Source organism: Chiloscyllium plagiosum, unplaced genomic scaffold (assembly GCF_037043375.1).
Source record: "Chiloscyllium plagiosum isolate Xiang-an unplaced genomic scaffold, Cpla_swu_hap1 HiC_scaffold_2, whole genome shotgun sequence".
Lineage (NCBI taxonomy): Eukaryota > Metazoa > Chordata > Chondrichthyes > Orectolobiformes > Hemiscylliidae > Chiloscyllium > Chiloscyllium plagiosum.
The window spans coordinates 17,481,784-17,770,141 of record NW_028270140.1 but is presented as its reverse complement, the minus strand read 5'-3'; the positions used below and the strand labels follow the sequence as shown (position 1 = coordinate 17,770,141).

The 288,358-nt window shown below is 47.3% G+C and overlaps 4 protein-coding genes across 7 annotated transcripts; 3 read left to right on the top strand and 1 right to left on the bottom strand.

The window, feature by feature from the left end:
- Nucleotides 1–26,676: 26,676 nt before the first annotated feature.
- saraf (store-operated calcium entry-associated regulatory factor) lies at nucleotides 26,677–46,867 on the bottom strand. 2 transcript variants are annotated; one of them, XM_043720442.2, is made up of 6 exons: nucleotides 46,724–46,864; nucleotides 44,766–44,944; nucleotides 38,052–38,457; nucleotides 32,653–32,758; nucleotides 29,486–29,601; nucleotides 26,677–28,912 (listed from the first exon to the last, which is right to left on the bottom strand). In XM_043720442.2, exons 1-6 carry the CDS (start codon nucleotides 46,857–46,859, stop codon nucleotides 28,887–28,889), a joined length of 969 nt encoding a protein of 322 aa, XP_043576377.2. In that variant the 5' UTR covers nucleotides 46,860–46,864; the 3' UTR covers nucleotides 26,677–28,886. The 2 variants fall into 2 exon arrangements, with proteins under 2 accessions (XP_043576377.2, XP_087851155.1); XM_087995029.1 differs by lacking the exon at nucleotides 32,653–32,758 and having other exon boundaries at nucleotides 46,724–46,867.
- Nucleotides 46,868–51,753: 4,886 nt separating this feature from the next.
- Nucleotides 51,754–139,750, top strand: leprotl1 (leptin receptor overlapping transcript like 1). Its single transcript, XM_043720428.2, has 4 exons — nucleotides 51,754–51,816; nucleotides 108,517–108,592; nucleotides 122,490–122,676; nucleotides 138,951–139,750. The coding sequence occupies exons 1-4, from the start codon at nucleotides 51,801–51,803 to the stop codon at nucleotides 139,065–139,067; spliced, it is 396 nt and encodes a 131-aa protein (XP_043576363.1). The 5' UTR covers nucleotides 51,754–51,800; the 3' UTR covers nucleotides 139,068–139,750.
- Nucleotides 139,751–145,076: 5,326 nt separating this feature from the next.
- LOC122558311 (beta-1,4-galactosyltransferase 1-like) lies at nucleotides 145,077–190,467 on the top strand. 2 transcript variants are annotated; one of them, XM_043706739.2, is made up of 6 exons: nucleotides 145,078–145,469; nucleotides 155,664–155,899; nucleotides 172,045–172,232; nucleotides 175,094–175,216; nucleotides 186,583–186,687; nucleotides 189,627–190,467. In XM_043706739.2, the coding sequence occupies exons 1-6, from the start codon at nucleotides 145,178–145,180 to the stop codon at nucleotides 189,772–189,774; spliced, it is 1,092 nt and encodes a 363-aa protein (XP_043562674.2). In that variant the 5' UTR covers nucleotides 145,078–145,177; the 3' UTR covers nucleotides 189,775–190,467. The 2 variants fall into 2 exon arrangements, with proteins under 2 accessions (XP_087851152.1, XP_043562674.2); XM_087995026.1 differs by lacking the exon at nucleotides 186,583–186,687 and having other exon boundaries at nucleotides 145,077–145,469.
- Nucleotides 190,468–224,017: 33,550 nt separating this feature from the next.
- Nucleotides 224,018–288,010, top strand: LOC122564921 (inorganic pyrophosphatase-like). 2 transcript variants are annotated; one of them, XM_043720405.2, is made up of 11 exons: nucleotides 224,022–224,349; nucleotides 229,658–229,722; nucleotides 241,820–241,873; nucleotides 244,854–244,973; nucleotides 246,517–246,603; nucleotides 253,682–253,808; nucleotides 269,166–269,293; nucleotides 274,359–274,444; nucleotides 277,400–277,469; nucleotides 284,373–284,412; nucleotides 287,610–288,010. In XM_043720405.2, the coding sequence occupies exons 1-11, from the start codon at nucleotides 224,184–224,186 to the stop codon at nucleotides 287,636–287,638; spliced, it is 972 nt and encodes a 323-aa protein (XP_043576340.2). In that variant the 5' UTR covers nucleotides 224,022–224,183; the 3' UTR covers nucleotides 287,639–288,010. The 2 variants fall into 2 exon arrangements, with proteins under 2 accessions (XP_087851144.1, XP_043576340.2); XM_087995018.1 differs by lacking the exon at nucleotides 241,820–241,873 and having other exon boundaries at nucleotides 224,018–224,349.
- Nucleotides 288,011–288,358: the final 348 nt, after the last annotated feature.

Below are 288,358 nucleotides of genomic sequence, written 5' to 3'. Positions count from 1 at the left end.
AAATGTCAAAACAATACTTATTGACATAAAGGTGCAAGTTTTAACATCTATCACAAGGGTGGAGTAGCTGGTTATGCTGCATATAGACTCACTGACTCTCAGTCGGAAATTAATTCTCTCACCACAGTGGTGGGTTGGAGGTGGGGTAACATTTAATTGCCCCATGCCACCTTCTCACCTTTGCCTCAGTTCAGGACAGGAAGTTTTATAGAGGGCTTTCTGGCCCTGCTTCCAACTGAGCCTTTAAGTGGACAATTATTCCTGGTATTCAAGTAGAGGCAGATAGGGCAATTATCATGCAGCATGCCCAGAAACCAAACCCAGTTGCGCTTGTTTGTGGGCTCCCTCAATCTGCCCCAGTCAGGAGGACAGGACTGTCACCTTCAATGTCCTGGATCCTTGGGAAGGCCCATAACTCACCACTTACACATCAAAGTGGCATATAATAGGGGCACCGTTCCCAAAGGTAGCATGCAGGACTCTCATACAAACGTACAAGTTCGAAGCAGAAATAGTCCACTCGGTCTATTAATCCATCATTTTTTAATTGAAAAAGGTTTTATTTTTTACAAAATTATAAAAGTACAAGAGGTGGTATAACAATTTTATGTTACAAAAACATTAACAATAAACTACTCTACAAAACAAACCAAAACTATCATGGAACAATCTTTCCACTTTACAATTCAATAAATAATTGAACTCAGCAAATTAGTTTAAATTAGTTTAAATTATACGAGACTAATATAATTTAGATTAGGTCAGATTAGATAAAATCAACTTAAATTAAATTAAATTACACCACTCGATGCATCCCCACAGAGGCTCCCATCCATGCAAGCATCAGCTATTCTACCCCTATTTAATCAAGCTTCCTCCTCCCAAGGCCCCTGGACTGTCAAATCCAGCCTTCACAGCTACATAAAGGCCCTGGTCAATATGGCTGAGATGTCCATGCCTATGTAATTTAAAAAGGGCCACCACGTCTTATAGAATAGTTCCATTTTCTGGTGCACCACATGCATAAGAAAATCCACAGGAACGTGCTCCTCTACGCCACCCCATGAGACCTGGAGGGGGGGGTTCTGAGGTCCAGCTCAAAATACGTTCTTCCTTGCACAATACGTGAGAACGTTGAATAATCTCTTCCTGTGTTCATCTAATGAAGACCGACTCGGCAATCCCAAAAGAAGGGATACCGGATCCACCCTAACTTCATCCCCAGGATCTTCTCCACTTTATTCACTATGGCACTCCAGTACCGACAGATCTTATGGCATGAACACAGACAATGTGTCAGGGTGCCGGTGCTTGTTTTACAGTTAGGGCACCCCGGGCACACTCCTTTCTTGAACTTTGCTAATCGCTCCGGGGCCATATGGGCTATGTGGAGAATTCTCAATGTAGCCTGCGCTTTATTGTATATCGAGATCTTTTTCACAGTCTCCCATATGTCCTCGCTTGTTTCAGATGAAATTTCTACTCCTAGTTCCTGATTCCAGACTCCATAGAGTCTTTCCATATTTTCCAAGGTGCCCTCTCTCTGTAGATGATATAGAGTACTGACCAAGAGAGTGCCAGTGTACTGGAGCACACTCCTCTCCATGTCAGACTTGTACGGCTGAGTTAAAAGCGTGGTCCTTCTTTGTATATAATCCCTAATCTGAAAATAACGGAAGAAGTCCCTACTAGGTTGCCCATATTTGTGACTTAGCTGGTCAAAAGACATCAGGACCTCTCCCTCAAATAGGTCTCCCAAACAGAAGACTCCTTTGACCTCCCATGCTTTAAAGTCAGAATCCATTGACCCCTGTCCTGAATTCTGGGTCTCCAATTAATGGCGTAAGCTCTCTTGGACTCTTCATGTGGATGCACTGGTTACAAAGGCTCAACAACGTCTCTTCTTCCTCAGGCAGCTGAGGAAATTTGGCATGACGGCGAATACCCTTGCCAATTTTTATAGGTGCATCATCAAGACTATTCTGTCTGGATGTATCACTACCTGGTATGACAACTGTACCATTTAAGATCAGAGACGGTTACGCAGAGTTGTGAACTCGGCCCAGACAATCACAAAGACCAACCTCCCAACTGTAGAATCCATCTACCAGGCCCTCTGTCAAGGAAAGGCCGCCAATATTCTCAAAGATCTATCCCAACCTGGCAATGCTTTTCTACAACCTCTACCATCGGGGAGAAGGTACAGAAGCCTGAACACACGCACCAGCCGGTTTCGAAACAGTTTCTACTCTATTGTTGTTAGAATAATGAATGGACTCACAAATTCTTAACATTTGCCTGTACCTGTGTTTTGGTTTTTGCCTTTGATTACCTATTATTTACTTATCTATGCTATTTAACTCTGTGATCTGCCTGTATTGCTTGCAGACAACGGTTTTCACTGTGCCTCAGTACATGTGACAACAAATTCAATTCAATTCAATAAATGGTGAGGTCTTATGCTGGTTGCCCTCACCCTGCCACATCATCCTCCCTACTTTGACAGTGTTTATAATAATCAGGTTTCTACAGTGCTTAGCAACAGATTTCATCCTATGCATAAACAGCAAATTAAGAAGGGCACACTTTGCCTGGGAGGCCTTGATGTCAAGCTATATTGACCTCAGTGCCTTCCACACCCAGTCAGTCACATAGGACAGTAAGGTGCTTATTTGGTATCGCTTAAAATCTGGGAGATCTACACCACCCCCACCCCCTCAACCCTGTAGCAGTTGTAACATGGTGAATTTAATAAGAGGGCGCCTACTACACCAAATGAAGGATCCAAGTCAGCCACTGAGCCTCTGCAGCATTTCTCTGGGCAACAACAATGGGACCATTCTCCTGGAGTATAGTTGCCGAGGAGGAACATTCATTTTAATCAGGGCTGTCTGGCCTAACCATGATATTGGCAACCCCTCCCAATGCTGAAGATCTTGTTTTATCCTTTCAAACAATTGCATAAAGTTAGCTGTATACAGCTGGTGGAAAGTGGGGGTAATAAAAAGACGCAAGTAAAGAAAACCTTTTTTGCGACCGTTAGAAAGGAAATTGTGTTCCATTCTCTAGGTCAGGGACTCCCACCAAGCTCCCCTTGGGCATGGGTTCCGATTTTGTGAAATTAATTTTATACCCCAAGAACATGCCAAATAAATAATTTTTTTATATTAACCGGGGCACAGACTTTTCTGGGTTAACCAAAAAGAGAAGTCAGCGTAAAGAGTGATTTTGTGCTCTCCCATTTCTACCTTTAGGGCAACTATTTTAGAGTCCTTCCGAATAGCCTCTGCCAATGGTTCGATTATTAAGGTGAATAGCAGTGGCAAGAGAGGACACCCTTGTTGGCTGCCTCTACTAATGCTAACATTATCTGGTTTTATACAGTTCATAAGGACCGCCAGCACTGACACCAATCTAGCAAAAGTCCCCCGCCAAGGCCAAAGCGTTCCAGGACACCAAAAAGATACAGCCACTCTACCCAGTCAAATGCCTTTTCTGCATCCAAGGAGATCACCACGCCTGGGATTGACCTCTGCTGACATACGTGTACTATATTCCACACTTTCCAGATATTATTGGAAGAACTATGATCATTAACAAAACCTGTCGGGTCTTCCTTTATGATAGAGGGCAGTACCTTCTCCAATTTCAAAGCTAGTGTCTTAGATGGGTGTTTAAAATCTACATTCAGCAGCGAGATAGGACTATACGAGGCACAGTCCTCAGGATCTTTCCCTCAGGATAAGGAAGGTATTGGCCTCCCTCAGAGAGGACAGAAGGCAGTCCTGACTATGTGAATGATTACACATACCCAATATTGGCTCGGCCAACATGTTTATGAATTCCTTGTAGAACTCACTCAAACCCGTCTGGGCTAGGTGCTTTGCCACTTTGGAGCTGCCTTACCACTTCTTGTATCTCTTGTATAGTAAAGGGTGCATTCAAATGGGAAGTTTTCTCTGCATTTATACCTGGGAGGCCCAGATTCTCAGAAAAGGATTCCATCCTTGCTACTTCATCCTCACAACCCAATGAATGGTATAACTCTGCATTATGGTATAACTCTGGTGGGCGGCACGGTGGCACAGTGGTTAGCACTGCTGCCTCGCAGCGCCAGAGACCCGGGTTCATTTCCCGCCTCAGGCGACTGACTGTGTGGAGTTTGCACATTCTCCCCGTGTCTGCGTGGGTTTCCTCCGGGTGCTCCGGTTTCCTCCCACAGTCCAAAGATGTGCAGGTCAGGTGAATTGGCCATGTTAAATTGTCCGTAGTGTTAGGTAAGGGGTAAATGTAGGGGTATGGGTGGTTTGCGCTTCGGCGGGTCGGTGTGGAGTTGTTGGGCCGAAGGGCCTGTTTCCACACTGTAAAGTAATCTAATCTAATCTAATTTAATATTGCATTAATCATTTTAGACTCGCGAGTGATGGTACCAGTTCTCTCCCTAATGGACACAATGGAATGTGGGGCACTTGTCTTCCTGGCCACATATGCCAGCTATCTATCGGGCTTATCCCCATATTCAAATAACTTTTGCCTTGCAAAGGAGACCTCTCTCTTCGTTGCCTGGGTAAGTACTGAATTCAGAGCAGCCTTGAGAGCCGTGACCCACTGTAACTTAGCCACGATCAATCATAATATGCTGATTCAGCTGCCTTCAGCTGGGCCTCAAGCATACGTTGCTGTTCTCCTCTTTGCCTCTTCCTGGTTGCTGAGTGTGAAATAATTAAGCCCCTCAAATAAGCCTTAGTGGTCTCCCAAAGCATTGATGGGTTACTGGCTGTACCCAAGTTAACGTCCCAGAAGGCCCTAGTCTTCCTTGTGAAGCACTCTATAAATTTGCTATCCTTTGAAAGAAATGGATCCATGCACCATTGTCACGTATCTATTTCACTATCTCTGATTGTGACATCTACGTACACAGCAGCATGGTCCGAAATGGCTAATATTCCCAACCCTGCAAGATAACGCTGAATCCAGACAGATCGTTGGAACAAAGAACATATTAATCCTTGTGTGGCACTTGTTCAGGTTGGAGTAAAAGGTAAAATCCCTACCATTAGGGTGGAGACATCTCCACACATCCACCGACCCCAACCCCTCACATAAGTCTACCAACTGCCTGGACTGCAAGGAGAAACCCGAGAGACCCTGTGGCATCCTGTCCACCTTGGGGTCCATGAGACGGTTGAAGTCTCCTCATATAATCATACAGCGCACTCCAATTGCCATCAATTTGGAGAATGAGTTGATTAAGAATTCAAGGGAGTGCACCAGGGGGCGCAATAGACATTCAGGATGCTATACTCTTCCCCATGTATTAAGACCTTGAGAATGATGAAATGCCCATGTTCATCCTTAATTTGATATATTATCTGAAATGGGAGCTTCCTTGGTAGTGGTATGGCCACTCCTCTGCTTTTAGAATTGAAAGAGGAGAAGAATATCCTACCAAAGCCTCCGTGCTGCAATTTCAAATGTTCTTTGTCATTCAAGTATGTTTCTTGGAGCAGGGCGATGTCTTCCCTCTCCTTTCTAAGAGAACATCTTCTTTCTTTTGATCGGGGAATGATTCCCCTTTATGTTCCAGATGCACCATCTAAACAAACCACTAGCCATAACTGTCTAAAACAGCCCACGGTCCCCTGAGGGGAAGAAGCTTAGTCATAGTGCATCGAATGGATTTATAATATCTAAAAACTACCGCTACAGATACTACAAAAACTAAATAAAAAACTAACCACTACTCTTAAATTGAACAACCAAACATACAAACTATAAATAACTGGGGATTTCACCCCCTCGCCCATAGGGGGCACTCATCCCAATTCCTACAACCATCATGGTTCCTTCCAGCTAAGGCCGCACCCCAAACCCAAGCAGTACAGAAAACCTATTATTTACACAGGTGAAAATTAAAAGTGGATGCCCAACCCATCCCCTTCATACATCAACACCATTTGCCTTTAATGAAAAAGATAACCACCCCACACCCAAAGGAAACAAAGGAATAACAGGAATTAGTAAATAATGGCGAATTTTAAATCAAAGCAATGTCAAGCACATAAAACCAACAACCAAGACAGCAAAGGGTATACCATTGTCCATTGTTTCTTTTTCTGATCCAGACCATCTATTTCGAAGAGTCTAGGAAATCCCTTGCTTTCTCTGCTGCGTCAAGGTTGTAAACAGACCTTCCATGGTTGAAGTGCAGAAAGCCAGGTATCTCACAGAGTATTGGATATTCAGGTCTCTCAACCTCTTCCTGACATCATCAAAAGATTTCCTCTTCTTGATTACAGCCCCAGCGAAGTCTTGAAAAAACATAATTGTTGACCCCTTGTACACCAGAACGTGAGAGTCTTTTCCCAGTATTCTGGAGGCTTCCATTATCATTTGTTTCTCCTTGTAACACTGGAGTCACACTAGGACCGGGCAGGGACACTGATCTGACCTGGACCTGCGCATCACAATCCAGTGGGCCCACTCCACATGCACTGGGCCCGACTCAGCTTCCAGCCCTAGAAGCTGCAGGAGCCACTGCTCCAGGAAGCTGACCAGGCTCTCACCTTCTTCATTTTCTGGGAGCCCGACTAACCGTACATTCTTCCATTGACCTCGATCCTTGAGGTTGTCGACCTGGTCTAGCAGGGTCCGAACCTGGCTTTCCAGTTTCAAATCCTCCCCTCCAAATTCTCCGTCACGGTCTCTGACGCCACGGTTCTTTGTTCAACCGCCTCAATGCGTTGATCCAGTACTTGGATGCGTTGATCCTGCTTGTGCTTTTGTAGCATGGCAGAAATCGGATCCAACGCCAACTCGATTTTTTTCTTGGAGTTTTACAAACTCTGAGATTAAGTTCTATTGCTCCGATGGACTAAAAGGTGCCCCTGCAGGAGTCAGGGCTGTGGTCGCGGGTGTGCCCGGCACTGTAAGGGAGTGCCCTGCTTGCTGTGATCCTTACGCTCCCTATCCTTTATTCATCTTCATCTTCTTCCCAAAACGTTAGAATCAATATTTAAAAGGTTCTAGAGGTTTTGTTTTACTTTAATTCCCAATTTTTCTAATAGATGGCTAGTGACGGGGTGTGGGGGGTGGGTGTAAAATCACCACTTTACTTGGGTTATGGTGCAGATCCTAGCACAGCAGATCTATCAGATCGCCGCTATCTTGGATCTCCATTAATCCATCATTTAATAAGATCATGGCTGATTTGTTTGTGTCCCAAATCCCACATTCCTATCAGATAATCTTTGACTCCTTTGCCAATCAAGAACCTGAGTACTTCCATCTGAAAAATATTCAATGCTCCCCTCCACCCACCCCCCACCTCCCACACCACCCCCTTAACCTCCACTGCCTCTAAGGCACAGAATTCCAAAGCCGCACAACCTTCTGACAGTAAAGATGTTCTCTCATTGCTGTCCTAAAAGAGAAATTAAAAACAAAATTTAAACAATGTCCCCTGGTTCTGAGAAAGCGGTCACTGGGCCAAAAACACTGACTCTGCTTTCTCTCTATGGATGTTGCCAGACCTGCTGAGTTTCTCCAGCATTTTTGTTTTTGTTCCCTGATTTTAGATTCAACCACAAAAACTAGCATCTTTTTCTCGCCCACCGTGTCAAGACCTTTCATGATCTTATAAACTTCAATCAAGTCACCCTTTGGTCAATGGATCTCTAATAATGGGTGAGACCTCCAGTGGGAGGACTATACTTCAGCCTCAGAAACAATCAGACAAAAATGTTTGGAAAAGAAAGACCACAACAGGTGGCATCATGACACAGGAAGTACAGTTTTCAAGTTAACTATCAAGCAGAATGCTGGAGAACATATACTAGGATATCCTGTGAGCAGAAGCCAGGCTTGTGGACAATGAAAGACTAAGGAGCTACTAGTAGGTCCCTTGAACTGGAAGTCCATTCAATTCTGCTCAGAAGGTTGAGTCACAGGATTTGCCTTAAAAAGACATTGACATATGCCTGTTGGGGCAGGGAGCAGAGATCCTGTTACAACCGGGAGGAGCACTGGTTTTAAACACATGATTATATTTTTGCTGAGAGCACAACATAACCTATAAATAGGAAACAAGGTCTTCAGATGAGATAAAACTTCACTCCATGAGGTCCACCCAGAGAATCAATTTTCTGGACCATAATAAAAGGACATTCATAGGAATAATATAGAGTCATAGAGTCATGCAATACGGAAACAGACCCTTTGGTTTAACCAGTCCATGTTGACCATGTTCCAAAACTAAACTAGTCCCAGCTGACTGCAGTTGGCTCATATCCCTCCAAACCTTTTCTATTTATGAACTTACTCAAATGTCTTTTTTGAATGTTTAACTGTACCGGCATCATCACTTTCTCTGGCAGTTCCATTCTGCGTAAAAACGTTGCCTGTCATTTCCTTTTCTCCTCTCACCTTAAAAATATGGCCCCTAATTTGAACTCCTCCATCCTATGGTAAAAACCCTTGTCATTCGCCTTATCTATAGCCCTCATGACTTTATAAACCTCAGACTGTAAGCAAAAGCCATTGTAGTTGTTATAGATTACGATTTAATTGAAATTAGATTAGATTACTTACAGTGTGGAAACAGGCCCTTCGGCCCAACAAGTCCACACTGACCCTCCGAAGAGCAACCCACCCAGACCCATTCCCCTACACCATGGGCAATTTAGCATGGCCAATTCACCTGACCTGCACATCTTTGGACTGTGGGAGGAAACCAGAGCACCCAGAGGAAACCCACGCAGACACAGGGAGAATGTGGAAACTCCACACAGACATTTGCCTGAAGCAGGAATTGAACCCAGGTCTCTGGTGCTGTGAGGCATCAGTGCTAGGTGCTGTGAGGCAGCAGTGCTAACCACCGTGCCACCCTAGAGTAACCTACCCTTGACTAATGCACCTAACAGTAGTCAAATCTTTGTCATTTTTTGAGGAGTTGACAATCATTTAGAATATAAAACCCAAATGACCTGGATCTGGACCTTCCAAGAAAGCCTTCATTCTGATCCCACAATGAGACCTGGCTTGACAGTCTAAACGTTTTGTTTTGCAGTTTGTTTATTATGGTGGTCAGTCACTGAACACCTTCACAAGAGGTTATTAACAAAAGAACGTATACATTGTTGAAACTCAAGAGGAAAAATAATACTAGCTATATTCCACGACATAACAATTACTTGAAATAGTCTTCTTACAAATATCAAAAATAGAAATTCAGTCATTTTACCCTCAGCAGCACCTAACAAACATTGAAACCTCAGTGAAGGATTCTCCTGGTTAAAGTTCAGTCAGCATGGCTCTATTTTTGGAAAATTTCCACCCTCACTTGATGCTATTTCTTCAATTAAATACCTCTTCCTGAGACCCTGAAACAAAATACTGACAGAGCTCACTTACCTGTTGGCACAGGTTTCTTAAACCGCTCTTCCACGACCTTCTCATTCTCTTTCTGACATTAAACAATTCAGGATTTATTTTCTTCTGCCCTGGGGTTTTTTTTCAGAGACTGCTAAATTGCACTGCTGATGCTCCAAGCCATTTTCTCTCCTTTGAAAGAAACTGGCATATTCTTTGACTAACTTAGTGGTTCTGACATTTATAAAGAACTTGTTTTAGTTTTTGTATCCTTGTGTCACTGGACATTTGTTGCTTGGCAACAACTGATTTTTTCCCTCTTCTGTTCTTGCTTCTAAGGCACTGAAGTATTCCTCCTAGGAGTTTCAAAAGTCTCATCTAAATATAGACAAATTTCCAAACAGTATTGTGCTACTTGTAGAACTCAAAATTAAATCCATGTCTTCTCTGCTTAACACACACAATGTAGAATTATTAAGCAAATGTGAAGCTGTACACTTTAGAACACAAGTTTCCAAATAAATATAATACATTATGAACAATCATCACAATATTGTAGAAAAATGTACAATGGGGTTGTGAGAGCTGATTTGTTGGCAGGATCCATAGTATTAGCAACAAGAGGCATGAGTTTGACTGGAAGGAGAATGGACAAGATTAGCATTGGTGAATACACTAGACAAGAAGTATACATGAGAGATTGGGATGGGGTATTGGTGATAAATTAGAATTACTGCTTATAATGAGTTAGACCAAGGGAGCCATTAGCCTTGTGGCATTATTGCCAAACTATTAATCCAGAGACACTTGAAATATTCTTGGCACCTGAGTTCAAATCCCATCATGGTATTTGGTGAAATTGGAATTCGAAATGAAAAATTAAGAGTCTAATGAGTAAATCGTTTGGAAACTCTATTCTGTTCACTCAGGTCCTTTAGGGAAGGAAATTGCCATCTTACTTGGTCTGGCTTACATGTGACTCCAGATCCACAGCAACATGTTTCACCCTTAACTGCCCTCTGGGCAATTAGGGATGAGCAATGAATGCTGGCCCATGAACCAATAAAAAAACTTTATGACTCCTTCAGAGAACAGCAAGAAAGGAACAGACATAAGCCAGGTCTTGCTAAGAGGCAATCAAGCCTGAATGATAGCAAGAGAGTAGGAAGTTCGAAGTCCAAAGGAATTGAGAAGGCAGAGTAGATGAGAAGTGAACAGAGGCACAACATATATGAGTGAGCAGGGTCTAGGAGGGATAAAGAGATCAGGAGGTAAAAATAAGACCAGAATGGAAATAGATTCAGAGGCATATGAGTCTGGTGCAGCAGGTAAAATGAACTCAGAGATAATTCACATTAGAGAGACCTAGTAATGTACAAAATTTGAGCATAAGAACCTATATCTAAATGGGAAACAGAAATTTAAATACAATAAAAAATTCAGAACTAAAATCAGCAGTCAGCATGGGGCATTAAAGAACTAGTTTGGAGACTGATGTAACATGTAATATCCAAAAGCTCTTTAAAGTTACAATATCTGAGAGCACACTGATGGAGGTATTTTCATGGGGTTGAATGTAACAGCATAAGAAATAAAAGCAGAAGACCATACAATCCATCAAGCCAATACTGTCATTCAATATGATCATGGCTGATCTTCACTTTCTCACCTGCTGCCCGTATCCTTTGGACCCTGAGAGGTTCAAAACATGTCCACCTCGCCCTTAAATGTGTACAATAAATGGAAATCCAGGAACCTAACCGTTTGCAGGATCAGAAAGAAGTTAAATTTGAAGGACACCATAAAATACTGAAGTAGAAGAGTTTTCTGGTTGGGAACAGGATGAAACATAAAATCCAGTATAATCTGTTACAGGTTTGACAAGAGACTGAAGTCTCTCAATCACAACAGCTGTGCACAAAAGGTTGTATGCTGAACAAAGGGAAATGAGAAAATTAAAAGGTGCAATGTAAGTGAACCAAGAGAGAGTAATATGTGAGTAAAACAGGAAAGCAGAGGTTAAGTTGGGATGTGTGGCGCAACTAGTATAAGGAGCAAATTTAATGAACTGCAGGTGAAAATTCACTTGGAGAGTGCTAACTAGTAACAATTGCAGTCACACGGCTAGCAGGGAGACTTCTCAGCAGATTTGCAGAAGCAAGTCTCCTAATAGGCCACCTTCGTGCTTACCATCCTATTAAAGATGGTGGGTAGGTTCCCGTAAGTTCATTAAGACAGCCGAGCAGCTCTAGAGTTTCAGTTGATGAGATACAAGAATATATTCAATCAGGTCCCTTTGGCAAAGTCTAACCTTTGCAAATCAATTTAAGAAATGCAAGTACTCAACAGACACCCTTGGAGACAAAGACATGAACTGTTTCAGATTAATGGTGACTCTTCATGATAAAGGGTTAGCTTCTATGCTATTTCAATGTTTTTTTCTTTTATTTCAGATTTCCAGCATCTATAGCTTTCAATTATTGTTTTTGGGTTCTTTGGTAAGCTGAAAAATTTCCAAAGCATTCAGACACCACGCCCTTAAATATAGACTGTAGAAATTTCCTGACAATGAGTATTAGGCTAACTGGTCTATAATTGTCTTCCCTGTTGTGCAAGCTAATGATTCTGAAATGATTACTTTGGAGACTGAATTTGGCAACAACCAATTTGATGATGTTGCACCATCCTGGGTGAAGAATCAAAGAGTCTTGATTTTAATGCTGATGCAGTTTCCAGATAAGTCTTAGTAGTTATGACCAACTTGCCAAAGTAACTCAAACCTATTGCTATCATTAAATAAATCTCAATCTGTTCTTGTAAAGGTCCAGTGGTGATTCATCATCTATCATTATTAACTGAACAAGACTGTAAACCTTACATAGGAAGAAAGAAAGATTGATGATAACATTAGGAAGTATATTATTCAAACCATGGATTTGACAGGAATATGTATTAAGACTGCACTATAGAGTTTTACATGGCAAATCAGGAACAGGGACATGCATGGTTTATAGGCTGTGAAAGATAGCTAAACATCCATTTTTCCTTGTAAACTTAGCCAGAAAAACTTAGTCAGGAAATCAGGAAAAGCTCCATTTTGATTACAAAAATTCAGGAAATCACCTGCATGCAACACTTGGAGATACAGCATTGCTCTTTCACAGAACTGAAACTTTATTTTCTTTCCCTTCTGTCTCACTGGGTTTTGAAACAGAAACTTAAACCAAGAAGTGTTGAGTTTAGATTAGAGTGGTGCTGGAAATGCACAGCAGGTCAATTGATGTTTCGAGCTATTCCTGATGAAGGGCTTTTGCCCGAAATGTCGATTTTCCTGCTCCTCGGATGCTGCCTGATCTGCTGTGCTTTTCCAGCACCACTCTAATCTAAACTCTGTTTTCCAGCATCTGCAGTCCTCACTTTTGCCACAAAGTGTTGATACAGGTCTCTTCCAAAGCAAGGTTTTTCCAATAATTCATGGCAATAAGGCACATCTCTTAACACTCTAAAAGCTTTGCTTGTTCTATTTTTGAAAGTCACTTCACGTTCTGTAATCAGCTGGTGTCTTACAGCCCACACTAAACTGTTCATCTCATTCATTGGTGTCTCAATACTACGGTCTTTCTTGGAATCCAGCTCCACTATTGCCGGAATCATCGCAATTATTAAAGATTTCTTTTTAAATTTGTACAATTGCCCAATTTACCTCCCTTCATTGACCAGGTTTCTGGACTTAACTAAAACAATATTTATTCCAAGTAAACGGACTCTAGCAGCAGATAAACTGCTGGGGTGTCACAGTGGCTAGCACTGCTGCCTCACAGCACCAGGGACCTGGGTTCAATTCCACCCTATGGTGACAGAATGTGTAGAGTTTGCACGCTCTCCCTGTGTCTGTGTGGGATTCCTTCCACAGTCCAAAGATGTGCAGGTTAGGTGGATTGGTTATGATAAAATGCCCATAGTGTGCAGGCTGGGTGAATTTGCCATGGGAAATGCAGGGTTATAGGGCAGGGTTTGGATGGGATGCTCTTCAAAAGTCGATATGGACTTGATGGGCCAAATGACCTGCTTCCATGCTGTAGGGATTCTATAACAAACTGTTATGAAGCTTCAACATATATCGCTGCTATTTAAAACACTAATCATCCTATAATTCTCAATTCTCTCATGTTTCCAATCTGAAAAGAATCCTTTGTTAAAGTTTAATCAGGAAAGATGTTCAATTTCTTTGAATTTATGAGTGCTGTCTAATCCTGATTTCTAATAGTATTCATGTGATGAAGGTCATTGCCATGCTTATCTGTTGGAGGATTCCTGTACTTCTGAATTGAATATTTTACTTTCACATCATGTTGTGCTGTTGCTATGTGTCTTTGCAGGTTTCCTTTTTAGTGATTAAGTTATTGTTCATATTATTTTGAATTGAATTGAATAAATTGAAAGACTTGTCACTTTTTTAGTGAATAATACAGTGAAACAGTGGAAAGCTTCAACTGTTGCCACAATGCAGCATCATTTTGCATAGCTTAAGAATAAAAAGATATAACTGAAAGCGAGTCTACCTTCATAAAAAAAACAAAAGAACAGCAGATATTGTAAATCAGAAACAAAACCAGAAATTGCTGGAAAAGCTCAGCTATTCTGGCAGCATCTGTGGAGAGAAATCAGAGTTAATATTTCAGGCTGAGTTGGCTAGCTTGGTTGGCTGGTTTGCAATCAGACTGACACAACAGTATGGGTTCAATTCCTGCATGAGCTGAGGTTACCATGAGAGATTCCTTCTCAACCTGTCCCCTTTTGTGAGGCATGTGACCCTCAGGTTAAACCACTGCCAGTCATCTCTCACAAATGAAAGAACAGACAAATGGTCCAGAGGGAGCGTGGTGACTTTACCTTAATTAAATATAGAAACTAATAGCCAGCTAGATAGATGTGCGACACATGGTCATTGGCATTGAAAGTAGTCAAGGCGTATGTAGCTAACTCAAAAATGAGACCTGTTTAAATGAACAGTACAAAGGAAAACAGAATTACTACAATATGTGAAAAGCAGAGAGCTGTTTAACCCTATAGAGATACAACTGTAGAAAAAGAGAGTGTGGAAACATGTTTAAAACCACAACAGGACCAGATCACTCAAAGACAAATAGGCGGAAGATTGTATAACAATGTAAAGAAATAATCATTGTGAATAGAGTGGAGAACTGTCAAACATAAAAAGGCATGATAATTGTATGCAAAGCAAAGGAACTAGTTATTTTCACACAAGATGCAATTACTGTGGAATGTATTAAACATAGACTCAACCAGTTTCAAGAGAATGACAAATACTGTAATAGTTTGTTAACTTGATATGATAATTAGGATGCCTGAACACCTGACATGATTGTATCACCTATATGTGCAAAGTGAACTATGATCAGGGGGAGAGTCTCTTTATAAACTGTAACATCTGGGTGTACCTTTGGAGAATAATCCTTGTTTGGACCTTCCATTGCCTCGGTCTGTCACGTCATGTGAACAAGACAAGAAGTTGAATGACCTACTTCTGTTGCCATGCTTCTCACCCTAAACATTGTGGAAAATTATGAATTCTGGATATTCAGCAACTTGACAATTTTTTTTGATGTGTGTAGTTATAGCACCATCTAAGGGTAAAAGTAACAATTCTTGAACAGCACTTCACTAAACAGTTAATTTGTTGGAGTTAAATAGAACAAAGTGATCCAAATCATCGAATCTCTATAGTGTGGAAGGAGGCCTTTTGGCCCATTGCATCCACATCGACCCTCCGAAGAGCATTTCACTCAGACCCATTTGCTACCCTATCCCTGTAACACTCCATCTCTCATGGTTAATCCATCTCGCCTGCACATCCCTGGTCACTATGGGCAATTTAGCATGGCCAATCCACCAAACCGGCAGATCTTTGGACTGCGGCTTGAAACTGGAGCATTCCGAGGAAACCCACACAGACATAGGGAGAATGAGCAAATTTCACACAGCCATCGCCTGGGTGTGGAATTGAATTCAGGTCCCTGTGGGGCAGCGGTACTAACCACTGAGCCACCATTATCTACATGTAGCTTTCAAATTGAACTTATTAGGCACAAGTGGCTAGTAATTTCCTTGAAGCTGCTTTCTATACACGCAGTTTGCGTAACTCCAATAGAGGCGTATCAGAGATCCCATGTCCAGTGAAGATACATGAGCACATATCAATCAGCAAAGAGTCTACGGACTGTTGGAAGTTCAGAGATGGTCATTGCTTTCTATCGTTAATGCCTTGCATACCAGAGTAAAGGGGGATCTGTGTTATAGCATTCTAGTTGGAATTCTTTGATTAGCTTTCTTGTAGAAGCACAGTACATCCATTACTATTCATCTGACAGGGGCACACTACAGATATTGAGGTTTCAGAGGGTACCATGGGATTTCAGTATCATACATGGAGAGACTTCAATCCCTAATCAGTGTGCCAATAAAAATCAACCCATATGCATCTGCAGATGGCCCATCAGCAAACAAAAATCTTGATTTTAATCTCGGGGAGAAAATACCCTGCAACAAGTGCTCTGGCAAGCTATATAAACACAATCCAAAGAACGTTGGCAGAAATAACATCTAATGACCAGTCCAAACTTTCCTGTAGGCATGGATTGTCAATTGCATTGCCGAGATAACATGAAGGCCAGGATAGGAAGCCACAAGTGCTGCACGAGATAGTTTCCTTTCCCTAAAGAATTGTTAATGGACCAGTAGAGATTTTGCAAATATTTTATGCTCCTGGTCTGCAGATATTACACAAGTTATCAAATTTATTGCATTCTGCTGCAAAACCTCTCTTTCAGCAATTTGAACTCAATGTCCTTATTCACTATCCCAAGTATTGTGCAGCCACTAACAAGTGAAGTTTATTTTGTTGTTTATTTTGTTTCAATGCTCGGTTGTTTCCCTTGGTGGACAGCAAATCAAGGGCTTGAATGTCAGGACCATAGAAGTATTATTCCCTGACGCATTTTGAGAGTGTTTTCATAACAAAGTTTGATAAGTTGGAGACATGAGTCCTAGACTTCAATAGTGAAGTCAACATACCTGGTATACATGTCCCACAATTTATAGTTAATGTGAACATAGATCCCAGGCTATTTTAACACCTAAATATGGGAGGGAGTGAAGAGGAGGGGATTTAGAAATTCAAAAAAGGACACTTGCTTTCAACTTCAGGTTTTAATGGAGTTGGTGCAGTTGGGGGTGCAGGGGTGTTGGAAACAGGGCAGAATTTAATGCTATTTGCCTTGCTCGGCTTGATGGCTGGGGACATTTAATCAGGTAGGGAGATATCTCAAGTGTGGTCACTACTACACCAATCATACAAAGTGAGAGATACTTTGGATAGGGTATGTTTTTCAGTTAATGCACTGAACCAAGGTCTAGTGTGCCATATCAGGTAGACATAAAAGTTCCTAGAACACAACTTGAGGAAAGGCTTGTGGGCTCTTCCCAGTGCTGTGGCCAGTATTTATTTCATAACTAATGTCACTCGGTCAGATTATGTCACTGTTGCTGGTGAAATGTTTCTCTTTCTTTTATTTGGTCATTTAATGTGAACTTCACCTGAATAGGTCAGCATTTATTGCCATTGTGAAGGTAATGGTGACCTGTCTTCCAGAATGTTTGCAATCTCTATGGTGAAGGTACTTGCCACCATGCTGTTTTTGGGGGGGGGGGGGGGGGGAGGGGAGGAGAATGTGGGGAGCTGCAGACAGCAGCTTAAGGATTTTGATCCATCTTAACAAATAAATGGTGCTCGAGTTGGAATCTGTTAAGGGCTGCTGCCCTTGTCTTTTGAGGTAGCAAAGGCCATGGGTTTGGGTAAGCTAGCTAGGAACCAAAACTTTGGTGAGTTGCTACAGTGCACATTGTAACTGGGATACATAGCACCAAAGTCCATCAGTCATGGAGAAATTAATATTCAAGATGCTGGATGGGATAATGATCCAGACCGTGACGTCCTGGGTAGTTTTGGTTTGAGTGCTGTTAGAGCTTCAATGATATGAGCAAGTGGACAATACTCCGCCACACTCCTGAATGGTGTATTATAGGTAGTGAAAAGGTTTCATGTAGTCAGAAAGAGTCATTTATCTTAACCTCTGATCTAAACTTGTAAACAGCATTGACACAGCTGATCCAGGAGAAAGTGAGGACTGCAGATGCTGGAGATCAGAGCTGAAAAATGTGTTGCTGGAAAAGTGCAGCAGGTCAGGCAGCATCAAAGGAGCAGGAGAATCGACGTTTCGGGCATAAGCCTGAAGAAGGGCTTATGCCCAAAACGTCGATTCTCCTGCTCCTTTGATGCTGCCTGACCTGCTGTGCTTTTCCAGCAACACATTTTTCAGCACACAGCTGAACCAGTTAAGTTTCTGGTCAATAGTGGCCCTGATAGAATCAGTGATGGCAATGTTTAATAGCAGGAGTAAATGGTTAAGCTCTTTATTGGTCAATGTTTGGCACTTCCATGCTTCTCAGCCCAAGCTTGAATGTTGCACAGATTGTGTTGTATGTAAGCATGAACAGCTGCATTAATGGAGGAATTACAAATGGAATTGAAGGTTGTCCAATGAATAGCTGACATCTGACCACACAACGGAGAAAAGATCAAGAATGAATCTGCTGAAATAAAGACTGAAAGTGCTGTAAATACTCACTAGGCCAGGCAACATCTGTGGAAACAAACAAAGATAACATTTTAGGTCAATGACCCTTTACTTGAATTGAGTAAAAATAAAAATGTAATTGGTTTTGAGCAACTGAAAATGGGGAGGGGGAAGAAGGCACAAAATAGAAGGTCTTTGTCATGATAGAGGCTAAGAAATATTAAATGCCAAAGGGTCTCTTGGTGTAGAAGCCAAACAAGTGTAGATGCGAAGTGGAAAATTCAAATGACAAGCATCAGGAAGCTCAGGGCTAGTTTAATAGAATAAATGGAGGTGTTCCACAAAGTGGTCAGCCACTTTGTGTTTAATTGCCCCAATTTAGAATGGACTACATTATTGCTCGTGAACGTACTAGACTAAATAAAGAGGTATAGGTAGATTAGATTAGATTCTCCTGTAATGCGCAAGTTGTGTTCCTGTGCAACACCTTGTTATTCAAAATCGCACAATAATGGGACTGATGGGAAAAACAGGGTTGGGGGGGGGGCGAACCACCAAAAACATCAGTAAAAAAAATCAAAACAAAAATAATAGTTAGCCTAGCACATATGATAGCACAGTCTAAGTACATCATTAAATCATTTATCTTCAAGTATTAAATTTACTGCATGTTTTTCATTAACATGAAAACATGCAGCAAATTTAATACTTTAAGATATATGATTTAATGATGTACTTAGACTGAAAAACACTGACTACAGCACTGTAGTTTTCATGAAGCACTTCACCAGAAAGCACACAAGCTGACTGACCACGTGATGCTGATGTAGAAGTCTGGTCCTCCTCAAAATTCTCCTCCAGTTTGAAGTAAAGTTCCTCCTAAATCTAGACTACAATTCCCAGTTTCAAGGCTTGCAGAGCGGATTGCATTTCTGTTTTAGCTGAACACACTGAATTTGCATTTTGCAGACAGAGGATTGTGAGGCTGCGTTTTCCTATTCAGATAAGTGCCGGGGAAGGATTTGCATAACAGAAACAGGAGGTTGCTTTATAAAAAATGGTCTGCAATTCACTAATTGCATTGTAGCCAAACTGTGTTTAATAAATGTATGTTATAGGAGAGCAACCTGTACAGGGTGATCACTGATTCACTTGAAAGGACGAGTTAAGACTGGAATGGTGAGAAGGAAAGTCAAAAGGCAGGTGTGGCATTTGCATGGACATGTGCCATAAGAAAGAGAAAGGCTTTTGGGAGTGATTGGGTTGACCCTTTCAATCGCTGAAAGGGTAAGATGGTTAGGGTTGGGACTCTACCCTGAGGAAATCCTGCAGCATTGTCCTGGGTTTGAGCTAATTGCCCAACAACATTTACAAATTGTTTCTGCAATGTTTAGACCAAGGCTATAATGATATTAGGAACTGAGTGACAATGGTAGAATACAAACTGCACAGCACTAAGCAGGTTATTGTTTAGTCAATGCCTTTGATAACAATATAGATGACAGCTTTCATTTTGTTTACAACGGAGTAGGCTGACAGGGCAGAAATTGATTGGATTTAGTGGACAAGCCTGGGCAATTTTTGACATTGTTGGGTGGATACCAGCATTGTAGCTGTTGCAACAGCTTGTCTGAACACCTGCTGGTTTGGGATCCAAGCTTTCAATGGGGCTATTATGGGTACAGGCAACCTTTTTGTATAGAGTCCACCCAGCTGTTTTTTTTTAAAGAAAAGTGTCCCTACATCCTGTTTTGCTGAATGGAGCACAATTCTAGCTACTTCCTCCCACATACTTGAAACATCCTCTTGAAGGCTGCTTCTAAGAATTGTTGACTCCAAGCCAATTATTTTTGGCGATTACTTGCAAGAGATTTCTTTTGCTCTGTGACACCTGCAAAACTTATTTTGACTTGTCATTACTATGAATTGGTAGGTGATGTTACTCTATTCTACACTGATACTGCCCTGTTCTCCGGAAATCTATTAAGTATGAGTGAACATTGGAACAACGCTGAGAAAAAATTGCTCTAGTTCAGCACTTAACTACATCCTGTCAGTGATGCTAGTCGTTTGTCAGTGACTTTAATCAGGTTTGTATTGAACTTACATTGCACACGTGGAGAAACATTTATATACATAGTACTGAATGTGAGCAATGAGGAAGAACTGTTGAGGAACAATGGCAGATGTTTCAGAAAACAGTTCATGGCTCACAGCAAAGATTTGAGGAAGAATTCTAGGAGGGGATACGTCAACCAAGGTTAACCAGGCAAGTTAAGGACAACAAAGAGAAAGAAAAACAAACAATATGGAAAAGATTTGTGGTAAGGCAAGGGATTAAGAGAGTTACAAAAATGACAAAGGATGGCCAAAAAATAAAGAGGAAGATCAACCATGAGGAGAAACTTGCAAGTGATATCATGATGGACAACAGCTTCTCTAAATAAGAGAAGCCAAAGTGAACAGCAGAGCCTTAGAGAACGAGGCTGGGGAAATTATAAATCAGGAACCAGGAAGTGGCACAGGAGTTGAATAAATAGCAATTTAAAATTATTAAATAATCAAGGGGCAAAAGGTGAGGAAATAGATACAGTAGCTATCACTAGAGAAAAAGTGATAAGGAAGCTCATGGGGCTGAAGACCAATAGGTCCCCTGGGTCTGATGGGATGCATCCTAGGATATTAAGGTAGCTAGAGATATTGGACGCGCTGATAACAGTCTTCCAAAAATCCTTAGATTCTGAAAAGGATTTGAAAACGGCCAGTGCAACATCTTTTTTTTGAAAGAGGAGGATGACGAAAAAAAACAGAACAATTTGCTTAACACCTATTGTTGAGAAAATGTTAGTTTAAGGATGTTGCCAGAACTGGCGGGTTTGAGCCATAGGGAAAGGCTGAATAGGCTGGGGTTATTTTCCCTGGAGCATCGGAGGCTGAGGAATGACCTTTAGAGGTTTTTGAAATAATGGAGGGGCATGCAGAAGGTAAATAGTCAAGGCCTTTTTCAACAGGTGGAGAGTCCAAACCAAGAGGGCATTGGTTAAAGGTGAGAGGGGAAAAATGTAAAATGAACCTGAGGGATAACATTTTCACACAGACGGTTGTGCATGTATGGAACAAACTGCAAGAGGAAGTTGTAAAGGAGGGTACAATTACAACATTTGAAAGATATCTAGATGGGTATATGAATAGGAAGACCTAAAGAGGAATATTGGCCAAATGCTAGCAAATGGGACTGGGTCAGTTTGGGATGTCTGGTCGGTGTGGACATGTTGGAGCAAAGGGTTTGTTTATATGCTGTGTAGCTTTGTGATATTGTGGCAGAGCATTTAGAAATACATATGATCAAGCAGAGTTAGTACGGCTCCATGAGGGGAAATATGCCTCACAAATTTACAAAGTCTTTGAGGAGACAATAAGCAGAATAGATAAAAGATAGATGCAAAATATTTGGATTTTTAGAAGTCTTTTGATAATGTACCATACATTAATAATACAAGTGCCAATAGTGATGGAGGTCTTATATTAGCATGGATAGAAGATTGATTAAGAGTTGGGACAAGAGGAACATTTTTAGGATGGCAACCTGTAACTAGTACAGTACTTCAAGGATCAGTGTTAAAGCCACAACGATTGTTAATATATACCAAGGATTTGTGGAAAATTAAGGTCCTACAGCCATGTTTGTGGAAAACAAAAATAGATGGGAAGACAAGTGGTGAGGAAAGGGTATGAGAAAATAAGGACTGCAGATGCTGAAGATCAGAGTCAAAAAGTGTGGCGCTGGAAAAGCATAGCAAGTCAGGCAGCATCCAAGAATCGACAGAATCGATGCTTCAGGCATAAACCTTTCGTCATGAGGAATGAATATGCAGAGGGATGTAGGCCGGTTAAGCAAGTGAGCAAAAGCTTGACAGATGGAATGGTTATGCACTTTGGGAGGAAGAACAGCAGAGTTGAATATTATTTAAATGGAGAAAGATCGCAGAAAGCTACAGAAAGTGGGATTTGGGAGTCCTTGTGTAGGAATCACAAAAAACTAGCAAAGTTCAACGGGTAATAGAAAGAGCAAACTAAATGTTGGTATTTATTTCAAACAAACTGGGATATAAAAGTAGGGAGGCTTTGCTAAAACTAAACAAGGCACAAGACAGGCTATTGTTGGAATACTGTGAACAGTTTTGGACCCAGTATCGAAGGAAAGATATATTGGCATTGGAGTCAGTCCACAGAATGTTCACGAGGTTAATACTAGATATAGAAGGACTGTTTTTATGAGGAGAGGTTGAAGAGCTTGGGCCTGCACTCATTGCCCCATTGGAAGACAGAGGTAACCTTATTGAAACATGCAAGATTCCTTTCCAGGGACTTGACAGTGTAAATGCGAGGAGTTTGCTTCCCTTTGTGGGAGAGTCTAGGGCTAGAGGGTATAATCTCAGAATAAGGGGATGTCCATTTAAGACAAAATTTATGATAAATTTATGATAAATTTAGTCTCTGCGAAATTCTTTACCACAGAAGACGGTCATGGTTATGACATTACGTACATTCAAGGTTCAAGACAAACAAGACAAACCAAGGGTTTTGAGGAAAAGGCAGGAGAGAGTTACATGGAACAGTATAGCACAGGAATAGGCCTTAGGCCACCATCTCTGACACTTTTCTAAACAAATTCATTTGCCAGCACAAGGTTCATATCGCTCTGTTCCCTGCTTGTTTGTCTATCTGTCCAAAGTCTCTTTAAACTTTGCTGTCGTATCTGCTTTCACCGCCTCCCCAGCAGCATGTTCAAGGCACCTGTCACACTGTGTAAACATCTTTTCTCACACATGTCCTTTAAACTTTTAACCACACATCTTAAACCAATGCTCCTTAGTATTGTTGACATATCCACCCTGGGGAGAAAACTCAGACTATCCAGGTCTATCATATTTTTATATATTTCCATCAGGTTGCCCTCTCAGCCTTCAATGCTCTAACGAGAACCATCAGTGTTTGCCCAACCTCTCCTTACAGTTAATACACTCCAATCCAGGCAACATCTTTGTAAATCTCAGGTTAAGGATTATCAGATCAGCCACAAACTTATCGAATGGCAAGCAGACTTGACGGGCAATGAACATCTACTCCTACATCTTATCACCTAGTAGCCCACAAGAGTACGCTGTTTGTTATACAAAGCGTTTCATAAGATGCCACAGTCAATCTACATTAACACCTGGAACTGCTGCCTGTTAATAACAACTGGAGTGCTAAATATCACACTAGATCCATCAATTGCCTGGTTTATCCAAGTGTGCAGGAATTAAGGCCCCATCTCTCTATGTGCTGAGAGAGAAACTATATTAGATTAACTCATTTGGGAAAGGATATGTGCCACCTGTCAAATTCAAGCTAATATGAATTAGCTGCCTCAAATTGAAAAGATCAAAGGCAAAAGGAAACCCAGCTCTCTTTTGCTCCCTTGATCATCAATAACATCGCCATCATGAAGATTGATACCATCAACGTATTGGGTTCATTATAAGTCTCAGCTAACCAGCCACATCAACATGAGTACATAAGAAAGACAGAGCAATTCATTCTTGACATCTCAATGGTGCATCATTATAAGTATTATGGCATTGTCATCAGGTTCATTATTCATCACAACATATGAAAACTGTTTTGACACCTCCCTCCCATATAACTTTACCAACCGTGAAGAAATGGCAGTGAGTAATGATTATTTCAATATGACTATTGTTTCATTGCTATTATTAGAATACTCTGGAATTCCTTGCAAAACATGACTGACAGAGCATTGGTACTGCCTTTTCAGGACAAACTACTTAAGAAAAACCATTATTTGTCTTGAGAACAAAGTGCTACTAACTAACTCTCCACAAATATCATGAACATAACCTTCATTCCACAATCCCTTTCCAAATTTTAATGTTTGAAGTGTTTTAGACTATTCCTAAAGGCAGGCATTATGGTACTTGTAAACATATTCTTTTTTAAAATACTTATCAGAATTTTAAAAAGCAAGCATAATGCATTCATTTACAAAAATAACAAAGTTGTAGCATTTTATTTACCTTCCATGTGATCAAACAGTTCTAATCATATTTGACCATTAGGCTCTCATATCTATTCAACTTCTTTTCCAATATTGACCTAACTAATCTAATCCTGAACACTGATAGAATTCCTGCTTCAATGGCAGAGTGGAAACATGATTGGACTAGAATTCAGAACTTCAAACCAGTGGTCTGGGAAATGTAGGTTTGAACCCCACCATGGCAGATGCTGAATTCTGAATTCAATTAAATCTGGGCTTAAAAGCTGGTTTACTGGCAATCATATAACCACTGTTCATTAGTAAAACATGATTTTATTATTGACAATGTCCTTAAAGGATGGAAATCTTCCATTTATATTTGGCTTGGTCTAAGCACGAATCCAGACCCACAGCAATGTAGTTGATTCTTAACTGCCCTGGGCATTAAATAACAAACATGCAAAATGAAAACAATTCTAATCCTCGAAGTGAATTCTACAGCTGCATGACTCTGTGTAAAGCAGTTTCTCCTTCTTTCTGTTAAAAATTCCTTAACATTTATTTTTCAAGTGTTGCACCTAAAATCCCTGAGCTTGTGGTTTGTTTGGGAACACACTGAGCTAGTGTTCTCCAAACTACAGTTCTTCCTGGATCATAAGAAAAAAAACATGCTTTTAAACTCACTTCACTGGTCCCAACTTAACCCTCAGTTGATCTTTGTTAGAGTAGCCATTAATGTCCCCTATTTTAGGGCCTTAGTTATGTTACTGGTGCCACATTTGAATAGTTAAGAGGTGCTTTCAACTTGGGATTGTCTGCTGTTGCTACATAGAACTTAAAATTCCAGTTGATAAATCAGGATGGGAAAGGAATGCCATTCATACTCTGACTTTCCTTTCGCCTTGTTTCCATCCTTTGTCATGTCTGAGGTTCACCTTGGCCCCACCTATTGGACGGTTGGAGGGTTCCCAGTCGGAAGATAAGACGCTCCTCCTCCGAGCAGAGTGTTCAGCAGGAGAAGATATAAGGTAGGGAGGAGGGACTTGGAGGAGGGGCGTTGGAAATGTGATAGGTGGAAAGAGGTCAAGGTGAGGGTGATAGGTCGGAGTAGGATGGAGGCAGAGAGGTCAAGAAGAAGACTGCAGGTCAGGAAGGCGGTGCCGGGCTGGAGGGATCCGGCTGAGACAAGGTGGGGGGAGGGGGGATGAAGAAACTGGTGAAGTCCAAGTTCATCCCCTGCGGTTGGAGGGTTCCCAGTCGGAAGATAAGACGCTCCTCCTCCGAGCAGAGAGTGTTCAGCAGGAGAAGATAAAAGGTAGGGAGGAGGGACTTGGAGGAGGGGCGTTGGAAATGTGATAGGTGGAAAGAGGTCAAGGTGAGGGTGATAGGTCGGAGTAGGATGGAGGCGGAGAGGTCAAGAAGACGACTGCAGGTGGCCCCACCTATCACATTTCCAACGCCCCTCCTCCAAGTCCCTCCTCCCTACCTTTTATCTTCTCCTGCTGAACACTCTCTGCTCGGAGGAGGAGCGTCTTATCTTCCGACTGGGAACCCTCCAACCGCAGGGGATGAACTTGGACTTCACCAGTTTCTTCATCCCCCCTCCCCCCACCTTGTCTCAGCCGGATCCCTCCAGCCCGGCACCGCCTTCCTGACCTGCAGTCTTCTTCTTGGCCTCTCCGCCTCCATCCTACTCCGACCTATCACCCTCACCTTGACCTCTTTCCACCTATCACATTTCCAACGCCCCTCCTCCAAGTCCCTCCTCCCTACCTTTTATCTTCTCCTGCTGAACACTCTCTGCTCATTCCTGAAGAAGGGCCTGTGCCCGAAACGTCGAATCTCCTGTTCCCTGGATGCTGCCTGACCTGCTGTGCTGTTCCAGCAATAAAGTTTCAACCCATGCAAAAGACTAGCTAAGGGTAATTTCTGAACTTGCATGAATAACACAAAAATTTAGGTGTAGTGATGCACAAGTCATTCAGTTGTCCAGTTCAGATTTCTGGAGATTGATAACGACCTTTCTATTTTGGATTTATTTATTTCGGATTCGGACTGAAGCGTGCACTTACCATACTGACCAGTCATAATGCAGCTGAAATAAAAGAAAAATGAAATTGCTGGAGAAACTCAGCAGGCCTGACAGCATCTGTGGTGAGAAGACAGTTAACATTTTGAATCCCGTGACCCTTCTTCAGAACACAGTGCAGCTGAAGTTTCATAAAGTACACCAGTCGCTAAAAATTCAAAAGGACCAATCAGCTAATATCTTTCCCACTGAATGTGCCTATTATCTAAAGCTAATAAAGGAAAACGTGAGGCACCATGGTAGAAGTAAACAACCATCTGATTACTATTCAAATTGATCGCACTGCATTTGTGCTTATTTTTCATCCATTTCTATATTTGAGTAGGCAAATAAGCACAGGAAATTTCTGTCCAAGGTTCTGTAGCTAACACACATGGTGGGCTATTTTGGCCATTTCTTCCTAACTGGCGTGTGATAGGCAGCGATAATGTGTTGCCAACTAGTATAATCTTTCAAGATCTGTCAAAAATGTACACAAAGCACCGTAGTAAAAGCACAAATTATTACAAGCTACGTCATCACAGAGGAAAAGGACAGAATTTTATTGAGAAAAATATCAAATGCTTTTGATTACAAGCAAAGCAACATTGCCCTTTCTTGCACAATCAGATTTATGTGGTGTATTGCTCATGAGATCAAAATAAAAATGGCCTACCACACAGAGCCTTCATTTTTGGGAATGGAATTGAGTCATAGAATCATAGAATCCCTACAGTGTAGAAACAGGCCCTTCAGCCCACCAAGTCCACACCAACCCTCCAAAGAATATCCCACCCAAACCCATTCCCCTACCCCATTTATCCTTGACTAATGCACCTAACCTACACATCCCTGAACACTATGGGGCAATTTAGCCTGACCAATTCACCTAACCTGAACAGCTTTGGATTGTGGGAGGAAACTGCAGCACCCGGAGGAAACATAAGCCTCAAGAAATATTCTTTTTTTTGGGCATGGCCAATTCATTTCAGTGCAAGGTACTTTTACATAATTGCATACATGTATGCATGGAAATTTAAAGGCCATAATTTGCAAGTGAGTCTTGAGTTACCAGAAGTTTGCAAAGAACTAAAGAAAACAGTGGTCTCAGGAATTCAAAATTTCAATATGTCAAAGGCAACACTGGGGTACCCTGCATATGATTTCCAAATCTCTCTATGCGATGGTTTCTTTCCTCAGGACATTTCTGGTTGTGTCATGACGGCTAAAGATACACTAGTTAGAAACCCTAATGTTGCATCGTGTAACCACCAAAATATTAGGAGAGCTATGTACATTTTGGTCATTTTCATTTAGCAATTTCTATATTCCCTGATTCTTTCCCAATGTCCCACGCAGGATGCAGGTATACTCTAGCATTAAATGGAGTCTTGGAGGACAAGTTTTACGTATTCAACTTTTCCATTATAATATTTGAGAACCATAAAGCCAAACATAAAGATATTCTTGTCTTTTGGAACATTTAGCCTCCTGTGTCTTTATAGAACTTACACTTTTCATTGTTGTGTAGGGCTGAAAAAAAGTGTGATTTAGCTTAAAAGAAAATACAAGACTGAAGAAATTTATCACTACTGGAAAGAAAGGGACAAGGCATTTCAAATTAACCTGTTGAGACTTCTGACCTAGTCCACCCCCAGTCCAACACCGGCACCTCCATGTCATGAAAGAAAGGGAGATAACAGTCAGAAGTGAGAGGAAAGGGTCGTGAAGAAAGTGAACCAGTGGTGAATTAACAGGAAACTCCATGAGTCAGCACAGCATCATCCTAGAGGAATAACATTACATATTGAGCAGGTCCTTCTATGAAAACTGAGACAAAAGTTAATTTTTAAATGTCAGTATCTCCCAATATTCTTAGTTTAATTTGCCACATATGGGATTTCCTATAAAGTTGCAGAGGGGTAAAATGCACTTTGTGCATAATTCCTTTCAAGTGTGCGCTGGCTATAACAGGAAATAGGAAATTTAGTAAAAGCACCACTTGGTTTTAGCAAATATGATCTTTGTTCTGCTTTACTCCATCTCAACTACTAGGAGACTTGCAAGTGTATTGGGATAGCAAACATATTAAGAGGAGGCAATGGCCTAGTGGTGTTATTACTGTACTGCCAATCCAGAGACCCAGGAAATGTTCTGAGGACCAGGGCTCAAATCCTGCCATGGCAGATGGTGGAATTTGAATTCAATAAATATCTGGAATTAAGAGTTTGATGATGACCATGAATCCATCGTTGATTGTCAGGAAAAACCCATCTAGCTCACTAATTCCTTTCAGGAAGGAAATTGCCATCCTTACCTGGTGCGGCCTACATGTGACTCCAGACGCACACCAAAATGTTTGGCTCTTAACCTTCCTTTGTGCAATTACGGATGGGCAATTACTGCTGGCCTAGCCAGTGACACTCATATCCAGTGAATGAATTTTTAAAAATTACTTTACATTACTAAATATTTTCTTTCAAAATTATAATAAATTATTGCCTGCCATTAATTAGCAGAAGTTCATGCATGAATTCCTCACTTTATGTAGTACCCTCATTGTTATTACAGGCTCCAAATACAGTTGGATGATATATAAAAAGTCAAATAATGAAAATTCTAAAACTATTCAACAATACAAGAATCTCTCTTGCTCACAAAATGCTACAGCCTTGGGTTGTGCAGACAAACTGAAGCAGCAACTTTTGAACAATTCTACAATGAAATCTTTTCTCATATCTTGTACATTTCATCTTCTTTTTGTTCCACCAAATCCTGTTAAAGCAAAAGCGAGAGAATAATTTGAACCCTTAATTTTAACTGCTTTGCAAATACATTCTATATCTTATATAAAAAAATCTTTTGCATACGATGCATTTAGGCAGGAAACAATTTGCTAATGTGGCAGTCAGGCAACTTCATTTAATGTTTAAATAAAAGCAAACTAGTGCGGATGCTCGAAATCGGAAACAAACACAAAATGCTGGAGAACCTCAACATGTCTGCGGAGAGAAAGAACGTGTTAATATTTCAAGTCTGGTGTGACTTCTTCAGAACTTCAATTCTGAAGTAGTGATACAAAACTCAAAACATTAACTCTGTTAGTCTCTTCAAGGGTGCTGCCTGACCTACTGAGATTGCCATTATTTTGTGTTTGACCTTTTTAAGACTTCATTATTTCTCCAACTCAGCTGCCATTTTGAAACTTATTCTTCCCATAGTGTTTCATTATTGCTAATGGACAACTCAATGCTGAAACCTGTATAAAAGGATATTTTGGGTAAATTGGTGAAAATGAAAAGCAGCAAAGCTACTGTCTCAACACTATTTAAAGGAAACCATGTTTACCTGATGTTGTCCTGGTTTCTCGGCTTTCAGGATTCCAACCAGTTTGCCCACTTGTCTGTGGTTGATGCGCAGAATAATTTGGGTAGTGTACGTAAGGTGAAGGGTTTGGCTGTGATCTGAAGTGAAAAAGGTTAAAAAAACATTAGTATTTAGGCTTTAAAATAATATTTTTGATTCAAGTCCAATTAACATTTTGCGCTACTGTGTCAGAAAAGCAGGTATATGAAATTACTTTTCATCCATTATTGGTCCATTAAAGACAAACCCTCCTCAGTATTGCATAACATTTGTACAGGTAAAAATGCTTCAGCTAATTTTTCAGGAATAAATTAAGCACAGCAATGAACACTGCCCAGACTTGTAGACATTAATTAAATTGCTAAATTTGTGGAGGCATTTTTTTTTTGGCAAACGGACTAGATAATGTGATGACACTATAGTTTTAAGAGGTGTATTTTGTCGTTGTTTTTATGAAAGAAAGTTGAGACAGAGATGCCCAGTCAATTAAGCAAATAGCTTTACAGCCTTGGAGTTTTTATTTTAAAAAGGTGGACTAATAAAAACAGCCCACGGAACCAGGATTTTAGTTTTAGCTTTCAGTACTTGCTGGGGTCTTGAAGCTGGATGTGGAAGTTCTTATCCCTCTCTCTGTTACAGCTAAAAGTTTGGGACTGCTGGAATTGCATGTGAGACAATCTATTTTACTGAATTTGCCTTTGTTAAGGGTGCGCTTATGGGATATTACTATGTTGGAAAAGTTCATTTGTTTACATATATTATTTTGGTAAGCATTTCAATAGTTACCTTTAAGTCAATTCTTTTCTTTTTATTTTGCCTGTATTTTAACCGTAGTGCAAAAATAAAGTGCGTTTTGATACAAGTCGAGGAGTTTGACTCATCAAATTACATCTGGAATGCAATGTCTTACACTTGCCTTTAAAATGAAAAAAAAAAATCGGGTCTAAACTATCATAATATATTTTGAGGGGGTTTGGTCTGGTCCATAACAATGTCTCAAACAGGAATTAAACTCAAATATGCAAACGAGGGGTCTTCGAGATCAATATCTCTCAGTGAGACTTCTTTGTAGCAACGGCTCTTGCTTTTACCATGGTGCAAAAATGTGGCTATAGTTTCTTGGCATTTATGGTTTTGAAAACTAGTATTTAATCATTTTTAGTTACAATATAAGGGGAGAAGAGTTCAGGGTTAACTTGCTTCTGTAATGCTATTCTTTTGGGCACTACTAGGTTTGAATAATGAAAATATTACCATGACGGCAAGCACACTGGAAGCCATCTTTGTGAAAAGGTTTGCACTTGTGTTCTTAAGCATTGCTGGCAGCGTGCAGAGCAAATGAAGCATGATTTCAATCAGTGTGCATTGCTGGTTTGATGCCAGTGCTATCCCGTTAAAACTTGACTCTCCAGCCTATATGCCCTCTGGTTCGATCATCTGATCACTATGTTAAACAACAAAGAATGCCCAAAACTATTGTTCAGCAGTACTGGATTCTTCTTGTTTGGCTAACTGCAATACATATATTGGGTGCTTCTCGGTACTTTAAGCAAAAATAGTTGGCTGGACTGAGCTATCAGCTGATGTTGAAGCACCTTGTTGGTGACAGAGGCTTACGTACAAATCTGTTACTTCCTGAAATGTGGCCTGATTAGGTTTTCTTTAGTATTAAGTATGACTGGGACAATGTACAAAGGTCATGCAAAACACAACAAACTGCTAGGGAGAAGTAGATGTTGCGTACACTTTGGCTTGCTGGCATCTGTACTGTCCTTTCTCCTAAGCTAGACTTCATAAGTAGATCCTGCCTTTAAATTATTTGTAGTGTCATTATGGTTGTGTCTGGATGCCTGAAGTCAAATGCTTCAAGGCATCTCTTTCGTTTTCCCTGTTCAACCATGATTTAAAGTGCAATGTTCAAAAAAACTTGCAAAAAAATAAGTTGCACTTAAATTTAATCCAAAACCTAAGCCTTTCTCTGACCAAGATAAATGCAACATGACCTCCCAACTCCTGTACTCAATACTGACCAATAAAGGAAAGCATACACAATGTGACTGTCATAGACATGAACTTGGTCAACATACCTCACCGCACCCGAGTAAAGCCATCAATACCAACACACCTGCACCATTATCAGTGACCCTTGGATATGTTTCAGGAAGGGTGTTGGAATGGCCTGTGGATTGTGGTGAAGATGTGCCCAGTGGGCAATGTGACACCAATGGATTTGAAGGAGCATTCCTGCACCTTCTGGTTCTGCAGGGTGTTTGTGCTTTAAAAGTACTTTACTTCATTCTTAGAATTGCCCACCACAGGGGCTGTGAAAGAATCATGCATAGACCCACGCATTGATTGGTCAGCAATGTCTTAAGAACTTCTAATAGACCCCTCATTTACGTATTGATAGCCATTCCACAGGTTGCATTCTCGACCACCCAAGCTAATGATCAGTGACAACAAATAATCAAAAAATTAAATCACGATTTTTACAGAATGTGAAATAAAATTTTGGATACATGGAGGTGTAGGTTGATACTGAAATATTAACTAATTCTTTAAAACTTGTTTTGTACTCCACAACCACCACAGTGCTCCGAAAGCTAGTGCTTCCAATTAAACCTGTTGGACCATAACCTGGTGTTTATTAAGGACAACCTGGTGTTGTGAGATTTTTAACTTTGTACACCCTAGTCCAACACTGACATCTCCAAATCATGTTTAGAAATATATCAAAATTAGTCAGAATTTAGCAACACCCACTTTTTAAACAGCAGTACTTATGACTCAGGATTATAAAAACCCAAATTTCACTTCATCGGATCAAGGGTTCACTTTTTAATGGGTTTGTCACAAGGGAACAAAAGTGAAATAAGTTCTCCACCCATCTGTTAATTTCACTGATCATTAGTGTGGATGGTCGAGAATGCAACCTGTGGAATGGCTATCAATTAGAGCATGACTTCAGGATTTTCACCTTCTTCTGCAATTTGGTCACACCTTTAAGTTACCATCAAATTCAAAGGGGTTCCTTACCAAAACCACTGTAAATGTGCATTTATGGCTTTATTAAGGATAATCTGATTACAATCAAGAATTCTAAGAAGTGTGTTCATATCATTTAATCTTTAAGACTGTAAATGTAATACCTTCTGCTGGAAAGCAAGTATCCAAGCAAACCACCTGTTCCTAAACCTGTCCAAAAGCCTGGTCCTGAGCTTCTACTCCGTGGATACGCCCCATGAGATGTATAACCTCGAAACAAAATACATTTGCAGATTACACAAGGCAAGATAACCAATAATGGTGGAGCAATGCTGGATTTTTCCAATGAATATGAAGGAGCAATCATAGAAATGAAGCAGAAGAATATGTGGCATCTTGTGATGAAGAAAGTTCTTTTTTTAAACTCTAATGAAGACAGGATAGGCAACAGTTGCATTAAATGATTAAAATAGGATAAAATAAAGGGATGAACAACAATGCTAGCACAGGCTAGAAGCAGTTAATAAAGGTTTTTGTTTTTCATTGCAGAGACACTTTGCTCTGGAAATAAGGAGAGGATTAAGCTGCAAAGCCATAGAGATGTATAACTCTTCGAACCAACTCGTCCATGCCAACCAGCTATCCCAACCCAATCTAGTCCCACATCCCTCCAAACCTTTCCTAATCATATACCCATCCAGATGCCTTTTAAATGTTGCAATTGTATCAGCCTCCACCATTTCCTTTGGCAGCTCATTCCACACATGCACCACCCTCTGCGTGAAAAGGTTGTCCCTTAGGTTTTTATATCTTGTATATCTTTCCCCTCTCACCCTAAACCTATAGCTCTGGACTCCCCCCACCCCAGGGAAAACACCTTGTCTATTTACCCTATCCATGCCCCTCATGATTTTATAAGCTTAAGGTCACCCCTCAGCCTCCAACACTCCAGGGAAAACAGCCCCAACCTATTCAGCGTCCCTATAGCTCAAATCTTCCAACCCTGGCAACATCCTTTTAAATCTTTTCTGAACGCTTTCAAGTTTCACAACATCCTTCCAATAGGAAGGAGACCAGACTTGCATTCAATATTCCAACAGTGGCCTAACCAATCTCCTGTACAGCAGCAACATGACCTCCCGACTCCTGTACTCAATACTGACCAATAAAGAAAAGGATACCAAACACTTTCATCGCTATACTATCTACGAGAGACTCTACTTTCAAGGAGCTATGAACATGCACTCCAAGATCTCTTTGTTCAGCAATACTCCTTAGGATCTTACAATTAAGTGTATAAGTCCTGCTAAGATTTGCTTTCCCAAAATGCAGCACCTCACATTTATCTAAATTAAACTCCATCTGCCGCTCCTTAGTCCATTGGCTCATCTGATCAAGATCCCGTTGTAATCTGAGGTAACATTCTTCGCTGTTCACTACACCTCCAATTTTGGTGTTATCTGCAAACTTATTAACTATTCCTTTTAAGCTCACAACCAAATCATTTATATAAATGATGAAAAGTGGAGGACTCAGCACCAATCCTTGTGGCACGCCACTGGTCACAGGCCTCAATCTGAAAAACAACCCTCCACCACGACCCACTGTCTTCTACCTTTGAGCCAATTCCGTATCCAAATAGATAATTCTCCCTGTATTCCATGAGATCTAATCTTGCTAACCAGTCTCCCATGGGGAACCCTGTTGAATACCTTATGAAGTCCATATAAATCATGGCCACTGCTCTGTCCTCATCAATCCTCTTTGTTACTTCTTCAAAAAACTCAATCAAGTTTGGGAGACATGATTTCCCACGCACAAAGTCATGTTGACTATCCCTAATCAGTCTTTGCCTTTTAAAATACATGTACATCCTGTCCCTCAGGATTCCCTCCAACAACTTGCCCACCATCGACATCAGGCTGCTCACTGATCTATAGTTCCCTGGCTTGTCCTTACCACCTTTCTTAAACAGTGGCACCATGTTAGCCAACCTCCAGTCTTCCGACATCTCACCTCTGACTATTGATGATACAAATATCTCAGCAAGAGGCCCAACAGTCACTTCCCTAGCTTCCCGCAGAGTTCCAGGGTACACCTGATCAGGTCCTGGGGCTTTAACCCCATTTAAGTCAAATCAACAAAATGTAAAAACCATGAAACATATAGAGAAACATGGGAAGGACATAGCAGGGTGTTTGAATTAATGAAGCTAAATGAGGTAGATTAAGGACATTAGAAATATGGAAGCTGAAGGGAAACAAAGCTCCACGGTAACATCCTTTCCATTCAGTGATATTGCTTAAACTCCATTGGAGTCAGCTAACCTCAAATGAACTAAAAAAGATGGTAAATAGAAGACCCGTATGAGCAACACAATTATAGCCATCGATTTTTACCTCAATTGTGACTTACAAGTTCAGATGTGGAAAATTATATATGTGATCATTTGAAAAGCTGATTAGACAGATTCTGTATCAAGTTAGACAGAATTAGCACTAATTCAGGTGGGTGTGTTAGATCTTCTCTCTTGTGCAAAGGTAAGAGAATGACACAGCTAAGAGAAATAGGGAAGGGAAAACTGTTTTTTTTAAGCCACTGATGCCACGAGTAAAGTATGCAGCAGTAGGAAAGATAGAACAGAAACCTCAGGAAGAGAAATTGTATTTGCATAGTATGTTAATCCAGCTTTACCTGGAATACAACTCTGATCACTGATGGGAGGAAAAAAAGAAATAAGGGACACAAAGATAATACTGGGCAGCTTGTTATAAGGAGAAACAACTAATATTTCAACAGTTTCTTTGAGGTCTTGAGACACAGTGGGCCACACAATCCCTAACTTGTGGATCCCTACCTTGGGGCCAGAAGTTCCAGTGTAAATCCCATGACATAAAAGTGTGTCACAACATGTCCAAGGAGGCTGACTGCAACCAATTTATACTGAGTGAGGCTCAGTGCTGATATTACAGAATAATTCTAGATCAAACAGGGTGCAGACAAGACAAATGTCAACATGGAAAACCCAGGTCATAAGTTCTACAAAAATTCTCAAATTTAAAAATAAGATGAATATACAGATTAAACTTAACTCTTTCATGATTGGACTGCCAAGTTCAAGACAGTAGGTTAAAAATATCTGGTGTATAAAAACAAATTTGAAATATTGAGCTTTCAATTTCCTAGACTTAAAGATGTTGAAGGTTATGAGGGATTTTAAAGACATAAATATAGTTTTTCTTTATGACAAAATAGCAACCAGAGTCAGAGGTGCAAGTTCAGAAACAGACCCTACGGTCCAACTTGTCCATGCTGACTAGGTATCCTAAATTAATTCAGTCCCATTTGCCAGCATTTGGCCCATATCCCTATAAACCCTTCTTACTCACATACCCATCCAGATGCCTTTTAAATGTTGTAATTGTTCCAACCTCCACCACTTCCTCTGGCAGCTCAGTCCATACATGCACTACACACTGCTTAAAAAGATGGCCCTTAAGTCCCTTTTAAGTCTTTCCCCTCTCACCTTATAACTATGCCCTCTAGTTTGGATTCCCTACCCTGGGAAAAAGACCTCGTCTATTCACTCTATCCACGACCCTCATGATTTTATAAACTTCTACGAGGTGACCTTTCAGTCTCCGACGCTCCAGGGAAAATAGCCCCCGCCTATTCAGCCTCTTCCTATAGTTCAAATCCTCCAACCCTGGCAACATACCTGTAAATATTTTCTGAACCCTTTCAAATTTCACAACATCTTTCCTATAGCAGGAGACCAGAATTGGGCACACTATTCCAAAAGTGGCTTAACCAATGTCCTGTACAGCTGCAACTTGACATCCCAACTCCTGTACTCAATGCACTGACCAATAAAGGCAAATGCCTTCTTCACTACCTTTTCTACTTGTGACTCAGTTTTCAAGGAACAATGTATCTGCACTCCTAGTTTTCTTTGTTTGGTCACACTCTCCAGGATCCTATCATTAAGTGTACAAGTCCTGCCCTGACTTGCCTTTCCAAATGCAAAATTGCACATTTATCTAAATTAAACTCCTTGGCCCATCTGATCAAGGTCCCGCTATACCGAGATAACCTCCTTCACTTTCCATTGCACTTCATTTTGGTGTCATCTGCAAACTTATTAACCATGCCGATATTCACAACGAAATCATTTATATAAATGATAAACAACAGTGTACAATACTGAACCTTGCTGCACACCACTGGTCACAGGCTTCCAGTCCGAAAAACAACCTTCAACCACTATACTCTGTCTCCTACCAGAGGTGTGCAGGTGAGATAATCAGTAAAAGCAGGTCAAATTTATAAAAATGTTTTTACACAACAAAGAAATGGAAGCAGCATATATAGCAGCTTTTAAAACTTGAAAGGGGAAAAAAAAGGTTTAACCAAGGAACAAATTAAGCAGGAATTAGATGAGAGGTAAGATCTTGAGTGACTTTAACAAAGTGGATGTGGAAAGGATGTTTCCTCTTGAAAGTCAGTAAAGAACCGGTGGACACAGCTTTCAAGTTTGGGGCAGCCCTTTCCAGAAGACCATAAAACATAGGAGCAGAAATAGTCTCCTCCACCATTCAATGAGATCATGGCTGGTCTCCTCAACTCCATTTTCCTGTCTATTCCTCATAACCCTTGATTCCATTACTGAGCAAAAATCTTTCTGTCTTGGCCTTCAATGGACTTAGAAACCCTCTAGAGCTCTCTATGGTAAAGAATTTCACAGATTCACGACCCGCACGGAATAATTTCCTCCTCAACTCTATTCTAATTGGGTGACTGCTCACTGAGATTTTGCCTGGCATTCTGGACTCTTCAACACTTGGAAACAACCTCTAGAGTCTAATTTGTCAAGTCCCATTAAGAATTGTATATATTTCACCTCTCATTCTTCTAAACTGTAGTTAGAACAGGCCCAACCCACTCAATTTTGTCTCAGAAGGAAATGCCTCCAAACCTACAATTAGCCTAATGTACCTACTCTGGATTGCTTTCAAAACTAACATATCTTTCCTTAATAAAGGGACTAAAACTATTCACAGTATTCAAGGTGTGGTCTAATTAGTACATTGTATTGTTTTAGCAAAACTTCCCTTTTTTATACTCCATTCCTTTTACAATAAATTCCCTTTTGCCTTCCCCATCAGCTACTAAATGTGCATGCTAGCTTTTGTGATTTCTGTACAGACAGATGAGGAGTTTTTTTTTTCCTTAGACTGTTGTGCAACTTTGGAACATTCTACTTCATAAGATGCTGGAAGCATATCCATTGTCTAATGAAAATCCATCTAACTCTGTATTAAGTATTCAACGGAATTGATGGTTACTGGGGACAGCCGGGAGTGTGGATTTTGAAACAGAGAATCCATAATCTTAATGAATGGTCTCAATGGTCCACTTCTACTCATACTTCATATGTTTGTCCAAAGTAGGATGCACATCTGCTAGACCAAGTTGCCTCTTCTGAAGAAATGCAATATTTTAATGATTATTGCTTTCAATAGCTGTACAATCTTATTTTATTAAATAATCCTGACAGATTTACCTCCAAAGTCTGGTTTAAAGCCAGGTGGTGGTGGATGTCCAGAGGGGCCTGCATTGTTGAAACATTCATCATAACCTTGAGTACTGCTTTGCGGCATCTCATTACTGTTATTTTGGCTTCTCAAACACATGAGGTAGATCAGATAAGAAAGACAAAACAGTCCAAGTATCACAAGATAAGAGGATGAATCATCGGAATCTGCGGGAATTTCATTGTTATTTGGTTTATAAGCAAATTCAGAATTAGATTTCTTTCTCCGAAGGCCTTCCTCAGTAAGTTCTATGACATATTCCAGTCCGCAGGATCCCCTCAAAATATAAGGATCTTCTGGATAGTTATATCCCTCACAACTGACGGTAATTGCTCCAAATTGATATGCTTTTTCCATGTCTGTCTTGCATTCCCACTATGATCGTGTGTCAGATATGGGGGTTTAAGAATAGATAAAGTTAGAAAGCTCCTTGGGTTAATTACCATTTTAACTGTTCAGTCTGAAAGAAAGAACAATCATAACATTAAATAGCACAGAAGGAGGCCATTCAGCCCGATTTACTTGTGTTGGCTTTTTAAAAGAGGTACCTAGATACCAACTCCAACACTCTTTCCCAATAATCATGCAATTTAAAAGAAAATTTTCAAGTACATGTTCAATTTCTTTCCAAAAGTTGCCAATAATTCTGCTTCTTCATCCCTTCAGATTGAGTTCTTAAGATCTCAAATGCACAATCATTAAAAAAAATCCCAAGGTTGTTTATCCCCCTTTATCAAGTTATTTTCCAGCGATACAATTAACTCTGTCAAATTTTCTATCAGTCCCATTGCCTCAAATCAACAGTCCACTCTATACATTCAATGCTGCACTGAGGAATTAAATTGAAATCCTACCTTTGAGACAATGCCCTTTTGATGTAGAATTTCAGATTATGTTAAACATATTGCCATTTATCTTGCCCTATACCTGCTCAGATCCTGAATATTTTATTACTGAGCCCGCTCTTCTCCAGCATAACTGTTCCCAACTTCCCTTCATAACGCAGGCATCAGTTATCTTTTGCTGCACCAAATTCAATGCCAAGGACTTTTCTTTCACACATTAACCAAGATTAGACACAGTACTTCAGGTGAGGTTGGATCAGAGTTCTGTATGAACTCAGAATCAATCAATCAATCACTCATATAATCAATGGAATGAAATAAATAACACCTATTTAATTTTGTCATTGAAGTAATCAGAAACTGCTTTAGCAAAGATCTACCTTCCAGTGTCCCCAATACCATCTATTATTTCCTCTCCTACGGAAAAATAATATTTAGCTTATATTGCCAATGTATTATCTGTTCCCAATCCACAGTCACATTAAATGACACTTGTCACTTGGCTCCTCAATCTTTCCAACTGTATTATTTGATCAATGTGTTCCCTAGGAAAAAGTGAGGACTGCAGATGCTGGAGACCAGAGTTGAAAAGTGTGGTGCTGAAAAAGCGCAGCAGGCCTGGCAGCATCCGAGGAGCAGGAGAATCGACATTTCGGTCATAAGCCCTTCTTCAGGAATGAGGCTGGTGTGCCAAGCGGGCTGAGGTAAAAGGTGGGGGGGGGGGAGGCTGGGAATACAATAGGTGGAAGGAGGTGAGGGTGATAGGCTGGAGAGGGGGTGGGGGCGGAGAGTTCGGGAAGAAGATTGCAGGTCAAGAGGGCGGTGCTGAATCCGGGGGTTGGGACTGAAATAAGGTGGGGAGGGGGGAAATGAGGAAGCTGGAGAAATCTACATTCATCCCGTGTGGTTGGAGGGTTCCTAGGCAGAAGATGAGGCGCTCTTCCTCCAGGCGTCGTGTGGCCAGGGTCTGGCGACGGAGGAGGCCAAGGACCTGCACGTCCCTGGCGGAGTGGGAGGGGGAGTTAAAGTGTTCAGCCACGGGGTCGTTGGGTTGGTTGATGCGGGTGTCTCAGAGGTGTTCCCTGAAACATTCCGCAAGTAGGTGGCCTGTCTCCCCAATGTAGAGAAGACCACACTGGGTGCAGCGGATACAGTAAATGATGTGCATGGAGGTGCAGGTGAATTTGTGACGGATATGGAAGGATCCATTGGGCATTGGAGGGAGGTGAGGGCGCAAGTTTTGCACTTCTTGCGGTTGCAGGGGAAGGTGCCGGGAATGGAGGTGGGTTGGAGGGGAGTGTGGACCTGACGAGGGAGTCGCGGAGGCAGTGGTCTCTCCGGAACGCTGATAGGGGTGGGGAGGGAAATATATCCCCGGTGGTGCGGTCTGTTTGGAGGTGGCGGAAATGACGGAGGATGATATGATGTCTCCGGAGGTTGGTGGGGTGGAAGGTGAGGACCAGTGGGGTTCTGTCCTGGTGGCGATTGGAGAGGCGGGATTCAAAGGCGGAGGTGCGGGAAGTGGAGGAGATGCGGTGGTGAGCATCGTCAACCACGTCGGTGGGGAAATTGCGGTCTGTGAAGAAAGAGGCCATTCAGGCTGTTCGGTATTGGGAGCAGATGCAGCGGACACGAAGGAATTGGGAATATGGGATGGCATTTTTACAGGGGGCAGCATGGGAGGAGGTGTAGTCTAGGTAGCTGTGGGAGTCGGTCCGTTTGTAGTAAATGCCTGTGTTGAGTCGGTCACCCGAGATAGAAATGGAGGGATCTAAGAAGGGGAGGGAGGAGTCTGAGACTGTCCAGGTAAATTTGAGGTCGGGGTGGAAGGTGTTAGTAAAGTGGATGAACTGTACAATGTGTTACCTGTTGGTTGTATTCCCATTAGTTTCATATTGTCTGCAAATTTTGTGTCCATTTCAAATTTAAGGATATCCTAAGCAGGAATTAGACCTATAGTAATTCCTGAAGCAACTTCCCAGTTCCAATCCTTTCTTTCAAAAAAAAACTGTTCATAACACTTTAGATAATGTTTGATTCTTTTTAGAAGCACTACGCCTCTGATCAATGTTTCTACAAATGACTTTAGCAAATGATGTTTTGAAGTTTAAATAAAGAACAGTCAATTTAAAATCTATAGATAAAAATCCCCAAAGGATTCTTCATGTAAAATCTTAAACCCACAGCTCAGTATTTTTCATGATACATCATTAGTCAGTCCTCACTCTCCAATGCCTTCTCTCCAGGAAGTCAGGCTACCTCGCAATAGTAACACTATGTAGTGAATTGGGGATGCTAAATTTCCTGTAGTTAGGTGCATTAGTCAGGGGTGAATGTAGGGGAGTGGGTCTGGGTAGGTTGCTCTTCGGAGGGCCGGTGTGGACTTGTTGGACTGAAGGGCCTGTTTCCACACTGTAGGGAATCTAATCTAATCTAATCTATGTTTTTCCTCACTGTTTTCCAAATATTGGCAACATGTTCCTCTGTTTCCTTTTCTCAATAATATAGAAACCAGGTCAATGCCTTATACATGTATAAATTTCATTACTTCATTAAATATTCCAGGATGCAGTTTGTCATGACACAAGATCTGGCATGCTTCATTGTCCTCACAGATATTTTTCCTTCGAGGTCTAATATCTTAATCTAAAAACTGTAGTTCGACGAGGAGAAGATTCCTCTATAAACATGAGCAAATAATTCACTTAGTCAATTTGCTTTAGTATTCTTGAAAAGGTTCTACAATTTTTAAAAATTAATTCACGGGATGTGGCCGTTGCTAGCTCGCCCAGCATTTATTGCCCATTCCTAATTGTTTAGAGTGCAGTTAAGAGCCAACCACATTGCTGTGGGTCACACGTCGGCCAGATCAGGTAAGGACGAATTTACTTCTCTCAAGGATATTAGTGAACAAGATGAGTACTTTTGACAATTGACAATGGTTCCACGGACATCATTAAACCTTAATTCCAGATTTTTACTGAATTCAAATTCCAAGCTCTGCCAGAGAAGGATTTGAGCTCAGTTCCCCAGAACATTACCTGGGTCTCTGGACTCATAGCCTTGTAATAATACCACTCAGCTATTGCCTCCCCTTTTTCCTAACCGCCAATTTATTACCATTATTCTATTATTACAAATATATTTTGTAGTCAGTTTTGATTGTCATAGGTATGTACAGAACGGAAACAGACCCTTTGGTCCAACTCATCCATGCCGACCAGATATTCCTACCCAATCTAGTCCCACCTGCCAGCACCTGGCCCATATCCCTCTAAACCCTTCCTATTCATATACCCATCCAAATGCCTTTTAAATATTGCAATTTTACCAGCCTCCACCACTTCCTCTGGCAGCTCATTCCATACACGTACCATCGTGTGTGAAAAAGTTGCCCCTTAGGTCTCTTTTATATCTTTCCCCTCTCACCTTAAACCTATGCCCTCTAGTTCTGGACTCCCCCACCCCAGGGAAAAGACTTTGTCTATTAATCTTATCCATGCCCCTCATGATTTTATAGATCTCTACAAGGTCAGCCCTCAGCCTCCGACGCTCCAGGGGGAACAGCCCTAGCCGATTCAACCTCTCCCTATAGCTCAAATCCTCCAACCCTGGCAACATCCTTGTAAATCTTTTCTGAACTCTTAAGTTTCACAACATCCTTCACATAGGAAGGAGACCAGCATTGCACACAATATTCCAAACCAATGTCCTGAACAGTTGCAACATGACCTCCCAACTCCTGTACACAATATTCTGACCAATAAAGGAAAGCATACCAAACACCTTCTTCACTATCCTATCTACCTGCGATTTTACTTTCAAGGAGCTATGAACCTGCACTCCAAGGTCTCTTTGTTCAGCAACACTCCCCAGGACCGTATCATTAAGTGTATAAGTCCTGCTAAGATTTGCTTTCCCAAAATGCAGCACCTCAGATTTATCTAAATTAAATTCCATCTGCCACTCCTCAGCCCATTGGCACATCTGATCAAGATCCTGTTGTAACCTTCTTCGCTGTCCACTACACTTTCAATTTTGGTGTCATCTGCAAACTTACTAACTATACCTGCTATGCTCACATCCAAATTCTTTATCTAAAAGTAACGAAAGTAATTTATATAAATGATGAAAAGTAGTGGACCCAACACCGATCCTTGTGGTACTCTGCTGGTCACAGGCCTCCAATCTGAAAAACAACTCTCCACCACCACCCTCTGTCTTCTACCTTCGAGCCAGTTCTGTACCCAAATGGCTAGTTTTCCTTGTATTCCATGAGATCTAACCTTGCTAACCAGTGTTCCATGGGGAACCTTGCTGAACGCCTTACCAAAATGTCTACCGCTCTGCCCTCATCAATCCTCTTTGTTACTTCTTCAAAAAACTCAATCAAGTTTTATCCTGACTAGTTCCTTAACCTCCTTTCTGTTTCCAGGTCTGTGTTATTTTTAGGCAATGAAACAAATGGTCAAGAATCCTCGTGAGGATACACAACTAATGTAACAAATCAAGTGTGAAGTCTAAATGGAACATAAGCAAAATATATGAAACTACATCATAATTGTAACATATATTTTTCAGGATCAGCAAATATGTAGAAGATGTATGGAAGTATAGCAGAAGAAACAATTCAGGCTTTCATGAGAAATTGATAATCAACTGAAGGGAACACAGTTGCAAGACTATAGGGAAAGAGCAGGGGAGTTGGACTAGCTGAGTTACTCTTGCAGAGTTGGCATGAACACAACAGTCCAAATGGTCTCTTTGTGTGGTGATACCATTCTATGATTCTAACATGCAGTTACCCAAATATTTCTTATTGGCTTCCAGCTAGCTAACAAATAGAGAAGTGTGCGCTTTCTACAGAGCACAAAAACAAAAATGTGACTTTTTAATGAATCAAACTGAAGAACTGTGATTGACAATACAGAGGCTGATCAGAATCTGTCAGATAGCATTTATAGCAGTAATAATGATGAAATTATCTATTTGCCATCATTAACCACCTGATGAAGGAGCAGCGCTCTGAAAGCTATTGTGCTTCCAATCAAACCTGTTGGACTATAACCTGGTGTTGTGTGATTTTAAACTTTGTACACCCTAGTCCAACACCGCCATCTGCAAATCATGACTGCTGATAAGAAGAATTGTTTTCTTAGCAAGGATTACAGGGAGTGGCAGGAAAGTGGAACGAGGTCAAGATAAGATCAGTCATGATCACATCAAATGACAGGGCACACTTGAGAGGCTGAGTTGCCTATTGCCGCTTCTAGCTCTCATTCTTATTACTCCTCTGAAAGTGACAGAAACTCCTACCTTAGCAGTGCTAAAGCCATCGCCATCATTTCTAGCCTGTTATTCTCGGCATTTGTCATCACACAATTCTCTGTGGTGCAAACATCTAATGGACGTTATGCACTACAGAAAAGCTTGTTATTTTCTCTTTCACATCTCTATCTTTGCAATATTTATTTCTAAAACGTAAGAAATGTTGTATCCTGGAAGTAATCCACTTTCCCACTGTACTCCTCCACCCCTTAAAGCATCTTCTGATTCCACCAAAACATATGTTCCCAAGATTGAGAATATGTAAAGGAATTAACCATCAGTGACTACTGCTTTCTGAAGAAGGGTTACACCTGAAACATTGACTTCTCCATCTCCTGATACGGCCTGGCTTGCTGTTTTCTTCCAGCCTCCTGCTTGTTTACCTTGGATTCCAGCATCTGCAGTTTTTCTTTTGTTTTGAACTGCTTCCAGAGAGCAACCCTCACTGTAAACTAATTCAATATCACTTGGTTATATTTAGAAATTAGACTGGTACGTTCAACTACATACCTGAACATCATAACCATCCCAACCTTTGTTATAACACTGCACCACTTTCGGAAGCAAGACACTGCAGCCAGCTGAGCCACCAACACACTGCAGCTGAGGTACAGGATGTGTTCTGCGGCCAGTGGTATACTTACCACTGTACAATGTCAGAGCTTGGACGTCACGGAGCAGAATTCTTTCTGTAAACGGAAAGAGAAATTACAGAAATTCTTACTCGCTATTTCATGGAAGAGTTATTGCTTTACCTTACTCAACCATCTTTATTTAATTTCAGACTTGAGGGATGATTGGAAGAGGTATCAGTGGTGGGTTAATTAGGTGAGAAAGAAATAGTGCGAATACAGTGAAACTAAGTCTTTATACTTGTGAACGTCAGACAATATACATAGATTTGTCAGTTATTGCATTAATTGTGAATGTTAAAGGATGGATATAACTCAGCCTGAGAGTGAGCCCTTGACAGTTAAGCAAAAGCTACTCAGCAAATATACTGGCAAATTTAAAATGATTCAGTGAGAACTTTGGGGTAACCTACACCACTCAGCAAGAGTACTGATGCAACAGACATCAATAACGAATCACTTGGCAATTAGCTGTGTTGCTTTACTTGGTAACACTCTTGCTTCTGCATGAGGTGGTTATGAATTGAGGGACTGTTATCAGATCAGATGTTTAACTGAGATCCTGTCTCTCCCTAAGGTCAGGATGAGGTGGTTATGAATTGAGGGACTGTTATCAGATCAGATGTTTAACTGAAATCCTGTCTCTCCCTAAGGTCAGGAACCCCATAGCATCATTTTGATGAGCAAGAAAGCAATGTGCTAGCAATAGTTTATTCCTTACACAACATTACTACAGCTGAAATTTTATTTCAGATCTCCCGCATCCTTGCATTTTGCTGCTGTCATTACCAAACCAGATTTCGTTAGGGTCCATATTCCTAATTGGCAGAAGCCAGAATTTGGTTTTAAAAAAAAGGGGCAGCGGAAATCTACAAGTCTCTCTAGACAAGTATAGGGCGGGAACTGTCACACTTGATAAATTGTTACTATTTAAGGATATTGAGTGGCAGCTGGAGACCTATGACAGGTGATGAGAGTCAGGTCACAAACCTGCCAATGATGAGAGGGGGTCAGAAGTCACACAACACCAGGTTATAATCTTTGAGGAGAAATCTTAGCAACGCCCCTCCCCCAAGTCCCTCCTCCCTACCTTTTATCTTAGCTCAAATTCAGCACCGCCTTCCTAACCTGCAATCTTCTTCCCGACCTCTCCGCCCCCCCACCTCAGTCTGACCTATCACCCTCACCTTGACCTCTTTCCACCGATCACATTTCTGACGCCCCTCCCCCAAGTCCCTTCTCCCTACCTTTTATCTTAGCCTGCTGGACAAACTTTCCTCATTCCTGAAGAAGGGCTCATGCCCGAAACGTCGATTCTCCTGTTCCCTGGATGCTGCCTGACCTGCTGCGCTTTTCCAGCAACACATTTCCAACACCAGGTTATAGTCCAACAGGTTTAATTGGAAGCACTAGCTTTCGGAGCGACGCTCCTTCATCAGGTGGTTGTGCAGTGCTCTGAAAGCATGCGATTTCAAATAACCTTACTGGACTATATAAAAGGTAAAAACAGTGACTGCAGATGCTGGAAACCAGATTCTGGATCAGTGGTGCTGGAAGAGCACAGCAATTCAGGCAGCATCCGAGGACAGGCAAAATCGACGTTTCGAGCAAAAGCCCTTCATCAGGGATAAAGGCAGAGAGCCTGACCCAGCCCAGCCCGACCCAGCCCAGCCCAGCCCAGCCCAGCCCGGCCCGGCCCGGCCCGACACCCAGCAGCTACACACCATGATGGCAGTGAATGTCGGGGCAGGTTTCAGGGCCTCCTGCTGTTCCTTCCACCTACGGGGCCGCAGCTGCAGCGGCGAAGCAATGAGGACACCGCTCTCTGGCTCCTACCTGAATCCTGCGCTCCGTTCACCTGCAGCAAAAACGGCAGAAGGCACAGGCCGAGGCCACACCGATAGCGATGGAGCAAAGACATCCCCCTGCCCCCCTCCTCCAACGACAAGAAGCCAGACCCAAGGGAACGCATGCGCACTCCTGCGGGCGACCGCACAATGCGATGACGCAGAATTACGTCAGACACCGCGCGGGGCCCTGTCGACGTCAACACGGGGTAGGCCACGCCCATTACTCTGCACGGAATCTGACCCCAACCTTAGGCCCTGTCACCTTCCCACTGACCCCAACCTTAGACCTTCTCACTGACCCCAACCTTAGACCTTCTCACTGACCCCAAACCCACCCACTGACCCCAACCTTAGACCTTCTCACTGACCCCAAACCCACCCACTGACCCCAACCTTAAACCCACCCACTGACCCCAACCTTAAACCCACCCACTGACCCCAACCTTAGACCCACCCACTGACCCCAACCTTAGACCCACCCACTGACCCCAACCTTAGACCCACCCACTGACCCCAACCTTAGACCCACCCACTGACCCCAACCTTACACCCTGCCACTGATGCTGACCTTAGACCTTCTCACTGACCCCAAACCTTCCCACTGACCCCAACCTTAGACTTTCCCACTGACTAGGAGAAAGTGAGGACCGCAGATGCTGGAGATCAGAGTTGAGAGTGCAATGCTAGAAAGGCACAGCAGGTCAGGCAGCATCCGATTAACAGGAGAATCGACATATCCGGCATAAACCGTTCATCAAGAATTAAGGGCTTAAGCCCGAAATGTCGATTCCCCTGCACTCGGATTCTGCCTGACTGGCTGTGCTTTTCCAGTATCACACTCTTGACCATCTTCCCACTGATCCCAACCTTAGACCCATCCACTGATCCCGACTCCACCCACCGACTGACCCTAACCTTAGACCTTCCCATCAACCCCAAACCCATTCACTGATCCCAACCTTAGACCCATCCACTCACCTCAACTCCACCCACTGATTGACTCCAACCTTACACCCACCCACCCACCTACCTATCCATACCCCACCTGAACAGATGCCATCCCACACACTGACCCCAACCTTAGACCGGCTCACTGACCCTACCCCCACTAACCTCACCCAATGACCTCAACCTTCGACCCACCCACTGATACCACCCCCCAACCCAATGTTAGACCCACTCACTGACCCCATCCCCACCCATTGACCTAACCCCAACCTTAGACCCACCGACTGACCCCAAACTTCGACCCACCCATGGAAGCCACGTCCATCCATAACCCCAACCTTTCACGCAACTCCTGACTCCACCCCCAGCGCCGACTTTAGTCCCACCTACTGACCCCACCACCACCGCAACCACAACCTTAGACACACTGACTAACCCTACCCCCACCCTTAAACTTAGACCCAACCACTAACCATACCCCTACTCCTACCCACTCACACACCCCCATTCCCACCCACTAACCCTATCCATTATTCTTACCCTGGCACCTACTTATTAACCCTATCCCCATACCCACCTACCCATTTACTCAAATTCAACCCCACCCACTAATCCCATTCCCATTACCTCTATCCCCATTCTCATCCTCTTAACCCCAACCTCTCCCCACACACACCCAAACCCATCCCCATCTCACCCCATTACCCCCCTCTCTCCACCCACACACCCCCGAACCCAATCACACCCCATTCCCACACATGTCCTAACCCCCAAACCCACCCCATTCTCACCTCCTTAACTCCCAATATCTCCCCATACAACAACACACCCCAAACCCCACCCCTATTCTCACCCCCTTAACTCCCAACTCCTCCCCACTCATACTCCCAAACCCAGTCCCCTACCCCATCCCATTCCCAACTCTTCAACCCCCAAACCTTTCCACCCCCCCCCCACCTCTGAACTCAATCCTCTAATCCCATCCCCCCAACCCAACCCTCTAACCCGTTTTATTGCTGGCTGCCAACAGATTGCAGCATCTAAGCTAGGGCGAGATGGAGGTAGCCAAGTTACAGCAGGAAAGCATCTACATTGTACATTGGGAAGTAGTCTGATAACTTGTGACTTAGGACATTGCGTTTAACTTTACTGTGGTCTTATGACTCTTAGGTCATTGAGCAGACTGCTGAGTAGGCACAATCATCAAGTCCTCATACTGATCAAGATACTGTTTGTTATTCTTCCTTTAAATAGTGGTGAAGCATATTCTGTTAAGTATTATGTTGGAGTGGTTTCTTGCAGGTGATTTAAAAAATGTAAAATTCTGGTTTTTGTTTGAGTTTCTTAAGGGTTCAGAAAGGTTACATGTAAACCCAGGTATTGCAGCATTGAGATAATTTTATTTATTCATACTGCTAAACTTTATTGATTGATAGCTTTTTGATCTTCAAAGAAATTAAATCAAAAATATATTCAACAAGGTAGAGGAGTGTAAAGGGAAAATTTCAGATTGTGACCCAGGCAGACAAATGTGTGGCCTTATCCAGGAATGGGAAGTGGAAATGTATGAGAAATCAGGTATAGAGTTGAGGGAGAGAGGAATTTGTGCCACTGTTGGAACTTAAAAGTCAGGAGAGAGAAGTCACAGATTTTTAAACTATTTGTTGCCATTGCTACAAAGGCTGACATTTATTTCCTATCTCTACTAATCCAGGAAACATTTGACACAATTTTTGAATAAAAGCACATTTAACACAAGTCACCCCAAGATGCTTCTTCAATGAAGTATGATAAAACAAAAATAATAGAGTCACATTGGGAGATATTATGCTAAAATGAGCAAAGGTTTAAGCAAAGAAGTAGATTTGAAAAAAATTGTCTTGAGTGAATTAAGGGGGGCAAAGAGGTGTATGAACAGTATTTCAGAAGTTAGGGCCCATATAATTAAAGTTACAGCCACCCATGATGGGGAAATCAAAATCGGGAATGCTCAGAAAGCCAGAATTAGATAAGCACAGAAATGTCACAGGGCTGGAGAAGATTACAGCAACAGGGATGGTGGAGGCCATGCAGGAATTTCAAAACAAGGATGATAATTTTGAAATCAAGATGTTGCTTTCTTTCAGTACTTGTTTATTGTTTGAAGTGATGGCAGATTTGAAGGTGAGAAAACAACTGACTGTTTAAAAATTAAATACAATAACACATGCTTCTACATGGGATTTAAATTCATTTTCTTGGTTCAAAGGCAGGTCACTACCACTCTGCCACAATAGTCCTTAATTCCGCAGACTAGAGTCTGAGGCTCAACTATCGTCAGTTCCTTCATTAACAACTGTCCTTCCATGTTAAGATCAAAAATGGTTGTTTGTACTGAAGATTGCACAATATGCATCATCATAATTCACCTTCTCATGTTAAGACAGCATGTGAACAAATGCAACAAGACCTGCGCAACATTTAGGCTTAAGCTGATAGATGGTTTGAATGTTGTTTGCCACTTAAGTACATGGCAATTACTTTGTCCAACTAGACAGAATCTAACCATCTCCTTTTAGATATTCAGTGGTATTACCATTAACATTCACCTGTACCAGCAAAATAAATACTGTGGCTACAATGTCAGATTAAAGCCTAGTAATACTGCATGGCTAATCAACTTCCTTACTCCCAAAGTCTGTCTACCATCAACAAGGCAGGAGTATGATGGATTCTCCCCACTTGCCCAGAAATGTGCAGCTTCAACAACACTTGAGCAGCCTGACACCATCCAGGACAAACTAGCTCATTTAATTGGGACCACATCCACAAAAACTCATTCCCTCCACCACCAATGCTCAGGAGCAGTTTGTACCATCATAAAGATCGTTCCTTATTAGACTCATTCTTCACCTGAGGCATAATGATTATCAGGTTAAACTCACCACCCAATGACTCTTTCTAATGAGAGAACAGTCTTATGCTCCTCTGGGAATATGGCGACTTGACCTTTGCTATATGGTTAGTTCAGTTGGCTGAACCCCCCCATCACACCGACCCCCCCCCCCCCATCACACCGACCCCCCCCCCACAACAGTACTGACTGAGGTGACCATTAAAGTCCCGCCTTGTCAATCTTCTGAGGCATGGTGACCCTCAAGCTAAACTCACCATGAGTCATCTCTCTCATAAGAGAAAGTGAGGACGACAGATGCTGGAGATCAGAGTCAATTGTGTGGTGCTGGAAAACCACAGATCAGGCAGCATCTGAGGAACAGGAGAATTGACGTTTCAGGCAAAAGCCCTTCATCAGGAATGCTGATGGGCTTTTGCCTAAAACATCGATTATCCTGTCCCTCAGATGCTGCCTGACTGGCTGTGCTTTTCCAGCACCACACTCTCGACTCTCCCATAAGAGAGGAGCCTCACAGTTCTCTGGAATTATGGCAACTTTACGTTTACCATTTACAAGATGCAAAAGAGTAGAAATTCACCATGGCTGGTATATTTGCAACATTTAAGAGGCATTTGGATGGGTATATGAATAGGAAGGGCTTGGAGGGAAATGGGCCGGGTGCTGGCAGGTGGGACTAGATTGCGTTGGGACATCTGGTTGGTGTGGACGGGTTGGACTGAAGGGTCTGTTTCCATGCTGTACACCTCTATGACTCTTTGGACAGCACGTGCTAAACCCACAACCACTTCCTCTAGAAAGGAGAAGGGCAGCAGTTACAATGGGAGCCCCACCACCTGTAAGTTCCACTCCAAGTTGCACACCATCCTGACATGGAAATGTATCACTGTTCCATCAATATTACTGGGTCAAACTCCTGGACTCCCTCCATAAGATGTAACTACAGAAAGTGGTTCAAGAAGGCACCTTCTCAAGAACAACAAGGTAATAAATACTGACACCCCACACTGCCTGCCTGAGTGAGTGAGTGAGAGGGAATGGGGTTCCATCTGTAACACTGGGGACAATGAGGCAAGGAAACAGGACAACACGCTGCGCGCGCATCCTCCTGTGGGGCGTGGGGAAGGGATCGGGGGTCGCACGATGACGTCGTTTCCTGTGCCGGTGACCCCTGCGAGACCTTTGACCCGGCGGTGTAGGGGTTTGTTTATCGGTCGGTACCATGGCGGGTATTAAAGGTGAGGGAGCGGAGCCGGGAGAATCGGTGTCAGCCTCGCCGCCGCTGCAGCTGCTGCGGTACCCGGCTGGAGGAGGGGGACCTGCGCTCGGGGGCGGGGAATGGGTCTGCAGCCCCGGGATGGGGGGGGGAAGGGAAGGGGAGGGGGCCTTTTGTTCCCTTCGCCCCGCCCCCCGTCACACCGACCCCCCCATCACACCGACCCCCCCATCACACCGACCCCCCATCACACCGACCCCCCCCATCACACCGACCCCCCCCATCACACCGACCCCCCCATCACACCGACCCCCCCCATCACACCGACCCCCCATCACACCGACCCCCCCCATCACACCGACCGCCCCCCGTCACACCGACCCCCCCCATCACACCGACCCCCCCATCACACCGACCCCCCCCATCACACCGACCCCCCATCACACCGACCCCCCCCATCACACCGACCCCCCCATCACACCGACCCCCCCCATCACACCGACCCCCCCATCACACCGACCCCCCCCATCACACCGACCCCCCCCATCACACCGACCCCCCCCATCACACCGACCGCCCCCCGTCACACCGACCCCCCCGTCACACCGACCCCCCCATCACACCGACCCCCCCATCACACCGACCCCCCCGTCACACCGACCCCCCCATCACACCGACCCCCCCCATCACACCGACCCCTCCCATCACACCGACCCCTCCATCACACCGACCCCCCCATCACACCGCCCCCCCATCACACCAACCCCCCCCATCACACCGACCCCCCCCCATCACACCGACCCCCCCATCACAACGACCCCCCCATCACAACGACCCCCCATCACACCGACCCCCCCATCACACCGACCCCCCCATCACACCGACCCCCCCCATCACACCGCCCCCCCATCACACCGACCCCCCCCATCACACCGACCCCCCCCCATCACACCGACCCCCCCATCACAACGACCCCCCCATCACAACGACCCCCCATCACACCGACCCCCCCATCACACCGACCCCCCCATCACACCGACCCCCCCATCACACCGACCCCCCCCATCACAACGACCCCCCCATCACAACGACCCCCCCATCACAACGACCCCCCCATCACACCGACCCCCCATCACACCGACCCCTCCATCAGACCGACCCCTCCATCACACCGACCCCCCCATCACACCGACCCCCCATCACACCGACCCCCCCATCACACCGACCCCCCCATCACACCGACCCCCCATCACACCGACCCCCCCATCACACCGACCCCCCATCACACCGACCCCCCCATCACACCGACCCCCCCATCACACCGACCCCCCATCACACCGACCCCCCCCATCACACCGACCCCCCCCATCACACCGACCCCCCCCATCACACCGACCGCCCCCCATCACACCGACCCCCCCCAATCACACCGACCCCCCATCACACCGACCCCTCCATCAGACCGACCCCTCCATCAGACCGACCCCCCCATCACACCGACCCCCCATCACACCGACCCCCTCCATCACACCGACCCCCCCCATCACACCGACCGCCCCACATCACACCGACCCCCCATCACACCGACCCCTCCATCACACCGACCCCTCCATCACACCGACCCCCCCCATCACACCGACCCCCCATCACACCGACCCCCCCATCACACCGACCCCCCTCCATCACACCGACCCCCCTCCATCACACCGACCCCCCTCCATCACACCGACCCCCCTCCATCACACCGACCCCTCCATCACACCGACCCCTCCATCACATCGACCCCTCCATCACATCGACCCCTCCATCACACCGACCCCTCCATCACACCGACCCCCCGTCACACCGACCCCCCCATCACACCGACCCCCCCATCACACCGACCCCCCCGTCACACCGACCCCCCCGTCACACCGACCCCCCCATCACACCGACCCCCCATCACACCGACCCCCCTCCATCACACCGACCCCCCCCATCACACCGACCCCTCCATCACACCGACCCCCCGTCACACCGACCCCCCCGTCACACCGACCCCCCCGTCACACCGACCCCCCCGTCACACCGACCCCCCTCCATCACACCGACCCCCCCATCACACCGACCCCCCCGTCACACCGACCCCCCCATCACACCGACCCCACCATCACACCGACCCCCCCCGTCACACCGACCCCCCGTCACACCGACCCCCCGTCACACCGACCCCCCCGTCACACCGACCCCCCGTCACACCGACCCCCCCATCACACCGACCCCCCGCCACATCACACCGACCCCCCGTCACACCGACCCCCCCATCACACCGACCCTCCCATCACACCGACCCCCCCATCACACCGACCCCCCCCATCACACCGACCCCCCCCTCCATCACACCGACCCCCCCATCACACCGACCCCCCCATCACACCGACCCCCCCATCACACCGACCCCCCCCTCCATCACACCGACCCCCCCCTCCATCACACCGACCGCCCCCTCCATCACACCGACCGCCCCCTCCATCACACCGACCCCCCCATCACACCGACCCCTCCATCACACCGACCCCCCCATCACACCGCCCCCCCATCACACCGACCCCCCCCATCACACCGACCCCCCCCATCACACCGACCCCCCCATCACAACGACCCCCCCATCACAACGACCCCCCATCACACCGACCCCCCCATCACACCGACCCCCCCAACACACCGACCCCCCCATCACACCGACCCCCCCATCACACCGACCCCCCCCATCACAACGACCCCCCCATCACAACGACCCCCCCATCACAACGACCCCCCCATCACACCGAACCCCCATCACACCAACCCCTCCATCAGACCGACCCCTCCATCACACCGACCCCCCATCACACCGACCCCCCCATCACACCGACCCCCCATCACACCGACCCCCCCATCACACCGACCCCCCATCACACCGACCCCCCCATCACACCGACCCCCCATCACACCGACCCCCCCATCACACCGACCCCCCCATCACACCGACCCCCCATCACACCGACCCCCCCCATCACACCGACCCCCCCCATCACACCGACCCCCCCCATCACACCGACCGCCCCCCATCACACCGACCCCCCCCAATCACACCGACCCCCCATCACACCGACCCCTCCATCAGACCGACCCCTCCATCACACCGACCCCCCCATCACACCGACCCCCCATCACACCGACCCCCTCCATCACACCGACCCCCCCCATCACACCGACCGCCCCCCATCACACCGACCCCCCATCACACCGACCCCTCCATCACACCGACCCCTCCATCACACCGACCCCCCCCCCATCACACCGACCCCCCATCACACCGACCCCCCCCATCACACCGACCCCCCTCCATCACACCGACCCCCCTCCATCACACCGACCCCCCTCCATCACACCGACCCCTCCATCACACCGACCCCTCCATCACATCGACCCCTCCATCACACCGACCCCTCCATCACACCGACCCCCCGTCACACCGACCCCCCCGTCACACCGACCCCCCCGTCACACCGACCCCCCCATCACACCGACCCCCCCATCACACCGACCCCCCATCACACCGACCCCCCTCCATCACACCGACCCCCCCATCACACCGACCCCCCCCATCACACCGACCCCTCCATCACACCGACCCCCCGTCACACCGACCCCCCCGTCACACCGACCCCCCCGTCACACCGACCCCCCTCCATCACACCGACCCCCCCATCACACCGACCCCCCCGTCACACCGACCCCCCCATCACACCGACCCCACCATCACACCGACCCCCCCCGTCACACCGACCCCCCGTCACACCGACCCCCCGTCACACCGACCCCCCCGTCACACCGACCCCCCGTCACACCGACCCCCCCATCACACCGACCCCCCGCCACATCACACCGACCCCCCCGTCACACCGACCCCCCCATCACACCGACCCTCCCATCACACCGACCCCCCCCATCACACCGACCCCCCCCTCCATCACACCGACCCCCCCATCACACCGACCCCCCCATCACACCGACCCCCCCATCACACCGACCCCCCCCTCCATCACACCGACCCCCCCCTCCATCACACCGACCGCCCCCTCCATCACACCGACCCCCCCATCACACCGACCCCTCCATCACACCGACCCCCCCATCACACCGCCCCCCCATCACACCGACCCCCCCCATCACACCGACCCCCCCCCATCACACCGACCCCCCCATCACAACGACCCCCCCATCACAACGACCCCCCATCACACCGACCCCCCCATCACACCGACCCCCCCATCACACCGACCCCCCCATCACACCGACCCCCCCATCACACCGACCCCCCCCATCACAACGACCCCCCCATCACAACGACCCCCCCATCACAACGACCACCCCATCACACCGACCCCCCATCACACCGACCCCTCCATCAGACCGACCCCTCCATCACACCGACCCCCCATCACACCGACCCCCCCATCACACCGACCCCCCATCACACCGACCCCCCCATCACACCGACCCCCCATCACACCGACCCCCCCATCACACCGACCCCCCATCACACCGACCCCCCCATCACACCGACCCCCCCATCACACCGACCCCCCATCACACCGACCCCCCCCATCACACCGACCCCCCCCATCACACCGACCGCCCCCCATCACACCGACCCCCCCCAATCACACCGACCCCCCATCACACCGACCCCTCCATCACACCGACCCCCCCATCACACCGACCCCCCATCACACCGACCCCCTCCATCACACCGACCCCCCCCATCACACCGACCGCCCCACATCACACCGACCCCCCATCACACCGACCCCTCCATCACACCGACCCCTCCATCACACCGACCCCCCCCCATCACACCGACCCCCCATCACACCGACCCCCCCCATCACACCGACCCCCCTCCATCACACCGACCCCCCTCCATCACACCGACCCCCCTCCATCACACCGACCCCCCTCCATCACACCGACCCCCCTCCATCACACCGACCCCTCCATCACACCGACCCCTCCATCACATCGACCCCTCCATCACATCGACCCCTCCATCACACCGACCCCTCCATCACACCGACCCCCCGTCACACCGACCCCCCCATCACACCGACCCCCCCGTCACACCGACCCCCCCATCACACCGACCCCCCCATCACACCGACCCCCCTCCATCACACCGACCCCCCCATCACACCGACCCCCCCCATCACACCGACCCCTCCATCACACCGACCCCCCGTCACACCGACCCCCCCGTCACACCGACCCCCCATCACACCGACCCCCCATCACACCGTCCCCCACCATCACACCGACAACCCCCATCTCACCCCCCCATCACACCGACCCCCCTCCATCACACCGACCGCCGCCCCCATCACACCGATCCCCCATCACTCTGACCCCCTTCCATCACACCGACCCCCCATCACACCGACCCCCCATCACACCGACCCACCCATCACACCGACCCACCCATCACACCGACCCCGCCATCACACCGACCCCGCCATCACACCGACCCCGCCATCACACCGACCCCGCCATCACACCGACCCCCCATCACACCGACCCCCCCATCACACCGACCGCCCCCCATCACACCGACCCCCCCATCACACCGACCCCCCCCATCACACCGAACGCCCTCCATCACACCGACCGCCCTCCATCACACCGACCCCCCCATCACACCGACCCCCCCATCACACCGACCCCCCCATCACACCAACCGCCCTCCATCACACCGACCGCCCCCATCACACCGACCCCCCCTCCATCACACCGACCCCCCCTCCATCACACTGACCCCCCCTCCATCACACCGACCCCCCCATCATACCGACCCCCCATCACACCGACCCACCAATTACACCGACCCTCACCATCACACCGACCCTCACCATCACACCGACCCCGCCATCACACCGACCCCCCCATCACACCGACACCCCCATTACACCGACCCTCGCCATCACACCGACCCTCACCATCACACCAACCCCAACCATCACACCGACACCCCCCATCACACCCCCCATCACACCGACCCCCCCATCACACCGACCCCCCATCACACCGACCCCCCCCATCACACCGACCCCCCCATCACACCGACCCCCCCATCACACCGACCCCCCCCCATCACACCGACCCCCCCATCACACCAACCCCCCCATTCACCCCGACCCCCCATCACACCGACCCCACTCCATCACACCGACCCCCCTCCATCACACTGACTCCCTTCCCCCATCACACCGACCCCTCCATCACACCGACCCCTCCATCACACCGACCCCTCCATCACACCGACCCCTCCATCACACCGACCCACCGTCTCACCGACCCCCCGTCTCACCGACCCCCCCATCACACTGACCCCCTCCATCACACCGACCCCTCCATCACACCGATCCCCCCATCACACCGATCCCCCTCCATCACACCGATCCCCCTCCATCACACCGATCCCCCTCCATCACACCGATCCCCCTCCATCACACCGATCCCCCTCCATCACACCGACCCCCCCATCACACCGACCCCCCTACATCACACCGACCGCCCTCCATCACACCGACCCCCCCGCCATCACACCGACCCCCCCTCCATCACACCGACCCCCCCTCCATCACACCGACCCCCCTTCCATCACACCGATACCCCCATCACCGACCCCTCATCACACCGACCCCCCATCACACCGACCCACCAATTACACCCACCCCGCCATCACACCGACCCTCGCCATCACACCGACACCCCCCCCATCACACCGACACCCCCATCACACCGACCCCCCATTACACCGACCCCCCCATTTACACCGACCCCCCCATCACACCGACCCTCGCCATCACACCGACCCTCACCATCACACCAACCCCAACCATCACACCGACACCCACCATCACACCCCCCCATCACACCCCCCATCACACCGAACCCCCCCATCACACCGACCCCCCCCATCACACCGACCCCCCCCATCACACCGACCCCCCCATCACACCGACCCCCCCCATCACACCGACCCCCACCATCACACCGACAACCCCCATCTCAACCCCCCATCACACCGACCCCCCATCACACCGACCCCCCATCACACCGACCCCCCATTCACCCCGCCTCCCCATTCACCCCGACCCCCCATCACACCGACCCCCCTCCATCACACCGACCCCCCTCCATCACACCGAACCCCCTCCATCACACTGACTCCCATCCCCCATCACACCGACCCCTCCATCACACCGACTCCCCTCCATCACACCGACTCCCCTCCATCACACCGACCCCCCGTCACACCGACCCTCCCATCACACTGACCCCCTCCATCACACTGACCCCTCCATCACACCGACCCCCCTCCATCACACCGACCCCTCATCCATCATACCGACCCCCGCATCATACCGACCCCCCCATCACACCGACTCCCCCATCACACCGACCCCCACCATCACTCCGACCCCCCCCATCACACCACCACCCCCCCATCACACCGACCCCCCATCACACCGACCCCCCATCACACCGACCCCCCATCACACCGTCCCCCACCATCACACCGTCCCCCACCATCACACCGTCCCCCACCATCACACCGACAACCCCCATCACACACCCCCATCACACCGACCCCCCCATCACACCGACCACCCCCATCACACCGACCCCCCATTCACCCCGCCCCCCCATTCACACCGACCCCCCATCACACTGACCCCCCTCCATCACACCGAGCCCCCTCCATCACACTGACTCCCCTCCTCCATCACACCGACCCCTCCACCACACCGACCCCTCCATCACACCGACACCCCTCCATCACACCGACCCCGCTCCATCACACCGACCCCCCCCTTCACACCGACCCCCCCCTTCACACCGACCCCCCCCATCACACCGACCCCTCCCCATCACACCGACCCCCCCCATCACACCGACCCCCCCATCACACCGACCCCCCTCCATCACACCGACCGCCCCCCCCATCACACCGCCCCCCCATCACACCGACCACCCCCATCACACCGACCCCCCATTCACCCCACCCCCCCATTCACACTGACCCCCCTCCATCACACCGAGCCCCCTCCATCACACTGACTCCCCTCCTCCATCACACCGATCCCTCCACCACACCGACCCCTCCATCACACCGACACCCCTCCATCACACCGACCCCGCTCCATCACACCGACCCCCCCCTTCACACCGACCCCCCCCTTCACACCGACCCCCCCATCACACCGACCCCCCCCATCACACCGACCCCCCCTTCACACCAACACCCCCCTTCACACCGACCCCCCCCATCACACCGACCCCCCCCCATCGCACCGACCCCCCCATCACACCGACCCCCCCATCACACCGACCCCCCTCCATCACACCGACCCCCCTCCATCACACTGACTCCCTTCCCCCATCACACCGACCCCTCCATCACACCGACCCCACTCCATCACACCGACCCCCCTCCATCACACTGACTCCCTTCCCCCATCACACCGACCCCTCCATCACACCGAACCCTCCATCACACCGACCCCTCCATCACACCGACCCACCGTCTCACCGACCCCCCCATCACACTGACCCCCTCCATCACACCGACCCCTCCATCACACCGATCCCCCCATCACACCGATCCCCCTCCATCACACCGATCCCCCTCCATCACACCGATCCCCCTCCATCACACCGATCCCCCTCCATCACACCGATCCCCCTCCATCACACCGACCCCCCCATCACACCGACCCCCCTATCACACCGACCGCCCTCCATCACACCGACCGCCCCCATCACACCGACCCCCCCTCCATCACACCGACCCCCCCTCCATCACACCGACCCCCCCTCCATCACACCGACCCCACTTCCATCACACCGATACCCCCATCACCGACCCCCCATCACACCGACCCCCCATCACACCGACCCACCAATTACACCCACCCCGCCATCACACCGACCCTCGCCATCACACCGACACCCCCCCCATCACACCGACACCCCCATTACACCGACCCCCCATTACACCGACCCCCCATTACACCGACCCCCCCATTACACCGACCCCCCCCATCACACCGACCCTCGCCATCACACCGACCCTCGCCATCACACCGACCCTCACCATCACACCAACCCCAACCATCACACCGACACCCCCCATCACACCCCCCCATCACACCCCCCATCACACCGACCCCCCCATCACACCGACCCCCCCCATCACACCGACCCCCCCATCACACCGACCCCCACCATCACACCGACAACCCCCATCTCACCCCCCCATCACACCGACCCCCCCATCACACCGACCCCCCATCACACCGACCCCCCATTCACCCCGCCTCCCCATTCACCCCGACCCCCCATCACACCGACCCCCCCTCCATCACACCGAACCCCCTCCATCACACTGACTCCCATCCCCCATCACACCGACCCCTCCATCACACCGACTCCCCTCCATCACACCGACTCCCCTCCATCACACCGACCCCCCGTCACACCGACCCTCCCATCACACTGACCCCCTCCATCACACTGACCCCTCCATCACACCGACCCCCCTCCATCACACCGACCCCCCTCCATCACACCGACCCCTCATCCATCATACCGACCCCCGCATCATACCGACCCCCCCATCACACCGACTCCCCCATCACACCGACCCCCACCATCACTCCGACCCCCCCCATCACACCACCACCCCCCCATCACACCGACCCCCCATCACACCGACCCCCCATCACACCGACCCCCCATCACACCGTCCCCCACCATCACACCGTCCCCCACCATCACACCGTCCCCCACCATCACACTGTCCCCCACCATCACACCGTCCCCCACCATCACACCGACAACCCCCATCACACCCCCCCATCACACCGACCCCCCCATCACACCGACCCCCCCATCACACCGACCACCCCCATCACACCGACCCCCCATTCACCCCGCCCCCCCATTCACACCGACCCCCATCACACTGACCCCCCTCCACCACACCGAGCCCCCTCCATCACACTGACTCCCCTCCTCCATCACACCGACCCCTCCACCACACCGACCCCTCCATCACACCGACACCCCTCCATCACACCGACCCCGCTCCATCACACCGACCCCCCCCTTCACACCGACCCCCCCCATCACACCGACCCCCCCCATCACACCGACCCCCCCCCATCACACCGACCTCCCCCCCCATCACACCGACACCCCCATCACACCGACCCCCCCATCACACCGACCCCCCTCCATCACACCGACCGCCCCCCCATCACACCGATCCCCCATCACTCCGATCCCCCATCACTCCCACCCCCTTCCATCACACCGACCCCCCCATCACTCCGACCCCCCATCACTCCGACCCCCCCATCACACCGACCGCCCCCCATCACACCGACCCCCCCATCACACCGACCCCCCTTCCATCACACCGACCCCCCCTCCATGACACCGACCCCCCCTCCATCACACCGACCCCCCTTCTATCACACCGACCCCCCTTCCATCACACCGAACCCCCTCCATCACACCGGCCCTCCCTCCATCACACCGACCCTCCCTCCATCACACCGACCCCCCCCTCCATCACACCGAACCCCCCCCATTACCCAGACGCCCCCATCACCCAGAACCCCCCCATCACCCAGACCCCCCCCATCACCCAGACCCCCCCCATCACACCGACCCCCCCATCTCACAGACCCCCCCATCACACCGACCCCCCCGCCATCTCACCGACCCCCCCATCTCACCGACCCCCCCCATCACACCGACCCCCCCATCACACCGACCCACCCCTCCATCACACCGACTCACCCCCTCCATCACACCGATCCTCCCCTCCATCACACCGACTCCCCTCCATCACACCAACCCCCCTTCCATCACACCGATCCCCCCCTCCATCACACCGACCCCCCCCTCCATCACACCGACCCGTCTCCATCCCACCGACCCCCCCCCCCCATCACACCAACCTCCGCTCCATCACACCGATCCTCCTCTCCATCACACCGACCCCCTCCATCACACCGACCCCCTCCATCACACCGACCTCCCTCCATCACACCGACTCACCCTCTCCATCACACCGACTCACCCTCTCCATCACACCGACCCCCCTCCATCACACCAACCCCCCTTCCATCACACCGACCCCCCTCTCCATCACACCGACCCCCCCATCACACCGACCCCCCCATCACACCGACCCCCCCATCACACCGACCCCCCCATCACACCGACCCCCCATCACACCGAGCCCCCATCACACCGACCCCCCTATCACACCACCACCCCTCCATCACACCGACCCCTCCATCACACTGACCCCTCCATCACACCGACCCCACTCCATCACACCGACCCCCCTCTCCATCACACCGACCCCCCTCTCCATCACACCGACCCCCCTCTCCATCACACCGACCCCCCTCTCCATCACACCGACCCCCCCTCCATCACACCGACCCCCCCTCCATCACACCGATCCCCCACTCCATCACACCGATCCCCCTCTCCATCACACCGATCCCCCTCTCCATCACACCGATCCCCCTCTCCATCACACCGATCCCCCTCTCCATCACACCGATCCCCCTCTCCAACACACCGACTTACCCTCTCCATCACACCGTCCCCCCTCCATCACACCAACCCCCCTTCCATCACACCGACCCCCCTTCCATCACACCGACCCCCTTCCATCACACCGACCCCCCTCTCCATCACACCGACCCCCCCATCACACCGACCCCCCCATCACACCGACCCCCCATCACACCGACCCCCCATCACTCCGACCCCCCTATCACACCACCACCCCTCCATCACACCGACCCCCCCTCCATCACACCGACCCCCCTCCATCACACCGACCCCTCCATCACACCGACCCCCCTCCATCACACCGACCCCCCCTCCATCACACCGACCCCCCCTCCATCACACCGACCCCCCCTCCATCACACCGACCCCCCCTCCATCACACTGACCCCCCCTCCATCACACTGACCCCCCTCCATCAAACCGACCCCCCCAACACACCGATCCCCCCATCACACCGATCCCCCCTCCATCACACCGACCGCGCCCCCATCACACTGAGCCCCCATCACACTGACCCCCCCTCCATCACAACGACCCCCCCTCCATCACAACGACCCCCCCTCCATCACAACGACCCCCCCTCCATCACTCCGACCACCGCCTCCATCACACCGACCCCCCTCCATCACACCGACCCACCCTTCCATCACACCGACCCACCCTTCCATCACACCGACCCCCACTCCATCACACTGACACCCTCCATCACACTGACCCCCCACTCCATTACACCGACCCCCCCTCCCCATCACACCGACACCCCCATCACACCGACACCCCCATCACACCGAGCCCTCCATCACACCGACCCCCCTTCCATCACACCGACCCCCCTTCCATCACACCGACCCCCCCTTCATCACACCGGACCCCCTCCATCACACCGACCCCCCCATCACACCGACCACCCCCCCCCATCACCCAGACCCCCCCCATCACACTGACCCTCCCCAACACACCGAACCCCCCATCACACCGACCCCCCCATCACACCGACCCACTTCTCCATCACACCGATCCTCCTCTCCATCACACCGACCCCCTCCATCACACCGACCCCCTCCATCACACCGACCCCCTCCATCACACCGATCCCCCTCTCCATCACACCGACTCACCCTCTCCATCACACCGACCCCCGTCCATCACACCAACCCCCCTTCCATCACACCGACCCCCCTTCCATCACACCGACACCCCCATCACACCGACCCCCCCCCCCCCATCACACCGACCCCCCCATCACACCGACCCCCCATCACACCGACCCCCCATCACACCGACCCCCCCATCACTCCGACCCCCCATCACACCGACCCCCCATCACACCGACCCCCCTATCACACCACCACCCCTCCATCACACCGACCCCTCCATCACACCGACCCCTCCATCACACCGACCCCTCCATCACACCGACCCCTCCATCACACCGACCCCTCCATCACACTGACCCGACTCCATCACACTGACCCCACTCCATCATACTGACCCCACTCCATCACACCGATCCCCCTCTCCATCACACCGATCCCCCTCTCCATCACACCGATCCCCCTCTCCATCACACCGATCCCCCTCTCCATCACACCGATCCCCCTCTCCATCACACCGACTCACCCTCTCCATCACACCGACCCACCTCCATCACACCGACCCCCCTTCCATCACACCGACCCCCCTCTCCATCACACCGACCCCCCTCCCCATCACACCGACCCCCCATCACACCGACCCCCCATCACTCCGACCCACCTATCACACCACCACCCCTCCATCACACCGACCCCCCATCATACCGACCCCCCATCACACGGACCCCCCATCACTCCGACCCCCCTATCACACCACCACCCCTCCATCACACCGACCCCTCCATCACACCGACCCCTCCATCACACCGACCCCTCCATCACACCGACCCCACTCCATTCCACCGACCCCACTCCATCCCACTGACCCCACTCCATCCCACTGACCCCACTCCATCACACCGACCCCACCCATCACACCGACCCCTCCATCACACTGACCCCTCCATCACACCGACCCCTCCATCACACTGACCCCCCTCCATCACACCGACCCCCCCTCCATCACACCGATCCCCCCCATCACACCGATGCCCCCTCCATCACAGCGACCGCCCCCCCATCACACTGACCCCCCCTCCATCACAACGACCACCCCCTCCATCACAACGACCCCCCCCTCCATCACTCCGACCACCGCCTCCATCACACCGACCCCCCTCCATCACACCGACCCCCCCTTCCATCACACCAACCCCCACTCCATCACACTGACACCCTCCATCACACTGACCCCCCCACTCCATTACACCGACCCCCCCTCCCCATCACACCGACACCCCCATCACACCGACATCCCCATCACACCAAGCCCTCCATCACACCGACCCCCCTTCCATCACACCGACCCCCCTTCCATCACACCGAACCCCCTCCATCACACCGACCCCCCCTTCATCACACCGGACCCCCTCCATCACACCGACCCCCCCATCACACCGACCACCCCCCCCATCACCCAGACCCCCCCCATCACCCAGACCCCCCCCATCACCCAGACTCCCTCCATCACACTGACCCCCCCCCAACACACCGAACCCCCCATCACACCGACACCCACTCCATCACTCCGACCCCCCCATCTCACCACCCCCCCATCACACCGACCCCCCCATCACACCGACCACCCCCCCTATCACCCAGACCCCCCCCATCACCCAGACCCCCCCCATCACCCAGATCCCCCCATCACACTGACCCCCCCCAACACACCGAACCCCCCATCACACCGACACCCACTCCATCACACCGACCCCCCGTCACACCGACCCTCCCATCACACTGACCCCCTCCATCAAACTGACCCCTCCATCACACCGACCCCCCTCCATCACACCGACCCCTCATCCATCATACCAACCCCCGCATCATACCGACCCCCCCATCACACCGACTCCCCCATCACACCGACCCCCACCATCACTCCGACCCCCCCCATCACACCACCACCCCCCATCACACCGACCCCCCATCACACCGACCCCCCATCACACCGACCCCCCATCACACCGACCCCCCATCACACCGTCCCCCACCATCACACCGTCCCCCACCATCACACCGTCCCCCACCATCACACCGTCCCCCACCATCACACCGACAACCCCCATCACACCCCCCCATCACACCGACCCCCCCATCACACCGACCCCCCCATCACACCGACCACCCCCATCACACCGACCCCCCATCACCCCGCCCCCCCATTCACACCGACCCCCCATCACACTGACCCCCCTCCATCACACCGAGCCCCCTCCATCACACTGACTCCCCTCCTCCATCACACCGACCCCTCCACCACACCGACCCCTCCATCACACCGACCCCGCTCCATCACACCGACCCCGCTCCATCACACCGACCCCCCCCTTCACACCGACCCCCCCTTCACACCGACCCCCCCATCACACCGACCCCCCCCCATCACACCGACCCCCCCATCACACCGACCCCCCCATCACACCGACCCCCATCCATCACACCGACCGCCCCCCCCATCACACCGATCCCCCATCACTCCCACCCCCTTCCATCACTCCCACCCCCTTCCATCACACCGACCCCCCCATCACTCCGACCCCCCATCACTCCGACCCCCCCATCACACCGACCGCCCCCCATCACACCGACCGCCCCCATCACACCGACCCCCCTTCCATCACACCGACCCCCCCTCCATGACACCGACCCCCCCTCCATCACACCGACCCCCCTTCTATCACACCGACCCCCCTTCCATCACACCGAACCCCCTCCATCACACCGGCCCTCCCTCCATCACACCGACCCTCCCTCCATCACACCGACCCCCCCTCCATCACACCGAACCGCCCCCATCACCCAGACCCCCCCCATCACCCAGACCACCCCCATCACACCGACCCCCCCATCTCACAGACCCCCCCATCACACCGACCCCCCCGCCATCTCACCGACCCCCCCATCTCACCGACCCCCCCCATCACACCGACCCCCCTCCATCACACCGACCCACCCCTCCATCACACCGACTCACCCCCTCCATCACACCGACCCCCCTCCATCACACCAACCCCCCCTCCATCACACCGATCCCCCCCTCCATCACACCGATCCTCCCCTCCATCACACCGACCCCCCTCCATCACACCAACCCCCCTTCCATCACACCAATCCCCCCCTCCATCACACCGACCCCCCCCTCCATCACACCGACCCGTCTCCATCCCACCGACCCCCCCCCCCCATCACACCAACCTCCGCTCCATCACACCGATCCTCCTCTCCATCACACCGACCCCCTCCATCACACCGACCCCCTCCATCACACCGACCTCCCTCCATCACACCGACTCACCCTCTCCATCACACCGACTCACCCTCTCCATCACACCGACCCCCCTCCATCACACCAAACCCCTTCCATCACACCGACCCCCCTCTCCATCACACCGACCCCCCCATCACACCGACCCCCCCATCACACCGACCCCCCCATCACACCGACCCCCCATCACACCGACCCCCCATCACACCGACCCCCCTATCACACCACCACCCCTCCATCACACCGACCCCTCCATCACACTGACCCCTCCATCACACCGACCCCACTCCATCACACCGACCCCCCTCTCCATCACACCGACCCCCCTCTCCATCACACCGACCCCCCTCTCCATCACACCGACCCCCCTCTCCATCACACCGACCCCCCTCTCCATCACACCGACCCCCCTCTCCATCACACCGACCCCCCCTCCATCACACCGATCCCCCACTCCATCACACCGATCCCCCTCTCCATCACACCGATCCCCTCTCCACACCGATCCCCCTCTCCATCACACCGATCCCCCTCTCCATCACACCGACTCACCCTCTCCATCACACCGTCCCCCCTCCATCACACCAACCCCCCTTCCATCACACCGACCCCCCTTCCATCACACCGACCCCCCTCTCCATCACACCGACCCCCCCATCACACCGACCCCCCATCACACCGACCCCCCATCACACCGACCCCCCATCACACCGACCCCCCATCACACCGACCCCCCATCACACCGACCCCCCATCACACCGACCCCCCATCACTCCGACCCCCCTATCACACCACCCCTCAATCACACCGACCCCTCCATCACACCGACCCCACTCCATCCCACCGACCCCACCCATCACACCGACCCCTCCATCACACCGACCCCTCCATCACACCGACCCCCCTCCATCACACCGACCCCCCTCCATCACACCGACCCCCCTCCATCACACCGACCCCCCCTCCATCACACCGACCCCCCCTCCATCACACCCACCCCCCCTCCATCACACCGACCCCCCTCCATCAAACCGACCCCCCCATCACACCGATCCCCCCATCACACCGATCCCCCCTCCATCACACTGAGCCCCCATCACACTGACCCCCCCTCCATCACAACGACCCCCCCTCCATCACAACGACCCCCCCTCCATCACTCCGACCACCGCCTCCATCACACCGACCCCCCTCCATCACACCGACCCACCCTTCCATCACACCGACCCACCCTTCCATCACACCGACCCCCACTCCATCACACTGACACCCTCCATCACACTGACCCCCCACTCCATTACACCGACCCCCCCTCCCCATCACACCGACACCCCCATCACACCGACACCCCCATCACACCGAGCCCTCCATCACACCGACCCCCCTTCCATCGCACCGACCCCCCTTCCATCACACCGACCCCCCCTTCATCACACCGGACCCCCTCCATCACACCGACCCCCCCATCACACCGACCACCCCCCCCATCACCCAGACCCCCCCCATCACACTGACCCTCCCCAACACACCGAACCCCCCATCACACCGACACCCACTCCATCACGCCGACCCCCCCATCTCACCGACCCCCCCCATCACACCGACCCACTTCTCCATCACACCGACCCCCCCTCCATTACACCGACCCCCCCATCACACCGACCCACCCTTCCATCACACCGACTCACCCTCTCCATCACACCGACCCCCCTCCATCACACCGACCCCCCTCCATCACACCAACCCCCCCCATCACACCGATCCCCCCAATCACACCGACCCCCCCTCCATCAACCGACCCCCCTCAATTTCACCGATCCCCCTCTCCATCACACCGATCCCCCTCTCCATCACACCGACCCCCCCTCCAACACACCGACCCCCCCTCCATGACACCGACCCCCCCTCCATCACACCGACCCCCCTTCTATCACACCGACCCCCCTTCCATCACACCGAACCCCCTCCATCACACCGGCCCTCCCTCCATCACACCGACCCTCCCTCCATCACACCGACCCCCCCTCCATCACACCGAACCCCCCCCATTACCCAGACGCCCCCATCACCCAGACCCCCCCATCACCCAGACCCCCCCCATCACCCAGACCACTCCCATCACACCGAACCCCCCATGTCACAGACCCCCCCATCACACCGACCCCCCCGCCATCTCACCGACCCCCCCATCTCACCGACCCCCCCCATCACACCGACCCCCCCCATCACACCGACCCACCCCTCCATCACACCGACTCACCCCCTCCATCACACCGACCCCCCTCCATCACACCAACCCCCCTTCCATCACACCGATCCCCCCCTCCATCACACCGATCCTCCCCTCCATCACACCGACCCCCCTCCATCACACCAACCCCCCTTCCATCACACCGATCCCCCCCTCCATCACACCGACCCCCCCCTCCATCACACCGACCCGTCTCCATCCCACCGACCCCCCCCCCATCACACCAACCTCCGCTCCATCACACCGATCCTCCTCTCCATCACACCGACCCCCTCCATCACACCGACCCCCTCCATCACACCGACCTCCCTCCATCACACCGACTCACCCTCTCCATCACACCGACTCACCCTCTCCATCACACCGACCCCCCTCCATCACACCAACCCCCCTTCCATCACACCGACCCCCCTCTCCATCACACCGACCCCCCCATCACACCGACCCCCCCATCACACCGACCCCCCCATCACACCGACCCCCCATCACACCGACCCCCCATCACACCGACCCACTTCTCCATCACACCGACCCCCCCTCCATTACACCGACCCCCCCATCACACCGACCCACCCTTCCATCACACCGACTCACCCTCTCCATCACACCGACCCCCCTCCATCACACCGACCCCCCTCCATCACACCAACCCCCCCCATCACACCGATCCCCCCAATCACACCGACCCCCCCTCCATCAACCGACCCCCCTCAATTTCACCGATCCCCCTCTCCATCACACCGACCCCCCTCTCCATCACACCGACCCCCCCTCCAACACACCGACCCCCTCTCCATCACACCGACCCCACTCTCCATCACACCGACCCCCCCTCCATCACACCGATCCCCCCCATCACACCAACCCACCCCTCCATCACACCGACCCCCCCTCCATCACACCGATCCCCCCCTCCATCACACCGACCCCCCCCTCCATCACACCGACCCCCCTCTCCATCACACCGACCCCCCTCTCCATCACACCGACCCCCCTCTCCATCACACCGACCCCCCCCCATCACACCGACCCCCCCCCATCACACCGACCCCCCCCTCCATCACACCGACCCCCCCCTCCATCACACCGACCCCCCCTCCATCACACCGACCCCCCTCCATCACACCGACTTCCCTCCATCACAACGACCCCCCCCTCCATCACACCGATTCCCCCATCACACCGACCCCCCCCTCCATCACACCGACCCCCTCTATTCCACCGATCCCCCTCTCCATCACACCGACCACCCCCTCCATCACACCGACCACCCCCTCCATCACACAGACCACCCCCTCCATCACACCGACCCCCATCCATCACACTGACCCCCCCATCACACTGATACCCTCCATCACACTGACACCCTCCATCACACTGACCCCCCCCCCATCACACCGACCCCCCCCTCCATCACACCGACCCCACCTCCATCACACCGACCCCCCCTCCATCACCCCGACCCCCCCATCACCCCGACACCCCCATCACCCCGACACCCCCATCACCCCGACACCCCCCCATCTCAACGACCCACCCATCTCACCGACCCCCCCCATCACACCGACCCCCCCCCCATCACACCGACCCACCCCTCCATCACACCGACCCCCCTCCATCACACCGACCCCCCTTCCATCACACCGATCCCCCCCCTCCATCACACCGATCCCCCCCTCCATCACACCGACCCCCCTCTATTCCACTGATCCCCCTCTCCATCACACTGATCCCCCTCTCCATCACACCGACCCCCCCCTCCATCACACCGACCCGTCTCCATCCCACCGACCCCCCCCTCCATCACACCAACCTCCGCTCCATCACACCGATCCTCTTCTCCATCACACCGACCCCCTCCATCACACCGACCCCCTCCATCACACCGATCCCCCTCTCCATCACACCGACTCACCCTCTCCATCACACCGACCCCCCTCCATCACACCGACCCCCCCTTCCATCACACCGACCCCCCTTCCATCACACCGACCCCCCCATCACACCGACCCCCCCCATCACACCGACCCCCCCATCACACCGACCCCCCATCACACCGACCCCCCATCACACCGACCCCCCCATCACTCCGACCCCCCATCACACCGACCCCCCCCATCACACCGACCCCCCATCACACCGACCCCCCATCACACCGACCCTCCTATCACACCACCACCCCTCCATCACACCGACCCCTCCATCACACCGACCCCTCCATCACACCGACCCCTCCATCACACCGACCCCTCCATCACACCGACCCCTCCATCACACCGACCCCTCCATCACACCGACTCCTCCATCACACCGACCCCTCCATCACACTGACCCGACTCCATCACACTGACCCCACTCCATCATACTGACCCCACTCCATCACACCGATCCCCCTCTCCATCACACCGATCCCCCTCTCCATCACACCGATCCCCCTCTCCATCACACCGATCCCCCTCTCCATCACACCGATCCCCCTCTCCATCACACCGATCCCCCTCTCCATCACACCGATCCCCCTCTCCATCACACCGATCCCCCTCTCCATCACACCGATCCCCCTCTCCATCACACCGACTCACCCTCTCCATCACACCGACCCACCTCCATCACACCGACCCCCCTTCCATCACACCGACCCCCCTCTCCATCACACCGACCCCCCTCCCCATCACACCGACCCCCCCATTACACCGACCCCCCATCACACCGACCCCCCATCACACCGACCCCCCATCACTCCGACCCCCCTATCACACCACCACCCCTCCATCACACCGACCCCTCCATCACACCGACCCCCCATCACACGGACCCCCCATCACACGGACCCCCCATCACACGGACCCCCCATCACTCCGACCCCCCTATCACACCACCACCCCTCCATCACACCGACCCCTCCATCACACCGACCCCTCCATCACACCGACCCCACTCCATCCCACCGACCCCACCCATCACACCGACCCCTCCATCACACCGACCCCTCCATCACACCGACCCCTCCATCACACCGACCCCCCTCCATCACACCGACCCCCCCTCCATCACACCGATCCCCCCCATCACACCGATGCCCCCTCCATCACAGCGACCGCCCCCCCATCACACTGACCCCCCCTCCATCACAACGACCACCCCCTCCATCACAACGACCCCCCCCTCCATCACTCCGACCACCGCCTCCATCACACCGACCCCCCTCCATCACACCGACCCCCCCTTCCATCACACCAACCCCCACTCCATCACACTGACACCCTCCATCACACTGAGCCCCCCACTCCATTACACCGACCCACCCTCCCCATCACACCGACACCCCCATCACACCGACATCCCCATCACACCGAGCCCTCCATCACACCGACCCCCCTTCCATCACACCGACCCCCCTTCCATCACACCGAACCCCCTCCATCACACCGACCCCCCCTTCATCACACCGGACCCCCTCCATCACACCGACCCCATCACACCGACCACCCCCCCCATCACCCAGACCCCCCCCATCACCCAGACCCCCCCCATCACCCAGACTCCCTCCATCACACTGACCCCCCCCAACACACCGAACCCCCCATCACACCGACACCCACTCCATCACTCCGACCCCCCCATCTCACCGACCCCCCCATCACACCGACCCACTTCTCCATCACACCGACCCCCCCTCCATTACACCAACCCCCCCATCACACCGACCCACCCTTCCATCACACCGACCCACCCTTCCATCACACCGACACACCCCCTCCATCACACCGACCCCCCTCCATCACACCGACCCCCCTCCATCACACCGACCCCCCTCCATCACACCGATCCCCCCCCATCACACCGACCCCCCCTCCATCAACCGACCCCCCTCAATTTCACCGACCCCCCCTCTCCATCACACCGACCCCCCTCTCCATCACACCGACCCCCCCCTCCATCACACCGACCCGTCTCCATCCCACCGACCCCCCCCCCATCACACCAACCTCCGCTCCATCACACCGATCCTCCTCTCCATCACACCGACCCCCTCCATCACACCGACCCCCTCCATCACACCGACCTCCCTCCATCACACCGACTCACCCTCTCCATCACACCGACTCACCCTCTCCATCACACCGACCCCCCTCCATCACACCAACCCCCCTTCCATCACACCGACCCCCCTCTCCATCACACCGACCCCCCCATCACACCGACCCCCCCATCACACCGACCCCCCCATCACACCGACCCCCCATCACACCGACCCCCCATCACACCGACCCACTTCTCCATCACACCGACCCCCCCTCCATTACACCGACCCCCCCATCACACCGACCCACCCTTCCATCACACCGACTCACCCTCTCCATCACACCGACCCCCCTCCATCACACCGACCCCCCTCCATCACACCAACCCCCCCCATCACACCGATCCCCCCAATCACACCGACCCCCCCTCCATCAACCGACCCCCCTCAATTTCACCGATCCCCCTCTCCATCACACCGACCCCCCTCTCCATCACACCGACCCCCCCTCCAACACACCGACCCCCTCTCCATCACACCGACCCCACTCTCCATCACACCGACCCCCCCTCCATCACACCGATCCCCCCCATCACACCAACCCACCCCTCCATCACACCGACCCCCCCTCCATCACACCGATCCCCCCCTCCATCACACCGACCCCCCCCTCCATCACACCGACCCCCCTCTCCATCACACCGACCCCCCTCTCCATCACACCGACCCCCCTCTCCATCACACCGACCCCCCCCATCACACCGACCCCCCCCCATCACACCGACCCCCCCCTCCATCACACCGACCCCCCCCTCCATCACACCGACCCCCCCTCCATCACACCGACCCCCCTCCATCACACCGACCCCCCTCCATCACAACGACCCCCCCCTCCATCACACCGATTCCCCCATCACACCGACCCCCCCCTCCATCACACCGACCCCCTCTATTCCACCGATCCCCCTCTCCATCACACCGACCACCCCCTCCATCACACCGACCACCCCCTCCATCACACAGACCACCCCCTCCATCACACCGACCCCCATCCATCACACTGACCCCCCCATCACACTGATACCCTCCATCACACTGACACCCTCCATCACACTGACCCCCCCCCCATCACACCGACCCCCCCCTCCATCACACCGACCCCACCTGCATCACACCGACCCCCCCTCCATCACCCCGACCCCCCCATCACCCCGACACCCCCATCACCCCGACACCCCCATCACCCCGACACCCCCCCATCTCAACGACCCACCCATCTCACCGACCCCCCCCATCACACCGACCCCCCCCCCATCACACCGACCCACCCCTCCATCACACCGACCCCCCTCCATCACACCGACCCCCCTTCCATCACACCGATCCCCCCCCTCCATCACACCGATCCCCCCCTCCATCACACCGACCCCCCTCTATTCCACTGATCCCCCTCTCCATCACACTGATCCCCCTCTCCATCACACCGACCCCCCCCTCCATCACACCGACCCGTCTCCATCCCACCGACCCCCCCCTCCATCACACCAACCTCCGCTCCATCACACCGATCCTCTTCTCCATCACACCGACCCCCTCCATCACACCGACCCCCTCCATCACACCGATCCCCCTCTCCATCACACCGACTCACCCTCTCCATCACACCGACCCCCCTCCATCACACCGACCCCCCCTTCCATCACACCGACCCCCCTTCCATCACACCGACCCCCCCATCACACCGACCCCCCCCATCACACCGACCCCCCCATCACACCGACCCCCCATCACACCGACCCCCCATCACACCGACCCCCCCATCACTCCGACCCCCCATCACACCGACCCCCCCCATCACACCGACCCCCCATCACACCGACCCCCCATCACACCGACCCTCCTATCACACCACCACCCCTCCATCACACCGACCCCTCCATCACACCGACCCCTCCATCACACCGACCCCTCCATCACACCGACCCCTCCATCACACCGACCCCTCCATCACACCGACCCCTCCATCACACCGACCCCTCCATCACACCGACTCCTCCATCACACCGACCCCTCCATCACACTGACCCGACTCCATCACACTGACCCCACTCCATCATACTGACCCCACTCCATCACACCGATCCCCCTCTCCATCACACCGATCCCCCTCTCCATCACACCGATCCCCCTCTCCATCACACCGATCCCCCTCTCCATCACACCGATCCCCCTCTCCATCACACCGATCCCCCTCTCCATCACACCGATCCCCCTCTCCATCACACCGATCCCCCTCTCCATCACACCGATCCCCCTCTCCATCACACCGACTCACCCTCTCCATCACACCGACCCACCTCCATCACACCGACCCCCCTTCCATCACACCGACCCCCCTCTCCATCACACCGACCCCCCTCCCCATCACACCGACCCCCCCATTACACCGACCCCCCATCACACCGACCCCCCATCACACCGACCCCCCATCACTCCGACCCCCCTATCACACCACCACCCCTCCATCACACCGACCCCTCCATCACACCGACCCCCCATCACACGGACCCCCCATCACACGGACCCCCCATCACACGGACCCCCCATCACTCCGACCCCCCTATCACACCACCACCCCTCCATCACACCGACCCCTCCATCACACCGACCCCTCCATCACACCGACCCCACTCCATCCCACCGACCCCACCCATCACACCGACCCCTCCATCACACCGACCCCTCCATCACACCGACCCCTCCATCACACCGACCCCCCTCCATCACACCGACCCCCCCTCCATCACACCGATCCCCCCCATCACACCGATGCCCCCTCCATCACAGCGACCGCCCCCCCATCACACTGACCCCCCCTCCATCACAACGACCACCCCCTCCATCACAACGACCCCCCCCTCCATCACTCCGACCACCGCCTCCATCACACCGACCCCCCTCCATCACACCGACCCCCCCTTCCATCACACCAACCCCCACTCCATCACACTGACACCCTCCATCACACTGAGCCCCCCACTCCATTACACCGACCCACCCTCCCCATCACACCGACACCCCCATCACACCGACATCCCCATCACACCGAGCCCTCCATCACACCGACCCCCCTTCCATCACACCGACCCCCCTTCCATCACACCGAACCCCCTCCATCACACCGACCCCCCCTTCATCACACCGGACCCCCTCCATCACACCGACCCCATCACACCGACCACCCCCCCCATCACCCAGACCCCCCCCATCACCCAGACCCCCCCCATCACCCAGACTCCCTCCATCACACTGACCCCCCCCAACACACCGAACCCCCCATCACACCGACACCCACTCCATCACTCCGACCCCCCCATCTCACCGACCCCCCCATCACACCGACCCACTTCTCCATCACACCGACCCCCCCTCCATTACACCAACCCCCCCATCACACCGACCCACCCTTCCATCACACCGACCCACCCTTCCATCACACCGACACACCCCCTCCATCACACCGACCCCCCTCCATCACACCGACCCCCCTCCATCACACCGACCCCCCTCCATCACACCGATCCCCCCCCCATCACACCGACCCCCCCTCCATCAACCGACCCCCCTCAATTTCACCGACCCCCCCTCTCCATCACACCGACCCCCCTCTCCATCACACCGACCCCCCCTCCATCACACCGACCCCCCCTCCATCACACCGACCCCCCCCTCCATCACACCGATCCCCCCCATCACACCGACCCCCCCCCCTCCATCACACCGACCGCCCCTCCATCACACCGACCCCCCCCTCCATCACACCGACCCCCCTCTCCATCACACCGACCCCCCTCTCCATCACACCGACCCCCCTCTCCATCACACCGACCTCCCTCTTCATCACACCGACCCCCCCTCCATCACACCGACCCCCCCCTCCATCACACCGACCCCCCCTCCATCACACCGACCCCCCCTCCATCACACCGATCCCCCCCCTATCACACCGACCCCCCCCTCCATCACACCGACCCCCCTCTATTCCACCGATCCCCCTCTCCATCACACCGACCACCCACTCCATCACACCGACCACCCCCTCCATCACACCGACCACCCCCTCCATCACACCGACCACCCCCTCCATCACACCGACCACCCCCTCCATCACACCGACCACCCCCTCCATCACACCGACCCCCATCCATCCCACTGACCCCCCCCATCACACTGACACCCTCCATCACACTGACACCCTCCATCACACCGACCCCCCCCCATCACACCGATCCCCCCTCCATCACACCGATCCCCCCCCATCACACCGACCCCCCCTCCATCACACCGACCCCCCCTCCATCACACCGACCCCCCCTCCATCACACCGACCCCCCCTCCATCACCCCGACCCCCCCCATCACCCCGACCCCCCCCATCACCCCGACCCCCCCATCACCCCGACGCCCCCATCACCCAGACCCCCCCATCACCCAGACCCCCCCATCACACCGACCCCCCCATCACACCGACCACCCCCATCACACCCACCCCCCATCACACCGACACCCCCCCATCTCATCGACCCACTCCTCCATCACACCGACCACCCTCCATCACACCGTCCCACCCTCCATCACACCGTCCCACCCCCCATCACACCGACCCCCCCTCCATCACACCGACCCCCCCTCCATCACACCGACCCCCCCTCCATCACACCGACCCCCCCTCCATCACACCGACCCCCCCTCCATCACACCGACCCCCCTCCATCACACCGACCCCCCTCCATCACACCGACCCCCCTCCATCACACCGACCCCCCTCCATCACACTGACCACCCCCTCCATCACACTGACCACCCACTCCATCACACCGACCCCCCATCACACCGACCCCTCCATCACACCGATCCCCCCCTCCATCACACCGATCCCCCCCTCCATCACACCGATCCCCCCCTCCATCACACCGATCCCCCCCTCCATCACACCGATCCCCCCCTCCATCACACCGATCCCCCCCTCCATCACACCGATCCCCCCCCCATCACACCGATCCCCCTCTCCATCACACCGATCCCCCTCTCCATCACACCGATCCCCCTCTCCATCACACCGATCCCCCTCTCCATCACACCGACCCCTCTCCATCACACCGACCCCTCTTCCATCACACCGACCCCCCTCTCCATCACACCGACCCCCCCATCACACCGACCCCCCCATCACACCGACCCCCCCATCACACCGACCCCCCCATCACACCGACCCCCCCCATCACACCGACCCCCCCATCACACCGACCCCCCCATCACACCGACCCCCCATCACACCGACCCCCCATCACACCGACCCCCCATCACATCGACCCCCCCATCACTCCGACCCCCCTATCACACCACCACCCCTCCATCACACCGACCCCTCCATCACACCGACCCCTCCATCCCACCGACCCCACTCCATCCCACCGACCCCACCCATCACACCGACCCCTCCATCACACCGACCCCCCCATCACCCAGACCCCCCCATCACACCGACCCCCCCATCACACCGACCACCCCCATCACACCCACCCCCCATCACACCGACACCCCCCCATCTCATCGACCCACTCCTCCATCACACCGACCACCCTCCATCACACCGTCCCACCCTCCATCACACCGTCCCACCCCCCATCACACCGACCCCCCCTCCATCACACCGACCCCCCCTCCATCACACCGACCCCCCCTCCATCACACCGACCCCCCCTCCATCACACCGACCCCCCCTCCATCACACCGACCCCCCTCCATCACACCGACCCCCCTCCATCACACCGACCCCCCTCCATCACACCGACCCCCCTCCATCACACTGACCACCCCCTCCATCACACTGACCACCCACTCCATCACACCGACCCCCCATCACACCGACCCCTCCATCACACCGATCCCCCCCTCCATCACACCGATCCCCCCCTCCATCACACCGATCCCCCCCTCCATCACACCGATCCCCCCCTCCATCACACCGATCCCCCCCTCCATCACACCGATCCCCCCCTCCATCACACCGATCCCCCCCCCATCACACCGATCCCCCTCTCCATCACACCGATCCCCCTCTCCATCACACCGATCCCCCTCTCCATCACACCGATCCCCCTCTCCATCACACCGACCCCTCTCCATCACACCGACCCCTCTTCCATCACACCGACCCCCCTCTCCATCACACCGACCCCCCCATCACACCGACCCCCCCATCACACCGACCCCCCCATCACACCGACCCCCCCATCACACCGACCCCCCCCATCACACCGACCCCCCCATCACACCGACCCCCCCATCACACCGACCCCCCATCACACCGACCCCCCATCACACCGACCCCCCATCACATCGACCCCCCCATCACTCCGACCCCCCTATCACACCACCACCCCTCCATCACACCGACCCCTCCATCCCACCGACCCCACTCCATCCCACCGACCCCACCCATCACACCGACCCCTCCATCACACCGACCCCTCCATCACACCGACCCCTCCATCACGCCGACCCCCCTCCATCACACCGACCCCCCCTCCATCACACCGACCCCCCCTCCATCACACCGACCCCCCCTCCATCACACCGACCCCCCTCCATCACACCGACCCCCCCATCACACCGACCCCCCATCACACCGATCCCCCCATCACACCGATCCCCCCTCCATCACACCGACCGCCCCCCCATCACACTGAGCCCCCATCACACTGACCCCCCCTCCATCACAACGACCCCCCCCTCCATCACAACGACCCCCCCTCCATCACTCCGACCACCGCCTCCATCACACCGACCCCCCTCCATCACACCGACCCACTTCTCCATCACACCGACACCCCCTCCATTACACCGACCCCCCCATCACACCGACCCACCCTTCCATCACACCGACTCACCCTCTCCATCACACCGACCCCCCTCCATCACACCGACCCCCCTCCATCACACCAACCGCCCCCATCACACCGATCCCCCCATCAAACCGACCCCCCCTCCATCAACCGACCCCCCTCAATTTCACCGATCCCCCTCTCCATCACACCGACCCCCCCCTCCAACACACCGACCCCCCCTCCATCACATCGACCCCCTCTCCATCACACCGACCCCCCTCTCCATCACACCGACCCCCACTCCATCACACCGATCCCCTCCATCACACCGACCCCCCCTCCATCACACCGACCCCCCCTCCATCACACCGACCCCCCCTCCATCACACCGACCCCCACCTCCATCACACCGACCCCCCCCATCACACCGACCCCCCCCCCATCACACCGACCCCCCTCTCCATCACACCGACCACCCTCTCCATCACACCGACCCCCCTCTCTATCACACCGACCCCCCCCTCCATCACACCGACCCCCCCCTCCATCACACCGACCCCCCCTCCATCACACCGACCCCCCCTCCATCACACCGACCCCCCTCCATCAGACCAACCCCCCCCTCCATCACACCGATCCCCCCCCATCACACCGATCCCCCCCTCCATCACACCGACCCCCCTCTATTCCACCGATCAACCTCTCCATCACACCGACCCCCCTTCCATCACACCGACCCCCCTTCCATCACACCGACCCCCCTCTCCATCACACCGACCCCCCCATCACACCGACCCCCCCATCACACCGACCCCCCCATCACACCGACCCCCCATCACACCGACCCCCCATCACTCCGACCCCCCTATCACACCACCACCCCTCCATCACACCGACTCCTCCATCACACCGACCCCTCCATCACACCGACCCCACTCCATCCCACCGACCCCACTCCATCCCACCGACCCCACCCATCACACCGACCCCTCCATCACACCGACCCCTCCTTCACACCGGCCCCCCTCCATCACACCGACCCCCCTCCATCACACCGACCCCCCTCCATCACACCGACCCCCCCTCCATCACACCGACCCCCCCTCCATCACACCGACCCCCCCCATCACACCGACCCCCCCATCACACCGATCCCCCCTCCATCACACCGACCGACCCCCATCACACCGACCGCCCCCATCACACTGACCCCCCCTCCATCACAACGACCCCCCCTCCATCACAACGACCCCCCCTCCATCACAACGACGCCCCCTCCATCACTCCGACCACCGCCTCCATCACACCGACCCCCCTCCATCACACCGACCCACCCTTCCATCACACCGACCCCCACTCCATCACACTGACCCCCCACTCCATTACACCGACCCCCCCTCCCCATCACACCGACACCCCCATCACACCGACACCCCCATCACACCGAGCCCTCCATCACACCGACCCCCCTTCCATCACACCGACCCCCCTTCCATCACACCGACCCCCCCTTCATCACACCGGACCCCCTCCATCACACCGACCCCCTCTTCATCACACCGGACCCCCTCCATCACACCGACTCCCCCATCACACCGACCACCCCCCTTCATCACCCAGACCCCCCCATCACACTGACCCTCCCCAACACACCGAACCCCCCATCACACCGACACCCACTCCATCACACCAACCGCCCCCATCACACCGATCCCCCCATCAAACCGACCCCCCCTCCATCAACCGACCCCCCTCAATTTCACCGATCCCCCTCTCCATCACACCGACCCCCCTCTCCATCACACCGACCCCCCCCTCCAACACACCGACCCCCCCTCCAACACACCGACCCCCCCTCCATCACATCGACCCCCCTCTCCATCACACCGACCCCCACTCCATCACACCGATCCCCTCCATCACACCGACCCCCCCTCCATCACACCGACCCCCCCTCCATCACACCGACCCCCCCCTCCATCACACCGACCCCCCCCATCACACCGACCCCCCCCCCATCACACCGACCCCCCTCTCCATCACACCGACCCCCCTCTCCATCACACCGACCCCCCTCTCTATCACACCGACCCCCCCCTCCATCACACCGACCCCCCCCTCCATCACACCGACCCCCCCTCCATCACACCGACCCCCCTCCATCACACCAACCCCCCCCTCCATCACACCGATCCCCCCCCATCACACCGATCCCCCCCCTCCATCACACCGACCCCCCTCTATTCCACCGATCCCCCTCTCCATCACACCGACCACCCCCTCCATCACACCGACCACCCCCTCCATCACACCGACCACCCCCTCCATCACACCGACCACCCCCTCCATCACACCGACCACCCCCTCCATCACACCGACCCCCATCCATCACACTGACCCCCCCTCCATCACACCGACCCCCTCTCCATCACACCGACCCCCCTCTCCATCACACCAACCCCCACTCCATCACACCGATCCCCTCCATCACACCGACCCCCCCTCCATCACACCGACCCCCACTCCATCACACCGACCCCCCCCTCCATCACACCGACCCCCCCATCACACCGACCCCCCTCTCCATCACACCGACCCCCCTCTCCATCACACCGACCCCCCTCTCCATCACACCGATCCCCCCCATCACACCGACCCCCCCTCCATCACACCGACCCCCCTCTATTCCACCGATCCCCCTCTCCATCACACCGACCACCCCCTCCATCACACCGACCACCCCCTCCATCACACCGACCACCCCCTCCATCACACCGACCCCCATCCATCACACTGACCCCCCCATCACATTGATACCCTCCATCACACTGATACCCTCCATCACACTGACACCCTCCATCACACTGACCCCCCCTCTCCATCACACCGACCCCCCCTCCATCACACCGACCCCCCCCCATCACCCCGACCCCCCGATCACCCCGACCCCCCCATCACCCTGACACCCCCCATCTCAACGACCCACCCATCTCACCGACCCCCCCCATCACACCGACCCCCCCCATCACACCGACCCACCCCTCCATCACACCGACCCCCCTCCATCACACCGACCCCCCTTCCATCACACCGATCCCCCCCCTCCATCACACCGATCCCCCCCTCCATCACATCGACCCCCCTCTATTCCACTGATCCCCCTCTCCATCACACTGATCCCCCTCTCCATCACACCGACTCCCCCCTCCATCACACCGACCCGTCTCCATCCCACCGACCCCCCCCCTCCATCACACCAACCTCCGCTCCATCACACCGATCCTCCTCTCCATCACACCGACCCCCTCCATCACACCGACCCCCTCCATCACACCGGCCTCCCTCCATCACACCGATCCCCCTCTCCATCACACCGATCCCCCTCTCCATCACACCGATCCCCCTCTCCATCACACCGACTCACCCTCTCCATCACACCGGCCCCCCTCCATCACACCAACCCCCCTTCCATCACACCGACCCCCCCTCCCCATCACACCGACCCCCCCATCACACCGACCCCCCCAACACACCGAACCCCCCATCACACCGACACCCACTCCATCACTCCGACCCCCCCATCTCACCGACCCCCCCATCACACCGACCCACTTCTCCATCACACCGACCCACCCTTCCATCACACCGACCCACCCTTCCATCACACCGACACACCCCCTCCATCACACCGAACCCCTCCATCACACCGACCCCCCTCCATCACACCGACCCCGCTCCATCACACCGATCCCCCCCCATCACACCGACCCCCCCTCCATCAACCGACCCCCCTCAATTTCACCGACCCCCCCTCTCCATCACACCGACCCCCCTCTCCATCACACCGACCCCCCCCCTCCATCACACCGACCCCCCCTCCATCACACCGACCCCCCCTCCATCACACCGACCCCCCCCTCCATCACACCGACCCCCCCCTCCAGCACACCGACCCCTCCAGCACACCGACCCCTCCATCACACCGACCCCTCCATCACACCGACCCCTCCATCACACTGACCCCACTCCATCACACTGACCCCACTCCATCACACTGATCCCCCTCTCCATCACACCGACTCCCCCCTCCATCACACCGACCCGTCTCCATCCCACCGACCCCCCCCCTCCATCACACCAACCTCCGCTCCATCACACCGATCCTCCTCTCCATCACACCGACCCCCTCCATCACACCGACCCCCTCCATCACACCGGCCTCCCTCCATCACACCGATCCCCCTCTCCATCACACCGATCCCCCTCTCCATCACACCGATCCCCCTCTCCATCACACCGACTCACCCTCTCCATCACACCGGCCCCCCTCCATCACACCAACCCCCCTTCCATCACACCGACCCCCCCTCCCCATCACACCGACCCCCCCATCACACCGACCCCCCCATCACACCGACCCCCCATCACACCGACCCCCCCATCACTCCGACCCCCCTATCACACCGACCCCCCATCACACGGACCCCCCATCACTCCGACCCCTCTATCACACCACCACCCCTCCATCACACCGACCCCTCCATCACACCGACCCCTCCATCAGACCGACCCCTCCATCACACCGACCCCTCCATCACACCGACCCCTCCATCACACCGACCCCTCCATCACACCGACCCCACTCCATCCCACCGACCCCACTCCATCCCACTGACCCCACTCCATCCCACTGACCCCACTCCATCACACCGACCCCTCCATCACACCGACCCCTCCATCACACCGACCCCCCTCCATCACACCGACCCCCCTCCATCACACCGACCCCCCTCCATCACACCGACCCCCCTCCATCACACCGACCCCCCCTCCATCACACCGACCCCCCCCTCCATCACACCGACCCCCCCTCCATCACACCGACCCCCCCTCCATCACACCGACCCCCCTCCATCACACCGACCCCCCTCCATCACACCGACCCCCCCATCACACCGAACCCCCTCCATCACACCGACCCCCCTCCATCACACCGACCCCCCTCCATCACACCGACCCCCCCCTCCATCACACCGACCCCCCCTCCATCACACCGACCCCCCCATCACACCGACCCCCCTCCATCACACCGACCCTCCTCCATCACAACGACCCCCCTCCATCACACCAACCCCCCCTCCATCACACCGACCCCCCCTCCATCACACCGACCCCCCCTCCATCACACCGACCCCCCCATCACACCGACCCCCCTCCATCACACCGACCCCCCTCCATCACACCGACCCCCCCTCCATCACACCGACCCCCCCATCACACCGACCCCCCTCCATCACACCGACCCCCCTCCATCACACTGATCCCCCCAATCACACCGATCCCCCCTCCATCACAGCGACCGCCCCCCCATCGCACTGACCCCCCATCACACTGACCCCCCATCACACTGACCCCCCCTCCATCACAACGACCCCCCCTCCATCACAACGACCACCCCTCCATCACTCCGACCACCGCCTCCATCACACCGACCCCCCTCCATCACACCGACCCCCCCTTCCATCACACCAACCCCCACTCCATCACACTGACACCCTACATCACACTGACCCCCCCACTCCATTACACCGACCCCCCCTCCCCATCACACCGACACCCCCATCACACCGACACCCCCATCACACCGAGCCCTCCATCACACCGACCCCCCTTCCATCACACCGACCCCCCTTCCATCACACCGAACCCCCTCCATCACACCGACCCCCCCTTCATCACACCGGACCCCCTCCATCACACCGACGCCACCATCACACCGACCACCCCCCCCATCACCCAGACCCCCCACATCACCCAGACCCCCCCCATCACCCAGACCCCCCCCATCACCCAGATCCCCCCATCACACTGACCCCCCCAACACACCGAACCCCCCATCACACCGACACCCACTCCATCACTCCGACCCCCCCATCTCACCGACCCCCCCATCACACCGACCCACTTCTCCATCACACCGACCCACCCTTCCATCACACCGACCCACCCTTCCATCACACCGACACACCCCCTCCATCACACCGAACCCCTCCATCACACCGACCCCCCTCCATCACACCGACCCCGCTCCATCACACCGATCCCCCCCCATCACACCGACCCCCCCTCCATCAACCGACCCCCCTCAATTTCACCGACCCCCCCTCTCCATCACACCGACCCCCCTCTCCATCACACCGACCCCCCCCCTCCATCACACCGACCCCCCCTCCATCACACCGACCCCCCCTCCATCACACCGACCCCCCCCTCCATCACACCGACCCCCCCCTCCAGCACACCGACCCCTCCAGCACACCGACCCCTCCATCACACCGACCCCTCCATCACACCGACCCCTCCATCACACTGACCCCACTCCATCACACTGACCCCACTCCATCACACCGATCCCCCTCTCCATCACACCGATCCCCCTCTCCATCACACCGATCCCCCTCTCCATCACACCGATCCCCCTCTCCATCACACCGATCCCCCTCTCCATCACACCGATACCCCTCTCCATCACACCGATCCCCCTCTCCATCACACCGATCCCCCTCTCCATCACACTGACTCACCCTCTCCATCACACCGACCCCCCTCCATCACACCAACCCCCCTTCCATCACACCGATCCCCCTCTCCATCTCACCGACCCCCCTCCCCATCACACCGACCCCCCCATCACACCGACCCACTTCTCCATCACACCGACCCCCCCTCCATTACACCAACCCCCCCATCACACCGACCCACCCTTCCATCACACCGACCCACCCTTCCATCACACCGACCCACCCTTCCATCACACCGACACACCCCCTCCATCACACCGACCCCCCTCCATCACACCGACCCCCCTCCATCACACCGACCCCCCTCCATCACACCGACCCCCCTCCATCACACTGACCCCCCTCCATCACACTGACCCCCCTCCATCACACTGACCCCCCTCCATCACACCGACCCCCCTCCATCACACCGACCCCCCTCCATCACACCGATCCCCCCCCATCACACCGACTCCCCTCTCCATCACACCGACCCCCCCTCCATCACACCGACCCCCCCTCCATCACACCGACCCCCCCCCTCCATCACACCGACCCCCCTCTCCATCACACCACCACCCCTCCATCACACCGACCCCTCCATCACACCGACCCCTCCATCACACCGACCCCTCCATCACACCGACCCCTCCATCACACCGACCCCTCCATCACACTGACCCCACTCCGTCACACTGACCCCACTCCATCATACTGACCCCACTCCATCACACCGATCCCCCTCTCCATCACACCGATCCCCCTCTCCATCACACCGATCCCCCTCTCCATCACACCGACTCACCCTCCCCATCACACCGACCCCCCTCCATCACACCAACCCACCTTCCATCACACCGACCCCCCTCTCCATCACACCGACCCCCCTCCCCATCACACCGACCCCCCCATCACACCGACCCCCCATCACACCGACCCCCCATCACTCCGACACCCCTATCACACCACCACCCCTCCATCACACCGACCCCTCCATCACACCGACCCCCCATCACACGGACCCCCCATCACTCCGACCCCTCTATCACACCACCACCCCTCCATCACCCCGACCCCCCCTCCCCATCACACCGACCTCTCCATCACACCGACCCCTCCATCACACCGACCCCCCCCATCACACCGACCCCCCCATCACACCGACCCCCCATCACACCGACCCCCCATCACACCGACCCCCCATCACACCGACCCCCCATCACACCGACCCCGCATCACACCGACCCCCCCTCCATCACACCACCACCCCTCCATCACACCGACCCCTCCATCACACTGACCCCTCCATCACACCGACCCCTCCATCACACCGACCCCTCCATCACACCGACCCCTCCATCACACCGACCCCTCCATCACACCGACCCCACACCATCACACCGACCCCACTCCATCACACCGATCCCCCTCTCCATCACACCGATCCCCCTCTCCATCACACCGATCCCCCTCTCCATCACACCGATCCCCCTCTCCATCACACCGATCCCCCTCTCCATCACACCGATCCCCCTCTCCATCACACCGATCCCCCTCTCCATCACACCGATCCCCCTCTCCATCACACCGATCCCCCTCTCCATCACACCGATCCCCCTCTCCATCACACCGATCCCCCTCTCCATCACACCGATCCCCCTCTCCATCACACCGATCCCCCTCTCCATCACACCGACCCCCCTCCCCATCACACCGACCCCCCCATCACACCGACCCCCCCATCACACCGACCCCCCATCACTCCGACCCCCCTATCACACCACCACCCCTCCATCACACCGACCCCTCCATCACACCGACCCCCCATCACACGGACCACCCATCACTCTGACCCCTCTATCACACCACCACCCCTCCATCACACCGACCCCTCCATCACACCGACCCCTCCATCACACCGACCCCTCCATCACACCGACCCCTCCATCACACCGACCCCTCCATCACACCGACCCCTCCATCACACCGACCCCACTCCATCCCACTGACCCCACTCCATCCCACTGACCCCACTCCATCACACCGACCCCTCCATCACACCGACCCCACTCCATCCCACTGACCCCACTCCATCCCACTGACCCCACTCCATCACACCGACCCCTCCATCACACCGACCCCTCCATCACACCGACCCCTCCATCACACCGACCCCCCTCCATCACACCGACCCCCCTCCATCACACCGACCCCCTTCCATCACACCGACCCCCCTCCATCACACCGACCCCCCCTCCATCACACCGACCCCCCCTCCATCACACCGACCCCCCTCCATCACACCGACCCCCCTCCATCACACCGACCCCCCTCCATCACACCGACCCCCCCATCACACCGACCCCCCTCCATCACACCGACCCCCCTCCATCACACCGACCCCCCCTCCATCACACCGACCCCCCCTCCATCACACCGACCCCCCCATCACACCGACCCCCCTCCATCACAACGACCCCCCTCCATCACACCGACCCCCCTCCATCACACCGACCCCCCCTCCATCACACCGACCCCCCCTCCATCACACCGACCCCCCCATCACACCGACCCTCCTCCATCACACCGACCCCCCTCCATCACACTGATCCCCCCCATCACACCGATCCCCCCCCCATCACACCGATCCCCCCTCCATCACACCGACCCCCCTCCATCACACCGACCCCCCTCCATCACACCAACCCCCACTCCATTACACCGACACCCCCTCCCCATCACACCGACACCCCCATCACACCGACACCCCCATCACACCGACACCCCCATCACACCGAGCACTCCATCACACCGACCCCCCTTCCATCACACCGACCCCCCTTCCATCACACCGACCCCCCTTCCATCACATCGAACCCCCTCCATCACACCGACCCCCCCTTCATCACACCGGACCCCCTCCATCACACCGACCCCCCCATCACACCGACCACCCCCCCCTTCACCCAGACCCCCCCCATCACCCAGACCCCCCCATCACCCAGACCCCCCCCATCACCCAGATCCCCCCATCACACTGACCCCCCCCAACACACCGAACCCCCGATCACACCGACACCCACTCCATCACTCCGACCCCCCCATCTCACCGACCCCCCCATCACACCGACCCACTTCTCCATCACACCGACCCCCCCTCCATTACACCAACCCCCCAATCACACCGACCCACCCTTCCATCACACCGACCCACCCTTCCATCACACCGACACACCCCCTCCATCACACCGACCCCCCTCCATCACACCGACCCCGCTCCATCACACCGACCCCCCTCCATCACACCGATCCCCCCCATCACACCGACCCCCCCTCCATCAACCGACCCCCCTCAATTTCACCGACCCCCCTCTCCATCACACCGACCCCCCTCTCCATCACACCGACCCCCCTCTCCATCACACCGACCCCCCTCTCCATCACACCGACCCCCCTCTCCATCACACCGACCCCCCCCTCCATCACACCGACCCCCCCCCTCCATCACACCGACCGCCCCTCCATCACACCGACCCCGCTCTCCATCACACCACCACCCCTCCATCACACCGACCCCTCCATCACACCGACCCCTCCATCACACCGACCCCTCCATCACACCGACCCCTCCATCACACCGACCCCTCCATCACACCGACCCCTCCATCACACCGACCCCTCCATCACACCGACCCCTCCATCACACCGACCCCTCCATCACACTGACCCCACTCCATCACACTGAACCCACTCCATCACACCGATCCCCCTCTCCATCACACCGATCCCCCTCTCCATCACAGCGATCCCCCTCTCCATCACACCGATCCCCCATCACACCGACCCCCCATCACTCCGACCCCCCTATCACACCACCACCCCTCCATCACACCGACCCCTCCATCACACCGACCCCCCATCACACGGACCCCCCATCACTCCGACCCCTCTATCACACCACCACCCCTCTATCACACCACCACCCCTCTATCACACCACCACCCCTCCATCACACCGACCTCTCCATCACACCGACCCCTCCATCACACCGACCCCTCCATCACACCGACCCCTCCATCACACCGACCCCTCCATCACACCGACCCCTCCATCACACAGACCCCTCCATCACACCGACCCCTCCATCACACCGACCCCACTCCATCCCACTGACCCCACTCCATCCCACTGACCCCACTCCATCACACCGACCCCACCCATCACACCGACCCCTCCATCACACCGACCCCTCCATCACACCGACCCCTCCATCACACCGACCCCCCTCCATCACACCGACCCCCCTCCATCACACCGACCCCCCTCCATCACACCGACCCCCCCTCCATCACACCGACCCCCCCCTCCATCACACCGACCCCCCCTCCATCACACCGACCCCCCTCCATCACACCGACCCCCCTCCATTACACCGACCCCCCCATCACACCGACCCCCCTCCATCACACCGATCCCCCTCTCCATCACACCGATCCCCCTCTCCATCACACCGATCCCCCTCTCCATCACACCGATCCCCCATCACTCCGACCCCTCCATCACTCCGACCCCTCCATCACACCGACCCCTCCATCACACCGACCCCCCTCCATCACACCGATCCCCCCCATCACACCGACCCCCCCTCCATCAACCGACCCCCCTCAATTTCACCGACCCCCCCTCTCCATCACACCGACCCCCCTCTCCATCACACCGACCCCCCTCTCCATCACACCGACCCCCCTCTCCATCACACCGACCCCCCCCTCCATCACACCGACCCCCCCCCTCCATCACACCGACCGCCCCTCCATCACACCGACCCCCCCCCCATCACACCGACCCCCCCCTCCATCACACCGACCCCCCTCTCCATCACACCGACCCCGCTCTCCATCACACCACCACCCCTCCATCACACCGACCCCTCCATCACACCGACCCCTCCATCACACCGACCCCTCCATCACACCGACCCCTCCATCACACCGACCCCTCCCTCACACCGACCCCTCCATCACACCGACCCCTCCATCACACTGACCCCACTCCATCACACTGAACCCACTCCATCACACCGATCCCCCTCTCCATCACACCGATCCCCCTCTCCATCACAGCGATCCCCCTCTCCATCACACCGATCCCCCATCACACCGACCCCCCATCACTCCGACCCCCCTATCACACCACCACCCCTCCATCACACCGACCCCTCCATCACACCGACCCCCCATCACACGGACCCCCCATCACTCCGACCCCTCTATCACACCACCACCCCTCTATCACACCACCACCCCTCTATCACACCACCACCCCTCCATCACACCGACCTCTCCATCACACCGACCCCTCCATCACACCGACCCCTCCATCACACCGACCCCTCCATCACACCGACCCCTCCATCACACCGACCCCTCCATCACACAGACCCCTCCATCACACCGACCCCTCCATCACACCGACCCCACTCCATCCCACTGACCCCACTCCATCCCACTGACCCCACTCCATCACACCGACCCCACCCATCACACCGACCCCTCCATCACACCGACCCCTCCATCACACCGACCCCTCCATCACACCGACCCCCCTCCATCACACCGACCCCCCTCCATCACACCGACCCCCCTCCATCACACCGACCCCCCCTCCATCACACCGACCCCCCCCTCCATCACACCGACCCCCCCTCCATCACACCGACCCCCCTCCATCACACCGACCCCCCTCCATTACACCGACCCCCCATCACACCGACCCCCCTCCATCACACCGATCCCCCTCTCCATCACACCGATCCCCCTCTCCATCACACCGATCCCCCTCTCCATCACACCGATCCCCCATCACTCCGACCCCTCCATCACTCCGACCCCTCCATCACACCGACCCCTCCATCACACCGACCCCCCTCCATCACACCGATCCCCCCCATCACACCGACCCCCCCTCCATCAACCGACCCCCCTCAATTTCACCGACCCCCCCTCTCCATCACACCGACCCCCCTCTCCATCACACCGACCCCCCTCTCCATCACACCGACCCCCCTCTCCATCACACCGACCCCCCCCTCCATCACACCGACCCCCCCCCCTCCATCACACCGACCGCCCCTCCATCACACCGACCCCCCCCCCATCACACCGACCCCCCCCTCCATCACACCGACCCCCCTCTCCATCACACCGACCCCCCTCTCCATCACACCACCACCCCTCCATCACACCGACCCCTCCATCACACCGACCCCTCCATCACACCGACCCCTCCATCACACCGACCCCTCCATCACACCGACCCCTCCATCACACTGACCCCACTCCATCACACTGACCCCACTGCATCATACTGACCCCTCTCCATCACACCGATCCCCCTCTCCATCACACCGATCCCCCTCTCCATCACACAGATCCCCCATCACTCCGACACCCCTATCACACCACCACCCCTCCATCACACCGACCTCTCCATCACACCGACCCCCCATCACACGGACCCCCCATCACTCCGACCCCTCTATCACACCATCACCCCTCTATCACACCACCACCCCTCCATCACACCGACCTCTCCATCACACCGACCCCTCCATCACACCGACCCCTCCATCACACCGACACCTCCATCACACCGACCCCTCCATCACACCGACCCCTCCATCACACCGACCCCACTCCATCCCACTGACCCCACTCCATCCCACTGACCCCACTCCATCACACCGACCCCACCCATCACACCGACCCCTCCATCACACCGACCCCTCCATCACACCGACCCCCCTCCATCACACCGACCCCCCTCCATCACACCGACCCCCCTCCATCACACCGACCCCCCTCCATCACACCGACCCCCCTCCATCACACCGACCCCCCTCCATCACACCGACCCCCCCATCACACCGACCCCCCTCCATCACACCGACCCCCCTCTATCACACCGACCCCCCCTCCATCACACCGACCCCCCCTCCATCACACCGACCCCCCCTCCATCACACCGACGCCCCCTCCATCACACCGACCGCCCCTCCATCACACCGACCCCCCCATCACACCGACCCCCCTCCATCACACCGACCCCCCTCCATCACACCGACCCCCCCTCCATCACACCGACCCCCCCTCCATCACACTGATCCCCCCCATCAAACCGATCCCCCCTCCATCACAGCGACCGCCCCCCCATCACACTGACCCCCCATCACACTGACCCCCCATCACACCGACCCCCCCTCCATCACACCGACCCCCCCTTCCATCACACCAACCCCCACTCCATCACACTGACACCCTCCATCACACTGACCCCCCCACTCCATTACACCGACCCCCCCTCCCCATCACACCGACACCCCCATCACACCGACACCCCCATCACACCGACACCCCCATCACACCGACCCCCCCTCCATCACACCGACCCCCCCTTCCATCACACCGACCCCCCTTCCATCACACCGACCCCTCCATCACACCGACCCATCCATCACACCGACCCATCCATCACACCGACCCCTCCATCACACCGACCCCTCCATCACACCGACCCCTCCATCACACCGACCCCACTCCATCCCACTGACCCCACTCCATCCCACTGACCCCACTCCATCACACCGACCCCTCCATCACACCGACCCCACTCCATCCCACTGACCCCACTCCATCCCACTGACCCCACTCCATCACACCGACCCCTCCATCACACCGACCCCTCCATCACACCGACCCCCCTCCATCACACCGACCCCCCTCCATCACACCGACCCCCCTCCATCACACCGAACCCCTTCCATCACACCGACCCCCCTCCATCACACCGACCCCCCCTCCATCACACCGACCCCCCCTCCATCACACCGACCCCCCCTCCATCACACCGACCCCCCCTCCATCACACCGACCCCCCTCCATCACACCGTCCCCCTCCATCACACCGACCCCCCCATCACACCGACCCCCCTCCATCACACCGACCCCCCTCCATCACACCGACCCCCCTCTCCATCACACCACCACCCCTCCATCACACCGACCCCTCCATCACACCGACCCCTCCATCACATCGACCCCTCCATCACACCGACCCCTCCATCACACCGACCCCTCCATCACACTGACCCCACTCCATCACACTGACCCCACTCCATCACACCGATCCCCCTCTCCATCACACCGATCCCCCTCTCCATCACACCGATCCCCCATCACACCGACCCCCCATCACTCTGACCCCCCAATCACACCACCACCCCTCCATCACACCGACCCCTCCATCACACCGACCCCCCATCACACGGACCCCCATCACTCCGACCCCTCTATCACACCACCACCCCTCCATCACACCGACCCCTCCATCACACCGACCCCTCCATCACACCGACCCCACTCCATCCCACTGACCCCACTCCATCACACCGACCCCACCCATCACACCGACCCCTCCATCACACCGACCCCTCCATCACACCGACCCCTCCATCACACCGACCCCCCTCCATCACACCGACCCCCCTCCATCACACCGACCCCCCTCCATCACACCGACCCCCCCCTCCATCACACCGACCCCCCCTCCATCACACCGACCCCCCTCCATCACACCGACCCCCCTCCATCACACCGACCCCCCTCCATCACACCGACCCCGCCATCACACCGACCCCCCTCCATCATACCGACCCCCCTCTATCACACCGACCCCCCCTCCATCACACCGACCCCCCCTCCATCACACCGACCCCCCCCTCCATCACACCGACGCACCCTCCATCACACCGACCGCCCCTCCATCACACCGACCCCCCCCATCACACCGACCCCCCTCCATCACACCGACCCCCCTCCATCACACCGACCCCCCTCCATCACACCGACCCCCCCCTCCATCACACCGACCCCCCTCCATCACACTGATCCCCCCCATCAAACCGATCCCCCCTCCATCACAGCGACCGCCCCCCCATCACACTGACCCCCCCTCCATCACAACGACCCCCCCTCCATCACTCCGACCACCGCCTCCATCACACCGACCCCCCTCCATCACACCGACCCCCCCTTCCATCACACCAACCCCCACTCCATCACACTGACACCCTCCATCACACTGACCCCCCCACTCCATTACACCGACCCCCCCACTCCATTACACCGACCCCCCCTCCCCATCACACCGACACCCCCATCACACCGACACCCCCATCACACCGACCCCCCTTCCATCACACCGACCCCCCTTCCATCACACCGAACCCCCTCCATCACACCGACCCCCCCTTCATCACACCGCACCCCCTCCATCACACCGACCCCCCCATCACACCGACCACCCCCCCCATCACCCAGACACCCCCCATCACCCAGACCCCCCCCATCACCCAGATCCCCCCATCACACTGACCCCCCCCCAACACACCGAACCCCCTCCATCACACCGACCCCCCTCCATCACACCGACCCCCCTCCATCACACCGACCCCCCTCCATCACACCGACCCCCCCCTCCATCACACCGACCCCTCCATCACACCGACCCCTCCATCACACCGACCCCTCCATCACACCGACCCCCCTCCATCACACCGACCCCCCTCCATCACACCGACCCCCCTCCATCACACCGACCCCCCCCTCCATCACACCGACCCCCCCTCCATCACACCGACCCCCCTCCATCACACCGACCCCCCTCCATCACACCGACCCCCCTCCATCACACCGACCCCGCCATCACACCGACCCCCCTCCATCATACCGACCCCCCTCTATCACACCGACCCCCCCTCCATCACACCGACCCCCCCTCCATCACACCGACCCCCCCCTCCATCACACCGACGCACCCTCCATCACACCGACCGCCCCTCCATCACACCGACCCCCCCCATCACACCGACCCCCCTCCATCACACCGACCCCCCTCCATCACACCGACCCCCCTCCATCACACCGACCCCCCTCCATCACACCGACCCCCCCCTCCATCACACCGACCCCCCTCCATCACACTGATCCCCCCCATCAAACCGATCCCCCCTCCATCACAGCGACCGCCCCCCCATCACACTGACCCCCCCTCCATCACAACGACCCCCCCTCCATCACTCCGACCACCGCCTCCATCACACCGACCCCCCTCCATCACACCGACCCCCCCTTCCATCACACCAACCCCCACTCCATCACACTGACACCCTCCATCACACTGACCCCCCCACTCCATTACACCGACCCCCCCACTCCATTACACCGACCCCCCCTCCCCATCACACCGACACCCCCATCACACCGACACCCCCATCACACCGACCCCCCTTCCATCACACCGACCCCCCTTCCATCACACCGAACCCCCTCCATCACACCGACCCCCCCTTCATCACACCGCACCCCCTCCATCACACCGACCCCCCCATCACACCGACCACCCCCCCCATCACCCAGACACCCCCCATCACCCAGACCCCCCCCATCACGCAGATCCCCCCATCACACTGACCCCCCCCCAACACACCGAACCCCCCATCACACCGACACCCACTCCATCACTCCGACCCCCCCATCTCACCGACCCCCCCAACACACCGACCCACTTCTCCATCACACCGACCCCCCCTCCATTACACCAACCCCCCCATCACACCGACCCACCCTTCCATCACAACGACCCACCCTTCCATCACACCGACACACCCCCTCCATCACACCGACCCCCCTCCATCACACCGACCCCCCTCCATCACACCGACCCCCCTCCATCACACCGATCCCCCCCATCACACCGACCCCCCCTCCATCAACCGACCCCCCTCAATTTCACCGACCCCCCCTCTCCATCACACCGACCCCCCTCTCCATCACACCGACCCCCCCTCCATCACACCGACCCCCCCTCCATCACACCGATCCCCCCCTCCATCACACCGATCCCCCCCCATCACACCGACCCCCCCTCCATCACCCCGACACCCCCTCCATCACCCCGACCCCCCACATCACCCCGACCCCCCCCATCACCCCGACCCCCCCCATCACCCCGACCCCGCCTTCTCCCCGACTCCCCCATCACCCCGACTCCCCCATCACCCCGACCCCCCCATCACCCCGACCCCCCCATCACCCCGACCCCCCCATCACACCGACCACCCCCATCACACCCAGCCCCCATCACACCGACACCCCCCCATCTCATCGACCCACTCCTCCATCACACCGACCACCCTCCATCACACTGTCCCACCCTCCATCACACCGTCCCACCCCCCATCACACCGACCCCCCCTCCATCACACCGACCCCCCCTCCATCACACCGACCCCCCTCCATCACACCGACCCCCCTCCATCACACCGACCACCCCCTCCATCACACCGACCCCCCATCACACCGACCCCTCCATCACACCGATCCCCCCCTCCATCACACCGATCCCCCCCTCCATCACACCGATCCCCCCCTCCATCACACCGATCCCCCCCCCATCAAACCGATCCCCCCCTCCATCACACTGAACCCCCTCTCCATCACACCTACCCCCCCCATCACACCGATCCCCCTCTCCATCACACCGATCCCCCTCTCCATCACACCGATCCCCCTCTCCATCACACCGACTCACCCTCTCCATCACACCGACCCCCCTCCATCACACCAACGCCCCTCTCCATCACACCGACCCCCCTCTCCATCACACCGACTCCCCCATCACACCGACCCCCCCATCACACCAACCCCCCCATCACACCGACCCCCCCATCACACCGACTCCCCCCATCACACCGACCCCACCATCACACCGACCCCCCCATCACACCGACCCCCCCATCACACCGACCCCCCCATCACACCGACCCCCCCATCACACCGACCCCCCCATCACTCCGACCCCCCTATCACACCACCACCCCTCCATCACACCGACCCCTCCATCACACCGACCCCACTCCATCCCACCGACCCCACCCATCCCACCGACCCCTCCATCACACCGACCCCTCCATCACACCGACCCCCCTCCATCACACCGACCCCCCTCCATCACACCGACCCCCCCTCCATCACACCGACCCCCCCTCCATCACACCGACCCCCCTCCATCACACCGACCCCCCATCACACCGACCCCCCCATCACACCGATCCCCCCATCACACCGATCCCCCCTCCATCACACCGACCGCCCCCCCATCACACTGAGCCCCCATCACACTGACCCCCCCCTCCATCACAACGACCCCCCCCCCATCACAACGACCCCCCCTTCATCACTCCGACCACCGCCTCCATCACACCGACCCCCCTCCATCACACCGACCCACCCTTCCATCACACCGACCCCCACTCCATCACACTGACACCCTCCATCACACTGACCCCCCACTCCATTACACCGACCCCCCCTCCCCATCACACCGACACCCCCATCACACCGAGCCCTCCATCACACCGACCCCCCTTCCATCACACCGACCCCCCTTCCATCACACCGACCCCCCCCTTCATCACACCGGACCCCCTCCATCACACCGATCCCCCCATCACACCGACCACCCCCCCCCCATCACCCAGACACCACCCATCACACTGACCCCCCCCCAACACACCGAACCCCCCATCACACCGACACCCACTCCATCACGCCGACCCCCCCATCTCACCGACCCCCCCATCACACCGACCCACCCTTCCATCACACCGACTCACCCTCTCCATCACACCGACCCCCCTCCATCACACCGACCCCCCTCCATCACACCAACCCCCCCCATCACACCGATCCCCCCCATCACACCGACCCCCCTCAATTTCACCGATCCCCCTCTCCATCACACCGACCCCCCTCTCCATCACACCGACCCCCCCCTCCAACACACCGACCCCTTCTCCATCACACCGACCCCCTCTCCATCACACCGACCCCCCTCTCTATCACACCGACCCCCCCTCTATCACACCGACCCCCCCCTCGATCACACCGACCCCCCCCCGATCACACCGACCCCCCCCTCGATCACACCGACCCCCCCTCCATCACACCGACCCCCCCCTCCATCACACCGACCCCCCACATCACACCGACCCCCCTCTCCATCACACCGACCCCCCTCTCCATCACACCGACCCCCCTCTCCATCACACCGACCCCGCCCCATCACACCGACCTCCCCTCCATCACACCGACCCCCCTCCATCACACCAACCCCCCCTCCATCACACCGATTCCCCCCCCATCACACCGACCCCCCCGCCATCAACCGACCCCCCTCAATTTCACCGATCCCCCTCTCCATCACACCGACCCCCCTCTCCATCACACCGACCCCCCTCTCCATCACACCGACCCCCCCCTCCATCACACCGACCCCTTCTCCATCACACCGACCCCCCTCTCCATCACACCGACCCCCCTCTCCATCACACCGACCCCCCCTCCATCACACCGACCCCCCCCCTCCATCACACCAACCCCCCCCATCACACCGACCCCCCTCTCCATCACACCGACCCCCCTCTCCATCACACCGACCCCCCTCTCCATCACACCGACCCCCCCCCATCACACCGACCCCCCCCCATCACACCGACCCCCCCTCCATCACACCAACCCCCCCTCCATCACACCGATTCCCCCCTCCATCACACCGACCCCCCTCTATTCCACCGATCCCCCTCTCCATCACACCGACCACACCCTCCATCACACCGACCACTCCCTCCATCACACCGACCACCCCCTCCATCACACCGATCCCCATCCATCCCACTGAACCCCCATCACACTGACCACCCCATCACTGACACCCTCCATCACACTGACACCCTCCATCACACTGACCCCCCCTCTCCATCACACCGACCCCCCCCTCCATCACACCGACCCCCCCTCCATCACACCGACCCCCCCTCCATCACCCCGACCCCCCCTCCATCACCCCGACCCCCTCCATCACCCCGACCCCCCCCATCACCCCGACCCCCCCATCACCCCGACCCCCCCATCACCCCGACCTCCCCATCACCCCGACCCCCCCATCACCCCGACCCCCCCATCACCCCGACCTCCCCATCACCCAGACCCCCCCATCACCCAGACCCCCCCCATCTCAACGACCCCCCATCACACCGACCCCCCCATCACACCGACCCACCCCTCCATCACACCGACCCCCCTCCATCACACCGACCCCCCTTCCATCACACCGAACCCCCTCTCCATCACACCGACCCCCCTCTCCATCACACCGACCCCCCCCCCATCACACCGACCCCCCCCCATCACACCGACCCCCCCTCCATCACACCGACCCCCCTCCATCACACCGACCCCCCCTCCATCACACCGATTCCCCCCTCCATCACACCGACCCCCCTCTATTCCACCGATCCCCCTCTCCATCACACCGACCACACCCTCCATCACACCGACCACTCCCTCCATCACACCGACCACCCCCTCCATCACACCGATCCCCATCCATCCCACTGACCCCCCCATCACACTGACCCCCCCATCACTGACACCCTCCATCACACTGACACCCTCCATCACACTGACCCCCCCTCTCCATCACACCGACCCCCCCCTCCATCACACCGACCCCCCCTCCATCACACCGACCCCCCCTCCATCACCCCGACCCCCTCCATCACCCCGACCCCCCCCATCACCCCGACCCCCCCATCACCCCGACCCCCCCATCACCCCGACCCCCCCATCACCCCGACCCTCCCATCACCCCGACCTCCCCATCACCCCGACCCCCCCATCACCCCGACCTCCCCATCACCCAGACCCCCCCATCACCCAGACCCCCCCCATCTCAACGACCCCCCCATCACACCGACCCCCCCCATCACACCGACCCACCCCTCCATCACACCGACCCCCCTCCATCACACCGACCCCCCTTCCATCACACCGATCCCCCCCTCCATCACACCGATCCCCCCCCTCCATCACACCGACCCCCCTCTATTCCACTGATCCCCCTCTCCATCACACTGATCCCCCTCTCCATCACACCGACCCCCCCCTCCATCACACCGACCCGTCTCCATCCCACCGACCCCCCCCCCCATCACACCAACTTCCGCTCCATCACACCGATCCTCCTCTCCATCACACCGACCCCCTCCATCACACCGACCCCCTCCATCACACCGACCCCCCCTCCATCAGCCCGACCCCCTCCATCACCCCGACCCCCCCCATCACCCCGACCCCCCCATCACCCCGACCCCCCCATCACCCCGACCTCCCCATCACCCCGACCCCCCCATCAGCCCGACCCCCCCATCACCCCGACCTCCCCATCACCCAGACCCCCCCATCACCCAGACCCCCCCCATCTCAACGACCCCCCATCACACCGACCCCCCCCATCACACCGACCCACCCCTCCATCACACCGACCCCCCTCCATCACACCGACCCCCCTTCCATCACACCGAACCCCCTCTCCATCACACCGACCCCCCTCTCCATCACACCGACCCCCCCCCCATCACACCGACCCCCCCCCATCACACCGACCCCCCCTCCATCACACCGACCCCCCTCCATCACACCGACCCCCCCTCCATCACACCGATTCCCCCCTCCATCACACCGACCCCCCTCTATTCCACCGATCCCCCTCTCCATCACACCGACCACACCCTCCATCACACCGACCACTCCCTCCATCACACCGACCACCCCCTCCATCACACCGATCCCCATCCATCCCACTGACCCCCCCATCACACTGACCCCCCCATCACTGACACCCTCCATCACACTGACACCCTCCATCACACTGACCCCCCCTCTCCATCACACCGACCCCCCCCTCCATCACACCGACCCCCCCTCCATCACACCGACCCCCCCTCCATCACCCCGACCCCCTCCATCACCCCGACCCCCCCATCACCCCGACCCCCCCATCACCCCGACCCCCCCATCACCCCGACCCCCCCATCACCCCGACCCTCCCATCACCCCGACCTCCCCATCACCCCGACCCCCCCATCACCCCGACCTCCCCATCACCCAGACCCCCCCATCACCCAGACCCCCCCCATCTCAACGACCCCCCCATCACACCGACCCCCCCCATCACACCGACCCACCCCTCCATCACACCGACCCCCCTCCATCACACCGACCCCCCTTCCATCACACCGATCCCCCCCTCCATCACACCGATCCCCCCCTCCATCACACCGACCCCCCTCTATTCCACTGATCCCCCTCTCCATCACACTGATCCCCCTCTCCATCACACCGACCCCCCCCTCCATCACACCGACCCGTCTCCATCCCACCGACCCCCCCCCCCCATCACACCAACTTCCGCTCCATCACACCGATCCTCCTCTCCATCACACCGACCCCCTCCATCACACCGACCCCCTCCATCACACCGACCCCCTCCATCACACCGACCTCCCTCCATCACACCGATCCCCCTCTCCATCACACCGACTTACCCTCTCCATCACACCGACCCCCCTCCATCACACCAACCCCCCTTCCATCACACCAACCCCCCTTCCATCACACCGACCCCACTCTCCATCACACCGACCCCCCCCCATCACACCGACCCCCCATCACACCGACCCCCCATCACACCGACCCCCCATCACACCAACCCCCCATCACACCACCACCCCTCCATCACACCGACCCCTCCATCACACCGACCCCTCCATCACACCGACCCCTCCATCACACCGACCCCTCCATCACACCGACCCCTCCATCACACTGACCCCACTCCATCACACTGACCCCACTCCATCACACTGACCCCACTCTATCACACCGATCCCCCTCTCCATCACACCGATCCCCCTCTCCATCACACCGATCCCCCTCTCCATCACACCGACTCACCCTCTCCATCACACCGACCCCCCTCCATCACACCAACCCCCCTCTCCATCACACCGACACCCCTCTCCATCACACCGACCCCCCTCTCCATCACACCGACCCCCCTCTCCATCACACCGACCCCCCTCTCCATCACACCGACCCCCCTCTCCATCACACCGACCCCCCCATCACACCGACCCCCCATCACACCGACCCCCCATCACTCCGACCCCCCTATCACACCACCACCCCTCCATCACACCGACCCCTCCATCACACCGACCCCCCATCACACCGACCCCCCCATCACTCCGACCCCCCTATCACACCACCACCCCTCCATCACACCGACCCCTCCATCACACCGACCCCCCATCACACCGACCCCCCATCACTCCGACCCCCCCTATCACACCACCACCCCTCCATCACACCGACCCCTCCATCACACCGACCCCTCCATCACACCGACCCCACTCCATCCCACCGACCCCACTCCATCCCACTGACCCCACTCCATCCCACTGACCCCACTCCATCACACCGACCCCACCCATCACACCGACCCGTCCATCACACCGACCCCTCCATGACACCGACCCCTCTCCATCACACCGATCCCCCTCCATCACACCGACCCCCCTCCATCACACCGACCCCCCTTCCATCACACCGATCCCCCCCTCCATCACACCGATCCCCCCCTCCATCACACCGACCCCCTCTATTCCACTGATCCCCCTCTCCATCACACTGATCCCCCTCTCCATCACACCGACCCCCCCCCTCCATCACACCGACCCGTCTCCATCCCACCGACCCCCCCCCCCCCTCCATCACACCAACTTCCGCTCCATCACACCGATCCTCCTCTCCATCACACCGACCCCCTCCATCACACCGACCCCCTCCATCACACCGACCCCCTCCATCACACCGACCTCCCTCCATCACACCGATCCCCCTCTCCATCACACCGACTTACCCTCTCCATCACACCGACCCCCCTCCATCACACCAACCCCCCTTCCATCACACCAACCCCCCTTCCATCACACCAACCCCCCTTCCATCACACCGACCCCACTCTCCATCACACCGACCCCCCCCCATCACACCGACCCCCCATCACACCGACCCCCCATCACACCGACCCCCCATCACACCGACCCCCCATCACACCACCACCCCTCCATCACACCGACCCCTCCATCACACCGACCCCTCCATCACACCGACCCCTCCATCACACCGACCCCTCCATCACACCGACGTCTCCATCACACTGACCCCACTCCATCACACTGACCCCACTCCATCACACTGACCCCACTCTATCACACCGATCCCCCTCTCCATCACACCGATCCCCCTCTCCATCACACCGATCCCCCTCTCCATCACACCGATCCCCCTCTCCATCACACCGACTCACCCTCTCCATCACACCGACCCCCCTCCATCACACCAACCCCCCTCTCCATCACACCGACCCCCCTCTCCATCACACCGACCCCCCTCTCCATCACACCGACCCCCCTCTCCATCACACCGACCCCCCCATCACACCGACCCCCCATCACACCGACCCCCCATCACTCCGACCCCCCTATCACACCACCACCCCTCCATCACACCGACCCCTCCATCACACCGACCCCCCATCACACCGACCCCCCATCACTCCGACCCCCCCTATCACACCACCACCCCTCCATCACACCGACCCCTCCATCACACCGACCCCTCCATCACACCGACCCCTCCATCACACCGACCCCACTCCATCCCACCGACCCCACTCCATCCCACTGACCCCACTCCATCCCACTGACCCCACTCCATCACACCGACCCCACCCATCACACCGACCCCTCCATGACACCGACCCCTCCATGACACCGACCCCTCTCCATCACACCGATCCCCCTCCATCACACCGACCCCCCCCTCCATCACACCGACCCCCCCTCCATCACACCGACCCCCCTCCATCACACCGACCCCCCTCCATCACACCGACCCCCCCATCACACCGACCCCCCCCATCACACCGACCCCCCCATCACACCGACCCCCCCCATCACACCGACCCCCCCCATCACACCGACCCCCCCCCATCACACCGACCCCCCTCCATCACACCGACCCCCCTCCATCACACCGACCCCCCTCCATCACACCGACCCCCCTCCATCACACCGATCCTCCCCATCACACCGATCCTCCCCATCACACCGATCCTCCCCATCACACCGATCCCCCCCATCACACCGACCGTCCCCCCCATCACTCCGAACCCCCCCATCACTCCGAACCCCCCCATCACTCCGAATCCCCCCATCACTCCGAATCCCCCCATCACTCCGAACCCCCCCATCACACCGACCCCCCCCATCACACCGACCCCCCATCACACCGATCCCCCCATCACACCGATCCCCCCTCCATCACACCGACCGCCCCCCCATCACACTGACCCCCCATCACACTGACCCCCCATCACACTGACCCCCCCTCCATCACAACGACCCCCCCTCCATCACTCCGACCACCGCCTCCATCACACCGACCCCCCTCCATCACACCGACCCCCCCTTCCATCACACCGACCCCCACTCCATCACACTGACACCCTCCATCACACTGTCCCCCCCACTCCATTACACCGACCCCCCTCCCCATCACACCGACCGCCCCCCCATCACTCCGAACCCCCCCATCACTCCGAATCCCCCCATCACTCCGAACCCCCCCATCACTCCGAACCCCCCCATCACACCGACCCCCCCATCACACCGACCCCCCCATCACACCGACCCCCCATCACACCGATCCCCCCATCACACCGATCCCCCCTCCATCACACCGACCGCCCCCCCCATCACACTGACCCCCCATCACACTGACCCCCCATCACACTGACCCCCCATCACACTGACCCCCCATCACACTGACCCCCCCTCCATCACAACGACCCTCCCTCCATCACTCCGACCACCGCCTCCATCACACCGACCCCCCTCCATCACACCGACCCCCCCTCTCCATCACACCGACCCCCCTCTCCATCACACCGACCCCCCCCTCCATCACACCGACCACCCCTCCATCACACCGACCCCCCCTCCATCACACCGACCCCCCTCTCCATCACACCGACCCCCCCTCCATCACACCGACCCCCCCTCCATCACACCGACCCCCCCTCCATCACACCGACCCCCCTCCATCACACCGACCCCCCTCCATCACACTGACACCCCCTCCATCACACCGACCCCCCATCACACCGATCCCCCCCTCCATCACACCGATCCCCCCCTCCATCACACCGATCCCCCCCTCCATCACACCGATCCCCCCCCATCACACTGATCCCCCCCCCCATCACACCGACCCCCCTCAATCACACGGACCCCTCACCCCCTCTCCATCACGCTGTCCCCTCTCCACCACACTGACCTGTCTCTCCCCCATATCCCAGTATCCCTTCCCCCCTCCGTATCACACCGTCCCATCCCCGTATTTCTCAAAATTCGACCCCCCATATCACACCATCCACCCCATCATATCATACCATCCCATCCCCCCGTATCTCACCATTGCCCCCCCACCGTATCACACCAATTCCTACCCCCCATCTCTAGCCTCTTCCCCCCCCCCCGTATCTCACCATTCCCTCCCCATATCTCGGGCCATCCTCACTCCATATCACACCATTCTCATCCTTGTCCAATCTCACCAGCCCCTCGTTCCGTTTAATCGGCCCAGCCACTGCTCCACACGCTCTCCTGAAAGTGCCCTCTGCCTGTAGATTTTAATTTTTAATCCTTGTATTGGAGAACAGTTTGCAAGCAGCAGCAATATTTAAGCTGAATAATTTCCAAGCCTTACTGGCTTCTGCATCTTCTATTCTTTCATGATCAGATATACCCTATGTAGTTAGCTGGAAGTGTGTAGTGCATTCACAAACTGGTTGATTTGGTTACTATTTTGTGTTTTGTCTCTATTTTCCAGCGTTGATCAGCCTATCATTTGGTGGTGCCATTGGACTGATGTTCCTGATGCTTGGATGTGCCCTTCCAGAGTATAAGTAAATAATAAGTGCTCAAATAAAAGCAAAGAACTTGAATGCTGGAAACCTGAAATAAAAATAGAAATTGCTGGAACACCTCAGCAGATCGGTCAGTTTCTGTGGAGGGATAAACTGAGTTAATGTTTTGAGTCCAGAATGACACTTTGTTGGAATTTCTGGATCACAGTGAACTTGAAACATTAATTCTGGTTCCTCCTTTCACAGATACTGCCAGCCTCTCTGACCGTTTTAATTTTTCCAAAATAATAATACTTTGTTTTTGGTGCTAATCCAGATGTCACATCCTCGCTCTTTTAACACCAGAACTAATTGAACATGACTGACTTTATTTCTTGTAGGAAAGAATAAAAGTCATGAGTAAAGATTAAAGATGGGGTTTTAAGGGAATATAATTCAGGTTTGCATTGTAAGTTGTTAAAAAAATAGTTGTATAAATAGTTGAGATTTTCAGGTAGATCAGGACACGAATAGGAAAGGCTTTGCGGGAATGGGCAGGAGCAGGCAGGTGGAGCTGATTTAGTTTGGGATTATGTTCAGCATGGATCAGTTGGACCAAAGGATCTGTCTCCATGCTTTATGACTCTATTTATAAGTTATTCGTAAATGTTATAATTCTTGTCATCTGTATTTCTGTTTGATGACATGCTTTTTTTTGCCTGTTGTTGCATGTAAGGGAAGGACTAGGTAGGGAAAAGTAGTTCACTTCAGAAAAGATTTGAAAGTATACTGACAAAGACCAATTGAACCATGTTTTGTAGGTTTTATTAAATTTCTACAGTAATGGAAGCCATGACATCAACATTCCAAGAGACAGACAAAACTGAGCTAAAAATGGTGGACTAGATTAGATTCCCTACTGTATGGAAACAGGCCTTTCAGCCCAACGAGTCCACACCGACTCTCCGAAGAGTAACCTACCTAGACCCATACCCCTACCCTATTCTTACCCCGAACTAATGCACCCATCACTATTGGCAATTTCACATGGCCAATTCACCTGACCTGCACATCTTTGGATTGTGGGAGGGAGCCGGAGCACCCAGAAGAAACCCACGCAGACACTGGGAGAATGTGCAAACTGCACACAGACAGTTGCCCAAGGCAGGAATTGAACCCGGGTCACGGCGCTGTGAGGCAGCAGTGGAAGGAAGTTATACATAGTCTTTTCCAGGGTAAGCCATGAGGTAAATGGAGCTGCATTTAAAAATAAAAGTTTGATGGGTGGCTGGAAGTGTGTTGTGAGAAAGAGGTCTGAGCTGGCATTTGTGAACAGTGGAAACAGGCTGAGCAGCAAATTGACAATCCAATAAGAGAGGACAGGAAGACCTTTTTTTGTTGGGAGAGTAGAAATACATAGAGGACGTATTTCCAATACTTTTCATCTTTAGCAGCAGGTTTGGACACAAAGAAGTGCTTAAATAAAGAGAGCAGAGGCCGTAAAGCCATCTTGGGGGTCTAGCAGCAAGAGACAGCAAATATTTATAAGGATCTGGCAGTGGGGATCAAGGTTCCAAGTCTAAAGATCTAATCAATGTGAAGGAATCTGCTTGAAAAGAGGCAAAAATAACTCCATGAAATTCCAAAGCATGAAGCGAAATTGGAAATGGCTACTGGTCAAGCTGGTAAAATTGCTTGTATTTAAAAATAATTACAGGTTCAAAGCATGAGGGGCATAGATAAGGTAAATAGGCAAAGTCTTTTCCCTGGGGTTGGGGAGTTCAGAACTAGAGGGCATAGGTTTAGGGTGAGAGGGGAAAGATATAAAAGGGACCTACGGGGTCTATATTTTCCATGCTGTACATCTCTATGACTATGATGAAAAAGGGTAAAACAAATATCTAAACAATTAAAATTTCAAAAGAAAAATAAGATGGAGAATGATCAACAAAATTTTCATATACTAAAATAGTAATTCAAAGTTTGTGCGAAGATTTGTAGCTCGGGTGCTCGTTGCTGTGGTTCTGTTCGCCGAGCTGGAAGTTTTTGTTGTAAACGTTTCGTCCCCTGGCTAGGCGACATCATCAGTGTTTGGGAGCCTCCTGCGAAGCGCTTCTTTGATGTTTCCTCCGGTGTTTATAGTGGTCTGTCCCTGCCGCTTCCGGTTGTCAGTTTCAGCTGTCCGCTGTAGTGGTTGGTATATTGGGTCCAGGTCGATGTGTTTGTTGACCAAAATACACAAACCAACAGCCACGCTCAGACAACAACTCACCAGAACGAAGGACCCGATACCCAACATGAGCAAGATGAATGTAGTGTACAAAATACCATGCAAGGACTGCACTAAACACTATATAGGACAAACAGGAAGACAGCTAACAATCCGCATACATGAACATCAACTAGCCACAAAACGACACGACCAGCTATCCTTAGTAGCCACACACGCAGACAACAAGCAACATGAATTCGACTGGGACAACACTACTATCATAGGGCAAGCCAGACAGAGAACAGCCAGGGAATTCCTAGAGGCATGGCATTCATCCACAAACTCCATCAACAAACACATCGACCTGGACCCAATATACCAACCACTACAGCGGACAGCTGAAACTGACAACCGGAAGCGGCAGGGACAAACCACTATAAACACCGGAGGAAACATCAAAGAAGCGCTTCGCAGGAGGCTCCCAAGCACTGATGATGTCGCCTAGCCAGGGGACGAAATGTTTGCAACAAAAACTTCCAGCTCGGCGAACAGAACCACAGCAACTAAAATAGTAAGTTTTCATGATTAAAATTTACCAAAAGAAAAGATTTATGGACTTTTTTTTAATATGCTTCATTCATGGGATGTGGGAATATGAGCTGGGCCAGCATTTATTGCCCATCCTTTATTGCCTTTGAGAAGGTGGGTATAAGCCACTGCTTGAGCTGCTGCAGTTGATCTGGTGTAGGTGTTGTCTCCTGTCATTAGGGAAGGAGTTTCTGCTTTTTGACGCAGCGATATTTCCATTCCTTTGTGTCAAAACACTGAGACTCCTTCCCTAATGGAATTGAGTGTATACCTTCGGCAGTTGGACTATAGCAATTTAAGAAGGCAGCTCGCTGAGTTATAGTTTTATTGTTTACTGCAGAGATCTGAAAACTGATTCTTGGTGACCCTTCCAATTTAGTATTAAATGAGAACTCAGCTATTGGATGCATTGGCTTTCAAATGAGACTTTAAGCTGAGACCCTGTCTATCCCATCAGGTTGTGTAAAATATCCCATGGCATTATTTGAGGAGAAGTGCAGTTCTTCCTGATACCCAGGTCAACATTTGTCTCTAGCTACCATTAGAGTCATAGAGATGTACAGCATAGAAACAGACCCTTCAGTCCAAGCTGTCCATGCCGACCAGATATCCCAACCCAATCTTGTCCTGCCTGCCAGCACCTGGCCCATATCCCTCCCAACCCTTCCTATTCGTATACCCATCCAAATGCCTCTTAAACGTTGCAATTGTACCAGCCTCCACCACATCCTCAGGGTCAGGCAGCTCATTCCAGACACATACTACCCTTTGCATGAAAATGTTGCCCCTTAGGTTTCTTTTACATCTTTCCGTTCTCACCCTAAACCTATGCCCTCTAATTCTGGACTCCCCGACCCCAGAGAAAAGACTTTGTCTATTTATCCTATCCATGCCCCTCATAATTTTGTAAACCTCCATAAGGTCACCCCTCAGCCTCCGACGCTCCAGGGAAAACAGCCCCAGCCTGTCCAGCCTCTCCCTGTAGTTCAAATCCTCCAACCCTGGCAACATCCTTGTAAATCTTTTCTGTACCCTTTCAAGTTTCACAACAACTTTCCGATAGGAAGGAGACCAGAATTGCACGCAATATTCCAACAGTGGCCTAACAAATGTCCTGTACAGCCGAAACATGACCTCCCAACTCCTGTACTCATTACTCTGACCAATAAGGGAAAGCATACCAAACGCCTTCTTCACTATCCTATCTACCTGCAACTCCACTTTCAAGGAGTTATGAACTTGCACTCCAAGGTCTGTTTGTTCAGCAACACTCCCTAGGACCTTACCATTAAGTATATAAGTCCTGCTAAGATTTGCTTTCCCAAAATGCAACACCTCGCATTTATCTGAATTAAACTCCATCTGCCACTTCTCAGCCCATTGGCCCATCTGGTCCAGATCCTGTTGTAATCTGAGGTAATCCTCTTCGCTGTCCATGACACCTCCAATTTGGTGTCATCTGCAAACTTACTAACTGTACCTCTTATGCTCGCATCCAAATCATTTTTGCCACCTGCCCTGCCTTATTTCCCAAGAGTAGCTCAAGTTTTACACCTTCTCTAGTAGGTACATCCACATACTGAATCAGAAAATTGTCTTGTACACACTTAAGAAATTCCTCTCCATCTAAACCTTTAACACTATGGCAGTCCCAGTCAATGTTTGGAAAGTTAAAATCCCCTACCATAACTACCCTATTATTCTTACAGATAGCTGAGATCGCCTTACAAGTTTGTTTTTCAATTTCCCTCTGACTATTAGGGGGTCTGTAATACAATCCCAATAAGATGATCATCCCTTTCTTATTTCTCAGTTCCACCCAAATAACTTCCCTGGATGTATTTCCGGGAATATCCTCCCTCAGCACAGCTGTAATGCTATCCCTTATCAAAAATGCCACTCCCCCTCCTCTCTTGCCTCCCTTTCTATCCTTCCTGTAGCATTTGTATCCTGAAACATTAAGCTACCATCCTGTCCATCCCTGAGCCATGTTTCTGTAATTGCTATGATATCCCAGTCCCATGTTCCTAACCATGCCCTGAGATCATCTGCCTTCCCTGTTAAGCCCCTTGCATTGAAACAAATGCAGTTTAATTTATTAGTCCTACCTTGTCCCTGACTGTTTGACTCACTTCTGTCTCAACTCTACCAGTCTCAGATTGATCTCTTTCCTCACTATCTCCCTGGGTTTCCCCCACCCCTCCTCCCCACCTTACTAGTTTAAATCCTCACAAGCGATTCTAGCAAATTACCCTGCCAGTATATTAGTCCCCTTCCAATTTAGGTGCAATCCATCCTCCTTGTACAGGTCACTAGTACCCCAAAAGAGATTCCAATGATCCAAAAATGTGAATCCTTCTCCCATACACCAGCTCCTCAGCCATGCGTTCATCTGCTCTTTCCTCCTCTTCCTGCCCTCACTAGCTCGTAGCACCGGGAGTAATCCAGATATTACTACCGTTGAGGACCTCCTTTTTAAATTTCTGCTGAACTTTCTGTAATCTCCCTTCAGAATCTCAATCTTTTCCCTTCCTATGTTGTTGGTTCCAATGTGGGTAATGACCCCTTGCCGGCCCCTCTCCCCCCTGAGAACATTCTGCACCCTCTCTGAGACATCCTTGACCCTGGTACCAGGGAAACAACACACTATTCTGCTTTTTCTCTGCTGGCCACAGAAACGTCTGTCTGTACCTCAGACTAGAGAATCCCTTAACACAATTAATCTCTTGGAACCCGACGTACCCCTCATTGCATTAGAGCCAGTCTCAATACCAGAAACTTGGCTGTTCGTGCTACGTTCCCCTGAGAATCCTTCACCCCCTACATTTTCCAAAATACCTGTTTGAAATGGGTATATCCACAAAAGACTCTTGCCCTAGGTGCCTACCTCTCTTACCCTTCCTGGAGTTAACCCATCTATGTGACTGTATCTGAGACTTTCCCCCCTTCCTATAACTGCTATCCATCACATACTGTTGCTGTCGCAAATTCCTCATTGCTTCTATCTGTCCCTCCAACCAATCCACTGGATCTGATAAGATTTCCATCCAACAGCATTTATGGCAGATATAATCTGCAGTAACCCTTAAACTCTCTTTAAACTCCCACATCTGACAAGAAGTACACGTCACTGCAAAGACCATTTTTGCTCCTTCACAATCTACAGACCCAGAAAATAACACCGTCTTGTTTCTCTACAAACACTGCCCCAGGTTAAATTAATAGTTATGGCTTATATTTTAAGTTTAAGTTCAAGAGACCTATCTCCAAAAACATATAATCAAGAAAGAACCCACTGTACTCACTAATACAGCCTTTCTCTTGGACAGACTTAAAACAACAATTAACTTATCTGATTCTGTGTTGTGAACTTCGCCCAAACCACTTCCTCCAAGATTAGTTGTGAAATTCACTGTTTGTTAATTTTCCCATCTGCACTCCAATGTCCAGCGACACATGAATTCAAAAACAGCAAAGGCAGTAACTGTTAGGTTTTCTCTCTCTCTCTCTCTCTCTCTTGCACTGTCCCACTAAAAGCACACATTATTTTGGCCATGATCACCTAGTTTCTGGAAACGTCCCCTGTGAAAATTATCTGCCATATCTCCTGGGATTTGATGGTGGCTCCTTCAAAAATGGCTGTAAAGCACTTTAAAGTTATCCTGAAGTAACAAAAGACACAATATACATTCAATATTTTTATTTTCAAATTTAATTCTGGACCCATGTATCTATAGGAGTTGTATTGACACTTCGCAACAGCATTTTTCATAACCCATTAACTTCAAAACATAAAACATTGTTATTTTGTCAGCGTAGGCTGGATTTGAATTAGAAGGGAATTAAACAACACTCTGCCATCTAATTCTCAAAACTTGAATGATATTTATTGATACTTAACATACACAATGGGATGCTACAAGTATGTCACAAACCTTGCAAAATGTTACAAAGTTAATGTAGGAAATCTGGGTTTTTTTTGGGGCTACATTGGTGTAGGATCCTCTAATGTATAAGAAATAGTTCCAAAGTTGGACACACTGGGAACTTCGTATGACCATGTTAAAAGAGATTGGAAACAAATAGATCAATGTTAAGAATAGAAATTCAGTGAAGAACAGTGTTGGATTAATGTTATGTCAAGTTTAGAATCATTTGGCACAGAAGGAAGCCATTTTGGTACTCATGCCTTTGCAAGCTTTTTGAAGAGACTACGATTAGTAGCACACCATGCTTGTTTCTCTAGTATGGTACTTACTTTTTTTTTTCTATTTTTCAACAGCAATCCAATGCCCTTTTGAAAAAATCTGATTGAATCTGTCACATCCACCCTTTCAGGCAGATTATCATAATTCACTGGGACATTTTATCTCCATACTGAGATTTTTCTAATTAAATCTATCATCCAACCCTGTGCTAATAGAAACGATTTTTCTCCATCTAATCTTATCAAAACTCTTCATTGTTTTAACACAACTGTTAAATCTCTCATTAACCTTTCCTACTCTATGGAAGATCATCCCAGCTCCTCCAATCTTTCCATGTAACTGGTGTCCCTCACACCTGATGTTATTCTAGTAAATTTTCTCTGTACCAATAATCTGGCCTTTCTAAAGTGTGGTGCCCAAAATTGGATGCAATAATCCAGCTGGGCGGCACGGTGGCACAGTGGTTAGCACTGCTGCCTCACAGCGCCAGAGCCCCGGGTTCAATTTCCGACTGAGGCGACTGACTGTGTGGAGTTTGCACATTCTCCCCGTGTCTGCGTGGGTTTCCTCCGGGTGCTCCGGTATCCTCCCACAGTGCAAAGATGTGCGGGGCAGGTGAATTGGCCACGCTAAATTGCCCGTAGTGTTAGGTTAAAGGGGTAAATGTAGGGGTATGGGTGGGTTGCGCTTCGGCGGGTCGGCGTGGACTTGTTGGGCCGAAGGGCCTGTTTCCACACTGTAAGTAATCTAATCTAATCTAAAAAAAGTGTTTTTTGCAAACATTTAGTGTATCTTTCTTTAGTTTGTGCTTCTACATATTTGACCGGGAATGATTTATATATGTATGCCTCCAGGTTTCTCTGATCCTCTGCCTCTTTTAGAATGATTCAATTTTATTTATAATATGCTCATCAAATTTCTCATCCAAAATGTATCACTCCACACTCCATATAATGCATTTCGTCTATGATGCATCTATCCGTTTCAGTGTGCATAGGTCGCCTTGTAGTTTGCTGCTCTCCTCTTCATATATGACTACACTATATTCATCCACAATGTTTGAAATTATGCATTGTGTCCCCAAGTCTAAATCAATAATATGGAAATGACACCAAAATTGGTGGCATAGTAGACAGTGAAAAACATTTTCCAAGATTACAAAGGGATTTTTTATCAAGTGGGTCAATGGGCTGAAAAATGGCAGATGGAGTTCAATCTAGATAATGTGAGATATTGTATTTTGGTACAACAAACAAGGGTAAGGCTTATAGAGTTAATAGTAGGGCCTTGGGTCGTGTTATAGGTACCTAGGGGTGCAGATACATGAATCTTTGACATTTGTATCACATGTAGACAAGGTAGTTAAAAAGGCATTTGGCACTCTTGCTTCCATTGCTCTGTCCTTTGAGTATAGGAGTTGGGAAGTCATATTGAGGTTGTAAAGGACATTGGTGAAGCCTCTTCTGGAATTCTGTGTCCAGTTCTAGTCACCCAGTTATAGGAAGGATATTATTAAGCTGGAGAGGATTCAAAAGAGATTTACCAGGGTGTTGCCAGATATGGAAGGTTCGACTTATAAGTAAAGGCTGAATAGAAGAGGACCTTTTTCACTGGAGCGTAGGATAATGAGAGGAGAGCTGTAAAATTTATAAAATAATGATCGATATAGATAGAGTTAATGGTAGTTGTCTTTTCCCTAGGATTGGGGATTTCAAGACTGGGGGCACATTTTTAAGGTGAGAGGGGAGATATTTACAAAAGACATGAAGGGCAAATGTTGTACACAGAGGGTGTTTCATGTGTGGAATGAACTTCTAGAGGAAATGGTTCAAATGGGTACAATTACAATGTTTAAAAGACATTTGGACAAGTACATGAATAGGAAAGGTTTGGAGGGATATGAGCCAGAAGCAGGCAGGTGGGGCTAGTTTATCTTGGGATTATGGTTGGCATGAACTGGTTAGACTGAAGAGTCTGTTTCTGTGTTGTACAACTCTTGACTCTGTGGTGAATAGCAACATTTCTAATACCAACTACTGAGGACACCACGCTGAAAAAACAATTGGTCACTCATACTGTCCTTTTCTCAGCACTAATCTTATGTCTTTGGTGACATTTGAGTTGCATCAGCTTCAAGTTTTGTAGTATGTCCATTATGCACAGTATTAAACAGGTTTGACAGTCTATGCACACATTAATTATATCATCCTAATCATTCCTCAATTACTGCATTGAGGATATTAAGTAAAGTTTGTCAGAAATGATTTTCCATTAGCAATCTATATTGGCTATCATTTATTAACCAAATGTCATTGAACATTGTCTTGGATTATCATCAGTAGAAATTTTCTTACCATTGGCAAGACTGCCTGATTTATTTCTGTTCCCATTTTTGAACAGTGGAAGCAGCAACCCTTCATTCCCAGGGACCATTCTCGTGTCCAAGACAAATTGGGAAATTGTGGCAAAAGCCTGTGCTATATCCACACTTGCTTGATTGAGCACTTTGGGTGCATCCCTTCCTGATTGTTTGACTTGGAGTACTGCCAAGCTTCTAATTACCTCCTTGACCTATTTTCATCCTATTTACTTTTCTCTACCTTTTTCCTTCTTTTATTATGATATTGGCACCACTGTATTCTTTGCAGAAAGTGAGGACTGCAGATGCTAGAGATCAGAGACGACAGTGTGTGTTGCTGGAAAAGCACAGCAGGTCAGGCAGCATCAAAGGAGTAGGAGAATTGACGTTTCGGGCATATGCCCTTCATCAGCGTTGTCTTCTTTAATAGACAGCTGTGAAGACCAGAATTTTGCCGAGGTGCCAAAAATCCTGCTTCTGGGGCTGAAAGCAGGAGATGGCCTTGCAATTTTGAGTGGTGGGACCCAGCCTGCATTTTATGGGTGATGACAATTAAGTGACAATCAAAAATACAGAGAAAATGAATAGTCTTTAATAATATAATGTGCTTAATTCCCTTTTGTACTGTTAACCAGAAAAATTATATAATAAACCATTTTTTAATGCTGTTTCATTTCAGATTTATTTCTTTGGTTATTCATAAAGATGTAGCTTTGGAGTCCTTTCCTTAGTCCCTCAGCAGAATGGTTTAGGTTCTTCCTGAACTGCCATCCTTCTAAATTCATACTTTCCATTGAAATACATTGGCCTTGTTTTTTTTTCCATAACTATTCTTGTCTATAGTTAAAAATTACACAACACCAGGTTATAGTCCAACAGGTTTATTTGGAAGTACAAGCTGTTGGAGTGCTGCTCCTTCATCAGGTGGTTGTGGAGTATTCTTGTCTAAGACCAGTCTTAATATCATGCTGTTGTTTATTTTTGCTCCTAATTTCTGGGATGAGGTTGACTTGTCTGGTTGTTGATGCAGTGAAACCTCAGTGTAACTAGATGAGCATTATCTAGAATGATAGGAATAACTGCAGAAAAGGCAATCGGTGTATCTGGTATGTTCTGGTATTCCTTCAGCTGAACCTCTGTACAATAGTCATGTTTTCTTTTAATCATATTTTTCTCAATTATTTATTAAACACCCTTTGATATAATAGTACATTCTCTTCTTCAGACATTTCTTGTGGTAAATAGGAAAGGAATTAGACCATTCATCTCTTTGAACCTATTCTAATGTTCTATTTGTTCATGGCTAATATGTCTGCTGACTTTTTTTTAAACCTGCCTTTATTTGATATCTTGATGTCTTAATCTAATAAAATATTAGTCTTTGTAAACTTAAATTATCTCAGTGTCCACAGCCTTTTAAAAGTTTTACATTTCCATTAGTTTATGGAAATTCGCTTCCTGGGTTCATTTCCACATGAGCTAGCGCTATATGTCTTTGCCCTGGAATTTCCAAAAGCAGGAAATTGTTTCTCTATGTCAACCCAAGCAAATCATTTTTTAAAAATACTTTGATTAGATCAGCCATTTAAACGTTAGGGAGTACAAACCAGGTTTGTACAACCTGTACTCCTAATTTGATCCTTTCAACTGTGAAATAAATCTGAATGATCTGTGCTGTTCTGTACTCCCTCCAAGGGCAGTACAGTATAGCTTTTCAGAAGTTTGGTATCCAAAGTTTACATCAGTGCTCCAGCTGCGATTTGACTAAGGCTTTGAATTTTGTATTCCTCTCCATTGAGATAAAAGACTTAGGGTGGGAATTTCCCAGCATGCACCAAGATCAATAGGCTCAAATAAGAGACAGAGGCCTGCCATGTGAGGAACAGATACTTGCCTATGATTTTTCCCAAATTGTACAGTGGGAAGCATGTGGGCTTTCAATAAGAAGGCTTCCCGTTTGCAGGATGATGGTCTTTCCAGCTTATTTAAACTTTCTGAAACCAATAAAAAATCTTTGTGGTTAGGTAATCACGATGGAGGGTGTGTCCCTCAATACTACACTGCCACTGAGGGCCACTAAGCCTGCTTGGAATCTTGATACCTGATCGACGGTTGGGAAACTGCCTTCAAGCATCTGCGGTATTCTTGGCTGCTTGTGGGGAACTGGAGGTTGACAATCAGCATTACTGAATCTTTTACATAGATCACTTGGCTACAGTAGTACTGGCAGCATTGTCATCTGTCCCATTCCACCTTTGGGAAAATGGCCTGGGATTGGAATGTAGTTGGGGAGCCACCTTGCAGAACAGTGGCACTGTTTTCACTACCAGTCTGCCTCCTTGCCCAATTCTGTTTTACCGAATGTAGTTCAATCCAACATTCTGTTATCCATTCTAGTTGTGTTTTTGTATTTGGGGGCTTGCTTTCAGTGCTAGATACATGATACAAGAGTACCTAAATCCTTCTGATCCTCCATAATCCCAAACCATTCACTATTAAAAAGTTATTCTGATAGCTCCAAAGTGGCTAATCTCCCACTTTCTCCCATATAATCCCATCTGTTCTTTGTTTGCCCATCCAGTAATTTGTTTCTTTGTAATGTGTGCTTCCCTTTTCACAACTTAATCTTTTAACCCACTCTCATATGCAAATTTGGATATATAGCTCTCGACTATATATGCAAATCATTATCACGTATGATTAAAAGTTGAGAACTGAGTAAAGTTTCCTGTCAAACCTCACTTGTCATACCCCACCAATTAGAGAGCTTTTGCTTTATTTCTATCTCTTACATTGTATCTAACTGATGTTAGATGTATATAGGCAGTGTCTGCAATGGACTTGTTGTTGACTAATACACCAATGGCCCATTCACATTCTCTAAAACAAGTTTTTAATTTTTTTTCCTATCCTCTAAAATACTTATTAAGCCTCTCTGCCAATCCCTCATTTTTTTTCAAATGCAGAATGTTCCAAAATGTTTAGTCATGGTTCTTTTACGCTGTTTCCTGAATGTTCTCCTATATACAAACAATAAATTCTACCTGCTTTGTCAATCAAAGCCAGATTTGGCCAGGAAACAGACTGATCCATAATCCATTCTAAGATGTTGCTTTTTGTATCTTTCCAGCTAATTTTATATACAACAGCATGTAAACTATTGTAATTGTAACTACAGAAAGCGTCATTCTTTCTCACTTTGCTGTATAATGTAGCATGAGACTTACTGTTAACCTGTACGGCCATTGAGATTTAGTGCAGAAATTTGAAGCCTGTATTATGGTGATACATATAACTGACATGTAGGGATTATGAAGGCACCTAAGCTGATAAATAAAAATGACTGTCTGTCCGAGCTGAAATGAAAGGCTGTAGGTGCCGAGGGTGTTTGTGTTGGGTAAGAGCATTCAGAAGCTTAAGGAGTATAGTTAAAGTGAGTCTCTGGATCAAGGGAAATTAATTCAGATTGATTGCAGAAGGTGTGTGTGGAGAAAGCGAAAATGAGTATAAGTAGTCAAGCTTGTGAAATTGTAAAGAACATTGGATACAAAACAAAATGTTGTCATGTTTCAAACTAGTCCAGTTGGTGGCAGTGATTATTCCAGTTCCATATTCCTAGTGATGTTGACTGTTTAGATGTATGTTATAGGCAACCATCGTCTATTCAACTTTATTGACGATATTAGTGTTTTCCCCAAAGGAATTTCCCCAAAGTTTTTGCTTTGGGCTTTTTGCCTTTGCTAGCATGTAATATTACTGGTGTTTACAAGGATGGTGGACTGTCTTAATGGGAGGTGTGAAGTATTGGCCTCATGGTATTTTCTTATCTTTTCCTTTCTATGTAACTCAGGAAACTTTACTGGTATAATGAAATCTTTCTTTTCCATGGCAGGGATTGTATTCGTAATCAATAGGGCCACCTTACATTTTTATGAATTTGTAGCAGGATGTTTATAGTTTCAAGTTATTAAAGTTGCCATGTCATATCCTTCCACTCTAATTAGTGACTCTCATTTTCTAGTTTGTACATGTGTGTAGAAGAACTGCAATCCTGTTTTTTCTTTCTGTTCTCATTTTTATTCTCTTTGCTATTCTCATCAACCTCTCTATTTGCCCAGGTTATTTTTCCCATTGCCCCTTTGGAATGGCAATTTTGGAATAGTCTACTACTTCACTATACAGTACTTGTATTTAATTCTTTTATTTATGACTTCCCCCTCCAGGAGCCTTGCTAATTTAAGCATTTGCATCTTTCATACATATTTCTGTGTAGCTGAGATGAGCAATTTTGCATGCTTATTTTGTGTAATGGCTAAAGGCAACTTTAGCTGTTGATTTTCACTGAAGCAGTGTTTTGGTAATTACCTACACTGATTTGAATTGCAGTGATTAAAATTGAGATTCAATCTGTAATGCAAGGGGCAGCACAATGTTATGAACGAAATGGAGGATCATGTCAGAAAATACAATCAACTGGTTAGTCAGAAAGGGAGTTTCAACGGCTTAATATGTGACTGCTTTTGGTTGCATCAATATATGTGTCTGAAGCTTCATCTGTTTTTCTCTTTTTCTTTCCTCTTTCTCTTGCAGCAAATACTGGCCATTGTTTGTTCTTTTCTTTTACATTCTCTCTCCAATCCCATACTACATAGGAAGGAGAGTAGTTGATGACACTGATGCAGCAAGCAGTGCATGTAAAGAACTTGCCATATTTCTCACTACAGGCGTAGTCGTCTCAGCATTTGGGTTGCCTATAATTTTTGCAAGAGCACAACTGGTGAGTATTATTGCCATATTACTGTACAATATGGACTCTGAACAGTTTTGCAAATGGAGGGGAGAAGTAACAGCTAATATTTTTTATTAGTAGTGACTATATTTTAAAATGCTGACCAATATCTTGGCCTGGACTTTGCAGTCAGTGATGGAGTAGTGGTGTTTGCTGCTAAGTATACTGAGAAACAAAAACTTGTATAGTGTGTCAGCTGCAGTGAGAACTTTACTTTGCTGCAGTATTGCCCACTAATGAAGCAGTTTGAGAGGTCTGTCAGCAAGATGCATTGTCACACTCCTCTCAGTGTCACAAATTGAAGGCGTGTCTTTTACGGTCAGTCTTCAGCTCAAAGGTGAGTGGTTTATTATGGTGTTGAACACTTTTTTTGAAAATAAACTTTCTTGAGTGAACTTTTAAAACCTGTTAGGAGCAGCATGGTGGTTCAGTGGTTATCACTGTTGCCTGTCAGGTGACTGTCTGTGTGGAGTTTGTACGTTCCCCCTGAGACTGTATGGGTTTCCTCTGGTTGCTCTGGTTTCCTCTCACAGTCCAATAGCGTGCAGGTTAGGTGGATTGGCCATGCTAAATTGCCCTCAGTGTACAGGAATGTACAGGCCAGGTGATTAACCATGGTAAATCTGGAGTTATGGACATAGGGTGGGGAGCTTGGTCTGAGTTGGGATACTCTTCGGAGGGTCTGTGCAGATTCAATGTGTTGAATGGCCTCTTTGCACACTGTGGAGATTCTATGATTCTGTTGGAAATTATAGATACGTTAAAACTTTCAACACCTGGTGACTGTTCCACAAGAATATCTTGGACAAGCTGCCTTGGTTTAAATAGGAGCTGAGAGTCTTTAACAAACTTGAAACATTTTAAACTTATTTTTAAAAATCGTGATAATTCCACAAAATGCATTCTGACCCTTTGCCATGCTAATATTATGTGATTTCCCTTCCATTCTCTGCTACTTTGGAACTGCACTGGAATAATTCTGGGTGAATCAGAAGGTTTATCCAACCCCATCCTCCTTGAGTTTTCAAATGTGCAGAAAAAGGATGTTCATAAGATATGATTTACAATTGTTACTATACCACTAACAAAAAATGCCTCAGGCGCAAGAGCTAATCCTTCAATTTGGAATTTGCCTAAAGTTTAATTTTCCAAATTAATGTTCCCTTCAATAGAAGTGAATCAAGTGATCATCCAGACTGATATCAATAATGCATTTTCTACTTACGTTATACATAGGTTCTTTGTTTTTTTTTTGTAGTTATTTCTTAAATTGAGCAAGTAGTGTTCATTGTTACACATTTAGCTTAACACTAATAATCTTTCTATTCTGACCAAAAATGAGAAATGGTTCAGTTTGAATGAACTTGTCCTACCTTAAGGACGGACACCATTTCTACCTCAGTTATGATTAATTAAGGCTGAGTGTTTCGGTATTCAAGTGATAAAATACACTCCCTGTATTCCCACACTATATAGGGGGGAGTCTACTTTAAACCACATTCTTCTTTCAGAATTATTCCCTTTTTATCTGTCTCTATTTAAATGTATGGTGAGTCAATGGCATAATGTTAATGTCTTTTGACTGGTAATCCAAAGGCTAGTATGTTCAAGTCTCACTATGCCAGCTGATTAAATTAAATTAAATTAATATAGGCAGACGGCAGGTTACAAGCAGGTTCCATTCCTGAGAATGTTTATAAGTTGATTTGTGTGTACAAATCAGTTCAATATATAATATTTATCTGCAAGCAAACGTTCAGGTCAGATCCTTAAAGTTATTAGTACAATGGGATCTCGTTCATAAGTGTGAGCATCCCTAAGTTGGATGTTCATACTTTGGGGATCTCCTATAAGTGTGTTTCATGTGGGGAATTGCTGCCAATCCATAATTGCTCTTGAGAAAATGGTGACAGCTGCTTTCTTGGATTGCTACAATCCTCAGGGTGGAGGTATGCTTACAGTGCTGTTAGGGAGTTCGCAGCAATATAGAAAAACTGGCAATATAGTTCCAAGTCAGTATGCTGTGATTTTGGGGGGAACTCAGTGATGGTGATCTTCACAATCACTGGTGTTGAAACCTAAGCAAAATTATCTGGAGTAGAGCATTAACTCATTGCTTTCCCAAATCTTTCAGATATGACCCCATTTTGTGACTTGAAAATTGTCATGACTCCTCATTGAACAGGGTTTAGGGGCTGAGAGTAGAGGCCTGGTTGGGGGGGTGGATACAGCTGTCGTTACTCTGATAGAGTTCCACAGTGGCTATTGTTGAATTAACTTGCAGCACCAAAATCTCAGCTCACGACACCAGTTGGGTTCCGACCCCCACTTTGAGTACCCTTGCATTAACCACTGTAAGCAATTTTTGTGTTGTAATAACTTCTCAAACACGTTATGCAAGGAAGGATTGGTTGCAATTTAATATCATTAAGATTTATCTAGAAATAAACAGTTAATTTAGGGATTTGTAGATTCATGTGTATTGACAGAGAAAAGAGAAAGCTATCTTGTCCCTCTGATTCTTTTTTAGTTTGTGTTCACTTCAAACTTATTCTTCATGTGTGAGCATGACAATATTACGAGCAGAAGAAGTTGTCATCTCCCATCTTATTATAACTAAAGTTAACCTTTGTCATGGTTACCTCTCTTCTCGCTCCATTTTAATTGGCATGTTAGTTTTACTGACTTCATTTCTAATACTTGTGTTTCTTATTGTTTTTATTTCTAGTCCCATTGTTTCCTTCAAGGTCTCTTTTGTTTGATCCAAACAATGCTTCCTCCTCAAGGTTGCTACTGTACACTCTATTGTCTCTCCATCATACTTACTTTCTTCCTCATTCCCTTCACAAGGGTGATTTTTTTTCATCTGATTTCCCATATGTGCTTACTAACCCTGTGAGGTCACCAAAGAGGTCTTGACTTCTCATCTTCACCCCTTGCCGGAAGTGTGGTGACTCTCCGGTTAATCTCACCACTAATCATCTGTCTTTAATGAGAAAGCAGTTACGGTCCTCTAGGACTGTGGCAACTTTACTACTACCGTGAACCAGCTGCAATTTCCATATTTGCATTTGAGTTTAAAATTATCTGCAGTACTGTGCTAACAGCTGGTCTGGAACTTGGAGCAGGAGGCTTTCCTCTGGCTGAGACACATCTTAAATTCACAGAATCATAGAATGGTTACAGAAAAGAAACAGACTTTTCAGTCCTTCAAATCCATGCTGGCACACTCTTCGTGTGATCCGGGTCACATTGTTTCCCCTTGTTTTGATTTTTGTGTAGAAGACATACCTGTATAATTTTCTGCATTGTTGGGTAAATGTCAGTGTTGTGGCTGGACTGATACAGTTTGACTAGAAGCATGATGAATTCTGGAGCACAAGTCGTCAGTGCTGTTGCCGGGAGGTTGTTGGGGCCCATAGCTTTTGCAGTGCCTTCGGTCATTTTTTTAATATCACATGGAGTGTATCAAATTGGCTGAAGAGTGGTGTCCATAACCTGGCACTTCTAGCTGGAGATTAGTTGCAAACATTTCAGCTTTACCATTTGCATTGATGTGCTGGGTTTCCCCATCGTTGCGAATAGGGATCTTCGTGAAGCCTTCTCCAGCGAGTTGTTAAATTATCCACCACCATTAATAACTGAATGTGGCCAAACTGCTGAGCTGAGATCTGATCTATTGGTTGTGGAATCACTCAGTCCTGTTTATCACTTACTGCTAATGCTACTTTGGCAAAGGAGAGGTGTTTTAGCTGCACCAGACTGATTTCTCATTTTTAGGTATCGCTTTGTGCTGATTCTGTCATACCATCCTATTCTTTACATTAAATCAGGGTTGAAACCCTAGCTTAATGGTAATGGTAGAGCGACAGAGGTGCTGGGCCATGAGTTTGAAAATTGTGATGGGAATACAATCCTGCTGCTGATGGCTCTCAGCTCCGTCTGGATCCTGAATTGTTAGATATGGTCAAAGTCTAATCCATTTGTAATAGTGCTAAACAACAAACGGGAGAGTATCCTCTGCATGTACAATATACTTAGTCTGTACAAGGAATTCACTCCTACTGATATTATCATGATGGATACATCCACAGCAGATAAATTAGTGAGTGGCACGGTGGCAGTGGGCAGCACGGTGGCACAGTGGTTAGCACTGCTGCCTCACAGCGCCAGAGACCCGGGTTCAATTCCCGCCTCAGGCGACTCTCTGTGTGGAGTTTGCACATTCTCCCCGTGTCTGCGTGGGTTTCCCCCGGGTGCTCCGGTTTCCTCCCACAGTCCAAAAAATGTGCAGGTTAGGTGAATTGGCCATAGTGTTAGGTGAAGGGGTAAATGTAGGGGAATGGGTCTGGGTGGGTGCGCTTTGGCGGGTCAGTGTGGACTTGTTGGGCCGAAGGGCCTGTTTCCACACTGTAAGTAATCTAATCTAATATAAAGATAAAGTTAATTACTGGTATGTTTTACTCTCGTGTTGGCTTCCTCACCACCTGCCACAGGCTCAGTCCAACAGTTATGTCCTTAAGGGCTAGACCAGCTTGGTCACTGATGCTGCTATCAAGCCGCATACTTGGTGATGGACATGGAAGTACATTTTGTGCTCTTGCCACCCTCAGTGCTTCTGTGGATAATATCAGCAGACTGTTTCCTTGCTCATGTTTGACTTGATGCTCTAAGACGTCGTGAGGTGTAGAGTCAATATTCAGGACTCACCAGTAATCTTAAGCAAGGAACTGAATATTTGAAAGAAAAAAATGTCAAGGCTATGGAGAAACAGCAGGGAGCATGGGACTAGTAATATGAAAATTACTAAATGGTTTACTGTGCTGTATCATTCTCTGGCTCTCTGTAATTTTCCACCCCTGAGAGTAAGCAAACAAACAAAATAATATGTTAGCGCCCAAAAGCAAAATACTGTTAAGTTTGGAAATCTGAAATGAAGACGAAAAATGCTAAAAATACTTAGCATGTCTGACAGCACCAATAGAAAAAAAAATCATCTTTCAGATCTGTGACTTTTCAGCCCTGAGAAAAATCGGATATATAATAATTTTGAGCAAGTGCAAGAAGGTGTGGCTGGGAGATAAAGGGATCAGAAGATGTCTGTGTTGGTGTGAAAGACGTCATAGCTAGCAGCCACACAAACAAACCAATGAAGTAAATGAGAGGGGAAAAAAAAAGGATAAAGTGAATTTGGAAGTTGTGATTTAACATCATTGAAATCAGTATTGTGCTCAGACAAAAGGCAAGGTGCTTGCTATTCAGTGAGCTTTATGTTGAATTTCATTAACATTACAGCAAGACAGAAACAAAGGTCAGTGTAGGAACAAAATCGGGAATTAAAATGCCAGGTAACAAAAAAGGCACGGCTATGTTTGCGAAGTGAATGGAGATGTTTTACAAAGCAGTCACCTAGTATATGTTTGGTTCATGTCGAGAAGAGCACATTTTCTATAAATAGAATCACAGAATGACTACAGCGCAGGAGACTGTTTGACTGATCATGCCTGTGCTGGTACTCCTAAAGATGTAATTCATTGACTGTCATTTCATTGCCTTTTCCTCATAGCCCAGGACATTCTTCCTTTTCAGGTAATAATTTGATTTCCATTTGAAAACCTCTATTACAGAATCATAAATACAAACATTGTGGCACAGAAGAAAGCCATTTGGCCCATTGTATCTACATCATTTTCTTAAATGAGCATCACTACCAAGTAAAAAGCCATGGGCACACGTATGGGCCCCAGCAATGCCTGTCTCTTTGTTGGCTACGTAGAACAGTTGATCTTCCGCAATTACACCGGCACCACTCCCCACCTCTTCCTCCGTTACATTGATGACTGCATTGGCGCCACCTCGTGCTCCCACGAGGAGGTTGAGCAATTCATCAACCTCACCAACACATTCCACCCTGACCTTAAATTTACCTGGACCATCTCTGACACCTCCCTCCCCTTCCTGGACCTCTCCATCTCCATTAGTGACGACCGACTTGACACTGACATTTTTTTACAAACCCACCGACTCCCACAGCTACCTGGATTACAGCTCTTCCCACCCTATCTTTTGCAAAAATGCCATCCCGTATTCCCAATTCCTCCGCCTCCGCCGTATCTGCTCCCAGGAGGACCAGTTCCACCACAGAACACACCAGATGGCCTCCTTCTTTAGAGACCGCAATTTCCCTTCCCACGTGGTTAAAGATGCCCTCCAACGCATCTCGTCCACATCCCGCACCTCCGCCCTCAGACCCCACCCCTCCAACCGTAACAAGGACAGAACGCCCCTGGTGCTCACCTTCCACCCTACAAATCTCCGCATAAACCAAATCATCCGCCGACATTTCCGCCACCTCCAAAAAGACCCCACCACTAGGGATATATTTCCCTCCCCACCCCTTTCCGCCTTCCGCAAAGACCGTTCCCTCCGTGACTACCTGGTCAGGTCCACGCCCCCCTACGACCCACCCTCCCATCCTGGCACTTTCCCCTGCCACCGCAGGAATTGTAAAACCTGTGCTCACACTTCCTCCCTCACCTCTATCCAAGGCCCTAAAGGAGCCTTCCATATCCATCAAAATTTTACCTGCACATCCACTAATATCATTTATTGTATCCATTGCTCCCGATGCGGTCTCCTCTACATTGGGGAGACTGGGCGCCTCCTAGCAGAGCGCTTTAGGGAACATCTCCGAGACACCCGCACCAATCAACCAAACCGCCCCGTGGCCCAACATTTCAACTCCCCTTCCCACTTTGCTGAGGACATGGAGGTCCTGGGCCTCCTTCACTGCCGCTCCCTCACCACCAGACGCCTGGAGGAAGAACGCCTCATCTTCAGCCTCGGAACACTTCAACCCCAGGGCATCAATGTGGACTTCAACAGCTTCCTCATTTCCCCTTCCCCCACCTCATCCTAGTTTCAAACTTCCAGTCCCCTTGACTTGTCCGGACTTGTCTGACCTGCCTATCTCCTTTTCCACCTATCTACTCCACCCTCTCCTCCCTGACCTATCACCTTCATCTCCTCCCCCACTCACCCATTGTACTCTATGCTACTCTCTCCCCACCCCCACCCTCCCCTAGCTTATCTCTCCACGCTTCAGGCTCTCTGCCTTTATTCCTGATGAAGGGCTTTTGCCCGAAACGTCGATTTTGCTGAAGATCGTCGGATGCTGCCTGAATTGCTGTGCTCTTCCAGCACCATTGATTCAGAATCACTACCAAGTGCCAATCTCCCACTTTTTCCTCTTTGTCTAGCATATTATATTTATCTAAATAATCATCCAATTGTATTTTGAATGCCTCAATTGAACTTGCAACCACCCACTTCCAAGCAGAGCATCCTATACCTTAACCACTCAACTGAGTGAAAATGGTTTTCCTCACTTCATCCTTAGTTCTGTTGCAGGTCACTTTAAATCCAGACCTTTTGTTTCTGTTCTTTTTACAAGAGGGTACAGTATCTCCCTAACTACTCTATTCAATCCACTTGTGAAGTTCAAAGCTTCTATCAGATCTTTTCTTGGTCATCTACACTCTAACATGAATTGTACAATCCTTCAATCTATCCTCATCATTGAAATTTTCTCATTCTTGGAACCATTCTTGTAAATCGCTTCTGCGATTTCTCCAATGCATTCACATTTTTCCTGTAATGTGGCACCCAGAACTGTACACAATAGTCCAACTGTTCCTTACTCTTGTATTCTATGCCTTTATTAGCAAAGGAGAGGATGTTGTATTCTTACTGCTCTCTCCACCTATTCTGCCAATTTCAATCATCTGTGAACGTATACACCCCATTCCTTCTGTTCCTACACCAGCTTTCAAGTGTGCTTCTATTTCATATGGTCTTTCACTGTCCTTCCTCTTGCTTGAGTGCCTCCTTTGCATTGGGTAAAGGTGATTTGATCATTTGAACTTGGGCATCTTAAGCACGTGGCTGTCCCGGTGGAGTTGGTTTCTGATGGTCATAACCTTGATGCTGGTGCTATTGGTTGCTTCAGGGATGCTGATGTTAATACGCCTGCCAACTGATGCAGAAAATCCATCTCAAACAGCATCCATGGTACTTGAGGGTCTTAAAGTGGTGTCTATACGGAGTCCAAGTTTCAGAGCCATACAGAAGAGTCAAAAAGGTGACTCCCTCATACGCAAGGGTCTTGGTATTAGCACTGATATCACAGTTGTCAAAGACTCTCAGCCTTGGGCATCTGAAGAGGGTGCTTGCACATTAGATGTGATGTTGAATTGCCACATCAATGTCAGCATTAGATGAGAGGTATCCTCCCAGGTTGGAGAAATATTCCACATTTGGGACGATTTTTCCATTGATCTTAATGGAGGGATGGACTGGAACTTGACCTGGTCAGGATTGAGTCATCTTGAGTTTGAGACTGAGATCACTTCTTTGGGATGCTTCCCCAAAGGTATTAATTAAGGCTTCAAGATTCTCTTGAAGAATGCAGATATGACATTGTCATCCACATACTGAAGCTCCACAAGCGAGGTATTGATTTCTTCCAAGATTTCAACCGGTTGAGGTGAAAAAGTGTCTAGAGGATGGACAAAAAAATGTCCACACCACCTGGAAGCTTTTGACCAAATTATTGCAGGGGCTGGAATTTGTACCGAAAACAAAAAATACTGGAAATCACAGCGAATCAGGCAGCATCGGTGTAGAGCAGGCTAACATTTTTAGTCTAGATAGCTCTTCAGCAGAGCACATCTGGACTCAACATGTTAGCTTGCTTACTGTCCATGGATGCTGCCTGACCCACTGGGAAACTTGTTCTTGACAAGACGATAAATGGTGGCAATGAAGATGGAGAAAATGGTGGGGACGATGACACATCCCTGTCTTGACCTCAAAGAACTCTGTCATGTTACCATCGATGATAACTATCATTGACATCCTGTTGTGGAGGAGATGAGGATGTTGATGAATTTCTCTGGAGAGTGGCTTTAGATAGGACATTGAATAGCACTTCCTGATTGACTAAGTCAAAGTCTTGGTCAGATTGATGAAGGCCAAATAGAATGATTGGCATTGAGCCTGTTTCTCTTGGAGTTGTTGAACAGTGAAAATAATAGTTCCATGGCTTGATCTGAATTCAAACTAGCACTTCAGAAGGATTTCCTCAGAGACTGGGAGAAGGCGTCTAGCAAGGATTTGGGCGATGATCTTCCCAGTGATGGTAGATATCTTGGTAATTCCCACAGTCCACGTTGTCTCTCTTCTTGAAGGTGGTGGTGACGCTTGCATCCCCAGGATCAGCAGGGATGTCTTCTTTGTCCCAAAATTTCAGGTACAGTTGATGGAAATGGTGGGTAAGCTCCACTCCTCCCTGTTTGGAAATCTTTGCTGGAATCCCATCTCCTCCTCCTGCTTTTCCACTCTTCATGTGTCTACCATCAGCTTCAACTTCTGCCACATCAGGTGGCAGTCCATGGTAATCTTTGATGGGAAGTTGGGGGATTTCCTCAAACTTGTCTCCATTGTCCCCATTGACAATTGCATTGCAGTTTGGGAATTCTTGGATTTGTTCTGTTCATCAGAGGCTGATTTTTTTTTTCTAGCTCTCAAAAGATTCCAGCCTTACTATGTACCGGTTTGGGGTCAAGGATGTTGGATCCATATGTTATCTCAGTGGCACAGAATAAACTGTGCTTGTTGTCAAGAAGTTGCAGCTGCTTAGCCTTCTCAGTCCACATTGGTTCTTGATTTCCTTCATTCTTCTTTGTAACTCTGCCTTTGCTGTTTGAGATTTCTTATTTGACTCTCAGGTGATATTGTTTTGCCAGACGTGGAGAGCTTTCCACCTCTTATTGATGAAGTCTTGGATGTTGTAGTTATTTTCGTTGAACCTGTTTCCTGATCATACAGCTGATGGTTTCCTGACAGCATGAATGATGACTATTTTCAGCTCTTTCCAGACTTCCTCCATTCTGTTAAGATAAACTCTTTTTGGAGATTTTGATGAAGACATTATTGGGGTTTTGCTCGTGTGTTCGGCTCTTGAAGCCATTCAATGTTGAACTTTTCTCTGAATGGTTTCTTCTTCGGCCGCTTCTGGGAGCATTTGATGGAGAGAGAGGAATGGATGAGCCTGCAATCCATCCAACAGTCGTCTGAACTGATCATTGCTTTGGTAATGAGAACATCCTATTGGATTCGGGATCGTAAGATGACCGAGTCAGACATATGCCAGTGCTTTGATCGTGGGGACCTCCATGAGGTTTTGAACTTATCTTTTGGAAAAGGGAGCAAGAAACATAAGTGCATGAAATGGATTGGATAGAATTAAGGACCCTGTCAACCATGATGGGCAAGAATATTTCTGTGACGGGAGAGGAAGATATGTCAGAAGCATAACTATGAATGTTTTCATAGTTTGTGCTTGTTATTGAGCCACTTAGACCAGTTGTAGACAGGCATTTTGTTTCTTTACTTTTCCCTTTCCCACTCCCCTGGGTTTTGTAGCATGGAATGTTTTGTAATTTAATCTATGCTGCCCTCCAACACATCACAGATAATATCTTCTGTTCTGTTTCCCACGTTTGTCTCTTTCACTGGTTCAAAATCAATTACTCCTTAAATTTTCCTAGTTCTGATGAAAAATAACTAACCTGAAGCATTAACACTGTTTGCCTCCACAGATGCTGTCAAACCTGCTGAGTATTTCTGGTATTTTCTGCACTTGTTGATTTTTATCTCGGTCATACAAGACCCATAAGACCTAGGAACAGAAATTAGGCCATTCAGCCCACTGTGTCATCGCTGCTATTTAATCATGACTGTTAAGTTTCTCAACTCCATTCTCCTGCTTTCTCCCCGTAACCCTTGATCCTGAAGAGCCAATCTATCTTAGTCTTAATTGTACTCAATGACCTGGCCTCCACAGCCTTCTGTGAATTCCATAGATTCACCACTCTCGAGCTGAAGAAGTTTCTCTTTATCTCCATTCTAAAAGGTTTTCCCTTTACTCTAAGGCTATGCCCTCAGAACCTAGTCTCTCCGACCAGTGCAAACATCTTCCCAAAATCTACTCTGTCTGGGCCATTCAGTATTCTGTATGTTCCAATTAGATCACCCATCATCCTTCTAAACTCCATCTAGTCTAAACCCAAATGTTATTCTCATGAACCTCCTCTGAACAGGCTCCTGGGCTAGTACATCCTTCCTGAGAAAAGGGGTCCAAAACAATGTACAAGAGGAAAGAAGCATCTCACACTTAATGGGTTGTGAAGTCTGTGGTCTGGGTTTCCATAAGAGTTGGCAGACAGGTACCAGCCCTTTTGTAAACGCAAAGGTAGGACATTGTGTCTCTATCTTTTTGTGGGATATGGGCATCGCTGGAATAAGAACGTAAAAAATGGGAACAGGCCATTTGGCCCTTCAAGCTTGTTCTGCAATTCATCAAGAGTTGGCTGATCTGCCGTAGGCGTCCACTCCTGTTTCATGTCAGCTAATCAGAGCCCTCAACTCTGTGGCATTTCAAAAATCTATCTGCTTCCCCTTTAAATATTTTCAATAATCTAGTATTCACAAGAGATGTTCACTATCTCTGGCAGAGATAATTCCTTTGCATCACAATTTTTAATGTGTGCCCCCTTATTCTATAATTATGTCCCTTAGTTTGATATTCCTCCATGAATGTATGTTCTCAATGCCTACCATGTCAGGCCCTTTTAGAATTTTGTTTCTTTGATTTATTTATTATTGTCACATGTACCAAGATACAGTGAGAAGTGTTTGGTTTGCATGCTGTACGGGCAGTTTGTACCATACGAAGTGTATCAGGATAGCAGAACAGACTGCAGAATAGTGTTACAGCTGCAGAGAGGGAGACCAGAGTTAACACTTGAGAGGTTTGTTCCAAAGTCTGATAACAGCGGGGAAGAAGCTGTCCTTGAATCTGTTTGTACATGCATTCCCACTTCTTTATCTTCTGCCTGAAAGGAGAGGGTGGAAGAGAGTATAAGATCATGTCTCATTCTTCCGTACACTAGTAAATAAAGGCTTAAACTATTTAGCTGTTTTTGATAAGTCAACCCCTTCTCCCCAGAAGTCAGCCTAGTGTTTCTCTTTTGAACTGGTTCCAATGGTAATACATTTTTCCTTAAATATGATTTAATAAAGTTGTACCTGATATCTAGATGTGGCCTCATGTACAGTTGTAATGAGTCTTCCATGTTTTTAAACTCCAAGCCGTAGAAATAAAGGTTACAATTCTATTTCCCTTGTTAATTACTTGCAGTACTGTATGCTAAGTGTTTGTGTTTCATGCATAAATACTCAGATCCCTTTGTGCTGCACTTTTTGGAAGCCTTCTACATTTAAATAATAGCTTTTTGGTGGTCTTGCCAAAATGCATCCCTTCATATGTTCCTACATTAAACTCCATCTGCCCAGGTTTTCATACACTCATTCTACCTGTCTGTACCCCTTGCTAATTTTTTATATCTTCATCACAAGTTGCCCTGCCACCTATTTTTGTATCATCAGCAATCTTGGATATGTTGCATTCTGCTCCTGCCTCCAAGTCCTTAATATAAATAGTAAATAACTGAGGCCTTTGGACTAATCATTGTGGAACCACTCTGCAATATTTACATCTTTGAGAAGATTTGTTGCTCAGGTTGAAGATAAGTAGTAAGTTAGCTCGCTGAACTTGAAGGTTTATTTTCAGATGTTTTGTCACCATGACTAGATTTTTTTTTTTTTTTTTTAGATTACTTACAGTGTGGAAACAGGCCCTTCGGCCCAACAAGTCCACACCGACCCGCCGAAGCGTAACCCACCCATACCCCTACATTTACCCCTTTACCTAACACTACGGGCAATTTAGCATGGCCAATTCACCTGACTTGCACATCTTTGGAGTGTGGGAGGAAACCGGAGCACCCGGAGGAAACCCACGCAGACACGGGGAGAACGTGCAAACTCCACACAGTCAGTCGCCTGAGGCGGGATATGAACCCGGGTCTCTGGCGCTGCGAGGCAGCAGTGCTAACCACTGTGCCACCGTGCCGCCCACAAATAATGTCATCAGTGAGAGTCTCTGGTGAAGCACTGGTGGTATGTTCCGCCTCTCTACTTATAGATCTTGGAAATGACATCACCCACCTTAAGAAACCAAGACCAATAAATAGAGAGGCAGGATATACCACCAGTGCTTCACCAGAGACTCTTTCTGATGCTGTTACGTAGTACAAAACATCTGAAAACAAAACTTCCACTCAGTGAGCTAACTTACATACATATTTATATCTTTCCAACCTGAAAAAGACCCATTAATCCCAACTCTATTTTCTGTGTGTTAACCAATCCCCAAACTATAACTCCCAATTTTAAAAGGTCCCATCATGTGCAATAACTTTATATGTGGCATCTAATTGAACGCATTCTGGAAATCCAAATGCATTACATCCACATGTTTTTTTTCAACTCTGCTTCTTCAGTAATCAAAGAACTACAGCAAATCAGTCCAACATGATTCCCCTTTCACAAAACCATGCTGACTCTGTTTGATTGCATTAGCTATTCTTTTGGATGGCTCAGTGGTTAGCACTGTCGCCTCACAGCACCAGGGTCCCAGGTTCGATTCCAGCCTCGGGCGACTGTCTGTGTGGAGTTTGCACATTCTCCCCGTGTCTGTGTGGGTTTACTCCGGATGCTCTGGTTTCCTCCCATAGTCCAAAGATGTGCAGGTCAGGTGAATTGGCCATGCTAAATTGCCCATAGTGTTAGCTGCATTAGTCAGAGGGAAATGAGTTACTCTTCGGAGGGGCGGTCCGGACTGGTTAGGACGAAGAGCTGTTTCCACACTGTAGGGAATCTAATCTAAATATTCTGTTACTTTCTTCCTTAAAAATGGACTCGACTATTTTCCCCACAGTAGATAACTAGTCTATAGTTTCCTGGTTTCTTACTCCCTCCCTTCTTAAACAGAGGCACTTCTGTTTAATTAGTGATTTTCTAATCTGCTGGAATCCTCCTGGAATGCAACAAGTCCTGAACACAAAATGTTTATTGACAGCAATGATCCAATAATATTTGCCGACTGTACATGCTCACCTCCATTCACTCTGCACATTTAAAAAGCTAATACTTTAAAAGATTACAAATAAAAGTTACTTAACTCTTGTTTCTATTAACCAATGTATACTTTTGTTCAATAATTTCATTTTTTGTTAATTATTTATCACTTTTTTTTTAAAAAAGTGGGGAGGTGGTATCTTACTGCTTCTAGGTTAATGTATTGGCTATTGGACTGTCCCGGCATGCTCTTCAACATGTTGAAAACATTTATTTAAGTGACTCTATGCCCAAAGGAATATCTAGAGCAAGATCTTAAACTTAATACTGCACAGGATATAGGACCTCTGAAATGTGACACATTTGCATACAGCACACACTTTCAATACATACAGGACTAGGAATGTATGCTTAAGTTGACAGAAAGTGCATCCAAACCTAAGAATTTTAATAAACAATTTATAAGTATATAGAACATATACACCCTCCTTCCCCATCCTCTTGCAGTACTAAACAGATGGAGTTTACAAGTTGAAACATCTTGCTGTTCTTCTAATGTTTATGCATACCTTGTAGAATTGTGACCAAATCTATACACTTTGTGGTCTAACTAATGCAGTTTCAAGATCCATTAGTTTGGTAGAACAAGTCTGCTTTCTACATCCCTATCTTATTTGCCATCTTAATTACTTCATTACATTACATAGTCTTTAACCTAGCTTAGTCTAAAGTTAATTATTGTGTTTTTGAAGCATCTCGTTCTAATTCTAATTCACATGTATTTCAAGCTGTTTTACACAATGTGTAGCAGTTTGCATCTGTCAATACAATACGTAATTTATACAGCTATTTTTGTAAATGTTTAAACCACTTGGATTGTGCTGCAACTGCAAGATTGTCAAATTTGCCAATAATGTTAACACACAGCATAATTTTGCAGGTGGACATATAATCTTATGCAAATAAGCAACATTTGGCAAATGAAATCTTCCATGACCTTAACCCTCGTTTTCAGGGTGGGAAACACTTTTCTTTCACTGCTGATGATCCATTACGAAATTTTTATAGTTTGCATGAAGGATTAATCTCACAGGGCAGGAAATATGTTTTGAAATAAGAATCCTGATAATATAATCAGATTCACATCTCAACCCTCCTACTCTGCATAGTCAATGGAATGATGGCTCAAGGGCAAATATACCATCCAGTTAAGGATTGTGAGCAGTCTTTTGAAGTTGAATAGTGTCCTCTTCTGATACAGGCAACAAGCAAAAGAAGTGCATATGGGAGATGTCCTTTCATTGCTTTTCACACATTTCTAAAATTGAAACAGTCACAGCAACTGGATCATCATTTTGGTAAAATAGCTTGGGGGTTTGTTGAGCCCTGGTCTGTGTGCTTGAGACTGTGGTCAGCGGGTATCTGCTGGCCTTTACCTGCACTTCTGGGTGGATAGCCATCACGCTATCCATCCTTCTCCCTTACAAATGGGATGGAAGTGAGGAAATGCAACCTGATTGACACCAGGAAACTTTGAGCTTCTCTGTGTTTGTCACTACTTCTCTACTACTTTCCAATATCCAACCTGAGAATGTTAACTTGTTCTGTAGAAATGCCAACTGAGCATTGTCACACTTTTTGTTTGTTTTTAACACTTACCCAGTCACAGTTAGTTTAATTAAAGGTTTTACAAGTTGACCTTTATTAAATGCTCCTGAAAATTAAATAAACTGTATCACTGTCTCCTTCAATCTGTATGATTCTCAAAATTGTTCAGGAGATGTGTCCATTTCATTTAATTCACTTTTATTGACTATGATTTACTTAAACCATGTGTAATAGAAATCAACTGTGTAAGGCTTCCATGTGTTCAAAGGTTTCTATTTAGTTTGTGTGCTTGATCCCACAATACATAGGAAACAGATCTTAACAGACCCCAGATAGAACTTACATCAGATGCAAAATGAAACCGTTAAATCATAGACAGTGTCTGAATACTTAGAATATGTCAATGTTAAATCACAAACAGAATCACAATTCGCAGAACATAAATGTGAATTTAAATCACACATGATACCATTACAAAAACAGCATGATCATGTAAAATATCACACAACCTCAGACCACAACTGCAGTGTTGTATCCAGCTCAGATGTTTTTGGTTACAGATGTGCTGAAGTATTTATTTTTAAACTGTTATTTTTCTAATATAATTTCAGATTCAATGGGGAGCATGTTCTCTGGTGCTAACGGGCAATGTAATCATCTTTGCCACCATTCTGGGATTTTTTATGGTTTTTGGCACAAACGATGACTTCAGCTGGCAGCAGTGGTGAGAGATACACATGCCAACAGTTGCTGGAGGGGAGAATATTTGCATTCTAGAATTCATCCAAAAAAAGACTGCAATAACATCAACTAACGACCAATGCCAGATATGCTGAGTTGTTACATTTTCCATTGACATTTGATAGTCTGCACTAGTGTGCATTTGTAAGTGACTGCATCCTTCTTTGTTAGCCTAAATATTATCTTCATATCAGGATAGTTTGATTTTGCAATTCCTACTGCTGCAACATTAATAACCATATCATAAAATTGACAAAATCAATTGCAACTTTGTAGGAAATGTTTTAAGAAGAAACAACTGTTTGATTTGTTATTTTGCTAGCTTTGACGTAAAGCTTTTATAAACTAACAAAAAGGATTTATTCTCTTTTCAAATCAAAGTATTTGCTGCCTTTTGTGTTTCAGTGTAAACAAGTGGTGCTTGTATGTACAGTAAGATTTTAGTGCGAGATTGTAAATTTGGTTCCAGTGTTGCAAGCTGTATTATAATTGACCTTTTACTGTGTACTTTTTTTAATGCAAAAATTCAGTATCAAGTCCGATAACTGAAACTAGTATATTGTACTTGTGTTTTCAGTTGGTGAATTGATTATTGTTGTCGTCATCATTCTCAGCATATTTATGAAAGGAAGTGTTAATCAGTGTGTCCAGTAAAGTTGCTAAAATATAATTTTAAGAATTGTACTGATCTTATTGATAATTGTGACTTGTGTTCTATGCATCTTAAATATCTTATTTCTGTATATTTTTAATATGTCCTGAAATTATAATAGTTTTGTAAACTTTGAAAGCATGAATGTCAATGAGAGGAGGTCTTAGGGTAACCCCCTTAGTTACCCTAGCTCAATTTTGAAACTGATCCACTTAGTACCATAACTTGCCAGTTATAGCTCGTCCCTTTACTAAAGCCCTACAGGCAACGAAATTCCTCAAGTTTCCTAATCAGTTCTTCAAAACTCCTTTTCTTCTAGTAAGCTATTTTTGTATTTTGATATGTATCATGTATTTTGAATGCGCCTTCTGATTAATAAGCTAACACTCCTGAATTTCTCTCTCTGTTAAACGTTCATGCATCTATTCTAAATTTACTTCTATTTTATGTAAATTTCTGCTTCCAACTCCTATCCATATGTCCAAGTCATTGTTATGGATTGTGATGTAAACAGCTGAGGCCCAAGGCTGATCCTGGTGACATCTCTTTGCCAAGCCTGTCAGCCTGAGAATGACCTGTTTTCTGCCTGTTAACAAATTCTCAATCCATGCTAGTATATTACCTGCATCTCAATGGTTCTAAATTTGTTTACTAACCTCTTGGTTTGGGCTATAACTGAAAGGATTCTGAAAGTCTACATCCACTGATGGTCCTTATCTATTCTGCTAGTTACTACCTCAGAGCTCCAAGAACTTTGTCAAACATGGTTTTCCTTTCATAAATCCATGTCGATTCTGTTCCATCCTACAATTATTCTTACAAGATGAGTTATCACATTCTTTCTGATAGATTGCAGCATTTTCCCAGTTACCAATGTAACTTTACCTCTCCATTCTTAAATAGTGAGGTTATATTTGTTATCTTCCAATCTGCAGGAGCCATTATGGAATCTACCATTGATGTAGAAATGATGTTGATGCATGGATGTTGGTATAAGCATCTGCCCTGCCACAACTGGGACCCAGGGAGATAGTGAGGAAAGAGGTTGCTCTGAGACCGGCACAGTTGAGAAAAGAAGCAAGTCAAATAGTCAGGGCAGGCAGGGACAAAGCAGAGAACAGGGTAGGACTGATAAATTAATTGCATTTACTTCAATGCAAGGGGTCAAACAGGGAAGGCAGATGAACTCAGGGCATGGTTAGGAACATGGGACTGGGATACCATAGCAATTACAGAAACATGGCTCAGGGATGGACACGACTGGCAGCTTAATGTCCCAGGATACAAATGTTACAGGAAGGACAGAAAGGGAGGCAAGAGAGGGGGTGAGTAGCAGTTTTGATAAGGGATAGCATTACAGTTGTACTGAAGGAGGATATTAGATTAGATTACATACAGTGTGGAAACAGGGGCTTTCGGCCCAACAAGTCCACACCGACCCTCTGAAGAGCAACCCACCCAGACCCATTGCCCTATACCTAACACTATGGTCAATTTTAGCACTGCCAATTCACCTAATCTGCATATCTTTAGACTGTGGGAGGAAACCGGAGCACCCGGAGGAAACCCACACAGACATGGGGAGAATGTGCAAACTCCACACAGACAGTTGCCCGAGGTGGGAATTGAACCTGGGTCTCTGGCGCTGTGAGACAGCAGTGGTAACCACTGTGCCACACAGATATTCTCAGAAATACATCCAGGGAAGTGTGGCGGGTTTATGTCCCAGAGATGATTTCTGAAACAATCTGCAAAAATCGGATCACAGATCATTCAGAGAACAGTTCTGGGGCACCCACACCCACCAACCCCACCGCTCCATGCTGAACACCTCAACTCCCCCTCCCATCCATGAAGGACATGTAGGTCCTGGGCCTCCTCCACCGACGCCTGGAGGAAGAATGCCTCATATTCCACCTTGGGACCCTGCAACCACACAGGATCAATGTTGATGTCAACAGCTATCTCATCTTCTCTCCCTCCTCCCCTACCCCCATCCCATTCCGAAGCCTCCAACTTGGCACCGCCCTCCTTACCTGTCCATCACTGACCGATCACCTTCTCCCTCACCTTAACCCACCTATCGCTGTCTCAGCTACCTTCCCACCGCCCCGCCCCACCACTCCTCCTATTTATCTCTCAGCCCCGGCCCACAAGCCTCATTAGTGATGAAGAACTTATACCTGAAACATTGATTCTCCTGCTCCTTGAATGCTGCCTGATCTCCTATGCTTTCCCAGTAACGCACTCTTGACCCTGCATTGATCCTGCTAGAGCAGTCTACTATATTAGGCATACTGCGTCAAAAATGTTGAGGATGGTAATCCGTTATGTCCAGAGACAAATACGCAGCCTGTCTTCTCTTCTGCCTTAGCCACAAAGTGGAGGCTGTGATCAGATATTTTCAATTAGTTTAATTTTGGAGTTCATGTGGATGCCTTTGCTGGTTTATGCTTGCTGTTTAACAATGTAGAAGATGGTTTATTATAGCACTTGAATATATAATTCCATTAAGACTCTATTTGATGATCTGGAAACTAATAACAGTTTGTTACTGGTAACAAATGACAGCTCTTGATGGCACCTGGATCAAAATCTTGGAACTCCCTCTCCAGTAGTCCTGTGGATGTATCAACAAGGACTGCTTCAAAAATACAGATCATCATCGTTTTCTCAAAGGCAATTAGGGATGAGCAACACAATGAATGCTAGCCTGAAGCTCGCACTGTATGAAAGAATTTTAAATGTCACTTCTATTCTGACTGGTTCAAGCATTTGCCCTCTCTGAGAGTTATTGCCCTACTGGTTCTCATTGTCCCTCCCAATGGGGCTATAGTTGTATTTTCCCAGGGGTGGCTTTTGCTCAAGTGCTGATTAGTCAGTTTTCGAATTTTGGATCTTTTCATGACAGAACCATACTCCATGAAAACTGAAAGAACCGTGAATGCTGTAAATCAGGAACGAGAACAGAAATTGCTGGAAAAGCTCAACAGGTTTAGAGATAAATCAGAGTTAACGCTCCTCAGAACACAGGACCACATTCCAATTAGCTTCCACGAGTGGACCCGACTCTGATTAGCCTGTCCTTGAGGGTACCAGTCTCCGATTTGTTCTTACGTGAGGGGCCAAAGCTTTGATTGGTCACTTCCCTGAGAAAGTCTAGCTGGTGATTGAACATAAGAACGAGGAGCAGGAGTAGGCCCTCTGGCCCTTCCAGCATGCTCTGCCATTCAACAAGATCATGGCTAGTCTTTTCGTGGCCTCAGCTCCACTTACCACTCTCTCAATTTAGGTAAAGGGGCAGAACAAAGAGATCTGGGTGTTCTTGTACACCAGTCAATGAAGGTAAGCATGCAGATACAGCAGGTAGTGAAGAAGGCTAATAGCATGCTGGCCTTCATAACAAGAGGGATTGAGTATAGAAGCAAAGAGGTTCTTCTGCAGCTGTAGAGGGCCCTGGTGAGACCGCACCTGGAGTAATGTGTGCAGTTCTGGTCTCCAAATTTGAGGAAAGACATTCTGGCTATTGAGGGAGTGCAGCGTAGGTTCACGAGGTCAATTCCTGGAATGACGGGACTACCTTACGCTGAAAGACTGGAGCGACTGGACTTGTATACCCTTGAGTTTAGAAGACTGAGAGGGGATCTGATTGAGACATATAAGATTATTAAAGGATTGGACACTCTGGAGGCAGGAAACATGTTTCCGCTGATGGGTGAGTGCTGAACCAGAGGACACAGCTTAAAGATACGGGGTAGACCATTTAGGACAGAGATGAGGAGAAACTTCTTCACCCAGAGAGTGGTGGTTGTGTGGAATGCAATGCCCCAGAGGGCAGTGGAGGCCCAGTCTCTGGATTCATTTAAGAAAGAGTTGGATAGAGCTCTCAAGGATAGTGGAATCAAGGGTTATGGAGATAAGGCAGGATCAGGATCCTGATTAAGGATGATCAGCCATGATCATATTGAATGGTGGTGCAGGCTCGAAGGGCAGAATGACCTACTCCTGCACCTATTATCTATTGTCACCATACCCTTAATTCCTTTATTGTTCAAAAAAATCTGTCTTAGCTTTAAAAATATTTACTGAAGTACTGTCAACTACTTCACTGGGCAGGGAATTTCATAGATTTACAACCCTCTGGGTGAAGAAGTTCCTTCTCAGTTCAGTCCTAAATCTGCTCCCCCCCAGTTTTGAGACTATGCCCTGTTGTCCTAGTTTCCCTGCCAGTGGAAACATCCTCTCTATGTATATTTTATCTATTCCCTTCATAATTTTATATGATTCTAATTGATCCCCCTCATTCTTCTAAATTCCAATAAATATAATCCCAGTCTACTCAGTCTCTCCTCATAAACCAACCCCCTCAACTCCAGAATCAACCGAGTGAACCTCCTGTGCACCCCTCTAGTACCATTACATCCTTTCTCAAATAAAGAGCCCAAAACTGCACACAGTGCTTCAGGTGTCACCTCACCAACACCCTATATAGCATCACTTGCCTGCTTTTAATCTCAATCCCTTTAGCAATGAAAGATAAAGTTCCATTTGTGTTCCTTAGTTACTTGGGCTGGGGTGTACAAAGTTAAAAATCACACACCAGGTTATAGTCCAACAGGTTTAATTGGAAGCACTAACTTTCGGAGTGCTTCTCCTTCATCAGGTGAAGGACCACCTGATGAAGAAGCGTCGCTCCGAAAGCTAGTGCTTCCAATTAAACCTGTTGGACTATAACCTGGTGTTGTGTGATTTTTAACTTTGTCCACCCCAGTCCAACACCGGCATCTCCAAATCATTCTCAACATAGCTTTTAACAATGGGTGTCATCTCAGCTCAGCTAATGTACTGAAGGTGTGAAGTTAAAGTCTGTCTGCGTCCAATGTTAGGTCATACTGATTCTATTTCTATAGTGGGAGTTACAGAATCTTACCTGGATTTATGTAATTTTTAAGCAAATTATAATTCTGATATTGGAATTTATCTCCACACTCTCCATCTGTATTCTAAATGCAACCATACCGTGGTCACTCCTTCCAAGATGATCTGTAACTATGAGGTTATTAATTATTCCTGTCTCATTACACAGCACCAGATCTAAGATAGGTTGCTCCCTGTCGGTTCCATGACATATTGTTCATGGAAACTACCTCTGGCCCGCTCACCAGCGTACTCGGTTCTGATTGGTTCCCCGGTGGACACGCCCCCTCCCGGGAGAACGCGGCCTCTGATTGGTTTGCCCTTACCCGGGCGGACATGGCCTCTGATCGGTCGACCCTCGCGATGCCCATCGCTGATTGGTGTGAGCCGTCGGCCCCGCCCCGCCCCGCCCCCGCCGCGCCGGTTGGTCGGAGTGGAAGCTCCGTGCGGCTGTGTCGGAGTCTCGCGGCGGGTCCCCTTGGCGGGTGGCGAAAGCCGCTGGTGCACGGCCCCCGGGTGTCGCGAGCCATGGCGCTGAGCTCGGCGATGCCGGCCCGCGGGCTGCACGCGACCTGCCTGGTGGTGATGGTGCTGTCCGGGGTGCACCTGGCCGTGACTCTGCTCTACTACCTGGACATGCACGTCTACAGCGGGCGGATGGTGCGGCGCTTCGGCAGCTTCCTGGTGGAGGACGGGGCCGGCACCGCGGAGGGCCCACTCGCCAACAGCACCAACAGCAGCTACAGCGTCGAGTACCACACTCCCCGGAGTCCGCCGCCATCGCCGTTACAGCCGTGCCCGGATACCCCGCCGCATCTCGGTAAGCGGGGCCCTCGGAGTGGTTGTTTAATTTATTTTTTTTTGCTGCCTCTTTTATTTGTCCCGCCGCTCCAGAAAACGAAATCGGGACATCGAGTTTACAGAGCTTGCGGCTAGACAGTCACTTCCTCCTGTCCCCCTCCCCTCCCTCCGAGATTACAACTACGTGTCTCTGTCGTTGTTTTATTTTTGTAACCTAATAATGTTGGTTTTCGGGCATCTCCAAACTTAGCTTCACTTCATTGATCCTCTTCCACCACCCGCCTCCACTATCCCTTTCAAAATCCAGTCACCTCACCCTCCAACTCGAAACGATTGCTGCACCCCTCAATTCCTTCCACCACCCCCCTCAGTTCTCTTTCCTTCTCCCCCCCCCCCACCCCCCTCAGTTCTCTTTCCTTCCCCCCCCCACACCCCCCTCAGTTCTCTTTCCTTCCCCCCCCCCACCCCCCTCAGTTCTCTTTCCTTCCCCCCCCCACCCCCCTCAGTTCTCTTTCCTTCCCCCCCCACCCCCCTCAGTTCTCTTTCCTTCCCCCCCCACCCCCCTCAGTTCTCTTTCCTTCCCCCCCCCACCCCCCTCAGTTCTCTTTCCTTCCCCCCCCCCACCCCCCTCAGTTCTCTTTCCTTCCCCCCCCCCACCCCCCTCAGTTCTCTTTCCTTCCCCCCCCCACCCCCCTCAGTTCTCTTTCCTTCCCCCCCCCACCCCCCTCAGTTCTCTTTCCTTCACCCCCCCACCCCCCTCAGTTCTCTTTCCTTCACCCCCCCCACCCCCCTCAGTTCTCTTTCCTTCCCCCCCCCACCCCCCTCAGTTCTCTTTCCTTCTCCCCCCCCCACCCCCCTCAGTTCTCTTTCCTTCCCCCCCCCACCCCCCTCAGTTCTCTTTCCTTCCCCCCCACCCCCCTCAGTTCTCTTTCCTTCCCCCCCACCCCCCTCAGTTCTCTTTCCTTCCCCCCCACCCCCCTCAGTTCTCTTTCCTTCCCCCCCCACCCCCCTCAGTTATCTTTCCTTCCCCCCACCCCCTCAGTTATCTTTCCTTCCCCCCCACCCCCCTCAGTTATCTTTCCTTCCCCCCCACCCCCCTCAGTTATCTTTCCTTCCCCCCCACCCCCCTCAGTTCTCTTTCCTTCCCCCCCACCCCCCTCAGTTCTCTTTCCTTTCCCCCCCCACCCCCCTCAGTTCTCTTTCCTTCCCCCCCCACCCCCCTCAGTTCTCTTTCCTTCCCCCCCCACCCCCCTCAGTTCTCTTTCCTTCCCCCCCCACCCCCCTCAGTTCTCTTTCCTTCCCCCCCACCCCCCTCAGTTCTCTTTCCTTCCCCCCCACCCCCCTCAGTTCTCTTTCCTTCCCCCCCACCCCCCTCAGTTCTCTTTCCTTCCCCCCCACCCCCCTCAGTTCTCTTTCCTTCCCCCCCACCCCCCTCAGTTCTCTTTCCTTCCCCCCCACCCCCCTCAGTTCTCTTTCCTTCCCCCCCACCCCCCTCAGTTCTCTTTCCTTCCCCCCCACCCCCCTCAGTTCTCTTTCCTTCCCCCCCACCCCCCTCAGTTCTCTTTCCTTCCCCCCCACCCCCCTCAGTTCTCTTTCCTTCCCCCCCACCCCCCTCAGTTCTCTTTCCTTCCCCCCCACCCCCCTCAGTTCTCTTTCCTTCCCCCCCACCCCCCTCAGTTCTCTTTCCTTCCCCCCCACCCCCCTCAGTTCTCTTTCCTTCCCCCCCACCCCCCTCAGTTCTCTTTCCATCCCCCCCACCCCCCTCAGTTCTCTTTCCTTCCCCCCCACCCCCCTCAGTTCTCTTTCCTTCCCCCCCACCCCCCTCAGTTCTCTTTCCTTCCCCCCCACCCCCCTCAGTTCTCTTTCCTTCCCCCCCACCCCCCTCAGTTCTCTTTCCTTCCCCCCCACCCCCCTCAGTTCTCTTTCCTTCCCCCCCACCCCCCTCAGTTCTCTTTCCTTCCCCCCCACCCCCCTCAGTTCTCTTTCCTTCCCCCCCACCCCCCTCAGTTCTCTTTCCTTCCCCCCCACCCCCCTCAGTTCTCTTTCCTTCCCCCCCACCCCCCTCAGTTCTCTTTCCTTCTCCCCACCCCCCCCTCAGTTCTCTTTCCTTCTCCCCACCCCCCCCAGTTCTCTTTCCTTCTCCCCACCCCCCCCAGTTCTCTTTCCTTCTCCCCACCCCCCCCAGTTCTCTTTCCTTCTCCCCACCCCCCCAGTTCTCTTTCCTTCTCCCCACCCCCCCAGTTCTCTTTCCTTCTCCCCACCCCACCCCCCCAGTTCTCTTTCCTTCTCCCCACCCCACCCCCCCAGTTCTCTTTCCTTCTCCCCACCCCCCCCAGTTCTCTTTCCTTCTCCCCACCCCCCCAGTTCTCTTTCCTTCTCCCCACCCCCCCCAGTTCTCTTTCCTTCTCCCCACCCCCCCCAGTTCTCTTTCCTTCTCCCCACCCCCCCAGTTCTCTTTCCTTCTCCCCACCCCCCCCAGTTCTCTTTCCTTCTCCCCACCCCCCCCAGTTCTCTTTCCTTCTCCCCACCCCCCCCAGTTCTCTTTCCTTCTCCCCACCCCCCCCAGTTCTCTTTCCTTCTCCCCACCCCCCCAGTTCTCTTTCCTTCTCCCCACCCCCCCCAGTTCTCTTTCCTTCTCCCCACCCCCCCCAGTTCTCTTTCCTTCTCCCCACCCCCCCCAGTTCTCTTTCCTTCTCCCCACCCCCCCCAGTTCTCTTTCCTTCTCCCCACCCCCCCAGTTCTCTTTCCTTCTCCCCACCTCCCCCTCAGTTCTCTTTCCTTCTCCCCACCCCCCCTCAGTTCTCTTTCCTTCTCCCCACCCCCCCCTCAGTTCTCTTTCCTTCTCCCCACCCCCCCCTCAGTTCTCTTTCCTTCTCCCCACCCCCCCCTCAGTTCTCTTTCCTTCTCCCCACCCCCTCCTCAGTTCTCTTTCCTTCCCCCCCCACCCCCCTCAGTTCTCTTTTCTTCTCTTCCCCCCCACCCCCCCTCAGTTCTCTTTTCTTCTCTTCCCCCCCACCCTCCCTCAGTTCTCTTTTCTTCTCTTCCCCCCCACCCTCCCTCAGTTCTCTTTTCTTCTCTTCCCCCCCCCCCCACACCCCTCAGTTCTCTTTTCTTCTCTTCCTCCCCACCCCCCTCAGTTCTCTTTTCTCTTCCCCGCCCCTCCTCAGTTCTCTTTCCTCCCCACCCTCCTCAGTTCTCTTTCCTTCTCTCGCTCCCCACACCCCTCCCCTCAGAAAGACTATGGCCTAAGAGCACAGCCTCAGTGAAGGGATGACCCTTTAGAACAGAAATGTGGGATTACTTCAACGAGAGAGTGGTGAAGCTATAGAATTCATTGCCATGGAATGCTGTGTTTTTGAATCAAGAGTTAGATCACTTCTTGATTCGTGAGATGAAAGGTTAAAGGGAGGAAGCAGGAGAATGGCTTTGAGAAACATATCAGCCATGATTGAATGGTGGAACAGACTCAGTGGGCTGAATGGTCTAATTCTGCTCCTGTATCTTATTCCAATCTCCCAGTTTTTCAATCACTTTCTCATCTGTTCTGATGATGCAGCCGTCTACTTGAGCACTTGTATGTCTTCTGTTTACTTCAACTGAAAATTCCCAGTCGGCATGGTGTAGAGACCTCCAAATTCTATTTGTTTATGTTGTTCTGTCGCCCTGTTCTCCCCTTTCAGTATTTCGAAGGGGAGTACCCTTTATGGTTCATGCCTCAGTCGTCGTTAACGCACCTTCCCTTCCTGATAGCATTGTTCCATGCAAGTGCAGCAGATGTTCTCCTTGTTCTTTCACCACCTCCTTTCTCACTGTCCAACACCCCAAACACTCCATCGCATTAAATCAGCATATTGCTTATATCTTTTTTAGTTTAGTATAATTCATTTGCCATCTGTGATATGGTGCCCTCTGACATGCTGTAACAATGATGTGGAGGTGCCAGCGTTGGACTGGGGCGAGCTAAGGTAAAGATCTTGCAACACCAGATTATAGTCCAACAGGTTTATTTGGAAGTACTAGCTTTCGGAGTGCAGCTCCTTTGCAAGGTAGCTAGTGGGACAGGATCGTAGGACACAAATTATAGAAAAGATAAATGATCCTACCCCACTAGCTACCTGACAAAGGAGCAGTGCTTCAAAAGTTTGTACTTCCAAATAATTCTGTTGGCTATAACCTGGTGTTGGGATTTTTAACATAACAAAGCTAGATCTACTTGAAACACCCTGGGAAGACCAAATGTAAACTTGGTAATTGGTGGGGCACTATTCATTTTGCAAGCATGACCGAGTTTTTCTTTCTATTGTTCCTTATTAATTCCAGTTGTGACCTTTTTCAGCTTGCAACAGTGTTACAGTGAAACTCAGCACAAGCTCAAAGGCCAGCACGTCCTCTTTGATCTTTGCAGTCTGTGGCCTTGTGGATGTGATATTAAGTTCAATAAGTTCAGCCATAATCTCTACCTCCAGCTTGTTCAATATGTTTATGTATTTTGCTGTCTTGTTTCTTTCATTATCTCCATGTATTCATTTTGTTACGTTGTTTCCAAATTGATGTGTGATTGAAAGTCTCTCCTAATGACACCGAATACCACTTTACAGTTTTTGCATCATGATATTTTTGTTACTTCATCTCCTGTCCCCTGCTCCTCCTCCCCCACCCCGATCACAGACTAGCCCTTTTGCTCTTCCTGTCGCATACCTCTTTTCACAAATGTAACCTCTTGCATTCCTATCATTTTGCAATTGTGATGAAAGGTTATCAACCTGAAACATTTACTTGGTTTCTCTGCACTGATGTTGCCAAACCTGAGTTTCTCCAGCAATTAGAACAGTGTCTCACATCCTTTATTTTTTGTTTTAATGTTTTTCATTAGCCTTGACTGTTCTCCTATGTTCTTTTACTTCCTGAATATATTTTTCACTGTCAGATGTTAGGCTAACTGGCCTAACGCCTGCTTTTGCTTTGTTTTTCTGCTTTCTGGATAGAGGATGTCACATTTGTAGCTTTCTCATCTGCATTCTTTCTGGAATTTTCTTTAGAAGATTAATATTAATGCATCCAGCATTGTTGCAGCCACTATTTGAAGATGCAAACCTAAGAAACCAGTCAGTTCTTTCCTATTATTTTGTTCCGTTCTTGAATATTTTTTACCTTCATTACTGTCCTTCAGAAGTAGTTGAGGGTGAGAGGAACACTGAAATTTGCGCAACGCTATGTCAGTAGTTCCTCAATTCAGGTATATCTTTGGGAGATTGCAAAAGAGAGGGTGAATCTTGTAACATCGATTTTATTTTGAGTTAAATTTGGTGACCTGATTTCCTTGAGTTTGAGTATCAAAATCTTGTCAGATGACATTGATTTAAACAGTACCTTCCTATCTTTGCTTTCTTTTGAGGTGATTGCTGCTGTTTGACATTTTAAAACACTTTTTAATTGGCTACTGTTCATAGTCCTAGAGATGTACAGCACGGAAACAGACCCTTTGGTCTAACCTGTCCATGCCGACCAGATATCCCAACCCAATCTCTTCTCACCTGCCAGCACCTGACCCATATCCCTCTAAACCCTTCCTATTCCCCCCTCACCCTAAACCTATGCCCTCTAGTTCTGGACTAAAGATTTTGTCTATTTATCCTATCAATGACCCTCGTGATTTTTTTTTAAACCTCTATAAGGTCACCCTTCACTTCTGACGCTCCAGGAAAAGCAGTCTCTCCCTATAGTTCAAATCCTCCAACCCTGGCAGCATCCTTGTAAATCTTTTCTGAACCCTTTCAAGTTTCACGACATCTTTCCGATAGCAATATTCCAACAGTGGCCTAACCAATGTCCTGTACAGCTGCAACATGACCTCCCAACTCCTGTACTCAATACTTTGACCAATAAAGGAAAGCATACCAAACGCAGGCTTCATTATCCTATCTATCTGCCACTCCACTTTCAAGGAGTTATGAACCAACACTTCAAGGTCTCTTTGTTCAGCAACACTCCCTAGGACCTTACCATTAAGTGTATAAGTCCTGCTAAGATTTGCTTTCCCAAAATGCAGTACCTCACATTTATCTAAATTAAACTCCATCTGCCCCTTCTCAGCCCATTGGCCCATCTGGTCCAGTTCCTGTTATAATCTGAGGTAACCGTCTGCGCTGTCCACTACACCTCCAGTTTTGGTGTCATCTGGAAACTTACTAACTATATCTCTTATGCTCACATCCAAATCATTTATATAAATAATGTAAAGAAGTGGACCCAGCACCGATCCTTGTGTCAGTCCACTGGTCACAGGCCTCCAGTCTGAAAAATAGCCCTCCACCATCACCCTCTGTCTTCAACCTTTGAGCCAGTTCTGTATCCAATTGGCTAGCTCTCCCTGTATTCCACGTGATCTAACCTTGCTAACCAGTCTCCCATGGGGAACCTTGTCGATCGTCTTATTGAAGTCCATATAGATCACATCTAACGCTCTGCCCTCATCAATCCTCTTTGTTACTTCAAAAATCTCAATCAAGTTTGTGAGACATCATTTCCCACGCGAAAGCCATGTAGACTTTCCCTAATCGGTCCTTGCCTTTCCAAATACATGTACATCCTGTCCCTCGGGGTTCCCTCCACCAACTTGCCCACCACCGACGTCCGGCTCACTGGTCTATAGTTCCCTGGCTTGTCTTTACCACCTTTCTTAAACAGTGGCACCACATTAGCCAACCTCCAGTCTTCCAGCACCTCACCTGTGACTATCGAAGATACAAATATTTCAGTAAGAGGCCCAGAAATCACTTCCCTAGCCTCCAACAGAGACCTAATTCCTTAGATTATTGAAATTGTTAGGTATGTGCATCAATGATCTCAGCCTTGGCTGCTTTCACGTAAGGTAAAAACAATGACTGCAGATGCTGGAAACCAGATTCTGGATTGGTGGTGCTGGAAAAGCATAGCAGTTCAGGCAGCATAAGGTTTTGGAAATGGATGGTATGCTGTGTTTATTCCCCATCATTTTCTTGGCTGAATTTGCAGACGTCACCTCAAGTGAAGCTTTGTTGTGGGACTGATAGATCTCCAGGATAAAAATGGCCTGGAAAATGGCAATGTAGGCACTCTGGATTATCCAGAAGAGCAGAGATGAATGGACAGAATAAGTAGAGCTGTACCAAGCAGAAGTTGGTGAATATTTGAAGTGACTTGATTAGTCTCCTCAAAGTTGTTTGCATGCTAGAAAATGCACCCCTTGTCCTCATAATTTCTTTTACAGGAAGTCCCCGGGTTACGAGCGCCCGACTTACAAATTTATGTTTAAAAATCCGAGTTACGTACAAGGCTTGTCCTAATGACAGGCGGATTAATTAGCCCGTATCTGTTCCGACTTGCGCCCTCATTCAGCTTATGAACAGTGGAAAAAATGGGACCTTGCTCATAATCTGGGGACTTCCTGTGCTTTGATTTGAGTTGAAACTGAGGACTGGTAATTGCAAGTTAATCTTTAAAGTTTTCCTATGATTGATCCAATTATGTTTGTAAAAGCCCAACTGGTATGCTGATTGGGGAAGGATACCTATTATCCTTGAATGCTCCAGACCTCTGACAATATGATTGACTATTGCTGCCCTGTATAATGACAAAACAGGTCAAAACATCGCATAAACTGCCGCAAAGAAGTATTAGAAAAATAAAATCAAAATACTGCAGATGCTGAAAATCTGAAATGAGCAATTCGCATCCAGTGTGACTCATAGTTAACATCGTTTTTCTCTCTCCACAGAAGCTGCCGGAAATGCTGAGTTTCTCAAGCACTCTGATCTAAAAATAAACCTCGGTGCATTGTGATTTGCAAATATGCATTCAACTTAGGAGTAGGTCCCTCGAGACTGTTCTGCCATTCAGCTACCCTAAACGTTTCACCCACTGTCTCTGCTCTGAAAAACACTTCTCACTACCTTTTTCAAGAAGTGTTCCAAAATCATTCAGTCTTTTAGAAGAAGAAAATCTGTCTTAAATGGGTGACCCATTATTTTTAACCAGTAACCAAGTTTTAGATTCTTCCACAAGAATTAGATTCTTCCACAAGAGTAGACATCTTTTCTGTATGCACTGTGTCAAGACCCCTTAGGAACTTGTATGCATCAGTCAAATCACCAATTATTTTTACTAACTGTAGGGAACCTATCAGATCAAATAGGACTAGGAAATGTGCTAATTTCTGTGACTGCCTTCTGACACCTGTTGAATCTGTGCTCCTCTTTTGAAAATCACTTGAATTGGAGCATTGAGGGTAATATGAGTATAGAATGTACTGTCATTGGGGAATTTCAGTTCAATACATTTGTCACTCAACATTCCTGAAGAAGGGCTTATGCCCGAAATGTCGATTCTCCTGTTCCTTGGATGCTGCCTGACCTGCGCTTTTCCAGCAACACATTTTCAGCTCTGATCTCCAGCATCTGCAGCCCTCACTTTCTCTCACTCAACACTAGTCAAGTTAGGGGCAGCTGTTAGTCTGGGTTCCTACCATTATTTGTAGGAATAATTGTCACATGCATCTTTGTGGAGATAATATCATGCTAAATTTGCACTGCGGAGACTTTCCATCTTAGGTGACACTATCACTGCTAATTGGGATAAATTAAAAGTAGTTGTAATGGTTCAAAAGGGGAAACTCATGTAAATGGCAGCCCTATTTTGAAAAGACTTAGTTACTTTATAACCTGCTCGTCAATGTGTAGGGTTGGGTTCTGTCATCTACAGTAGGGAATAATTTAATTTGACAATATTTATCAAGGTTTTGAGCCTACCACCTTGAATGAGAAGGTGAACATCCCAGTAGGGATACCATTAAGCTCCCTCCTCACCAACTGTCACTTAGACATATGTCGCCATTCTTTTTACATCACACTTTTTTTGTAAGAGCTTCATGATGTCTCCACTGAAAAGATCGAATATTTCATTTGGGGTGGCATTTCTGATGGTGCAGAGATTGTTCACTGAGAGGAACCAAGATGGGTACTTAAAAATGCAAATGAGCTTCACTGATGGGTTAATGGGTTTAATGCTGAGTTTGCAGGCAGTGACCAAATTTAAAACTGCAGATTGTAAACCTCCATTTCAGGAGAAAATCAACTGGGTGTTGCAGATTTCTTCATTGGTCTGACCATCTATCAGCACTCATTGTTCAAATTCCTGTTTGAATAATTCCTGGAAGATTGCCAGCTACTAAATTGATAATCAGGCAAATTATCACTGGATCTCTGGTTAAGGAGAAATTATGGAATATGGGAGTAGGAATTAACTTTTTATCTGCTTGAGTTATTGCACTGTTCCATTAGGAAATGGGTGAACTGTTTCTCTTGATATACTTTCATCATTAAACCCTCTTTTTCAGTTTGATAAAAGTATCACTTTAATACTTTTAACCCCAACAAGGGACGTTTTCAAGGGATGGCAGGAATTTCCAGGTTTTCCTGACCTTGTATGCAGAGATGTTTCCCAATTTCACTCCTGAATGTCCATCCTCTAATTTTAAGACCGTGCATTCCTAACTAATCTATCTAATCCTTTTAATCATTTTAAGCGGAACTTCTAAACTCAAAAGGAATGAATGTTAAATTTAAACAGTCCATCTTCACCAACCTTTCAGCCCTGCTATAATTTTGGTGAAACAGTTGTCTCATCCAGTGCCAGTATATGATCTTTCTGACTCCTTGCTGAGCTGTCTGCTGCAGATGAGGCAGACCAAAGCACTGTAGAACATTGTTAACTTTTCTAATCTGTTCTATTTGATATAAATACTGACTGGCCTTTTTTGAATACATTAACATGGAAATCTCTTAAGCCCCTTCGCAGCTCTTAATGTCTCATATTTTGATATTATTTGATTAGATTTGTAATATTCTGGACTGCTTCACCTGGTGCTGGCATGTGATACCAACTGGGTCGTGGAGTAAGTTGTGCTGTTTTGGTCAGAAAGTGATTGAAGGAGCTGTGATTTTTTTTTTGTAAAAACCTGGATGTGACTTTGTAATTTGGGTTAGTTGATCTTCGCCTGAGTGACCAGTAGAGGTTCCCTAGATGCAAGGAAAATCTCCCTCTAATTCTAGCTACTGATTATTGAAAGAACCAGTGTGCCAGTCAATTTGTCACTGGCACTGTGATGCTGTCCAAAGCCCCATAGAACAGTGCATATTGTTTTTGAACTGATTCTGGACTTCTGTTTTCTCTGTAGTGGGACCACTTTCAATAGAATTTTCTCAGACTGTTGATCTGGAAGATGTGAAAAATACTAATTCATTGTTAAGGGAAGGAGGCAGATTTACTCCAGTCGAGTGTACAGCTCTCCAGAAAGTTGCCATCATCATTCCTTTTCGTAATCGATTTGAGCATTTGAAATATTGGTTGTATTTCTTGCATCCAATTCTTCAGCGGCAGCAACTGGATTATGGGGTGTATGTCATTAACCAGGTAAGAAATTACTCTTCTAATGCAATTAGAATCATGAAATGAATGCCTATGAAGCCATTTTGTCCATTGTCACTGTGTTGACTTTCTGAAAAGCAACTAATCCGATCCCATTCCCTGCACTTCCCCTGTTGTCCAGTTTACTTAGACATTGTTTGAGTGTACCTCCACTGCATGCTCAGGCAGTGCATTCCAGATCCAAAATGTTTATATTCAAAAGGATTTTCTCGAATTGCTGTTGATTCTTTTTGCTATTCACATTACGTTGGTGCCAACAGGAAAGAATTATCCTGGTTTCTATCCTGAAGGCCATGGAAACTCTATCTTTTGAGTATATTTGACATATTGGTTGACATATTTCTGATTTTCAATGGTGTAAAGAGTTATGGAGGTAAAAGGTGTTGGTGTTTAATCAGCCATGCTAGTGTTAAAAGGCAGTTCAGGCAGGACTGCCTTCCTCCTGTTTCTATTGTTTACTATGTCCAGATCACTCCAAACTTTGTGTTCAGTCTGATCGGCTGTTGTATGATTTATCTGCTTCATACTGCTCTCTGACTCTTTGATCGTCCAGGGAGATCTGGATTTGTCATCACCACCTTTGCTCTTGTCAAGCATGACCTTTCTAGTTCTGGTTCCAGTCAGATAAATACCTTTGCACTGGAAACGCAATACAATAGAAAATATTATTGTACACCTACCAGAAATTCTTGCCCCTCCCTGACTTTACACTTCACTACAACATCCTCAGTATATATTAGGCTAATAAAATGTCCTGAGGAGAAAGTGAGGTCTGCAGATGCTGGAGATCAGAGCTGGAAATGTGTTGCTGGAAAAGCGCAGCAGGTCAGGCAGCATCCAGGGAACAAGAGAATCGACGTTTCGGGCATAAGCCCTTCTTCAGGAATGGGGAAAGTTTGTCCAGCAGGCTAAGATAAAAGGTAGGGAGGAGGGACTTGGGGGAGGGGTGTCAGAAATATGATAGGTGGAAAGAGGTCAAGGTGAGGGTGATAGGTCAGACTGGGGTGGGGGCGGAGAGGTTGGGAAGAAGATCTCAGGTTAGGAAGGCGGTGCTGAATTTGATGGATTTGACTGAGACAGGGTGGGGGGAGGGGAAATGAGGAAACTGGTGAAATCCGAGTTCATCCCTTGTGGTTGGAGGGTTCCTAGCCGGAAGATGTGGCGTTCTTCCTCCAACCGTCGTTTTGTTGTGGTCTGACGATGGAGGAGTCCAAAGACCTGCATATCCTTGGTGGAGTGGGAGGGGGAATTGAAATGTTGAGCTACAGGGTGGTTAGGTTGGTTGGTCCGGGTGTCCCAGAGGTGTTCTCTGAAACACTCCGCAAGTAGCCGGCCTGTCTCCCCAATATGGAGGAGGCCACATCGGGTGCAGAGGATGCAATAGATGATATGTGTGGAGGTGCAGGTGAATCTGTGGCGGATATGGAAGTTTCCTTTGGGGCCTTGGAGGGAGGTGAGGGGGGAGGTGTGGGCGCAAGTCTTGCACCTCCTGCGGTTGCAGGGGAAGGTGCCGGGAGTGGAGGTTGGGTTGGTGGGGGGTGTGGATCTGACGAGGGAGTCACGGAGGGAGTGGTCTTTACGGAATGCTGATAGGGGAGGGGAGGGAAATATATCCTTGGTGGTGGGGTCCGTTTGGAGGTAGCGGAAATGACGGCGGATGATGTGCTGTACATGGAGATTTGTGGGGTGGTAGGTGAGGACCAGTGGGGTTCTGTCTTGGTGGCGGTTGGAGGGGTGGGGTTCAAGGGCGGAGGAGCGGGAAGTGGAAGAGATGCGGTGGAGGGCATCGTCGACCACGTTGGGGGGGAAATTGCGGTCCTTGAAGAAGGAGGCCATCTGGGTTGTGCGTTTTTGGAACTGGTCCTCCTGGGAGCAGATGCGGTGGAGTCGAAGGAATTGGGAGAATGGGATGGCGTTTTTACAGGGGGCAGGATGGGAGGAGGTGTAGTCCAGGTAGCTGTGGGAGTCGGTCGGTTTGTAGTAAAAATGTCCTGACTACAAGGTCTGTAAGTCTTTTAAAGCCTGTAGTCTCAGTCTCTCCCCCTCATCAATATTACTGTGCCACCTCTTTTCCTTCTCTAACTTTCTTGAGTACCTGTATCCAGAATATTTCTTTCTGTCCATTATCATCTTGGCCAGATTTCTGTTATCATAAATTTGTATTTCTATGTGGCAACTTGCACCTGCAGTTCACCCTTATTTACCACCTTCCATACATTCACATGGATGTAATTTAAACTATATATTCCTTATGTTGACCTCGCCTAATACTTTTGTGTCATTCCCCTGATTCAGACACCCCTGTCAAATGAGTTCAAGCCCTCCCATGCAAATCACTTTGCAAGGAAATTAGATCCATCTCTGTTAAGGTGCAATCTTTCTGGCTTACACGGGTTCCAATGCCCCCAGAAATTTGCAGCCCTCCCCTTGCAATGTCTGCTGCCACACATTTGTCCACTCTGTCCTTTTTTCTGTGTTCGCTTGAGGGTGATATTGTGAATAATGCTGAGATGACCACTTTTTTTTTCAGATCCTGTTTGCTAGTTTCTTCAGGTCTGCCTGCAAAACCTCTTCCCTGTTTCTAACTGTGTCAATGCTACCCATCTGAGCTATGACTGCTGGCTTCTTCACCCTTGCCCTTGGAGTGCTGTGCTGCTGCCTGGTGACAAAAAAATGTCCTAAATTCACAGATGAGGCTGAAAAAATACATTTAGCTCTTTCCTGAAGAAGGGCTAATGCCCGAAACGTCGATTCTCCTGTTCCCTAGATGCTGCCTGACCTGCTGCGCTTTTCCAGCAACACATTTCCATCTCTGATCTCCAGCATCTGCAGACCTCACTTTCTCCTGAAAAAATACATCTGTTGTGCTAACTGTTGAATCCCCAATTACTACTTCAGTATTCTGTCTGATGGAAGGTCTGACCCACAAAATTGCAGCTTCTAGTGCTACTGAGTCAAGGAGGCAGATCCCAAATCCTGCTGGAAAGGGCATCAAACTCCTTGCTCTTGCTAGCAATCTGGTCCAGAGCTTTTGGCTTGGAGACAGGGATGCCACTGTGCCACTCAACTTTATCTGTTTTATTGCTTTGAGATCTTCCCCATGTTCCTCATTGTAGCTCAGCAAACCATGATGCTGTAGACTAGACTTACTGCACATCCTGCAGGAAACATCCGTTCTTGTCAATATTAAGAATGGAATATTAGTTGGAAGAGCAAGATATGTTCCTAGAGTATTGCACTACTCACCTGGTTCTCCTTGACTGCTGTCTCCGTGGCTGTGGGATGACCACATCTGTAGACTTGTATGATTTGTATACTTACCTATGTCTTAAGAGATGTGAACTTCCCAGTGACTAACTTGGAAGATTACTTAACAAGATTTCATGTTTTAAGACTTAATGGAAGATACGAAAATTCCACATAGTTTACTATGAAATAATGTTTGCGCTAAATACGCTGAACTACAGAAATGGTATTTCCTATTCATTTTTAACATGACTGAAAACCCAAGTCATGTTTTTACAATATTCTACTTTCTCAGGAGAAATCTAACCTAGTTTATCAGCACTAACCTAGTTTAAAGAGAAATCTAGCCTAGTTTAAAGTCCTACGTTTCCTCTTGTTTTAACAACATCCCTTCTACCAGGGTGAATCTAACTTTTTTAAACATAATATAAGTTTACCTTTTGAGCATAATCAAGTAGATTTCCAGAAGTGAGGCACCATCTGGTGATGCCACAGTCTTTGATTTTTATTATAAGCCTTATTCTGGAACCAGGTATCTATCCTAACCAATACTATGTTCAGTGGTTCACCCAAAAGCATTCTTGAGCTGCATCGCAGCTCAGCACTCAGTTCCAAGTCTGAGATTTCCATCCTTTGAAAAGCAATTCCTTTGTCTGTTATTTCTGTGTCAGTGTTAGAACTTGAACCTACAGTCATAAGCTTTTGACCTGGATTCCAGTCGCATTGGCAACCAGATTATATTTACCTGTCTCAACAGGTTTAGGATGAAGTAAAATGGACTTGACTTGGCAGATTCTGTAGGAGGTCCCATTCCTTTCTCCAAACTACTTCTGATCTTGAATTAAAGGAGACTGTTTAAAGTCCAGAGTCATAGTAAGATATGCAAACCTTGAAACTCTAAATTTCTTGGGGGTGCTACTCAAGCTCTCAAATCTGCAAATGACTGCTGCCAAAGTGGCCATCCTGGACACAGGAAGCATTCCAGAGTTCCTACATAGAATGGGATGTGTACTCCAAGGTTTTGTAGCTGCCTTGCCATGTCTCTATTTATTGTAGTAGTAAGTTTAAAAGTCTTGCCACCTATTCACCAGTCAGCTCCTTATCAGGTGACCTAATGTAGGGATTTAACGAAAACGTTTTTGTTTTATTCTTGGAACCCAATGGATTTTAGATCATTTTAAGGAAAATGGTTAGACAGCCTTCGTGTTGCCATTAAATATCACTTAACTTTAACTGGGTGCTCTCAGTAGAATTGTTTAAACAAGCACTGTTTTTACTTGATAACGTATCCAGTTGGCTTTGAATTTTAATTTCCATGTTAGTTTATTGATAAGTGTCATACATTTTCATTCATTTAGATTAATTTAAAGGTTTACCAGTATATTTACACCACATAACTACTTTCCTGTGATGTCTCCTCATGATTCTGTTTTTCATTTTGCACTCTCCCATTTGGTTCACTCTAGCAGCTTACAACCTGAGCCACTCCTGGCTTTAATTCTCAACTTCATTCCCTTTCTGTGTTTCCTCTGCTCTTCTGAGATAAAGAATTTGGAATTGCCTCCAGCCCTGCTTCATAGTGAAATTGATTTTTTAAAATATGGCTCAGGATGGGTGATGCAGTATCCAGTGACTTTTGAGGCCATTCATTAATTTTTTTTCAGATTGTGTAGCTGCCTTCACTTTGAAACATGTTGGTTTTGGGCTGTCCGGGTGAGAATTGTAGCTCCTGTATTAGTGTAAGCTGTACTGAACAGATTAAGGATAGCAATGCTTGTAATTATTATTCTTTGCTAGAGTTAGTCATAAATAAAGTAATAATTGGCATGCTGTGGATGCTAATCTTTGATTTGGAGATGCCGGTGTTGGACTGGGGTGTACAAAGTTTAAAAATCTCACAACACTAGGTTATAGTCAAACAGGTTTAATTGGAAGCACACTAGCTTTCGGAGCGCCGGTCCTTCATCAGGTGGCTGTGGGGACCAAAATTGTAAGGCAAATTCTTTTTATTCATGAAAAGTTGCTAAAGTTAAAATGCTGGGTCTGTATTGTTTTTAGATTGCTTGTAGTAACAAAAGCGTAAATTAGTGAGGAAACTCTCAGTAAGTCTGGCAGCATCTGTGGAGTTGTTTTCTGAAGAAAAGTCACAGGACTTGAAATGTGAACTCTGCCTTTTTGCCACAGATGCTGCCAGAACTGAGGTTTTCCAGCAATTTCTGTTTCAGATTTTTAGCATTCATAGTTCATTTTAATTTGTTTGCTGGTTGTGTAGTAATATACCAAAGAGTTGAACTAATCTAGAAAATGTGAATTCAAATTGTACTGGTTTGTGAATTTGCATTAAATTATTTTTAAAATATAGAACAAAACTAGGATCTAAGTGCCTATAAAACTGTAAGGTGGTTTTAAATGCCCAACTGGTTTGCTAATATCCTCCTTTTTAAATAGGTTAATTATATTTCTCGTACCACTCCAGCATTGTTGGCTATCTGCTGAAATAATCTTAACGATCCAGTTAATTGGATTATCATTTTGCAAAGGATAGAAATACATCCGATCGTTTGATGTTTTCTTGGGGTTAATTCTAATTGTAATTGGGGAAAGTGGAACAAGTGCGGGCGGTAATATATTTTTTTTGGCAGAACAGATTCAGCTGGCCAAAGGACCTTTTCTATGTTTGATTCTGAGCCTCATTTCTAGGATGATATTACTCTGATGTCTACCATTGGAGTTCATATAACTGAACAGGCTAATTTTTGATCTGCAGATGTTTCGGCACAAAGGACACAACAGCTCGTGAGATTGAGTGCAGGGTTTGCTTCCTATCCCTTTTGCTGCTGTGCCTTATCATTTGAACTTGAAGTATGATGAGTTAGTGCTATTAGAATTGTTGTTAACCAGCTCCTCCCAGCACTCATGTTGATGCTGCTGGACTTAAAGGAGAGCTTTAAGTGTCTTTGCTACATTTTCTTTGCCCTTGTCTTGAAAGCTGGCCATTTAAAATTCAAAAATTGAACCTGGCAGGGGTGATACTTCTCAGACCCCCCCCTTAGGAATTTTGCCTGAAGAGCTGGCTTTGGGTCAGGTGCTAGAATTGGAGGATATGGTGCAGGCATTGCTGGTGGAATTTCTTTTGTTCTTTTGTTGCTGTAGTTTATGGAAGCCTGGACTGGCTTGGATTTCTTGGTGTTTTATTTTGGCAGAGGTGGATGCCAAGCTGTATGAGGTGCTCAATGTATTCGAGAGGGTTTCATAATGTATATGAAGGGTGAAACGTTTGACTGGCCAAATCTGGGTTGATATGACGTTTGTATTGATGGTATTCAAGGATAGGCAGAATGTTTGTGTGCAGAGTTAGTTTGAAGGTGGCTCTCAAATCTAGTGCAGAGTGAACAATGACACAGCAGTCGTTTACATAGCTGAGTTTGCTTTAGTGCAGAGGTGACTAAAGTTAGTTTTTCATTTAGGTAGCATTTAATATTCGGATCAGAGAGGTGAATAATCATTATTGTTCTGGTAGAGTATAAAGTGTCTGCAAAGGGTCACTAGGTGGGTGAGTGGGCAAAATGTTGGAGGATAGCATGGGAACATAGGAATTAGTTCACTTTGGCAGGAAGAAGAGAAAATGGTGTATTTTAAGTAAAAATAGGTCGCAGAACTCTGCAGCACAAAGGGATCTGGATATCCTGGTGCATGAATCTCAAAAGGTTAATTATGCAGTTACATCAAGTGATTTGGAGGTGGTTTTATTGCGAGGAGAATGGAGTATAAGAATTTTGCAGAGGCAAAGTGAATACTGCAGATGCTGGCAATTGAAGTCAAAAAGTATGGCACTGGAAAAGCACAGCTGATCAGGCAGCATCCAAGCAGCAGGAGAGTTGACATTCTGTGCATAAGATCTTCATCAAGAATGTTCATTGTGCTTTCCCAGCCCCATGCTTTTTGACTGTTAGAAGAATTTTGCTACAATTGTACAGGGCTTTGCTGAGACTACATTGAGTGTACTGTCTACCGTTTTGATCTTGTACAAGAAAGGACAATTTTATTCCAAGCAGTTCAGAGAACGTTCTCTGGATTGATTCCTGGGATCCAGTGAGGGAGGAGAAGTTTTAATTGGAGCCTGTTTTAATTGTTAATTATTGCTGCTGATAACATTTTAAAATACTTGCGTTAGTAGAGGTGAATGTTTGTTTGTATGGTGTCCGAAAGATAGTGGAGAAAAACTTGAGGTATGAATGTAAATATCTTCTATCAGTGACAATAAATTGTTTTATTTAAATGGTTTGACAGTACTGCTATAACAATGGAGTGGAATAGCTTATAAGCACATTAAATATTTATCTGCAAATGTCATTAACAGTGGCTCCTTAGGGGATCATGGATGTGGCGAAGGAACATTAGAATGAATGACTATCAGAAAGAGTGACTTAGAGGAAATGTTTTTAAAATGTTGATATTTCTGGAAATTGCCTTCAGTTCTAAAATGGACTTACAAACAGATTAGAATATAAAGTACAGATCTTGGAAAATATTGTTTGTTCCATTAGGCTAGTGTTTTTTTTAAATACTGAATCCTCTATTGATCACCTGTTTCCTCTTGCCTCTGGTTTTCCCCTGTGGATATTTCATGGTGTTGTCTCCTTGCTTCCATGTCTGTCTTGCTATTGCCTACATTGCCTTCATGGGAAAGCCTATTCCCACAGCTTTGCTAATTTATGCATATAGTCATTAAACATGAACTGTCTGTATGCAACTTCCTTACAGGTTTGAGCTTATATCTCCTGGTTCCGACTTCATTGGAACCGCAAACATGTCATTCAGTTCAGTTAATTCTTTCCTTTTAAGGACTTTAAGTACTTGACTGTTTAGCTCCTTGAACTTAGCTTGCTAACTTATTCTTTCCAGATTTGAATGTCATCACGGGTGGAGATTGTATTATGACCCTCCTCTGCATTTCTTGAACCAGTGTCTATTTTCAAAACAGTTCACCTTAGAATTGTGACTTGGTAATGATGTTGCAGTGCCATTTCTGTATCTAAAGAATGAATTGAATGTTGTAGGGCATGTCACTTAATTCGGAATTGTTCATGGATAGCACTCAGTAAATTTTCCCTTGAAAGAAGTTCCCATTTGTGTGAAAATTGAAATTGATTCAGTGAGGAAGACCACTCTGGCAGGTAACTCCAATAATATTTGTTTCCATCAGATGATCTGCCTTTGTAGCTGTGCCTTTTTGAAAGGTTTGTAGATGTATTGTATTCTTGGAAATGTTTCCTGCTTTAGTATAGTTTAAATGACCTATTGTAAAAACATGAAAATGTTTAAAGACCTACTCAGTATTCACAGTGCTGTTGTTGGGAGGAGGGTGTGGGGAGAACCAAGCTCTGGAAATGTCTTTTGCTTATTTCAATGTTCATGGCACTTACCTTTCTCTTCTTTTCTTTCCCTTCCCCACCTGCGTCCCACTTGCTTTTTTTCTAGATCTGTGCTTGTTTCTTCTATCTTCTGCAGAACATTGAGATTGTGAAGGTTGCAGTGGAATCTGATTGCAACTCTCCCTCCCTGCACTAGCTAGCTCAGATGGAGAAGGAAGAAATAGTCCTCTGCTCAGCTGGGCCGGTAAAGTGATATGTACTTTGTGCCCGATTAAGAAATTGGTAATTGTGGACACTATATCCTTACCTCTAATGAGAAGGAAAATGGCACCTCATCAGTGGTTCATGATGAGTCTTTAGTTAGTGTTGCACTAAAGGTTCAAATGCTGCACAGTAATTTTATCAGGATTCATCTTTTTCCTTGTCTAATTTTTAGCGTATATCAGTTTAGATTAAAATATCGTATGCTTTTACAATTTTTGTGAAGTCTTTGCATAGTTCGTGCAACAACTGTAATTGATATGACTTATATTCAGCTGCAGTTACCAATAATATACATCGTGGTTGTTTTAAAGTATGTATATAAAGGGAGCATAAACATTTTCAATAAAAATGAAGGCAAGATCTATAGGGCATTTTTGTTTTTGGTTATCTTTCCTTTATTGCAACTTTTTTCTGAAACAACAGATTTATGATCAAGCTTCTTCAGAAAGTGACACCAACAGGGGATCTGAGTGTACTATCTGGAAATAGTGAACTTGAGATGAGAAATCAAGATCAGTGTTTGGATGTTGGTACAGAATGAGATATGTGAATGTTATTTCAAAGGCAGCTGGTACCTGGTGAATTAGCTCTCTTTATATGAAAAAAAGTTCATTATACAGGATCTCTCTTGGCCTGTATGTTTTTATTTTACTGTTTGTTCAGTACCAAATGAATTCAAAATTGAAATAAGCACATTAACAATGAAAATGAGATTAAAATTTCTCACATGACTAAGAGGAAGTTAGTTGTTTTCAGCAGTAGATAATAATGTGATTTATTTTGTGCCTGTTGCCATTTGGATTAGAATCATTGAAAACAATGCAACCGTTCTATGATATAACCAGTGGATACTAGGCCATAAGTTTTTCTTTTTTATTTTTGAAGAAAAACACATTTATAGTACCTAAAGGATTTGAATCAAATGCGTTCAGTTAACTTGCACAATTAACAAACATTATGTACTATGCACTCTTTCTTTCCCAAGAATTCTCTTGCACTTCATGGTATCACTTCAGATTTATTTACTTCTGTTGACTGCACTCAAAGTATGCTGTGCTGTCTGGGAATTCCTCAGAAGTAAGACTTTTAATTTCACTCCCTCTTGACTCTGATCATCCTTTGTTCCTGTTGCCTTCTCAGCTAATCTACTGATTATTGTTTTTAAACATAAGACTCTTGAAGACAACTATGAATTTGTTGTCCACTCTGAAAGTAGTAAAGACTTCTGGCTTCTTTTCTGTCATAATATCCAAAACAGGACTAAACTTTACCTGCTTTTCGCAGCAAATGAATTTAGTTGTTTCTCTGCTGATAATTCAGGCCTGCTAGCTGTTACTTATTTGGGCAATTTTCTCTGTGAACTGCAACAAACTCTCTCAGTAAAGACACAGATAAATTGCAACCTGAGAAATTCTGTGATCCATCTATCTCCATCATTGCATTGCCAGCTCTAGAATGTCCTCAAATAGACCCTTTAATTAAGAATCACTCACTTAATCAGCTCCATTGAAACATTTAGAAAGAAATGGAGTTTGCAATCCTTCAGGGTCCAAATTCTTTTAAACTAATTTGACTTTTAACTCCCAAAAACAGTATCTATACTGCAGTTAGGAGAGGCAATGGCCTTGTGGTATTATTACTGGACTGTTAATCCAGAGACCCAGGTAACGTCCTGGGAACCTGGGTTTGAATTCTGCCAGGGCAGATGGTAGAATTTGAACTCCATAAACATCTGGAAGTAAGAGTCTAATGATGCCCATGAATCCATTGTTGGAAAATCTATCTGATTCATTAATGTCCTTGTGGGTGGAAAACTGCAATTCATACCTGGTCTGGCCTATATGCAACTCCAGATCCATAGCAATGTGGTTAACTCTTAACTGCTCTCTGGGCCATTAGGGATGGGCAATAAATGTCAGCCTAGCCAGCAGTGCCCTCCTTCCATGTATACATTTTTTTTTAAAAGCTCTTGTTACTTCAAGGACAGCAGATATCATGTCTCTAGTTCTTTTCCTATGTGAGATCACCTGTAATTTTAAGATCTTGCCTTTATAGCTATAAACTTTTTAATTCTGCTTAGCCACGCCCTTTCAATGAATAAAATCCAAGCTTGTACTAATTACAATTATTCAGGGCAGTTTTTACCATTTTCTTGATAGTTTTAAAAACTAATTAGGGGTGCCGATATGTTGAGTGGAGCATAGCAGGCAGAGGGGTGACTTAGAGTTTAATAAAATCGTGGACTAGTTCAGTTTAGGAAGCATGGTCAGCATGGGCAATTTGGGCTGAAGGATCTATTTCTGTGCTCTAACTAAGAGATTTTAAACACATAACCATGAACTAGATATTTGCAACATGTCATCTTCTGAACTCAGTGTACTTTAAGCAAACTAAATTTAACACCTGCACCCAGACTTACTTTGATCAGTGGCAGCTGGTGACTTTTATAAGTGAATGTAACCCAGCTGTTGTAGTGCCTGACAATGGCTCCTTCCTGCAGACTTGTCTCCTAACTGTTTTTTAATTGCTTTGTGTGTTATTCCATAATGAAAGTGTTTTGTTGCATTCTCCTTTGATTCTCTTAAAATTAAAGACCGTGCCATGTGCAAAAACCTTTAAGATGTTAGGAATCAAACAGCAGTTAGATTTCCATTTTAAAATCCCAAACAGTGTTCTCCAGTAATGTGGTTTAGGCGTTGAGTACAAATACCTGCAGGGTGAGTAACACTTTTTTTGTGTATCTGTGAGCTAACAGTGATGTCAACTTCTGTGTGTGCATAATGTTTGTGATGAAGCAGCTTACCTCTGTCTATATAGGAAGACACCAGATTTATCCTCCTGATTTTAAGATCGATTAAATTAATCTTCATCTCAGAATTCCAACTTCAGTCAAGCCATCTGACCTTCCCAGTTGAGCAGCATGGTACCACATGCAACTCAGGATGCTTTCATGTTTGCTTTTTTATGTTGTATGGAATTTCATATACAACATGCAATTAATAATTTGGTAAGGCAAAAGATTCATAGAACATGCTGGACATTACTGTAGGCGAGAGTGGACAGAAGCATTTGAATGATTATCTAATGGAAAGATATGAATAGTCAGGAAAGGATAGCACGACATCAATTAAACCAAAGTAGAGTAACACATGATGGAGATGATATCGACTTTAATGCATGCTGTGGAGAGTGTGAAAGAAATAGCATATCATTGTTGTTTTGTCATTCGTGTATAAGAGTATAGTAAATTATTAAAAATAAAATTATGTATTACTGAAACCTAACTTAAACTGAGGTGGAATTGCCAATTATGGATATTTAATTGTAATAATTTGGCGCAGGTTTTAACTCCATGTAAGCAAGTTAACAAAACTAGAGTTCACATAATAGAACCAGAGTTTTGGATCTAAATAAACTTGCTTTAAACAGCATCCAATTTGAATTGAGCTGATGAGTTGCTCATAAATGCATCAGTGGCTGGTCAATCCAGTGATGCCTTGGAAAATAGAGATCTAGAAGGTGGAGTAGAACTTCGGAGGACTGAGAGAAAAGAAAGAGTTGCAGTTGTGCAGTATATTTTCAGGACATCCCCGTGTGCTTTTTGAAATGTGCTCAATGCTATGTAGGAAACGCACTGATTACTTTGCATATAACAATATCACAAGACAACAAGATCCTGATGCATGAAACTATTCTCATCTACATTTGCCTAATTCTGAAGTATTTGGTTTTGATATTTCCACTTCAAATCATTAGAGTCATAGAGATGTACAGCATGGAAACAGACCCTTCGGTCCAACTCATCCATGCTGATCAGATGTCCCAACCTAATCTAGTCCCACCTGCCAGCACCTGGCCCATATCCCTCCAAACCCTTCCTATTCATATACCCGTCCAAATGCCTCTTTAATGTTGCAATTGTACCAGCCTCCACCACTTTCTCTGGCAGCTCGTTCCATACACGTGCCACCCTCTATGTATAGTCCTACTGCTTTTATACTCTAAGGATTCACTCAGTCTATCCTGTCTGTACCTTACATATGCTTCCTTCTTTTTCTTAAGCAAACCCTCAATTTCTTTAGTCATCCAGCATTCCCTATAACTACCAACTTCCCTTTCACCCTGACAGGAATATACTTTCTCTGGATTCTTGTTATCTCATTTCTGAAGCTTCCCATTTTCCAGCTGTCCCTTTACCTACAAACATCTGCCCCCAATCAGCTTTTGAAAGTTCTTGCCTAATACTGTCAAAATTGGCCTTTTTCCAATTTAGAACTTTAACTTTTAGATCTCATCTATCCTTTTCCATCACTATTTTAAATCTAATAGAATTATGGTCACTGGCCCCAAAGTGCTCCCCCACTGACACCTCAGTCACCTGCCCTGCCTTACTTCCCAAGAGTAGGTCAAGTTTTGCATCTTCTCTAGTAGGTACATCCATATACTGAATCAGAGAATTTTCTTGTACATACTTAACAAATTCCTCTCCATCTAAGCCCTTAACACTCACTCGTATCCTGTTTGTGCAAGTATTTCTTTCGGTTTATTTGTGGTGGTTTTTCATGTTTTGAATTAGATCTTTGTATTATCTGCAATATTTGATATATCTGAATGCTAGAACGTTCACTGCCAATAACTTGATCCTTGGGTACTGTGTTCTGATCTTGGCTTGTCAACTCGCTGTGTATCATTATTGCACATTTTCATAGACAGTTGCTGTCCCTTGGTTAATTGGTGATTGTGTAGTGCGGTTGAGGCACTGGAGTCAAGAAATTGACTGGTCAAATGCCTCATCTCTGAATCGCAGGTCGTTCCGATTTACAGACATCCCACTTATGCTTATCCTTCTGAAAAATTGGTTGCAATTTTAAAGACTTGGCATAAGAACATTTCCTGGACTTGTCGTCAGTAGTTTTCCACCATCTGCATTGCATACAATTTGACTTGCAATCGGGGAACTGTGGATACATTGAATGAAAGAGCCATTAACCAAGAATTGAAGGATATGCGAAGAGATGCGGAAAAAGGAGATGACCTGAGAGGTCAACAATGATCTGTTCAATGGTTGAGCAGGCTTGAGAGGCCATAAGCTTACTACGATTTCATACAATTTTATTGCCGTGAACTGTTTTCCTATCATTGATGCATCTGTGCATGGCAGTATTAGGGGTGGCAATCATTCAGTTCTTGTGGAGACCAAGTTCTGTCTTTAAGTGCAGAATCTGACCACTGCATAATGTAGAATTACTACGATGGAACAGATGTGAAACAAGTAAACTCAAAGTTGGTAATTGAGGTGCTTTAGACCTTCAGAATTATACATAGCGACAAGTTGCAATTTTGGTAACCGGTATTTACAGAAAGTTGTATTTTTCTGGTTTTTAACTAAATCAAGTATTAAACTTTATTTAGATTAGATTCTCTACAGTATGGGAGCAGGCCATTTGCCCCAAAGAGTAAACCACCCAGACCCATTTCTCTGACTAATGCGTCCAACACTATGGACAATTTAGCAAGGCCAATTCACCTGAGCTGCAAATCTTTGGACTGAGGAGAAACCAGAGGAAACCCGTGCAGACACAGGGTCTGCACACATTCACCTGAGGCTGGAATTGAACCTGGGTCCCTGGTGCTGAGAGGCTGCAGGGCTAACCACTGAGCCACCGTTCTGTCCTTATTGAATACAGGATCCCAAGACATTTCTTCCAGTCTCTGTTCCTTTTACCCTTTCTCTCTCTACAGTCTACCCATTGCTGCCTTACTTGAGATTTTTCCTCACCATCTTGCTTGACATCTGCCTATCTTATTACTAATTACTAGGGTGTGTGCATCTCTGGCAAAGATGCTGTTAACTTCCTTGGGATTTGTACAGTCGGTTCTGCTATAACATGTTTCTTCAACTAAAATTGATTTTAACGCAATTGAAGAATTTAGATGGTTATTTGTAGAACATAAGCTTTCCTTCCACGTATTAGTTGTAACGCAATTCTGCCCCCACTGGTTTAAGTGGCGCGGCTATTGTGCGATTTTCTTAATGCACAAACGCACAAGGAAAGAACTATCACTTTATCTCAGAACCGACTGTGGTGCACTGCTTTCTTGAACCCCTGTAGTCCACTCGTTGTGGGTCGTAGTGCTGTTTAGTAAAGATGCTTTGAGATACACTGATATGGTTTCAGCCTAGATGGTGTGCGGAGAGAAACCTACAGATACTCATATTTTGTGTGCTTCATGATGAGCACTTGGAAGAAGCATTGAGAGTAAAAATGAGTACAGAATGTACACTGGGTGGGGGCCTTGCATGCTGATCACCAAAGCTGGCACAGCAGCACCTCCTGACTGAGTTGGCTAAATGCAAAGGATATGTACAGCATGGTGGTACACTGGTTAGCACTGCTGCCTCACAGCACTAGAGGTCCAGGTTCAGTTGTAGCCTTGCGTGACTGTAGAGTTTGCAAGTTCTTGTCTGTGTGGACTTCCATTGGGTGCTCTGATTGTTCCTTCAGAACAGATACGTGCAAATTCATATATAGCAACAATCTGTAATCTCAGGACATGACACGTTCCTCTTTGTAACATTACTATGTCAAAGGATCAATCCTTGATTGTGTAGCCATGAGCTGGAGCTACTGGGATGGACTTCTGACTTTGAGTGTAGGAGAGCATTGTCAGGCATCTGACAAAATACAGCACTAACCTTTTGATCCTTCAACACAGGGTTGCATGCATGCTAAATAGTGGAAGCTGCATATCAGCAATCTCGCAACCGATGGATCAGCTCAGAGCTCCGCAGTCCTGGCACATCAAGCATGAATAGTGGTGAACAGTTTTGTTCTTTCAACAGATGTAAATGTCACTGATAGTCGTTGCTCCTTAAGGTGGTAGTGATCCCCCAAACTAGTCAGTGGAAGAGGCTGCAATGATACAATGGTTGATTAGTCCTTTAAGTCTGCTGTGCTTTGATCTAGAAATGGCAGTCAAGTACCAATGTCATGTGTGTCAATATAAGTGAAGATGCTGTACCTCTGCCACTTTTCAAAGTTGTGAAAAGTCATCTTTTTGCAGCATTCAAAACCTGAGCTTTGGGTATCTTGTATGGTTAAAGAATATGCATTGATTTAATTGTGCCTTAATTTTTAGTACTGCAAAGAAATGAAAGGAGGTTTAGTGTAAAAATGTTGCGATTTAATGGCTTCTTAGTTTGATGTGTTTGGTGTTCCATTTCTCTAATTTAATTTTTTTCAGCATGGTGAAGACACTTTTAATCGTGCCAAACTTCTCAACGTAGGTTTTATGGAAGCTTTGAAAGAATACGACTACAACTGCTTTGTATTCAGTGATGTCGATTTGATTCCCATGGATGATCGAAATATATACAGATGTTACAGCCAACCAAGGCATCTGGCTGTATCAATGGATAAATTTGGTTTTAGGTAAGGTTAAGAATGTGCAATTTTATGTTGTAATGGATAACTTGCAAATAAAAATCTATTCTTGTAATTAATCCAAAAGACATTTAGTTCTTTTCTTTACAAGTTTGATGGTGAGCAGCTGTTCTCCATAAATGAATATTTAATTTATGGCATCGACATGAAACTTGATGTGCAGGTTCAATCCAAACAGCAGATCTCAATTTAATATGGGTGTACACTACTCCTATTGCAAATAATACATGGATATGGAGCAAATATAAATTTGCTTTGCTTAAGATTTGTGTGATCCATATTATCACCTTGCATAGAAAGCAACAAATTAGATATGGTATGGTCAGCATATTATCCTTTTGGTGCACTCTAAGTAACGACACTATCAGTGTCTGATGCTCCAAAACTGAAGCTCCTTACATCAATCAAAATTGGTAACTTGGTTTCACAAAAATCTAAGCTTAGTCTTCTATGCTAAGAAAAATTTACTGAAGCCCAGCATTCTGGGTTGGTGGTAAATGTGAGGAATACCCTGATGGACTTGTCTAGCATGCTATCCTCAGCCGTATGAAGTGACCAACTGTGGACGTGTTGATTACATTCTTTTTAAATATAAAATCCCTACAATGTGGAAACAGCCATTTTGGCCCAACAGGTCCACACTGACCCTTTGAAGAGTAACCCATCCAGCCCCATTTCCCTACTCTATTACTTTACATTTCCCCCTGACTATGCGCCTAACCTACAAATTCCTGAACACGAGGAGCAATTTAGTATGGCCAATCCACCTAGCCTGCACATCTTTGGATTGTGGGAGGAAACCAGAGCACACAGAGGAAAACCATGCAGCCGCTAGGAGAATGTGTGAGCTCCACACAGTTGCCCAATGCAGGAATTGAACCCAGGTCCCTGGCACTGAGAGGCAGCAGTGCTAACCACTGAGCCACATCTTTTGCATTTCTTCTATCTGTCAAGAATAAGGGAATATTTAATGTTCTGTGAAGTTGTCCACTTCAGTATGAAAAACACAAGGGAAGAGTGTTATTTAAATAGTGATAGACTGGGAAATGTTATGTACAAGCGATCTGGGCATCCTTGTACACAGGTTACTGAAAGCAAATGGCACGTTGGCCTCATTCCAAGTGTGTTTGAGTACAGCAAGAAAATCTTACTCAGCTTTTAGATTAGATTACTTAGTGTGGAAACAGGCCCTTCGGCCCAACAAGTCCATACCGCCCTGCCAAAGCGCAACCCACCCATACCCCTACATTTATCCCTTACCTAACACTACGGGCAATTTAGCATGGCCAATTCACCTGACCTGCACATCTTTGGACTGTGGGAGGAAACCGGAGCACCCGGAGGAAACCCACGGGGAGAACATGCAAACTCCACACAGTTGCCTGAGGCGGGAATTGAACCCGGGTCTCTGGCGCTGTGAGGCAGCAGTGCTAGCCACCATGCCACCCACCGTGCAGCTGTCCAGTTCTGCATAAGACCACACCTAGAGTACTGTGCATGGTTTTGATCTCCCTACCTAAGCAAAGATATACTTGTCACTAGAGGGAATACAGCAAAGGTTCAATGGACTGATTCCTGGGATGATAGTTTTGAGTTCTCATTGAAAAGTATGAAATTCTTAAATAGCTCGACAGATTAGATGTAGGGGTGTTATTTCCCTGATCTGAGATCCAGAACAAGAGATTGCAGTCTCTGGATACGTGAAAGGCCATTTCAGACTGAGATGGGAATTTTTTACACTCTAGTGAACCTGTAGAATTCTCTACCATAGAAGGACGTAGAGGTGAAGTCACTGAATATGTTGACAAAGGAAATAGATTTCTAAATACTAAAGTTGTCAAGAAGTATTAGGTGAGAGCTGTATTATGGTTGCTGAAAAATGTGTTGCTGGAAAAGTGCAGCAGGTCAGACAGCATTCAAGGAGCAGGAGAATTGACGTTTCGGGTATAACGTCCTGCCTGAACATTCCTGCATCCGGATCCAAATTTAATGAACTGTCCATTGACGTAAATAGGTTTTGCCAGACTCTGTTCAGATGGAATACCAGTATCCCCCCCCGGACATCTTTGGTATCTTTTTATCCTTATTCCCTTCAGGACAAACGTGATGTATATTACAGTATCAACCACTTGTGGTTGGGGTAAAGTGCTGCCACCAATCCTCATTAACAGTGGTAGATGATTAACCAGAAAAGGCTCTTGTCTTAACTAACATGGAGGGTTTTTGTATGATAGCAATAGGTGTAAGTTACATTGACTGGTTAACATCTGTAATTATGCCCATTGGGGACCAGAGGTGTCACCTCTAGCTCTGATGGGACTTTGCACACTACTGACTCTTCTCCACTCAAAGACTGAGACAAGTGATATTGTGGAGCTTATTGCAACTTTAGTGAGTTTGGAGAAGATTTGCAGCTCAGGTTGAGGTTCTGGATCTAAGTTTGCTCGCTGAGCTGGAAGGTTCGTTTTCATGCAGCTTTTATTGCAGCTTTGTTTTCAAAACCTTCTCCTGCTACAAAGGATTCTTGCATACTATTTCTGCCATTTATTTTTAGCTGAATCACATTTCTTCATGACGATTCCATTCAATACCTGGATGTTGTTTGTGGTCAGCACTGCTTTTGGGAGGTTCTTTGTGACAGTAAAAATGCGTACAATGTTCATAAAGGTAGTGGGTTGGAAGCGCAATAAAATGTCACCCATCACTTTCTACTGTACAGTGCTTGGTGGTAGATAAGAATACTGAGATTGGGCTCTGATCTGCCTTTAGAGTAGCTTGAGCTTTTATAGAGGTTTTACTGCCTTTTTACTTAAAATGCTGAAAATGAATTCGAATATTATTTGTTTCAGGTTACCCTATCATCAGTACTTTGGAGGAATATCAGCTTTAAGTAGAGAACAGCATGAAAAAATTAATGGGTTCCCAAATGATTACTGGGGCTGGGGAGGAGAAGATGATGACATCTACAACAGGTGTGTTTTTGGTTTAATTATCTCACAAAACCTTACTTTTAACTTGACTATGAATTACCTAGATGTTCTGACTACCTTTGTGCCTTTGGAGCAATGTGTGATTGTTTTGAAGTTTGCTTTCCAACAGGTATTCCTGCAGGAATTGCTGAAACTAAACACAGTTGGATATTTATCATTTTATTACTACTTTTACAGGACATGGGCTAGACTAGCACTTATTGTGTATCTCTAACATACCTTGATGTTGGTGGGGAGCTACTGTCTTGAACTGCTGTAATCAATGTGGTGAAGATATCCCATAGTCCTAGCGTTTTTATTTCTTTAATGCAACTGAAGCTTGTTTTGGCCACTTCACAAGAAAATAAACCTAATTATGGATCTGTTTCCCTAACTAATAAGATCGCTTTTACAGTAATTCAGATTCATAGTCATGTATGTATCAGCTTATCATTCCAAACTTATTCAGTTGATTAAATTTTGCTTTCCAAACTTCTGGAGGATTAGAATTAGTCTCCAAACTATTTGCCCTGGCCTCTTGATTACTCCCTCCATGCTCTAGTATTGTGTCTGCAGGGAATACTACATTGTTGGAAAGGTACTGAAATGCTTTGCCATCTGCCTGTCCCTGGGAAAACTTTGAAGAGCAAAGTGTTCTCCCGGTATCCTGGTCACACATTTCCAACAAATCTCGTTAATGTAGATTACCTGGTCATTGATCCTCTTTGTGCACAACGGCAGTTACATTTATCCAATTACCAGCAGACAATTTCATTTCAAAACAGCTCTCTGAAAAATTTTGACGTGCTTGTGGGAAAGATAACAAGATCCTGTGTTAATATAAATCTGACCCTTTTAATGTTCAAGCTTGCTCAAAGTCATATCAAAAATAATTAACTAATATGTTGGGTGCACTTAATTGCTTGAATTGAGGGTGAGATTCATATAGGGGGTTAATTGGACTTCTGCCCCATTCCAACGTACTACATAGAGCACCTATGTACAGGTATTAGCACATGAATTCTAAATGCATCTTAATGCTAAGGTCACTTGCCAATTATTCAGTTGCCAGTAAGTGTGTTACATTTATAATGTAGTATTTTTGCAACCTTTAAATGAAAATTATAATTAGGCCATAGCTGGAAAATGTGCATCATTAGAGGAAAGAGACACTAGCACCTTCCCATGACACAATGTGTGCCAAGGCAATAATTATAAGGAGTCAGCAACTAATTGCACATCAAGTGGTTTGTGTTTTTGACCCAGGTTTTACAGCGCATGTAGCTATATTTCTTTTCAACAAGTTGAAAAGATTTTATTTTCCATTTTAACTAATACAAAGGCATCAATTCTTCACCATTCTTCTCAATGGTTTTGAGACTGAAGTTGTAAAGGAATATAAACAGTAAGCTTGGCAAATGAAGTTTAGTGAGTACTTCAGTCTACACCCAAGGAAGACTTAAGTTGTAGGAGGAAATCTTGAGGGACAGGATTTGCATGTATTTTGGCAAGCTGAAAAATGTGTTGCTGGAAAAGCGCAGCAAGTCAGGCAGCATCAAAGGAGCAGGAGAATCGATGTTTCGGGCATAAGCCCTCCTTCAGGCTCCTTTGATGCTGCCTGACCTGCGCTTTTCCAGCAACACGTTTTTCAGCTCTGATCTCCAGCATCTGCAGTCCTCACTTTCTCCTAATGTATTTTGGCAAGGCAAGGACTGATTATGGATAGTCAACATGGCTTTGTGGGTGGGAAATCATGAGAGGGCATAGGTTTAGGGTGAGATGGGAAAGATATAAAAGAGACCTATGGGGCAACTTTTTCATGAAGAGGGTGGTGCATGTATGGAATGAGCTGCTAGAGGAAGTGGTGAAGGCTGGTACAATTGCAACGTTTAAAAGGCATCTGGATGGGTATATGAATAGGAATGGTTTAGAAGGATATGGGCCAAGTGTTAGTAAATGGCACTAGATTAGGTTGGGGTTTCTGGTCGGCATGGGCGAGTTGGACCAGAGGGTCTATTTCTGTACTGTACATATCTATCATTCTATGACTGTAATATTTCATCATGGAGAATCTCTAGGGGCCGTGGAGGACCACAGGGGTTTAGTTGTTACTGTTCTTGTGACATTAAAAAGTAAGCAGCCATGTGGAAAATCTGCTTTTATCTCGAGGTTAGTAATATCAAAGTAAAGAGATCTATCCTTGGCCCTTTCTTATTTCTCTCTTTCATGCTGTCTCTTTGCAAATTATCCAACAACTGACAGTTTCCACGTGTATGATCAGCACCCAGCTTGCCACCAAACCTCTGTGCACTGCCTCTGACTGATTTTTAACTTTTGTGGTTTGGTGTCATTTAATTCTTAATATTTTGGTTCCTTTATAAAGATGCAGGTTATATCTGCAGTTGGTTGTACTGCAGATTTGTGAAGCTTTCTCAGGCTTTAACTAACATCACCCATCCCAATTCCCCCCAAAAAATGCCAAGGGACAGTCTTGAGTTATTTTAGCATGTGAGGCAGTAATGCCAGTATTTGAAAAGCTGTTTTTTCAAGACGTTTACTATATTTAATGCCCATTCCTAGTTTCCATCAGATAGTGGTGACGTGTCATCTCCTGGAGTCCTGCTATTTCTAGTGCCGCCACAATGGGGCTGAGCTGGTGATTTCCATATCTCATGACTTCCTTGAAATAGTTTTGAATGATATGATTAAATTATTGTAGGTTCTGACCACTACAGGTGTTTTTTAATCAGCTTCTGGTGAGCATTTACAAACTTATGGAACTTCTTAGGCTAGTGTGTTTGATATGCACCCACAATATTTATTTCCATCAAATGCCTAAATTCTCCTTTCTCCAAGAAAAGTCCTTTTTTAGATCTGGCAATATTGTTTGCGTCAGTGATTTTACTGGATTTGTGTTCAATATTGTAAAATGATTTAGTCTGAATTCTTAATGGTAAACTGTTTCCTAGTTTTTGATTAATTTTCATAAATGAACCTACATTTCCTAAGCACATTTCCTAGCCAGGAACTCAATCGGTAAACCAGCTATTGTTGTTACTGACATTGAGGTAAGTAAAGGCTACTGATAGCAGGGGGAATTAGTAAAATGCAGATGCACAACAGGTTGTAGACGGTGTTAAAAGGGTGGAGTTGGCTATATAAATAGGGACAGTGTTGCATGGGAGTTGTACATGAAAATGAGAATTTGAAATTATTGTGTACATATCTGGTTTCCTTTTTAAATTATAAAATTTCACTTGGAGTTCAGGAAAAGTTCACTCACTTACATTGATATCAGTAATGAGAAGTGGTCTAATGTTAGTGTGTTTGACTTAATGACTTTTTAAAATTGATGGAGATGTTTTCTTTTGAGGATTTCAAGATAATTCCTCAATGCTGCATGGCTCTTGTGGACTGTGCATTGTGGTACAAGGTTATGGAGGACACTGAGATAGAATGAGTGAGCTGAGGAGCCGGGTAGTGGGTATGGTTTAGGATTGATGTTTGGAGGCAGTGGGGTTGTGGGCCGGTGTCTGTGAATTACACTGGTTGGGAAAACTGGCATTTTGTCTGAGAATTGAGGTAGGCCTTTTAACTGCTTTGCACCCACCTGCCTTTCTCATTCTGTCATGTCTCAATCTGCGCTGCTGACCTGAATCCTGTGCGAAAAGGCAGAGTTACATATTGGCTGTGTGTTGCCTCAGAAGGCATGAAAGTGTACATCTTGGATTTTCCTAAGGCAGCATGAAGATCATGCGCATGGCTCACTAGCTTTGCAATTTTGAGTGAAATTCAACAAGTGATGGAAGGCATTGAATATCTTATAGCATTTGAAAGTTGAGACAAAAATAACTTAGGAATCTGTGTTTCTGATTAAGACTGATTTTGGCTTCAGAAAGTACAAAACAGGATGTCCCAAAAATTAATATGGACTGTACAGAACATTCCAAATTGAGGTAATCCAGGAAATGGTAAGTTTTTTTCAAAAATAAACAATTGTGTGAAGAACTAGCCAGAGAAAAAGAGACAAGTAGAAGTGAACAAAATAATGTGACATTGCATGGGTAGGTGAAATGCTACCTAATTCAAACAGAAGAGATGGTAAGCATAATGTGTTGAAGCAGCTCGAGCAGACACTCCTTAGTTTTGACAGCAATGATGAGCTGTACAGTGATTGGGAACTATTTCAGAAAAACAAAGCAGCAACTAGTGATGTGTAGATCTGAGTTTGTGTAGCACCCATGTAGTTCTTTGTTCAGATGAAATCATCACTTCTCAATCTGGTATTTTTGGTCTCGTGGAGATTTGCAAAGCCTTTCCACAAGTCTACAAAATAATATGAATGGTGCATCTTTGTTTTGAAGTTTAAAAGTTAGATCGACTTCCTGGACCAAACTGAAGATAGATGTGAGGTGCTGTGTTTTGGGAAAACCAAATCAGGGCAGGAGTTATACACTTAATGGGAAGGTCCTGGGGAGAGTTATAGAACAAAGAGAGCAGGTTCATAGTTCCTTGAAAATAGAGTCACAGGTAGATAAGGTAGTGATGAAGGCATTTGCTGTGCTTTCCTTTATTGGTCAGAGCACTGAGTATAGGAGTTGGGAGGTCATGTTGCAGACGTACGGGACATTGGTTAGCCACTTTTTTAATATTGCATGCAATTCTGGTCTCCTTCCTATCGGAAGGATGTGCAACTTGAAAGGGGTCAGAAAAGATTTACAAGGATGTTGCCAGGGTTGGAGGATTTGAACTATGGGGAGAGGCTGAATAGGCTGGGGCTGTTTTCCCTGGAGCATTGGACACTGAGGGGTGACCTTCAGTTTTATGAAATGATGAGGGGCATGAATAGGATAAATAGACATGGTCTTTTCCCCAGGGTGGGGGAGTCAAGAACTAAAGGGCATAGGTTTAGATTGAGGGGGGGAAGATATGAGACCTATGGGTGGTACGTGTATGGAATGAGCTGCCAGAGGAGGCTGGGTACAATTGCAACATTTAAAAGGCATCTGGGTGGGTATACGCATAGGAAGGGTTTAGTGGGATATGAGCCAATTGCTGGCAAATAGGACTAGATTAGTTTCGGATATCTGGTCAACATGGATGAGTTGGACCAAAGGGTGTAAATCAATGCTGTGTATCTCTGTGACAGCTGAAATGTTTTAGTTGTGGCTTTATTTTTTAAATCCCTGTACAGTGACTAGATGGATATTTACCATTGCAATTAGAAGGCATAATTTGATCTCAATAGCAATTATCGACCCAACCCAGTTTGAGAAACAAACGATGCGGTGGTGACACATGGGCCATGCATGTTGCTCACCTTGTACGGTTACTGTTCAGCTAAAGGGAGGGTTTGATTTTTCATCTCACTTTGTTTATTGTATGAAGCAACCCTGCCAAAACTTATTTTGCAATTGCTTTGAATAGAAATCTGATGATATTAACAATACCCAGCCCCCACCCCTGTGGCAAAAAAAACAATCTGTCATCCCCTCATAGCACCTGCATCAGTCAGGGTGCTGCTGACTGGAGTTATCTGGCCTCCATTTGCTGCTCTTTGAGCATTGACTATAGTCCCTGCAATGGCTACCACTCAAACCCAGTGCTGCTAAGAACACAGCTGATTTGGCTGCTGCACTCTAAAGGATAACTTCCTTCCCAGATAGAGTGAGGGTCCTACTCTTAGCCAGTTAACATCTGGCCCAGTGTTAAATGGCTCTGTAACATGTGATTTTGATTTAATTTGAACAAAGTTGATTTGAGTACAAAAGATTTGAGTACAAAAGATTTGAGTGGTAAAAAGGGAAGCGGAGTATAAATTAGATGGATGCTCTAAGTTGCCAAACTAACTAAAAATGATCAACCTACAGAATCTTTTTAATTGAACATAACGGTAGAGGAAAAATGCGTTCAGGCGTTAGTTATTAATGCTGTTATGATTCCACTTGATGCTGTTATGGGACAAGTTAGATTCCAGAGTGAAATTGGGCAAAATAAATCATTTTTTCATTTTAACAAGGTGATCTTTCACTGAAACAGAAAATGCAATACTGCAGATTTGGTTTGAACAAAAGACAAGTTTATTCCAAAAAGGAAATTGGTCTAAAATATTAACCAAACTATTTATGTAAAACAAATTTAAAGATTTCAAATCAAAAATACAATGTCATTAATGCCATTACAGTATTCTAACAAGAGGCAGTGCTCTCCTGTATTCCACATGACTTAGCCGTGGCTTCAAAATCGTGTCATGATAATCTGCTGGCCACTTTTCTGCTGGCCACTTTCCTGCTGCTTAATATAATTGAAGGTAGACTTTCTCAGCTTTGAATCATCACCTTCAGGGTTTTAACCGAACATTTCTAGTCTGAAACTTTAAAACTAAACTCTTTACACTGAGTAGCCTTCTTTCTTAATTCCTAAACTACCTCACTTTTTTCCGAAGCAGCTGTTTCTCAGATCCAGCTACAGCCAAGATTTCTGTAAATTTCTGCACATGCAAATTAATTGGTAAACTCCTACCAGCACATGCGCAACCTATATGCCACTGGTTCACAATTTAGTTTTGTGCTGAAAGATAGGACTAAATGACTTCCTTCACCTTCTCAAGCTCGCATCTGAGTCATGAACAATTTTATCAAGATTGAGTACATCAAAAATAGTTTACTTATTTATAGCTTTTAACATTATGAAGTGCCATTTATACTTCAGGAAGATATAAAGTTGATGCCCAGGTACAATGGGGATACTGGGTATTGTCTTTTGATAAATTCTAAAGGATGAAATGGTGGTTGGATGGATTATGGTGGTGAGTGAATGATGGTTATGAAGGGAAATGCCAACTGTTGAAATTGGCTGACTATTCATAAACATCATTTGCTTATTAAAGGAAGAGACCTGTACGAGAGACAGAGTCAGGGAAACAACAAAAGTTCATAGAGTTGGACAAATTACAGATGGGTGACCGAATTTAAAGATGAGAATGATAAATAGAGACATAGTCTACCTGCAACTCCACTTTCAATAAGCTATGAATCTGCACTCCAAGATCTCTTTGTTCAGCAACACTCCCTAGGACCTTACCATTAAGTGTATAAGTCCTGCTAAGATTTGCTTTCCCAAAATGCAGCACCTCACATTTATCTGAATTAAACTCCATCTGCCACTTCTCAGCCCATTGGCCCATCTGGTCCAGATCCCGTTGTAATCTGAGGTAACCTTCTTCGCTGTCTACTACACCTCTAATTTTGGTGTCATCTGCAAATTTACTAACTGTACCTCTAATGCTCACATCCAAATCATTTATGTAAATGACAAAAAGTAGTGGCCCCAGCACCGATCCTTGTGGCACTCCACTGGTCACAGGTCTCCAGTCTGAAAAACAACTCCACCACCACCACCCTCTGTCTTCTACCTTTTGAGCCAGTTCTGTATCCAAATGTCTAGTTCTCCCTGTATTCCATCAGATCTAACCTTGCTAACCAGTCTCCCATGGGGAACCTTGTCGAGCGCCTTACTGAAGTCCATGTAGATCACATCTACTGTCCTCATCAATCCTTTGTTAATTCAAAAAATTCAATTAAGTTTGTGAGACATGATTTCCCATGCACAAAACCATGTTGACTATCCCTAATCAGTCCTTGCCTTTCCAAATACATATACACCCTGTCCCTCAGGATTCCCTCCAACAACTTGCCACCACCAATGTCGGGCTCACTGGTCTATAGTTCCCTGGCTTGTCCTTACACCCTTCTTAAACAGTGGCACCACTATAGCCAAACTCCAGTCTTCCAGCACCTCACTTGTGACTATCGATGATGCAAATATCTCAGCAAGAGGCCAGCAACCTCTTCCCTAGCTTCCCACAGAGTTCTAGGGTACACCTGATCAGGTCCTGGGGATTTATCCACCTTTATGCATTTCAAGACATCCAGCACTTCCTCCTCTGTAATATGGACACTTTTCAAGGTGTCACCATGTATTTCCTTACATTCTGTATCTTCCATATTCTTTTCCATAGTGAATACTGATGCAAAATACTCATTTTAGTATCTCCCCCATTTTTCTGCGGCTCTGCACAAAGGCGGCCTTGCTGATCTTTGAGGGGCCCTATTCTCTCCCTAGTTACCCTTTTGTCCTTAATTTTGATTTTACAAATACATTGGCATTCTTCAGCTTTTCTATGACATTCATGTGATGGTGTAAGGGATACTGTCAAATTATAGTAGATATTTGAAATGTACTTTTCAACATTCGTATTTTCCCCAAATTGTCCTGGATAACTTTAACTTTGGATCATACAGCACGGAAACAGACCCTTCATTCCAACTGGTCCATACCAACCAAGTTTCCCAAACAAAACTAGTCCCACTTGCCTGCATTTGGCCCAATTCCCTCTAAATCTTTTCTATTCATGTACTGTCCAAATGTCTTTTAAATGTTGTAACTGTACCATCGTCTTTCACTTCCTTTGGCAATTCATTCCATATATGAACCTGTCTCTCTGAAAAAGCTGCCCCTCTGGTCGCTTTTAAATCTTAACCCGCTCACTTTTTAAATTATGCCCTCTAGTTTTGAAATCTCATCTCCTCGAATAGACATTTGCTGTTCATTATAAACCTCTCTAAGGTCACTCCTTAATCACCACCACAAGTTGCAATTCCTCAACTTTGAAAAGTGCCTGTTTTACACTTGTTAGGTGGCTTTTCAGATGTGTTATCATTCACAAGGGGTCTGATTCCACAGGCCCTGTGGGAAGATCAAGCTAAAAGTTTAAGCAAGTTTTCCTGTGTTCTCAATATCCTATTCTATTGCTTATTAGCTTCTGAACCAGAAGGTGGTAATTTTGTTGCAATTTCTAGGCCAAGGTGAAGTTAGATGTACAATGCTTTCAATAGATGCATAATTATTTCTCCCAAGAGTAAAAGTTGCATGCAGGCACTATTTAGGGCGAGGGTTACTTGGAGAGACAGTGAATGTGCACACTCCCCACACAGTTGCCCAAAGCTGGAATCCAACCCGGATCCCTGATGCTGTGAGGGAGCGGTGCTAACCATGCTAGCCTCCACTGAGCCACCATGCCACCCAGCTGTATCTGATTACAGAATGCTTCAGTTCAAAGTCCTCTGCAACCACTTCAATTACTGCTTTTTCAAACAGCTATACAAATCACACACAGGAGAAAGTGAGGACTGCACATTCTGGAGATCAGAGCTGAAAATGTGTTGCTGGCAAAGCACAGCAGGTCAGGCAGCATCCAAGGAGCAGGAGAATCGACGTTTCGGGCATGAGCCCTTCTTCAGGAAACCACACATACTGTGGCTCAGGTTGCTTGCTTTGCAAAACAAGCAGTAATCCTTTAAAACACTGGTTTTAAAAAATGTTCTTCCCTCATTTCCGTCCATAATTTTAAAGAGCACAAAAGTAACAAAAAGGCATGTCTTTACAATTTGTTCCAACTATTTCCAACTCATTTTTACACTTGGGAAAACTAATGTGAGGCTAAATGCTAGTGAAACAAAAGAGCAATAAGAAGACAGGAACACTCAGTATGTAATTTGCATATTGTGGGTCAACTTTGTAACAGTGTTATTAGATGTACTGACTCTTCACCCAGTCTTTCAATATTACTGCTGGTGAAAGACTCAGTGAATGCTTGCTCTCCTACCTTCCCTGCAGTCCCCACTCCTCTCTGCCTTTTTCTGTCCTGTTCCTCCCCTTCCCATTCCAAAACAGTGATTTATCTTTGCACTCCCAATACATGCATTAATGAGTCACTGAATGACCACCTCCCCTCCCCACATGCAGGAACTAGCTCATCTAACCAACCTCGCCTCCCAAACTCACTAAACATGCACAAATCAACCCCTCTTCAAGCATCGCCTACACACAGGATTCACCCTGCTCTCCTCGTCTGACAAGGTATTCGTTTTGGTCTTATTTGCGAAAGTGAAGCAGAGAAGCCAACCTGCGATAAAGAGCAAGGGACTGAAGGGGTAACTCACTTGCCTGCCCCTGTATGGAGTTTGCTACCAGTTTCTATTATGCTGAGTTACTACAGTTTTAATGATTCGAAGATAACAGGTATATGGTGAAAGATGTTTGAAACCATTTTTTTTTTTGGAGAGTGCTGATGCTGGCTCATTGGATCAAGTGTCTGATCTCTGAGTTGTGCCAGATAATTCTACTTACTTTTATTTTAAGTTAAAATGCGCAGAGTCCATTAGGTATTTTTCTAGTCACATTCTGCCTTGCTTAGATTAAATTCCCTACATTATGGAAACAAGCCATTCGGCCCTTTGAAAAGAGTAACCCACCCAGACCCATTCCCCTACCTTTATTGCCCTACTTTTACTCCTGACTAATGCACCTAACAGTATGGGAAATTTAGCATGACCAATTCATCTGATCTGCACGTCTGTGGGCTGTGGGATGAAACCAGAACACCCGGAGGAAACCCACACAGACCAGGGGAGAATATGCAAACTCCACACAGACCATAGTCGAGGTGGGAATCAAACCCAGGTCTTGGCGCCACTGTGAGGCAGCATTGCTAACCACTGAGCCACTATGCCGCTCTCTAAAACTATATATACTGGTACAGGAATCTAATAACTTCTAGATTTGTCCTTAGATTACCTTCTGGTGTAAGATGAAAGAAAAGCAGAAACAAAATTCTAGTCCTTAAAGTTTTTTGGTGGTTGAAGGCATAGCCACCAGTGGTGGAATTCCTAAAATCTGCAATGATCAAAAGGTCAGAATAAGGCAGAACATAAGTATTGAAAAGGCTATAGGGTTGAAGGAGATTAAAGCAATAAGGAAGACCATGGAGGAATTGAGGGTAAGAATGAGAATTTTAAAATCAGCCTGTTGTTTAACTAGGGGTAAATGTAGACCAGCAGGCATTGCATGGTGAGTGAATGGACTTTAAATGAGCAAGGATATAAGTGGCATATTTATGGAGAGCAGAAAGTGGGTGCTGCCCAGGTGTGCATTTAAATACTGACATCTGGGACTTTAGTTGAATGGAATTTCTCATTTATTGGATGCTTAGACAAGGAATCTAACAATCTGTGGATAGTGAAAAGGCTGCGAAAGGTGATGCAGTAGTGTTGAGTGTCGATGTACTTGTGGAAACTTTTTCCAGATTACATTATTGTGGCCAAATATGTAGATGGGAAAAAAAATTAAGGCTAGATTCTTGGGGGTGCAAGAAGAAATAGACCAAGACTGGGAAGCAAATCCATGAGAGGTAATTCAGTGGCTACGATTTGATAATAGAATCACGTGTACAGTCCCACTCAGCTAGACAATGGTAAAGAGACATTAGAAGAATTAACTTTTTGAAATCCTCCTTTCTTTCCTAATAGGATAATTTTCAAAGGCATGAGGATTTCACGTCCAAATGGCGGCATCGGGAAATGCCGTATGATCAAACATAACAGAGATAGAAATAATGCACCTAACCCTCAGAGGTAAGTTGTTGTCTGAAACAGTGTAGCATATTTTAAATTCTGATTTGATATTGCAAGCACTTACTTGATTGGGAGAGAGAAATGGAATTAATTTTGCAATTCAGCTAGTCATACTCTTTCTCTATCTATAGTTGCTTCACCTACTGAGCTTGTTCAACATTCGTTTTATTTCAGTTTTTCAGCTGCCAGTGTGTTGCACCATAAATAGAGTGTTAGGGCAAAAATTGAATACCTTTATGGGCAAGATACTCTCCCAGCTGTCTTAAGTTGGTGCCCTCTGGTTTTAACTTGTGGCTTTGGAAGCTGGCTCCCTTACTCTATGAAGCTCTTCAGGGCTTCAAACATCTTTGCCAAATCTGCTGTTAGCCTTCCTTTTTGTTTATTTAAAAAAAAACTTCATCTATCCATATTAATGCAATCCCTTATTGGTGGAGCAATTCCAGTAGATATTGTTGCTGCTCTGTTAGTTGTCCACCACCATTATAACCAGATCTGATAAGTCTGCAGGGCTTGCATCTTATCCATTCATTCACCTATACTTTCATTGAACCAGGATAAATCTCCCTTTTGGTGGCTGTTGTAGGGTGGGGCTTATGCTGGGCCATGAGGTTATAGATTGAGTTTAAAGGCAATTCTGCTGATGGCCCATATTGTATTATGGACACTGAGCTTTTATATGCTAGATTTGTTTGAAGTTCATCCATTTAACACAGGAGTGCCAACACATCATGGAGGGTGTCCTTAGTATGAAGATAGGACATTGATGGTGAAGTGGTCACTCAGGGATATTGTTTGGACAGATGTATCTGCAAGCAGTCGATTGCTGAGGTCAAGGGGAGGTTCTGCCAGGGCCACTCATCTCCTGACCTCATTACAGCCTTGTTCAAATGTGACAAGTGCTGAATTCCAGAGGTACAGTGAGAGTGACAGCCCTTGACATTAAGGTGGCAATTGAGTGTGTGACATCAAGTAGCTCTGGCAAAATTAGAATCGAGGGGAAAGCTCAACTGGTTGGAGTCCTACCTGGCATAAGGAAGATGGGTGTTGGACGGCAGTCGTCTCAACTCCAGGCTGTCTCTACAGGAGTTCCTCAGGGTAGCGTCCTTGGTTCAACCATCTTCAACTGCTTTATCAATGACTTCCCTCTATCGTGAGGTCAGAAGAGAGGATGATTGCACAATGTTCAGCACCATTTGCGATGACTGGTCCATGACAAAGTGCAACAAGACTTGGGCAAAGTGGCAAGTAACATTTCTGCCATACTTGCCAGGCAATGATCATCTCCAATACGAGACAGTGTAACTGCCCCTTGACTTTCAGTGGTGGTGTTGTCGCTGAATCCCTCATGACCAACATCCTAGGGGTTGCCATTGACCTGAAACTCAACTCAACTGGGCTTGCCATATAAATAATGTCTTCAAGAGTAGATAATCAGCTAGCTATACTGCAGCAAGTAACAAAAAACCAGACTCCCAAAATCTAATCCCTCATCTATAAGACACATCAAGAATTTGATGGAACCCCTCCCACCCATCTGGATAGGTGTAGCTCCATCAACATAATGTCCTGGATAGAAACTTGACAAAACAGACCACTTGATTGGCACTGCATTCACAACGTCCATTGCTCAGCAATGTGTACCATCGATAAAATACATTTTGGGGGAGCCAATGGACTCATGGTATTATTGCTCGACTATTAATCTGGGGACCTGGGTTCGCTTCCTGCCATGTCAGATCGTGGAATTTGTTTGATTTTTAAAATCTGGCATTAAAAGTCTGATGCCCATGAAACCATTGTTGCTTTTCAGAAAAAACCCATCTGGTTCACTGATGTCCATTTGGGAAGAAAACTGCCATCCTTACCTGGTCTGGCCTACATGTGACTCTATACCCACAGCAATGTGGTTGACTCTCAACTGGCCTCTGGACAGTTGGGGATGGGCAATGATTGCTGGCCTAGCCAGCAACGTGCACAAAGTTCTATTTAGAAAAGAATTTCACCAAAGATCCTTAGACAGCACCTTCCAAGCCCATAACCACATATCTAGAAGGACAGGGGCAACAATACATGGGTACTCCACCTGCAAGTTCCACTCCAAGTCACTGTCCATCCTGACTTGGGATTTATCACCTTTCCTTCACTGTCATTGGGTCAATATCCTGGAATTCTCTCCCTTAGGGCAGTGTGAGTCTACCCACAGCACATTGACTGCAGCAGTTCAAGAAGGCAGCTCGCCACCAGCTTCTCAGGGCAACTAGGGCAATAAATGCTGGCCAGCCAGCAACTCGTCCCAGAAGTGGATTTTTTTGAAAGACTTTTTTTTTTTCCCCTCCTGTTGGTTCCCTCACCAGCTGCTTCAGACCCAGTCTTGAAGTAATGCCTTTAGGACCCAGCCACTTTAGTCTTTAGTGATGTGACTTGGTGCTGCATATTGACACCACACCAAGAATGTATTCTGTGCCCTTGCAAGCCTCCGTGCTTCCTCCAAATTGTGGTCATATAGGAGTAATAGTGATTCATTAGTGGAGGGACAAGGCAGTTTGCAAGGACAAGACTGACTGACCAGCATTCTCCATGCAAACAGCTACCACAGTACGGATTGTGATACAGATCACTCCCTGGCCTGTTATTGTGCTGTATAAATTTACTCTAACCTTCTGAAAACTCATACATGATATATCTGCTGCATTCCTCATGCCTATCTTTTCAAAACAATTAATTCTTTCAATTAACATTTTCCTTTTAATATGTGCTTGCAGTTCTTGAGCTACCTATAAATGTCTAAATACCCAGGCAGATTAATTTTATGGTACAATGAAATAGTCCAAATACAAATTCAACCTTTCCATGTAAGCATGAATTCTAGATATGTAAATTTTAATAGAAATGTGTTCTTATTAATATACTATTGGTTATTCTGAAATATTTGCTTACAGGTTTAACAGAATTTCTAAAACAAGACAGACAATGCAGCATGATGGTTTAAATTCACTCAAGTATACAGTGTTAGAGGTCAAGAAATATCCTTTATACACCTTTATTGATGTGGATGTCGGTGGGCCTGGAAGACAACCTTCAGGATAAGTGGCGAAGAACTCAGTTCTTAAATTGAAGAGCCTTTCCCTGCATACTGACTACCATATGTGCCTTATTAATTTACTTTTGTGTGCTACGTTTTCTCCTTGTTTATCAGAGATAAAGTTGAACTCAAATTGCCACTCAGATTTCATCATGTAAACTCCAGAAACTTGAACATTTCATTGAGTGGACAATTTCAGAATTACGCTGTTATTTCAAAAACACTTTTGAAGTCTGAATGCAAGAATTATCCTCCATTATGTTTTCAAAACCAGGTGTGACTTTCAGGCTCTCGGGAACACTGTCACTGTTTTAAATATGTTGCTTTTTCAGTCAGTCATCAGCTGAGGTGTGTGCTTTTATTTCACTTCGGATTGCCTTTGAAACTTGCGTAATTTGTGTGCCCACACTGACTTCTGAGAACTTGATATCTGAAATGTGATTTGGACTCAGCAAAGGCAAGCTGTCTAGTTGTCAATGAATTGCATTTCACTGTTCGACTGATTTTGGCTAAGATGGTTGAAGTTTCTCCAAACAACGTAGAATTTGAAGAGTAATGTCCCAGCAGAATTCAGCTATACATTGTGAATTTGCATGTTGTGGAAATGACTTCAGCTCACTGGGGATCCTGACTACGGAATTAACAACTAGATTATGTTGGTAAAAACAAACTGCAGATGCTGGAAACCAGATTCTGGATCAGTGGTGCTGGAAGAGCACAGCAATTCAGGCAGCATCCTGAATTGCTGTGCTCTTCCAGCACCACTGATCCAGAACTAGATTATGTTGCCAGTTTGTCTTTTTGCAATTTTTCACAAAATGAGTGATCCTGATAAGACCATAAGATATAGGAGCAGCATTAGATCATTTGGCCCATTGGGTCTGCTCCTCCATTCAGTGGTCCCATTTATTGCCCATCCTTCATTCTTGTATTTGCAGTCATGCTGTTTCTATGTTGCTATTGATTAGGACATTCAGGACACTAACCTAATGAAGATGAAATTATGGTAATATATATCCATGTATGGGATATGAATTGAAAATGGTTGTTTCTTTGACCTTCAGTTTTGAAGTTGATTTCACCTAAGGTTGTTTTGCATCAATATAAAAATGTTTCCTTGCCTTAATATGTTTGGTAATCAAATGGAAGGGTGTTTCTCCTCTGCATTTGAAGGTATTGGAGGTAATTCCTCTGTCTGCAAACAATCTCTCAAAAACTTACAGAATTTCATCAAAACTTGGTGTGCAAATAGGGCATCTCCTCAGGAGTAAGTGGTTAATGTTTGGCAAACATGTGGGTTTGGGATCCGGTATTTTAGTGAAAATGATAGTTAAATTTGGAAGAAGCAGCGTGTTTTATAATAGAATATTGTTTCCTGTTTTTGCAAGTTATAGATTGTCACAGCGGTCAAAATATGAGCATGTGAAACCAGCTCTCACTACAGTTTATCAGTCAGGTAAAACCTTGAGATGCCTAACATAATGTTGCATCAATATAGCATAATTGAGTTATGCGCTCTATTTAGTTCCCTTTCAGTTATATCTGATTCCATCTGTGAGTCTCTTATTTTCACAGGAACCTACCATCACAAATGCATGTCTGAATCGTCACACTTGTACATACATGTACACTATACATATTCTTCAGTCTCCTTCAATCCTGTGTAATGTGCACATGCTTCATGCATCACACCGCGTACAGACTTTAACACTGCCATATACAATGAACACACATGGTCCATATGTAACACTTTTTTTAAAAATCTGCATACACAATTGGGTATGAACACATATTTTCTCACAGTATGTTGCTTTTAGACTGAGTAATTCAGCCAAAGAATATGATTCGGATGTTATATTTATGAAGCTGCATCAAAAATATCCCTTGCTCCTGGATTTTTATCCAAAGCTTAAAGGACAATGACCAATCTCCTATCAGGATCCATTCTAGTCTACAGCAAAGTGCCTTGAGTGGGGTTGTCAGACCAACACTGAATTTTGGTCTAGATTGCATCAATGGAATTATCAGCATTTATGACAAATGGGATCCCTTGCAGGTGTGCCCCTCTATCTCTGCGGATAGGATGTACTTTAATGGCCATTGCTGTTACTGCTGGAACTTTCTCCCAGAAAGTGCTATGCTATAGATTTTGTGTGCAAGTTTAAATACAATCAACTTTCTGCTACTGAATCATTTTGCTGGACTTTGCATTGGCCTATTTCTTGTCCTGTCTCTAATATCTCAAAGTCTTTCAACTATCATTCTCTTGCTATTAATTAAACCTAAAAGAAATACAAACATAACAATTGAGATAATTTGCACTGCTGGCCCGAACTTTCTTATTTCTCATTTTGGGAGATGTCCCTGATCTTAGTACCCCTTTGGGGCTGGCTCATATTTAAGTTACTCTGACTTGCAGAGTCTGTCTTTTCTAATTGTTAGCTGCATTTCCTGACTCTGTGGTTGCCAGTCTACCCACTGCTGTTCAGGATTCCTTATTCTGTTTTTGAAGTAGCCATTTCTTCATGTACAGAAACAATGTATCCTAAAAATGGTCTGGTTTCTCTGATGCTTTGCACCTTGGTTTGTTGAGCAACTGAAATCCAATGCTGCAAACTATTTTAAACCAGTTTCCGCAAAAATATAGCCATAAAGTTGAGTAAAACTGAGTGCAGAACATGGTTACTCTTGAATATACAGTTTTAACATTGATTTTATGGGATTTACATGGTATTTGTTCAAACAATTTGGCAGAACTTTTACCATTTTGTAGATTTTCAGTCCTCCGCTTATACTAAAGTTCTTGACTCAGCTTCAGTTACAAGCAATTGATGCACTTCAGGCATAAAACAGATCACATTTATAATTAAACAACATACCTCTTGAATCTTCAGACAAAGCTTTGTAATATGCATCTACAGTTTTGGAGTTTTTAATTTCTTTGTTCCATTGAATCATTTGAAGTTTACAACATAGAAGAGAGCTAGTTGACACCAATCTCTGAAAAATGAGGTTGAAACTTGAAAAGACAATGGGTCAGTTCAGAGTTAACTAAAATGGAGGGAATTACTGTGGCAAACTCGCACCAGATTTTCTGAGGATGAATCTTTGTTAAAAATGTGATTTGTGGCTTGAGCTGATTTATTCTCCTTTGTGTTATGTGTGGCTCGGCAGTGCTTCTGTTTGTATTTCACTGAAAACCTTGATCCAGAATGCAGTCTGCTATATTCATATTGACTTTGCAAAGATTTTTGCAAACCATTTTTTCTATCAGCAAATATGCTTATTTTTCCACTGTTGCACTTCGAATTCTCCTCACCATACTTTGGATTTTTGATTTGAACTGTCAGCTAAATAACTGCATTTTACTCATGCTTGCTTTGCAGGAAAAACGGGCAACATTCATGAGCATGCATGTCACTTCTGGTAGTATTAATTTACATTATGTAACATGCTGCCAAAAGAGAGAAAATCTGACACTTAAGTTTTAAGAATGTGTGAACTTTTGTTTGAATTATCCATTTGCATTATGTTTTGAAAATATTTTGTCAAAAATCTCCCAATTTGCTTTCAGAAATCGCTGGGAGGTCGGTCAGTTCTGCTAAGTTCTCACCAATCCGGAAAGATTGGCAAACCTAGTAGCTGGAAACTGCAAACTAATAATGGAATGTTGGGATTTTTAACAAACTTCTCACCTTGCCTTCAATTACCCTCTGTCTCATGCTAATTCATTGTTCAAACCGGGTGAATGAAATGGTGCTGAACATTCTTGATGATTTGTACCATTCTGTTATTTGTTTTAGCCTGTTAACATAGAAAGTACAGCACAGAACAGGCCTTTTGGCCCACGATATTGTGCTGAGATTTAATCCTAATGTAAAATATAGTAACTTGACCTATGTACCCCTCAACTCACTGCTATCCATGTGCTTGTCCAGCAGTCGCTTAAATGTCCCCAATGATTCTGCTTCCACCACCACAGCTGGCAACGCATTCCACGCATACACAACTCTCTGCGTAAAGAACCTACCTCTGACGTCTCCTTTATACCTTCCTCCTAATATCTCCAAACTATGACTTCTCATATCAGTCAATCCTGTCCTGGGGAAAAGTCTTTGGCTATTGACTTTATCTATTCCTCTCATTATTTTGTACATCTCAATCAGGTCTTCTCTCCAGAGAGAGAAGTCCGAGCTTATTCAACCTTTCTTCATAAGGCAAGTCCTCCAGTCCAGGCAGCATCCTATTAAACCACCTTTGCACCTTCTCCAAAGCCTCTATCTTTCCTATAGTATGGCGACCATTACTGTTCACAATATTCCAAGTGTGGTCTCACCAGGGACTTGTAGAGCTGCAGCAAAACCCCGCGGCTCTTAAACTCAATCCCCCTGTTAATGAAAGCCAAAACACACTATGCTTTCTGAACAACTCTATCCACTTGGGTGGCAACTTTGAGGGATCTATGTACTTGCACACCCAGATCCCTCTGTTCCTCCACACTGCCAAGAATCCTGCCTTTAATCCTATATTCAGCATTCGAGTTCGACCTTCCAAAACGTATCACTTCACGTTTATCCGGATTGAACTCCATCTGCCATTTCTCAGCCCAGCTCTGCTACTCTTGTCCTGTTGTAAATTTCTTAATTGTTCCAAGTCCATAATTGTAGGTGCCTTTAATTTGAGCTTAAGCTTTATTTTGGCCTTTTAACTAAAATATTTATATACATTGTACTACTAAAAACTGACCTCTTGAATATGTTGAACAATTGAGAAAATTGAAATCTTGGAACTGTTATACTGAAAGAAATTTGTTACAAACAGTAAATTTATTATTCACCTATCATCTTATTAATACTATGCTTTCCAAACTGCATAGTATTCTAGCCTATCACTCATCTGGAGAGTGATGTGCTGATACTTTAATTACTAGCTACAATTGTTTCTTTATCTGGTAGTTTGAAAATACTTTAATAAAAAATATTGCCATTGCCATTTTATGTGTGCCATATATGGCTAAAATTAGCAAATCTTCCCTAAATTAGTGGCACTTTAATGAGTGCAGTCACTTAAAAAGAGCATTCTGAAGGAGGGTCACTATCCACAGATGCTCTTTTGACCTTTTTAATTACCTAAGTTACACTTGATTTTTTAGTCTAATTTACCTTCAGACAATCAGGTTTTTAAAAAGTCATAATGCTAACTTTGTGCTTCAGTTTGTACATTTTGAAAGAAGGATGACTGTACTTTGGGAGTAAGAATTCTTGTCACCTTTTGTCAAATTGACCAACTTGTTAGGTATAAAATAGAATTGTTATTACCCTACTGGAAAAGTATTCATTCACTCTGTTTTCCAAAAAAAAATTCAGTGCAATAATTTATTGCGTGGTCATTTATATTTTCCAATGAATCATGATGCACAATCTGCTTGCAAGACTGTGTGCGCATTATTCAACTTTTGAGCTCAGTGCTGCCAATCCAAAACAAAATTTCACACAGTACTTGTTGGAAGCTATTTCAACATTGTCTTTTATTTGTTATAAACCTGTTTCTTTTTGGACTTCTATGTTGAGTGGAATTTTGTATGGAAGAATTGACGCAATTTATATAAAACTAAACGAACTGAAAAAGCTCAATTTTGGCCAAGATCCAATTTTGAGGTTCAGATAATCTCAAGGTCATTTCGAGGCCTGGAGGAGAAAAAAAACTAATTGTGACTTCTAAAACAAATTGTTCATTTGTCCTTTATCAATGGTTATATACTATACAGTCCAGCACCTACACTCTAATCACCCCTTCTCTCTCACTCCTTGATCTGTGTGTGTGTCACAGTCCAAGTGGTAAGGGGTCAGTAAACTGACTAGCACCAACAACATACAAATCGCTTGAAATTTAAAGTATAATATGAAACTATATTCTTCACTACAGATATTTCTATTTGGAGGGGAGACCAATTTGTCAAAATGATTCTTTTTTTTTTCTTCTTCCTCTGCTTCCCACTCCCATTGAGCTGCTTCCACAGTATCAAAGGATATATTTGTGCTTGTGTATAGCTTTATTCTTGACCAAAACAGTGCCTTGTTTTCCAGGGAAAGCTCATACGGACTGAAGGGATACAGTGATTCTGGTCCTGGATATTGCCAGCCAAAATTGTATCTACTTTACTCCGTTACCTTTTAATGATGTAATCTTTGCAACATTGCACACTGCTTTATTGTTCAGTTTACACAAGTATCGAATGATGCATGCAGCGTTTTAAATCAAAAATTTGCATCAAGTCAGTGGACTTATCAGCTCGGCGTTTAGACTTGATTCTTCAGGTGGGCCGTCTTCCTCCAGTTGGAGCTTTGGCTATCCTCGACCACCGTTTTAAAAATCTTGACACCAGGTTATAGTCCAACAGGTTTATTTGGAAGTACTAGCTTTCAGAGCACTGCTCCTTCAGGTAACAAGTGGGGCAGGGTCACAGTGTCGGATCTCCCGCGATAGCTAATGCTAGATATCTTGCTAGGTTAATAGAGATCCCATTTTGTCCAACCATTGCATGATTAGTGATTAGCTGTTTGTCATGTGTCACTCAATTTCACTCCATGTTAAACCACTTGACACAATTTTTCATGCTTTAGTACATGATTAGAATCCATACGCACCCCCACCTCGCTTTAATGTGTGCAGACTCTCATCTTTAAATTTGTCCTGTTTTTCTCTTTAACTGCCTCAGCAATGATTCAATCACTTTAGATTCAGTCCTGTGGAATTTGCCACTTTTATTTGCTATCTTATTTTAAAGAGAGACTTTCAAGAGGCTTTTCAAAACTTCTGAGTTTATATGTTATGGCTTTTTTTTTACAGCTTTAACTCATTGTCTAAAATGGTCAACCCATAATCTAATTCAATGCTGTGACTTATGCTCCTTTTGTTTTTTTTTCAGTCGTGAGCAGTGAATACTATTGGTTTTTTTAAAAGGTGAAGTCAATTGATGTTTACAGTCAGTTTTGCAAACATTTGCACTTGGAATTAATTATGCAGAATGGTTTTATTTGAATAATGCTTGAGTTTCAACTCTCCTTTCCAGAAGGACCAAAGTAAACAATTAGCATAACTTTTATGAAAAAAATCATAAAATCATGATGTTTGTAAAGGTATGTTCAATTGTAAATAAAGAATATTTTTTAAAAACTGGATCAAGTTTTTGTTTTGCCATATTTATTGTACATTAATTGCTTCATATATGGATGCACAAGCTTAAGTGTGTGGTGGGCGTGCCTGAGGAGTAAACCATTTTAGCCCGACAAGTATTACCTCCATCCACGGAGATCATGGTTGCAATTTTGCTCCTTTGCATAAGAATGTTTTGCCAATAAAAATCTATTCATGTAAATTTTAAAATTGACAACTGATTAATGCAGAAGCAAATTACAAACAGCTATCATACTTTGTGCATACAGGTGTTTGCTAACTTCATTCCTGAATGATGAGTTTGTTTGTAAAGTTATATTCACTTCACCTAAATTTCCCAACAAGCATCTCTTTCTTCCCCCTCCCCCCCCCCCCCCTTTCTCTTTCTTACCCAGCTTCCCCCATCATACTCAGTGACCAAATCATTGTTTAACCTTGGACTTTCATGAGGATGAATCCTATGAAATCAGGCAATGTATGTAAACCTTTTGAATGGGAATTGAATTATCTTCAGGGTCTGGTCCTATCCTATTAACTTCCATAATACATCCTGCATTTGGTGTGCCCTTGTGAATTACTTCTCTAACTGTGAATTGCAACTTCCAAAGAGTTTGCAGAGAACTCTTGATGTTGCAGCCAGATTTCTTTTAAAATCTGTTGGTAATCTCATTTATTTAAGCGCATTGGTACTTTTTTTGACAATTTAAATTTCTTTCATAGGTCAAACAGTTCATCTCCAACATCATGCTGCAGTACCACTTGTGGTCAGTCATGGAGCTACACAGGCACTCAAATTCCAGAGTAGTGGCTTTGAATTTAAGTTCTGGATTTGAGATTACAGCATATAACTAATACTACCTTTCTAACTAATCCCTTCCCTTCCCTCAATTTACTGTTTTAAAGTCTTTGAGGCCATCCTATTTATCTTTTTGCCAGGAGTTTTGTCCCCAGGTTCAGGTGGAGCCCAATACTTAGGCTCGTGTTCCGTGAAATAAAAGTCCTCATTCCCACACCACTTATTCAGCATTGTGTTCACCTCCCTAATCTGCAAATTAGCATTGGGAAAAGTATGTGTCTCAGATAATCCAGAACTCAACCTTCATGGCAGCTTCGACTAACTGTTAATTTATAATCAGCATATTTTTTGCTTTTTTTTTCTTCAAGGTTACTGCTTCCCACCTACCACAGCAGATGGCGGAATTTGAATTCAATAAAAATCTGGAAGCAGAGGTCTAATGATGACCGTGAATCTGTTTTTGATTGTTGGAAAATCCATCTAGTTCACTAAAGCCCTTTAAGGAAGGAAACTGACATTCTTACCTGGTCTGACCTACATGTGACTCCAGATCTACTGTGATGCAGTTGACTCTTAACTGTTGTCAGGGTAATTAGGAATGGACCTAGCCAGCAATGCCCTTATCCTGTGTATAAATTTAAAATGAGATATTGTTACTGCAAGGATTGCAGATCTCATGTCTGCAGTTTTTTTTTGCTATGAGATCACCTACAGTTTTGATCTTTCTAGCTATTAATGTCATAATTCCACATTTCAGGAACACCAATGTGTGGACTGAAGGAGGATTTGTCATCAATGTGATAGAGATGCCTCTGACCAAATCTGAGTGGAAGTGTGAGATGCTGGAAAAGCGCAATCGGTCAGGCAGCATCTATGGAGCTACCTGACCACCTATGCTTTTCCAGCATCACACTTTTTGACTCCGATCTCCAGCACCTACAGTCCTCAGTTTCTGTTAGGACTGTTACGACACTGAGTTGAACCCCTCTGTTAATTAAACCAAACATCCTGAATAGTTCACCTCTCCTTGTAATCTGTTAAAAGAACTCTCAAATTCCACCAAAGAAAATAACATCTATTTATTCTTTAACACTAAATAATATTCATAATTTTAAGCTCACCTTTCTCTTAATTGCTTATTATCTATCTCAATCTATAATAATATGCTGTTTAATAAGACACATTAAAATGAAATCAACTTAATTTCACCACACTGTTATCTGTATTTTTCTTCTGGCTGAGGATCTCCCTGGCTCATTGATATTCTTTTTTACTGAAAGTATGCTTCATATGAAAAGGTACCTTTTGATGGAGAATATTTCTTAAAGAGCAAGATGTTAGCTCTCTATGCACCCTGTAATGAGAATATGGTGGAAGTGAGAAACCGGAAAGGAGCACTAACTTTATTGGAAGTTTCTACAGATACCCCCATTAGCAACAGGGGAGCCGATTGGAACGCAGATTTTGGGAAGGTGCTGAAGTAATGGTTGTTGTCATGGATGACTTTAACCTCCCCAACATTATTTGGAACCTCCTTAATTCAAACAGTTTTTGTCAGCAGTTCTTGTCAGCTGTGTCCAGAAAGGGTTTCTGACTCAATGTGTAGATAGGCTGACTAGAGGAGAGGCCATATTGGATTTGATGCTTGGCAATGAACCATGCCAGATGTCAGATCTCTGTGGGAGGGCATTTTGGTGATGTTGGGGGGGGGGGGGGGGGGGTATAAAATGTGGCCTTTCTGAAAATTGTTCAGAGAGCATTCTGTTTTCTTTGACTTTATTACCAGTTTTGCTTCTCTTAATCATTGGAAGAGCTCTACCAACTGTATAATGTGATCTTTTCATGACTCACTAAAGATTGTCCAGATAAACTGCACAGTTTGTTAATCTGACCAAACTCTGTTTGTGCGTCTTTGGAATGTGGCTGGTGCATTCTTCATTCCAAAAGGGCATCACTTTGAATTGATATAGCCCATTTGGGGTTACAAATGCAGAATCTTATTTCACTTTTTCTGCTAAAGGTACCTGGCAATAACCACACACTGAGTCCAACTTTGTGATGTGACTGGCCTGTCCAACTTTCTCTACACAGTCCTCCAATCTTGGTAGTGGAAAGGAGTCTGATTTTGTTACAGCATTGACCTTCAGATAGTCCACATAAAATCATTGAGTCCCGTCAAGTTTAGGAACGAACATGATCGTCGAACTCTAGTCACTCTAACTCTAATCGATGATATCTTCATTGAGCATTGCATCCACTTCCTTCTGGACCTGTGGGGCTTTCAGAGGATTAAGGCTGTAGGGGTGTTATTTTATCGGAACAGCATTCCCTACTTCCACCTCGTGCACCTAATACATCAGCTCATTGGGAAAATGTCTGAATTTATCTGCCACCAGTTTCATTCAATGCTGTGCCCTCTTCAGGTGCTGTTTAGCTAACTCGCCTACTCAATTTAATCTCTCCCTCACCTCAGACATCTAATCGAAGTGTGAGATCTGACTTTCCTATTAATTTTTCTTTAATTAGTATCAAAGGCCCTTACCCTTTGCATCCAAATATTAACTCAAAGGGAGTAAACAGAGTATTCATTTGGGGCATCTCTAGTTGCAAACAATAAAAATGGGATACCTCTATCCCAGCCAATCCTGACAGTAAGCTCTTAACGTGGTCTTCCAGGTCTGATGCCACCTTTCCAAAGCTCCCTAGGATTCAGGATGGTACGCACTTGATTTCAAGTGCTGTATACCTAAGCTAGCCACGACTTCCTTATACAGCTTAGCAGTAAAATTAGACCCTTTTTCTGACTGAATCTCTCTAGGTACCCATACCAGGTAAAGAAAGCTACCTATGACTCCACCATCCTTTTTGCCTTAATACTCTGTAATGGAATTGCCTCAAAATCTGGTAGACACATCCATTATGGTTAGCAAGTACTGGTTCTCAGTTTTAGTTTTAGGGAGGAGATCTACACAATCAATCATAATCCGTGTGAAGGGTTCTTCGAATGGGGGAATTGGCAACAAAGCTACTGGTTTTATTACAGCCTGTGACTTCCCTACCATTTGGCACATATGGCATGCACAACAAAATGTAACCACTTCCTTGTGCAGTCCATGCCAATAGAACTGCTTTTGTACCACAGCCTGAGTCTTCCTCACACTAGATTACCTCCTGCTGGTAATTCATCTGCTACCTGTAATACTTCCTATCTGTATGCTGCTAGCAACACAATCTGGTGTACTTCTGCCCATTTCTCCTCTGTACTAACCTGCCATCGTCTCCATTTTTGTCTTAAAGATAGAATCCTAAGAAGATAATCAATAGCTCAGGAACACATTCTGATTCCTTTTCTGAGTATGCATCAATAAATATATATCTCCTATTGTCACATCTTTCTCTTGTAAGTCCATTAGCCTTTCAGGACTAAACATTTCTACCTGACCCTCTACCTGTTCAGGAGAAAGTGAGGTCTGCAGATGCTGGAGATCAAAGTTGAAACTTTATTGCTGGAACAGCACAGCAGGTCAGGCAGCATCCAGGGAACAGGAGATTCGACCCTTTCAGGAATCCTGAAGAAGGGCCTGTGCCCGAAACGTCGAATCTCCTGTTCCCTGGATGCTGCCTGACCTGCTGTGCTGTTCCAGCAATAAAGTTTCAACCTCTACCTGTTCAGACCTTCCATCAAGCAGGGTGTCCACTAACTGAACCTCAACTCCTTCGTCTTTCTCAAGTCTCAGCAAGAAGGAAAAAAACTAATGAAAGTGGGATCTTGTTACTGCACAGACTGGAAAAATTTAAGGTTATTTTTCTTTAACCTCCTCAGTTCCCTGGTCTTCCTTTGGCTTCTCCACAATAAGGGGTGTCATTTCCACCTTGGATCCTGCTAAATCGTTCCCAAGAACAAACTGTATTTCCGAAACTGACACTCAATTACTCACAACCTGATCTTACACACGGAATGCTAAATTTTTGTCCATCTAATCCACAAATTACCACTCTCGGGTAACGTGTCAGAAAGAGTACAAATACGTTCATTTCTTACTAATCAAGACCGATTAACTCATGTATATCTCAAAATTGTAACTTCTCCCCCTGTTCTTCCTGAATAAACTTTACCCACATAGGTGAAGTATTTACAAAGATCAGGCACTAACTGAATACCTAGCACTGCCGAGGCTATGCACTCTGCTGCAGCTCCTCAACTTTTCTTGGGGTTTCCTTTACTACTTTTCACTAATCCCACTAGTTTAGCTGCTTTTACCACAGTGCCTTTCTTCAATGATTAGCACTATGACTTTAACTGTCCCACCTTCTGGCAGTGAACACACCTTTTCCCAGTTCCCTTCTTAAATCATCAGCACTCTAATTTTCTGTGTCCCACTCTATTACAGTGAAAGCACCTGAGGCTTTTCACCTTCTTGAGCTTTTTTCACTTGGTAAACTATTACCAGTGTGATCTACTCTTTTGTAGTGTCTGAACTCCATTCTCCCAATTTCTATTCCTCACAGGATGGAGTTCTTGCTGGAAGCTAAATTTCAACTTATGCCCCAACATATATTCGTCTGCCATCTCTGTTGCTCTCTCACTTCTTGAACTTTCTGTTCGTCTACATGAATTTTTATCATCTCTGGAAGTGAGTTTTTAAACTCCTCCAGCAGAATAATCTCTCTTAGAGCCTTATAGGTCTTATTACTTTTATGGCCTGCACCCATCTATCAAAATTACTGTGTTTAATTCTTTCAAACTTAACGTAAGTCTGACCTGGTTCCTCCTCAATGTTTCTGAACCGCTATCTACAGGGGAACCTCGATTATCTGAACAAAATGGGTGGGCACTATTTCATTTGCATAATTGATTATTCAGTTAAATGATTAAATGCCTTTCCTCTGGGGCTCGAAGTTTTTAAAGTTTGCTCCTTGTTCAGGAGACTGCAGCAGTGTGCGAGGCCCCGCCCCCAACACCTCCCCCCTCATCCCCACCTCTGCAACACCACCACCCCCCCCCCACCCCCCCCCCCGACTCCATACCTGTGCAAACTGCCCCCATCAACCCCAACCCCATGCAACACCACCCCTGACCCCCGCCCCCTCTCTGGGGCAGCTGGACTGGACGCCAACTCCAAATTGCACACATGTGCGCGTGCACACAACTTTTCACTGCAACTTTTTGAGAAATTCCACCGTATCTAAGTACAGTGAGTGGTTTAGGGTACACGTCTGTGCAGAACTCCAGGGAAAGTGTGGGATAGAGAGAGGGTGGGAAGACAGTCATTTGTAGACTGCCTGTTTAATCACTGTAAACAAAAGACACTATTGGAAACACGTCTTTGATGTAACGTTTCCATCAGCACCTCGAGATCTCCTTCGGATAATCTGATTTTTGGATAATTGGTATTCGGATAATCAAGGTTCCGCTGTATACCCTTCTGCTACCAATTCGTAAGTACTCCAAATAGCCTTTTTGGCATCTGCATTATCTCTTGACCCCCTCATCTGACAGCGCTGCAAATACCTCACTAGCTCTGCCTACCAGCTTAGCCTGAACTAGCATTACCCACAAGTTCTCTGGCTACTCCATCTGCACGGCCAATTTTTCAAATGAAATAAAGAAGGCTTCGACATCTTTCTCATCAAAATGTGGCAATGCTTTAACATATTTGTGAACATTTCTACCTTCTCTCTTCATCACCATCCTGTTAACCTTCCTGACTAATTCACAACCTCTGAATTCAAATTCTCTCTCCCTTGCTCTTTCTATAGAACATTACAGCGCAATCCAGGCCCTTCGGCCCTCGGTGTTGCACCAACCTGTGGAAACAATCTGAAGCCCATCTATCCTGCACTATTCTATTTTCATCCGTATGCTTATCCAATGACCATTTAAATGCCCTTAAAGTTGGTGAGTCTACTACTGTTGCAGGCAGTGCGTTCCACACCTGACTACTCTGAGTAAAAAAACTATCTCTGACATCTGTCCTGTATCTATCACCCCCAAGTTAAAGCGATGTCCCCTCATACTAGCCATCGCTATCTGAGAAAAAAAGGCTCTCACTGTCCACCCTATCTAACCCTCTGATTATCTTACGTGTCTCAATTAAGTTACCTCTCGAGCTTTGAAAAGTCTCAAGTCCTCAGCCTATCCTCATAAAACTTTCCCTCCATACCAGGCAACATCATAGTAAATCTCCTCTGCAGCCTTTGCCAAAACTTCCACATCTTTCCTATATTGCTGTGACCAGAGCTGTATGCAACACTCCAAGTGCGGCCGCACCAGAGTTTTCTCTTCCTTGTCTCTCTGTAGGAAATCTAAACAGGCCCTACAGCCCAACCAGTCTACACCGACCCTCCGAAGAGTAACCCACCCAGACCCATTTCACTCTGACTAATGCACCTAACACTATGGGCAAGTTAGCATGGCCAATTCACCTGACCTGCACATCTTTGTGACTGTGGGAGGCAACCAGAGCACCCGGAGGAAACCCACACAGACACGGGGAGAATGTGCAAATTCCACACAGACAGTCACCCGAGGCTGGAATCAAATCTGGGACCCTGGTGCTGTGAGGCAGCAGTGCTAACTGCTGAGCCACCATAGACCCAATGGGTCTGAGTCTGCAGAGCTCTGCTCAAGATTCAGGCAAAGAGGGGTACCCACACTCACCTCACCTGCTAAATCATTTAAAATAGTTTTTGCCCAGCACTCTTGGCCATTCTGCATCAAATTTTAACAGTTTGATGCTTTTTAAAATGACCAAGGGCAAAGGCTCTTGTAGTTTGCAGCAGACAGGGGCCCTTCACCCCACCCACCCCTGCAGCAACAGAGACGTCCGCGGTCGCCCTGGGGGACTTATCTGCAGAGATGAGCCTGATCTTGGAGTTTGTTAAACCCTGAGAGAAGATTGGTGTGTCCATCGAAGAGACCCTGGTCCAGCTGGATGACTGAGAGATCGAGAAACTTGAGCAGCATGTCGGAGGGGTCGAACTATAGGTTGTCGGAAAAATATTTGGTTGCTGGGCCTTCTTGAACGGGAGGAGGAAGGCCAGCTTGTTGATTGCCTGGAGCAATGGCTCTCAAAGTTGCTGAAATTGGAGTTGGAGCTGGGCCGGGTTGGACCAGCGCCCCCGCCCAGTCCTACTTCGACTTCAACGCTACAGGGAAAAACAAATGCTGCTGGAGGCCTCCAGAGTCTTGGGGAAGGATCCCGATGTCATGATATACAAGGGCTCCAAGATAATGTTGTTTCAGGACTTCTCTCCAGTTGTGGTCCGCAAGAGGAAGGCATTTGATGAGGCGAAGAAGCATTTAAGGGACTTAAGTATTCAATATTCCATGCTATATCCGGCAACGCTGCACTTCAGTCATGGAGGATCTGTATATAACTTCAAGTAAAAGAATTCCTGGATGCTCTCAAATAGACTGTGGGGCTTCAACTGTATGGATAGTGACTTTATTTTGTCCCCCTTTTGTCTTTCCCTCTTCCTTTCTCCCTCTTTTTTTTCTCCATCTTTCTTTGGGGAGGGTGGGGCTCGTGCCTTATTCTTTCTTTGGTCTTTTATCTATAGCTCGCGTGGTTTATTTGATTATTGGGAGATGTCTCTGAGTGTTTTTTTTATTTGGTTGCTTAATACCTGCTGGGATTTTAATTTTATAATCTTATATATTTTTATCTTGTGTTGTTTTGCTAAGCGCATCTAAATGATGGTGTGGGAGGTGAGTGAGCCACCCACTTTTAACTCCTGCTTGATAAGATTTTGGAATTTATTTACTCTATTTTGTAATGCCTGGGCCGAGGGCATGGCTCTAGCTGGGAGAGGTTATGACAGTGTTATTGGAAGGTAATAGTGCTCCCTGTGAGCAAAGGGGAAAGTCTCCTTTTAAATATGCCTTGTTATTTTTATTTAGGAGTTTAGCTGTTTTGATTTAACTACTTTAAAGAGTTTTTTATATGTGAATTGTTTTTGGTTTTTATTCAATGTCTTTTGGGTGGGATTCTTCCTCCTGGGGGGTCTCGGGTTTGCCTGGACGACCATGGCTCGCCATTCATTTGGGTGGTGCACCTGAAATATCAAGGGGATCCACTCGCCAATCAAGAGGAAAAGGATATTATCAAGACTTAAAAAAGAAAGGGTTGATGTGGTCCTTCTACAGGAGACACATCCACTTGACAAGGAGTATTCGAAGCTGTAACAGGGTGGGTTTGGTCAGGTGTTCTTTTCATCTTTCAGCTCAAAAGGTAGGGGAGTAGCCATTCTTATTCTGAATAACCTTCCTTTCCAAATGTTAAGCCAGATAAAAGATGAGTCTGGACGGTATATATTAATTAAAGCCCTAATATATGGAGAGGAATACGGGATTTTGAATCTTTATTGACCCCTGGCACACCCTTTTAAATTTGTAATGGAAGCATTCTCTAAGCTGATGGCTCTTGGAGTGCGCCATACAACATAGTGGGAGATTTTAATTGTATCGGTGACCAGAGACGGACAGGATACCTAGGAGCTCTGCGGGCATATCTTTGAGATCTAGGCAGCTAGCAGATCTGAATAGGGAGTTGAGACTGGTAGATGTGTGGAGGTGTCTCCATTCTGAGGGTAGAGACTTTACTTTCTATTCTAACTCACACAAGTGCCATACTAGAATTGATATGTTTTTTTGTCTCCTCGACCCTTTTGAACTGAATATTGTCTTGTAAAATAGGTAATATAATTATTTCCAACCACTCGGCAGTATGTATGGAGGTTAAGACTAGTGTTGATGAGATAGGTCCCAGACATTGGCGTATGGACCCTTTTTTATTGATGGACAGCAAGTTCATAAAATATTTTTCGCAGGAATTTAAAACCTTCTGGGATATCAACTCAGGTACGGCCAGTAACCCTTCGGTGATGTGGGAGACTGCTAAGGCATATGCGCAAGGCGGAGAAGACAAAAGGGAGAACAACAGCGTCTGCTCAAAGATCATTTGAAGGCAGCTGAGACAGCGTATGTTGATAGGCCCTCCGTTACTAAACTACAACGGATCACAGCCCTCAGGGCAACTTTGAATACCGCACTTACTCAAACAATAGACAATAGGCAATAATTTCATCCTTTATAATAGACTCCAGCATCTTTCCCACCATTGAGGTCAGACTAATTGGTCTATAATTTCCTGCTTTCTCTCTCCCACCTTTCTTAAAAAGTGGTATAACATTAGCCACCCTCCAATCCTCAGGAACCGACCCCGAATCTATCGAACTCTGGAAAATAATCACCAAAGCATCCACGATTTCCCGAGCCACCTCCTTCAGTACCCTGGGATGTAGACCATCAAACCCCGGAGACTTATCAATCTTCAACATCAATTATCTGCGAAGCAGAGATTATTTGAATACGGTGACAAGGCTGGCAGGTATCTAGTGTACCTTACCAGAAAGAAAAAGGCTCCCCAAGCCATTATGTCTATTAGAGAGATTGCTGGTACCCTGATTTGTGATTGTAAAAGGATCAATGAAGTCTTTAGAAAGTTCTATTTAGAATTGTATAAGTTGCAGGACTGTGAGGATAGAACAAGGAAGGTGGAGTTTTTTTAAAAAAAATCTGGCCCTCCCAGGCCTAACCTCGGAGCAGGCATCATTCTTCATTGCCCCCCCTGGCAACCCAGGAAGTACAGGAGGCGGTGAGGCAGCTCCAGAGCGGCAAAGCATCTGGACCAGACGGATTCCAGGCTGAGTTCTATAACGAATTTATAGGGGAACTGACCGGGCCACTTATAATAATGTATAATTATTCACACTGTCAGGGCTGCCTCCCACCTTCTCTGAGAGAAGCAAATCGTTCTCTCATTCTTAAGAAGGGAAAGGCCCCAGATCACTGCTCTTCGTACAGACCCATATCCTTGTTAAATGTGGATTTTAAAATTCGCTCAAAAATGTTGGAGAGGGTTTTACCGTTCATTATAAAAGATGGCCAGACAGGGTTTATTAAGGGTTACAGATCAACTGATTAGCATTAGAAGAGTCTTAAATATGGTACAAGCCTGCCAGCAGGGAGCGATACAGGACTAACTGTCTTCCTAGATACAGAGAAGGCATTTGATCGGGTAGAATGGCTATATCTCTTTTGTATGCTGGAACAGTTTAGTGTTGGAGAGGTCTTTATTAAATGGGTTACAGTATTATAGAATGATCCCAAAGCAGCGGTGATTACCAACGGTTTAAGTTTGGATGGCTTTAGCATTGGCAGAGAGTGTTGTCAGGGATGCCCTTTCTCATTATTCATGCTAATGATTGAGCCGCCAGTGGAAGCTATACGAGCTGACCCTAATATAATGGCTCCGGAGGGTGAATCAGGCAAGCACAAAATTACTCTCTATGCGGATGATGTCCTCCTTTTCTTAAATGACCCTTTGACATCTGTGCCCCGCCTAATCCAAGTGGTTAACTTATTTGGTCTGTTTTCAGGTTACAAAATCAATGTTATGAAATCGGAGGCCATGCCGCTTGGAGGTCTTGCCAGTATATCCAATTTTCCGGATGGATCCTGTTTCCCCTTTCGGTGGTCACTGGGAGGTTTCCTTTACTTAGGTATTTTTATTACTCTGGCATTTGGTCAGCTATTTAAAGCTAAATACACACTTATTAGAGAAAATAAGATAGGACCTTCAATGCTGGGAGGATCTCCCGATATCCTGGCTAGGTAGAGTAGCTTTAGTTAAGATGAATATTCTACCTGGCCTTTTATACCCTGTGAGAATACTCCCCTTGATGCTGCCGAGACAGGTGCTGTGTAAGCTTTATGGTTGGCTTGGCTCCTTTATTTGGAGCTGAAAATGTGTTGCTGGAAAAGCGCAGCAGGTCAGGCAGCATCCAGGGAACAGGAGAATCGACGTTTCGGGCATAAGCCCTTCTTCAGGAATGAGGAAAGTTTGTCCAGCAGGCTAAGATAAAACGTAGGGAGGAGGGACTGGGGGAGGGGCGTTGGAAATGTGATAGGTGGAAAGAGGTCAAGGTGAGGGTGATAGGTCAGACTGGGGTGGGGGCGGAGAGGTCAGGAAGAAGATTGCAGGTTAGGAAGGCAGTGCTGAATTCGATGGATTTGACTGAGACAAGGTGGGGGGAGGGGAAATGAGGAAGAAGAAGAAGAAGAATACAGCGCAGTACAGGCCCTTTGGCCCTCGATGTTGCGCCGATCCAAGCCCACCTAACCTATACTAACCCACTATCCTCCATATACCTATCCAATGCCCGCTTAAATGCCCATAGAGAGGGAGAGTCCACCACTGCTGCTGGCAGGGCATTCCATGAACTTACGACTCGCTGAGTGAAGAACCTACCCCTAACTTCAGTCCTATATCTACCCCCCCTTAATTTAAAGCTATGCCCCCTTGTAATACCCGACTCCATACGCGGGAAAAGGTTCACACTGTCAACCCTATCTAACCCCCTAATCATCTTGTACACCTCAATCAAGTCACCCCTAAACCTTCTTTTCTCTAATGAAAACAGCCCCAAGTGTCTCAGTCTTTCCTCATACGATCTTCCTTCCATACCAGGCAACATCCTGGTAAACCTCCTCTGCACCCGTTCCAGTGCCTCCACATCCTTCCTATAGTATGGCGACCAAAACTGCACACAATATTCCAGATGCGGCCGCACCAGAGTCTTATACAACTGCATCATGTTCTCAGGACTCCGGAACTCAATTCCTCTACCAATAAAAGCCAGTACGCCATATGCCTTCCTCACCGCACTATTTACCTGGGTGGCAACTTTCAGAGATCTGTGTACATGGACACCAAGATCCCTCTGCTCATCCACACTACCAAGTATCCGACCATTAGCCCAGTACCCCATCTTTTTGTTATTCTTCCCAAAGTGAATCACCTCACACTTAGCTACATTGAATTCCATTTGCCACCTTTCTGCCCAGCTCTGCAGCTTCTCTATATCCTGCTGTAACCTGCCACATCCTTCCTCACTGTCAACAACTCCTCCGACTTTCGTATCATCCGCAAACTTGCTCACCCAACCTTCTAACCCCTCTTCCAGGTCATTTATAAAAATGACAAACAGCAATGGTCCCAAAACAGATCCTTGCGGAACACCGCTAGTGACGGCACTCCATGAAGAAACTTTGCCATCAACTACTACCCTCTGTCTTCTTCCATCCAGCCAATTCCTAATACAAACCTCCAACTCACCCTCAATGCCATATCTCCGTATTTTCTGCAGTAGCCTACCATGGGGAACCTTATCAAACGCCTTACTAAAATCCATATATACCACATCTACCGCTTTCCCCTCATCAACCTCCTTCGTCACCTTTTCAAAGAATTCAATAAGGTTTGTGAGGCACGACCTGCCCTTCACAAAACCATGCTGACTATCCTTGATCACATTATTCCTATCCAGATGTGCATAAATCCTATCCCTTACAATTCTCTCTAAGACTTTGCCCACAACAGAAGTGAGACTCACCGGCCTATAGTTACTAGGGTTATCCCTACTCCCCTTTTTGAACAAGGGAACCACATTTGCTATCTTCCAGTCTTCTGGCACTACTCCTGTAGACAAAGAGGACATAAAAATCAAGGCCAATGGCTCTGCAATCTCCTCCCTTGCTTCCCAAAGAATCCTAGGATAAATGCCATCAGGCCCAGGGGACTTATCTATTTTCACCTTTTCCAGGATTTCCAACACCTCTTCTCTACATACCTCAAAGCCATCCATTCTACTTATTTGTGACTCAGTATTCACATCGACGACAATGCCCTGTTCCTGAGTAAATACTGAAGAAAAGTATTCATTCAGTGTCTCCCCAATCTCTTCCGCCTCCACACGCAACTTCCCACTACTATCCTTGACTGGACCTATTCCTACCCTAGTCATTCTTTTATTCCTAACATACCTATAGAAAGCCTTAGGGTTTTCCCTAATCCTACCGACTAAGGACCTTTCATGTCCCCTCCTTGCTGCTCTTAGCTCTCTCTTCAGGTCCTTCCTGGCTACCCTATAACTCTCAATCGCCCCAATTGAACCTTCACGTCTCATCTTGAGATAGGCCGCCCTCTTCCATTTAACAAGGGATTCCAATTCCTTATTAAACCACGGCTCCCTCGCACGACCCTTTCCTCCCTGCCTGACAGGTACATAATTATCAAGGACACTCAATAGTTGCTCCTTGAACAAGCTCCACATATCATTTACACTCTTGCCTTGGAGTCTACTTTTCCAAGCCACACATCCTAAGTCATGCCTCACCGCATCATAATTTCCCTGACCCCAGCTATAACTCTTGCCCTGTAGTACACACTTATCCCTCTCCATCACGAGAGTAAAAATCACCGAATTATGGTCACTATCCCCAAAGTGCTCACCTACCTCTAATTCTAACACCTGGCCTGGTTCGTTACCCAGAACCAAATCCAGTATGGCCTCACCTCTTGTTGGCCTGTCTACATATTGTGTCAGGAAACTCTCCTGCACACATTGAACAAACACTGACCCATCTAACGAACTTGAGCTATAGCTTTCCCAATCAATATCAGGAAAGTTAAAGTCCCCCATCACAACCACCCTATTACTGTCACTCATCTCCTGAATCACCTTCCCTATCCTTTCTTCTACGTTTCTAGGACTATTGGGAGGCCTGTAAAAGACTCCTAACAGGGTGACCTCACCTTTCCTATTCCGAACCTCAGCCCAAACTACCTCAGATGGCAAGTCCTCATCCATCGTCCTTTCCACCACTGTAATACTATCTTTGACAAGCAATGCCACACCTCCCCCTCTTTTACCCCCACCTCTGACCCTACTAAAACATTTAAATCCTGGAACCTGCAACAGCCAATCCTGTCCCTGTTCTACCCATGTCTCCGTAATAGCCACAACATCGAAATCCCAGGTACCAACCCACGCTGCAAGTTCACCTACCTTATTTCGTATACTTCTTGCATTGAAGTATACACACTTCAAGCCACTTTCCTGTTTACAGACACCCTCCTTGGAAATTGATGCCATGTTCCTAACCTCCCTACACTCCAGGCCCTGCACCCTGAAGCTACAATCTGGGTTCCCGTGCCCCTGCAGAGTTAGTTTAAACCCCCCCCAAGAGCACTAACAAACCTCCCCCCAAGGATACTGGTGCCCCTCAGGTTCAGGTGTAGACCATCCTGTTTATAGAGGTCCCATCGTCCCCAGAAAGAACCCCAGTTATCCAAAAACCGGAATCCCTCCCTCCTGCACCATCCCTGTAGCCACGCATTTAAGTGTTCTCTTTCCCTATTCCTCGAATCTCTATCACGTGGCACGGGTAACAAACCAGAGACAACAACTCTGTTCGTTCTAACTCTGAGCTTCCAACCTAGCTCCCTGAAAGCCTGTCTAACATCCTCGGCACTCCTCCTACCTACCTATGTCGTTGGTGCCAATATGGACCACGACTTCGGGCTGCTCCCCCTCCCCCTCCAGGACCCGGAAAACACGATCAGAGACATCACGTACCCTTGCACCTGGGAGGCAACATACCAAACGTGAGTCTCTCTCGTTCCCACAAAACCGCCTATCTGTGCCCCTAACTATCGAGTCCCCAATTACTACTGCTCTGCTCTTTTTCACCCTTCCCTTCTGAGTAACGGGGACAGGCTCCGTGCCAGAGACCTGAGCCCCGTTACTTACCCCTGGTAAGTCATCCCCCCCACAAGTATCCAAAACGGTATACTTGTTCTTGAGGGGAATGGCCGCAGGGGGTCCCTGCACTGGCTGCTTCCTCCCAGTCCCCCTCACTGTCACCCATCTATCTGCCATCTTTGGAGTTACTACTTCCCTATAACTCTGATCTATGACCCCCTCTGCCTCCCGAATGATCCGAAGTTCATCCAACTCCAGCTCCAGTTCCCTAACACGGTCTTGGAGGAGCTGGAGATGGGTGCACTTCCTGCAAGTGTAATCGGCAGGGACGTCGATGGCATCCCTCACCTCATACATGTTGCAGGAGGAACATTGCACTGCCTTCACTGCCATCCCTCTAAAGCTAACTTTTATTTTAAAAAAAAACTGGGTCTAAAGAATACAACAAGCAAAATTCAGCACTTACCTACTTACCACAACAGGTGTTATTATTAGGTTAGAGGAGGAGGGCGGGTGGGAGGCACTACCCGTGTAGTGCCTCGGGTTCCTCTCCTTCGCGCTTTTAAAGGGGGAAAAAACCTACCCAGGTAAGCTTACACTAACTGCTTCCAGGTCTCGGCTGCCCCTCTGGTCGTCGTCACTTCCCCCTGGTGCTCCCGCTCTTTCTGTGAAGAGAGAAAAAAAAAACACCGCTGCCCGCTACCGGTAAGCACTTTTAAAACCAAACGGTCTTACCTTCGCTGCTGCTCGCACTGGAAATGACCGACGGCTTCGAAGGGTGAGTATAAATACTCACCGCTTTCCTTCCCGGCTGCCGCTCTGGTCGTCGTCACTTCCCCCTGGTGCTCCCGCTCTTTCTGTGAAGAGAGAAAAAAAAAACACCGCTGCCCGCTACCGGTAAGCACTTTTAAAACCAAACGGTCTTACCTACGCTGCTGCTCGCACTGGAAATGACCGACGGCTTCGAAGGGTGAGTATAAATACTCACCGCTTTCCTTCCCGGCTGCCGCTCTGGTCGTCGTCACTTCCCCCTGGTGCTCCCGCTCTTTCTGTGAAGAGAGAACAAAAAACACCGCTGCCCGCTACCGGTAAGCACTTTTAAAACCAAACGGTCTTACCTTCGCTGCTGCTCGCCCTGGAAATGACCGACGGCTTCGAAGGGTGAGTATAAATACTCACCGCTTTCCTTCCCGGCTGCCCCTCTGGTCGTCGTCACTTCCCCCTGGTGCTCCCGCTCTTTCTGTGAAGAGAGAAAAAAAAAACACCGCTGCCCGCTACCGGTAAGCACTTTTAAAACCAAACGGTCTTACCTACGCTGCTGCTCGCACTGGAAATGACCGACGGCTTCGAAGGGTGAGTATAAATACTCACCGCTTTCCTTCCCGGCTGCCGCTCTGGTCGTCGTCACTTCCCCCTGGTGCTCCCGCTCTTTCTGTGAAGAGAGAACAAAAAACACCGCTGCCCGCTACCGGTAAGCACTTTTAAAACCAAACGGTCTTACCTTCGCTGCTGCTCGCCCTGGAAATGACCGACGGCTTCGAAGGGTGAGTATAAATACTCACCGCTTTCCTTCCCGGCTGCCCCTCTGGTCGTCGTCACTTCCCCCTGGTGCTCCCGGTCTTTCTGTGAAGAGAGAAAAAAAAACACCGCTGCCCGCTACCGGTAAGCACTTTTAAAACCAAACGGTCTTACCTTCGCTGCTGCTCGCACTGGAAACTGGTGAAATCCGAGTTCATCCCTTGTGGTTGGAGGGTTCCTAGGTGGAAGATGAGGCGCTCTTCCTCCAACCGTCGTTTTGTTGTGGTCTGACGATGGAGGAGTCCAAAGACCTGCATATCCTTGGTGGAGTGGGAGGGGGAGTTGAAATGTTGAGCCACAGGGTGGTTGGGTTGGTTGGTCCGGGTGTCCCAGAGGTGTTCTCTGAAACGCTCCGCAAGTAGCCGGCCTGTCTCCCCAATATAGAGGAGGCCAATTCGGGTGCAGAGGATGCAATAGATGATGTGTGTGGAGGTGTGTGGATGTGTGTTTTCTACTACAAACCGACCGACTCCCACAGCTACCTGGAGTACACCTCCTCCCATCCTGCCCCCTGTAAAAACGCCATCCCATTCTCCCAATTCCTTCGACTCCACCGCATCTGCTCCCAGGAGGACCAGTTCCAAAAACGCACAACCCAGATGGCCTCCTTCTTCAAAGACCGCAATTTCTCCCCCGACGTGGTCGACGATGCTCTCCACCGCATCTCTTCCACTTCCCGCTCCTCCGCCCTTGAGCCTCGCCCCTCCAATCGCCACCAGGACAGAACCCCACTGGTCCTCACCTACCACCCCACCAATCTCCATGTACAGCGCATCATCCGCCGTCATTTCCGCCACCTCCAAACGGACCCCACCAAGGATATATTTCCCTCCCCTCCCCTATCAGCATTCCGCAAAGACCACTCCCTCCGTGACTCCCTCGTCAGATCCACACCCCCCACCAACCCAACCTCCACTCCCGGCACCTTCCCCTGCAACCGCAGGAGGTGCAAGACTTGCGCCCACACCTCCCCCCTCACCTCCCTCCAAGGCCCCAAAGGAAACTTCCATATCCGCCACAGATTCACCTGCACCTCCACACATATCATCTATTGCATCCTCTGCACCCGATGTGGCCTCCTCTATATTGGGGAGACAGGCCGGCTACCTGCGGAGCGTTTTAGCACTGCTGCCTCACAGCGCCAGAGACCCGGGTTCAATTCCCGCCTCAGGCGACTGACTGTGTGGAGTTTGCATGTTCTCCCCGTGTCTGCGTGGGTTTCCTCCGGGTGCTCCGGTTTCCTCCCACAATCCAAAGATGTGCAAGTCAGGTGAATTGGCCATGCTAAATTGCCCGTAGTGTTAGGTAAGGGTTAAATATAGGGGTATGGGTGGGTTATGCTTCAGCGGGTCGGTGTGGACTTGTTGGGCCGAAGGGCCTGTTTCCACACTGTAATGTAATCTAAAAACCTCTGGGACACCCGGACCAACCAACCCAACCACTCTGTGGCTCAACATTTCAACTCCCCCTCCCACTCCACCAAGGATATGCAGGTCTTTGGACTCCTCCATCGCCAGGCCACAACAAAACAACGGTTGGAGGAAGAGCGCCTCATCTTCTGCCTAGGAACCCTCCAACCACAAGGGATGAACTCGGATTTCACCAGTTTCCTCATTTCCCCTCCCCCCACCTTGTCTCAGTCAAATCCATCGAATTCAGCACCGCCTTCCTAACCTGCAATCTTCTTCCTGACCTCTCCGCCCCCACCCCAGTCTGACCTATCACCCTCACCTTGACCTCTTTCCACCTATCACATTTCCGACGCCCCTCCCCCAAGTCCCTCCTCCCTACCTTTTATCTTAGGCTGCTGGACAAACTTTCCTCATTCCTGAAGAAGGGCTTATGCCTGAAACGTCGATTCTCCTGTTTCCTGGATGCTGCCTGACCTGCTGCGCTTTTCCAGCAACACATTTTCAGCTCTGATCTCCAGCATCTGCAGCCCTCACTTTCTCCTCCTTTATTTGGAGTCATAGACGGGCCCTTATTAAATTAGAAAAGCTGCAGCTTCCACAAGGGGTGGGCTGGATTTTCCGGATTTCAGGAGGTACCAATTGAGCTCTCTATTATCCTACGTAGCTGATTGGGCCTCTTGTGACCCACAATCAATCTGGTTAGAGATTGAGGCCTCCCAAGCAAAATGTCCCCTCATCAATCTACTATTTATGGACAAGACGAGAGTTATTACGGATCATCGTAAAAACCCTATTGTATTAAATACAATCAAAGCTTGGAGGATAATGTGACAAGATGAGGGCAAAAAAGCTCCATTTCTACCCCTACAATGGGATTGTTGGGATTCCAGCATTCAAAGTCTGGGAGTCTAGAGGTATCTCCTGTTTGGGAGATCTGTTCGATGGGGAGGTCATGATGTCCTTCAAGCAGCTGCTTCAGAAGTTTGGGCTGCCCAGCAAGGACCTTTTTCGATATTTTCAAATGCTAGACTTTATACAAAAGAAGACCACATTGATAATTAATCCTTATAAATCGGATAGGGAAAGGAGAGTGCTTCAGCCGATGGGTCCGCCCTCGGTCAGTACTCCCTACCACTTACTATGTAATAAGGTATCGAAGGACATGGAAAGGTTATATAAAACCAGGAATCAAGAATTGGGGATGGAAATCTCCCTTGAGATGTGGGAGGATGTCTGGGAAAATGCCAGAAAGTTCTCTATTTGTAACAGAACTCAGGCTACTCGATTAAAGGTACTTCACAGGGCTCACATGACACCTGAACGACTTGCAACGTTCAAGGCAGGAGCATCCCCAATGTGTTTGAAATGTAAAATAGAAGTCGGTACTCTCACGCATTGTCTATGGACATGCCACAAGATCTGCACGTACTGGGACAGAGTAGTGAATGCCTTGACAAAGATTTTGGGTACGGAGATTGGGTTGGACCCAGTGTCTTTACTCTTGGGCTCCCCAAAATTGCCCTCTTTGGATGTATATGGGAGGAAATTATTCACTATCCACTCCTTTTGTTCGAGGAAAAATATTTTAGTGAATTGGGTATCCGAAGGTCCCCCAGAACTTTCAAATTGGCACAGGATAGTCATGGAATATAGCCCCCTTGACTTCCTTACGAATATGGTGCACCAAAAAATGGAATTATTTCATAGAAGATGGCAGCCCTTTTTGAACTAAACTGACACAGATATTTTGGCCATATTATCCCTGGCCTTTGCTTAGCCGTGGTAATGATTCTAACTGGTTCAGGGGCCCCCAGGAGGAGGATTCCCACATAAATACGGGTTTTGTTATGACTTAATGTAAATGTATTTTGAATATGTATTTAGTTATTTATTTACTTATTTTTATTGTTAGTAATGTATGATATCCTATTTTATGTTTTGGTTGTTTGTAGAATAGATTAGGTTTTTTTAAGCTTATACTGGTGTTATATTGTAAAGTGGAATACACTAGTTTGTATTACTTCTGTAATTTTGTAAAAAAATCTCAAAAATCTTCTTTTTCAATAAAAATATCTATTAAAAAATCTACTGGGACGTTTTGTACCCCAGATCTGTTCAAATCTGTCTAAATTTCAGACTGGATTTGTCTAAACCTGACCAAATCTCAGACCCAAAACCCCAAACTCTTACAACACAGAGGTGAACCCCTTTGTTAATGAGACCAAACACAGATTATCTCACCTCTCCTTGTAATCTGTTAAAATACGAGTGGCAGAAAACTTACAAATTACACTATTTAAAGAAAATAACATCAATTTATTTTTTAACTCTAAAAATGAACATTAAACAAGTATTCAGAATTCTAAGCTCCCCTCTCTTAACTGATTGTTATCTACCTCCAACTCTATAACAATATTCTGTTCCAATAAGACACTTATTAAAATTACATCAACACAATTTCAAAACCACACAGCTGCTGCCATCTTCTGTGTCTTTCTTCTTCCAGCTGAGGATCTTCCTGGCTTGTCTTCTTTCTTTTTACTTTGAATACATTTCACATAGAGCCATAGAGTCATAGAGATGGAAACAGCATGGAAACAGACATTTCGGTCCAACCCGTCCATGCCGACCAAATATCCCAACCCAATCTAGTCCTACCTGCCAGCACCCGGCCCATATCCCTCCAAACCCTTCCTATTCATATACCCATCCAAATGCCTTTTAAATGTTGCAATTGTACCAGCCTGCACCACTTCCCCTGGCAGCTCATTCCATACACTTACCACCCTCTGCGTGAAAAAGTTGCCCCTTGGGTCTCTTTTATATCTTTCCCTTCTCACCCTAAACCTATGCCCTCTAGTTCTGCACTCCCCCACCCCAGGGAAAAGACTTTGTCTATTAATCCTATCCATGACCCTCATGATTTTATAAACCTCTATAAGGTCACCCCTCAGCTTCCGATGCTCCAGGGAAAACAGCCCCAGCCTGTTCAGCCTCTCCCTGTAGCTCAAATCCTCCAACCCTGGCAACGTCCTTGTAAATCTTTTCTGAACCCTTTCAAGTTTCACAACATCTTCCGATAGGAAGGAGACCAGAATTGCATGCAATATTCCAAAAGTGGCCTAATCAATGTCCTGTTCAGCTGCAACATGACCTCCCAACTCCTGTACTCAATACTCTGACCAATAAATTAAAGCATACCAAACGCCTTCTTCACTATCCTATCTACCTGTGACTCCACTTTCAAGGAACTATGAACTTGCACTCCAAGGTCTCTTTGTTCAGCAATACTCCCTAGGACCTTACCATTAATTGTGTAAGTCCTGCTAAGATTTGCTTTCTCAAAATGGAGCACCTTTCTTCTATCTAAAGTAAACTTCATCTGCCACTCCTCAGGCCCACTGGCCCATCTGGTCTAGATCCTGTTGTAATCTGAGGTAGCCTTCTTCGCTGTCCACTACACCTCCAATTTTGATGTCATCTGCAAACTTACTAACTATATCTCTTATGCTCATATCCAAATCATTTATATAATGATGAAAAGTAGGGGACCCAGCACCGATTCTTGTGGCACTCCACTGGTCACAGGCCTCCAGTCTGAAAAACAACCCTCCACCATCACCCTCTGTCCATATAAAAAGGCCCCTTTGATACAGAGTGTTTCCTAATTTCTTGGAGAGCTAGATGTTAGCTTTCCCTGCATTTCTGTCTCTATGGCAGTTGCTCTCTGACTAATTTTCAAAAGGTCCACATTTTATACCCATTCAACATCAGATCGTCTCATTGGTTAGATGTTGGCACAACAATAAATTCAAACTCGATTGGGTTTTAGTATACTAGGGCATAATTTAAACCGATTTGTTACATTCAAATTGTTGTCAAAACGGCAGCCAAATCTCAGGTATCCATTTCACAGCCAAATGTTACATATTTTCAATTTTCCAGTAACCCTGGGACTGCGATCTAATCACATACGTAGATGTTTGTAAGCTCTCAGTTCCAAACAGAATTCACTGTCTCTTATAGGTACAGTATACGCCTTCAACATCATAACAGGACATTGCCAAAATGAAGCTCATTTGACATTCATTTCAAGTGTGAATTTGAGCATTGGATGGTGTCCATTGAGATGTCTAAAGAAATGCTGCATGGACTCAAAAATAAAGTGCTATCTATATATTGGAAATATGAAAATAGAAGGAAGTCAGGTGTCATTTTGACAAAGACTGAATTCCTACAGATCTTCCTGTTATAAGATTGACTTTATTGGTCACATCATAAATAGCCATTTGTTCAACATGTGAACTTGATGCTAAAATAGAGTATATTCTGCAGGATGATAGCTACCCTGATCAGATCATTGTTTGCAAATCCATGAAAAGCCATAAGGTGGTCCCTCTTGGTGTTGTGTGCCCAGTCGCTCAGATTACTCTGGAAAGAAGAGGCATCTTAGTTTGAGCAACAGGGGAAGTTAGTTGTTTCATTCTGCCACTGTACAGCAGCAATACAAATGGACTTCTTCAGTAACAACATGTTGCTGTCAACCCAAAAGATTTTCTCTATCTTACAAATGAGTAATGTGGTATAAGGGTTTCAGACCAATGTGCTGTAGGGCATACATCCAGTCTGGAAGATTGTATAAAACAACATGTCTCTTTGGATATGGTCTGCTTGTTGCAAATAGCCAATTAGCCCATGCTTGTAAAACTCTCAAAGGTCTGAACATCAGATCTGATTCTGCAAATGGATCATATTTGCTGGATAATCCCAAAAGTATGAAAAATTACACTGATCAATCTAGGATTATTAGTCAGGCTTATAGTGTAGTATCATTGCATGTACTGGAAGCAACATACATTAGCTTCTTGAGTCTGCTTCAACATTCGATAAGATCTGACCTGATTGTAACCTCAGCTTCAGTTTATGACCTATACCCTATATTGTCTGAGTCCCCCCAGGGATGAAAAGTGTATCTACACCTGCTTTAAAAATATTCAATAACCCAGCATCCATTGCTCCCTGCAGATGAGAATTCCACACTTGAACAACCCTCTCGGAAGAAAGAAAAATCTTATCTCAGTTGCTAGCAGGCTTGGTCGACATTTTTTGCCCATTCCTAGTTGCCCTGGTGGTGATGAGTTGTCTTCCATAGTCTTTGAGGTGGAGGTATACCTAAGTGCTGTTAGTCAGGCAGTTCCAGGATTTGGACTCCGTGACAGTGTAGGAATAGTAATATATTTCCAAGTCAGGATGCTGTGTGGTTTAGAGGGGAAGTCAAAGGTGGTGGTGTTCACATGCCTGTTGCTCCTTCCACATGATGGAGATTACAGATTTGGAAGGTGCTATCAGTTATTCTTGGTGAGTTACTGTAGTGTGTCTTGTAGATGGTGGTAGATGTGGTGCCAGTCAAGAATTCTGTACTGTCGTGGGAGTGTTGTTGGAGCTGCACTCATTCAGACAAATGGAGAATATACCAACACATTCCATACTTGTGCCATGTAGATGGTGGACAGGCTTTGGAGAATCAGGAGGTGGGTTGCTCACAACAGAATTCATAGCCTCTGACTTGTTCCCAGCCACAGTATTTATATGGCTGGTCCATTTCAGTTTCTAGGCAGCAGAGGCTACTGCAGATGCTGAAGATTAGAGTCAAGGTTAGAGTGGTGCTGGAAAAGCACAGCAGGTCAGGCAGCATCTGAGGAGCAGGAAAAATTGACATTTTGGGCAAAAGCCCTTCATCAGGGTTTTTCCTGCTCCTCGGATGCTGCCTGACCTGCTGTGCTTTTCCAGCACCACTCGAATCTTATTTCAGTTTCTAATCAATGGGAGACCCTAGTAGGAGATGTGGTGATGGTGACACCATTGAACATCAAGGGATGATGGTGAGATTTTCTCTTGTTGGAGGTGGTCATTGCCTGGTGCTTGTGTGGTACAAATGTTACTTATCACTTGCTGGCCAAGCCTGGATATTATCACTGCATATGGACTTAAACTGCTTCAGTATCTGAGGAGTTGTGACTGACCCGCAATATTGCACAGTCATTAGCAAACATCCCTTTTCTAACCTTATGATGGAGGAAAAGTCATCGATGAAGGAGCTGAAGATGATTGAGTCTAGGACACTAGCCTGAAGAACTCCTGCAGTGATGGGGCTAGAAGTGTAGCTAGTTTTGGAGCATAAATCTTCAGTACCATTGCCAAAATATTGGCAGAGCCTAAAGCCTATGCATTACACAGTGCTTTCAGGCGTTTCCTGATATAAAATCCCTATAGTGCAGAAAGAGGTAGATCCTGAAGAAGGGCTCATGCCCGAAACGTCGATTCTCCTGCTCCTTGGATGCTGCCTGACCTGCTGCACTTTTCCAGCAACACATTTTCAGCAAAGAGGTAGATCAGCCAATCAAGTCTGCACTGACCCTCCAAACAGCATTCCATCCAAACCCTATTTCTGTAACCGCACATTTCCCATGGTTAATCCACCTAGTCTGCACATCCCCGGATGCTATGGGGTAAATTAGCACGGCCAATCCATCTAACCTGCACATCTTTGGACGTGCAAACTCCACACAGGCAGTCACCCAGAGCTGAAATCTAACACTGGTCCCTGGCACTGTGAGGTTACAGTGCCAACCACCGTGCTGCCCATATCATGTGGAGAGAATGAAGCTTATTGAAGACTGACATCTGTAATGCAAGAGATTTCAGGAGGAAGCCGAGATGGGTTATCTACTTGGATTCATCATCAGTCAGGAGCGCCCAAACGTTTCAGCCTCGTCACTTGTACTGATGTTCTGGGCTCTCGCGCTGTTGAGGATGCAGTTGTTTGTTGAGCCACCTCCTCCTCCAAGTTGTTCATTGTCCACCATCGTTCATGACTGACTGCAGCAGGACTGTGGAGCTGAGATCTGATCCACTGCTTGTGGAATTACTTGGCCCTGTCCATTGCAGCTGCTTCCATTGCTTGGCATGTGAGTAGTCCTGTGTTGTCACTTTGCCAGGTTAACATCTCATTTTTGGGTGTGCCTAGTACTGTTCCTGTCATGTCCCCCTACCCTCCATTGAACCAGAGTTAATCCTCTGGCTTAAATGGTTAGAGTAAGAGATATGCAGGTCCTATCTCTAGGCAAGGCCAGACAGGAGGACCTGTTTGGGAATTAGCAAGCATTAGAACAAAATTACAGTATAGGTCCTCAAGGGTTATAATCTCCAGATTACTACCCGAGCCATGTGCAAAATGGCTCAGCGATAAGAGAATTAGGGAAATAAACATGTTGCTAAGGGAGTGGTTTGGGAAAGAGGTTTCATGGGGCGTTGGCACAGTTTTGGAACTGGGAGGATCTGTACCAATGGGACGGTCTTCACCTGAACCGATCTGGAACCAGTGTTCTAGTGAAAAGGATAAATAGGATGGTCACTGGGACTATAAACTAGTGAGTCAGAAAAGGGTGGGGAAGGGAAAGCGACAGGAAGTATGATGGTAAGTAAAAAGGTAAACAGCAGGTTAGCATGTGTACAGGAGGGTTTAAGTACAAGGCAGACTATAAAACAAGTAAAAAGGAAGGATAACTCAGGAGCTGTCATTAATGGAGATGTTGGAATTCATAAAGAAGGTACAAAAACTAGCATAAGGGCACATTACCTGAATGCTCGTAGCAATCGGAACAACGTTGATGAGTTAACCCCGCGAATGAATACAACCTCCTGGCCAATACAGAGACAATGGTTACAGGATGGTCTCGACGGGCGGTTAAATATCCAGAGGTATCAGATTATTCGGAAGGACAGACAGGGAGGTAAGGGAGGCGGTGTAGATCTGATATTTAAGGATGTCACCAGGGCAGTTCTAGGTAATCTATTTGGGTTATAGAAGAAAATGTCACTGATAGGTGTAGTCTATAGGCCACCAAATAATACCATCACATTGGGGCGGGCTATAGACAAAGTAATAACTAATACCTGTAAAAATGGTATGGCAACTATCATGGGAGATTGTATTCTACATGTCGATTGGTTGAACCAGCTCGCTTAGGATAACCTTGAGGAGGAGTTCATTAAGTGTATCCGTGGAAAATCAACATTTCGGGCATTTCTGCCCGAACCATCGATCTTCCTGCTCCTCAGACGCTGCCTGACCTGCTGTGCTTTTCCAGCCTCACTCTAATCTTCATTGCATTTATGTGGCTAGTCCAGTTTCTGTAATACGGACTATCTGATAGTCAGATACAGACTATTGCAATGCTAATGAGTGGAATGTCCTGTAATTAGACAAGTTGAATGTTATAGTTAATTCTGTAATGTTATTTTGTAAGTTATTTTTACGAATCAAATATAGTTTTGGAAAAAGTTCAGCAATCTCCCAGCTGAGGTTAAATCATGAGGGACATAGATAAGGTGAATATCAATGGTTGTTTTTCCCCAAGGATGGGGGAATTCAAAACTAGGGAGCATATGGAGATAGAAGAAAGATTTAAAAGTGACCTGAGGGGCAACCTTTTCACACAGAGGATGGAATGGACTCCCAGATGAAATGGTAGATGCAGATACAATTAAAATACATTTGGACAGGTACATGAGTAGGAAAAGTTGAGGGTGACATGGGCCAAAGGCAGGACAGTGGTCAGGGTGGACTAGTTGGACAGGAGGGTCCATTTCCATGCTGTATGATCTATGGATGTCAGAGCCTGCGATGGCCGCAAACCGACAACAGGGGGAGTACTGAGAGCATCAAGAGCCTATTGGGAGTGATGTCGTTCACCAAGAGAGGGCGCTGAGGCTGGGAGGCTGAGCGCTCAGGCTCTTTCCCCACTGCCCGGGAACACACATTACACTGTCCGCGAGGGAGATGCGTCTTGTCGTCCGCCTCGCTCGGACCGCCCGATGGCTGTTCGGTTGGAGAAGACGATCGGAAGCTGAGGACTTGCTCCGCCACTACGCAAGGACGATGCGCCGCAGCTACGGGAAGGAGGAGCGGGGCCAGCCGTGGACACCGAGCTACGGACTTTACCTCAGTGAGTAAGAGCGGGCAGGAGGTGAAAGGTCAGCTGGGGATCGCCGGTCTCACCGGAAGTTCATGTCTCAACCATTTGATCTGAAGGGTTTCCGCAAAGCCCATCCCCCTGCTCGAAGCGTCGCGTTTGAATTCGTCCAGAGCGTACCAGCCCGGCCACGCCCACTCATGGGCCCCGCCCGCACACTATCCTTATAGCCACGCCCACTCATGGACCCCGCCCGCACACTCTCCTTATAGCCACGCCCATTCATGGACCCAGCCCGCACACTATCCTTATAGCCACGCCCATTCATGGGCCCAGCCCGCACACTCTCCTCATAGCCACGCCCACTCATGGACCCCGCCCGCACACTCTCCTTATAGCCACGCCCACTCATGGACCCCGCCCGCACACTCCTTATAGCCACGCCCACTCATGGACCCCGCCCGCACACTCTCCTTATAGCCACGCCCACTCATGGACCCCGCCCGCAAGTCTCCTCATAGCCACGCCCACTCATGGACCCCGCCCGCAAGTCTCCTCATAGCCACGCCCACTCATGGCCCCAACACCCACCTCGTGGCCACGCCCACTGACTGACACCGCCCGCCCTCGTGGCCACGCCCACACACATGGCTGTCTGAGGATTAGAATCAATGGACAATTCCACCTATTTGTCCAAGACCTCAGACCCTGTAATCAGTGGTAAGGACACTTCTTGCCCACAGAAGAAAGACCTAATTCCTTTGCAAAGTTATACTCGAGCAGGTTTAATTGGAAGCACTAGCTTTCGGAGCGCTGCTTCTTCATCAATCACCTGACAGCCACCTGATGAAGGAGCAGCGCTCCGAAAGCTAGTGCTTCCAATTAAACCTGCTGGAGTATAACGTAGTGTTGTGTGACTTTTAACTTTGTACACCCCAGTCCAACACTGACATCTCCGAATCATAATTCCTTTGCAGTTACCCTGAAATGAAAAGAATTAACTGCTGATGTGATCATTATCTAACATATGCAACAATTTAACCATTGTGGAACAATGGTCAGTCTGTAACTTTTTGTGAATGAATATATTGCAACTTTCATGGATTCTTTTTCTTAGTCATTTTCTCATTAAATTTCAAAATGCTAGATTGCTACCAACAACTGAAAATGACAGTGTAGGAACACTGAGGCATGGGAACACTGAGGCTTGGGAACAGTGAGGCATGGGAAACTGAACCAAGAACCTGGACTTGGAGGGTTCACCACTACAATTCTATTCTAAATGGTCAGTTCAATAATTAACATCTAACGAAGCTAATTGTTCTGACCTTATAAGAAAATATCACCCTAAAGAACCTTTGCAGCTAATCCATCTGATTTTAGTGCATTGCTTTAGGGTTGAAAATGTTTTGGGTTGCATTTAAACCCTTAAATGTTGCTTCGAGCAAAATATATGTTGAAATGTAACTTGCAAAGTGCAGGCTGTGCAGTGGCAGTGAGGCTGACTAAACCTTTCAAACGTAATGATTCTGGCAGCTGTTGACTGATCTTGTTACTGGTCATTTTGCTTTTGGTTATGGAAGACATAGGAGATAGATTAGGCCACTTGGCTTTGTCTGCCATTCAGTGAAATAATGGCTTATATTCTATCTCAACTGTGTTGTCCCATGCTATCACTGTATCATTTAATTTCCTTCAGAACATTCAACAATTCAACATCAAGGGTGGAGAATCCTAAAGAATCATAATCCTTAGTCCACAATTGCTGTCTCATTATTCTGTGATCTAATGTTCTTCATTTCCCAGCACTGAAGAGCAACATTAAGGTATCTAAGTTGCCAAACTGCTTAACAATTTGATATGTTTCAATTAGCTCACTCCTTATTCTTCTAAACTCTAGGGAATGTCAGCTTGGTCTGTTGTCCTCTTGGTGAATCTTTTTTCCTGTTCCCAGGAACCAGGCTTTGTACTCCGTCTCATGCAAGCATGTCCTCGGTAAAAACAATGACTACAGGTGCTGGAAACCAGATTCTGGATTAGAGTGGTGCTGGAAAAGCACAGCAGTTCAGGCAGCATCCGAGGAGCAGGAAAATTGACGTTTTGGGCAAAAGCCCTTCATCAGGAATTCCTGATGAAGGGCTTTTGCCTGAAACGTCGATTTTCCTGCTCCTCAGATGCTGCCTGAACTGCTGTGCTTTCCCAGCACCACTCTAATCTAGAGTGCAAGCATGTCCTCCCTGAGCCAAGGAGATGAAAACTTCACAGCACTATAGATGTATCCTCACCAACACTTAGTACGTTTGTAGCAAGATACCTTTACTCATACTGTAATTCCTTTTTAACAAACAATATTAAATTTGTCTGAATCGCTCACTGTTCCTGTATATTTTCTTTTATTCTTATCCCTCAATGTGAATGACAGTGGCAAGGCTAGCACTTGTTTCTCATCTTTAGTTGCCCTTGAGAAGGTGGTATCTTGAACCGCTGCAGTCTACATAATGTAGATATATATCCATAGTGTTGGAGAAAGTGAGGACTGCAGATGCTGGAGATTAGAGTCGAGAGTGTGGTGCTGGAAAAGCACAGCAGGTCAGGCAGCATCCGAGGAGCAGGAGAATCGACATTTCGGGCATAAACACTTCATCAAAAATCATGATACCTCATGAAGGGCTTATGCCCGAAACATCGATTCTCCTGTTCCTCGGATGCTGCCTGACCTGCTGTGCTTTTCCAGCATCACACACTCAACTACATCCAAAGTGTTGTTTGGAAGGGCGTTCAAGGAATTTTTAACCCCATGACGGTAAAAGAATGATGATGTAGTTTCAAAGTTGATCCACAGTGATATGTGCAACACACCAGGCCTCACTGAATGTTACACACTTCCCAGCCTTTACCCATTCAAAACTGTTTTGCCTTTTTGTTTTTCCGACCAAACAGATAACCTTGGACTTTGCCGGAAAGAAGGCATATGCCAAGTTCTTGCCCTCACCCAAAGAGTCTATAATCGTTAGCAGTCTCTGACCTTTCTTCACCACTTGCTGGACTACCTGACATTGTATCAGGAGCAAACTTGCCCAGCCAACTTATTCACAGTCTTCAGAGAGGACCAGTCAATAGACTTGCTTCACCTCGGCTGCAGCCTTTGGACCATGCAGTCAAAGCTCCAGATGTAGCATTCAGGATCTTACGGTTTGTCCAACCAGTTCAACAGGGCTGGGATGGCCACAAAACAGGCCCCATACAAGGGATTCGTGAAAGTCATGCACCCACGTGCAAGTGCAAGTACGAGAACCTGCCATTCATCAAATCAGAGAATTCCTACAGTGTGGAAGCAGGCCATTCGACCCTTTGCATCCACACACCAACCTTCCAAAGAGCATCCCACTCAGACCTACCTCCCTACTCTATCCCTGTAACCGTGCATTTCCCATGTCTAATACACCTAGCCTGCACATCCCTGGACACGATGGGCAATTTAGCATGGCCAGTACACCTAACCTGCACATTTTTGGATTGTGGGAGGAAACCGGACCACCTGGCGGAAACCCACGCAGACACGGGGAGAATGTGCAAATTCCAGTCGTCTGAGGTTGGAATCGAACCTGGATCCCTGGCGCTGTGAGGCAGCAGTGCTAACCACTGAGCCACCACGCTGCCCCAATTGGACCAGAGGAGGGGAGAGGGCAATGAGACTGATGATATCAAGCAGGATGTCACAGAGTTGGGAAGTTCTCGAGGGTGAGTGCTCCCTAATCATCTTTCTCGTTAATGAAGGAGGGGCCCAAAATATTAGAGCCCTCCGTCAGACCTGTTAGCTGGAGCACACACAACGTAGCAGCTATAGGTGCACACAGGGAATCCAAAGCATAGAGGTTTTTCAACTAGACTTCCTCCCTCATGGTTATTATATCATAAGTAGATAGAAAAAAATGTTGCTTTTATTATGAACAGGTAAGAGATATCTTTTTACTTGAAATATACGCAGTTGAAATGTTCAATGCAGTTTACAGTCAGTGCAAGAATGATTGCACACGAATGCATACATGCACTTATCATACTGAATCACAACATGATTCTTTTATATTCTCTTGCATGCTGCATTTATTTTGAATCTGTCTCTTTTTCTTTGTTTGACTTCCTTTGGCTACCTGGCCTCACATGGTACATTCCCTTCAGTCATTTTCCATTTCTTAAAATGACCCCAAAGCCCATGCTATTTGACATGTAATCTTCTCCCTTACATATCTGTTCTTAAGCCATCTGTTTTTTATTGCATCTTTAATAACCTTTCAAACTTTAATCGCCAAAGGTCTCCTTTTATTCTGGCAGACTTTTCAGGATTGAGTCACGACATCTTTATCACTGCATTACAGTTCATTTAAACCACTACCCTTTTTTTTGCAGTAATTCATTTTGCTTGAGAAAAGAAACTAACTTTGAACTTCCTAGCATCCTTCTGTGAAACAGATTGTATAGCTATCTTTCTGCTTCGTTTGCCCACTGTTTACACATTTAGAGTGTTTAAAATGTTAAAACCTAATGCAGTTCCTAGTCCTGACCTCATGGGTTTAAAAAATTTTTCATCCCGCTAATTATGAAAAGAAAGGAAAGGCTTCCACTTTATGGAATATCTTTCATACCTTTCTAGCCAGTGAAGTACTTTTGAAATGGTATAATGTAAGAAATGTTGCAGACAATTTGATCAGGGCAAGGTCCTATAATGACCAACAATGAGGTTAGATTAGATTAGATTCCCTACGGTGTGGAAACAGGCCCTTTGGCCCAACCAGTCCAAACCGACCCTCCGAAGAGTAACCCACCCACACCCATTTCACTCTGACTAATGCACCTAACACTATGGGCAATTTAGCATGGCCAATTCACCTGACCTGCACATCTTTGGACTGTGGGAGGAAGCCGGAGTACCCGGAGGAAACCCACGCAGACACGGGGAGAATGTGCAAACTCCACACAGACAGTTGCCCGAGGCTGGAATCGAACCTGGGACCCTGGCGCTGTGAGGCAGCAGTGCTAACCACTGAGCCGAGATGATGACCCCAAATGGTTTTAATGGTTGAGGGGTGAGTATTTGCCAAGTCACCTTCTGTTCTTTGAATAGAACAATGGAATCTTTAAAGCCCTCCTTAGAGAGCAGATTGGCCTTTGAATTAGCATCTCATCCAGAAGATTACATTCCCAATGGTGCAGAATTCCATTGGTATTATGCTGGGAGAACAGCCTCGCTTTCCTATATTGTGTGGCACAATACTGATAAGAATGTTGCATATGCTGCCTCAGAATGAACTGTCTAATCTCCATTATCTCCTTTTGTTTGCAGAGAATTCTGAGGGTAAATACGTTTCTCCTTTTCATGATATTCCACTTTACGCAGTAGGTGACAAGGTAAATGCCATTATTTGGTGATTTTGCTATATTGTAGGCTAATAACGTCAGCTGTTTATTGGTCTACTAAATGTGTGCTGACTATTTGTTCTGATGGCCTACACAGTATTGTTCACATCAGCTTCTTCAAATTTTCGGCCCAAAATGTAGCCCTTTAGAATAAAAAAGAAATATTGTCACTCCACGTAATGGTAGTCCTCTGAATCTACAGGAAAAGCGGTTTATCTTCCTGCGATTTATAAGTAATGCACTTGTGATGTTCTTAAGCTTTCTCTCAGTGCTGGTGTTCTCTAGTTGAGTAATTTATTTGTTTGTCTGGGAGAGGAATAAAAGGTGCACCAGCATTTTTCTCGATGGGACAAACATCTAGTTTCTTCTGTATTTCATACTCTTTCTCCTTCAGAACACATTCCAATTTATACAAATTGCAATGGGTAGATGGAACGTAGGTCTTAAGAGCAGGAATGGATCATTTGGCCCGTCAAACTTGCTCTGCCATTCAAATAGATTGTGGCTGATCATCTGTGTACCCCCAGCAGTGATCTAATGGAGTGACAGAACTGGCTTGAGGGCTTTAATATTCTTATGTAACCATTGTTCTGATGCTTCTCTGCAACTCTCCTGCTCATCTTAAGGCATTTGTTTGCATACACTTGAGTGAACAGTCAGGGCCTTAAAGATAGTTCCAGCAATATGACAGGGTCTCTCAGTTACTGCACTAAAGTGGCTGATTATTTTTTGGAGTGCCTGGAGTGAGACTTGAGGAAATGACCTTCTGATTCATAATTGAGAGATCTGTCACAGAGTAAGGGCTGTATATTTCCTGTCTTTGTTCTAAATAGTGCATATTCTTCCTTTTCCTCTTCCTCTGCACTGAGTCACCTTCATCTTTAATTAAAATAGCAGTTTAATAAAGGGACCTGGAAATTATGACTGCTCATTCTAGCCTTTGATTCTAATTTGGTTCTGAGCAAATTGATGTCAGAACTCTTTCAACCTATCTTTTCTTGAGAATTTAATATTTCTTTCACTTGAAGTGACAATTCATCTGCCTTCAAATTGGTGTGGAGAGTTTAATGAACTGCAGATCTGCTGTAAAGAAGATGTACTTGAGCAACCAACTTCTAAATGGAAGTTACTATGTCAGATTAACCTGATGTCTTGAATCCATATCATTGTCAATTTTAATCCTGCATTCATCCCTTTTATTCACTGGCGTTTACAAAGGTTTTTTGACAAGATACCGCATAATAGGTTAAAATCTTATTGCACAGCGAGTGGTTAAGATCTGGAATACTCTTCTTGAGAGTATAGTGGGTTAAATGATAGTTTTCAAAAGGTTCATTTTCTGTAAAGGAGTACGGGGGAAAAGGTGGGTGAGTGGTGTGGGTGAGTGGTGTGGGTGAGTGGTGTGGGTGAGTGGTGTGGGTGAGTGGTACTAAGCATAGTGCTCTTTTGCAGAACCAGCATAGATTTAGCTACAGACTTAAAGAACGCTATGAGTATAATCTAATCCTAACCTCTACCTTTTGTATGCTGCACAGTGTCTTGCCTACTGATTCTTCAATTACTACGGTAATACTTTCTCCACACTCAAGTAAAAGTAGTTTACAGCGGAACCGTGATTATCCGAAGGACACGGGCGGGCAGTATTTCTTTCGGTTAATTGAACTCCGGATAATCAAATGCCAGATAACATAGTTTAGCCAAGCATCAGGACCTTGTGATCTTGGCAGATAATCCAATATTCGGATAATCGAATGCTGGATAATCGAGGTTCTTCTATATGCACAAATTACTACACGAGTTCATGATGGTGGGTTTAGTATACTAACATGGATTAACAATTTTCTAACTAACAGGAATCAGCTGCGATTCAGGATAGATAGGTAATTTTTAAGTTGGCAATCTGTAATTGCTGGCGAGTGTCACTGTAGGTCTTCAACTATTTATAGTCTATATTACTGACTTTAGAGTCATAGATTCATAGAGATGTCCAGCACTGAAACAGACCATTCGGTCCAACTCGTCCATGCCGATCAGATATCCCAACCCAATCTAGTCCCACCTGGCAGCACCCGGCCCATATCCCTCCAAACTTTTCCTATTCATATACCCATCCAGATTCCTTTTAAATGTTGCAATTGTACCAGCCTCCACCACTTCCTCTGGCAGCTCATTCCATACACGTACCACCCTCTGCGTGAAAAAGTTGCCCCTTAGGTCTCTTTTATATCTTTCCTCTCTCACCCTAAACCTATGCCATTTAGTTCTGGACTCCCCGACCCCAGGGAAAAGACTTTACCTATTTATCCTATCCATTTTCCTCATAATTTTGTAAACCTCCATAAGGTCACCCCTCAGCCTCCGACACTCCAGGGAAAACAGCCCCAGCTGAACAGATATATTGTGGCCAACTCTTCAGTTAATACGGTTAGGTGGGAAAGGAATCAAGCTGCAAGAATAACTCAAAGATCAGATTTTTTTTCCCCCCTTAGTCAGGTAGCAGGGATAAGGAAAGAAGTCTTGACAGAGTAGATGCTGGCTCTGTGCTTCCCATCCTGTGGAAAGTTGGGAGTTTCAAAAAAGAGGTCTCCATTTATGATAGAAATGAGGAGAAATTTTGTCTCACAATGGGTTTTGGAGTTTTTGTCCCTGAAGAGCAGAGAAGGCAGGGAGTATGTTCAGGCTGAATTAAACAGATATTTCTTTTGCAAGAGAGTCGAAAATCTGGAGGGTTGCAGGCAAGAATGTAGAGTAAGGCCATGATCAGGGAAACCATAATATTATTGAAAGGCAGAGCAGGCTTGAGGGGCTAAATGGTCTTCCAGTACTCCATTTTTGTAATCTTAATTGGAATTGTTCTCTGTGTGTCCAATTACAATGTTGTTTCTTTTAGTCTAGTTCCAATTCTGCAATTATTTTTTACTTCCATTCTGGGACTTTATCTTGACTTTCGTTCATCATGGTCAATGGGTTGTAGTGGGACTGCAATCCTTTCTTATCCCCCCCCCTCATTTTTCTTTCCATTTACATCCAATTCAGACAAATGTAAAATCAGCTACTGATGCATAACATTCAATATACATTGCTGAACATTCAAGATTACCGTCTTGGTGTTTTCATTTCCCGTGTTCACTCCTGATACTTGTTATAATTAGTGTTCTAATCCTCCTCTTAATTTTGAGCTTTTTTTTTGAGAGTCCCTAGATAGAGTCAGAGAGTCGTAGAGATGTACAGTATGGAAACAGACCCCTCGTCCGTGCTGACCAGATATCCTATATAAGTCTAGTCCCATTTGTTAGCATTTGCCCCATACCCCCCTAAACATCTCCTATTCGCAGACTCATCCAGATGTCATTTAAATATTGCAATTATACCAGCCTGCACCAATTTGTCTGGCAGCTCATTCCATACACTCACCACCCTCTGTGTGAAAAAGCTGCCCCTAAGGTCCCTTTTAAAATTTTCCCCACTCACCTTAAACCTGTGCCCTCTAGTATTGGATTCCTCCACCCCAGGGAAAAGATCTTGTCTATTCATCCTATCAATGCCTCTCATGATTTTATAAACACCTATAAGGTCACCCCTCATCCTCTGACGCTCCAGGGAAAATAGATCCAGCCTATTCAGCCTCTCCCTATGGCTCAAATCCTCCAACCCTGGCAACTTCCTTGTAAATCTTTTCTGAAGCCTTTCAAGTCTCCCAACATCCTTCCTGTAGCAGGGAGACCAGAATTGCACTCAGTATTCCAAAAGTGGCCTAACCAGTGTCCTGTACAGCTGCAGCATGACCTTGTAACTCCTATAGTCAATGCACTAAGCAATAAAGGCAACCATACCAAACGCCTCCTTCATTATTCTATTTACCTGCGGCTCCACTTTCAAGGAGCTATGAACATGCACTCCAAGGTCTCTTTGCTCAGCAACACTCCCCAGGACCTTACCATTTAGTGTATAAATCCTGCCCTGATTTGCCTTTCCATAATGCAGCACCTCACATTTATATTAAGTAAACTCCATCTGCCACTCCTCGGCCCATTGGCTCATCTGATGAAGATCCTGTTTATTCTGAGGTAACCTTCTTTACTGTCCACTTACACCTCCAATTTTGGTATCATCTGCAAACTTACTAACCATATCTCCCAAGTTCACATCCAAATCATTTATATAAATGATGAAAAGCAGTTGACCCAGATCGACCATTGTGGCACACCTTTGGTCACAGGCCTCCAGTCTGCAAAGCAACTCTCCACCACCACCCTCTGTCTTCTACCTTTGAGCCAGTTCTGTATCCAAATGTCTAGTTCTCCCTGTATTCCGTCAGATCTAACCTTGCTAACCAGTCTCCCATGAGGAACCTTGTCGAACACCTTACTGAAGTCCATATAGATCATGTCCACCACTCTGCCCTCATCAATCCTCTTCGTTTCTTCTTCAAAATTTCAATCAAGTTAGTGAGACATGATTTCCCACACACAAAGCCATATTGATTACCCCTCATCAGTCCTTGCCTTTCCAAATACAGTTATCCAGTTGTAACATGATTGCCAATATTTGTACTCGATCCCTTTTTCAGGCAGCTATGACCTTGAACTCTCTACAGCATCTCCTCTGCCACATGCTTCAAGTAAATTGTTTCTATTCTCTAAAGGCTCCTAAGAGTTGGGCTGTAAATGCTGGCCTAGCCAGTGACGTCCACACCCCTTGAATTAGTTAAAAAGAAAACTTTCTTCTGTTACTTGATTTGTTATTCCTTTAATTTTAACTGCCTTAACTCATCTAACTTCTTCTGTGTTTGCTATTTAGCATCGTTTAAGAAGCATCTGGATGAGTACTTAAAATTCCAGGGCATAATGGGCTAAGCATGCAGTGCAGGTAAATGGGATTAAGGTAGTTTGGTCAGCATAAACGTGGTGAGCTGAAGGGCCTGTCTCTATGCTTTTTGACTCTATCCCCAAATTTTCTGGATGCCCCTGATTTTCTTTCAGAAGCATTTAATCACTTCCTGACACTTACCAGTGACTGTCCATCACAACGACTTCTTTGTTCACCACTACCTCTTTCTTCATCCCCAAATGACCTGTCCTTTACGGTTCCATATTTGCCCAATATTGCAGCATAACTTCTCAAGTTGCCCTCTCCAGGCATCACACATTTTCTTGGGTTCTTTGATGGGATGGAAGTAATGCTGGTAGGGCTGCAATTTATTGCTCATCATTAATTGGTCTCAAATTGAGGGGCTTCTTCGGCCATTCCAGAGGTCAGTTGAGAGTCATAGTGTCATGGAGCTGTACAGCATGGAAACAGACCCTTCGGTCCAAATATACAAAATTAATCTAGTCCCACTTGCCTTTGGGGCTTTAGCATTTAGATAATGAGACTGTGTCTTAAAATGAAAAAAAAGTAAAAGTCGAGAATGACACATATTAATCCAATTTGTCTGATATCCTTCAAATTAGAGCTATGGTATAGCCAAATGTTCCTTTCCAAGCATTAATTTTTTCTTTATGATTATTGTCCCCCCTGCTGAGGATTTGTAAATTTGATTTGTATTGCTTTAAGGCTGAAAGATTAGAGAATGGTGTAATTAGAATAGATTTATTAAGGTGGATATAGAGAGACCTTTTCCTCTCTGACAGAGAATGCAGAAGAAGGAGGCACCATTATAAAAGTAGAGTTGAACTATTCAGCAGTGAAACGGTTGTGTTGGGATGAAGAAGTGAAACAAGCTCAATGTCTGTGCGGCCTATTCCTTTTACAGTTGTTTCATTCAGCTCTTATTTTAGATTATTCTCGCAATTTTCTGAGAGTTATTGCAGCCAGAAGACTAATGTGCACTCCTGGAGCTACTGTTGTGCAGAGTGATAATGAAAGTATAAAGGAAAGTGCTGAAACTAGAATGTGTGCTCAGGCATAAGATACTTGATATTACAGAAATTATACATCTGATAAAGTCATTCCATAGTAACAGCACTCTCATATAATTGTGACTGGGTGGTAATGTCAGAGTACTGTTATATCATTTGGTGACGTCTCAGTTTGAACATTATTATCCTTGTGTCCATGTCCATCACGGGGCCTTGCTGAACCTCTGAATTATCCTCCAGCTACAAAACTTCCGAGAATTCATTGGTGTTTTCAGCCATTTAGGTCCTAAGCTCCAGAATTTCTGTCCATAGTTCACTCTCCAAGTTTCTTTTCTTGCTTTCCTCTTCTTTAAAATAAACACTTGCTAAAAACCTAACATCTTTACCAAGGAGCTTTTAGGGACTTGTCCTAATGAGAGCTTTTCTGACTTGGTGTCAGTGTGTTATCTGATTATATTCTTGTGAGTTTTCTTAGTGTATCTTACTCCACTGAAGGCGCTATATAAATGCAGGATGCTATTCATTAACTTGAGTGGCACCATCTCGGACGTTACTTTGAGGTGTCCGTGTAATTTCTATAGCCACTTCCATGAATGTTGCTGTCGCAGTCCTTGGAGGATGGTGAAGAGAAGTAAATTCTCTTCCGTCAGGCGCAGATCAAAGTTTGGACACAAGAAGCCACCAAAACCTGGGGTTGTTAACGGAAAGCAAGTTGCATAACGTGGGACTATTTTTGAAATAACAAATGGCAAGCCATCAGAAGCTGGTATTTAGTCCCAGAAATACAGATTGTACCAAATAAACCGTTTACACCAGAGGAGATTGAGAGGGGGCGTGATTGCGATGTGTAAACTTCTGAGGGACATCGATAGGGTCAGCAGGAAAGACCCAATCCCATTGATGAAGGGTCAGTGACCAGGAGTAAAGATTTAAGATAGGGAATGGAAGGCTCAGTGGAGATGTGAGGAGAATCCTTTTCACCCAGAGGGTGGTGGGAATCTGGAACTCACTGCCTGCACGAGTGGTAGAGGCAGAAATCCTCATAACATTTAAGTATTGAGATGTGCACCCGTGATATCAAGGTCTACAGGACTATGGGTCAAGTGATGGAACATAAGAATAGAATAGTTAGGTGGTTGTTCTTGAGTGACGTGAATGTCATGGGCCAAAGGACCTTTTTCTGTGCTGTAGATCTCTGTGAATCTATACAGACAGGCAGAGGCTTTGGGATTCAAGGGTTATTGTGGATAAGTGTGAATGTAGAGTTGAGGCCACAATCAGGTCAGCCATGACCTTACAGAATGGTGGAGCAGGTTGAAGGGACCAAATAGACTACTGCTCCTGATATGCACGTACTTTTGTATGTTTATAAGTAGGATTTTCTTTATTATCTGACTGCATCATAGTTTGAGGGCTTGAATTGCAGTGTCATATGTTGGCTAGTGGAGGCAAGTAATTTCCTACACTTGGCTCAGTCTATGTGTGGTTAGTAATGGAAACCATTCCTCTGGATTGAACAGCCAGATTGGATTGAAAACAGAAAACGCTGGAAGCATTCACCAAGTCTGGTGGTATCTGTGGGGAGAGTTAATCACTGAGGCCAATGACCTTGTTTCAGATTTGCTTTTGTTTTAGCCAAATTGTATTCACGTTTTTTTCTCAGGAAGTGCTAAGTTCTTGTCAAGTAAAATATAGAACCAAGATTTCTGAACAAGTGGAAATACTCATTCCCAGAAACTCTATGAATTGAGGATAAATATCACATCATCTCACCTGGACATCAACCACAACTTTCAAAACGCAAAGAATGCCATCTTTCTCTCCACTCCCCAGCTTCAGCAATGTACTGTGATTATAACTCAAACCAACTTCATTTTGCTTCTCTGAGCAGGGAGACTATACCTCCCAATGTAGATTGGAGGCAGCTTGGGAGAGCAATAATTATAGGAATGTATATATCGTTAGGGGAACAGTCAGGTGTTTCTGAAGTGACAGGCTTCAATCCAAGAGGGTAAGTCCCCTCTCTTGTGTCAGAGTCAAGGGTGTTCCAGAGCAACTGCAAAATACTGAATGGCAGAATAACCCATTAGAGATTGTGCAACATTTCAACACCAGTGTCAGAGGTAGAAAGAGTCCTTGTGGGTCAACCTTCAGCACATGGACATGGACTGTAGAGGTTCAAGAAGGCAGCTCACCACCATCACCTCAGGGGCATCTCGGGACAGGCGATAACTGCTGACCAGCCAGACATGCCCATGTCCCAAGAGGGAATTTAAAAAAAGGGATCCTGGATTTTGTAAATATTGGCATATGTCTCTTGCCCCTCCTTGCACCTCTTTGAATCCCCTCTTGCACTTCACTAACTACTTTCACAATCTTCCCTCGCCCACTCTCCCCGCTTGCCCCACTCTCGCCCCACTCTCCCCCCCACCCCATTCTTCCCCCCTCTTGCCCCACTCTCACCCCACTCGCCCCACTCTCGCCCCACTCGCCCCACTCTCACCCCACTCGCCCCACTCTCCCTCCCCTCGTCCCACTCTCCCTCCCCTCGTCCCACTCTCCCTCCCCTCGTCCCACTCTCCCTCCCCTCGTCCCACTCTCCCTCCCCTCGTCCCACTCTCCCTCCCCTCGCCGCACTCTCCCTCCCCTCGCCGCACTCTCCCTCCCCTCGCCCCACTCTTCCCCCCTCCCCCCACTCTCCACCCCTCCCCCCACTCTCCCTCCCCTCGCCCCACTCTCCCTCCCCTTGCCCCACTCTCCCTCCCCTCGCCGCACTCTCCCTCCCCTCGCCGCACTCTCCCTCCCCTCGCCCCACTCTTCCCCCCTCCCCCCACTCTCCACCCCTCGCCCCACTCTCCCCCCTCGCCCCACTCTCCCCCCTCGCCCCACTCTCCCCCCCCCCCCCCCCTCGCCCCACTCTCCCCCCCTCTCCCCCCTTGCCCCACTCTCCCCCCTCGTCCCACTCTCCCCCCTCGTCCCACTCTCCCCCCTCGTCCCACTCTCCACCCCTTGCCCCACTCTTCCCTCCCCTCGCCCCACTCTTCCCTCCCCTCGCCCCACTCTCCCCCCCCTCGCCCCACTCTCCCCCCCTCGCCCAACTCTCCCCCCCTCGCCCAACTCTCCCCCCCTCGCCCAACTCTCCCGCCCAAACCCCACTCTTCCCCCCCCTCGCCCCACTCCCCCCCTCGCCCCACTCCCCCCCTCGCCCCACTCCCCCCCTCGCCCCACTCCCCCCCTCGCCCCACTCTCCCCCCTCGCCCCACTCTCCCCCCTCGCCCCACTCTCCCCCCTCGCCCCACTCCCCCCTCGCACCACTCTGCGCCCCCCTGCCCCACTCTGCTCCCCCCCGCCCCACACTCCCCCTCACCCCACGTTCTCCACCCGTACCCCACGTTCTCCCCCGTACCCCACACTCTCCGTCCCACGCCCCACTCTCTCCCCCGCGCCCCACTCTCTCCCCCCCGCGCCCCACATTCCCCCCCCTCTCCACTCTCCCGCCCGCGCCCCACACTCTCCTCCCCCCCCCCACCGAGCTCCCTCTCACCCCCGCGCCGAACTCCCACCCCCCGTGCCATATTCTCTCCCCCCCGCGCCCTACTCTCTCCCCCCCGCGCCCTACTCTCTCCCCCCCGCGCCCTACTCTCTCCCCCCCGCGCCCTACTCTCTCCCCCCCGCGCCCTACTCTCTCCCCCCCGCGCCCTACTCTCTCCCCCCCCGCGCCCTACTCTCTCCCCCCCCGCGCCCTACTCTCTCCCCCCCGCGCCCTACTCTCTCCCCCCCCGCGCCCTACTCTCTCCCCCCCCGCGCCCTACTCTCTCCCCCCCCGCGCCCTACTCTCTCCCCCCCCGCGCCCTACTCTCTCCCCCCCGCGCCCTTCTCTCTCCCCCCGTGCCCCACTCTCTCTCCTCCGCGCCCCACTCTCCCCCACGCCCAACTCTCTCTCCCCCCACGCCACACTCTCTCTCCCCCCGCGCCACACTCTCTCTCCCCCCGCGCCACACTCTCTCTCCCCCCGCGCCCCACTCTCTCTCCCCCCGCGCCCCACTCTCTCTCCCCCCGCGCCCCACTCTCTCTCCCCCCGCGCCCCACTCTCTCTCCCCCCGCGCCCCACACTCTACACCCCCGCGCCCCTCTCTCTTCCCCCCGCGCCCCTCTCTCTTCCCCCCGCGCCCCTCTCTCTTCCCCCGCGCCCCTCTCTCTTCCCCCGCGCCCCTCTCTCTTCCCCCCGCGCCCCTCTCTCTTCCCCCCGCGCCCCTCTCTCTTCCCCCCGCGCCACTCTCCCCCTGCGCCCCTCTCTTTCCCCCCGCGCCCCTCTCTTTCCCCCCTGCGCCCCTCTCTTTCCCCCCTGCGCCCCTCTCTTCCCCCCCGCGCCCCTCTCTTTCCCCCCGCGCCCCTCTCTTTCCCCCCCGCGCCCCTCTCTTTCCCCCCCGCGCCCCTCTCTTTCCCCCCCGCGCCCCTCTCTTTCCCCCCCGCGCCCCTCTCTTCCCCCCCCGCGCCCCTCTCTTTCCCCCCCGCGCCCCTCTCTTCCCCCCCGCGCCCCTCTCTTCCCCCCCGCGCCCCTCTCATTCCCCCCCGCGCCCCTCTCTTTGCCCCCCGCGCCCCTCTCGTTCCCCCCCCGCGCCCCTCTCTTTCCCCCCCCCGCGCCCCTCTCTTTCCCCCCCGCGCCCCTCTCTTCCCCCCCCCGCGCCCCTCTCTTCCCCCCCCCCGCGCCCCTCTCTTCCCCCCCCCCGCGCCCCTCTCTTTCCCCCCCCCGCGCCCCTCTCTTTCCCCCCCCCGCGTCCCACTCTCTCCCCCCCGCGTCCCACTCTCTCCCCCCCGCGTCCCACTCTCTCCCCCCCGCGTCCCACTCTCTCCCCCCCGCGTCCCACTCTCTCCCCCCCGCGCCCCACACTCTCTCCCCCCGCGCCCCACACTCTCTCCCCCCGCGCCCCACACTCTCTCCCCCCCGCGCCCCACACTCTCTCCCCCCCGCGCCCCACACTCTCTCCCCCCCGCGCCCCACACTCTCTCCCCCCCGCGCCCCACACTCTCTCCCCCCCGCGCCCCACACTCTCTCCCCCCCGCGCCCCACACTCTCTCCCCCCCGCGCCCCACACTCTCTCCCCCCCGCGCCCCACACTCTCCCCCCCGCGCCCCACACTCTCTCCCCCCCGCGCCCCACACTCTCTCCCCCCCGCGCCCCACACTCTCTCCCCCCCGCGCCCCACACTCTCTCCCCCCCGCGCCCCACACTCTCTCCCCCCCGCGCCCCACACTCTCTCCCCCCCGCGCCCCACACTCTCTCCCCCCCGCGCCCCACACTCTTCCCCCCCGCACCCCACTCTCTTCCCCCCCCACGCCTGACTCTCTCCCCCCCGCGCCCCACTCTCCCCCCATCCTTCCTGCACCTCACCTCTTCCCGCCCCCTTCTCGAAATGCCCCTGTCTCCCCACTTACCTGCCCTGTGCCCCTCTCTTCCCATACCATTGCACATCTCTCTTCTGGGAGGAGAAAGTGAGGTCTGCAGATGCTGGAGATCAGAGCTGGAAATGTGTTGCTGAAAAAGCGCAGCAGGTCAGGCAGCATCCACGGAACAGGAGAATCGACGTTTCGGGCATTCCTGAAGAAGGGCTTATGCCCGAAACGTCGATTCTCCTGTTCCCTGGATGCTGCCTGACCTGCTGTGCTTTTCCAGCAACACATTTCCAGCTCACATCTCTCTTCTCCAAAGCACCTCTCTCCCTCTCTCTTCTCCAGTTTCATCCTCCTCGTTCTTATTCCTCATTCCCTCACCCCACTCATCTCCTTCCCCCCACACACTTTCCCATTCCCCTTGACCTTACCCATTTAATCCTCTTCAACATAGTTTTCAACATGTAAAGAAATTAAGTTTCATGATTTCATTCTGCTTGTTCTGTCCAGAATATCCCAAAATATTTGTACCAAAAATATGTCAGTTGCGTTGGGATGCAATTTATATGTTTTTAAAATGCAGACAGCAAAGAGAAGATTTTTTTTTGGAAATGTGGTTAATTAGAAACACCATTCATTCCCTGTGGCTTTATCAAAAGCAATTACAGGTATACAGTCATAATACACAAATCATTGTGCAAGGCCATTGGACCACACACATACACTGTGAATCACCAACATCTGGTTATTATCTAAATTACAGCTTTGAATTATAGCATCAGAACATGAATAAAGCTTATGTATTGATGTTACTTAGATGTTGCACTTTTTTACAGGCTTTGTTTAATATGGTTGTAGAGGTGCCTCGTTGGACCAATGCAAAAATGGAGGTGAGTTCTTGCGGTACAGAGACTTCACTAAAGTGGGTAATACTTGGATCCATGGTGCAGAGTAGTTGATGATTCAACAGAACCTGATGTTCATCGTGCCAACTTGGAGGGTTTAAAAAGAAATTGAACCAACTGGTATGTAGAAAAGAACGGGACCCTAGAGTTTTTCAATGTAGCAGCATCCACGTGACTCATCTTGTCTATGCTGCCTCTTTGCATGAGATGTTTGTTCCACTCTTTGCTCTTTCCCACAACCACCTGATGAAGGAGCAGTGCTCTGAAAGCTAGTGCATCCAATTAAACCTGTTGGACTATAACCTGGTGTTGTGTGATGTTTAACTTTGTCCACCCCAGTCCAACACCGGCATCTCCAAATCATGATTCTTTCCTCATAGCCTTGCAAATATTTCTTTTTCAAATATTTATCTAATTGTCTTTTGAAAGTCGCTGTTGAATCTGCTGCCAACACCCTTTCAAGACAATGCATTTCAAATGATAATTTGTTGCACAAAACAAGTTCTCCCTGTCTGTCTTATATTCTGGATAGATTGGGAGGCAATTTTACAGAAAAAGAATGAAGGTAACACCCTAGCCCAGATTTTCCAGTGGGCAGATAATTGTTACTGCAACATAGTTGCACGACAGGATCATGCAGAGTCCCTGATGCCCTAACTACAAGGAAATTACCCATGAAATTGAACTTACTGATGGTGGGAAATGAGGCAAGAGGCACGGGGAGACAGGCATAAAGTGGAAGAGAGGAGAAAAGGGAGAGAAGGAGTCATGGGGGGAAAGGTGGAGCAACAGGGGAAGAGTGGGGCAACTGGTGACATCTGAAAAAGTCCCTTAAAGTCAGAGAATTTGGAAAGGTCAGCCTCCCTAAGGCTTCGTCGTAACCCAGGGAAAATCAGAGGATTAAATACCTACTCTTAACTTCTGGGTAGTTATTATCCATTCCCCAGCAGCATCTCCCCCCTGATGTCTGACACCACCAGGATCCTGCTAGACTTGACAATCCCTCCAGCAACCAGACACTTCACCTTACCCTAATGTAATGGGACCTCCAGTAGCAGGTAGCGATGGTGAGGGTGGTGCTGAGCAAGGGAGCTTAAGCAGTTATGTTGGCATCTCTCCACCAGTAGATGGCAACATTTTATTTGGCTAGTTTGAGAAATGTTATAAAGGTTCATCAGAAATAAAGAATTTATAGAGTCATAAAGTCATACGGCATGGAAACTGACCCTTCGATCCAACTTGTCCATGTCAACCAAGTTTATCAAACTAAATGAGTCCCACTTGCCTGTATTTGGCCCATATCTCACAACTTTTCATATTCATCTTCCTATCCAAACATCTTTTTGAAACTTGCATTTGTATAGAAATGTTCATTTCTTTTTCTTTTTTTTCTCTTTCTTTCCTTTTCTTTGTTTCCCATTCTCTCTAGATTTTCTTTTTTTTTTCTCTTTTTGTCCCCTTTCTTCCTTGGTAAAGAATTATGAGGGCAGAGTGGTAGACGTTGTTTACTTGGACTTTAGTCAAGCTTTTGACAAGGTTCCACATAGTGGGTTAATTCCTAAAGTTAGTTCACACAGGATTCAGGGTGAGCTTGCCAATTGGATACAAAATTGGCTTGAAGGTAGGAGACAGAGGCCGGTGGTGGAGGGTTGTTTTTCCGACTGGAGGCGTGTGGCCAGTGGGCTTCCACAGGGATCGGTGCTGGGTCCTTTTTTGTTTGTAATTTATGTAAATGATTTGGATTAGAATATAGGAGACATGGTTATTAAGTTTGTGGATGACACCAAATTTGGAAGTTTGGTGAACAGTGAAGAAAGTTATCTAAGATTACAAAGAGATCTTGATCAATTGGATCAATGGGCTGAGGAATGGCAGATGGAGTTTAATTTGGATAAATGCAAGTTATTGCATTTTGGTAAAACAAACATGGGCAGGACTTATACAATTAACAGTAAGGCCCTGGGTAGTGTTGTAGAACAGAGAGACCTGAGGTTCAGGTACATAATTCTTTGAAATGTGAGACACAGACAGACAGGGTAGTTAAGAAGGCAGCTAGCACACTTGCCTTGGTTGCCCAGACCTTTGAGTATAGGAGTTTGGACGTTATGTTGAGGTTGCACAGGATTTTAGTGAGGCCTCTTCTGGAGTAGTGTGTACAGTTCTGGTCGCCTTATAATTGGAAGGATATTATTAAGCTGGAGGGAGGGTTCAGAAAGGATCTACCATGATGTTGCCAGGACTGGAGGCTCTGAATTATAAAAATAGACTGGACAGGCTGGGACCTTTTTCACTGGGGTGTAAGAGGTTGAGGGGTGACCTTTACAGAGGTTTATAAAATCATGAGGGGCATAGATAAGGTGTATACCAAAGGTCTTTTCCCTAACATGGGGGTGTTCATAAACAGGGCGCATATTTTTAAGGTGAGTAGAGAAAACTTTAAAAAGGAAGCAAGAGGCAACTTTTTTACGCAGGAGTGTTGGATTCAGGTAAGGTTACAACGTTTAAATGATATTTGGATAAGTACATGAATAAGAAAGGTTTGGAGGGATATGGGCCAAATGCGGGCAGGTGGGACTAGTTCAGTTTAGGAACGTGGTCGGTGTGGACTAGCTGGACCGAAGGGTCTGTTTCCATGCTGTCTGTCTCTGGCTGTAAGATGCTCCATATTTCTTCACAACCAGTGACATGGTTCTGATATGTAGCCACTGATATTATGTAGACAAATGTACTGACCAATTTGTGTATTCAGTATTCTATAAACAGCAATGAAAGGAAAGCCATATGATTAGTTTATGAGTAATGTTTGGTGGCCAGGTCACTAGGGGAATTACTTGTTCTTTGAATTTTGTGGGATCTTGGACCTTTATGTCCATCTGAGTGGATAGATAGGAAAACCTTAAAGGATTTCTTAGTTCCCAGGAACATTTTTCATCATGCAGTTGTAATATTATTTTATCTTTTCCAGATTGCTACAAATGTTCCCCTGAACCCAATCAAGCAAGATGTGAAAAAGGATAAAATGCGTTACGTAGCAAATATCTTTCCTCACAAAGGTTATATCTGGAACTATGGAGCATTGCCACAGGTCAAGAATGGTGAAACTTTGTGAACTTCGCCTCACTTACTAAGCCTGTTGCTTATTTGGTCACCGCTGTTTTGGAGTTCCGTAGAATAAATGTTCAGCAAGTCTGGTACTGAACTACGCAGGCAGCTAAGGGACGGGTTTGAACTTTGGGCTGATTTGAGTTAATTGTATTGTAATTGATACATGCTCCCCTCAGCTAAAGGAAAAAGAATTGCAGGCTTCCTGTTCCTATTCTTTCCATGGCCAATGATGTAAATTCATGCATGCTGATCTTGTCTTCATGATAATCGTCTTTATTCTTTGAACATAGGTTATCTTTCATGTTGCCCTGATCATCCACGCAATCTTTCTAGTCCTCTGGTTTAGATATTATTTCAATTCGAGAAGTCATTCTAATTGCTGTGTCAACCTTGTCATTATTGAAAGAGAACTCAGAACTCTGATTTATTCTGCAAGGTGGTACTGTGGAACATTACATGATTGTGCATCAATGTGGAACACACTTTAAGTATGAAACTCCTGATGGATTTAGCTATTTCCTCAGTATGGGTGTTGGTTTTTCATTTCTCAGCCTTATACAGAGGATAAGGAATGAAGAAAAGAACAAAAATGATGGTCCAGTTTTTTCTCCCGGGGTATTACCATCTTCTCTTGTGTGTGTACAGTACACCTTGTATTTGAATATTTAAAGACTTTAGAAAATGAGACACTTTTTGATTAATTTTCATGATGAGATTGGTTGTTGTCACTGGCACTGTGAATCCAAAGTTGCTTTGCTTTGACAATGAGAGAAATAGTATCAACCAAAAGAAGTTTAAGGAAGATTTGGGAACAGTGGAATTGCAGGAACTGGACTCACAGGGAGTACATTAAAGTCATGAATGATGAGTAAAGGGCTCTTGGGATTACTGCACAAAGAATGCAGCTATAATAGTGACTGACCTTTCTCTTGAATTTACAATTGTTTCAGACTTTTGCACTTGAAAGAGTATATGCAGTCATGTCAAATACAGGGAAGTGTATGAAACACCCAAAAGCAGAAATCGCTAGAGAAACTCAGTAGGTCTGGCAGTATCTGAGGAGAGAAAACAGAGAGTTAACACATCAAGTCCTGTGACCCTTCTTCAGAACTTTTCAATGACTATTCTATTTGAGCAAATCTACTTTTTTGCTATTTCTTACATATAGAGACAGTTTTCCACACCCTGGAAGCACATCGGACATTTTATCATGTCCTCTGGATCCATCAAAGATTTTATCATGCCTTATTGAAAGTGATATAAGTACTTATAAAATCCAGTTGAAAAAGGGGAAGAAAGCAATACAAAACTCAACCAAGAGTATGAAAACAAAATGTTGAGAAGTAAAGGATATTTAATCATCAATTTCATTGTCTCAGATTTCCACTAATGTTTTACATTCTGTGAATCCATCAGTTATTTTGTTAGAGCCAACCTAGAGTTGCACTGGAATGTGCAATATGTTCATTGACGAACATTGATTTAAATATTTAACATTCAAATGTGTTTTCTTGCCCCAGCAGACTTGGGAAGATCCCTTCCACAAGGATCCCTGTACAGACTGTGGTGGTGATAATGATCCGATCGATGTCTGTGACATTGGATCGAGGGTTAGTTTTTTTTTTAAAAATGTTGTTATATAACCACAACTAATTTTCTGGAATCAATCTGGACCTGAATTCGAATGGATCTGAATAATATACAACCAGGTGAAAAATGATAGATAGTTTCACTGATTAATTAGCTCAAAGTTAACTATTGGAAGCTATCTCACCTCTGTATTAGAAGGTTGTTGGTTCATGTTCCACTGCAGGAAACATAATCCAGGCTAGTGTTAAAGGAGTGCTGCATTTGAATATGCCATCTTTTGGATGAGAATCAGTGAGGCAATGATTACTCCTCAAGCTGATATAAAAAATCCCATGGCAAAGAAATTGTCCCTGGAACCTGATCGTTATGTACCCTCCAACCAACTTCACTAAAACAAATTATCCAGTTATTTACCCCATTGATTTCTGTGAGGACCTAAAGATTGAAAATGTGGCTGCCACATTTCTTCCAGTATAAAACAGAGACCACACAGCAACAGGATTTCTTGTTGTAAAATACTTTGAGACACTATAAGCATGTGAAACGTGCTGCATAGATATAAATTTTCAGCTTTTAGGAGGTATTTCCTTTGGAAATAAGCCTGAAAGCATATGCCTTTTATGATAGGAAGGGAATAAGTATTTGTGATATAGTGAAAGCTTATTTGAAATCAACATTTAAAGCCTCACACTGAAGATTAAAGGGAGAATTTTAGAGAAACTCAAGCTGGAATCCGAGACAGGGTAAGCAAGACCTCGAGGGGGTTAATTCTTAGCTAGGCTTACAAGAAACGGATGCAGTTTTGGGTTGTGTAATTGGCAAATTTACATCATGTGCTGAAGAGGACAGAGTGCCACTAATCAGCAAATGAATTAGACTAATGAGCCCATGTTTTATATTTGAAATGCTGGCATTCACTACTTGGAGATGAAATTATAACTAGACTCTCATTGCTGTCACACATTTAGGAATTAGGCAAGAGCAGCTATATTTCCCTGAACAATATTCAGTAGAGAATAGTTCTCTAAATTATGTTTATTTGCAAAAGTTACTGAAGAGGTTGGAGAAAAGTATTTTTCTGGAGTGGATTTATGAAAGGGGATTTGCATCTCCTTTGTTTTCTTCTTTTCTTCTCCTTAGGCCACATGCTTTCTATTGCTGGGAGTTGAGTCTCCTTTGAGCCAATGTTGGAAGCTACCTTACTAAACTACTTGTAACTGATGAAATCCTCTTTTGCAAAGACCTCTCAAAAGGTTTGTGTTTCAAAGCTCCGTAGAGTCATAAGGAAATATCTGTACAACAAAGAAGACTTCCATTTATATTGTGCTTTTCAGAATTTCAGGACATCTAAAAGTGTTTCACAGCTCATTAATTGCATTTAAAATACAGTCGATGCTACAGTCAATAGGGACTGCAGCAGCCAAATTTACACAGAGCAAGGCCCCACAAAAAACAAAGTGATAGTTACCAAATAACCTGTTTTCATGATGTTGGTTGAGGGACAAAGGTTTGTCAGATCTCCCTCTCCTCTGAGTAGTGCTGTGACATCTTTTATATCTACTTGAGGGGGCTGTGGGCCTCAGTTTAATCCAACATTTTCATCCAAAAGACAGCCCCCTCCCCCTCAGAATTGAAGTGATCGCCTCGACCATGTGCTTGCATCTCTGAAGTGAGACTTAAATCTCAACCTTTTGAGACAGAAGTGAGTTTGGTACCATTAAGTTCAAGCTGGTGCCTAAATGTTTGAAGTATTGAAGATATAACGTTTGGTGTCTGTTGACATACTTGCATGTCTTTGTGTTAGTAACTGAAAGGCACAGTGTTTTGCAGCTTTCATCAAAATGTCTAAGTAAATTCATTACTTCCTGATTATTATAGAATCCAAGATATGAAAGAATATGGAATAGAATATTGGTTGAGAATGTGATGCTGGAAAAGCACAGACAGTCAGGCAGCTTCCGAGGAGCAGGAGAATCGACGATGAAGGGCTTATGCCCGAAACGTCAATTCTGCTGCTCCTCAGACGCTGCCTGACCTGCTGTGTTTTTCCAGCACCACACTCCCGACTCTGATCTCCAGCATCTGCAGTCCTCACTTTCTCCTATTGGAGGATATGTTTAACCCCTCACTCAAAACTGCACTGGACTGAAAAAAGCCTCAAGCATTCAAAGGCAATATCGATGAAACCTTGCAGTAATATTGGACCAGAAGGACTGGGAAATATAAGAGAGGCAAGGCATCTGTACGATAGAGCATTATGTTTGAAAGTGAGGTTGTTCAACCTAGAGTACAAGTGTTAAATTTAAGAGAAGCTGTGATGGCATGAGGCATAAATTGCCTGAGATGTATTTGGAAAATATATTAAAAACCATGACTGTACATAAGCAAAGGATAGTCTTTAAAGAACTATTACATAACCGTGGGCGGCATGGTGGCACAGTAGTTAGCACTGTTGCCTCACAGCGCAGAGACCCGGGTTCAATTCCCGCCTCAGGCGACTGACTATGTGGAGTTTGCACATTCTCCCCGTGTCTGCGTGGGTTTCCTCCGGGTGCTCCGGTTTCCTCCCACAGTCCAAAGATGTGCAGGTCAGGTGAATTGGCCATGCTAAATTGCCTGTAGTGTTAGGTAAGGGGTAGATGTAGGGGTCTGGGTGGGTTGCGCTTCGGCGGGTCGGTGTGGACTTGTTGGGCCGAAGGGCCTGTTTCCACACTGAAAGTAATCTAATCTAATCTAATCTAATCTAATCTAATCTAATCTAATAACTGTCAAGGCGCAAAAACTCAATAAAGATCAGTCAATCTTGGCTAACAAAAGTTCATGATTGTGTAAAATTGAAAGAAGAAGCCTATAATGTTGCCAGAATTAGCAGTGATTGGGAGGTTTTTAGAATGCAGCAAAAGAGGACCAAGTAAATGTTAAGGAAATGGAGAATAGAAAATGATTGCAATCTAGAAAAAAAATCACCAAAAATGAACTGTAGAATTATAAATATATGGAAAGGAAACATTTGGTTAAAACAAATGTTAGTCCAGTACACTCAGAGTCAGGAATATTTATGGGGGGGGACTAAAGAAACGGCAGAGAAGCCAAATGGTTGTTTTGTGTGTGTTTTCACTGAGAAATGTACAAGAAATCTCTTCGAGCTAGTGAGGAGGGAGAATGAGGAGTTGAAGGAAATTAGCATGGATAGGAAGATTGTAAAAGCTTTGTTAGACTGCAGCTAAAGTAACGTGCAGTTTTGATCTCCTTATCACTGGAGATTTGCTATCGAGGGTGTGCTGGAAATGTTCACCAGATTTATTCGGAAGATGGCATAACACTTCTATCAAGAGAGATTGGGCAATCTGGGTTTGTGTTCTCAAGCATAAGAATAAGAGGTGATCTCATTGAAAATTACAAAATACTTGAAGAGGGCACCAGCAATCAGGATGTTGGTTTGAAATGTGTGCACTTCAACGCCAGGAGCATCTGGAATAAGGTGGGTGAACTTGCAGCATGGGTTGGTACCTGGGATTCCGATGCTGTGGCCATTTCAGAGACATGGCTAGAGGAGGGACGGGAATGGGATTTAGATGTTTCAGTAAGAACAGAGAAGATGGTAAAAGATGGCTGGGGGGGGGGGGAGGAGGAGGTTGTGGCATTGTTAATCAAGGACAGTGTTACAGCAGCTGAGATAACGTTTGAGGACTCATCCACTGACGTAGTTTGGGCTGAGGTTAGAAACAGGAAAGGGGAGGTCACCCTTTTGGAAGTTTTCTTTAGGCCTCCAAATGTTTCCAGGGTTGTAGAGGAAAGGATAGCAAAGATGATTCTCAATAGGAGCAAGAGTAACAGGGTAGTTGTTATGGGGGACTTTAACTTCCCCAATATTGACTGAGAATACTATAGTTCAAGTAGTTTCGATGGGTCAGTTTTTGTTCAATGTGTGCAGGAGGGTTTTCTGACACAGTATGTAGACAGGCCAACAGGGGCAGTGCCATATTGGATTTGGTACCGGGGAATGAACCCGGCCAGGTGTTAGATTTGGAGGTAGGTAAGCACCTTGGCGATAGTAACCACAATTCGGTTATGTTTACAATAGCAATGGGCAGGGATAGGTATATACAGCAGAGAAAGAGGATAACTGGGGGAAAGGCAAATAAATTGCGATTAGGCAAGATTTAGGATGCATAGGATGAGGAAGGAAACTACAGGGGATGGACACACTTGAAATGTGGAGCTTTCTCAAGGAACAGCTACTGTGGGTTCTTAATAAGTATATATCTATCAGACAGGGAGGTAGTTGTTGAGAGAGAGAGTTGTGGTTTACTAAAGTTGAAGCTCTTGTCAAGAGGAAGAAGAAGCCTTATGTGAGGATGAGGCGAGAAGGTTCAGTTAGAGGGCTTGAGAATTATAAGTTAGTCAGAAAAGATCTAAAGAGAGGCCTAAGAAGAGCCAGGAGGAGACATGAGAAGTTGTTTGTGGATAGGATCAAGGCCTTCTGTAGGTATATCAGGAATTTAAAAATGACTAAAGTAAGATTAGGGCCAATGAAAGATAGTAGTGGGAAGTTGTGTGTGAAATCTGAGGACACAGGGGAGGAGTTTATTGATTACTTTTCATCAGTATTCACATTGGAAAAGGGCAATGTTAGTGAGAATATGGTGATACAGGCTATAAGATTAGATGGGATTGCAGTTGACAAATAGGAGGGTTTAGCAATTTTGGAAGATCTGAAAATAGATGAGACTCCTGGGCTAGCTGGGATTTATCCTTGGATTCTCTGGGAAGCCAGGGAGGAGATTGCAGAACCTTTGGCTTTGATCTTTATGACATTATTGTCAACAGCAATAGTGCCAGAAGACTGGAGGATAGCAAATGTTGTTCCCTTGTTTAAGAAGGGGAGTCGGGACAACCCTAATAATTGTAGGGCGGTGAACCTTACTTCGGTTGTGGGTAAGGTGTTGGAAAAGATTACAAGAGATAGGATTTATAATCATCTGGAAAGGAATAATTTGATTAGGGATAGTCAACACGGTTTTGTGAAGGGTAAGTCGTGCCTCACTAACCTTATTGAGTTCTTCGAGAAAGTGACAAACAGGTGGATGAAGGTAAAGCGGTTGATGTGGTGTATGTGGATGTCAGTAAGGCATTTGATAAGGTTCCACACGGTAGGCTATTGCACAAAATACAGAGTTTCGGGATTGAAGGTGATTTAGAGGTTTAGATCAGAAATTGTTAGCTGAAAGAAGACAGAGCGTGGTGGTTGATGGGGAATGTTCCTCCTAGAGCTCAGTTACCAGTGGGGTGCCACAAGGATCTATTTTGGGAACACTGCTGTTTGTAATTTTTATAAATGATCTGGATTGGGCGTAGAAGGATGGGTTAGTAAATTTGCGGATGACACTTAAGGTTGGCAGAGTTTTGGATAGTGCCGAAGGATGTTGTGGCTTACAGAGGTACATCGATTAGACGCAGACCTGGGCTGAGAAGTGGCAAATGGATTTTAATGCGGAAAAGTGTGAGGTAGTTCGCTTTGGAAGAAGTAACAGGAATGCAGAGCACTGGGCCAATGGTAAAATTCTTGGCAGAGTAGATGAACAGAGAGATCTCTGTGTCCAGGTGCATAAATCCTTGACAGTTGCCAGCTAGGTTGACAGGGTTGTAAAGAAGGCATGTGGTATGTTGGCGCTTATTGGTAGGGAGATTGAATTTCAGAGCCATGAGGTCATGCTTCAGCTGTAGAAGCCATTGGTAAGGCTGCACCTGGAGTATTGCGTACAGTTTTGGTCACCGCATCATAGGAAGGATGTGGAAGCTTTGGAAAGGGTTCAGAGGAGATTTACTGGGATGTTGTCTGGTATGGAGGGAAGGTCTTATGAGGAAAGGCTGAGGGAACTAAGGCTGTTTTCTTTGGAGAGAAGAAGATTGAGAGGTGACTTAATCGAGGCGTATAAGATAATCAGAGGGTTAGGTAGGGTGGACAATGACAGCCTTTTTCCTCAGATAGTGAAGGCTAACACGAGGGGGCATAGCTTTAAACTGAGGGGTGATAGATTTAGGACAAATATCAGAGGTTGTTTCTTTACTCAGAGAAGTAGGGGCGTGGGACAGCCTGCCTCCAACAGTAGTAGACTCGCCGACGTTAAGGGCACTTAAATGGGCATTGGACATGCATATGGATAATAATAGAATGTTGTAGGTTAGATGGGCATCAGATTAATTTTGCTGGTCGGCACAGCATCGAGGGCCGAAGGGCCTGTACTGCGCTGTAACAGTCTATGTTCTGTGTTCTAACTAGACAGGGTAGATAAGATGATTTCCTTGGTTGGGTAGTCTAGAACCAGGGGGCACAATTTAAGCATTCTGAGATTAGCAAAATTTATTTTATGCTGAGGACTGTGGTTCTTTGGAATTCTTTACTGCAGAGGACTGCCGAAGCTTAGTCTTTGAGTGCAATTATGCCAGTAATATGCAGAGTTATAGCGTTGGGGTGGGTAAAAGGCATTGAAGCATTCAATCAGCCATGACCACATTGAATTGCAAGGCAGGCTCGACAGTCTGAATGGCCTCTTCCTGTTCCTGTGTCCAAAATATTAAAATTGTAATGGACTGAACAGTTAACTGGTAAATGAGGAGATCCACTTCTGGATAGAGAGTAATCCTGTTCAGGTGACATTTTAATTAAACCGATTTTTAAAAAGTATGCTTTGCAATGGGATATGAAGTAATAATGATATGCAGTTGTACAATATATATTTGCCTCTATGATTTTCGCTTTGCATTTGGCAATCAGAAGTGTGCAGTTTTTCTTAAGTTGTGACCAATTCCTAGGTCATTTGTAGTGAGCCCAAGAACTGAACAGGAAACGTCTATTACTTTACTTAGCTGCTGGTTGTCATTCACGATGTGATTTTCCTCAGTTTTGTAAGTTATAAGCTACCCAATAGATTTATGAACTGAGAATTGGATCGGTAAACAGAACTAATGATAAAGTGTAGACTTACAACAATTGCAGTCACACCATCTTCAGAGTGATCGAAGTAATAGCACATTTTTATTATATTTGCATATGTGAATTTTAATAGTCGTGCATTCCACTTGTGATTCTACCAGGTGTGTTCTTGTGGTGATGTTATTCAAGTAAAAGTCTTGGGAGCTTTGGCTCTTGTTGATGAAGGAGAAATGGACTGGAAAATTATTGCTATCAACCTCGAAGACCCTGAAGCGCAGATGTTTAATGGTAAATATTACAAGTTTGCAATGTTTATTACCTCTAGCTTTGGGTTGCTCTACTAGGTTTGCAACAACCAATGTCCCTCTGTCTTTTTGCGGGAGGATTGAGGAGATGGGCAGGTATCTCCGAGCTGACACTCCTGGTAATGAAAGTTTTGAAGCAATGATTTGCTAAGGTGGTATATACAATCTGCAAGACAAACCAGATAGGTTTGCAGAACTGCAACACACTGTCAATGATTAACCAACCAACCCTGGCTCACTAATGTTTGCAGGGCAGGTTGATCTATCAGTTAGGGCTGGAATTTGGCTAATGCTATAAGGTTAAAGACTAATGAATGGGTGTGGCTGAAGCTGGTTGTGTATTGGGAAACTTACATAGGCGGGCAGCAGTTTTCACATACTTGGGGATTCTGTGGGTCACATATCCTGGCTGGTCTGAGTAAGTTGTGAGCATCCCTCAGGAAGAGTGTGTGTAATTTCTATCAAGCAAACAAAATCTTGGTTCAGGTACTCATACATTCAGTAATGAGTTTCCACACTTGTCAGAAATTCAAGATGATAGCCTTTCTGCCTGAGAAAAGCTGCAATAAAATTTCAGTCTTCATGTTAAGAAAATAGAAAGACACTTAATTTATGGCTGGGACAATACAAATAAGGTCTTTTAAACACTTAGTGGCCAGAACAGAGTTGAGAGTGTTGAACATGACCATTTCTCCTTGTAACCATGTTCTCAGATAAATCAAGAAATGTTGTCAGCAATGATGGAGCATTCTTAAACATGAGCAGAAGGGTATTCTATCCTTCTCAAACCTGAATACTGAAACACAAAAAAAGCCAACTTGGTATTCTGGAGAGAGTTTATATGCTAAGAGTGATCTGTCCTTGCAGTTTACCGGTAAACTTATCTAGCGTTCACCACAATAAGCTAATACTGATTTGACCCCTGTAGTTTTTTGAGATTTTAAGTCTAGACATGTTTATAATTGATCACATATTTATTTCCTCGTGCTCAATAAAGAGTAAAAAAAATGACATGTGAAATAGTGATTTTGTTACTATTCCTTAGGACTGTCACTGTAAATTTAACTGCACTATACAACTGCAGTACTTAATTTTAAATCACAGAGAATGATCGAAATTATAACAACTAGAGTGTACATTTATCAAATGGTTTTCAGAAAGCCTTTTGCTCCTTTCAACTTCTTCCATATGTCATTGTATCTTGATACTTGAAGATTGGGGCCAACATTCATCAAGCCTTTAGATTGCTGTGTGTACCTCATTTGTTTTCACTACGAGCTGCACAAAGCTATCTATATAAGTATCCTTGGAATATGATACAAGTGTTGTGTACTACACATGGTTAGTGTGTGTTCAGCTGTCGCTAACCACAGCTGGTTTTCAAAGGCTCTACTGGCTGAATGATGTGAGCCTTGTAATTGCAACCATGGTAATTTGTCTTCCCAAAACCAATTGAAGTGAGGATTACATTTGGCCTGAACACGTTTGTTTATTTCTTCCAGAATGAAGCACTAAAATCATGAATTCGCACTTCAAGTGCAAATAATGAAAGAAAGAACTGGCATTTATATGCTTCCTTTCAGGGGGTCGGTTAGCTCACTGGTGGGTTAGCCAGCATAGTAGTGTAGACAGCGTTGGTTCAGTTCCCACACTGGTTGAGGATACCAGGAAGGGCTCTCCTTCTCAATCTCTCCCATCATCTGAGGTGCAGTGCCGCTCAGGTTAAACCACCACCACCACTAGTCATCTCTCTTTCTCTCTCTCTCTCTGATGAGAGAGCAGCCCTATGATCCAATAAGACTATGGTGACTTTGCTCCCTTTTGCATTGGAGTTGTAATCAAATTCGGCTACCAATTTATACTCAAAGGTCCAACAGTGAGGAAATGATCAGAGTTTCATTTGGTTGTTGTTAAGGGCTAAGTATTATCGAAGGAACTAAAAGTGTCCCTACTTCTGTTGGAATAGCATCATTGAGACCGTTTTCGTCCACTTGAATTAGTGAAGAGGAGCTCAGTGCACCATCTCATCCAAAAGATGGCAATTTTGAAGTTCTTCTGTGTTACACTTAGATCGTTGGGTTAAAGTATGCCTTCTAGTATTTGAGCAAAGCTTGAACCTCATCTAGAGATGAGGATATTATTACTGAATAAGATGGTAGACTCTCAGTAATAGAGTCATAGAGAATTACAGCACGGAAACAGACCATTCAATCCAACCCGTCCATGCAACGTCAGGTCCACGCCCCCCCCACCAACCCACCCTCCCCGGCACCTTCCCCTGCCGCCGCAAGAATTGCACAAACTGCATCCCTCCACTCACCTCCGTCCAAGGCCCCAAAGGAGCCTTCCACATGCATCAGAACTTTATCTGCACTTTCACAGACGCCAATTACTGTATCCATTGTTGCTGATGCGGTCTCCTCTATGTTGGGGAGATAGGACGCCTACTTGCGGAATGCTTCAAAGAACATCTCTGGGACTCATGTACAAAGCAGTCCCACCACCCCGTGGCTGAACGCTTTAACTCCCCCTCCCAGTCCCCCAAGGACATGCAGGTCCTGGGCCTCCTCCATTGTCAACCCCTTACCACCAGCTGCCTGGAGGAAGAACTCCTCATCTTCACCTTGGGACCCTTCAACCACATGGGATCGAAGTGGATTTCACCAGTTTCCCCATTTCCCCTCCCCCCACCTTATCCCAGTCTCAACCCTCCAATTCGGCACCGCCCTCTTGAACTGTCCTACCTGTCCATCTTCCTTCCCACCTATCCACTCCACACTCCTCTCTGGCCTATCCCCATCACCCCCATCTTCATCTACCTGTTGCATTCCTAGCCATCTTCCCCCTAGCCACACCCCCTCCCATTTATCTCTCAACCCCCTTGGCCCACAAGCCTCATTCCTGATGAAAGGCTTCTGCGCAAAACTCCGATTCTCCTGATCCTCGGATGCTGCCTGACCTGCTGTGCTGTTCCAGCACCACACTCTCAACTCTGATCTCCAGCATCTCCAGTCCTCACCTTCTCCTAGTTGATTTACAAGTTGGGAGTAATTTGTTGCATTTTCAAACAGAGTGTGCTAGCCATCAAGACGAGATTCTGGCTAGCAAGCAGCTACATAGAGGAATTATTGCTTCATTAACCACAAATCTCGCCTCAATAGTATCCAATCCCTTTTCTGTCATCCAGAGCTAAACATCACCAATTCCTGATGTGTAAATTGGACTGAGGACATGGCAACTTCAGCTTGCTGCTTGCTGCTCTGAGTCACATTGAACACCTCACAGTAACATTCAGCCCATGGTAATCAGTTGCACACACTCTACGTCCTTAGACATTGGTATTTAACATGTACCAGCTTCCCTGATCTCTGACGCATTTGCAATATGCTTGAGAACTTTTGTGCTGCACCTCAAGGTGCTCTGGCACCTCACATTTGAAATGCTACTGCAAGGACAATTTGCATACAGGGACAGGGGCAAATCTCTGGGCTGCTCACTTGTGCTGTCAATGCTCACTCAATTTCAGCCTACCTGGATGCTCACAGCATCCCTACCTTGCCTTTTGTGCTTTGTCCCCCTCAGCTAGCACTTCCAAGCTCACTGTATTTTGGTATTGCCTTGGGTAGACATAAAGCCAATGTTATGGTTGTCAACAATTCTCAGTCATGTCAAGCGCGACACCATTCAGCTAGGGGTTCTGGTAGAGTTAGTCATGGACAGCCTCTGTTAACAGTCCAGAAACTTGGAAACAGTGAGTCATCGACTCAGGATGGTCAGGGTAAGAATACTGTGCATGTACTCGGTGGGCAGCTGAATGTCAGGCAGACCACCACTTGTCTTGACTCCTTCTTTCACATTGTGGGCTGGTTTCTCCCAGAAAGAGGTAGAGAACCAAAGCAAGGAAGATGCAAGTGTCTGTCACAGCTGTTAGTGTTGGTGCAGGTGGATGAAATGTGGCGAACAATCTTGAGGGAGTGAGTAAGCAGCACAGAGGGCATGCAGTGTTAATGATGTGAGGGATTGGGGTGAGGGCGAGTGAGGGAAGATGTCGTGTGCAGCAGTGAGAGTGGTAGAGCATGAGCATTGGTGAGTGGTGGGTGCAGTAGCAGAAACAGAGTGAGTGTGCGATAGCAGATGCTGGCAGAGTGGAGAAGGTCACTGACCTCCTTCTGACAGTACATTCTTCCAGGTGGCTGAGACTGCACTGACCTGCATGACAACTTGAGACAAGGCTGCCAGGATCTGGTGTTGTCAGCCCTTGGGGAAGAGGACCTCCCTACTCATCCACCAGGACTTTTAGGCAGCTGTTTGCAAAGTTTCCCCTGGCTGCCACACTGGGGTCAAATGCTAGGAATTGTGCAGAGCAGCTCTGGACTGACTCTGCTTGTCTGGGTGCACGATAACCTTTTAAAGATAGCACCACTAGCAGGAATCCCAGGGTATCCCAGGACATCCAGGCACTGGTGAGTTCTTCCAGCTCCAATGAGTGTCAGAATCAGGCTAGATTAGACAGGATGTGTGTTGTACAAGTATGCTAGATAGCTAATGAGGCAAGTTTGGTAAAATAACGTAAGAAAGCTCGTTAGGTGTCATGGACAGAAACTTTTCATCAAACTTGACAAAACTGACACTTTCTCAAACTATGACACGATTCCCTGTGTTTCTGTCTCCACAGATGCTGCCAGAGTTTCTCCAGCAATTTCAGGTTTAATTTCAGGTCTTCAGCATTTGCAGTATTTTTCTTTTTTTGAATCATCTGGTAGTTCATGTGTTAGCATGAGCAATGTCATTTGAGATGAATGGAGTTATTTTGATGAATCTTGTACTGTGGCTGAGAAAAGGAAGATAAGATCAAATTGTTGCAGCCAGAGACTATGTCTAACCATGGCTTCCTAAAATGGGGTTACGAGATCATAAGTGGGATCACAATGTGAAATTTTGGAGTTGTGACCTGTGAGACAACAACACAGTGGCTCAGTGGTTAGCACTGCTGCCTCACAGCACCAGGGTCCCAGGTTCGATTCCAGCCTCGGGTGACTGTGTGTGTGGAGTTTGCACGTTCTCCCCATGTCTGCGTGGGTTTCCTCCGGGTGTTCCGGTTTCCTCCCACAGTCCAAAGATGTGCAGGTCAGGTGAATTGGTCATGCTAAATTGCCCATAGTGATAAGTGCATTAGTTAGAGGGAAGTGGGTCTGGGTGGGTTACTCTTCGGAGAGGCAGTGTGGACTGGTTGGGCCGAAGGGTCTGTTTCCACACTGTAGGGAATCTAATCTAAGGAATCTAAACTGTGGCTGTGGAGCTCTGGATGAGCTATAACAGCAGTGCTGTAATTCTTACAGGGCCATATTCTCATTGGGGGTCTCACTGGGAAAAGGTTTGGGAAACACTGGCCACAGCTTACCACTACTACAACTTTATCAAGTTTAGTTTGGTGGTCTGCAAACGTGTAAAAGTTACCAAGATATTTTGCAAACAAATGTAAATAAGCAGTAATCCATTCATTTATATGTATCACGCCCCTGCTTTTAAAGATGGTCACCATTTACTTAAAAATACAGGATGTTTCAGTAACAGCTTTCAGAAAGTAATAAGGCAAAGCATAAATATGGGTGAAGTTGAGAAGTTAGTATTTTCACAATATCACTGTGAGTCTGAGTGAGATGTTACATTCCCTATAAGTGACAAGACATGTAAAGGCAAATAATTAGATAAATAATTAGCATCAGAGCATGAGACCTTCATTTTACATTACATTACATTTTTGAATGTTGTAGATTAAATTAGATTACATTACATTACAGTGTGGAAACAGGCCCTTTGGCCCAACAAGTCCACACCGACCGGCCGAAGCGCAACCCACCCATACCCCTAACCTAACACTACGGGCAATTTAGCCTGGCCAATTCACCTGACCTGCACATCTTTGGACTGTGGGAGGAAACCGGAGCACCCAGAGGAAACCCACGCAGACACGGGGAGAACATGCAAACTCCACACAGTCAGTCGCCTGAGGCAGGAATTGAACCCGGGTCTCAGGCGCTGTGAGGCAGCAGTGCTAACCACTGTGCCACTGTGCCACCCACCTATGCAATTAAAGTCTGGGTAGGTAGGTCTATGCGGACCCATTAATAATTAAAAGTCCTTAAATGGATATTTAGCAACCACTTAAAAGCTTCTGCCATCCACTGGCTCAATTGCCTGCCTTCATAACAGGCGGGAAATATGGCTGCCTTCCTTACAAGGATGCAACGTCAGTCCGACTGCCTCTTTGAGAAAGGGGCCTCCTTTTGCCATAATCAGAGGTCACACAGGGACGTGGAGGTAACCACTGAGAGGTATCCCCATGTCCTTGCCTCTGACCTCCATGACTGTCAACCCACGATCCTCTTCCACTTAGTACACCGTTACTTTCACACCGGCTCCAGTCATCTTGATTGATCATTCAAGACCTTTGACAACTCTGTACCAGATCAGACAGCAGCTTCTGTCAGGGTGGAATTTAGCGAGTTTTGAGAAGATTGGTAGCTCAGGTTGAGGTTCTGGATGTAGGTTTGCTCGCTGAGCTGGAAGGTTCGTTTTCAGACATTTCGTCACCATACTAGGTAACATCTTCAGTGAGCCTCCAGATGCAGCACTGCTGGTGTTTCCTGCTTTCTATCTTATTATGTTATAATATAACACCATCGTCCGGATGCTCACCAAGTATGGTGACGAAACATCTGAAAATGAACCTTCCAGCTCAGTGAGCAAACCTACATCCAGGGTGGAATTTCTTGGCCACAGCATTTATTGCCTGATGGATACTTGATCTGATGGGGATTTTCATTGGTAGAGGTGAGAGGGGGTTACCATCACTTACAAATTAGTTCTTCTCCAGCCAGACATCTAATCCAGCTAAACTCATTCACCTCCATGCTGAAAATAGGGCAGGTGGGTAGCAAGTTTTAAAGTCAGAAACATAGAACCAAGAAGGATCCAGCCCCAACCTAATGACATATATCCAGGTCCATGTGTCTATTGCAAACATGCCAAGACTGAAACAATACTTTCATTCATAATAACTCATATATCACATTTACATTCCTTCAACTGCATGAAATTTTATCACAATAAATGTTTAAATCAAGTACAGAAATTCATAGTCCCACTTCAAAGAGCTCCAACATTTGGAGTTGTCAATCAAACTGAAATGGCAAACACCCAACTGTAATAATAGATTGTTGTGAAATTAGTCACTCAACAATAATCCAGTAATGAAGGCCCTCATGATTACATCAAAACATAGATAAATAGTAAGCAATGATGTTAAACACTCCAGATATATTTCTTTTATGATTTAAAGGGCAGGTCTTTTAAATGCCTTGACAATTCCCTTTAATAGTTATGTATGGACAGGTACTCTTGAAACTTGTAACATGTCCTCTTTACAACTCCGTTAACCCCTCCAATAAGCTTATCAATTAATAATATAAGCACTTTTTAGACACACTCGTGCCTACTTTTAACAATCCCAAAGGGCACCTTACCTCTCCTAAAGGACACCTTATCTCTCCAGGGGGTATCTGATGTTCCCAAAGCTGTCCTGGGATCATATCCAAAAGAGTGCCTTACCTTTCCAAAAGACTATCTTGGCTAGCCAAATAAATGGAGATTAATTTAGACTTTTTTTTAAGTTAGGTATACACTGCATACTTTAGATTTCCTGCTTTGGAGCTATAAAAATCTGATTTGAGTGGAGATAGCTGATGCATTAAACAGCTAGCTACATCTAGGAACTACGCATGTGAAAAACACAATCTTTCCCCATTCCCACCTCCGTGAAAAGTCTGTGCACCATGGTGAAAATCTAGGCTCAGCCACCATGTCAGCAAACTGTCAGAATTGGTATGCAAATGGAAGAATAACTAAGTATGAAGTGGTACATTTGATAGGAGGAATAAGGATCTACTGCTTAGAAAATAATAGTCAGAATTGAACAGAGACACGTGGATTGCTGTAGTGATTTAAACAATATTTGATATAGAGACGGAAGTCTAAAGGCCTTGTACCAGTACGCAGAAGGTTATACAGATCATGGGAGACCGTTCAACAAATTAAGGTTTAGTCACATACTTATACTCTTCACAGTTATGCTTGTTACTCAGATATACAATTTGTCACATGGCTATAAATAGTATGAGATAATTACAGCATAGTCATCTCATTAGAAGGCTAGTCCAGACCACAGTTGAAATAAGTACTTTCCATTGTAAGGCTAATCAAGTCTTACTAAGCCCAGGTTCAATGACCATGTCCTTTCAAAATGCAAATAAGTTCCTGTTTGCTGCAATTATCTCACTGCAGCTTCGGACGAGTTTCTACTTTTCATACATTATCATGGTTAAGTTGCTTGTGCAGATACAGGACTTTTATGTCTTTTCTAGGTCCGCAAAGGTCAGAATGAAACTTAGATTTAATATATTTTGATGAGCTCTTAAAATGCCTCTGCCTAGTGTCATCCCTGCATCAGCTCCTAACCAACCTTATATGTGTCCGTCCTCCCATATGATTAGATTAGATTCTCTACAGTGTGGAAACAGACCCTTTGGCCCAACAAGTCCACACCGACCCTCCGAAGAGTAACCCACCCAGAACCATTTCCCACTGACTAATGCACCTAATGCTATGGGCAGTCTAGCATGGCCAATTCACCTGACCTGCATCTTTGGGTGGCACGGTGGCACAGTGGTTAGCACTGCTGCCTCACAGCGCCAGAGTCCTGGGTTCAATTCCCGCCTCAGGTAACTGTCTGTGTGGAGTTTGCACATTCTCCCTCTCTCTATGTGGGTTCCTCTGGGTGCTCCGGTTTCCTCCCACAGTCCAAAGATGCAGGTCAGGTAAATTGGCCATGCTAAATTGCCCATAACATTAGGTACATTAGTCAGAGGGAAATGGGTGGGTTGCTCTTCAGAGGGTCGGTGTGGACTTGTTGGGCCGAAGAGCCTGTTTCCACACTGCAAGTAGTCTAATATAATCATCTAATCTTTGGACTGTGGGAGGTAACCGGAGCACCCAGAGGAAACCCACGCAGACACTGGGAGAATGTACAAACTCCATCTAGACAGTCATTCAAGGTTGGAATTGAACCTGGGTCCCTGGCGCTATGAGGCAGCAGTGCTAACCACTGAGCCACTGTGCCGCCCCGCCCCGGATATATCTATCTGGTTTTTCTAACTAATTTCTGTACCTATGTGCTCCTGCAAGAATCAAGGGATGCATCTACACATGTCCTTTAAAGTAGTAATATAGATCAGCAACAAAAATAAAGCAAAGTACAACGGTTCGTTTCTGGAGAAATGCAATTCATGTGGAAGACAATTCTGTTCAATTTACATAATACAAGAACAGAACAGTGTAGCTATGGAGTGAGACTGACATGGGGCGATTGTGCAGCTTGAGAGGGAATGTTGGTGCCCCCACCTTCCCACTTCCTCTGCAAACTTGTTTAAATGTCATCTTTTCACTCTTCCCTGCTTGCCTATACCAACCATGTTATGGTATGGGCAGCATAATAGTCAGATATAGTTAGTTTAGCAAGTTCCCTGTTAATGCTTTTTTTCAAAGTGGTAGGCAGGCTGCTGTTTTTGGTATGTGCCTTCCATAAGTACAGTTACAACATTTAAAAGGCATCTGGCTGGGTATGCGTATAGGAAGGGGTTAGAGGGAAATGGGCCAAATGCTGGCAAATGGAACATGATTTATGTAGACTATCTGTTTGGCATGGTTGAGTTAGACTGAAGGGTCTGTTTCTGTGCTGTACATCTCTATGACTCTAAGTACAGAGGAAACTGGTTTATCTGAAGGACACGGGTGGGGAGTATTTTGTTTGTTTAATCGATGCCGGATAACACAGTTAGCCAAGCATCAGGACATTACAATCTTGTTCAGATGATCCGGAGTTCGTTAATTGAATGCCGGATAATTGAGATTCCTCTGTATTAAATGAACCAGGTCAGGGTTGGGCAGGAAAATGGTGAATTATTCATTCCTCACACTATATGCTCCCCTGGCGAAAACAAGCTCAGCGGTGGACTCAAGATCCAGCCCATGGTGCTAGGGAACTGAAGCCAAGAGAGAAGCCCGCATAACCCTAGTAGGGATAACCCTAGTAACTATAGGCCGGTGAGTCTCACTTCTGTTGTGGGCAAAGTCTTAGAGAGAATTGTAAGGGATAGGATTTATGAACATCTGGATAGGAATAATGTGATCAAGGATAGTCAGCATGGTTTTGTGAAGGGCAGGTCGTGCCTCACAAACCTTATTGAATTCTTTAAGAAGGTGACTAAGGAGGTGGACGAGGGGAAAGCGGTAGATGTGGTGTATATGGATTTTAGTAAGGCATTTCATAAGGTTCCCCATGGTCGGCTCCTTCAAAAAATACGGTGGTATGGCATTGAGGGTGAGTTGGAGGTTTGGATTAAGAATTGGCTGGCTGGAAGAAGACAGAGGGTAGTAGTTGATGGTAAAGGTTCATCTTGGAGTGCCGTTACTAGCGGTGTTCCGCAAGGATCTGTTTTGGGACCATTGCTGTTTGTCATTTTAATAAATGACCTGGAGGAGGGGTTAGAAGGTTGGGTGAGCAAGTTTGCGGATGATACGAAAGTCGGAGGAGTTGTTGACAGTGAGGAAGGATGTGGCAGGTTACAACGGGATATAGATAAGCTGCAGAACTGGGCAGAAAGTTGGCAAATGGAGTTCAATGTAGCTAAGTGTGAGGTGATTCACTTTGGTAAGAGTAACAAAAAGATGGGGTACTGGGCTAATGGTCGGATACTTGGTAGTGTGGATGAGCAGAGGGATCTTGGTGTCCATGTACACAGATCTTTGAAAGTTGCCACCCAGGTAAATAGTGCGGTGAAGAAGGCATATGGCGTACTGGCTTTTATTGGTAGAGGAATTGGGTTCCGGAGTCCTGAGATCATGTTGCAGTTGTATAAGACTCTGGTGCGGCCGCATCTGGAGTATTGTGTGCAGTTTTGGTCGCCATACTATAGGAAGGATGTGGAGGCACTGGAACAGGTGCAGAGGAGGTTTACCAGGATGTTACCTGGTATGGTAGGAAGATCGTATGAGGAAAGGCTGAGGCACTTGGGGTTGTTTTCATTGGAGAAAAGAAGGTTTAGGGGTGACTTGATAGAGGTGTACAAGATGATTAGGGGTTTAGATAGGGTTGACCATGAGAACCTTTTTCCACGTATGGAGTCAGCTATTACGAGGGGGCATAGCTTTAAATTAAGGGGTGATAGTTATAGGACAGATGTTAGGGGTAGGTTCTTTACTCAGCGAGTCGTGAGTTCATGGAATGCCCTGCCAGTAGCAGTGGTGGACTCTCCCTCTTTATGGGCATTTAAGCGGGCATTGGATAGGCATATGGAGGATAGTGGGCTAGTGTAGGTTAGGTGGGCTTGGATCGGCGCAACATCGAGGGCCAAAGGGCCTGTACTGCGCTGTATTTTTCTATGTTCTATGTTCTATAAGGTATAAGGATTGACACTGCTGCTGTGCTGTAAAGTCTGTGTTATTCAACAGAAAAGAGAAGATAAATCTAATAAAAGCGTTCTAATGCATGGAAGTGACATAGGGCCACTGAAACTATTTCAATTTGTAATGCTGATTACATTTAATCTGACACTGAGGACTTCTCAGGTGAACAGTTTAATTATTGTGAGTTCTGTCCAGACTTCTTCTGTAAAGCGATGGTTGAACAACCCTGGATTATAGAAAAATCATGCTTTACAAACAGCGCTTAAAACCAGCAGTGTGCCAAAAGGGTCAGTGCTGGGTACACTGCTTTTTGTCATTTATGTAAATAATTTGTATGTGAACATAGGATTATAGTTAGTAAGTTTGCAGATCACACCAAAATTGGAGGTGTAGTGGACAGCGAAGAACATTACCTCAGTGTACAATGGGATCTTGATCAGATGCCCAGTGGGCCGAAGAGTGGTAGATGGAGCTTAACGTAGATAAATGTGAGGTGCTGTATTTTGGAAAGACAAATCAGGGCAGGATTTATACTCTTAATGGTAAGGTCTTGGGGAATGTTGCTGAACAAAGAGACCTTGGAGTACAGGTTCATAGTTCCTTAAAAGTGGAGTCGCAGGTAGATAAGATAGTGAAGGAGGTGTTTGATATTCTTTCCTTTATTGGTCAGAGTATCAAGTATAGGAGTTGGGAGGTCATGTTGCTGCTGTACAGAACATTAGCCACTTTTGGAATATTGCGTGCAGTTCTGGTCTTCCTGTTGTAGGAAGGATGTTGTGAAACTTGAAAGAATTCAGAAAATATTTACAAGGATGTTGCCAGGGTTGGAGGGTTTGAGCTATAGAGAGAGGTTGAACAGGCTCAGGCTGCTTTCCTTGGAGCATTAGAGGCTGAGGGGTGACCTTGTAAAGGTTTATAAAATAATGAGGGGCATTGTGGTGAAACGGTTAAAAATTATGTCCCAATACATGTGTGAATCTAACCGGAATGGAGGTGTTGCTTAGTCCCGTGTGAATCTTCTTATCTGTATGTAACCAGAATGGAATGTGTTTTTTAGCCTTGCTCTGCTGTTCACATGAATGTTTATATCTGGAAAAGAGTATATCAGCTGGAAAAGTCTCCAGTTCGGTGAGTCTGCTCCGGGGTTACGTTTAACCGCCGAGCGTGGGTTGTTGGCAACCGCTCTACGAGAACTGACGGCTCCCAGTTCCGGTAACATGTAGAGTGAGTATAAGCCAGACCCGGGAGTCTGCTCCGGGGTTACGTTTAACCGCCGAGCGTGGGTTGTTGGCAACCGCTCTACGAGAACTGACGGCTCCCAGTTCCGGTAACATGTAGAGTGAGTATAAGCCAGACCCGTTGTGGCGACGCTGCGGGGAATAAAATGCCCATATTCTAGCAGACTCGCCTCTTGGTCGTTTGTTCTGTGTCAGACTACTCTCCTACGAACCTGACCTTGAGAATTTTTTAAAACATTTGGCGTAGTCGGCAGGATCAATCGCAATTGAGGAGAGATTTTGATACAGAACAATGTTTTGGAAAAAGACTAAGAAACCAGAAGAACAAACTGTGGAGGTCCCGACCGTCCCGGGATGGCATGACGTGGCAGTTTGTTTGAGAAATGGTGGGGGGCGACCGGAGGAACCCCAGGGTCGCTGCTGTCCACCCTTGAGAGGATCCCAGTCCTGCCGAAGAACCCCTTGCCTGGGGTACAGCGGAGGATGTGGGCATGTCCAAAAAGCTGAAGCGGAGTTAACAGAATTGAATGGGATTGAACTGAACTGAACTGAGTGGAACTGAAGTGACGGAACTGAATTGAACACAATTGAATTGAACTGAACAGACCTGAACTGAGCTGAATTGAACTACACTGAATTGACTGAACTGAAATTAACTGAAACGAATTGAACTGAATTAAGCATAATGTAACACATGTATTGGGCCAAGCAGTGGAATGTGGTGTAAAATTCCAAGCAGTGGAATGTGGTGAAACGGTTAAAAATTATGTCCCAATACATGTGTGAATCTAACCGGAATGGAGGTGTTGCTTAGTCCCGTGTGAATCTTCTTATCTGTATGTAACCAGAATGGAATGTGTTTTTTAGCCTTGCTCTGCTGTTCACATGAATGTTTATATCTGGAAAAGAGTATATCAGCTGGAAAAGTCTCCAGTTCGGTGAGTCTGCTCCGGGGTTACGTTTAACCGCCGAGCGTGGGTTGTTGGCAACCGCTCTACGAGAACTGACGGCTCCCAGTTCCGGTAACATGTAGAGTGAGTATAAGCCAGACCCGGGAGTCTGCTCCGGGGTTACGTTTAACCGCCGAGCGTGGGTTGTTGGCAACCGCTCTACGAGAACTGACGGCTCCCAGTTCCGGTAACATGTAGAGTGAGTATAAGCCAGACCCGTTGTGGCGACGCTGCGGGGAATAAAATGCCCATATTCTAGCAGACTCGCCTCTTGGTCGTTTGTTCTGTGTCAGACTACTCTCCTACGAACCTGACCTTGAGAATTTTTTAAAACAGGCATGGATTGGATAAATAGGCAAAGTCTTTTCCCTGGGGTCGGGGAGTCCAGAACTAGAGGGCATAGGTTTAGGGTGAGAGGAGAAAGATATAAAAGGAGCCTAAGGGGCAACTTTTTCACGCAGAGGGTGGTGCTTGGAAATGAGCTACTAGGGGAAGTGATGGAGGCTGGTACAATTACAGCATTTAAAAGGCATCTGGATGGATATATGAATAGAAAAGGTTTAGAGGGATATGGGCCAAGTGTCGGCAAATGGGACTAGATTAATTTAGGATATCTGGTCGGCATGGACGAGTTGGACTGAAGGGTCTTGTTTCCATGCTGTACATCTCTATGACTCCAAGTGTAGGCATTACAGTCAACCCACGCTTCAAACGTTTGTCCGCAATTTCTCAATCGTGTTACAGAAAATTTGTGTTAATGAAACACACATTATAGCAGAACAACCTATAAATTAGGGCACAAACATTGGATGCTCCATCTTCCCCTAAAAAGCAGGCCCATTGTAATAGACATATGTCACATGGTGTTTGGCCCCTTTGTACTTCCAGTGGAGATATGTTTTAATAAACCTCTTCTGAATTTCTGGTGCAGGTGGGAGCTGAACCCAGGGTTTCTAGGTCAGAGGTAGGGAACCTACCATTGAGCCACAAGCACGCTTACCTTGTTACTAGGAATCTGGAAATCACAGTATGTGGAAGCTAGTCAGTATTGGGTGATTAATTTTGTTCTTATTTCCATTTGTAGGTGTGATCTCTACTTTTGTTTCAACAAATCGTAACCAACTATCAAATAACAATTCTGGATAGTAAATTTTTTAGAGGTTTATTAAAGCTATCCTTATTAAAGACAAGCTATCTTTAAACTAAGGACAATGCCTTCACACTTTCATTCTGTTGAAAGTGGAGATCATACGATTCACACTTTTTTATCTCTGGTCTGGTCAAGCACCAACTTGTAGAGATTGACTTGTAATTCTTTTTCTCGAGAGTATTCAACCTTAGAGAATCTGAATCAAGCTGCTGTTGATTTTATGATCAGCTCTAGCTGTTAAGTAAATTTGATTGGCACTTTCCTCTAAGAAACCATTTGGCCTCAGTATCTTTGACATGTAAACACTTGTGTTGCTTTATAAATGACCACTATTTTAATATTATCCAGAATGGGCCTTTCTTAATGAAAAAACTTGATGGATGCAAGCCACTTTCTCAGTAGCTATTGTTCTTGTTATTATGATGCATATGGAAATGTTGCTTTTATTGTGAATGATGTTTTTGACTTACAACCCACAGACATTGACGACGTCCGAAAATACAAACCAGGTTACTTGGAAGCCACGTTAACTTGGTTTAAATTGTACAAGGTTCCTGATGGGAAGCCAGAAAACCAGTTGGGTTTCAACGGAGAATTTAAAGACCGGGTATGCTATTCTGCTTTACCTTATACTGCATCAAAAAACATTTGCATTTTCTGCAATTCATGTGAATCTTTGAAGAGGCAAGGTGTTGACTGGGAAGCTGGTGGTGTTAAGATGGATACAATGGGAAGATTTATGAACCTATTGTTTGATCTCCGTGTTAACAGTGCTTATCTCTACTTCTGTTATGCTCCTGTGTAAGACATTCGTTCTACTGCAGAGACATTAACATCGCTCCAATTCCCTAAAAAGAAGAAAGCCTTGTGTTTATGTAGCACCTTTAACAACAGCAAGATGTCCTAGTCCTTTACAGCTAATGAGCTACTTTGGAATTGTAGTACCTGCCATAATATACTAATGACAGCAGTCAATTTATACACAGCAAGCTCCCAGAAAAGCAATGTACTCCACTTCAACAAAATGCATGTAAGCTTTTACTAACTTTCAGGGAGGTTTGCTCTGTGTGCTACTGTTGATGCTGCCCAATGTCTACTTAGCCTGTTAGTGGGACATGGACAAGTCACAATGGATTCTCTGGAATCTGCTGAGAGACCCAGGTGGGGTCTCAATTTAATGTCACATCTGAAAGACAGCACTTCCTCAGTATTACACTGAAGCTTCAGTTCAGATTTTTATCCTCATGTCATCGGGTGGAACTCAAAACACAACCTTCTGCCTCCAAAGTAGGAGTGTTATACGCTGAGGCACAGCTGATACACAACAGGGAAACTTGAAGTAGAATAAACAGAACTGAGTTAATTTATGATTTCTTTCTGCTTTATGAATTGATCATTATATTTTATGGTTGAATTTTTCATGCAAATTTTGATTTAATTTTTTTCCTCAAAATATATCATTTTGTTTTTATTTAAAATCCAACTCCAAACTGACACGTAATTTTCCCCTCCACCCTGTCTGGAGTGGAATCCACAGCCTAACTTGGTAATTTTCCCCATCGAATTGAAATTGTCAGGAATATCTATTATTCTTTCATTGTCTTTCAAGGTGTTAGGTTCAGACACCCTGCCTGAAAATTATGTTAAACTCCCCAAGTAACCATTAAGTTTTAACTCTAAAGCACATTTTGAAATAACACCTGTCGGTGTAAAGAAAACCAGAAAGTCTTGAGAAGTAAAAACCGAAAGAACTGTGGATGTTGTAAATCAGAAAGAGTTCTGAGGAAGGGTCACTGGACCCAAAACGTTAACTCTGATTTCTCTTCACAGATGTTGCCATACCTGCTGAGCTTTTCCAGCAGTCTTTAACAGTGTTTGTGCAAGTTTACATTTACCTATCAATAATATTTCTCCCCCTAGTATCTAAATAGTAAATCTTTTCTCTCCAGAGATCTAGAATTTTTCTACAAGTTGCAAAGGAAGTGCAGACTACCAGCTGTAGCAATAAGTCCTTACTTCACTTAATCGATTTAAAATTATTTTGTTTTTCGTTGTACATTGTTTCGCATTCTCACTGAATGTAGCAAGATTAACTTTACTGTTGTTTCCTGCCTAATCCAGCTTTTATACATCAGTCAACAGAGGTTCCTCAGAACTTAACACAGAATGATTCCTTTGCACCAAGTATCAAATGGTTCCCCTCGCCAGCTCTGTGCTTAATATTGAATCCTGAAAAAGGGTAATACCCAAAATGTTGACTTCTCCACCTCCTGATGCTGCCTGACTTGCTGTTTTCTTCCAGCCTCTTGCTTGTCTACTTTGGATTCCAACATCTGCAGTTTTTTTTGTCTCTAACATCACCTCTGGTAGCACTTGGCTCACACATCTTAAAATTTTCTCTCCCTCTCATAGAGTCATAGTGAAACATATGCCTCATACTGTTTAACATTTCCACCCTGGGAAAACGACTATGCCTACCCACCCTATCCATGCCTCTCGATTTTATGTATTTACATCAGCCTCTGAGTCTCTCGCAAAACAGTCTAAATTTGTCCAACTTCTCCTTCAATTGAGGCAACATCCTGGTAAACCTCTTTCGCACCCTTTCCAAACCCTCCACATCCTTCTTATAGTTTCACAGCTAGACCTGCACACAATACTCCAAATGTGGCCTACCTAAAGCTTTATACAGCTGCAGTATGACTTGCCAACTTTTATACTCCATGCCTCGACTAATAAAGGCACCTGTGCTGACACCTTCTTTGTCACCTTATCCACTGTCTTGCCACTTTCAGGGAGCTATGGACTTACATCTCAAGATCTCCCTATATATTAATGCTCCTGCCATTTACTGTGTACCTTACATTTACATTTGACCTCCCAAAATGTATCACTTCACACTTGTCCAGATTAAACTCTATCTGCCATTCCTCTGCCCAACTTTCCAATTGAACTTTATCCTGCTGTACTCTTTGACAATCTTTCTCACTAACCACCAATTTTTGTGTCATCTTGCAAACTTACTAATCAGACTGCCTACGTTTTCATCTAGGTCATTTACAGAGGAACCTCGATTATCCGAATGAGATGGGTGGCGCTATTTTGTATGGATAATTGATTATTCGGTTAATTGATTTCCTCTGGGGCTCAGAGTTTTCTGTGAAGTCTGCTCCCCATTCAGGAGACTAAGCAGCAGCACACTGCCCTCGAGCCCCCACCCCAAACCCCACCTCCATCCCCTGCCTGCACCATCTGCTCCCACCCTGTCCCTCAAACCTTGGCTGCCCCCAACTCCATCCGCACAAAGCCATGCTGACTATCCCTAATAAGTCCATTCTTTTCCAAATGCAAGTAAATCCTGTCCCAAAGAATCTTCTCTAATAATTTCCTTACCGCTGATGTAACGTTTACCAGCCTATAGTTTTTGGGATTAGCCCGTTGCCCTCCTTAAACAAAGGAACTATATTGGCTGTTCTCCAGTCTCTTCTGGTATTTTGCCTGTGGCTAAGGAGGACGCAAAGATGTCTGTCAAGGTCGCAGAAATCTCCTCCCTGGCCTCACTCAGTATCCTGAAATCCTTAATTTTTTCTCCCACACCAAAAAATTCATGTTTTTAAAGGAGGCGTTTTAAGTAGACTTTCATGAGTAACTAAGCACAAGAGAAAAAAATAACACAACACACACATACACACAAATTAGGAATGAGAAGTAAAGCCAGAAAAGATAAGCTTTTGAAGTTGTACAGATCAGTCTGCCTGAGTCATTTGTGAAGAGTAAATAGTACATTGATGATAGCCGAAGAGTTATGTTCGAGAGTCTTAGCTTTTACAGTTAGTTTAAAACAACTTGTCCTATTTCTTGTTAATGATGGATTTACAGAGCAGAGCCGAGCAGAGGCTGATAGCCAGGTCTGAGCCCCTTGGGAATGGCCTCAACCGGGACCTTGGGTTCATGTCACATTACAGGTGACCCCACTGCAGTGTATATATTATATGTATATATATATATATAATTTATATATATATATATATATATATACGCACACATGCGTGTATATATATATATATATACACGCACACATGCGTGCACACACACACTCAGACTGTCTCTCATACACTCTCACATACACTCCCACACATACCCTCTCACAGACGTATACTCCTTTACACTCTCACTCGCACACATACACACACCCTCTCACAGACACTCATACCCTCCCTTCACACAACACACCCACATGCACACATACACATATAAGTTTGTGGGGTTAATTTGTACTTGCAGAATTGCATTTTACTTTGCTCAAAAACTGCATGAATCCATGTAAGATTCTGTAAGTCCGTTTTTTCGATGAGAATCAGTCTGACTATTGTGGCACAGACAGCCTCACACAGGGCAGCTCACACCTTCAATACCTGATCCGGGCCGCCATGACACCAATTGTTAAAGTGCACTTGAGAATGTAACTTTTTTAAAAAATGTTTTGCGATTTACATATGAAAGAACTGAAACCAACATGGTCATTCTAACAGATGAGAGACTTCACAAACAATCCAGGTATTTTTCAACATATCATTTCAGTTACATCACACTGAAAACTTTTGCTATAAATTCTGTGTCTTACAATCTTATTCTCCACAATCACCTGATGAAGGAGCAGCGCTGTGAAAGCTAGCGCTTCCACATAAACCTGTTGGACTATAACCTGGTATTGTGTGATTTTTAACTTTGTACGCCCCAGTCCAACATTGGTGTCTCCAAATTATGACCATCATAGCACTCTAGCACTGAAACCCCCAGCTGGTACCCATGAATCTGTTCATTGGCACGCTTTTCCACACAAATCAGACTTACAGTTGGGATTTTAATTCTTTCTTTGTATATTTCTAGAAGCATGAACGCACAAAATTTCTGCAAAAGGTAGTGATCTACCATGGGTGAGGAGAATGGGTGGGTTGTGGAGAGAGAGCTAGACAGCCCACTCGATGTGGCTTTCTGTTATGCCACTGTCTCTGTTTGAAGTTTCCCTGCTATTCTAAAGGTGTGACATTCCATGGGTCCAACAAAACTGCAGTTTTGGTCTCCTTATTAAAGGAAGAATATGGTTGTGTGGAAACGGTTCTGGGAAGGTTTGCAAGGGTAAAAGCTGGAATGGACAATTGTCTAATGAGAATTTGGAAAGGCTGGCCTTGAATCGGTTGGCATTTAGAAGATTAAGAGGTGACTTGATTGAAGCATGCAAGATCCTGTGGGGCCTTGACAGGTCAGGCGTCAAAAGGACGTACTGTCCTGTGGAAGAAGCTAGAACCAGAGGGCCACTTTTGCAAAGTAAAGGGTCACTCATTAAAGGCAGCGATGAGGAGGATTTCCTTCTCCCAGATGGCCGTGAGTCTTTGGAATGCTTTTCCCGAAAAGGTGGTGGATGCAGAGTCCTTCGATTTTTTTTTAAAGAAAGTGTAGATAGATTCTTGATAAACAAGGATATGAACGATGATGGGGGTATGCAGAAATGTTGAGTAATCAGATCAGCCATGAACTAACCGAACGCTGAAGCTGACTGGCTGACTCCTGCTCCTAATTTGTGTTAGTGTTTTCTTACCATTTTAAAGCAATTTTATTGATGATTTTGACGATATAGTGGATAAATATAATCCTTGTACTTTCATTTGTAGAATTTTGCTCTTGGAGTAATTAAGTCTACTCATCAATACTGGCAATCGTTAATCTGCAAGAAGACTGAAGGAGGTAGCATTAGTTGGTGAGTTTTAATTATGTTTAATTATAACAGTAGTAGAGTTCTGAACTTGTAAACTTTTAAAATTTACACAATTATGTGTAATGGTATACAGTGTATTCCATTTAGTTCATACATAAAATCCCTCTTTTCCAGAGATTAAATCAAACTTAATTAACTTATAGATGCTGGGATCTGTCTTTATTGCCATATTTGTAGGGAAAAACTGACTTGCTACATTTTACTGTGATCAGAATATAGATCTTGCTGTCATGAAGTAATTGACATAAGTAGCATAAACCCAGTTTAAGGGAAGAATAGATAAGGAGGGAGAATGGACAAGAAGGATATGATAGGGTCTGATGTACCAGCCATGGTGTGCTCAAGCCAGGCTGGGATGTTCTATTAATTCATGAATGTGGCCATTTCTGGCTAGGCAAACATTCTTTGCCCATCCCTATTATGATGAGCTGCCATCATGAACCACTGGAGTCTTTTTTGGGTGTAAGAACACTTATCGTGCTGTTAAAAAAATGTTCCAAGGTCTTTGCACTGTCAATGAAAGAATGGCAATATAGTTGCAAATCAAAACAGGGTTTCCTTGGAGGGAACTTGCAGGTGATGGTGATTCAATGCATATATTGCCCATGTCCCTTTAGATGGTAGAGGTTACAGGTTTGAAAGGTACTGTCTGAAGAGTTTTGGTGAGTTACTGCATTGTGTTGATAAGATTGTAGATGCTGCTGCTGATGTATATTGAGGTGTCTGTCAAGTGATCTGCTTTGTTTTAGATGGTTCATTATTGTTGGAGCTGCACCATTCAGGCAAGTAGAAAATACTCTATCCCACTCCTGACTTGTGCCTTCTTGTGGATAGGCTTTGTGGCGTCAGGAGCTCAATAATTTGCCACACTATTTGTATGGCTATTTCAGTTCAGCAGTAACCCCCAGGATGTTGATAATGGTAGAATCAGCAATGGCAATGTAACAGGAACAATGGTTAGATTCTCTTTGCAGGGTGTCATTGATGGTCACTTTTGTTGTGAATGTTATTTGCCACTTATCAGCCTCATCCTGGATGTTGTCCAGATCTTACTGTCTATGATCACAAATTGCTTCAATATCTGAGCTGTCATGAATGATACTGAACATTGCATCTTCATCAGCAAACATCCCCAAATCTGACCTCATGATGGAGGATTGTCATTAACCAAGCAGCTGAAGGTGGTTGGGCCTTGAACATTACCCTGAGGTTCTCCTGCAGTGATGTCCTGGGATTAAGATGATTGTCTTCAAATAACTACTGCTATCTGCCTTTGTGCTAGATATGACTCCAACCAGCAGAGAGAGATTTCCTCTTGATTCCCATTGACTCCAGTATGCTTTTAGATACCATACTCAGTCAAATGTGACATGTAGTGTGGAGAGATTGTCTTCTGATCAAAGGCTAAACAGGTTTGGACTCTACTGACTGGAGTTTAGAAGAATGAGAGGTAATCCCTTTGAAACATATAGGATTGTTAAGCGATTTGACCGGATAAATGATGATAGATTGTTTCCCTCATGGGAGAGTCTAGGAAGAATTAAGGGGCACCAATTTCAGACTGAGATGGAGAGGAATTTCTTCTCACGAAGGTTGAGAGTCTTTGAAACCCATTGCCACAGAGAGCTGTAGGACCAAAGTCCTTGTGTATATATAATGCTGAGATAAATAGATTCTTGATCATTAAGGGACTCAAGAGTTATGGGGAAGAACAGGAAAGTGAACACAAAAAATATTGTAGCAGCCATGATCTTATTAGCAGGCTTGAAGGGCTGAATTGCTTACTCACGTTCCTATTATGGTCTGTCAAGCTGTGTCACCTTCACCTCCACTTTTTTGTCCATGTTGGGCCAAGGTGTAATAACTTCGGGAGCCAAGTGTCCCCAGCCAGATATATCCTTCCTTGAGAGGCAGGAAGGGTAAAGGGCGGCACGGTGGCTCAGTGGTTAGCACTACTGCCTCACAGTGCCAGGGACCCAGGTTCGATTCCCACCTCGGGCGACTGTCTATGTGGAGTTTGCACATTCTCCCTGTGTCTGCATGGGTTTCTTCCCACAATCCAATGATGTGCAGATCAGGTGAAATGGCCATGCTAAATTGCCCATAGTGTTAGGTGCATTAGTCAAGGGAATAGGTCTGGGTGGGTTACTCTTCAGAGGGTCGGTGTGGACTTGTTGGGCTGAACCAAAATTAGAGGTGGGAGTATGGAGCAATAACAAAAATTTACAAAAGAAACTTGCAAATTTCAATTAGAATTTTGACAGTCTATTTCTGCACTGAAAATTCTGTTCAATTCAATGTTACACCTTAGTTCCCAGCTCAATCCAGAACCAGCCTCTTGTGGCTTTTGTGTCTCTCAACTGTCCTTGGACATGGGGTTGACATGGTTATAATATTTTTTAGATCAGAGTGGTGCTGGAAAAGCACAGCAGGTCAGGCAGCATCCAAGGAGCAGGAAAATCGACGTTTCGGGCAAAAGCCCTTCATCAGATTTTCCTGCTCCTCAGATGCTGCCTGACCTGCTGTGCTTTTCCAGCACCACTCTGATCTAAACTCTGGTTTCCAGTATCTGCAGTCCTCACTTTTGCCTATGGTTATAATATTAGCCACTCGATGCTGGAGCGAAAAGCTGTGCAGGAATTATCACAGTTTTGTGGCTCCTGTTTCACTTATTTCACTTACTTTTATTTTCTGGTTTAATTTTCTTAAAGATGATTGAAAACATTCATTACTTGCTCAGAATATGATCCAAAACATTACAAATTGTTTAAATTACAAACCAATAGGAAGATACAATTTGTTACTGTCTTAAGAACTCTATGGTTTCTTGGAAAATTGATCATTTCTACTAATTTTTAAATAGTTATTACAGATTTGTAAATATTATTGTTTGAACATTTATGTAAATGTTGTAATTGTCTTTGTTTTTAACCTCAGCAAAAATGTGACAATCCACAATAGCCCTTTCTATTGTAGTCACAAAGAAGCAGAAACAATTGTACTTTCAGTAAGTATGAACCAGATTCAGAATACCCTAGTACAGTGATGCATGATAATAGATAAATTGCATGTTTTATTTCGAAAGACAGTGTCAGTGACATTCCACCCTGTGGACGTCTTTTTCATGAATAAGAGATAGGATGCATGGAGAACTAAACCAATCAACTTTGGCAGATGAATTTAGCCAAATTGAACTGTGCCAAGAAATGAGACATTAGCAACATCAAGGATGGGGCAAAGTCAGTTTGGTCCATCAAAATTGATGATGTATCCTTGTTTGTCCCCAATTTGCACATGGTCTGCGGTGGATCCATCGGTAAGGATCACAGAATATGTGCAGCAGGCCGAGGTCAGTGATGAAGATCTGAGGGCAACCAAATTTAATGCTCCATAATTCCTCCCAAAGTTGGTGGCCTTTGTGAAGTCAAGAAAGGCCAGTATCGAGGTTGATGCTGTTCTCTGTATTTTTCTTAAATTCTTCTTGCTTTGAAGGCCATGAAGACATCTCAACCTCTGTACTCAATGCGCTTACTGATGGAGCCAAATCTGCCAAACCACCCTGTCTATCTGTGACTCCTTTCAAGCAACTATTCTTCGCAGTATTTCTAAAACACTCTATTTTGAAATTCACATCTCCTTTTCTGAATCTCTCCATTGTGTCGCCATTCTTTGTAACTTTCTCAAGTCTTACAAATTTCTGAGAATTCTTGTCTTCCTTCAGTTCAGGCTTCATGCACATCCCTAATTTTAATCGTTTCTCCATTGGTAGCCTTCCATTGCCTAGAAAACCCTCCTGAAACATGTTGCCTCACCACCTCTCCCCATTCATTTAAAACCCCTCTTCTAAAGCTTACTTCTTTGACTGAGCTTTTAGTCACCTATCCTAATATTTCCTATGTGTCACATTTTGTTTACAGCTCTCTTGTGGAGCACAACACTATAACAATTATTTATTATGATTTAGTCATGTTTAGTTTGCAGATGACATCAATATTGGAACTGTAGTGGATAGCGAAGAAGGTTATCTCGGACTACAATGGGATCTTGATCTGATGGGCCAATGGGCTGAGGAATGACAGATGGAGTTTAATTTCAATAAATGCGAGATGCTGCATTTTGGGAAAGCAAATCTTAGCAGGATTTATTCACTTAATGGTAAGGTCCTGGGGAGTGTTGCTGAACAAAGAGACCTTGGAGTGCAGGTTCATAGTTCCTTGAAAGTGGAGTCACAGGTAGATAGGATAGCGAAGAAGGCGTTTGGTATGCTTTCCTTTTTTGGTCAGAGCATTGAGTATAGTAGTTGAGAGGTCATGTTGCAGCTGTGCAGGACAAAAGTTCGGCCACTTTTGGAATATTGTATGCAATTTTGCTCTCCTTCCTATTGGAAGGATGCTGTGAAACTTGAAAGGGTTCAGAAAAGATTACAAGGATGTTGCCAGGGTTGGAGGATTTGATCTATAGGTAGAGGCTGAATAGGCTGGGTCTGTTTTCCCTCGATCGTTGGAGGCGAGGGGTGACCTTATAGAGGTTTATAAAATCATGAGGGGCATGGATAGGGTAAATAGACAAAGTCTTTTCCCTGAGATGGGGGAGTCCAGAACTAGACGGCATAGGTTTGGGGTGAGAGGGGAAAGATATAAAAGGGATCTAAGGGGCAACTTTTCGTGCAGATGGTGGTGCATGTGTGGAATGAGCTGCCAGAGGATGTGGTGGAGGCTGGTACAATTACAATATTTAAAAGGCATCTGGATGAGTATATGAATAAGAAGGTTTTAGAGGGATATGGGCTGGGTGCTGGTAAATGGGAGTAGATTAGATTAGGATATCTGTTCGGCATGGATGAATTGAACCGAAGGGTCTGTTTCTGTACTGTACATCTCTATGACTCTGTGTTACCAGTCACAAGTATTTCTCTCGCAGGTCTCTGATATCATCACAGCATATTCTCAAATGGCCTATTGTACATCTCACCAATCTTATTTACCATGTCATGTGCATTTGCATCCATGCACTGTAAAATTAATTTATACCTTGTTACATTACTTCTTGGTTTGGTCTTGCTTGATACCTTGCTACTTGTTATTCTTGTGCAAGACACCTTAGCACCATATCTCGCTTCCCATCCTCCATCAAGTCGTTTTAAACTTTTCCTAACAGTACTAGCAATGATCCACTGAGGAGTGTTTTAGCTGCAAGCTGTTCAGACTGTATTAATCCTAGAACCAATCAGAACATCACCGGAATTTAGAGAACCCCTCCTACACCATCCCTCCAGCCACAGGGGTAGCTGCTCAATCATTCTTTTGAAGAATTGAAAGAGCTTGGCATCCAAAGTAATCCAGAGATTAGTTATTTTCAAGATCCTTCTTACTAGTCTACTTCCTATCTCCTTACGATCTGATTTTAAGATCTCCTCTCATTTTCTGCTGTTGTCGATATAGACCCCAATCTCTGATGATTTGTCCTTCATCATCAGGAAGCCCTGATAATATGTCAAAGTAACATCATTGACCCTGGCACAGCAAGGTACCATACAACACTGAATTCACTTTCAAGGTCACTGAACTGGCTGCCTGTTCCTCTGAACTATAAGATGGTCCATCTCTACCGAGGTCATGGTCTGAGACATTTAAACCTGATGATCCTGACCTGTACAGGAAATCTGGGTGGTACCTGCGCAAAGCCGTCAGGGATGCCAAGAGACAACACCAGACTAAGCTGAAGCCCCAAACTAATCATATGAACACATGTTGACTGTGGCAAGGCTTTCACGATGTAACAGGCTACAAAGCAAAGTCGAGTCGAATCGCTGCAATGCATCCCTCCCTGATGAGGTCAATGCATTCTATGCTCGTTTGGAACAGAATGTCAGTGAAATGATGTCACCTGCCCTGACAGCCTCAGGTGCACCTTCACTCGCAGTCACCATTGCAGACGTCAGCTCGGCCTTCTTGAGAGTGAACCCACAGAAAGCAACAGGCCTGGATGGAGTCCCCAGCCGTGCAGTCAGATCCTGGCAGGAGTATTTGCAGACATCGTTAACCTCTTCCTACTAAAATGTGAGGTTCCCGTCTGCTTCAAGAAGACCACGATCATCCCAGTGCCTTAATGACTACCACCCCAGTTGCTCTGACATCCATCATTTTGAAGTGTTTCAAGAGTTTAATAATGAAATGCATCAACTCCAGCCTCCCAGACTGCCTTGATCTGCTACAATTCACCTACAATTCTGCTACAATTCCATGGCCCTACACTCATCCCAGGAACATCTGGATAGCAAGGACACCTAAATCAGACTCCACCTTCAACACCATAATTCCAACCAAACCCATTTTAAAACACCAAGATCTAGGACTTTACTTCTCCCTCTGCAACTGGATCTTCGAATTCCTTACGCACAGATCACGATCAGTAAGGATAGGTGACAATACCTCCTCCACAATAATCCTCTCAACATCAGTGCCCCACAAAGCTGCGTATTCAGCCCCTTACTATACTCCTTATGCACTTATGACTGTGTGGCTACATTCAGCTCTAACCCCATTTGCAAGTTTGCTGATGACACCACAGTAGTGATTCAAATCTTAAACAATGACAAGACAGAGTTCAGGAAAGAGATTGAGCTTAGTGGCATGGCGTAAAGGCAACAATTTCTCCCTCAATGTCTGCAAAATGAAGGAGCTGGTCATTGACTTCAGGAAGCAGAATGGAGGATATGGCCCTGTCTGTACCAATGGTGCTGAGGTAGAGGTGGTTGATACTTTCAAGTTTCTAGGAGTAAATATCACCACCAATCCGTCCTGGTCCATACAAATCAATGCTGTGGTCAAGAAAACACAGTAACATCTCTGCTTCCTCAGGAGGCTAAGGAAATCTAGCGCGTCCACAATGACTCTTACCAATTTTTATAGATTCATCACAGAGAGCATCCTATCCATATGCATAGCATGGCAACTGCTGCACCCAAGACTGCAAGAGAATTGTGAATGCAGCCTATTCCATCATAAAAATTAGTCTTCCATCTTTGATTCATCTATAGTTCTCGCTGCCTCAGGAAGACAGCCAACATAATCAAAGGCCCCTCCCACCTTGGGTATACTCTCTTCCACCCTCTTCCATCAGGCGCAAGATAAAAAAAGGGTTGAGTTCACGTACCAACAGATTCCAGAACAGCTTTTTTCCCCACTGTTATCAGACCTTTAAATGGACCTCTCATATATTAAGAGTTGATCTTTCTCTACACTTTCTCTGTAGCTGTAACACTATATTCTGCATTCTAATCTGTTACCTTAATATACTTATGTAAGGTATGATTTGCCTGGATAGCACACATTATTTTTCACTGCATCTCAGTTCATGTGGCAATAATAAACCAAATCAAATCTATTGCTTTCTCAAAGCGCCTCCTACCCACCATGTACGGATAAGCCATCTGTGGTGCTCTCCCCAAATGAACTATCCCTGTCATCTGTATTCTGAACTTTCAAACAAGATGCACTTGGAGTCTCCGGCAATCATGTCAGGCCCACCTTGATTGATTGGCAGTTACCTGATGTCTCTCTGCCTGCTCATTCAGCAATGTGCTATCCATGTCACATTCAGCCTCACAACTGAACCACTGTAATTACTGCTGCTGTTGACAGTCCACTATCCAAAACTCGAGCTGCTTTAATTGATGCAGCTTTCTGCACATGTAGTTGTACAAAATCAGAGGGTACACGTTGCACATCCCATGGGTAGAAGTACCCTGTCACTCCACTATTTATTAGATCAACTATACTTAGCAGAAATAAGCTGAAGACTTATGGTAGTAAGTACTTATGGTCTTCCTGGAGGAAACACTTCTGGGGCTTGGAATCATCATCACCATAAGCCCAGTGAATTACTGCAGAATATTCTGTAGAATATGTATGTTGCAGTCAGTAGTGTTGGAGAGGATGTATATTGATTCCTATGCTGGAATAGCATTATGTTGTTTCCACAGCAACATGCAGGAGGTAGTGAGTGTTACATTACACTGCTGACTGATGACTTATAAATGGTGAGGAGGCTTTGATCAGTTAAGAAATGAAGTATTTGTCCATAGAGTCATTGCTCTGTTTCTTCAATCATGTTATTAATGTGGGTGGTCCAGTTAAAATCATTCCCAAAGTGAATCATGCTGATGTATTGCCTTGGCAATGGAAAGAAACCAAATATGATGTAAGGATGAGAGATTTCATATTTCTAATCTATAATATCTCATTCCTGGTCACACAAATTAGAGTTTATGCTGAGGCCTTCATAGTTAATTAAGGCTAAAACACATCCTGATGATTATACTGGGATTGCATCAGCAAGAAAACATTACAGCTGACTCCACCTACATTCAGTATGTAGGAGGAAGAATTTGACCGGACCACCCATGACCTCTCCTCTGGAGTGGGCAGTATCAACTTAGAAGGTCTCTTGCCACGTGTCCCTGAGATTAATTGTGTTGTAGGCCGAAGAGAAGCCGTAGCCCCACACGGCCATACAGGAAACTTTGCGTCTTGCCTTGGCAACTGTACATCTGCTCTGACAAATTCATGCTGACCTTGCAGTGGGAGTTTAACAGAGAGCCCATCTGCTTTCTTTAGCTCTGCTTGACTTGAAAATAGATCTTGATCACGAAAGCCTTCACATTACCTGGAAGCAAGTCAGCCCCATGATGGGTGTGGATTTTACTACCCAACCATGGGGCACATTTAGCTGGACTGATAAAGTCAGATCCGGATGGTTTATAGATGCCTTCCCATTCTGGTAAATGTTGTGGACAGTTAATGTCTACATGAGGATTTCCTGCTGTTGTTGCTGCTAACAGCAGTGGGTGAGTTCTCAGAATGCAGAAAAGCCTTGTTGTCAGGTACTCACTGTCTGATTGAAGGATCAGAGACTGGGAAGCAGGCCTCCCATTTCTTTCTTCCAATGAGCCCACCCTCATTCTCACTCACCTGTCGATCATCCTTACTCACTTTGATGGATGTGCCATTGGTATCTGTCAGCACTCACCTGATAGTACTGTTTGGCCAACATCTCCAGGAAGTAAGATTCCCACCTCAAGTGACTCAGTGGTTAGCCCTGCTGCCTCGCAGCACCAGGGACCTGGGTTTGATTCCCACCTTGGGTGACAGTGTGTGTGGAGTTTGCACATTTTCCCCGTGTCTGCATGGGTTTCTTCTGGGTGCTCCAGTTTCCTCTCACAATCCAAAGATGTGCAGGTTAGGTGAATTGCCATGCTAAATTGACCATAGTGTTAGCTGCATTAGTCAGAGAGAAGTGGGTCTGGATGGGTCACTATTCGGAAGACCGGTGTGGACTTGTTGGGCCAAATGGCCTGTTTCCTACGCTGTACATAGTCTAGTACGTAATCTCGTAATCTGGTAAAGTCTCCGGGAACCCAGGCCACACTGGCACCTCTCAACCATGCATCCATCCCAGAAGGTGTGATGCAGGACTCTTGCTGGCTGTGCAGCTAGCTGACAAGACCTCCATTGTCTGGATTAAATTCTGCCGAATGAGTTTCTGAATCCTCACTGATTACAAGATACAAAACCAGAAAAGTGATCTTCACTTACCAGCTTATCCAGTAAATGTGTTTTACTCCTCCTAGACTGCACGTTACTCTAGTTCTTCTGACTTCACTCGTGTAGAGGGCACTAGAATTCATTGAAGTGGGATCATTTTGATTTGATTTGTTATTCATTCTTACAGACCTCATCCACCTTACACTTCTAGTTAGCTCTTCTTCCCAGCGACTCAAACAATGTATTTTTTTTCCACTAATCAGACAATAATAGCCAATACAAAACCAGCAATATTCAGTTGCAAAGTTACAGCTTTACTGGGTGAGTCGTACACAAGGGAAAATTAATTATGCTTTGTTTTACAGGCACCAGGATATGTCAAGCCAAACAGTATCCCAGACGAAGGTATGACGTTAGTGCAGTATTTTCAATGAGGTTACCTTGTGAACAAATGGATGCTGTTCTCCCTAATATTTTGAAATGGAAGGTTGATTCTTTTTGACATCACCATGACTTGGGGCAGTCACGTGTAAAACAGACAATAGTGATTTGGCAGCCAGTTTTACGTCTTTCCTAATTTTTATTTCCATTCAATTCAACCAATGAGCTGCTAACTGATTGCTCCCTAGTGCTGATATTTCTGTGTTCAAGGATTCTGCTACTTTCAAGGACTAAAGCCCAGGAACACTCAAGGACTCTGACTACCATGAATTTCTGGCTGCTGGGGTCTGTTCTGCATTCTCTAGACTGTTCCTCTCTAAATCGACTACAGCTAACCCTTTGCCCCAAGTAAAAATAACTCTCCCTCGCACTCAGCAAGTCCTGTAATTTGGAAACCCAATCAGGGCAGGACTTATACACTTAATGTTAAGATCCTGGGGAGTGTTGCTTAGAGTGCAGGTTCATAGCTCTTTGAAAGTAGAGACACAGGTAGATAGGATAGTGGAGGCGGCGTATGGTATGCTTTCCTGCATTGTTCAAAGCATCGAGTGTAGGAGTTGGGAGGTCATGTTGTGGCTGTACAGGACATTGACCATTTTTGGAATATTGCGTGCAATTCTATTGTCTCCCTGTTGTAGGAAGGATGGTGTGAAACTTGAAAGGGTTCAGGAAAGACTTACAATGATGTTGCTAGGGTTGGAAGGTTTGAGTTATAGGGAGAGGCTGAATAGGCTGGAGCTGTTTTCCCTTGTGCGTCAGAGTGACCTTATAGAGGTTTATAAAATCATGAGGGGCATGGATAGGATAAACAGATAAGGTCTTTCCTTTGGGGTCGGGGAGTCCAGCATTAGAGGGCATAGGTTTAGGGTAAGAGGGGAAAAATTTAAAAGGGACCTAAGGGCAACTTTTTCACGCAGAGGGTGGTGTGTGTAAGGAATGAGCTGCCAGAGGAAGTGGTGGAGGCTGGCACAGATACAGCATTTAAAAGACATCTGGATGGGTAGATGAATAGGAAGGGTTTAGAGGGATATGGGTCAAGTGGTGGCAAATGGGACTAGATTGGGTTGGGATATCTGCTCGGCATGGACGAGTTGGACCGAAGGGTCTGTTTCCATGCTGTACATCTCTATGACTCTATGTCGTGACACCACCTCCAGTCATCTCTCTCTAATGAGAGAGCAGCCTTTATTCCCATCTTTCTCTCCCCCTCAATTTCTTTCGTTTCCCCCTCCCCCTCCCCCCCACATATATATCTTTCTCCCTGTTCCCTTCATTTCTTCTAATAATGTGCTTATTTGCTTGACCGTGTGTCTGCTGGTCCTCAGGCAAGTGGAAAAGGCAGCAACATCCAAGTTCAAGCAGGGTATTGGCAATACTGGTGGTGGCACAAAGCCAATGACTAATTCCGAAGGTGGGTGGAGATATGGCCACTGACCTGGAAACAGGCAGCCTGGGCACTTCCTTTGCTGGGTTTCCATTATGGATACAGTTTGTTGGATAGGTAAGAGTTTTGATATTCTCAGGCTTTGGCAGTGAGAGCTTTTCTTTTTAAGAGTTTCAAGGATCAGTGTTGGGACCACTATAGTTTTTGATGTATATTAATAGCTGGGATTTGAGTATGTATGGCATCATTGTAAAATTTGCAAATGACTCAAAACACAGAAATGCAAGAAAAGATAAAGAAGGCTTCCGGAGGGCATGGAGACAACTTGTGAACTTTTAGAGCACTTGGCAGAAGAAATTTAATACAAATGTAATGTGTTAAAAAGGTTGTGGGAACCTTGACTTTATAGAGTACAAGACCAAGAAAGTTATGCTAAATCTTGAGAGAAATGCTGATCAACTGCGGTATTGTAACTAATTCCGGGCAGCACTCATTCTGAAGATGTCAAGGCTCTCAAGAGGTTGCAGAGACAAGAGTTGTTCTCAGTTGAGCAGAGAAGGTTAAGGAAGGATTCAATGCAGATGTTCAAAATCATGAGTGGTTTCCAGAAACGAAATGATCAGTGACCAGAAGAAACATATTTATGGTAATTGGCAAAAGATCAAGAGCGACACAAGTAAACAGTTTATTATGCACAGGGTTGTTTTGATCTGGAATGAAATTGTGGTGGAAGCAGATTCAATATTAACTTTTGAAAGAAAATTGGATAAATAAGTGAAGGAGAAGAATTCACAGGGCGATGGAGAAAGAGCAAGGAGATGGAACTAATTGGAAAGCTGTTTCAAAGAATTGGCACAGACACAATAGATCTTGCAGCTACCTCTGTGCTGTATCATTCTGTGACTCTTTGGTGGTCTTTTGAAAATTGAATAGCAAAATAACCTTTGGCCCATATATGTAATCAGGACCTTCTGATCTGTTTTGCTTATTTCCATATGAGGTCGATATTCATCAGTATCAGCAAAGTGAGGTTTAATTTTTAACGGTGAAAATGGAATACATCGTTTCAGCTGGATGGACTGAATATCATGGATTTTTATTTTTCCTTCAGATTTACACTTTGTGGATGAGGAAATGGGTGGAAGTATATTCTGATGTTGCATGTTTGTTCATGCTTTTGTTTACAGTAAAGTGTTTGCTTTATAATCTTCTCTCAACTACAGCTAGTGGTTCCAGTACTGCATGGTGTTGATAGAGGAAATGCACGAGACAGTTACTGCTTGAATCAGAGTGGATAGCCTTTGCCTCATTCTTAGTCAAGTCTTATGCTCCTTGGGCCTACCAATAACCTCATTACACTCCCTACCTCTTCCAGTTTGGAAACCTTTGAACTAAGACAGCGAAAGCCGTCTGTCCACCAAGCAACATTTTATGGAATTGAGATTTTAGAGTGAGTAATGTCAGTTGCACAGGTCAGATGTTGCAATATTGACTGCAAGATTTATAGAATGGCAGCAAAACAATTTGTAGAATGGTCTCTCATCAACTTTCCATTTTGTACAGTGGAGGAAATAAATGCCTTCATTTGATTATGTGCATTATGTGCAGAATAATAAAATATGCAATATTTCAGCTTTTCGGATATCATTTCATCCCTCAAGAAACAATGACGCTTCTGCAGTCCTTGAAAGACATCTGAAATTAATGCTAAATCCACCCCTCAGTACTTTGGGTGACAGAAGTGATCTTATATTGATCTCTCTCTCTCTTTCTCCAGTGAACAGGTGGTACTTTCTTGGCAAGTGAATGTTGGTCACACCACCACGTGACAGAGCCAATTCTGTTTTGCTTCTGAAAATTGAAAATCCGAATTGTCTAAAGTCAGCAATGCCTGAAACAGATCAGCGATATAGACCACAGAATTGTCAAGGGGAATCCCTGATCGGCAGTCACCCATTAATGAATGTTTGATGATTGAGCACTGCACCTGTACAAACGGTTCAGGGAGGTATTACCCAGTTTGTATGTGGATTCTATTTGTAATTAATTGATTTCATACAGTTTCATACGGCCAAACTGTGATGTAAAGTAATTATTTTTCTTGTGTTACTGGCCCTGCATTTCTCTGTGATAGTGTACATTGTAACTGATAATAAACATTTATTGATTTATTTTCCATATAGACCAAGCACATCTGTTTTATATCAGAACATAAAGAAGATTAAATTTTAGCTTTGAGTGATAATGTATAACAGGCAATATTACTTCAGTTAACTGTTCCATTAATATCAAGATAATGAAAGTTTGGGGAGATGTATAATGTGTAGGTGATCTACTATCATTAGAGATTATTCCATACACTGAAAGTATAATGATGATACAGGTGTAGCAAAATCTACATGAACCTTATATTAACTAAATCTTGTTCTTAATTGAACCTTCCTTCCGAAGAACTGTAGATCTAAATTTGCTGAAGCACTGATTAAATCACAAAATCAAAAGATTCTTTTGATCTGGTAACTTGAC

Excerpts from the sequence above, each read along its gene's own strand:
- saraf (XM_043720442.2), bottom strand. The coding sequence starts at position 46,859 with ATGCGTTCCCTTGGGTCTGGCTTCTTGTCGTTGGAGGAGGGGGGCAGG. Across the intron at positions 38,458-44,765 it reads GGGATGGTTATGATGTTCAG|TGGGAATGCAAGACAGACAT; the intron begins GTATGTAGTTGA and ends ACACGATCATAG. Across the intron at positions 32,759-38,051 it reads CTTTAAACCAGACTTTGGAG|GTTATACATCTCATGGGGCG; the intron begins GTAAATCTGTCA and ends TTTTGTTTCGAG.
- leprotl1 (XM_043720428.2), top strand. Across the intron at positions 108,593-122,489 it reads TGTGCCCTTCCAGAGTATAA|CAAATACTGGCCATTGTTTG; the intron begins GTAAATAATAAG and ends TTTCTCTTGCAG. Across the intron at positions 122,677-138,950 it reads TTTTTGCAAGAGCACAACTG|ATTCAATGGGGAGCATGTTC; the intron begins GTGAGTATTATT and ends ATATAATTTCAG.
- LOC122558311 (XM_043706739.2), top strand. The coding sequence starts at position 145,178 with ATGGCGCTGAGCTCGGCGATGCCGGCCCGCGGGCTGCACGCGACCTGC. Across the intron at positions 145,470-155,663 it reads GGATACCCCGCCGCATCTCG|TGGGACCACTTTCAATAGAA; the intron begins GTAAGCGGGGCC and ends TTTTCTCTGTAG. Across the intron at positions 186,688-189,626 it reads AATGCACCTAACCCTCAGAG|GTTTAACAGAATTTCTAAAA; the intron begins GTAAGTTGTTGT and ends ATTTGCTTACAG.
- LOC122564921 (XM_043720405.2), top strand. The coding sequence starts at position 224,184 with ATGCGTCTTGTCGTCCGCCTCGCTCGGACCGCCCGATGGCTGTTCGGT. Across the intron at positions 253,809-269,165 it reads TGAAGCGCAGATGTTTAATG|ACATTGACGACGTCCGAAAA; the intron begins GTAAATATTACA and ends TACAACCCACAG. Across the intron at positions 274,445-277,399 it reads GAAGGAGGTAGCATTAGTTG|CAAAAATGTGACAATCCACA; the intron begins GTGAGTTTTAAT and ends TTTTAACCTCAG.